Source organism: Pipistrellus kuhlii, unplaced genomic scaffold, assembly GCF_014108245.1.
Source record: "Pipistrellus kuhlii isolate mPipKuh1 unplaced genomic scaffold, mPipKuh1.p scaffold_m20_p_22, whole genome shotgun sequence".
NCBI lineage: Eukaryota > Metazoa > Chordata > Mammalia > Chiroptera > Vespertilionidae > Pipistrellus > Pipistrellus kuhlii.
In genome coordinates this window covers 9,548,159-9,811,800 of record NW_023425521.1, presented here as the reverse complement: position 1 = coordinate 9,811,800, position 263,642 = coordinate 9,548,159, and the positions used below count along the sequence as shown (strand labels likewise).

The 263,642-nt window shown below is 45.6% G+C and overlaps 3 protein-coding genes and 1 pseudogene across 25 annotated transcripts; 2 read left to right on the top strand and 2 right to left on the bottom strand.

Moving 5' to 3' along the window:
• The first annotated feature begins 2,712 nt into the window (after positions 1-2,712).
• On the top strand, positions 2,713-4,954 carry SPPL2C (signal peptide peptidase like 2C). 2 transcript variants are annotated; one of them, XM_036451720.2, is made up of 2 exons: positions 2,713-4,780; positions 4,847-4,954. In XM_036451720.2, the coding sequence occupies exons 1-2, from the start codon at positions 2,843-2,845 to the stop codon at positions 4,952-4,954; spliced, it is 2,046 nt and encodes a 681-aa protein (XP_036307613.1). In that variant the 5' UTR covers positions 2,713-2,842. The 2 variants fall into 2 exon arrangements, with proteins under 2 accessions (XP_036307613.1, XP_036307612.1); XM_036451719.2 differs by having other exon boundaries at positions 2,713-4,954.
• A 41,811-nt stretch (positions 4,955-46,765) lies between these two features.
• Positions 46,766-103,946, top strand: MAPT (microtubule associated protein tau). 18 transcript variants are annotated; one of them, XM_045586355.1, is made up of 14 exons: positions 64,313-64,454; positions 67,565-67,630; positions 70,148-70,234; positions 74,178-74,243; positions 75,669-76,529; positions 79,061-79,116; positions 81,795-81,992; positions 83,206-83,338; positions 84,877-84,933; positions 86,478-86,743; positions 95,479-95,571; positions 98,257-98,338; positions 101,745-101,857; positions 103,671-103,946. In XM_045586355.1, the coding sequence occupies exons 1-14, from the start codon at positions 64,313-64,315 to the stop codon at positions 103,884-103,886; spliced, it is 2,436 nt and encodes an 811-aa protein (XP_045442311.1). In that variant the 3' UTR covers positions 103,887-103,946. The 18 variants fall into 18 exon arrangements, with proteins under 18 accessions (XP_036306933.1, XP_036306935.1, XP_045442311.1 ...); XM_045586357.1 differs by lacking the exon at positions 70,148-70,234; XM_045586360.1 differs by lacking the exon at positions 81,795-81,992.
• A 5,171-nt stretch (positions 103,947-109,117) lies between these two features.
• KANSL1 (KAT8 regulatory NSL complex subunit 1) lies at positions 109,118-259,425 on the bottom strand. Of its 5 annotated transcripts, none has more exons than XM_036451017.2 (16): positions 259,310-259,425; positions 257,546-257,686; positions 215,145-216,510; positions 165,364-165,505; positions 159,498-159,596; positions 144,597-144,709; positions 143,945-144,140; positions 128,575-128,746; positions 118,950-119,132; positions 118,339-118,527; positions 117,855-118,003; positions 113,098-113,219; positions 112,417-112,474; positions 112,099-112,211; positions 111,194-111,446; positions 109,118-110,901 (listed from the first exon to the last, which is right to left on the bottom strand). In XM_036451017.2, exons 3-16 carry the CDS (start codon positions 216,425-216,427, stop codon positions 110,674-110,676), a joined length of 3,300 nt encoding a protein of 1,099 aa, XP_036306910.1. In that variant the 5' UTR covers positions 216,428-216,510; positions 257,546-257,686; positions 259,310-259,425; the 3' UTR covers positions 109,118-110,673. The 5 variants fall into 5 exon arrangements, with proteins under 5 accessions (XP_036306910.1, XP_045442310.1, XP_036306909.1 ...); XM_045586354.1 differs by lacking the exon at positions 259,310-259,425 and adding an exon at positions 258,772-258,791; XM_036451016.2 differs by lacking the exons at positions 257,546-257,686; positions 259,310-259,425 and adding an exon at positions 234,062-234,206.
• LOC118726362 lies at positions 182,577-183,094 on the bottom strand (annotated as a pseudogene).
• Positions 259,426-263,642: the final 4,217 nt, after the last annotated feature.

Sequence of the window (263,642 nt, the reverse complement as noted above, 5' to 3'; positions counted from 1 at the left end):
GAGGGGCAGCCGGCACCTCCTCCCTCGTTCCCAGCTCCATCCAGGCTACACTCACAGTCGGTTGCTTCTGTACCCTAATGCGTTTCTGACAGTTAACTTGTCATTGTAATTACTGGTTTGTAATCTAATTAAACATTATATTAATGGATGAGTCAGAAGTACACAAACGACGAGCGATACTGTTCCTTTTGAAAACTCAGCTGAATGTTTTGAAAGACATGATCTGCGTTGGACAAAAAAAAAAAAAAAAAAAAAAATAGCTGTCAAGTGAGGTGTGGGTGAGACAGATGTAAATAACTGGGTGGGAAGAGGTTGTCAGAGTCTATGTGGTTCCACCTTTCAGCCACTTTGCAAGGTCCTTTAAACTCCCTCTCCCCCTCAGAGTTCAAGGCTGGACGGTGGGGATGGCGTCCTCTCGGTGTCACAAGAAAGGTGACTCGGAACTAACCGGGTGGACACAAAACTGAAGGAGAGGCCTTGGGGAAGGTCAGGGACTGTATGCCGACTCCTTGGAAGTTAAAATGAAATGTGTTTTATGGATTGAATTGTGTTCCAAAAAATGACATGTTGGAGTCCTAACCCTTGTGTGTATAAATGTGACCTTATTTAGAAAGAGGGTCTTTGCAGATGTAATCAAGTTATGATAAATTCATTGGCTGGGTCCTAATCCAATATGACTGATGTCCTTATAAGAAGACAAGAGGCACAGAGACACCCAGGGAGAAGGCCATGAGCAACACAGGTAGAGACTGGGGTGGTGTAGCTATAAGCCAACCCCAAAGGAACACCAAGGATTGCCAGTCACCCCCAAAATCAGGAGGAAGGAAGGAAGGATTCTACCCATGGTCTCCAAGAGGACATGGCCCTGCTGACACCTCGATTTTGGACTTTTGTTAGTGTGCTCAGGCTGCTGTACCTAATACCATAGACAGAGGGGCTTAACCAACAAGCACTTATTTCTATTGAAATAGCAGTTCTGGAAGTCCAAGATCAAGGTGCCAACGGATTCCGTTCCTGGAGAGACGGCCACCTTCCTGCTCTGTCCTCACAGGATGGAGAATGAGAGCATCTCTCTCCTGTCTGTTCTTATACGGGCATCGATCGCATTCATGACATATTACCTCCCAAAGACCTCACCTCCAAGCCCATCCTACTGGGAATTAGAGGTTAAACACAGGAATCGTGGTGGGAGTGGAAGCGGGTGGGAAGAGCACACACACACTTAGCAGACTTCTAGCCTCCAGACTGTGGGAGAATTAACTCCTGTGTTAAGCCACCCGGTTTGTGATCATTTGTTAAGGCAGCACAATGTGAAAAGTCTGTAGGTAACTTTGTAAAGGTTCCCTTTGTGAATCTACTTTTTCTGTAACCCCATCTCCCACCCGGTCCCACTCATGTGGGATGAGCAGCCGACCACAAGGTCTGAGCACACCGCACAGCACAGCACAGGGCCCCACAGCCTGGACTGGCATCTCGTCTCTACCACGGATGAGGCGCTTCGGAAAACTCTCCTCACTGCCCTGTGCCTCCGTCCCTTCTGCTGTAGAACAGGGTCGCTCACTCGCGCATACCATGCGTATTTCCCTGGCATCACTGTCTATACCAGAATCCAGAAGCAGCGGCTGAGAACAGACAAGGCTCCTGTCCTCACAGATTTCAACCAGCAGGAGATGGGAAATAAACAAGGAAATCAATAAACAAAGCATAGGACTGTGATACGTGCTTTGAAGACTACAGTACATCCCGAGTTGTGATCGTGACCTGCTAAGAAGCGGGGCTATTTTCTCCTGGCGTTGGTGGTGGGAGGTGTCGCTGGGGTTCGGGCCTGAAGGACACACACAAGCAGCAGGTGAGGCTTTGGGGCAGAGAGCTTCTGGCCCTGCAGTACTCAGGGAGCCTCGGGGTCACCTACCCACAACACAGGGGTGTTCAGGTGAGTGTTGAGCTAACGTAGCAGAGACCACCATAAGGCAGTGGCTTCAGGAAGAGAATGGATCACTGTCCACAGTGAGCACCCCATGCCACTGCTCCATGCGGACATCCGGGACCCAGTTCCTTCCACCCCGTCCCTTAGGACAATGTCCTCTTCTCCACAGTCAGTGACCCGCACGTGTCCGTGACTGCTCTGTGAGAGAGGGAAGGAGATGGACAAGGAGCCCACAGAGCCCCTCTGAAGGGGTCACATTATTTCTGCTCAATTCCATTGGCAAGAAATGGCCATGTGGCCGTTCCTAAGACCAAGGGAGGCTGGCAAAAAAAATTCTGGTCACTTACTGGTAGAAAGGGGCATGGGTTTGAAGGCCAGCTCACAGCCTCTAGCAATATCTCCTTGCAGGCACACAATGAGGACAGATGAAGTATCTGGCACTTTGTGGGAGTTTGAGAAAAGTTCACAATATCGTGGAGGTCAGGGCCTCAGAAACTCTGCTCCAACATCCTCATCTCTTTGCAGCTAAGGAAACAGGGGCAGAGGAGAGGCACCTGCCGGGGTCACCCAGCGGGTAAGGGGCTAATGTTGGTCCCGAGTCCTGTCTGTGATCCTCAACCCCATCCTCCCACATGTGATTTCACATTACCTGGCTCAGCCCCACCTGGGATTGGGCAGAAAGCAGGGACCCAAATGACCCCTCTACCCAGAGGTGGTGTTGGGGGACAGGACCTGAGGGACCCTGTTTTCTGCCACGGTGTCCTAGGTCCCAGGGGCACAGCTTTATGACTGGGTAGGTGTGGCCCTGGTTTCTGGGATGGGAGACCACACTGCTCTGTGACAGAGGGCCACACCCACTCCCTGGGAGAGGGAGCTGGGCGGTGAGCAGCTGTCAGGTTGGGCTGGCTGAGGAGGATGGCGTGCCTGGGTTACCTTCTCCTCCTCCTCCTCCTCCTTCTCGCCAGCACAGTGGCCCAGGGCGAGTATGGCGTGGTCCACGTGGTGTCACAGAACTGGAGCAAGGACTACTGCGTGCTGTTCAACTCGGACTATGTCACCCTGCCCCGGGACCTGCGCCACGCCCCACTCCTGCCCCTGTATGACGGCACCTCGGCATCCTGGTGCCCTGGCGAGGACGCCTCCCACCAAGCCCAGCCCAGCTCCCCCAGCCAGCGGCCCCTCCGCCGGACCACCGCCATGGTCATGAGGGGCAACTGCAGCTTCTACGCGAAGGGCTGGCTGGCTCAGGGCCGAGGCGCCCACGGGCTGCTCATCGTGAGCCGGGCCAGCGGACAACAGTGCGCAGACACCACCCTGGCATCCCGGGACCCCCACAAGCCCCTGCCGGACCTCACCATCCCGGTGGCCTTGCTCCGATACTCGGACATGCTGGACATCCTCGGCCACACCCACGGGGGCGCCGAGGCCCGCGTGGCCTTGTACGCGCCTCCGGAGCCCATCCTCGACTACAACATAGTGGTCATCTTCATCCTGGCCTTGGGCACCGTGGCCATGGGCGGCTACTGGGCCGGCCTGACCGAGGCCGATCGGCTGCAGCGGCGCCGGGCCCGAGGAGGAGGGGGGCCGAAGGGTCACAATCGGCAGGAAGCAGCAGCAGCCCAGGGGGGGCAAGGGGAAGAGGATGACTATGAGGACACGCCTGTGGATTTCACACCGGCCATGACGGGAGCGGTGGTCGCCATGTCCTGCTCCATCATGCTGCTCCTCTACTTCTTCTACGACTCCTTCGTCTACGTCATGATTGCCATCTTCGGCCTGGGCGCGGGCACCGGCCTCTACGGCTGCATGGCCCCGCTGTTGCGCTACCTGCCCCTGCAGCAGTACCAGTGGCCCCTGCCTGGCCGCCGGGCCTGTCTGCGGCTGCCCCTGCTGCTGCTGGCCGGCCTGTGCGCGGTGGTGACCGGCCTCTGGGTGGCCTACCGCAACGAGGACCGCTGGGCTTGGCTCCTGCAGGACGCGCTGGGCATAGCCTACTGCCTTTTCGTCCTGCAGCGCGTGCGGCTGCCCAAACTCAAGAACTGTACCTTCTTCCTGCTGGCCCTGCTGGCCTTCGACGTCTTCTTTGTCTTCATCACGCCCCTCTTCACCAGGACCGGCGAGAGCATCATGGTGGAGGTGGCCTCGGGCCCGACAGATTCCTTGAGCCACGAGAGGCTGCCCATGGTGCTCAAAGTGCCCCAGCTGAGCTTCTCGGCCTTGACCCTGTGTGACCAGCACTTTACCATCCTCGGCTTCGGTGACATCGTGGTCCCAGGCTTCTTGGTTGCCTACTGCCATCGCTTTGATGTGCAAATGCACTCACGCCAGGTCTACTTCGTGGCCTGCACCGTGGCCTACGCCGTGGGCCTGCTGGTCACGTTTGCTGCCATGGTCCTCACGCAGATGGGCCAGCCTGCCCTGCTCTACCTGGTGTCCAGCACCCTGCTCACCAGCCTGGCCGTGGCCACCTGCCGCCAAGAGCTCATCCTCTTCTGGACTGGCCAGGGCAGAGCCCAGACACCCGCCCAGCCCACAGCAGGGCTCTGTGGCATTCATCCAGAGGGCTCCAAGCAGCAGCAGGAGGACACGGCAAATGTCCACGCAGTCAGGGAGTCTGAGGGGGCCACCAACCTTTTGGCAGGGGACTTAGATAGCAACTCCAGGGAGGGCACAGCCAGGATCGTCACCACATCTGAGGACGAAGCCACCAGTCTGGTTGGCAACAGTGACAGCTCCGAGGGCTGGAGTGATGCCAACCTGGACTCTGATGAGCTGCCTCTTGCCTCCCCCAGGGCCTCGGAGGACCTGATGCTGCTGATGCCACTGATGCCATCATCCTCGGAGCTGGACCACGCACACACCCATGCCCATGCCCATGCCCAGGCACAGGCACAAGCACAGGCACAGGCCCAGACTCAGGCTCAGGCTCAGGCCCAGGTTCCGGCCACTGACCTGCCCTGGAGGAACCTGCACAAAAGGAGGGGTTTTAAAGTAAAGAAGAGCATGTCAACTCAGGCTCCCTTGTGAACCAGGCCCTGGTGCATATGCCTCCAAAAGGGTTGGCAGAATATCGCAAAGCAAAGACACATGGCAAAAAGAAATCAGGGCATTAAAGATATTCCAGATCTATCTAGCAGAGCCTCTTTGTTTGTCAGGATGATGAGAAAGCAGCCATGGAATAAGTCCACACAGGGCCCAGAAGGTCCTTAGAATAGGGCACCACCCCACATCACGCAAAGGGGGAAACTGAGGCTCAGAGAAGGCACACGACTTACACAAAGTTACTCAGCTAGGCCAAGATATTCTCCTAGAGCTTTCCAGGCAGTGATTTCTTCTATCCCTGCCTCCCCAACATCCACCGCAAGTCAGAGCCGCAGCTCCTTAGCCTGGCAGGCCCCATCCTGCCCCTGCAGCCCAGCCCAGCTTCACTGCCCATCTCTTCTTCATGCTCAAGGCCAACTGAACCATTACTATTCCTTGATCACACCATGTCTTCTCCATCTCTTTCTGCACATGCTGTTCCCTTTGGCTAGGATGCCTTCCCATTCCAGACAAATTCCCCAAACCATCTCCCTGGCTCACTAAAACACTCCTCAGTGTCCTGCAAGCATCAGTTCGCATCCATCCTTTCTGGTAAACGACCCTGCTCAGTGCATCCTGGACAGCAGTAGCACGCCCAGGTGTGTCTGCACATACACTGAGTGTGCACCTGCTGCATGCATTACCTGCTGCACATACACTAAGTGGGCACCTGCTGCATGCACATACACTGAATGGGCACCCAGGGAGGCTACTGACCAGCTGGGGGGTGGATAGGAAGTGGAAAACAGACAAGAAACAACCTGAGAATTGTCTTGAAGTGGAAGATAGAAGGGGTGGAGCTGGAGTGGAAGAACTGAGACCATAGCTCTATTTCCCATGCTTCCTTCATTGACTCTGGAGAGTAGACAAGTCTCTTAACCCTCTGGGTCTCAATTGTCTCATCTTCAAAATGGGACTTAACATGCCCACCTGAAGACAGGGTCATGGACAAGGTGATCTCTTGGGGGACACACGTACACACTCACACTGGAGCATTTATTTACCAAACACACCGGCATGTTTTTAAGCAATATGGTGTTTATATGTTGCTTCAGCAGAGTGCACAAACTCTGGGTTGAGGGAAGGCTTCCTAGAGGAGGTTACTGCAGGTGAGAGAATCATAGCCTGTGGGCAGAGTATGGTACAGTGGTTAGGGTCCTACAGCCAGTTGCCCACAGAAGTTCCTGCTCTACTACTGACCCGTACTATGTCATTGAACAAGTGGCTTAACCTCTCTGGGCCTCAGTTTCCTCATCTGTAAAATGAGATAATAATTGGATACACCACAGGGTTTTGGTGAGGTTTGAAGGTGTTGGTTTATGTAAGGTGATTGACATCATGCCTGCATGTAGGATGAGCTCTATGAATGTTAGCTCTATTTATATTGTATCCCTTCATGAAAGCCTTTCAGAATCAAATCCTACAAGGCCTTTGAGTTCTGGCCCTGACTTCCTCCCCACTGCCCTCCACACACGGTGTTCCTGCCCCTACCATCACGAGGGAGTGGACAGCAGATCCCACCGCATCTCTCTTCCCCCACAGGGCCCTCCCACAAGCTGGCTCCTCTCCCTGGAGCTTTGCCCTCCTTCCTCCTCCTCCTCCTCCAGAATTGGGCCTGGCCAGTCCTTTTCCTCCAGTCCAAGCTCAAATGCCCCCACCTGGGGAAGACCTTCCATGATAATCCTTTCTAAACTAGCCCTCCCAGCCTCAATCATGTCACAGTACACCTTTCTGCCAGTTTTTTCATCTCCCCCAGTGAATTGTCAGCTTCATGAAGGCAGAGACCACTCCGTCTCATTCAGATGAGTAATTCCAGGGCCTAGAACAAGGCCTGGCATGTAGTAGACACTCAATTTATGTTTGTTGGAGGAAGGAAGGAAGGAAGGAAGGAAGGAAGGAAGGAAGGAAGGAAGGAAGGGAGGGAGGGAGGGAGGGAGGGAGGGAGGGAGGGAGGGAGGGAGGGAGGGAGGGAGGGAGGACCCATCTTGAACCATAGGGGAAGAGGGGACACTGCAAGGTAAGATGCCCAGGCCACCTCCCTGAGTTCCTACAGGGCCTAGTGAGTGTGGAGATGAGACTCTAAGGGGACTGGATGGGGACTGGGGGTGGGAAGTTATGGGGCTGGACAGGGTTCAGCTAATGGGCATCTTTTAAAAAGCCCTACTTGCCCTAACTGGTTTGAGTCAGTGGAGAGAGCATCGACCTGAGGACTGAAAGGTCCCAGGTTCAATTCCAGTCAAGGGCATGTACCTTGGTTGCAGGCACATCCCCAGTAAGAGGTGTGCAGGAGGTGGCTGGTTGATGTTTCTCTCTCATTGATGTTTCTACCTCTCTATCCCTCTCCCTTCCTCTCTGTAAAAAAATCAATGACATTTTTTAAGCCCTACTTCCTGGTTCCCTTGGTACCTGAAGGCCTGGGCTGGACAAGGGCAGTGTGAGGCACCAAGGCCAGGACCCTGACAAAGGTGTTGACAGTCCCTCCTACTGGAGCCAGAGGCCATCTGGCCTAGACAGAGGGACCTCCGCAGGCCCTGGCTCGTCCCCAGGCCAGGCAGCCTCCCCACTGCTGATTTGCGTCACTGGCCTGCCAGGAACGGGCTATATCCCTCTCTCCCCTCACTCCCCCCCTCCATCTCCTGCCAGGCCCAAGAAGGCAGGCTGGACAGAGCCAAGCTTCTCTGTACCCTCTTACTCCCAGACTAGGGGACAAGAGAGCTCCTCTCTCCCAGAAACGTGCAGACAGGGTGGCTCTGGGGACGCTGGACCTGAGCTCCCTGCAGTGGGGCGGATGCCTGGCACCAAGGAGAGGATTCTCTGGGGGAAGCCCCAGCCCCGTCCACCTCTGCAGACCACAGACTAAGAAAAGGGCGAGTACAAATTCCTTTACCCAACAGAGGCAAACACTCAGAGAACATTTCTTCTACAAAATGGGGAGAGTAACCTCAGGGGCTGAGCCTAGGCTCCCAAATGTGCATAGTTCCACTGCTGCTGCTGCTCTGTGATGACCCAGGGTTCCCTGCCCCAGAGTCATGCTCCCTTGAACTTCAGGCTCAGCCTCACTTTGCCAGTCCCCTTCCCAGAACTGGACCAAACCCAGTTGGTGTCCAGTCAGAGGTGCCCAGACTGGCAGCCCCCACCTGAATGCCAGAGGAACATGAGGTACTGCACATGAGTATATATACCCACATACATACATGTAGACACGTGCCCACATCTGTACTGTATCCTCAGGCATACATACACATATGCCCCTTCACATTCTACACACACGTATGTACACATATGCACCCGAGCATATAGATACTGAACACTCCCATATATCTGTGGACACCCTACACACATACACACACACACACACACACACACACACACACACACACACACATCTGGGCTCGGACATATTCTGCTATTCTCTTCAGATCCTGCCTTCCCTCCAGGCTATCCTGAGCCTGAGGGAGTGGGGGTGCTGATGCCTGGACTTCCTACCCCAGAGGCAGGGTGGCCCTTTCTTGGAGAGGCAGACACTGAGACACAACATTCAGACCCCCTTTGAGGAGGATGGCTGACCAGCAGCCTCCTGCAGGGACTGTCTCAGCTTTCCAGCCCAAGTTGCTCTTCAGGGAGATGGGGGACATGGAGAGCCAGCTAATGAAGCAAGACAGCAGCACCAGGCCCTGGCATCAGCCCGCAACTCCTCCTCTCACAGGCCGGCATTGCGGAATGATGCCAGGTTGCTGGGCTGGCAGAGATGGCGGCAGGCCTGCATCCCAGTCTGATGGCCCCCCCTGCACTCACTGCTTCCTCCTTCTCTCCTTCTGCATTATGAACGCATCTCAGGATCTGCTCCCCGAAGAGCCAAACCTGTGTCAGGTGAAACATAAGATGGGGGCCGGGAAGGAATAGCCTCCCAAGGCCACCCTAGGGGTCCCGGTGGCCCAGTCCCAGCTCTGAGGCTGTCTTTGCTCAGGCTGCCTAGTCATTATCTCTGTGGCTTTAATTTCAGCAAGGACCCCATGAACAGAATAGGCACAGGCTTGGTTTTTCAGTTAATGAAGCATTTGGTAGTCTAGACTCCCTGGATCGTGAGACCAGCAAGGACCCACGAGCTGTTCTAACCCACAAATGAGGAAAAGAAAGCCCAAGGAGGATCAGGACTTGCCTGACTTCACACAGCAATGAAACAGCACAAGCAGAACAACTCTGTGCTTCTGCCTCCCAACCCAGAAGCTGGGTCAGCTCCTATCAATACCCCCCTCCCCTCCACACACCCTGGTCTGCAAGACGTGTCTCCCCGGGAAAACTCTGCATCTACCCACTTTGCCGGTGCCCCTCAGTAGGGACAGCCCTCCATTCTCACCGAGCAGTTGTGTGTGTTGTTTGATAAGGATGGTTGATGATTCAGCATCAAGCATCTCCTCAGCTAGGCAAGGGGACATGGCTGGACTCTGAGCCACTGAGACCTGGGTTGGATGCCCTGTGTTGGTACTCACTTGACACTTTACAACTGAGACCACCCTATTATGCCTCAATATCCTTGCTGGTAAAATGAGCTGCTAAGACGGCCCTGTGGGTTTGTGGTAAAGATCAAATGAGGTGAATTATGTATATAAACAGCTAAATTTGCCAAGCACTGACAACAGTTAATTACACATGTTATCTCATGAAATGGCGCCCACAGCATGACAGCCCCCAAATGTTACCCTTCCCAAATCAGCTTCCAGTTCCTTGGGGCTAAGCTCCCAGAGGTGGATTCCTCCTCTTCCCTTGGTCTCCCCCTCCCCGGCCCACTGGGATGTGATGTATAGGTGGTGCCTGGTGGCTCACCGGGTTCACCACCACTACAGAGTCAAGAAGAGGGGTCCCTCTGCAGTTTGACCAAAACAGGAAGGTTTTGTGCCTGTTTTTTTCCTGGAATCCTGAAGTTTGAGAGTGCCTGGGCTGCCACCTGCTGGTCAGTACAATAAGAGCAGGCGAGCTCTCCCCAAAGAGCACTCCATTAGAGAACTTTGGAATAATTACAATGAGGGTGATATCGAAATCCTATCCTATATAATCCTATATAATAAAAGGATAATATGAAAATTGACTAAACAGTGGACTGACCTGAACGCCCTCGACCTCTACTCCCAGCTGGCCCTGCCCCCAAGCAGCCCCCCCACCCCAATCTGGGGCAGGGCAAACTGCCCAAGGCCCCTCGCCCCAGCGGGCCAGCCGCTCTCCCATGGCCCCCATCTGGCACAGGTCCCCACCAGGCAGGCTGCATAGACCCCACCAGTGCACGAATTCTGAAGCCTTACTGGCCTCAGGGTTAACCCTTAAGAAGCTATTTGTAAGAAGGTGGAGGTATCCTGAGAGAATTTGATATTTTATGAAATGCAGTAGCCCTAACAGGGCATCACTGAATGTCCTTGGTGTTGGAAGACAGTCCATGCCCTGACCTTATCCCATCCCAGAAAATCAGGCACCAGGAGTAAGGGTTCACAGATCCCCAGCACTTGGCCCACTGTCAGAGGTGGGTTTCCCATATTGTCCATCCACCCTGAGTCCCTGGCTGTGTAGGTCCACAGATGCCCTTTCCCAAATACAGCAGCCATTTTTTCATTTTGTCTGTGAACAAATCCCTGCCCACCACCGGTTTCCTTTCCAAGGTAAAGTCTCGCCACTGCCTTCATTTATTTTCTGAAGTAATGCTTCCTATGACCTACCCTCTACCCTCTAGGGCTCTTCCAGGCATGTAGGTCTGAGTCCAGGTTTCATGGCTCACTCCTGAGCCCACCTAGGATGATGGGACCCCGGGAAGGGGGGCGGAAAAGGGAAACAGGCTGCTACTGGGAGGACCTTGGACTGAGAAAATTCTGAGGAGTTGTTCTGAGAAAGCCTTTGAGCAGCTTCCCCCAGCTATTAAGGACTTGAATGGCAGAGAAGTTTGGGGGAAGGGTGGACAGTGTGTGAGGTCTGAGCCTCTAAAGACCATCTAGAACTCCCCAGAACTAATAACAGAGACCTTGCAGGATTTTGCAGAACTGAGAACAGAGAGGGAAAGCAGCCTGCTTGAGGTCACACAGCAGGCCAGTGGCAAGGCCAAGGCAACCTAGAACCTGGGAACTAACCTGAGAATTCTTCATAAACAAGAGACCCTTTCTAGAAGCAAATGCTTGCCGTTAATGGGATTGTTTCCCACCACATATTTGATCTTAAAGTAGAGGCTGCTGGGTCTAGAGAGAAAAGGACTTCTCTGGGTAAAATCCTCTGCCTCCCGAAATCCATCCTATGCAAAATCTCACCACTGCCTGCAGTTTCCGACCCAGACAATGAACTGAAATCAGGCAAGAGAGGCAGCCCTCCTGAGGATGATTGTCCATCACAGCCCTTGTTCTCTTCCAGGCCACCCTCCATTGGCTGCAGCCACGACAGTGTGAGCCAACGGTGGATCTGGTCTCAACCCACCTTGCTCAATCCTTAAAGCTAGTTTTGGTAAATTAAATAATGTCCCCTTAAAAGATATCCACATCCTACTCCCTGGAACCTGCAAATGTTACCTTATATGGAATGGAGCAGAAAAGGACTTAGAAGACATGATGAGGTTAAAGATCTTGGGATAGGAAGATCATCTTGTATTATTCTAGTAAGTTCTAAATGTGATCACAAGGGTCCTTTAAGAGAGAGGCAGAAAGGATGTAGGGAAGCAGAAACTGGAGTAGCCACAAGCCAAGGACTGCTAGCAGCTGCCCGAAGCTGGAAGAGGCAAAGAATGGATTTTCCTCCAGAGCCTCCAGCAAGAGCACTGGCCTGCTGACCCCTTGATTTCAGATCAGAGATACTGATTTCAGACTTCTGGCTTATAAACTCAGAGGAAATAAATGTCCATTGTTTTAAGCCACCCAGTTTGTGGTAATTTGTATATGGAAGATAAAACAGGAAACTAAAACACAGATTAACAGACATCCCTGGTATAGACTGCCTATGTGCCCAGCACTATGAATGAGAATTAAACACCTCACATCCGAGCAAATGAGACAGACACACAAAACAGTGAAACTCCAGTCTACCCGGTGTTCCTTCCTGCTGGACAGAGCCAGTATTAGTCCAAGCAGATATAACAACATAAATTTAATACTGTCTTAGTGTATGTTTGGTCTACAGCACTGTGAAAAATATATTTGGCTGGAAACTACACATTTTAGAAGATTTCTGTAAGATCTAGTCATTTTACTTCTTGGAAACTAGGGATATGAAAAATCTTTAAAGGTGGTAATTTGTTTTGCTAAATTACTTTCCAAGTCATGTTTGTGTCCATTTATGTATGCTGTGTATGCTGTAAAATATGGAAGCAACCATTTTACCACACCCTCACCAGCATCTTTGCCAGTTTGATAGGGTAAAAAGCAGCATCTCTTTCATTTTGTATGTTTCTGAATAATAATGAGGTTGACATTTTATTCCCACACATTGGTTTATTAATGGAATAGTCTCTACTCCAGGGCTTAGCACAGCGTCCAGCCAGTTACCATTTCCTGTCAATTCTACACCAGGAAAATCTCTGGGGTCCATTGCATCCTTCCCATCTTTACAGACTTAGCTCAAGATGCCCCCTTTCACCTGGACCATTAGATCCCTCACTAAAGAAAAGAACGCAATTACTCTCGTTCCTCCAGCTGAAAGACCTCAATGCCTCCTACTGCCTGTCAAAACAACCCCTGTGGCCCAGCCTGGTAGTTAAGGCTGTCCATGATCAGCCTCCTCTACCAGCCAACTTTACCTTTGACCAGCTCTGAGTGTGTAGTCTTCCACACATGCTCATCCTCACGCCACACCTCTGTTCCACTCAGAAAGGTGCTTCCTTCACCTTCCCCTAATCCCTGAGCACAGTGAACCCACCCGGATTCAGTCCTCACGCTACAGCCGCAGGGCAGGGCCCTGTCCAAGGTCCTGGAGATGAAGCGTAAACAGGGCATGGCTCCTGACTCAGAGTGTCTCACAGTACCTAGACGGTGGAGGAGGGCACAGATGTATTAATAAGGCCCCTTTGGCTTCAAAGAACAGGAATCTGCTCCCAAGTACTCAAGCACAAAAAGGAGCTTATTGGAAAGAGACGGGATTTCTCAGAACACAAAGGCAAATAGCCAAGTTGGGGCTCATGGGAATTGGGAATTAGAAAGTTATCAGAAAGCAAAGCCATCCTCTCTGCCTCTCCAGCATGCATAGTCTCTGCTTCTGCTTCCTCCCTTCCCTCCCTGAGCCAGCTGCCTCTCTGCACACTCATTTTGCTCCTGGCACCAACCCTGACTGCCTCACTGCCCAAGATCACCACCACCGGGCAATTGTCTCTGTGCAGATACCACTCAGAATCTCAAGAGAGAGGATCTGCTTGGCTTAGATTTACTCTATTTTCTCAGGGCCCTGTACTTGGCTGTCCATGGGTCCTTAACTCAGGCTCCTACCCCTGGTTCGGCCAGCTATGGCTGGAGATGGAGGGCTTTAAGAGTCAGGTGAGGCCCTAACCGGTTTGGCTCAGTGGATAGAGCGTCAGCCTGTGGACTCAAGGGTCCCAGGTTCGATTCTGGTCAAAGGCATATACCTTTGTTGCGGGCACATACCCCTTAGGGAGTGTGTAAGAGGCAGCTGATTGATGTTTCTTATCGATGTTTCTAGCTCTCTATCCCTCTCCTTTCCTCTCTGTAAAAAATCAATAATATATATATATATTTTAAAAGAGTCAGGTGAGATACTACAAAGTGTTGTCAGCATCCAAATTTCTATGTGATTTGTTGTGCTTAATAATGTTAGAGAAGCACTGCAATAGAGCAGCGACCTCACAGTATTTCCTGACCCAGCAGTAAGTCACAGCCTCACCCGGGAACTTGTCGGGAATGTACATTTTAAGGGTCCTGGAGGGTCTGGGAGGAGCTGGACACTTTACACGGTGCTCAAAGAGAGCCCCACCCTCCGCCCTCAGTTTTACTATCTTATTTTTTACTCAGTTTTACTCCTATCTTATTTCCATGATGAAGAGCCAGTGTCTTGCTCTCCACTTGCCCCCACTGAGGCTGGCAAAGAGAAACTGCCACATAGGCTGCCACATACCAGTGTGACCCCTCAAGGTTTGTTGGTGCTGGTTAGAGGCATGTTGGCTCTCTCCCTGCGGCCCTCACTGCCCCATTCAGGCAACAGCAGGGAGATGCTCTCTTTAAGGGTTGTGGGTGTTCATGTCTGATTCGTGCTGAATTCGCCATATTCGTTTCCTGTGGCTGCTATAACAAACCACCACAAACCAAATGGCTTAAAACACCAGGAGTTTGTTTTCTTATAGTCTGAAAGCCAGAGGTCTGGAACCCAGGTGTCGGCAGGGCCTGGGCTTGTGGGGAGAAGACCTCTTTTCCTCCTCCAGCTCCTGGGGACTCCAGGCGTCCTCGGCTTGTGGCTCCCTAGTTCCACTCTCTGCCTCCATCTTCACACAACCTTCTCCTCTCTGTGCCTCCAACCTCCCTTTGTCCTATAAGAATACTTGTCACTGGATTTAGCGACCATCCCGATAACCCAGGATGATCTCACCTTGAGGTTCTTAATGAATGAAATCTGCAAAGATCCTTTTTCCAAATAAGGTCACATTCTGGGTGGACATATATTTGGGGGGGCCACCCCCATTCAACACACTTCACCATCCTCTCTGCCAAATGTTTGGGACCACACTAGGGAGAAATGATGTTCCCTGCCCATCTTCATTCTTGTCTAGAGTAACCACAAAGGACAAGCTCATTAGACAAAAGGAGAACATCAAAGAAACAAGGCATCAAGGCATGGCCCTTCTTCTCAAGGAACCGAAGGTTAGGTGAGACCAGAGAAGCCAAGAAGGGTAATGCTTTTGCCTACCCCACTCCCACCCCGTGTCAGCACTCATCCTGCTCGCCATTTCCTGTTATTTCCGGAGCTGCAGCTAGAGGATGAGTACATTGAGAGGGGTCTGAGCGCCCTGGACGGGCGTTCTGGGAATTGCACGGTATCCAGCAGCTCCCTTCTGCAGCTTCCGTTCTGCTAGTGCAGGAGGTTTTATGAGTGCCAGGACAGCAATTAATGAGGGGACAGTCAGCCAAATGGTGCACTCCTGGGCCTCAGCAGCCAGTGTGCTGTGCAGCCTCCTCAGGGCCAAGGAAGATGAAACTTTCTGGAGAGTAAGCTGAAAGGCCCACCCCGGATGGCCTCTAGCAGCGTTAGCCCAGCAATACTGAGTGGAATGAGGAGTGGCAACATCAGCCCCACTGTGCTTCTCTGACAGGTGGCCTCTGCCAGCTGGGGGGCCACTGAGCATGGGGAAAGGAGGCAGGGGGAAAAGGAGGCAACTGAGAGGCTGGAGAACCAAGGGCGTTTGTAGTGGAAACGGGCAAATAGGTTAGACTTGCCTTCTCTTCTCAGCTCGGCTCCTAATTAGCTGCGTGAGATTGGAAGAGTTATAAAATAAAGAACCTCCACAAACCATTAGAAGATACACAATCCAAGAGGAGTGAGGAAAATTGGCAGAGAATTCGAACAGGCATTTTGCAGAAGAAACACAGATGGCAAAAAAAGAAAAATGAAAAGATGTTCAATATCTCTCATGATTTGGGAGATAAGACTTGAACACAAGTAGGGAATTGGTGACATTTGAATGAAGTCTGCAGTTTAGTTGACAGCAGTTAGTGTCTTAGTTATGATCCCTGTGTTATCTATAATAATAAAAGGGTAATATGACAATTAGACCAAACGTCCTTCCTGAGGAAGCCAGGGCTGCAGCTAATGGATGGAGGCAGCCAACCTCTGCCGCGATGGGAGGGATCCAGGGAGCTGCCAGAGCTGTGAAGGCCTACTCTTAGACGAATTTCAAGCATTGTTCTAGTGGGTCCATAAAATGCTAAGCTGGGTGAAGAAGGGTCTTTGAGAATTTTGTGATTTCATAACTTTTCTGTTAGCCTAAACTTAGTACAAAATAAAAAGGTAAACAACTACTACTACAATAATCATAAGAGAACACAGTGGATAGAGCATCGGCCTGTGGACTGAAGGGTTCGATTCCGGTCAAGAGCATGTACCTTGGTTATGGGCTCACTCCCAGGGCGAGGTGTGCAGGAGGCAACTAATCTATCTTTTTCTCTCATCGATGTTTCTAATACTCTATACCTCTCCCTTACTCTCTGTAAAAAAATAAAACATATTTTTTTAAAAAGAGAGAACACAACAAAGAGTTACCACTTGCCAACAGAGAGGGAAGGATGATGAAGATTAATGAGCTCCGGCATTGGAGGTGGAGTTGCTGAGGAGGTGGGAGTGTAACCTGAAGCCACCGTTTTGGAGAGCACTTGAGTATTATCGATTACAATTACATCGTGGGTGCCCCTTGACCTGAATTCCATGGGTTGGTATCCACCCTACCAAAATCCTTGCACTTATTTCCAGGGGTGTTTACCCTATTGTAATAACCAGCAGCAACCTAAATACCCAAACAGAGCAAATGTATCAGTAGAGGAAAGGCTAAAGAATACCGTGCATTTAACCATGAAATGCTATGCAGCAGGTAAAGACAATGCAATAGATCCACATGAAAAATGAAAAGGTTTCCATGTAAAAAGTATAATGTCACTGAGGTAAAGAAAAAGCACAAGTGAAGCCAGACATTTCTTAAATGTGTGTATATAGATGTATATGCCAACCCCCAGATACCCTCTCTACTGGCCAAGATTCCCTCTGGAGCTGGCAGTGGGACGGGGATTGGAACAAGGAGGACAGGTGGGGTGGTGCCGAAGGAGACTCTCACTTGCTTTTTTCTCCTCCACTAGCTGCTGCCATCCACATAACATGCCCAGAGTGCACCAGCTTCTGACGCCGTCAAGGTGTTCATTTCCAAGGCACCAAAAAGTTTTGTTTTTTTCTAGCACCCATTCTATCTGGAATAAATTTATTTTAGATTTTAAAATGTCAGATTTGGAGCTCAGTTGTCTCAGAAAAGGCTATAATTGTATAAATATAATAGGCCCACATTTCTCCCCAGGATGCTGCTTTTCAAAGAATCCGATTTTTATTTTATTATTTTAGAGCTCAGAGACCCCTATTCTAACCCCCTCGTTTTACCAACGAGGCAACAGCCACAGAGAAGCTGAGCATTTTTCCCATTTCTACCAGCTACAGTAGCATTGGCAATAAGGAATCCTAAAAGTTAATCAACACTCGGAGTTTCCATCTGATGTTTGCAAACTAATTAAGAAAAAGCATAATGAAAAGTTATCCTGTACAGGTATGTCTCCGTTCTGCTTTTAAGACTTAGATTTTAAATATTGATTTTTTTTAACTACGGAAATATTAAATCTCATTTTTCTCTTTTGTGCATTTATCTACAAAATACTTTATCTTTCCATGTCCTTGATCTTCAATGGGAAATGATCTTAGCTTTACATTTCTCTGCTCTTCAGGGACCTGAAAAAAAATACTTCAAGGCACCAAGGGAACTAGGGCGAGAATTGATTCAGTCATTGGCCACTCTTTCTGGTTTAGTTTGTATCTTCACATTTGCTTTCCTTAAAGAGACAGAGGCCCCTCTGTGTAGCATGCTTGGTACAATTTTTCTTTTTTTAGTCTGATCATGATTTTTATTTCATATTCCAAACCCAACTGGCCCTAACTTGCGAGAGAAAGCAGTTATTGTGGATGAGCAAGCAAAGCACGTGGGCCCCGAGATGCTATTGTTAGACACAAAAGCCCCTCTATGACTTTGTGACAACCAATCCCCCACGTCACTCAGCACAGAAAAGGGGCACACACTGTGCTCACGCTGTTTCACCCGCCTGAATTTGTAAACAACTGAAGCATAACACAAACAAGTTTTTGTGTGTGTGGTTTTTTTAGTTTGCTGGTGTTTTTAACTCAATAAAACATCATCTTTAATTAACTTCATGAACTTTTATTTTTTTTAACCCCTGATTATCTCTGCCTTTGAATGGACTCCACTGGCTGGTTTGAATTGGATGGTTCCTGTGAATACAGCCTGATTTCTGTATCCATCCAATACACTTTGTAACAGTCAGGAGAGGCCAGATTATGGTGCGATAACAAATAACACCCAAACTTCAATGACCTGACAAAAGTTTGTTTTCCACTCATGTTACATATCCTGTGAGGATCAGGAGGGAGCTTGGTGCTTATTGTAACCCCTCAGGGACCTGATTGAAGGAGGCTCCATCTTGACAATCCCATCCTCATCTCAGCAGATGGAGAGAACTCTGGAGGGGCTCCACAAGTAATCATATGCTCTAACCCAAAAGTGACATCCCTCGATTCCTTTCACAGTACATTGGTCTGAACTGGTCACATGACCCCCTGCAGCTACAGGACACCAGGAAGTCCAGTGCTCACCAGGAGAGGAGAGCAGCCCAACTGGCCTGCAAGGACCTCAGCATACACTAGTAGGCACACTTCCCAAAAATCCTACCTTCATACTGGGTCCGGGTAAAAGCCTCTTGAAGGACAGCCCAGAGCCAAATCAATTGGTCAAACATTTAAGGACTAATTATGAATGAAGCCTGGATGACGTTGAGGAATAAGGATTACATATTTAGACAACCAAAGTCATAGAAATTTTTCACCTAATTGTATGGTTTATGAGTTACATAAAAAAAAAAAAAGCTCACCTGCTCCTCCATGGGGAAAATAGTCACACAGGTGCCACTGACATCGACTGGGTAGAGGCCAGGAATGCTGCTACACATCCTACAACGCACAGGACCAGCCCCATGACAAAAACTATATGGTCCAAAATTGTGCCATGCTTGAGAAACCCTATATTCAAGTAATGCAAACTTCACATTCTGAAAACAAAATACAAAAATAAACCCCAAACCAAAACAAACAAAAAGTCTTGCCTTGAGTTCCCCTGCTGTGTGCTGCTGTGAGGTCACAACCCGAGTGATATCAGCCACACAGGCGCGTCCATGAGACAGGCTGCAGGGCCCTGCACGGGGCATGAGCCAAACCCGCTTCAGATAACTGCTAACAGGTATCCAGACAGTGTCAAATGTCCCTGGGGTCAAAATCTCCCCCAGTTCAGAGTCCTGTTCTCACAGAACATTCCAGTTTGCCAAGGGCACCATTTCCACTGTGCTGCAGAGGAACAAACCCTGAACTGGGAACTATGAAGTCTGAGTTTGAATCCAGCTCTGCCAGTAAGTCACTCAGTGCCTTCACTCCTTAGGCCTCAGTAAGATGAGAGAGTTGAACAGGACACTTCCTACAGCCATTGCCGACTGCTGAGGCTCTCGAGTTCAGTTCTGGAATTTTCCATTCTAACACTGGGCCAGTCATAGCCTCACCCTCTCCCCAAAGAAAAGATAGAGTGGGGATTCCAGCTGCACAGTCCAGATGACAGGAGAGGCTGATGAGGTGACCACAGGGCCTGGAAGGCTGGCAGCCAGGGAGGTACTGAGGAAAGAGGAGGATGGAGAAAAGCATGGGCAGTTGGTATCCTGAATGCACCAAAAGGCATTTCCTGGGCTGACCCTGGGCCTGACCATTAAAAAGTCAACCGTGTCCTAAGCAATCGGAAGTGTACAAGAGGCTGGTAAATGGCTTTTGAAGTTAAGAAGATAAATAGCAAGCAACATACACAGAGAAAAGAGTAATGTACCCAAGAATGGGAGGGGTGTGTGTGTGTGTGTGTGTGTGTGTGTGTGTGTGTGTGGTGTGTGTGCGCGCGTGCACACCTCTGCTATATCCTTGCTAATGGCAAGAGAAATTGCATAATTTAATTTCAGCTTGAATATGTCTGTAAGCTTTAAAAAATCATTATCAGATGATTATTAAGTTTGTTGATCTCTTATTGACCTCTTGACTCTTGATCAGCTGTAATCAAAAGACAGGGGCAAGAGAAGAGATGCCCTGTACTGCTCCCATCCACATTTCCTCCTGGTCCTTCTCAGAATCCAATAAAGCTTGACAGTGAACTTAAAAGGGAATGAGTGATATTTAATAAAAGGCTGCTCAGTCTAACAAGGATTTGGGACTTTTTGAAAGACAGAAGAGACAAGCCGAATGGTCTTTTCCATTCCAGGTCCCTACAAATGTTTTATGCAATATCTTGTGTGTTTGTTTTTTAATCCTCACCCAAGCATATGTTTTTTTCTATTGAATTTTAGAGAGTAAGGGAAAGAGAGAGAAAAACATCAATGTAAGAGAGAAACATTGATCTACTGCTCCTGTACACTCTCCAACCTGGGAACTAACCCACAACCTAGGTATGTGTCCTGACTGGGAATCATACCCACAACCCTTTTTTGGTGCACAGGATGCTGCTCCAACCAACTGAGCAACCCAGCCAGGCCTGCAATATGTTTTATTTGCCTTAGGTTTGTACTTGTTTTGTATTTATTGTCAAGTAAATTAACAGTTTTCTGGGTTGCTCATAAACTGAGCTCCCAAGCTATGCTATATTCCACAGTTAACACTTATTTCTCAGAGATATTCATCCAGTTGTCCTTTTATCCGTCCAGTCTGCCAATCATTCATCAGCTGTTTATGAAGCACCCACTATGTGTCAAGTGCTATGTTTGGGTGGAGGGTACAAAAGTGAAAAAAGACAGTCTAGGCCTCCCAGGGCATCATACTCAGCATGTACAAAAGCCCTCACACTCCATTGTGACAAGCGGGGCCCCCAGGGGCGACACCTGGCCCTGAGAGGGAAGCCTCAGGGGAGGCCTTCTGAGAAGGGGGTACCAGAGCTAAGTCTTCCAGGAAAAATAGGAATTATTCAGGCAGAGATGAGAGAGTGACTCAGGCTTAGGAAAGGCACAAAAGCAAGAGAGAGAGTTTGGGGAGTCATTGGCCTACAGAGAATATAATGTGATTGGACAGGAGCATCGGAAGAGGGAGGGTGAGGAATAAAACCAAGCTCGCTGACTTGGGCCACGTCTGCCGTGCCAAGAACCTCTGTCCCTCTCCACCAAACTATGGTTCCCGTTACTCAGAGTCCCGTTATTTGCATTGGTTCTGTTCTATAAAGTCCCAGTGAACGCTGAACTAGAGAACAGTAAACGGCTGCTCCCAGGGGAAATATAAGCTTACATTCCTGCAAGCCTCTGGTGCCATTTTTCATCAATCAGATCATTTATAACCTGTCTTAGGTGTGTTTCTGTTTTAAAACACCTTATTGAACATAGACCATTGACTCATTGAGCTCACAGCCAACAACCCTGTAGTTTGTGCTGACTGATGCGGATCTAACACACGCATTTTCCCTGGGAGGCACATCAAAGCCATCTTGTACTTAGAAACATCACATAGCTATTTTAAAACAATGAAACTGCCAACAACAAAAAACTCACCATGCAAAAAGTGTGGTACTAAATAGACCACGCAAAGGATACCTGTTCACAGGATGAGAACCGAAGTGAGAAGACAGAAGGAATGCCTTGTTTGACCTCAGTTGGGAAGGTGCACACTTGGACCAATCAAGCTTTTTTGCCACTCTCCACAGATTCACCAACGATCGCAATATACTTCAGGATGTAAGCAAATTCACAAACATGCAACATGAATAATAAGGATCATTTGTATTTCAAAAACGTGAAATACAAACTCCTAAATTCTCAGTACTGTCAATGACCACTATAATCAATGTTCTGAATCTCTCCATTTTTATTTCTCCCGGAATACAGGAGAAAGGCATGAGTGAACTTAGAGCTACCTATGAATTAAGACTCGGGACCTGGGAACTTATGTAAAACTACACTGCACCAAAGCAGTGTTTACAACAGACCATCCTGCGTCCTTCTGGAAGGACTGCCTGTCAGAGGGTGACTTACAGTTCATTCTCTGATGGCCGGAAGCCAGACAACACAGCGATCACTCCGACAGGAGCACAGCGCCTCGGCCCCAGAGGGCTTCTCTGTAGTGTCAGCCGGTGGCGTGGACACTGTCTGTATCGGTTCAGGGAGGAGCAGCAGGAAATCATGCCAGTTGCTGACACAGATGCAGCAAGCTTGGTCCAACAATGTGTTACCAGAACAGTCTGGGCAGTCTGGTGCTTCAAATGTTCTAGGACAAAGAGATAGATAAACTCCTTGAGCTGCTAAATCCCAGGGACTCTTTCAGGGAAATTATTTATTTGGAATGCGAGACAGGGGACTAATAGGTTTTAGTTAATATTTAAAAACATAGCTAGCCTTTGATCTAGGAAAAAAGTTATAGAACACAGTTACCTCAGGATTCAATCTCCTAGCTGACCCACTGACTTCATCGGGGACTTTCCTTTATCATTAAAGAGCATAATTTGTTACTTAGATTTTTAAAGAATATATGCTACAGACTCCCCAAGCAGTATCTAATGCCCAAATGTTTTTTGCAGTTTCCCAATTTTTTTAATTAAAATTTTTAAAGATGGACTTTATTTTTTTAACTTGAAATAATTTTTTATTTTTCAATTACAGTTGACATACATTATATTAGATTCAGGCGTTCACCCTAGGGATTAGACATTATGTAACTTACAAGTGATCATCCTGATAGTCTCATACCCATCTGACACCATACGTAGGGATTAAATATTGTTGACTATATTCCCTAAGCTGTTCTTCACATCCCTGAGACTATTCTTTAACAACCAATTTGTACTTCTTAGTCCCTTCACCTTTTTCACCCAGTTCTTAAACCCATCTCCCAGAAGATGAACTCTACTTTTTAGAGTAGTTTTAGGTTCACAGGAAAACTGAGTAGAAAGTATACCCCACCTGCTCCCACACACAGCGTTGCCTCTGTCACAATCCGTGAACCTGCACTGACACATGATTGTCACACAAAGTCCACAGTTTACAGAGTTCATTCTTGATGCTGTACATTCTATGGGTTCAACATATAACAACACATATCTACCATCATATAAAATGTACATAACATAGTTTCATCTCCCTAAAAATCCTCTTCCCCCCAACCCCTGATAACCACTGACCTTTTCACTGTCTCTATAATTTTGACTTTTCTAGAATGTCACACAGTTATAATCACACAATATATAAGTCTTTCAGATGGACCAACCCCAAATAGGTAGGATCAATATCAATTACTAAGTCACCTACAAATCACTCCTCTGTAAGCAACTTGAGGTCTTGGTCATCACTGTTTTCCCTGCATAGGGGAGGCACTTAAATGTTTGTTGAAAGGATAAACAATATCCTTCTCTGATTTAAAAAAAAAATATCAGAACACTAGTAACATTCATTAAAACATGGTATTATTTAGAGAAAGAAATGATAATGACATTTACTCTAAATAAAGAACAACTTGAAAAAAAATAAAGTCTAGGACTTGACATGTGTATATTGTGAAATGATGATCACAATAAATCTAGTTAACATCCATCACCTCAGTTATAGTTTTCTTTATTATGATGAGAATTTTAGGATTTACTTTTTTAGCAACTTTCAAATACGCCATACAACAGTGTTAACTATAGTCATCATGTTGGGCATTATATCCCACTTTTGGAATTCTGACTACATCTTCCATAAAGTGGGGTTTTGCAACTGATAGCATGGATTCAGGGGTCCTCAAACTTTTTAAAGTGGGGGCCAGATCACGGTCCCTCAGAGAGCTGGAGGGCCGGACTATATGAACTACTAATTCCTACTGTAACACCTCGGCTGCGCTCACTGCCCAAAAAACCTGGCGGGCCGGATCAGACTCCTCTGCGGGCCGCATGTGGCCCGCGGGCCGTAGTTTGAAGATGCCTGGATTAGGTGAAGTGATGTCTGTTTAACGTTTTCAAGTTTTGCATTTTGGGGCTCCCCTATGAGCGCTCCCCAAATTATCTGACATTCCCCTAGGTAAGGATATCCATGGTGTTTGAGAAAAGCCAAATATAAGAAGAGAATGATCTCATGGACCTATTATACCCTGTTCCTATTTCTGGGCCCGGGATCATCCTTCTTTTTTGACAATAGAGCTACGCCGCTGAGTCATGTGTAACTGAAACCTCCATCTGCAGTTCGTCCTGCTTCTTGTGAGAACCCAGGAACCTAGCCCAGGGATGATGGCATCAGCAGGGCAATCAGGGAAGTAGAGGTGGGTAAGAGGCATTCAGGAAATATGAAGAAAGAAAAACTTGAGCCTAAACAATAATGATGAGAGTTAAGTCCAGAGAAATTAAGGTATGAATCTGCCTTGCTTTATATAATTAAGGTTTTTATAAACTTGCATTGTAAGTCAACTCATATTTCAACTGCAACAGGGAAAATGACATTTAGGGGAATCTGGTGATGGTTTCTTTTGTAGAGTGAAGCATTGCCTGTAAGGCTAATTCTCGCTTCCTACTTTAATTGTATTGATATTTCTCTAATGTGGCTTTGAGAGAGGACCATAGATGCCTCATCTCAGCACCCTACCTAGCAGACAATTAGGCAGACCAAATACATCTGAGGCTGTCTAAGTATACTGTGAATCTGGACCTCTGACTTTATCATTGAAAATAAAAAAAATAGTCGTCTCACTAGAAAATTCCTAGTTATGAAAAGTGTTTTCAGGAAAGTATTTCAAAGAGAAAGAATGGGCTGCTCATTTGCAGATGGGAGAAATTTGTAGCAAGGGAGAGGGTGGTTTCTTAGCATTCTTATGGTTACTACTCAACATCGTCTTCTCCCCCTGTAGCTGGCAGTTAGCTGGTCACAAGGCCCTCTGTAATAAAAACTACATTTCCCAGTCTTGCTGGCAACCATGTGTAGCAATGTGTAAATTCTAGTCAATAGGATGTTAGGACAAATGTCAGGAACTGTCCTTAAAGGACTTCATTATCTCTTCTTCCTTTTTGGGGATGTGTTGCCAGGAGCTCAAGTGGCCACTTTGGGCTAACGGGCAGCAAGCTAAGGATGACAGAGAAATCAAATAGGTGGAACTGGGCTCCAACAAGATCTCCAAGTTCCTAAATAACCTCCATTCCTATTCCTGGAAAAATAAAAAGTTGTCTTATTTATACCACAGCTGCTTTGATTTTTTTGTCACACAGAATCTAAGACTAATTAATCCAGTATTAAGGAAACTTCATTTCTCTGTATCCTTTACTTCATTCAATTGAATGAAATTCTTAAATAAACCCCCACTATGTAGAAAAAGAAAACAAGATCTCTTAACCAGAGGGTTCTCAAACTGAGAGGGGGGGAAAAGTTTTTATTTTCACAACCTCTATTGGAATCTAGCATTTCGGTAATGAACACAGTATTAACACTACCTGTGACTTTGTCACTAATAGATATTTTCATGTGTTACAAGTATTTCAAACTATCACTTATATTTACCTCTAAATTAGGAAAGCTATTAAACCTACTGCTAGGTTTTATTATTTAATGCATTCATGAAGATACAGGCTGGGCTCTCTGAGAAGCAGATTCTGAGGCAGAGTTCTGCATGGGAGATACGAAGGCAGTGTCCTGGGATGGATAAATGTGGGAGGGAGAGAAAGACAGCGGGAATGTGCAAAACAGAAGTCAAGTTGTGATGCAGGGCCCACAACAGCCTCCCAAGACCACATGGGCATCTCTGGAGCCAAAATGGACCGTCAGAGTTGCCCCATGTTGAACGTTTATCTGCCCACACTGGGTCAGCCATTAGATGCGGGGTTATCCTAAGCCCGTGGTCAGCAAATCGCAGCTCGCGAACCACATGCGGCTCTTTGGCCCCTTGAGAGTGGCTCTTCCACAAAATACCATGGCCTGGGCGAGTCTATTTTGAAGAAGTGGCGTTAGAAGTTCAAGTTTAAAAAATTTGGCTCTCAAAAGAAATTTCAATAGCTGTACTGTTGATAGTTGGCTCTGTTGACTAATGCGTTTGCCGACCACTGCCCTAGGCCATCTTCCCTGAGGAGTCTGTGCCTTGGTCACCACATTCCTCTGTGGTAAGCTAAATAATGCCCCCAGCAAAGATGACCATGTCCTTAATACCAGGAACCTGTGAAAATATCACCTTACATGGCAAAATGGACTTGGAAGCTGTGATTAAGAGTCTTAAAATGGGGAAATGATCCTGGATTATCTACCCTGTTTCCCTGAAAATAAGACAGTGTCTTATATTAATTTTTTATAAGTTGTGCTAGGTCTATATTTTCAGGGGATGTCTTATCTTTCCATGTGCTGGGTCTCATTTTCGGAGGATGTCTTATTTTCAGGGAAACGAGGCAGGTGGGCCCAGTGTAATCAGGATGATAATTGAAACAGGGAGACAGGAGTCAGAGAAGAAGATGTGACAACGGAAGCAGAGGTCAGAGTAATGTGATTGCTGTCTGCGGGCGGCAAACCAAGGAACGAGGGCAGCACCCAGAAGCTGGAAAAGGCGAGGCAGCACTCTGCCTCCAAGCCTTCAGAAGGAATGCAGCCCTGCTAACACCCCATGGGTTTAGCTCCAGAACTGTCAAATAATAAATTTGCTTCATTTTAAGCCACTGCGTTTGTGGTCATTTGTTATAGCAACAATAGGAAACTAATACACTTTCTCAGGCTAGGGTTGCTGTCCCTGTCTTTTAACAGAAGGGAGTACCAAGAGATGTCCACATGACAAATGTATTCTCCCTGCTCCTATTGTGTGGTAGCAGTCCTACCTCCTGCCAATGATTAAAGCTCATTATTCCTGCCAAGATAGTACCTTCTCTTGTTGCCTGCTCCGCTCTAGGTCCAAAGTACTCAGGGAGCAGCCATAGCTTGCAATTTAATGAAGCTCTTGCTGTGTACTCTGATGGAAGTTTTCCCTTTGGAACACCAGGGCCTCTGACCCTGCAGGGCCTACAGTTATGAAGAAGGGAAGCTCAGATCCCCTGAGGGAGTCACTGGGAATGCTAGGAAGTAGGAGCACTTCAGCTTCCAACCCTTGGTTCCCAGATCCATGTATTATTTCCCTGTTGGAATCTGCATAAATTCTATAGGTACCTGGATCTCATTTCCAGTCCAGCCTGGGACACTATTACATTAAAAAACTGAAACCCAGAGAAGTCAATGAAGTTGTCTGAGGTCACACAGGATGGCTGAGATGAGGACCCAGCTCTCCTGCAACCTCATCCAGTTCTCTTGCCCTATGTCATGCCACCTTCCATGCTTCTGTAGGGTGGACATGGCATGCTGAATCACTTAGGAGACCTCTATCGCAACAAGAGGGAGGGGCGGGGAGGAAGCAAGAGAATGCATTTCCTTGGCCTGAATTAGTGAGCCATTAGCTACTCCCAGTGATTAAATTATCTGGAATGAACACTCAACACCACATCACATACAGTTAAATGATGGACTGTCTGAAGATTGTTTCTAGCATTCATTATCTCAATTTAATGTAGGCAAATGTGATCATTCGGTATCTAGAGACCACAGTGGCATCGGGTTCCTATCGGTTCTCTATTATCCTGTATCTTAAAGAAAAGAAAATGAAAAATGTCAATGGGAGGAGTGTGTGTTTGACTGCTGGAGTTTATTTTACATAGAGAAATAAAATAATGTGTAGCAAAAGCATTGATGGTGGTGATGAAATAATTATTTATCATTTCATGAATGCCCACTATTTGTGAAGCACTGTGTAAAAATTTTATTTAAATATATATATCTTATCCCTTTTATCAGTCACTCACACAATAAATGTCTATTTATTGTTCCTGTTATACATATATGTACTTTCTTGTGTTTTTCATTCTGGGGCCTCAGCTAAAGGAGTAGTCTTATAGAGGCATGCCATTCTGATGGGGTAAAAGTATAGAAACTCAAAATGCCTCTTAAAGCTTCGCTCGAACATGCCTATATCGCATCCATGTACCTGTGCTTTGAGGGGTCCGGAAAAAGGAACATTCCTTTCACAAGTCGAGGCCAAGTATCAGTGGAGGAGTGAAGGGGGAGGGCCGTCTGGATCACATAGTAACAGGAGAGGACATACAATCCCCTCACAGGAAAAGGGGCAAGGAAACAATTGGGGAGAACAATGAAATTTAAAACAAGGTTGATATTAATCCCACTCCCCTCTCCACTTTCAGAGAGATGAGTAACTGCTAAGTTTCTCCTCGAGTTTGAAAATAGCCCTTCCAGTTGGGTGACTAGGTTAGGTGTTGGTAAGATGTGAGCTAGGGTTTGAAGGGTCGGTAGGATATTGGTGCATGAAGAAAAAGCAAGCACATTGCAGGCAGAGGAAAACCCCAGAGTACTAATGGCGCTAATCACCCTGGTGGCCAAGACCTCGCTGCCTGCCCCGCCCCTGGGAAAGCTCTCGCTGCTGTTGCTCACGACATTCGAACCTTCATCTAATTTAAAGTTTTATTCTCTGGTCACTTAGATAAATAACAGATCCAAAAGTTCCTTGTTAAAACACACACACAAGCAGGACCAGGGAAACTTATCTCCAACAGAGGGACCATTTGGAGACTCAGGAAAGGATCAGGGTGCCCTGGAGCCACAAGCAGGCTGAACCTGGGGATGGCCTTGAGGTCCAGGGTAGAGGGACTGAGGAAACAAGCCCAAGACCTTTCTTTCCCAGATTGGATATCGCCCCCGGAGGATATTATCACATGCAAACCTGTGAAGAATTTTTGTGAGTTAATTTGAGCCAAATTGTGGACAATTGCTGGGAAACAGAATCTCAACAGATTGAAATAATGCTCTGGAGAAGGGCAGTTTTGCACTCTGTTTTATACATAATCAAAAGAGGGGACTAAATGGGTTACATAAAATCCATTGGTGATGGCTCAGGGAGGTGGGAGAAAGCGAAGCAGGAGACCTCTGGGATTGGATAAAAAGTAAAATAATGGGCACCTACTTCTTTTACTTAAGAGGGTGCAGGATAGTTCACAGTCCACAGCTCACCCAATAACAGTGAGGGGATCTGTGGTCTCTGAAGCGCGGGGCCTGGGCTTTGAGGGTCCAGAAAAAGGAACGGTACTTTGACAGAAAGAAAATGGGCTCAGTTCAGGTAAAGACTAACCTTTGTCAGGAAAGGTACCGGCCTAGGACACGACTACTCACCATAAACTGCTTTTTAGTTTAAAAAGTTTTAATTTCAGACCACCCTTTGTGGTTACTTCAGGTCTCTGAGTTTTTGCAAGGCCGCCATGCAGGCCTGCCCTGAGCTGGTCAGCTTAGCACGTGGTCCCTTTTCGTCAACCACGGCGAGAAGGAAGGGAGGCAGGTCTAGAGGGCAAAGGCACCCAGCCTCCGAGGCAACAGCCCAGCCTCCCTCCGGGGGAGAAAAACCTGCAGGTAAAACAAAGGCTGCGGCCGGGGCGGGACGAGGCCTAGACTGCGCGTGCGCCACGGAACGCGCGCGCGTGCGCGTGGCGGCCTGGGCCCGGATCGAAGGGAGGGGTGGGAAAAGGGCGGAGCCAGCGGGAAGGTTGGAGACCTCGGTGGGCGGGGCGCTCGCGCGCGCCCACTGGTGGCCGGAGCAGAAGACGCCCGCTGAGGCCTCGCTGTCCGCCCCGCCCCTGGCGAGGCCGCGCTCCCGCTGCTCGCGCCTGCGCCGCCCTCGGCCTGGGTCTCGGGAGCGCGCCCTCCGGCTGGTGCGCGCGCTCGCAGTCTCCGCCACCCACCAGCTCCCACACCGACAGCAGCGCCGCCGCCGCCCACCTTCTGCCGCTGCCGCCACAGACACCGTCTCCTCTGCTTTCGTCCACTGTCCTCGCCCTCCGTCTACTATCAGGTAAGCGCGAGGCTCTCAATGGTGCCGCCCCGTCCGCCCCCTGCGCCCGCACACCGCCGGCTCAGAGATGGGTTTCATGAGGTGGACATGGGTGGGGAGCCACCGTGGGGGCCACTCCCTGTGCTCTCTTCCTTCGGGAGCTAGGTCTGGGGTGGCTTGGAATGGGACCCGTGCAAGGGATGGATGCACACGTGCGTGCAAGAGTGTGTGTGTGCGCACAGGTGTGTGCATGTGTGCGCAGGTTGCGATTGTGTGTGCGGGTGTGTGCATGTGTGTGCGCGGGTATGTGCATGTGTGTGCGGGTGTGTGCCGGTGTGTGCATGTGTGTGCGGTGTGTGCATGTGTGTGTGTGTGTGTGTGTGTGTGTGTGTGCGGGTGTGTGCTGCGGGTTCCTGCTTCGCGCGGTTGTGCCCGCAGGGTGGGGCGCGGATGGCGGTGACCTGGGGGAGGGGGCTGCCGTGCCCTCTGGATCGCTGCCTTTTGCCGCAATGGGCGTGTGTCTATGTGTGTGTGTGGGGGGGGGTGTCCAATGACGACCCCGAAACCGAACCTGTCCGTTTTCTCTGTCCGGATTGCCATCGGCTCTAAGGACGATAGGGACCGGGTTCTAGAAGAGATGACTCCCGGTCTGCCCCTCCCTGCCCCTCCTTGGCGGCCGCAATTCCAGTGGGGCTTTCACTGCCCCTGATTTAAGGCTGTGGTCCATCCCCTTCCCGTTTTCCTCCTTCAGAACGCCGCTGGGGACATTTGGGGGCTGGGAGTGGAGGAGATGGGGGGTGGGATCGGGAGGTGGGGAGGGGTCCGGGCGCTGTCACTTTGGCTGCCCTTCCCCCTGCGCGCGCCTGGCGCCGGGACGCGAGCTGCAGCGCCGCGCCAGGGAAGTGGGGGCGCGCGGACGCCGAGGGGGAGGCTCCGAAGGGCCGGGGTCGCCGGGCCTCGTGCGATGGAAGGTCTCGGCCGCAGCCGGCGCGGGGCGCGGGGGCTGCAGGTGCACCCGGGGCGGCCCTTCCTCCGCGCGCCGGGCGCCGGGGGCGCTCCCTGCCGGAGGCGCGGCGCCGGCGCGGGGCTCACCCCTCACTGCGGCAGTGGGTGTGGGCCCGGGTGGGCGAGCAGGGGGAGGGGAGACTCTGCCTCCTCCCACCACCACCCCCTCTTTTTTTTTTTTTTTTTTTTTTTTTTTTTTCCGCCTCCGAACGCGAGGTGCCATCTTTTTACCGCGTGCCGCGCCTTTACCGGGCGGCTAGGCTTCGGAGGACCAGGCGGGACTGATGGAGGAGGGAGGCGGCCATCGGCGCTGAGATCTTGGCGTTTTGCGGTCGACGGGGTCGAGCCCTGGACGGTCCCCCGGGATCTTCCCCGGGGGCTCGCGGCTTTGTTTGTGGGGCTAATGTGAGCGGTGTGGCCAGCCTGGGGTTTTGCCTTTTATTATTTTATAAGGATGTACCCTCTCCCCCCACCCCCGCCGTGTTTCTCCCCTTATTTCCGAGCCCTTTGTTAGATCTCGGGCTTTGCTGGGATCGATGAGCTCGCAGCACAGCCCCGCGGTCACGCGTGGAACGGGCGTGATGCTGGGCAGCCCCTCCCGGAGCCCGGCCGCGCGCCAGGGAGACCCACCCACCGGCCGGAGGGGTGGGGTGCCGGGTCCCCGCGCGAGCCGTGAGGGTGTCCTCGGAGGGGCGACGCCCCACCCCACACCTGGAGCACTCTGGTGGCCACGCCCCAGCGGGCTGCCCCCAGAGGAGCACCAGCCACCCCCCACCCGAGATGGGGGGGTTCGAGGGAGGGCTCTCAGGCGGTCCCCTCTCCACTCCGTGCCCTGTTGCTTCCTCAGGAGGGGAAACGTGAGGAAGGGGCATGAATGAGGTGTGCTTCGGCCCTGCGAGCCACACCCATTCCCCAGCCCCCAGCAGACTCAGAGGGGGCGCCGAGGGGCTGTTGCCTTGGAAACCACAGGCGTCCTGAGCACGGCCTTCAGGCACAGCCCTGCCCCTTCCAAACACAGATGGAGAGCCTCGGGGCACACGGAGCCCCGCCTGGAGGGAAGCCCACCCCCACCCCCACCCCCCCATCCTGAGCCCGTGGCTCCTCCCCATTGGCTTCCTGTGGCCACAGCCACCAGACAGGCGTCCCTGAGGGATTGGTGGGCAAGCACCGTTTTAGAAACGTGCGGGATTTTCACGCAAGAGCCCAAATTCCGCCGAAACCGGTTTGGCTCAGTGGATAGAGCGTCGGCCTGCGGACTGAGGGGTCCCGGGTTCGATTCCCGTCAAGGGCATGTACCTGGGTTGCGGGCACATCTCCAGTAGGGGGTGTGCAGGAGGCAGCTGATCGATGATTCTCTCTCATCGATGTTTCTAGCTCTCTATCCCTCTCCCTTCCTCTCTGTGAAAAATCAATAAAATATATATATTAAAAAAAAAAAGAGAGCCCGAATTCCCTGCCGCCCTTGAGTCAGGGGATGAGGGGAGGAGAAGGCTCCTGACGACCCCTGGCGAACAAGGCCGAGGCTGGCCCTCCTGCAAGGAGCCGGTCCGCGCGGCTCTGGTTAATTATGTTGCTGAAAACTGGGGGGGGGGGGGGGGGGGGGGGGCTCAGTTCTGAGAAGGAGAACATTTTAGGGGCAAAATCACCCAAGCGTGCCGCGCAAGTGGAAGCGAAATGTCCGGGGAATGGCTGGCGTCGGGGTGGAAGAGTGGTAGAGACTCAAGGATGCATGATGGAGCATCTCTCCCTTCTCTCGCCATCCCACCCGGCCCGAGCTGGGCGTGAGGTTGCAGTACCAGACAGACAGGCAGGCAGGCAGGCAGACCGCAGGCAGAGGTCCCCTCCTGCCGGTTTCCGGAGAGTATTCAGCCCAATGCCGGGAACAAAGCACCGTCCACGCGTCCGAGATGCCGTCGGTGTTGGGATCTGTTGCCGCTCCGGGTTCACAAAGCCTGGGGGCTGTTCATGGAGGAATCCCGGGAGCGGGGTTCGGGTCCTTCCTATGCCGGCGAGGAAAAGACATCGCTGGGCCGGAGGGTCTGGAGGGAGGGAGCGATTGCGCCCGCGCTCAGCCAGCCGCGGCGTCCCCAGCAGGCAGGGCTGTGTTCCGCCTCTGGAGACCATGCTCGGCCCCTGGCGCTCAGGAACCTGTAACTCCACGCAGGCTGGTTGGTCCGGATAGGGAAGGATGTTGGCACCTGGGACAGCGACTGCCAGTCCTGCCCTTAGGCTCAGCAGGACGGCTTTGAGTTTTATCTGATCCCTGTCTCTCCAATTGGCTCAGCCTAGGACTGAACGAGAAATGCCTTTCCTCCCATAATTAATTAAGGTATTATTTTACTTTTAAAACCTTTACTGTTAAAAGTATTACAAACAACCCCCCTTTCCCCCCATTGACCCTCTTCTACTCCGCACCCACCCTCCCACCCCAAGGTACTCTTTTATTGTTTTATGATGCTGCTTATGTTTATCCATTCCCCCATCTCAAAACCCTTCCTCTGAATGAATAAATACATTAACCATACGCACCCCTCCACCCCCAGTGCCCAGCCCCAGTGACTCTCGAAGCTGATCAGTTCCTTCACCAGCGTTTGCTTCTGTAACAGGTTTGCTGCAGTCACCTGGCTTGACCCTGTGGGGTTAGCTTTGGGACAATTTGGGGAGGTGGCTGTTGGCTTTGCTGCTATTGTTGTTTTGGGGTGAGTGACAGCCCATAACGATGAGTCCCTAACCGGGTCTGCATATGCCCATCATGGCAGGGCATGGCTTTTAAGTGGTTTCTAGCATCAGGCACCAATCCCTTGAGAGGAACAAAAGAGATGGGTTAGTCCCTCAAATTGCAGGAAGAAAACACAGAATCCGTTTCCTTGAGGAAGGGTCAGATTTATTCCTTTTGGAAAATGGCCCCTTTTATGGAACACGCTCTTTCGCCCACGTGCCCTTTGGGGTCAGTGCCAGCCTGCAGAAGGAATAGGATGGTGGTGCCATCCTTTGTTTAGGCTGAAATTTTTTTTTCTGTGCCTTTAACACCTGTTTTTGAAGCTCATTTTCTGAAAATTTTTAGAAATTGTGTTTTATTCCACCCTCCCTCAGCATCTGTCTGTGATTTGAGTGGCTCCATAGCTGTCCATATGAACATGTGTTCATTTTCTAAGGGAAATTGTGATGTTTTCCATCGAGGCTGTGCCTTCTATTTAATGAGTATCTTCCTTACTCCCACTTGGAAAAAGAATTACTCAAAGGCAAATTAAAACAGCGCTAGGGGCTTAATACAGTGCTGGACACACAATAGGTGTTTTGGCCCATACTCATTCAACAAACAAATGGATACAATGGGGCAATGCAGGTCAATGGGTGGAGAAGAAAAAGCAGAATGGGAGGTGAGTTTTATTCCAGGTCATGGCATCAGGAGGGTTTGGGGACAAATCCAATCCAGTTTGGCCCCCACTCTGTATCCAAATGATATCAAAAAGCTGCCTGTGCCACTCTGTGCACCTTCACTCTCCTTCCCCGAACCTTCGACCTTATCCAGCAGCACTTGTTGTTTATGGCCCCACAGCCTGGTCCTCTCTGGTCACCTCACCCCCTTACCCCAGGGGAAGGCTTCCCCTGCCACCTTTGCAGCTGTAGGAGGGGGGGGGGGGGAATAGAGGTGGGAAACCCTATTTGCCTCTGTTCCTTCTACTTCCTTTCACAATGCTTCTTTCATCTTCCCACTTCAGAGACCCCCCCAACCCCTCCCTGAAGCACCCACCTGACTGATGACTCCTAACTTGCCAGCCTAGGTGCCTCCCTAGTGACCTGGAGCTGGCTTGGGGCGGGGGGCACCTCAGTTGGTGAGCTGCCGCAGGGAGACAAACCCTCCCACCTTCCAAAGGTGTTGCTGCCAAAGAATTATTTTTCACCTCTGCCAGCTTCCTTTCTGGTACAGATGACCCCCATCTGAGTGGAAGGCCAGCCAGCCCAGGGTGGTTTTTGAGCTTTGGGGGTTCTTTGATTAGGAAACATTCTTTAAGTATGCAGCTAGACTCGGCAATCACAAAATGCAAAGTGTGCCTAACCCCTACAAGTGTCTTTTGTGCTTCAGCTATGCAGGGAGATGTATGAGTGCTTTGAAGGCAGATGGTAGATTTTCCTGGCTGCCCAGTGCAGGGCAATGTCCTGCAAATGGAGAGAGAGAAGGGGAGGGGGGGGAGAGGGACCTTAGGTTTGGCCTTGTGGACTCAGAACAGACCTCCTGAGTGCAAGCTGTGGCTCCTTGCCTCGCTGTGGGGCCGAAGCCATGCTGTTTAGCCTTTTGGGGCTTTCGGAGTTTTCAGAGTCTGTAACTTGGGACTCAATAGTGCCACCCCCAAGGGTGATGCGGCGCTTAGCCCAGGGCCTGGTACTTAGTAACTGCTCAGGAAATGGCCTTTTTGGCAGCAACCTCTGGATCAACACTGGAGACTGGATAAGTGTACAAAGGCGTCTGCTGACCCTAGTGATGGAATCAGTTGTAACAGATAAATCCTTACACTGCAAAGGGATCTGGATGGGAAAGCAGGCAGCTGCCCAGCCCCCCTGGAGCAGGCATTGTTGTTGGGGTGGAAGTGTACCGCCCCCCTCCCCCCCAAAAATCGCACACACCCATGTTTAAATGTACACACAGGACCTTGCCACAGGCGAGCCGAGTGACTTATCATCTGTTGTCCCCGCTTCTGTCCTCTTCCTTCCTGAAATCCGCTCCACGCCGGGAATAGACTGTGTGCTCTCCATGCCAGCGGAGCCGAACTGCCCTCCCTCCCTCCTGGGACTGGAGACCTGGTTCAGCATCTTACTAATTACTCATTGGCTGCCAAGTGAGCACCCATGGAAGCCGAGAAATAATGGAAATAGCAGAAGGCAGTGGAGGAGAGATTTTTACAAATGAAATGTTTGAGTGTTGATGTCAGTAAACTGGCAAGCATGCTTCACAGTGGACAGTTCAGAGCAAGCAGAAAATGTTAAATAAAGCAAACTCTAGCCCTAGCCAGTTTGGCTCAGTGGACAGAGTGTCAGCATGCGGACTGAAGGGGCCCAGATTTGATTCTGGTCAAGGGCATGTACCTAGGTTGCAGGCTCGATCCCTGGCCCTGGTGAGGACATGTGTGGGAGGCAACCAATAGACGTGTTTCTCTCACATCGATGTTTCTCTCTGTGTCTCTCCCCCTCCTTCCCATTCTCTCTAAAAATCAATGGGAAAATATCGTTGGGTGAAGATTAACAACAAAAAAGGCAAACTCTTACAGAGAACTTCAAGTATTTGATAAGCACAGTCATATCTGATTAATACATCAGTCTTTTAAAAGTAGTTAAAGCAGAAAATCATAAAAAGGGATACATATGTATTTCAAACATTTTACTTTAACTTAAACTGGATAAAAGAACATTTATCCCCCTTTTTTTTCATTTAAATTCTTTATTGTTTAAAGTAGGGGTGTCGAACTCAATCAGAGAAGGGGCCAAAATCTAAAACCCAGCCTAAATCGCGGGCCGAATGGTTTACTGAACAGTCATAAACTGTCATTGTGATGGAATCGCAGCGGAGTGCAGTGATGACAGCGCGGTGCGGGCCACATTGCAAGGCCTGGCGGGACGGATTTGGCCCTCGGGCCTTGTGTTTGACACATGTGGTTTAAAGTATTACAGAAGTCTCCTTTTCCCCCATTGACCTCTCCCCAAACCCCTGTTTTTTTTTTATATAGGGCCAACCCTTCTCTTGGTGTGTGGTCAGCTGGTTGAAATTGTGTGTGTGTGTGTGTGTGTGTGTGTGTGTGTGTGTGTGTGTTCGTGTTTTGCCTAAGCCATACTCACAGTGCATTTCATAGGAATGCTGATTTAACTTCCTTAGAAAAAGGGAATTACACTGAGGAGTAATCTAGAATCCCTCTAGACTTTTACTATTATTTTATGTTCTTTATCGCATTTGACAGTATAAAAAATGATGATTTTAAGAATCCATCTTTTGTTTAATATTTGTGTTTCATCAGCTTGCACCTTACTTAAGTTCCATGACTGTTGTAACCACTGTGCTGGACCTAGAAGGTTGGCTATGGGAGGAGGAGCCTGGCTGTGGAGGTCAGGCCCTGTGGACCCAGCCTTGAATACTTCCAGCCTTCGCTTCTGCTTCTTACCGGGTGTCAGTTAGGAGACACCTCGTGTGAAGGCCCGCATGGCGCCCTTTTCCTGTGTTCCAGGACTAGCACCGCACTTTGAATTCATTCACGTAGAATCCCAACGTAAGGGGCGTGGCAGAGTTCCTACTGAGGACTCAAACTAAATTAAATTCCCTTAGAATATTAACTCCCCAAAGTAAAGGAGTTTTAGGTCAAGGTCTAACACTTAAAAAAATTGTTTAAGATCATTGAGTTAGAATTAAATCTGAAGCCATTGACAATGATGTTTCATTCATGGCCCTTGTGTGATCTTGTCCACTCTACTGCTAAATCAGACATCAGAGAGAATAGGAACATAATTATCTCTGGTACCAGCTGTTAGTTTTCCTAGCGGCCTATGGCTCAGTTTCCTGGTTTCCCAGGAAGGCTGGGTAATGTTGTCTTGGGACCTAAGTCCACAGTTGTGCTTCAGAAAGTCCAGGGATATATTGTACTTTCATCCTTGTGTCCTCCTCCCCTGGACGCCAAGGATATTAAAGGATCCCTGGGCCCATAATCTCCTGTCATGTGATGTAGAGCCAAAAAGAAGGGCTGGGAAGGAGAGAGCAGCTCATGGAACCATGGAACCTTGCCCCGCCCCCAGCATAAAGGCTAGCTCTTCCCCCTGAATTAGAACCGTTGTTCTAAATTATGTGTCAACAGAATTGTCTTGGATCAAAGCCAATGCCGACATTATTTATAGGTCATTTCGGAGATGCTTATTTTTTATTGTTCTTAATTGGACAATGACACCAAACCATTGTCTTATTTCACCCTTCTCCCATGGCCTCCCCCTTCAAAAGAAGTTTATTTGATAATTAAACCTCTAAAGACAAATGTTTGCCCTAGCCGGTTTGGCTCGGTGGATAAAGCGTCAACCTGTGAACCAAAGGGTCCTGGGTTCGATTTTGGTCAACGGCAGGCTCCTCCCAGGCCCAGGCCCTGGTCCGGGTGCATGAAGGAGGCAACCAATTGACGTGCTTCTCTCACATTGATATTTCTCTCTGTCTTTCCCTCTCTCTTCCACTCCCTCGGGTGAGGAATAAAAAACAAAGAACAACAAAAACAGAAGGGAAAAAAAAGGCCAAATGCTTATATGCCCAAGAGAAAGTCTCAATTTAAAGAATCTCTTTGGTTTAAAATATATATGCGTATAAATATTACAATTACATATCATATATACTTATGAAAGTATAAATATATATTTACGTGTGAATATTCATTACCTCCTATTTGTTGTATATCTGGATTTTTTATATCGGGTTGAGCGGAAAACCTGAACAGCTTTCAACTTTAGTATTGGTAATGCATCAGAATTTAAATCAACATGTTAATAAGCCAGGCCAGGGTTGTAGATACAAATAAAACAGTTATAAGTGCCCTGCTACGTTGGGGCTCAGTAATAATCGTGGTGTATATCTACAGGGGCCTGTCCCTCTCAAAGCTGCCCATTGTGGGGAATTGCAAGAAGGAGCTGTTTGGGAGAGTCAGCAGCCCTTCTGCCACCCCCTTTCTGTCTTGTCCCTTCCCAAATACCAGGAAATTTTACCCTGGCCCCACCTTGCCACCAAGCAGACTCTGCCCTTGCTGTCACATGAGGCCAGCTTAGAAACGAAGGATTTCACAGAACATCCCTAAACCCACTGGAATAATGGACTGATTAAGCACAAACGCACCTGAACCTTCTTTAAACCTATTTAATCTCTCCCTGGGGTTAATCCTGTGGGGATAACGTGCCTCCTGGGTGCCTCTCCGCTGGGTTCCCCTCTTCCTCCTCAGGCTCTGAAACCCCGCCCTTCTTAGCACACACAGGAAGTGATGGCTGCACTCTGTTCCCTGCTGCGTGTTCATAAAGATGGAATAAATTGACATAAATCCCTCTCAATGTCACAAAAGTACTATAATTATAAACCAGCATTTGATGTCTGATGGGAAATACAGCGGAAAAAATTTTTTTTTTTTTTTGACTGGTGGGATTCATGTTATAAATTGGCAATCTGGACCAAGTTAAAAAAAATTATTTTTTTAGGATCTTATCATTTATTGCCAGCAAGACTGAATTCCAGAATTCGGCCAACCTCTCATGCTGTGGGCTTCTGCCTTCACCGCTACTTGGGCTTGCCAAGCCCTGCATGTACAATAATTGCAACCTTACCTTCCTATTTACCAACTAAGAGGCTTGTGGCAGAGATTAAAACTTCCTGGTGTAATGTTGTATGCCGATTACACCTCAATAAAGACAAATTCTCCTAGGAATGGGCAAAATATAAAAGATTTCCTGTGCCTCCATTTTTCCATTGTAAAGCAAGGATTATGCAATCTCCACCTTTCTCCTCAGAATAGCCAATCATGTGGCCTCACGGGATAGTCCCAGAACTGAAATAAAATAGTCTGAGAGTTCCTTTGGGCTTATCAGAAGACAGTTGCCACACGGAGGGGTGTGCCTCCTGGGGGCCACAGTCATGGGCTGAGTGGAGCCAGACGTCTGATATAGTGCAGCTGCCTCCCTCCCTTAGCACCAGCCAGATGGTGCCCACTGGGCCCCAGGGGTGAGACCCTGTCAGCAGGGCCCAGGCTGGGATGGATGCACAGACAGCCTGGTCCATCCTGGCCTGGCCCCTTTTTTTTTTTTTGGAAAGGAGCCCCAAAGCCAGGGTGCAGGACAGGATGGAGGGTGCCCTTAATGTCACCATGAGTGATAGCCACCCCCTACCAATGCCATCTTCTTCAGAAAGGGGCTGGGATTTGCTTGGCTGGTGTGACTCTCTATGGAATTTCCTGGGAGCCTTTCTGCTTTCTCAGGAAGGGTGGGGGTTCAGTTTCCTCCTAATCGGACTGGGACTCGATGAAGAAGCTCATCTTCTAATTATGCCCAGGGGGCAGCCTCTTCCTGCCACTCAGTGTGCAGCACGTGACGGGAATCGATTAAGGCAAGGGTGATTAAATTAAAGGCCGGGTTGGACTGTGATGGTATAATAAATACGCTGATGGCTGGTGGTGAGAGACAAGGTGAAGGCTCGCTCATGGAACCGCTTGCACGTGGAACTTGTATTGAGCTGGAGCTGGGCTGCCACCCGCTTCCCTCTGCCCTGTGCCTGGAGGGCATCTCGTGAGCACGGGTGGTGGGAAGTGTCTCAGGGCATGTGGGTCACCCCCTCCTGACAACAGCTGCTCTACTCGTGGCTGCCTTGAGCAACATTCCTGGGCGTCTATGCCCCCCACCCCCACCCCCAAACACACACCTTGTTATCCTACTCTCCCCAAAGCTGCCCTCATTACACTCTGGTTCCTTCTACGTTGAAACCTGCCATCTTCCCGTCCCCAAGGGGCTTCTTCTCTACCTACATCTTAGAACAGCCTTACCCGTCAGTTCCTTCCTCCCAGACATGGCCCTTCCCTTTCCAACTTCCATCCTCACCAGCTCCAAAAGCAACATGGGCCTTCCTATGTCACCCTCAATGATGATGAAAACAATAATGAATTGTTCCCAATTTCAACTCCACATTTCACATCCAATCCACTTTGCTGATCATTGCCAAATGATTCACCCCAGAGTGGCCCTGTCACGTGTCCTGCCTTGTCCAAGCCCTGTCTTTGACTGGGGGGGGGGGGGGGGGAAGGGGTCTGCCCCTTGCTAAGTTATGCAAAGACCCACCCTGCACTGCCTGCCCAGGTCCCCATGCCTGGGCTCAGACTCCCTGCCCAGTCAGTCCTCATGGTCCACTCCCACGGCTGGCCAACCTGCCTCTTGGCCCCTTCTTAGACATCATGCTCTCTCTCTCTCTTCCCCTCCCCCTTTTAAATCACCCTGGCCTTCCCCAGTCTCTGTCCTGCCTAAAGCAGTTGTTACAGTCAACAAGATCCGGAGGCCTCTCTGCTTTTCATCTCTCACCAGTCACCAGCACCGCAGGGGTTAAGGCTTAATTATTTTCCCTCCTGCCCTGAGTGCAGAGCTCAACTCCCCAGTGACTCTGGGTCCTTGGGGGCAAGGCTGTGCCTTATACGGCTTGCCTGCTCCCCAGTGCCTTGCCTGTCACAGAGCTGGGCTCCTGCGAAGCTCAAAATAACTATTCTCGATTCATGCAATTGGATGCTAATGAATCAAATAGGCTGGTCTTAGATGAGTGTGTTACTTGTTTAAATAAAGCCAATCCCTCCACCTACGACTACGTGGTTCTATTCATTGCTCTATATACCTGGAAATTACAAAAATCTCATTTCCTTCAAAATAGTCTATCATTATTGCTTTGCCCTACTTCAGGCCACCTTACACCCCCTGTGGGTCCAAATTAGCTTTGCTGTATGAAGCTGCTGGTAATAATGGTAGTCGCAGTTGCCTTTCTTTTACTGAAAACACGGTCTCCTGTCACCCTCACTCCCCCACAGGTGGGGATTCTCAGCCTCCTCGTGCAGAGGAGCAAACTGAGACCCAGAGCTGTCAGCGGTGGAGGGAGCCAGACTGGCACCTCGGCCCAGAACCTCGCCTTGCTGCCTCCGCTGGGTCCTCTGAGCCTCCTCTCAGGCTCAGCCCTCCAGGCCAGTGCCAACAGACAGACATGCCCTCAGTGCCAATGGCCATGGGGGCTGTCCCCTCCAGCCCCCGTGAATGGCTCACATGTAACCTGAGCCTGGAGAGAGTATTTTAAACTGAAAGCGAGCCTCTAAACTGGGCCACTAAATCTGGTTCTGTCGCCGGTGACGACGGAACCAAATTTAGTGTCGTGGGCAGGTCCACCCTTATCAAATCAGAGAAGCTCGTTTTCTTCCAGCTCAGACAAAGCACGAATCATGTTCACACCCCCTGCACCTCCACCAAGGGGTACGGGCGACTGACCACGGCTGGAAGGAGTGGCCGAGAGGAGTCCGTACACAAACGCAGGGATGACATTCAGGTCCAGGCAGTGTCCGCAGGGAGAAATTTCATTCAAAGAGGGTGGTTTCCTTGGGCCAGGCAGGCAGAACAAGTACCCTGCTGTTAGGAAAAAGGGCCACAGCTAAGCGGGTGGGGGCTGAGCCTGCATCACCCAGCCTCCTGAGTTATTCCCTCACCTCCCCTCCCAACTCCCCCCTACAACCCTACCCTTACTCAACAGTCCACTTTCTGTTCCTCCGGTCTGCACCAGCACAGCCACACTGTGGGGCCAGGAAAATGGGGAGTGGGGAGGCGAACAGAGGCGGGAAGGGCAGGCCTGGCTAAGTAACACATCCTGTAGTACAAGTCCTATTTCCGTAATTAAGAGCTAAAGTGGTTGCTAGAATTTAGAGATAATTAATACATTAATTGGGTGTCTCTCTAAGCTACTGGTTTTAAAGCAAATTCATTAAGATGCTCTGCTTTCACTTACTAACACCCATTATTTTGTGTTTCATCTCCACAGTTTGTCTGATCCCACTTTTGGGGGCTTCCCCGGGGAACCAGGCTCCCCAACACGTTCATCAGTTGGGCGATGTTTTATTCACAGCACAGGGCACAGCACACATACTCAGTAACTGAGGGTGGATGCATGAATGTGTGAGTGGGTTCAATACTGATTAAAAATTAAGGCCTTTCCTAGAGAGACCTGGGCACAGAAAGAGAAGCAGGTACATTGTTATACTTGTTCAGCCTTCTACTTTCCTGGAGGGTGGACGGGTACAGGTCTGCATTTGGAGTTTGGAGTGCTAACCATGGAAATACATGCACTGTTTGCCATCACCTTTTAAACAAGTTACATCTTCAGACTAATCCAAGCCTTTCGATTCTGAAAACCAGAATGACACCATAGACCATGAGCCCTACTTCAAAGACAAAAGATCTTGGCTGGGCTAGTGTGACTTGTTGATTGAGCATCAAACTATGAACCAGGAGGTTGTGGTTTCTGGGTTGTGGGCTTGATCCCCAGGGTGGGGCATGCAGGAGGCAGCCGATCAATGATTCTCGATCATTATTGATGTTTTTATCCCTCTCTCCGTCTCCCTTCTTCTTTGAAATCAATAACAATATATATATATTTTTTTTTTAAAGAAAAGAAACAAGACTTTGATGAGCAGGTTTGGCTCTGTGGTCCGATCCCCATGCTCATATCACTGAGGAAAGACAGTGAGCAGTTGAAGACAAACCACTTATGTCCCTACCAGCTCAGCCTAGGGAGGGCGGTCACATGCAGCAAATTAAAACACAGGATGCGAATCGATGTTTCTCTCTCTCTCTCTCTTTCCCTCTCCCACTCCCTTCATCCTTTCCACTGTCCCTAAAAACAAATCAATGAAAAAAATATCCTCTGGTGAGGACTAACAAAAAAAAGCACACAAACAATACATGGGATGCCTAGTTAAACTTGGATTTCAGATGAGCAACAAATATTTGTTAGCGCAAGTATATTAGTGCTACCTAGGGTTCCTCAAAGATATCAGATAACAAAGATAACCCCAGAACCTGTGCAGGTGGCCTTATTCGGGGAAGAATCTTTGCCAATGTGATTAAATTAAGGACCTTCCCATGGAGATTGTCCTGTATTATCTGGATGGATCCTAAATGCAATCACTTGTGTCCTTAGATGAGCGAGGCAGAGAGATTAAAAACACAGAAGGGGTATTCTCATACAAAGAGGAAAGCTGGAGGTGGACACACACAGAGAAAGAACATCACGTGAAGATAAAGGCAGAGATCCATAAGCCGAGGACACCACAGGCTGCCAGCAAACCACTAGAACTAAGCAAGAGACATGGAAGGGATTCTCTTTCGGAAGAAAAGCAACCCTGCTGACAATTTGATCTTGGACTCTCGCCTCCAGAACTGTGAGACAATACGTGTCCATGGTGTGAGCCACCAGAAATAATAAATAAAAATAAGAGCACCGCAGAGAAGATGACGTGAGGACGGAGACAGATGGACATCAGTGAGAAGTAGATGCCGATAGCCACCAGAAGCCGGAAGAGGCAAGCACAGGGTTTTCTCCTGGTGCTTCCAGAGAGTGTGCGGCCCTGCCAACACCTTGACTTTGGCCCCGTAATACTGGTTTCAGACTTCTGGCCTCCAGAACTATGAGAAGATAAATATCTGTTGTCCTAAGTCACTCGGTTTGTGGTAATTTATTACAGCAGCCACAGGAAACTAATACAATAAGTATGTCCCATGCAATCTTTGGGACAAACTTACACTAAAAAAAAAAAAATTATTTGTTGTTTATCTCAAATTTTAATTTAACTGGACATCCTGTATTTTTTCTGGCCACCCTATTTCCCAGGGCCAAAGAAAGGGCTTTTGAAATGTGCAAGAAAGCTGGTGAAGGCTGTCAGAAAGTAGCCTTCTGTAAGCTAGGAGTCTGTGTAAGCACAGTCGACTGAACCAAATTGGACTTTAATAACTACCCTCTGAACAGAAAGGGGGGCAATTAGAAAGGTGTTAATGATTTATCCTTCCAGCGGTCACTTGAGCACTTCCTCTGAACCGAGCTCTGGGTAAGGGTGGAGGAGTTAGGCCTGGATCTGGTACATCCGGGCTGAGCGACACGCCATGCCAGAGAGAGCACGTGAAATACTGCCCTTCGCAGGGCTCCCGTGGGTCTGCGGTGCGTTTCGGACACCTGAGCTGCCCCTGGGGACCTCACACCCTTCCACTAGGATGCTGGGGCCCTCGCCGCCGGACAGCCTGGTCATTCCTAGCCGCTGAATGCGAGGACTCTGCAGCCGCCCTGGAATGGAGCGAGAGGCAGCTGTGGCCGCACATGCTGGCTCTGGATTCCCAGGAAGTAGATGCAAAATGTCTCCCTCATTCTTATCAAATGACACTCGACAATGAGTGGTACAAAGGGGCAAATGTTAAAGACAAGCATGACCCCTCGTCCCCTGCAAAGAGGGCTGTCCCGCCCAGGCCGGGACCTCATTCTTCCTCAGAGGGGTCCTCTCACTTCGGGCTCCATGAAGCCTGGACGGGCCCTGGACCCTCGGACTTTTCATGGTTCTCATGGATGTGCAGTGTAAGAGCTTTAAGGGGATGTGGGTCACCTGGACAGACAGACAGGGGGGTCCTACGACAGCCTAGAATCGTTCCAGATACTTTACCAAAACACCCATCCCTGGAAAAAGAGAAAAACAGGTAGTTTACAGGGGAAAAGGGGGGATGGGGTGGCTAAACATGAAAAGACACTTGACCTCACACATAATTCAAGGACTGCTGATCAAACCAGTGAGAGGTCACTGTTGGTAGATCAGATGGCTCCGGTCCAGACAGGTAATAACTGCAGCTGGGCTAGGTGGGTAGGGCAGGAGATATCATTTTTATTCTATGCTATTATCTACTTAATTTTTTTTTTTTTACCAAGTATATCGTGCCTTTTAGAAATAAAAGATAAATTCATACATAGGCTCAGGCCCCAGCTCACTTGAAAAGGATAGAAATATCCGGAAGAAGGTTCTTTCAAAGGCTCCCCAGGTGATGCAGCTGTGCCTGCCACTCCCTAGTGAGAAGCTGTGGCCTGGCCTCACCTCTCATTTCACAGAGGGAACCACAGGTCTGTTGCTCGGCCTCGTGGGCTAGCCTGGGCCTTCACCACCTTAAGCGAAGGAAAACTCCAGGTGAATAGAACTCACAGGAGCTCACACACGCGGTGTGTGGAGCACAAACACAGTATGTAATGGAGGGCGGGGCACCTTTGGGAATGCTCCCATGGAAGTATAATAGAAGTGGATGGGATAGGAGACCAAGGGGAGGCAGGCTCCTGTGATTTTTTAAAAATATATTTTTATTGATTTGAGAAGGCAGAGGGAGAGAGAGATAGAAACATCAGTGATGCAAGAGAAACATGGATTGGCTGCCTCCTGCATGCCCCACACTGGGGGGTTGAGCCTGCAACCTGGGCATGTGCCCTGGCCAGGAATTGAACCGTGACCTCCTGGATCATAGGTTGGCGTTCGACCACTGAACCACACTGGCCAGGCGCTCTGTGTTATTTGGTGTCTGACCCTTGTCGGGGTTTGTGACAACCCCGACGAGCCCCATGAGCCACCCTGCTGCCCACAGTGCCTGATAATCTGCATTCCAAGTGAGAACCCCGTGGGCGAGTTCCCTGAGGCCAGGCTGGGTGACGATTTTAATGCCCAATCCTTTTCTATCAGAAACAACCTCAGCAGTCTTTTCTTCTCTTAGCGCCTTCACACAAAAGACTCCATTTCATCCTCCAGCCACTCCAGACCAGGTGGTGGCGCTTCCTGATAGGGAGGGGAAGTCAGAGATTCCAGAATCTGGGCCCCTCCGCAGAGGGGACAGGGGTGAGGCGCTTTCTGGTCTCAGGGCCTGGGTCAGGGCCTGTCTTCCACCTGACACCACACCTGTCTCTTCGGGAGTGACCTCCGTAATGCAGATCCCACACTCGGCTCCACAGGCCTCTCCAGCGTGCCTGCGGGATCCCCCACGTGCCTCAAGGACCAAGAGCTCAGCCCCAAGACCCTGCTCTATGGGGACACACCCACACCCAGAGAAGCAACCAGACACTTCTAGCCTTCCCTTTCAGGTACAGGTGGTTCCAGCCAATCTTCCAGGGGCCCTGGCTCAGTTTCCGTTATTGGGCTGTCCCGTGGGCTCCCTCCAGAGGGGCTGGCAGGCACAGCATGGCAAGAGTGTGGGATTCCTGCCCAGTGTGTCTCCCCTGTTCCTTAGTCATGGGCCACTCTGCTTGGCCTCTAGGACCAGAACTCCCAGAGGAGTTCCCATGGAGGTGGAAGAACCCCCAGAGGCCAACTGGGACCCACCCTTGCCCAAACCTCCTCTTCTGCCTTCCTCATAGAGTCACCCCAACTTCTTTGTGATGGCGGGTCACAGCCTCAGCAACCCTCTAACAAGGGGGCTGGGAGGGAAGAGAAGGTGGGACCAGCAGAGAAAGATGTAAGTGTTGGGAACAACCCCCAAACATGTGACATCCTTAGAATGAGTCACCCACTTTCCCTTCAACTGCCTTTCCTCCTCTAGGAAGGACCCCCACCCCTTCTCCTCACACCTCCCCTGCTTTCTGCGGTTATACCGAGAAAAATCCACAGAGGCGCCGGCACAAGGTGTTAACAGATGCCAGAGCCACTTGAGAAATGAGGTAACAGCCCAGAGAGGTAAAGTGACCCTCCCCGGAGTCACACAGCAAGTTCATGGCAAAGCTGGGCTAGCACAGGTCTCCTCCTCCACACTCAGACCCCCTCCTGGGACCACATTCTCTTCATTTCTTGGGATCTCACATACTGGTCCTTCCTGGCAGGCCTCCCTCCAATGGCTGGAGCGGGACCTCAGACCCACCTGCAAGGGGCCAACCCGAGGTGGAGGGAAGGAATCCAGAGCACGGGGTTGGGGAGAGCCTGGCCTTGGCGGGTCCCTAAGAGTAGCCTGGAGAGGTGCACAGAGCACACTCTTGCCAGAACAGAACAGTGCTGCTATGGGTCATCCAAGCCAAGCACTTTGACCTCCGGGGGTTGTGGGCATTTGCCTCTTCCTTCCTAAAACGCCCAAATCTCAGTAACAACAGAAATCAAATGAAATTGTCAAATCACATTGGTAACGTTTCCAGCATTCCCTCCACTTCTTCCATCGCTCAGAAAGCTCGCTTAGCTTTCCTTTTCTATCTGTTTCTGTCCTCTCCTCTCCTGACTCCTTCCTGTAAGCATTTAGAAGATTTAAATGAGTCCCCTCTTTAAAACAAAATATTGTACATGTTGCCAAAACCGCTTTGGCTCAGTGGATAGAGCGTCGGCCTGAGGACTGAAAGGTCCCAGGTTTCATTCGGATCAAGGGCATGTACCTTGGTTGTGGGCACATCCCCAGTGGGGGGGGGGGCGGGGGGTGCAGGAGGCAGCTGATCGATGTTTCTCTCTCATCGATGTTTCTGACTCTCTATCCCTCTCTTTTCCTTTCTGTAAAAAAATCAATAAAATATATATTTTTTTTTAAAATAAGTAAAAAATACATGCCCTCTCCAGTCAACCACCTTAGTTCTCTCCTCCTCTTCCCAGCCTGCTGTGTTGTTGTTGTTGTTGTTTAGCATAGTTTTAATGATTTCAGAGAGGAAGGGAGAGGGAGATAGAAACATCAATGATGAGAGAGAATCGTGGATTGGCTGCCTTCTGCATGCCTCACACTGAGGATGGAGCCCACAACCGGGCATGTGCCCAGACTGGGAATCGAACCATGACCTCCTAGTTCAAAGGTTGATGCTCAAGTCACGCTGGCCGGGCCTGATGTGTATTAAAGTGCTGTCAACACTTTTTCAACCTCTATTTTCTCCCAACATGCCCACCCTCCTCAGCTGAATCCAGGCTGGTCTCGGCTCCTTATCTTTCTACTATAACCACTTGTATTAGTCAGCAAGGTCAGGTTTATGCTGCAGTAACAAACAAGTCCCAAATGCCAGTGGCTTCATACATCTGGCACCACAGCTTCTCTGAGCTCCCAGCCTTAAGGGTCATCTTAGAGTTCCTAGAAAGCACTCTGGCTTGGGGCCTTTGTGTATGCTGTCCCCTCTGTGTGGAATGTTCTTTACTAGCCCCTCCCTTTCACCTTGCTAACTTTATTCATCCTTCAAGTCTCAGCAGGAGCATCCCTTCCTCAGGGAAATTTTCTACAACCCCCAGACTACATAAGTCCCCGTCTCATACTCCTATGACCCACTGTCCTCTCCTTGTGACCCTTGTCTCACTTGATTGTCTACTGTGTCCTTCACAAGGGCAAGGGAACTGAGGCTCAGGATGGTTAAGTCACTTGCCCAAGACCACACAGCCAGTGAAATTGAAGAATCAGAATCTGAACGCAGATGTCAAGTCCAAAGCCTGTGTTCTTTCTACTATCCATGGTTAATTTTTAAATTTATGTGATTAAACTGTTCCTCTATCCCTGATACTGGCTTCCCGTCCACAGAAAAGGGTGATCACTGTTCGGGTTTTCTAGCAGAGGCTCATTCCAAAGCTGTTTAATTTTGCTTTGTCACGGTTGCCCAGATCCCCGACCAGAAGACTGGGAAGTAGGTCAGGGCTGTAGGGACCACACACTCTGGCTGCTGTGAGGGCTGGCCTCTGGTTTCCACGACAGGCCGGGGCCAGATCCTGCCAGGAGCGCCACCCGCTGCCAGTCCTGCAAGGATTTCTCATCCCTGGCCCTGAGGTGTCATCATGAACCTTCTCATCACAGAGCTTTATGTTCTAAAAGGCATCATCCTGGTGCTGCTGTGTGAGGTGGTAGAGGGAGAAAGGGTCGATGGGCATCAACAGGGTCATTGCTAGTCTGGGGGGAAACTCATCTTCATTCTTTTACAGTTTTGTGGGTGATTGAGGCTAATTGATCATTGAAGGGGTGAATCACATGCCACTTTATGGAACACTGGCATCAAGCCATTTAATACCAGTCACTTAACAGTCCCCTTCTGATGTGACAACATTATTTTCAGGAACAATCATGAAATGAAATGGTCATAATAATGGGCAGACAAGAAACACGAATAATAAAATGTTTCTTTTCTTAAACTCTAGACATATAATTACACCATAATATTTTTAAAAGTAAATATTTTAGTACAAAAAAGAAAAAAAGAGGTGGTCAGAGGTGGGCAACTACCTACTAAATAGTTTTTACATCTACTGAGTTTTGATTCATTAGTTGCAGCCTGATCTAATATTTTATGTAAATCATTGCTCAGTCATTAATAGGTGAACTTTAATAAAAGTGAGACACCTTCAAAGGTTGCCTATAATTTAGCAACTACTGAATTGTACCATTGATGTACTGCTTAATTTTCTTGCTTAATTCTTTCGTTTTAAACACTATCCTATATAATAAAAGGCTAATATGCAAATTGTTCCCTTGGGAGTTGGACTGATTGGGAGTTCAACCACTTGCTATGATGTGCGCTGACCACAAGGGGGCAGCATGAAATGAAGGAAGGCCCTGGCCAGCAGCTGGAAGCTCTAATCAGCTCTGATTGCTGGCCAGGCTTAGGGACCCTACCTGTTCACAAATTTCATGCACCAGGCCTCTAGTAACAATATAAGAAGAATAAACTTCCATTTTCAAAATATTATTCAAACTCAGTAACATATATCTTATTTAAGTAAAAGTTTCACTTACCAAGCAAAAATATTATACTTTGCAGCTCACACTCAGTGTCACTGTTTGAAATTTAAAACACAAATAAAAACACCAAGTGGCCACCCTGAGCCCAAGGCCTGTTCTAAGTTTTTCCATTTTTTTTGTATATTTTTAAAAATATATTTTATTGATTTTTTTACAGAGAGGAAGGGAGAGGGATAGAGAGCTAGAAACATTGATGAGAGAGAAATATCAACCAACTGCCTCCTGCACAGCCCCCACCGGGGATGTGCCCACAACCAAGGTACATGCTCCTGACCGGAATAGAACCCGCGACCTTCCAGTCCACAGGCTCTATTCACTGAGCCAAACCGGTTCTGGCAGTTTTTCCCTTTTAAAAGAACCTGTGCTCCTACCAGCTACTTAACAACCCGGGTTAATAATTGGGAAAAGCAAAGGGACTTCTTCTGTTTAAGATAATTGTGCGAGTTTTTGTCCTCCTCTGGCTGGAAAAATGTAAGGTCTCTCCAGGGAAGCTTGCTGCATCCGAGAGCCCATCACCAAAATTTGAAAACTGATCGTGGTGGGGTTTGCAGACTTCGACAGCTAATTGCGTGCTGAGAATTGTCCCCCCAAGGAGGCCTCCCATTCCCTCAGGAGACAGGGCATCTCCTCTTGGGAGCTGTTCCCTCCCTCAGTCCCCCACCTCAGCCATTCCCCTCCTTCCCTGCCCACCCCTGTCAGTCATCTCACAAGCTTTATGCTGCTGCAGCCTTTTCTAATGAGGGCGTCTGGCCAGGCCTCTCTGCAGCTCAATTATGTAACCTACCGCTGCTTCTGGTCCAAGGATCACCCTGGGAAGGTGGTCAGAGGTGGGCACGCAGCCAGGGCCAGTCTAATTATGGCCCCCGCCCCCTCAGAACTAGGGGGTGGTGCAGGAATTTGGACTCTGCAAGAATTAACAGTTCCACCGCCGCCCCCAGAGCCAAACCTGCAAGATGCATGCTCTTCATTCTTTGTTCATTTCCAGCAAGCAGGACTGTCACAGAGAGAGCCTGTTGGCTGCCCTGGCTACTTAGAGAGTTGTCCCCCGGATGTTGGCTCGAGACTTTCAGCTGGCACCTGGCCTCACATCTCTCTGACCTGGGCTCCTCCAACATGTCTGGTCTCTCAACCATCACCCCTTTAACCAATGATGACCCCTTGGTCTGATAAAGACCCTGTCAGGGCCCCTCTCTTTGTCCCTACAAACCTGCCCTCCCGTCAAGTCTAAGCTAAGGTCCCCAGAGCCTTCTCCAGTCTTAACCCCTTCTCCTTTCAGCTGCTGCAGCCTCTGTCTCTAGCCCCTGTTCTATACTGAGCTCTCGGAATCATAGACTCTTGGGGCACAAGGCAATCTGCTTTCTCTCTTCTGACCTGTTGCCTTGAAGTGTATTTAGGTCCTTCTCTCCCCTCCCAAACCAGACCCCAAGAGGGAAGGGGGCCCTTCTTCCATCCCTTTGTCCAGCCTGGAGCCCATGCGCATGGCAGGCAGCATCCCACAAATGGAGCTGACCATGGGTCCTGTGCTCCAAAATCTTTCCGTATTTGTGTATGCATCTCCGGCCAGACTGAATAGAACCACGGGCAGTGGCCACATCTGCTCCATTTTCTGGGTCCCTGGTGGGGGCTGGTACATGCCTTCCTTATAATCTGCTCACTGTCCTGATCCCAGAGGTCTCCCCAGCTGCTCCGCCAGGGCTGGGCCAGTGCAACTGCTCTGTCATGTTTGTATCATCCTCTCCTGGCCCGCTGTCCTGTCCGCAGGTATCCTGGGACCGCCTTCAGGACCAGAGGGCATATGTGCACATACATGCAAGGTGTGCACACACATGCGCGCGCACGCGCGCACACACACACACACACACACACACACACACATACACACAGCCCCTGAGCACAGCATCAATAATGTATGTTGTGTACAGAAAGCTGCTATGAAGTTTATTTATCACCCAGCTGACATCTCTGATCAGCTCCCAAACCTCTTTCCACGCGTGTGGTGATTGGTGAGCCTCTCCCTCAGGAGCCCACTTTTCTCTCTCTGTCTGTTAATAATAGATGCTTCCTACAGCCTCAGCGTGGCAACTTTGACTTAAACGTGATCTTCACCAAAGAGGCTAGTTGATGGGTCTGAGTTGTGCCTTTGAAGCACAAAGCATTGCTCTTTGGTTGGGAAAGGGCCCTCCCTCCACGGCATCATTCACCAACCACCTCTGGACAGTGCCCAGAGCCAGCTCCTGCTTCAGGCCAATCCAGGGTGTGTTCCTGCATGCCCCTGCGAGAACCACGTGTGCCACCTGAGCACACAGGGAACTGGGGTGGCCCACCCAGAGAACAGGCCGGCTGTCGCATTGAAACAGGCCGTGAGCTCTGAGCTTGAGACGCGTCAGTGATGAATGCTGTCGCCTCTCTTCCATCCCACCAAAGCCCGCCCCTGCCCCGCCCCACACCCTCACTGGCTCAGCAGCATTGACTGGGCGCCTCCCTCATGCCAGGTCCGGGGCCAGGGCTGAAGACACGGTGCTGTCTTCACAGCCTCACAGCATCATCATTCCAGCCCCCGAGACAAGTCACCGTCAGATTACAGCGCCGTGAACTTGGGAAGGGCGTCTTGAAGCAATGGCTGCTTTGATAAATCTGAAGCTGGAGGAGTTAGCCAGACAAAGGGGAGGGAAAGGGACAAGGCTCTCTGGGAGGGGAGACCAGCATGTCTGGGGGTGAGAGAGGGTGGCACTGAGCACCTGTCACTGGATGGTGTATGAGGAGTGGCTCTCAATTAACATTCGCTCTTTCATTCATGTATGCGTTAAGGTATACTAAGCACCGAACCCGTACCAAGCACTGCGCTAAGTACCGAGTTGTTTAGAGTGGTTAGAAATAAGTTCCTCCTCCCTCAAGGAGCTTACAGTCTAAGCTAGGGGTGTTGAACTCAATCAGAGAAGGGGCCAAAATCTGAAATCCAGCCTAAATCGCGGGCCGAATGGTTTACTGAACAGTCATAAACTGTCATTGTGATGGAAACGCAGCGGAGTGCAGTGATGACAGCGCTGTGCGGGCCACATTGCAAGGCCTGGCGGGACGGATTTGGCTCGCGGGCCTTGTGTTTGACACATGTGGTCTAAGCGTAAGTCCGTAGGGGGACTCCTGGAGCTCAATTAGAGCGGGGGGTGACAGCACAACAGTAAAGACTGGCCCAGAAGTGGAGTGAGGGTGGGGGTGACATGATTCCTACTCATGTCTCGGGAAGGCGGGCGTTTCCAGCCTCATGCCGCAGTGGTGGGGTCAGGGGGCGCGTGGCGAACGCTTTGGAGTTGAAGGGCTTGTGGTGTTCCCATTTCCCCGAGACGCCTGCCAGGTTTTGCCAACACGGGAATGTATTTGTTGCTTTCCATCAGACGATAGCATAATCCGTGTTTATAAAACAGATTAATAAAATAAACAAGTAGACACCACCAAGATAAAGTCTCTATAACTCTGCTTCCTCCCCAGAGAGAGAAAGCCTCTGTTCTGCGCATGTACGTATATACATTACCGTCTTTTTTTAATAACAATTCTGCGCGCATATTTCCGAAACTGCTTTGCTCACGTGGCAATACAGGGTGGGCCTCTCCATCTGCCCCTATGGTTCTCCCCCTTCCTCCTTCCGAGGAGTCAGCGTCACGCAGGGTGCCCCAGGACACGGTTTTGGCCGGGTCCCCGGGCATCATGGGGCCAGGGGATGACCTCACTGGGCTCGCCATCTGCCTGGCCTGGCCAGAGGCGGCATCGGGAGGGCCAGCGGGCACCACGTGTCCCTGGATCCAAAGTGGGCGGGGCTCTGTGCCCTGAGAAGCTGTTTAGTCTGAAAATGCTCAGGGTACAGAAACGCTTGGCTACATGAAGGGGTGGTAAGGTCCTCAGACAATAACCCAGCTGACACTTAAACAGAGTTTACTGGGAGCCAGTGCCGGTTCTTAGCACTGGACTCGTTTAATCCCCACATTTTACGGACAAGGCAACGGAGACTCTGAGAGGCTGAGTGACTCAACCGAGGTCCCCCTAAACGGCACTACTGTTACCTCTGGGCCTGAGGCCCACGCACCTCTGTCAAAGTGCTCGATCTGCTGTGGCATTTCTAGCGTGTGTTCTAGCTGCTTATTTTCTCCGTCCCCAGCCCAGGCTGCGCTCAGGTCATTCATTACCGAGGGACAAGTTCTGATTAGCGGTCAGCTCCCGCCGTCCTCCTTCCCTGTGTCTTCCAGAGGATGTCCTCAGACTCAAAAAATAGAGGTGAAAACCTCAACACTACCTGCTTTCCTTCCGAAGCCCCCTCTCCCTCCATTGCTCCCGGTGGTGCCCATCTCACCCAGTGGCACGGCAGGAAGAGCCCGTTTCTGGCCATTCCTCGGGGCCTCTCCAGTCCCCGCCTCGCTCGCTGATCCTGGCAGGTTCCCAGCAAGCGGAGACTTTGTGCTGACTCGGCCCTCTGTCCCTCCCCAGGTCCCCTGGCGCGTTTCCTCCGCGCTTGCCTGTGGCTTTGTCTGGGCGCTAGTGCTTCCAAGACCGCCCTAGAAGGACCCCTCACGTCTCCTCCTCTTCACAGGTTCTCGATCCCAAAGCTGCCTTTCTCTCCTGCCCACGCTTACTCCTCCTCCTCCTGCAGGCCAGGGGCACAAAGGCCCCTGGTGTTATCCCTTTGGGGCAAGCGTCCTCTTCTCTGCCTTCCCACACCTCTCGTTGCCCATAACTCACATGTCATGACAATGTTCCTCGCATCAGCGAGCCACACGTGGCTCTTTGGCCCCTTGAGTGTGGCTCTTCCACAAAATACCACGGCCTAGGCCAGCCTGTTTTGAAGAAGTGGCGTTAGAGGAAGTTTAAGTTTAAAAAATTTGGCTCTCAGAAGAAATTTCAATCGGTGTCCTGTTGGTATTTGGCTCCGTTGACTCATGAGTTTGCCGACCACTGGCCTAGACCGTCAAAGGTCACAAAAAGGCCGCCTCATGTGCGCTTTTCAGTGACCCTCCTAGCCTGTGGGGCGGGTGTCCTCAGACCCATGTCACAAATGATGGGACCAAGGCTCAGGTGACTGGCCCAGCACCGACCAGCCAGTGAGTGGTCCCACTAAGCCTCGAACCCAGGGCTTTTGACTCCACACCAGGCGTCCTTTCCACCCGGATGCATGGACAGATCTGGACCAGGAACAAAGGTCCCTCGGGAGGACTTGGAGCCAAGCCTGCACCTTGGAAGCCAAGGCCTCAGGGAATCTGGCCATTCGTCTGACTAGCAAGGAGGCCTCGGTGCTCTCCACAGAAGAAGTGGGGGCGAGTGGCCGCGCAGGGTTCTCCGAGTGCCTTGGGAAGGCAGCAGCCTAAGTGCTATTCATCAGCCCAGTAACGGCTAATGGAGGAGCAGGTGCTTCTAAGAACCCATAATGCCCTTTGGCAGGGGCCCGGGGCGCATCTGAGAGGCCTCCCAGCGCCCGCAGTGCTGCTGAGGCAGGAGCCGGACCGGGAGGTCCATTCGTCATCCCATGTCTGGACGAGTGGCGTATCCAGCTAGACCTGGGGAAATGAAAAAATGCATTTGCCAAACAGAATTTCATTTCCTGTTTTGTGTCTAAGGCCTTCATACTTCTTTCTTGACAGCCTTTACTCTTCCACCTGCTCCTTCTCCCTTCCCTCCTTCCTCGACTCTTTCTGTCTCTGAACATAAGCGTTGTGCAGGCCTTTCTGGTGGATAACGGGCACCGTGCAATGGACAGAGGCTGCTGCGCTTTTCCTGAAATAGGTTCTTGGGGCCCAGAGACTAAATGTGTGCCCTTGGCTTTGATTTACTGTCTCTCACTGACCCACATTGCTGATGTGTCAATTTTCATTGATCCGGGTAGCTGTATACCTGGATTGGACCTGGTTCCAAAGTTGTGTTGAAATTCTTTTTTTTTTTTAAGATAGTTTCTTCACTCCACACAGTGTCTTTGTGTCCCTGACATGGTTCCGCCTGGCCCTTCTGCCCAGAAAACCCCATTCCTAAGCTGAGCTTTCCAGCAAATCTCCAAACACCAGACTCTGTCCCCAGCTCCACCACTGTCTCTGCGTTCATATGAGGTCCCTCTGCCTCTCTGCGACTCAGTTTCCCCAGCTACACAAGGGTGCTGAGATGCTCGTGCACCTCGGAAAGGGATAGTTGGGGTGGCTCCTCCTACGTTAGGGCTTTGGGGTCGGGCTTCATGATTTGATGGTGAGGCCTCCCAAGACTGCAGTGTCAAACTGAAAGCTGGGGCTACAGATTCAGAGCCTGTGTGCCCTCCCTCAGCCTGGGCAGCAGCATCAATGCACAGCGTGGGGATAATAATATTGGTTCCTTCACATGGGCTGTTGTGAGGATTGAATGCAATACGATGGGCAAACAATGCCAGGCTATAGAAATATTTTTTTCTTTTTAAGAGGAAATCGTGGATGGTAAAATCAGGGCTGGGGGAGACATGAAGAGCCGGTCCCCGGCACATTTTAAGTGTAATCTTGTGTTGGTTTGTAGCACATTTGCTGCCTGTTAGATCTGCAGGGCAGAGACACAACACAAGTACCCACTGACGGCGGGCCAGAAATTACGATAACACTGATTAATACAAGCATGTCATTAAGTGAGTAAAGTAGGCTACAGAAGAACTGGTTTGGGGGAAATTACATGTATGCCTGGGAGAGATGTTTGCAGGGACGTTCCCTAAAATGTTCACAGTGGTTCTTTTGCTTTTCTCTTTCACATTTTTGTATTTAACTTTTAAATAATGACTCTGAATCACTTTTATGAAAGAATAAATTCTAGATTTTTGCCTAAACCTCCCTCCCAGGATTTGGGAAGCGGCTGCTCCAGGCAACTTCCTCCAGCGAGTGCGTGGCGTCGGTGGTGGCCAGATAAGACCTCGAGGCTCGTGGGGGCCGTGGCGTCCACGGGAAGCGCGGGGTGGGTGCGCGGCCACCGCCTTGGGGAACCTCTAGGTCCGGCATTGCAGCTTTTCGGCAAAGGCATGGCGTCGGCCACCACCAGCAAGAAGATGCGGGAGGAGGCCACCTGCTCCACCTGCCTGCACCTGATGGCCCAGCCCAGGAGCATCAGCTGCGGCCACAGCTACTGCCAGGCCTGCCTCCTGCGCCTCACAGGCCTGTGCTCCTCGTCCAGAGCCAGGACACAGAGCCCTTCTCCTGCCCCCAGGGCCGGGCTCCCTTCCAGAGAGGCAGCCTGCGGCCCAACGAGCAGCTGGGCAGCCTCATCGCCACTCGCCCTCGGGAGCTGGAGCAGGGGCTGTCCTGCCAGGAGCACGGGGAGCGGCTGCACCTCTTCTGCGAGGACGAGGGTGACCCGCGGCACAAGGGCCACACCACGGCCCTCATGGCGGATTGGGGGGGGGGGGCAGCTACAGGGAAAAGCTCCAGGAAGCGGTGAGGAAACTGAGGCAAATGGAAGAGGAATGCATGAACCAGAAAGCCTTCCCGCCGAAGCAGATTGTGGAATGAGAAGATAAAGGCTCAGAGACAGAAAATCCAGGCGAACTTCCAGAACCTGCACAAAAGCCTTCAGTGCAAAAACCAAAACGGAAACCTTAGGCTTAAAACCAGAGCGTCCTCAGGTACCGTCTGTGAGTTCTCGTACGAGGGTGGACAGTAGCCGCTGACCTCAGCCGGGGCACCTCGTGTGTGTGTGTGTGTGTGTGTGTGTGTGTGTGTCTGTGTCCGGCAGCACCGCCTCCCCCCAGAGCGGCCTTCATTCATGCTCCCTGACAATTGCCGATTGTTCCCTTTGGATTGAGGCCCAGGATGATTCCAGCTTTTCCTCCCCAACACAAGGCTCTCCTCTATGTGGGCTCCTCTACCTTCTCCCCACTTCATTGGGCAGCACTGCCTGAAACCTGGGCATTACTATCAGTCAGCTTTGGTTCCAGAACGTTCTGTGGTCCGCCATGACGGATGTGACCACAAGCTCACACTTGAGAGCTCCTCTGAGGTTTGCCGTGCTGTCTTCCTCCAGCAAGTCCCGCGGAGGACTTCCCTGTGCTGGAGCCAGCCGTGGGGACAGGAGAGGAGACGGGTGGTCAGAGGAGGGGCAGCGCAGATGCTCACACCGGGACCAGCTGCTAGAAGAGCGTCTGAGGCATCACATTTGCCAAGACCCAGCCCCTGGGGGGTGTTGACCGAAGCCCTCCCGGCTCTTTCTCTTCCTTTAGGTACAAGTTGGCTCCCCGTTCCCTGAGCACAGGGATTTCCTAATGGCCTTGGCCCCAGACTTCACCTCCACTCAGGAGACTCGTATGCCTGCCCTTTCATTAATCTCTATATCTTAAAGTAAAACGGTTAGACCATAAGCATTAAAGAATAGAGTGTCAATACAAAGAGAAAGTTTTCAAATAAAATCAAAGCTTTAGTCCATTTGAACATGTGTCCTGGTATTCCTAAGCTGGCTTCCCAATCACTACTTGACTTAATCGCCATTATCCGCCGGCTTACTGAGATCTGGTTCTGGTGCCAGGCTGCCTGGGCCTTGAACCCTGAATCCATTCCAGGTCTACTGTGCAACTTTGGGCAACTTACTCAACCTTTCTGTGCCTGACTTTCCCCCTCTACAGAGGTATGCATAATAACAGAGGCAGCTGTGTGAATTACATCACTCAATACCTGGAGAGGCTTGAAACATGGTTCCTATAACTGGAGTCCTGCTTTCCACCCTCATGAAATCACTATTAAATTTGTGATCGTGTAAAAAAATAAGAAATAAAAAAAATAAGAAATAGCCGAAACCGGTTTGGCTCAGTAGATAGAGCGTCGGTCTGCGGACTGAAAAGTCCCGGGTTCGATTCTGGTCAAAGGCATGTACATTGGTTGCGGGCACATCCCCAGTTGGGGATGTGCAATGCGGCTGGTCGATGTTTCTCTCTCATCGACATTTCTAACTCTCTATCCCTCTTCCTTCCTCTCTGTGGGAAAAATCAATAAAATATGTTTTTAAAAAATAAGAAATAAAAAAGGAGGAGGAGAGAGGGGAGAGAGACCAGAACAAAGGAAGTTGGATGCAGGAGCCAAAACTCATTTTGGAGAACAAAGTTCATGCCAAGGTTATTTTTGAATCCTAGATTTACCCCCTACTTGCTCTTCGGCTATCTGAAAGAGATCCATTGAGGGTGTTTGGTTTTTTTAATAACAGCTTGTAGGACAAGGCATCAAATTCACCCTTAGAGTGTACACAGTTCAGTGTTTTTCAGCAGATTCACAAAGCTGTGCAGTATCCGTACACTGCATTCCAGCTGCGGCTTTTCACTGGAGGGGAGTCTAAGGTGCGTTTCCTTTAAGGAGACAGAGCCACCGGCCTGGTGCCTCATTCCGCTGAGTCACCGTGGGCGGCCGGCAGCCTGCTGGCCTTCCCAGAAGCCGGCGGGCCACCTGGGCTGCAGCGAGTGGGCACCCGGCCGGCGTCTGCTGCCCCCTAGCGAGGGCTGCAGCCCAGCCCTGAGCTCCCACCTGGTGCTGCCACCCAGATGGGCTCAGTTTCAGCCAGACTCCAGGTGGGAGAGGCGTCTGGCTTGGAGGGCGGTGAGTTGGTGAGCCGGGGTGCAGAAAACAGCCCCAGATGCAGGCGTTCCCTTACCTCTAACTCCAGCCCAGATAGGATCATTGCACCAAGGCCTGAGTGAGGGGAAAGGCTATGTGTGTTCAACTTCCTTTTGAGAAGGCGCTGGGGTGGTACAGTAGGGTAGAGGTGAGCTTTAGCATCAAAAGTCAGAGTTCAAACTCTCTGCTCTGCAGCTTACTAGCTGTGTGGCCCTCCACAGGTTCCTGACCCTCTCGGAGCCGTTTCCTTGTCCAGAAAGGGAGAACAGCCATCCCTCTCATGGGCTGTCATGTTAGAGATATTCTCTTCCTGAAGCCACTGTGGCTGGCTTACGGTCAGTCAGAGCTCAAATAAACGGGTGCATCTAACCTTTACACCATGAGCATCTACAGACGCAAGAGGCAGACCTCTTTGAATTAAAGTCAAATTATCGTGGTGGTTGACTGGTTAGTATCCCAAAACTGCCAAAAGGCTGTCCAGTGCTGCCCTGGCTTGCCCAAAGGAGCTTTCTAGAACCTGGATGACTCATTACCAAAATGCGTTGCTTTGGTTCTGTGGTCCACCGTGGTTAAGAAGATTAGAAGGAATAGGAATGGCAGTGGTAGGTGCAGGAATGCTGTTTGGTCTTCACCTCCTTGAGGCAGAGACACTCCACGTCCGAGGAAACGTAGGCCCCCCGGAGAGCCTGCTGGAGCAGCGGGCTGGTGGGGAGCAGCGGGCATGCCCAGAGAGCAGCAGGGCCACGGCTGAATCCTTTCCAGTTCCCTCCTCTTCTCTTCGCCAGCCCTGTCTCCTTTGTCCCTCCGTCCCTCCCAACCCTGTGCACCGTTTTCTCCCTTTCGTGGCCCCTGGCTGTGACTGTAGGACGAGGCACTAGAGTGACTCCAAGGGCCCCTGCGCCTCCGGGGCCTCCGTCTACGCCACATGTGTCAAACACAAGGCCCGCGGGCCAAATCCGTCCCGCCAGGCCTTGCAATGTGGCCCGCAACGCGCTGTCATCACTGCACTCCGCTGCGTTTCCATCACAATGACAGTTTATGACTGTTCAGTAAACCATTCAGCCCGCGATTTAGGCTGGATTTTAGATTTTGGCCCCTTCTCTGATTGAGTTCGACACCCCTAGCGCGGTTCTAAAACACAGGGGCAGACTCCAGGAGCCTCTGGCTCACGCCTTCTCCTGTCGGGATGCAGTCCTTTTCCCAGGGTCCCTGAAAAGTGGCTCCTTTTCGTTTCCCGGTTTAGCTCAACTTTTGTGCCTCTCCCGGAATTCCTTCCCTGCCTCCCACCCTGCAGCCTCAGCCTCTGAGTCACTGCCTGGGGGAGCAGGAGGTAGGACATCAGAGAGGAGGGAGAGGGACAGGGGAAGAGGGGGTGCGGAGATCAGATAGGTTGATTAGAAGAATGAGAAAACAAAGGAAGGCACCTCTCGGTGTGTTTATTTTCCCCGTCTGTGTGTCTCCTCCAGATTACAGGGGTCTGGGAGGTGAGGGCCGCGTCTAGTCTGTTGTTTCGCCGCCGTCTTTGCAGGGAAGTCTTCGGGCCAGGGCGTGCGCCGTGCCCGTGGGCAGCTGGTTTACATGTTCTTTGTCCCGTTATTATTTCAGAGAAATCATCTTGCCCTGGTCCTCAAGGAGGAAGATGGCAGGGGTCAGGGCGGAGGGGGAGGAGGAGAGGAAGCAGGAGGAGGACTGAGATGCTGGGGCTGCCTGCCTCTCCCCCAGGCTGGGCTGGAGACCTCCTCCTGTCCTGTGAATGACCTCGGCCTCCAGGACTGGAGGGGACAGGCCCAGCGGTCTCACTTCGGGAGCTCAGAGGTCACCGATCATGGAACCGGTGCCTTTCAGAAGAGGGGGTCTGTGTGGGGGCTAAGAGGGGCATTTTGTGGATGAAGAAGGTTGAGAGACATGACTTGCTCTCACAGCTTCTGGGTGTGAGTCCTGGACAATGCTCCTTCTCCTCCCAGACCTGTGCTGGACAGGAAGGTGGGGAGCATTTTACAGTCCAGGATGGAAGGGCAGGCCGTGTGTGTTCCATCAGGACACGGGCTTTGCACCCTGGCATCGTCTCCCGCTGGTTGTGTGATGTTGGGCTGTGTGACCTTCCCAGAGTCCTCATCTATCCACCGGGAATCTTAATATCTGTGCTGATGACTAGCTACATCACAGGACTGCTGTGTGTCCAGTGGCATGCCTGTGAGGTGCCCACACAGAGCAAGCTCCTTCTCAGACAGGGGCCGTGTGGCACCAGCTGCGTACCAGGCTCCGGGGCTGTGCGGCCTTGTTGATTCAGAAGATCTGTGAACCCAGGGGCATTGCTGCCCGGGGTCGGCAGGAGGGTGGCATGGTGAGCCTCCCTGTGTAGTGCATTGCACTTTCTTTCCAAAGGAAAATATTGGCCCTTGAGAAGCACACAGTTCATTTATGTTGCATCGTGAATAGCTGCCTGTGTTTTTAAGGGTGATTTCATTTCTCCAGCAGCCCTTATAGTTCATTCAGCTTCCTATTGGTGTATCGGACTTTCTCCAGCCCTGCGGTGTGGTGCCGGTGGGGGGCGGGGGCGGGGAGTGTCATCAGAAGCCAGGGCCCCGAGAACAACCACCCTCTCATCTGCTTCCATGGACCCAGACGAGGCAGCATGTCCCCAGTCCCCAGGCCCCAGGACAACGGGCTGCTGCCTGGGGCTCCAGGAATGACTTAAAACCTTATGGAAAACACTAGATGAACAAAACCCAACGGCAAGTGCAAAAGCCACGCTGAGAATTTCTATTTTTCAAATGGCTGGGGGGGAGAGGGAGACGGAAAAAGGAAAAGTTCGTGACACATGAAAAGTATACGCCTTTCAAATGTCAGTGTCCACATGTAAAGCTCAAGTGGAGCTGTCCCACCATGAACACCAGTCTTGGAAAAAATTGGTGGAGGGTCTGCCCCAGGTGCATGCACCCTCCACCTTGTAGTGCACCGTTTGTATGAGTTGCCCCACACCTGTAGAGATGAGACTGTGGATTTTTAAACATTCTGCAACTCCTAACTCATTTAGAGGACGCATGTCACCAGGTATGTCCTCCACCCCTTTCCCATGGAGACATTATTAATTGATCACCGAAACTGAGAGCTAGATGCCTCCGAGGCAGGAAAGAAAAAGGCCCCGCCCACTCCAGTTTGCGTTATCAGCTCTTCCCTGGACAGCTGACCCACTTCGGCAGCTCCCGTGAGCCATTGAGACAGGTCCCAGTGAAAACAGGAACCTAAGGAGATAGCTGCTACAAATTATAAAGGGAAATTAAAGACTAGACTTAGATTATGAAAAATTTATAAAAGTGACAAATATAAAGAGGAAAGAATGAAAGAAAGAAAAAAACAGCCTAAAAGGATAGAATGATAAAAGGTAACACAGGGAAGTATATTTTAAAGGAATTTCAAAAGGTTAAAAGTCACTAAATAACTCTCCTGCTAGTCTAAAATTATCTCAAAAATAAAAAACATTAATAAATGAAAAGCTAATATAAATCTGGGGTGAAAATTAAAAGTAAAAATAATTTCAACAACAAAAGGAAGCAAATACATGTAAAAGTTTAAAGGGAGGAATTGAAAGCCAGTAAGACAGGGGAGTTTCAAAGATAAGTAAAAAATAAGTACTATGAGATAATTAGGTTTTATAAAGGGAGGTATCAAAGTAAAAGACAAGAGACTAAGAACTTCCAGAGATAAAAATGGAAACTGATGGAATAATCCAAAGTAGCATAAATGAACCAGGGCAAAGTGGCATACTGAAAAGTCCAGAAACTCCAAGCTATGAGCTATTTTTTAAATAAAGAAATATTCTCACTGAAGATGAGAACAACATCTGAGTAAATATCATTTCTACCTCGCTCTGCTGGGCTTTTGCAGGGAAGGGGGTGCATGCTGCTCCAAGCCTCACACCTGTTAATTAGGGATTTTCTGCTCGCCCTCAGAATGCACAGCTGAGGTCCTGGTGGGTGCCAGTGAGGTGAGCGGAGGCCACAGCTTTGACCTCCTGGCAGGACAGGGGGCTGCCCAACTCGGAACTGGGGGAGTCCGGACAACGGTCAAGAGGTGGTTCTGCTGTGCTGATAGTTGCATGAGGTTGAACAACACGTGCTTTTCTCTGCTTTGGTGTCCTTACCGGAGGTACCTACTGACACCTTCCTTCTCCTATTTGGTCCTACCCTCTGCATTAAACAACAACAACAAACAAAAAACAAACTCCTAGTCAGCAACATTTACTTCTTTTTTTTTAATATTTTTAAATATATTTTATTGATTTTTTACAGAGAGGAAGAGAGAGGGATAGAGAGTTAGAAACATTGATGAGAGAGAATCATTGATCAGCTGCCTCTTGCACACTCCCTACTGTGGATGTGCCCACAATCAAGTACATGCCCTTGACTGGAATCGAACCTGGGACCTTTCAGTCTGCAGGCCGACGCTCTATCCACTGAGCCAAACCGGTTTTGGTAACATTTACTTCTTAATGAAGTTGAATGAGTGCTGGGCATAACAACTCAGACTCGCTGCACCTGTCCACCTGGTGCTTTTGAACACGAACTATGTGGTGTTTGTGAATTAAATGTACACACACATGTAAATAACACTTTGGCAGGGACGCAAAGCCCAGGCTGAGGCTGCTGGGGAGGGCTGTGGGGAGGTGGGGATATGTCTGCCATGAACTAGGGAGGCGGCACTTTACTCCCCTTGACCCCCCTCCTCCACACACACACACACACACACACACACACACACACCAAGCACTGAGCCTCATCTCAACATCCCAGCCTCAACCTCCCATCTTCCTTCCCCAGGTGGGCCTTGAACCAGGATGGCTGAGCCCCGCCAGGAGTTCAACATGATGGAGGATCATGCTGGGACCTACGGGCTGGGGGACAGGAAGGACCTCCCCTCCCAGGGGGGCTACACCCTGCTGCAGGACCACGGGGGCGACGGGGACCACGGCCTGAAAGGTTAGTGCACCCCTTTTCTGCACGGCAGGCCCGGGCCTTGGGAGTCACAGCCGGTCCGCTTGCTTTGGAAGGGCTTGCAGCCAGTATTTTTTTTAAAGAAGTTTTAAACACGTTATTGGGTTAGATTGCCAATAGAGAGAGGCCTCATCCTTTGAATGAGCCTCGATGACCCAAATGGGACGCTCTTTGAAAAGATACCGTTCCAGAGGAGAGTTTGCCACCTGAGTGGATGCCATGGCACAACGCCTGCAGTCTGAGCAGCACAGGGTGCTCTCCCCAGTCTTCAGCCACACCCGGTGACCTACAAACCAGCAGCGCTCATTAGCATGCCAAATATGTGGCCCTGCACCTTATCTTCATCTCTCCCTCTCGGGCCTGTCTGGGCCCTATTCGGCATGTTGGTTAGCGCCGGGATTCCTACTATACCTGCATTAATAAACTGCACCGACCTCTCCATGTTCTAAAACACATCTTTTGGGCCCAATTGGCTTGGCCTCCTCCTGTCCCATCCCAAAGGCATACATTTCATTTCACCATCTGGACACCAAATTCAGGGAGCGCGCAGCCTCTCTTCCGCTCCCCATGCCCACCCGATTCCCGCCAGGAGCACCACGCTGGCCTCCGCGTGAGAAGGACCCCGCCCCTGCCCTCCGCACCCACTCCTAAGGAGGCAAATGACAAGCAGCCTACCTCCTGTTTTAGAACTAAACACAATTTTAAAAACACTTTGCAGCCCGGGGTGTGGGGCAGCGAATAGGAGCAGTGCAGCTCCTAGGAGGGAAATTACCTTCTCTGGGTGCGTCTATCCAGGAGGGCTCCCTGGAGGAGGCAGGCCACCAGGAGGTGCCCAAGTGCAGGAACAACAATCCCTGTCTTGGGAAGGTTTCAGGACTCACTGGGGGCCTTGTGTCAAAGGCTGGCCTCTGTACGTGTGTAAGCAGAGGACACATTGGAGTCACAGGAGCTTGGAAATTAGACATGTGGGCTCCACGTTGGAGGAAGTGGAGGGAGAGTGGGCCTATTGCTCCTGGGCTCAGAGGCTGCCCAGCCAGAAAGAGTGATGGAAGGGGAAGGGTTTTGGGGGAGGGGGGGGCGGGGAGGGAAATGGGTTCCCAATGAGCCTAGAACTCCCTGCCTGGTGTCATGGTAACAAGAAATGTGCCTTCTGGCCTCCCCACAGGCCCCAGCTTGGCCCCAGCCCTCGTTGCTTTGTTTCAGCTCTTGGCGCTCCCTCCTCTGAGGACCTGAGCCCACACATGCCCTCCAGCCCCCAACCCGCATCTCTCTCATCACTCGGCGGAGTCCCCCGGGAACCTCAGTTATTAAACTCTCGTGGGTGGACTCCAACTTAGAATCACACATACTGAATTTTGCCCCATTTGAATTCTGCCAATGAAAAATGGTGCTCTAGATAGGGATGCTCTAGATAGGGTTGCCTGGTTTAAAAATTAAGTTAAACATATAAATTATATTGCAACAAATGTACCATAATAATGAAGGATGTTGATAATGGGGAAACTGGGTTTGGGGTACACTCTCTGTCCTATCTTTGCATTTTTTCTGTAAATCTAAAGCTATTCTCAAATAAAAAGCTCTTTTCTTTTTTTTAAGTCCAGGAAAAAAAAAAAAAAAAAAAAAGCAGTTTTCACCAGTCTTATTGTGTAAAGGGAAAACTAAATTCAGTTTGTACAGGAAGAACCAGCTAACTGAGTTATTTTGTGTCTCTGAGTTGCCTAAACATACACACACACATATACATATACACTCACAGCTGACTCTTATACAACTTGGGAGTTTGGGGTGCCAACCCCCCAAGTCATTGAAAATACATATATAACTTTTGACACACACAGCCCCCCCAAAAAAAAACCTTAACTACTGACAGCCTATTGTTTGACCATAAGCCTTATTGATAACATAAACAGTCAATTAACACCTATTGATAGTTTAAGTTCTATGTTACGTGCCGTATTCTTCCAATGAAAGGAAGCTGGAGAAAATAAAATGTTACCTCAGAAATCATAAGGAAGAGAGCATACACTTACAGTATTCACTGAAACAAAGCTGCATGTAAGTGGACCCACACAGTTCAAATTGTGTTGCCTAAGGGTCAGCTTACATGCAAGTTGGAAGCGGCTAACCTTTGTGTCCCTGCTGTGAGAGGGAAACCTTCGAAGAGAGTTTGCTTACTCGAAGAATATACTTGCCAAGGAAGCAAGTCCTACCTAAGAGATTTCCCTCGTTCTCCTCAGGCTTGTTCTTGCCGCTAAGGATTTAGAACGAGTTGTTTTTATATGGGAAGCAGGGGGTCACTGGCAGAAGGTGCCACCTGACCTGTGACACTTCAGAAAAGTGACAGAGACTACTTCGGATCATCGGATCATGGCAGGAAACCACATGTGAAATACCGGGCAAAGAGCGTCTAAGTAGGTGCTAAAGGTCGGGAGAGGACTAGATGCAGCCAAAGAGAGCTGAAGAGGGTGCGAATTGGTTAACGGGTCGAATGAGACCCCCTGCTGATTAAAAGGCTTCAGGTTCTGAAAGGACAGTTTTCTTCTAAGTAACTAAGGCTGGCATTTCAGCTGCCACTCAAGGCTGGTGAGGCCGCACTTAGAGCGGGCGAAGTCCAGACACCAGTTGTCCGGTTAGAAGTGGGCACGGGGTCAGCCCTGAGCTACTTCCTTTCCAAAGGAAGGGGTTGGAGGGCTGCGGGTTTGCCAGGTGTTTTCTGCTTGCCCTTCATTAGTGTCAGGGATCTCCCATGAGTCTCTCCGAGACCCCAGGTCCACGGGCACAGCTTTTGGGTATCTGCTGCCGTTTGTCAGGAGAGCCCTGCCCCGGCTGGAACCACAAGCTGATTAAAAGGCGCTGTCTCTCGCCAAGACCAGCTGCTCCTCAGCTGTGTCTGTGCCTGATCACCCTGGTGTGGATGGTGGGAGGGGGCAGGTGGTCCTCTCTGTGGTTTTATCATGCGGCCACGGTCCATCCCTCTGGCTTCCATACTGATTGACTTTTGGCTCCAAAACAAACTGCTCCCGAGCTCCTCCTGAGGCCCAAAGCGGGGGCTGGGAGAGGCGGCCGTTCTGAGGGACTCACTGTGTATGTTCCAGACCTGCGGACCCCCACCAGCAACAGATCTGAAACCGCGGGTGCTAAGAGCAGTCCGACCGCCAAAGGTGGGACCTCCTCCCTCTCATTGCTCCAGCCAGCCCGCCCCTCCCACGCACCAGCCTGCGCGTCGCCGTGCTTTGCGCCCCGTGTGTGCCACCCTCCCTGGCTGCATCGCCGTGCCCCTCCCTCTGGCTGAGAGATGTGCTCGCTCAGTGCTTTGCAGGATGGCTCGGGCTTGGCTCAGGAATGCTGGCGGAGCCAAGCCCTGCTGTGATGCCTTGCTCGCTGGTGCCAGCCATGGGCACCTTCATCGTGTGGGTGCTTTGAGGCGGCCTCACTTGCAGAGACTGGGGTCTGTGGCAAAGCAGGGCCCAAGCACAACTCCGCAAAGCCCCTGCTTCCTATCAAGTGACTTCCCCAAACTCCTTGGAGAGCCCCGCCCAGCTCCCTCTTTCCTGAGCCACCAGGTCCCAGAGCAGCCGTGTGGCTGAGGGAAGGCGGTCCATGCTCGTCGGGACTGGGCTTGGTTCATTGTCCTTCCTCTTTGGAGCAATGGGCTTGGCTGGGCCTCGGGACATTGGCCACCATGTGGGTTCCAGCCCATCTTCCGACCTGTTCGCTCTAGACGTTTGCTGTCTGGGTTCCTATGAAGCTCCTGGTGTTTCTCCTGAGGTGCTCCTGGGGCCGTGATGTTGACCGCCTTCTCTTGCTCCCCCCATCTATGTCAGTCAAGACTGAATTTGATGGCAGGTCAAAGAAAACCCAAGGAACTGTGGCAAATATTGTACATGAAGAGGTTTATTTGTCTCACAGAATAAGACATCCAGATGTGGGAAGTCCCCGGTCCCATCCACGTTCTGCTGTCTTTATCGTCTGCCCTCCTGTAAGGGTCTGCCGCCTCGGGGTTACAATATGGCCGCAGCACGTCCAGGCATCACATCTGCCTTCAACACAGAAAGAAAGTAGCAAAGCAAAGCGGCCAGAGGAGCCCTGACATCCAAGGTGTCCTCTTTTAATCAGGAAAGCAAGATTGCTCTGCAAGCCCTACCCCCTGGCCAGCTTCTGCCTGTGTCTCCTTTGTCAGAGCCGAGTCCCATGGCCCAGCCCTGGCTGGGAGGGAGACAGGGCCACCACGTCTTTTGCTTTTCAATAGGAGACATCAAGAGGCAAGGGAATTGAGAATGGCTTCTGAGTAACCAGTCCGTGTATCTGCACCTCCATCTCTGCCTCCCCCCAAGGAGGCTCCCGGTTCTGTTCTCAGCACCGCTCGGGGCCCTGCCCGCTGCTGTACCTGGGTGTCTCCGGAGGAGAAGCTGGCCCCAGCGTCCACCTGGGATGAATTCAGAAAGTGCCTGCCCACGGCTTGGTCTCAGGGTACACGTGTGGAGGACAGGTTGGGCACGGCCCTGCCCCCACCCCCAGGTTCTCAGCCCGCTGACGAGAATACCAGGCCAAATGCTCTTTGCCGCCCTTAGAGCCGGTGATGAAAGGGTTACCCTGCCGGCCTTGTTAGGACGGCTGCACAAGCTGCCTGCCTCCCTGAGAAAGTCCCGAGACACTGATGCCAGAACCCCGGTCAGCCTTCCACACCATGTGTTCAGAGTCCCGTCAACCGTGTCCTGGAAGAATCTTCCAACCAGGTCTCGCTGCACGGTGGACGCTGTGCCTGTGTGGGTCCCAAGAGCTCAGCTCCCAGCCGACAGGGAAGGGGCCGTGCTGGGCCAAGGTTCTCGGCCTGCTCCATCATGAAAATGGACTCCAGATGTCTCAACGGACCAGGCCCTCGGACAGCTTCCAGCCCGGACATCCCCTTATGTCCACCCAGAACCGCCTGGGAGTGTGCCAGGGCAATGCTCGGGGACCAGTGCCGACTCGGAAGCCTTCACTTTAATGAGAGACCGACAGCCACTCCTGGTGGCGGGTCCGCACCTCCGGACTCTGCTCTGAAGGTGGTCCCGCCCCTGTCCTGTGGTCAAGCACCTGGCCCTGGGCAGCACGGGCCTGCTCCTCGCTACCCAGGGGGCTCTGTGCTTCTTAACCGGGGGCCATGGGCTCCGGGACAGGGCCAGCTGGAGGAAACCTCGGAGACTACCTGAAGATGATAGTCCCATTTTGCAGATGAGAAAACTGAGGCCCAGCGAGGTCAAAGGGCTCCCAGCGAAGCCATAGCCCCCATCCCTAACCTCAGCGTTCCTGCCCTGCCTCAGTCCCAGTTCCTCTCCTGCAACACCTTAAGGATCAGGCATCTGGACAGCCATCTGATTTTCAGCGTTTCTCCACCACCTCTCCCCGGGACGTCCCCGCGGGCTCGCGCACTGCGCGCTCACACAGGGTGCTCCCTGGCTCTCCTGGCAGAGGGCCTGGGCGTCTCACGGCCGGTGCCACGTAAGCAGAATATTAACGGCTTCCCGGGAGATGTCAGACAGGGTGGCTCTGGGCCTGCTTTGCGGTGTGGCTTTTCTGCATGCGGCTGAGCTCCCTTCTGCCTCCCCTCCCTGCCCTGCTGCCGCACACGAAGCGAGGTGAGGGGCTTGGCGCAGCTCGCCCCGGGCCCCCCAAAGGTGATGTTCAGTGGTTTCCAGACGCGACAGCGCCCCTAGCGGAGGAGGGAGCCCCCGGCAAGCCGGCCGCCGCTCAGCCCCACCCGGAGATCCCAGAAGGAACCACAGGTGAGGGTGACCCAGGGCTGGGCTCCCGGCTGCTCGGCTGCAGGAAAGGGTGTGCGTGGGGCGGTGCTCATCTCAGAGCGAGGCGGGGATGTGGGCGGACACCGCGCCTGGGACAACTGGGCTGCTCTCAGCCTGACGCCTGGATGTCCTGCTGCTTCCACGGCTGTCTGCCAGCCTCCGGGGAGAGGACCTCGCGCTGTCCTCCTCGCTTCCCCTTCCTGTCCCGGTCAGGGTGCGCCGTGGCGGGCTGGCGGCGACCCTCCTTCACCCGGGGCCAGGCCACCCTCCTGCAGACTCTGCCTCAGGGGGCGGTTTGCCGCCAGCAGCACCGAGTGGGCAGCCGTTGTCGGGTGCACGTGGCAGACCCAGGCCTTTGGAGGACACGCCCTGAGGAGTTCAGGGTATAATCCGGCATCCAGTCCTGCGACTCTGCTTTCGCACGTGTCTGCACGGATCGGGCATGGCGCTGGCGTCCTGTCCGCCGTGATGGGGAAGAGCCCAGACATCTCGGCACCGACCAGAAATAGCCCTGGACTCGGGGCCCCAGAGTCACCCGAGAGCTTCCCAGGCCCTGAGGAGGCAGCCAGCACAGCCCAGAACGCCTGCTGTCAGTTCCTTCGCGTCCCTCTCCTGGGCCGCGGTGACACCCCACCATCCACGTGGTGGCGGGAGTGCGCGCGACAAGAAGCGCAGAAGAGCTCCCGACAGGCTCTCCCTCGCAGTGGAGAGTGGGGACACGTGGGAAGCCACAGCCTCTCGGGGGCCCCCGTGCTGGGAACCCCGTGCAGGGCCAAGCAGGCCCGCCCTTCCCAGCAGTCTCGGCTTTGGAGTTGGTCCTCTGAGATGGTGGAGGGGGATGTTCTCGAAGCCCGCAGGCCTCATGCTGGACGGTGCAGGTGGTTTGGAGGCCGAGGAAGGACTCATGGGATGGGTCATGCGTCACCCGGTGTTTGTCCAATGGGGGCCCTTCCCCTGCCTGGGATGTAGCCCACTTCCCATCACTCCTAGGAATCAGAACGATTTTTGTCTCATCAGTCACAAAACACAGTCTGCAAACGCTGACCAGAAGGTCCTGTCCGGGTAAAGGTCAGAGCTCATTCAAGGCGGCAGCCCTCCCCTCTGGGCTGGGAAGGGGGGAGGGGGAGGGGAGGCAGGAAGTCTTCCTGGCTGGCACTGCTGGGAGCCGCTGCCTGCATCCTCTCTGCACTGTTTAGAGCTGACGCGCTCTGTGGGGACCTTTTTTAATTCTTCCAGTCTCCTCTCCCCCCCCCCCAACCTGGTCATCCCCCTGAAGGCTCCTCCCTGGCACTGGATTCAGGCAGACATTCCCTCTCCGCTGCTCCTCGGGGCTGACCATCTACTGCAGCCTCACCTCTGCAGAGGCCACTCGCTCCAGCTGAGGTCCTGCTGGACATCGCCTAAAGCACCCCCACAGGACGCTCGAGGGAGACACACGGACATTCTTTGCCCAAACTGTGGTTTGTGGACTGACCACGGGGCCTCCACCATATTCCTTGTCCACCCCCCTTCCCCCATCCCCAAAAGCAGGGCTGGTCTCTCCCCTCCTCAACTTTCCCAGGTAGCGGTCTGACAGCGTCCGCCATGTCGCTAACCATGGAGGACACTCACCAGGGCTCTCCAAGGGGTGCCTTGAACCCCTTTCCCTGGGACTGAGGTGGGAGGGGTGTCTACACGGCCAACCCCCTCCCCCCCAGTCTGTTCTTCCTAAAGAAAGCTCCTCAAAGATACCCTCCCGCTCCATCCTCTCGCCTCCTCAGTGAGGCGGGAGGTGTTCGAGTCTCAGCTGTTTGACTTGGACAATTTGCACCTTCGCTTGGCACCCCAGCTGGCAGGCTCCACTTGCTGTATCTTGGTGTCCCCAGAGCACTTCCCATTTGAGGTCCTATTGGGGGTGCAGTGTGGCCGCCCCTGCGGGAGTCACTGCCTCTTGGGGCTTCAAGGACACAGAGAGGCCGCCTAGGGATGTGAGGGCCCAGCCTCGGTCACACGCCCTCCCGCCCTCTCACTTCTCGGAGCCCTCCCTTGCTGGCGTTGGGGGTCGTCAGAGTTCTCGGCACCCCCCAATGTCAAACCAGGGCCGGGTACCACAGCTCTGCATCGGCAGGGGAAAGCTGCCGACCTCCCTGGCCACGATGGTGGCATGCCTCCCGGGTGCTCTGCCTCCCGGATCCGTGCCATGCAGCAGGACTTGCCGTCGCTGAGTTCTCCTCCCATAACCTCCACAGAAGCTCAGAGCCAGTCTGCGTTTGGAGCGGCGCCTCCCGGACAGTATTGTCAGATGACACGGCGTCGCCCCCGTTAGACCCCACGGCAGCACAGCGTCCGCGTGGGGCCCAGAGGGCGGTTGTCCTAAGTGCTGGTAGATGGGGCGTTTCCTGAGCTCCCCGCCGGCCCCCCTCCCCACAGCTGCCCTGAGACAGCTGGCGGCCGGGGTGTACGAGGCCATCCCGGGCCTCTCCGGACACCAGGGGGTCTTTCCCTTCCCTCCGTGGCGGGCCTGCGTGGCCAGGGGTGGTAACCTGTCCTTTCTGTTTTCGGGGTACAGGCTGAGTCATTGCAGGTGTGGGAGAGAAGGCTGGTGGCCCCGCCAACAGCACACAGGCTTTTCGAGCCGCTGTCCTGGGCCCCTGAGGCCAGCGCCTGGGAATGGATGGCTGACTGGCCGCAGAGGCTCTTTTCTCTGGACTAGGGGTGTCGAACTCAATCAGAGAAGGGGCCAAAATCTAAAATCCAGCCTAAATCGCGGGCCGAATGGTTTACTGAACAGTCATAAACTGTCATTGTGATGGAAACGCAGCGGAGTGCAGTGATGACAGCGCGGTGCGGGCCACATTGCAAGGCCTGGCGGGACGGATTTGGCCCGTGGGCCTTGTGTTTGACACATGTGCTCTGGACAGTTCCACTCGCTGTCCTGCAGCACCATCCTGACTCATTGTGATGCTGAACTCGGCTCCGCGTTAAAGCGTATTGATCTCAGCTCCACTGAGATGTGCAGAAACCTCTGCTCGGTCTCCTGTGTGTGGGCTGAGCGGTGGCTCCCTCAGCAGGAGCCCAAGACACGCCAGAAGCGATCGCTGGCGCTGCTGGCCGCCCGGGAACCAGGACGTGCCTGCTCTGGGCATGCCGTCAAAGGGTTTCCCGCGGTGGGGAGAAAAGAAACCGGACAGCCCTGAGGCACCTGCTCTGTGCCAGGGCTTTGCTAAGCACGTTCACACACCGTCCGCGTTAACCCTCACCGCTCTTCTCTAAGAGCAGATCCGGGATTCTGAGGAAATGGAGACCCAGCGGTTAGGTCCATCATGGCGCCTGGGCGTGAGTCCCAGCCTGACCCCACTGCCCATGCCTCGTCCTTCCCTCCACCTCTGCCCCGAGCTGGGGCTGGGACCCAACACCCAGACACAGGTCCCATGGCCGTGCCCAACGGCAAATTGCTCCTCTGGCCGTGGCCGGTCTGGCTCAGTGGATAGAGCGTCAGCCTGTGGACTCAAGGGTCTCAGGTTCGATTCCAGTCAAGGGCATGTACCAGTGGGGAGTGTGTAGGAGGCAGCTGATCAGTGTTTCTCTCTCATCGATGGTTCTGGCTCTCTACCTGTCTCCCTTCCTCTCTGTAGAAAAAAAAAATCAATAAAATATATATTTTTAAAAATTGCTCCTCTGACCTCACTCATCCTGTGTGTCTTTGTCCAGTGGGGCCCCCAGAACTCCTGTCCCCTGCGGGGAAGGTCTTTCCTGTTGGACTGTGGTCACCTGTGGTCAACATCCCCAGCAATGACATTTTCAGAGTCAGAGGGACCACCCCTTGGTACTGGGCCTTCTTTTTTAACGCTTTCAGAAAACTCCCGGGAGGTGCAGAGAGCTTTGTTCTCAGCACACAGTAACCGTCTGTGCTTTTGTCTCCTTCGCTTGCCGACACCGAAACCAGCTGAAGAAGCAGGCGTCGGAGACACCCCCAACCTGGAAGACCAAGCGGCTGGACATGTGACTCAAGGTCAGTGGCCGGAACTGCCTGCCAAACCTTGGGGGTTGGGAGGAGGGAGATGCCAAGCCTCAGATGGACTTGACCCTGAAAAGAGAATTTGGACCTGGGCCCTAAATCGCAGGCCCAGCAGATTTTTTAGGAGGCGGTGCTTGTTCAAGTGGGGCTGTGCCGATCTAGAAGGAGCTTGAACGTGTTTTTCCCAGCTACTTCTGAGTCACCGCTGGCGTGTTTGGGGTTCTGAAAAAAAGCTGGCCTTGTCCCACGTGGGGAACAGAGAAGGCATATCCAACAGAAATGCAGATCTGCGTGACGGCGGTGCTCCCTGCAGGCTGTGCTCCCTGCAGGTCTGTCCCAGCAACAAGGCCTCCACCATATCCCCAGCAGGCCGTTCCTTTCCCGTCTTCCTCTGTGCAAACTTCAAACCCTGTATGGTTTTCTTCTCAGGGACCAAAACTGCCGGGTTCAAGCAAAGCAACTCTCTGTAATCATTTAGCATGCATCCTTTAAGAACTTAATTTTTTTTGAGTCCTAGAGATTCTTTTTCTTAGGAAACGGAGACCTCTGCTACAACCTGGGCTGAGTTGGTTGGCTGTCATCTGCTGCCTAAATAAACTTCAGGGTCTACTGTGTAATGTGGAAGCTTCTAGATTGCAAGATAGCTAGGAACTAGGGGCTCTGGTTTGTTTTGTTGTTGTTTGTTTGTTTGTTTCTCCAGAAAGTGATGTGGGATTTATCCTAGGGTGAGCACCACCCCTGAGGCCACCCGGCTTCAGGAGTGTCCAACACCAATGCTAGGCGGGGCCTTGGGAGTCACCGGGTCCAAGGTGAGAAAACAGGCCCGCAGAGTTGGTGGCAGGTAGACCAAGAGAGCTTTCATTCCAAACAGACCGAAGCTACGAGGGTGAGCACAGCGCCTGTGGGCTCAAGACGTGGTTTAAATGTTTTTTCCTTTTTTTATTTTATTTATATTTTATTGATTTTTTACAGAGAGGAAGAGAGAGGGATAGAGAGCTAGAAACGTCGATGAGAAAGAAACATCGATCAGCTGCCTCTTGCACACCCCCCACCAGGGATGTGCCCGCAACCAGTGTACATGCCCCTGACCGGAATCGAACCTGGGACCTTTCAGTCCGCAGACCGATGCTCTATCCACTGAGCCAAACCGGTTTCGGCTGTCCTTTTCTTATTGTTCCCTCTTAAGCAATCAACGAGCCCTTGCTAACCTTTTGCCACCGCTGCCTCTTCAAACCCAGAGGAACTGAGAGTTCAGGGTCAGCTGAGGGAGGTGCCCGCGAGGCCCCTGGACAGGCTCAGCCTGGACACGGCAGAGACGCTTCTGGGGGCTCCGTGCTGCCTCGGGGAGAGAAATAGCCAGAGCCCAAGCCTCTCCCCGTCCTCAGCATCAACCCACGTGCCCACCGCCTCTTCCAACAGGCGGCCTCCAGGAGCCCCTGCCGGAGTGGGGACCACAGCCAGGGGCCCGGGCGGAGGAGCCCCGGGCGTGCCCGGAGCCCGGCTCCCCCGGGCAGCTGCGCCCAGAGGTGGTCCAGGAAGGCGCCCTCAGAGAGCCGAGGCGCCATGGAGACGCGGCCACGGGCCCGAGGACCCCGGGTCTGACCCGCCAGCACATGCCCGACCTGCCCGAGGGCCCCGCAGAATCCGCGTACCAGCCCCTGGGGACGAAGCCCGAGGACTCAGCGGGGCGTCGCTGCAGCCTGGGGCTGCTGGGGCACCAGCCTTTGGGAGGCCTGGGTCAGGAGGGGCATCAGGGCAAAGAGAGGCTGGGGGGCGAGGAGGTCGATGAAGACCGGGACATCGACGAGTCCTCGCCCCAGGACTCCTCCCCTCCCTCCCAGGCCTCCCCTCCCTCCCAGGTCTCCCCAGGTCTGCAAAGCTCCCCAACCCAAGGTGGGCCAGCCCCCCAGACGGTTCCCAGAGAAGCCACTGGTACCCCAGGCTTTCCAGCTGAGGGTGCCATCCCCCTCCGTGTGGATTTCCTCCCCAAAGTTTGCACAGAGCCCCCGGCCTCAGAGCCCGAGGGGCCCAGCGCGGGGCCCACGGAAGGGCCGGACGGGCCCCCCGCGTTCACGTTCCACGTGGAAATCAAAGCCAATGTGCAGAAGGCACAGGGAGGAGGCTCCCAGGTGGACGTGGGAGGGGCTGGCGAGGACACAGAGCCCCCGAGCCCCACTGAGGGAGGCGACACCAAAAAGACTGACCTCCGAGAGCCGCCTGAAAAGCAGCCTGCGGCCGGGCTGCCCGGGAAGCCCGCCAGCCGGGTCCCCCAACTCAAAGGTCTGTGCCAAGAGCTCCTCGGCTGCTTCCCGGGAGCCCCGTGTGCCACCCAGGCTGCGGGCACCGCCCCTGAGCTTCTGGCCCCCGCGACTCCTGCCGCTTCTGGGTGCCCACCCACCGCCAGGGAGTGGCCGCCTGGGTCCCGCCGCTCACCCTCCCGCGGCCCCCTCCCGCCCCCGGGCCCTGGACGCACGCGCCCCCTCACGCTTGCCCGCATTGTGCATGTCACCGACACCCCCACCCGGCGCTTCCTGCCCTGTCCGGTCCCCCAGCCACCGGGCTTATCCTCACAGTCCATCGGCCCACAGGCGGTCGGTGGGCCGTACTCCCGAGAGGATAGCAGCTGCTCCTACTTGTGAGGGCCCATCCTGTGCCTTCCATTTATGGCCCAGACCCCTCCCGACCCTCCCACGTGGGTGTCATGAGCCCCACTTGGCAGATGAAGAAACTGAGGCTCAGAGAGGTCACGTCACTCTCACGGAAGGTTACCGAGCCCCCAGGGGCCGAGCCAGGGTCAGACGCCGGGTGGGCCTGCTCCGAAAGGAAGTGCTTCCCAGTACCCCACGGCGACTTCCAGGCGGTTCCGAAGGGAAGCCCAGAGACGCTCTCGTCAGCGGGCAATGATGTCTGTGCGGCAGGTGCCACACACAGGCACGTGGAGTGGCCAACAGCCCACCCGGGGCCTCGGACCCAGCGACCCCGCCCCCACTCACCCCGCAGGAGGGACAACGAGCAGGAACAAAGTTTTCCTGTTCAGAGCAGCCCCCTTCTTGAGCCCTAGGAAGCAAGACCACAGGAGCCCTTTGGGGGCTGGGAGATGGGAGGGGGGCAGTTTCCAAGCGTCCTGTCTCTGTGTCCTGTCAGGGAGGGGACCGTTTACAGCCCACAGCAGCTGCCTGGCCACGTCAAGTGCCTCCATGCACGTAGGGCCCTGAGCATGTGAGCGTTATTGTCAGGGTTCAGGCATTGGTGCTACGTAGGCTGTCAATGGCAAACATCGGTTACATTTTTATTAGAAAACTTGGAAGTGTTGTAGATGAAGGAAGCTGTGTGCTTTTAAAATGTAAAACAGAGGCTGGTGCCATTTTGGAGCCCAGCCCATCTGGTGTCCAGATGGGCTAATACACGTATAATACCTTAACATTTAAAACAGAAAAAGAAAATCCTAGGTCCATTTAAAAATATCCCAAGTCCCAAAATAGTAGGAGGCAAATAAGTGTGGCTTGACTCATTACAGCGCCGCTTGCTGGAGACGGTGTTTTATAGAATCCTGGTCCACTGGATGCCCACTGGCCCAGGTCCACGGTCCAGTGAGCTGAGACTAAACCAAGTGAAACGGGGTTTGCTGGTGCAGGACGTGTCCGCGTCTTTAGTAATCTAATGCACACGTTGACCCTCTGAGAAGGACCCAGAGGATGAATTCCCCGAAGTTATTTGATCTCATCTGCTTCCATCTCCTGGGAAACGCTGGCTTCGCAGACGCCTTGGTTGTGACATGCATGATGGCCGACTTGGGCGAAGGCTGTGCACCAGGTCCTGGGCCCTGGCTAAGAGTCTCGGGAACCTGCATTTTCATAGCCTCTCCTGGTGGTTCATCACAGTCAAGTCTGAAAGCCTCTGGCCACTAAAATATCCAGCGTCCGGTAGCCAGTGAGCAGCTCCAAGAGGCCCCGTTATCCTCGGGGCAAAGGGGCTACAATATTGAAATCAAAGACAAATCTATAATCAATCTTCAACAATGAATGTCAACAGAAGGAGAAGGTCAGGCAGAGGTGTCCCTGGTAGACCAGGAGACCGGTTTTTCACCAAGGGGTGTGGCTTTCTAAGCACAAAAGTGGTCAATGGTTTAGTCCTAAAGTCCAGAGGTCATCGGCAGGATGCTTAATGGTCACCAGTTATTAGCTAATTTGGGGAGATGCAAGGGTTAACCCCGGTGGTGAGAAGACCCTCCAGGGCTGGGTCGAGGGCGGGTGGGGCTCACTGGAGAGCAGCCGGGGCCGGGGCCCAAAGCCCCCATCAGTGAGGGGCTGGCTCTGGGAAGGCAGCTCCTTCACCCTGACCCTGGGGTGACAGCATGAGCAGGGGTCCTGCAGGGGCCAGAGCCTGGCTGAGCGGCCCCATCTGCGGCCCCGGGACTTTCAAGAGCCGCTCCCTGGGGAGGAGTGGGCCCAGCTGCGGGGAGGACTGGCCCAGGCAGAGGCAGGAAGGGAGCCCGTGAGAGGCAGGGCCTGCCTTCCCTGTGCCGAGCGTGCCCGGAAGCTGCCTCTGCGTCCCCTCTGCATGTCCCCACCCTCGGCCAGCCTGCTGCCCCCGTCAGGGCGCTCCAAGCCACGACCCCAGCGTGCTGCATTGACACTAACGGCGAGAGACCTAACAGGCTCCAGGGGAACGAAAATCAGCGGTTCCCACCGAGCCCGCCCGCACCGAGCACGTGGCCCTGCCCTGAGACGCCCGCCCAGCGGCCCCGCGCCCCGTCCCGGCGCCCTGCACACGGGCGTAACGTCCGTTCTCCTCCTTTTATATCCCACCAGCTCGCATGGTCAGCAAAGGCAGAGACGGGGCCGGAGCCGACGACAAGAAAGCCAAGGTAAGCTGCTGAAACCTCGGACTGTCTGCCGCCGTCGAGGCTGCCAAGGAGCCGGGCTTTGTGTCTGAATTAACTTTTATGTACAATGTGTGTCTGCACACGTGCCACTGAGGCACAACCGCCGTCCCCGGGGCTGTTTCCATGCCAACGTAAAACCCCAGCGCTCAGCCGTGTGCTGCGTGTGCCAGGGCAGGGCGGTGGGCAGGCCCGGGTGCCGTCCCGTTAGCCGAGTTTAAAGGAGGTGCTCATGGTATGTGAAGAAGGTACGTTTGCCTTTCCTGGAGGTTGCACATCTCACACTTCCCGCTGCAGGTCTGGGCTCAAAGAAATTTGGACGCACACGCACACCGGCTTAAGATACATAGAAACATACCATTCCCTTAGGGCCGTGGTCGGCAAACTGCGGCTCGAGAGCCGCATGCGGCTCTTTGGCCCCTTGAGTGTGGCTCTTCCACAGAATACCACGGCCTGTGGCGAGTCTTATTTTGAAGAAGTGGCTGTTAGAAGAAGTTTAAAAAATGTGGCTCTCCGAAGAGATTTCAATCGTCGTACGCTTGGTCTTTGGCTCTGAGTTTGCCGGCCACGGCCTTAGGGGGCTGAGGGAGTGTTGAGCAAGGATGTGATCCCTAGGAGAGCAGCCTACAGAGAAGGGCTGGCGAGGGCGGGTGGGAAAGGCGATCTAAGGCAGCAACCGCACAGCCAGGACTGGGAAGAGAGGCCTCATGCCTTCCGGGACTGCTAAGCAGCTGGGCTGGGTGGCTGCAGAGCTGGAGGGGGTGGGGGCGCGCCTGGCGGAGGAGGGAACCTCGGCACACACCTTGCATGCTCAGTGGACAAGAGTGACGGCCGCGGTGCCATCGATGCCGGCTTCACGTCGCACCACGGCGGCGATTGGATCACGGGCTGTGGCCAGTCTTCAGAAGGGACCCCGGGATCAGTAAGCGAAGCAGCCTGTCCCCCTCCACCCCGCATCCCACCCTCCCCAGCCAGCACTGCACCCAGGACCTCCCATCAGCTGGAGTCACTCCCCTCAGTGGCTTTGGCTCCTGTGACGGCACAGGAGTGTTTTCCCAGGAGAACCCCACTGTGGCCCCAGAGGAAGACCTGTTTTTCTTAAAGGCGCTTACAATGCCCGTCACCAGTTCCGCCTGGAAGGTCTGGGCCTTCATCGGCCCGGAGCCCTGAGGGAGCCCCAGGTGCGAGAGGCGAGGGTGTTGAGGGCCACTCCCCAGAGCGCTGTCCTGTAAGAAGTCAGGGCTCCCCATCCCGAGACCCCGGGAATCAGCGGAGGGTCCTGCAGAGAGTTGCGGGACTGGGCTCTGCCCTTGGTGCTTGAGGCAGTGGCCACAGCTGCTTGCCAACCATGATGCACATTTAGGGGAACCCCAGCCTCATGCATTCGTTCATTCATGCATTCATTCATTCATTCATTCATTCATACATTCACTCCCGCACATGGTGCCACGTCCTGCCCTCGACTTGCTCACAGTGAGGGGTCAGGTCTCTCAGAAACCTCGTAGGGAGCGCTGCCTTGTCACCTGGGGAAGGAGGCACTGCCAATCCCCACCCCCAGCTTTTCTCCCTTTCCGCCAGCCCCAGGACCTCAGCTCGCATCCCTCCCCTCACCCTCCTCCTCCTTCCCTTGGCCGTCCTCCTCGCTGAGGCTGGCCACAGAGAGGGCCTCGGTCACTTCCGTGGGGAATGCCAGGGCGATGAGGAACAAGCCCGAGAGACCAGGGGAAGCCTCCAGTCAGGACCTGCCCTGCGGTCGCTCAGCCCTACCTCTCGACGGGGTCCCCTAGGGCTTATTCCTGAAAGTGTGGCCCCTCCTCTCCCAGGGCCACACGCCCCGGTCAGAGTCCCCCCACACAGCCGTCCAGTGCAGCTGCCCCTGAGGCCATCCGGCTCCCCGACACCTGTCTCCTGGCCTCCGCCCCACCCGGGGCCTTTCCTTAAGTGGGCCGAGATCCAGAGCAAACACTGGCCAGATTAGCGTTCACCAGATTGTGTTCTCTCTCTCTCTAAAATCTGTTCTAGATTTGAGAGAGAGAGAGAGAGAGAGAGAGAGAGAGGGAGGGAGCGCTAAGTGGTGTCGGGCAGAGCCTCTGAGACTGAGAACCGGCCCAGCCCTGACTGTAGCGGTGGTACCAGCCTGTCAGTGAGGGGAGGGCGCCGGGTGAGCCCACCAGCCCGGCTCCGCACCCGGAATTGGGCAGACGGCGAGGCATGTCGGACGCTCGACAGGCCGCAGAAGTTTTATTGAGGAACATCCTAGACTCGTCTACTTTGGGGATCTCCACCAACTCTTTGGACATGAAACACCTATAAATAAATCAAAAAAGTCTCCAAAGTGGGGATGGGGTGGGGGGTTGGGACGGGCACCAGAAAATCCAATGGGATCGAGACAGAGCGTGCTAGGACTTCTCTCCATTTTTGGTCTTCCCTTTTGAAAGCTCTGTCACACGTGCGCTCCACAATGCGCTGCACACATTGGCTGGCCGAGTCTGTGCGGGCCGGTGACGGCCGCCCAGGGTGCGTGATCCAAACCGGTGGAGCTCCCCGCCGTAGACCGTCCCCACCCTCGTGCGTTTGTGTTACCGTCCTTTTTCCGTTTGTTCCCCTCCCCCCGTGTGCTGACTTTCATTTTGATTTTGTTTATGTTTATGTTTATGTTGAAGACATCCACACCTTCCTCTGCTAAAACCCCGAACGGTAGGCCCTGCCTTAGCCCCAAGGGCCCCCCTCCTGGTAGCTCAGACCCTTTGATCAAACCCTCCAGCCCTGCCGCGCGCCCAGAGCCACCCTCCTCTCCCAAACACGTCTCTTCCGGCACGCCCCGAGCCGGCGGTTCTGGAGCAAAGGAGATGAAAGCCAAGGTAAGGAAAAACGCCCCCGCCGAGAACCAGGCTGCTCCCATGTGGTTCTCCCGGGTGTGTTTCTTTGAGCCGGAAAGACCTAGACGCACCGCACAGAACCGTTGAAATGGGGATGGGGCCTGGGTGCCATCCTTCTCCGCTCCCTAGTGCCTCCTAGCAGCAGCCCCAGGCGCCTGCAGGGACCCTGCCATGAAGTCGCTGCCCTCGTGGGGCGCCCCTGCCCACCCTGGGCTTTGGGAACTGGAGTGATTCCAGATTGCTCCCTCTGGTTGGCTGCCAGCTCGCTGGGCAGCACCGCCCACCGTTAGGTCCTTGGGGAATGCCAGTGTCTTTTCCGAGATACGTGTCAGGGTCATCGACCGGGTTACCAAGCCTGGGCACTGCTCCACCTCCAGCCGGTTTGCTCATCGACGCTGTGTCCGCCCACCATGGGCTCTCAGCGCACCTGCGGAGTCGCTGAATCCCAGGGTTTGGGGAGAGAAAAGCGTACGACTTAGCTCAGAGCATTCTCGGTCAAGTTCAGCACCCAGGGTGCTCGCGGGCCTCTGGTGAGACCGGCCGCCCCAGTCGGATCCCGGAGGAGAGGCAGAGCACGGTATCCGCGGGGAAGGGTCTGGTGTCCTGCCGGATGCAGCCCTGGTGGAGAGTGAACCTGAGTGTCGCTGTCAGCTCCACTGCCTTTCTTTTTTTTCTTTTTCTTCTTAAATATATTTTATTGATTTTTCAGAGAGGAAGAGAGAGGGATAGAGAGTTAGAAACGTCAATGAGAGAGAATCATCGATCAGCTGCCTCCTGCACACCCCCCACTGGGGATGTGCCTGCAACCAAGGTACATGCCCCTGACCAGAATCGAACCCGGGACCTTTCAGTCCGCAGGCCGACGCTCTATCCACTGAGCCAAACCGGTTTGGGCTCCACTGCCTTCCATGCCTCACGCCAGCACAGCTCCCGCCGAGAGCTCCCCTGGCCGTTCCTCCGGAGGAAACAGTGCTCGGAGCCTGGCGATGGGGTGGGGCTGTGGGGCTGTGGGGCTGTGTGCCCAGCCAACGCTAGTGATTGTAGAGGCATTCGTTGCATCGTGTGGGCAACCGGTCACCCCACAGCCCCCACGCGTGGCCTCATTTAGAACCAAAGTGGTCTTAAGTGGCATGGACTCCACGTCACAACGGCCTCTCCCGGCCGCAGACACCACTCTGACCTGCTTCGGTTACAGGGGGCAGACACCAAACCGGGAACCAAGATCGCCACGCCCCGGGGAGCGGCCCCTCCAGGCCAGAAAGGCCCGGCCAATGCCACCAGGATCCCAGCGAAAACCACGCCGTCCCCAAAGACCCCGCCGGGCACAGGTAAGAACCTCCCCCGGTGCCCGGCCCTCGTCCCCGAAGGCCCTGACCGGTCATGGCTCCGGCTGGCGCCCCGGTGCCTTCTGTCCACTGAGCGCTGGAATGCGCGCGCTCTCCCGCCTTCCTGACGGTTCTCCCGGTTAGACATGGCATCCCCGCCCTCTATCCCTCAGGCAGGCGTCTTCAAACTACGGCCCCGAGGGCCACATGCGGCCCACAGAGGAGTCTGATCCGGCCCGCCAGGTTTTTTGGGCAGTGAGCGCAGCCGAGGTGTTACAGTAGGAATTAGTAGTTCATATAGTCCGGCCCTCCAGCTCTCTGAGGGACCGTGATCTGGCCCCCACTTTAAAAAGTTTGAGGACCCCTGCCTCAGGGTTTGCACAGCTTCGTCTACCAGCTGGCTGGAAGCAGGAGGAGAATGAGGCCACGTGGCTAACAAGAGGCAGGAAGGCGGCTTCTCTGAGCTTCTCTTGACCCCCCTCCCCACAGTCCAGGGCCCCAGGGAGGTGTTTTGACTGTGCGTGACCTCACACAGGGCGCGGCCTCTGCCCAGCCTCACTTGCCGGGGTGTTGGGGACCCTCTGACAGAAGCCGAGGGTCTTTGCTGATCTGTTGCAGGTTGTCTGTCTGTCCTGTGCTCCTGTGGTGCTTTCAGAACAGCTGTCCTCTTGGGGGTCTGGGGAGAGCCAGCTTAGCCCCCCTCTCCCACTGCCCGGGAAACATGTCTCAGGAGACGGGATAAGTCAGGGGCTCTGGCCTGCGCTGGCTGCGGGAAGGTGCTCGGGGCCTGTGGGTCTCTAGGCTGCGCCTGAGCCTGGCCCGGTCCGAGGACACACTGCTGCCGGGGCCGGGGCGGCAGCTCAGAGCCCTTCCCGGCTGCAGGCTTCTGTGTGGCATCCAGCCCGGGTTTGCCCTAGGGCCGTGGTCTGCAAACTGCGGCTCTCGAGCCACATGCGGCTCTTTGGCCCCTTGAGTGTGGCTCTTCCACAAAATATTTTGAAGAAGTGGCACTAGAAGTTGAAGTTTAGAAAATTTGGCTCTCAAAAGAAATTTCAGTCGTTGTCCTGTTGGTATTTGGCTCTGTTACTAATGAGTTTGCTGGCCACTGGCCTACGGGCTGCCTACAGGAACGGCCGCACATTAAGGCGAGCTGGTTTGCTTTCCCGGATAATGTTTTCTCGTGTGTGTGCTCCTGTGCTGTGGGGGGAGGGATTGTGACTGGACTCTGCATGGGACTTGGATCCCACTCTCTGTCACCACACACGAGGCCGTCGGCTCACACGACTGGAGCCGCGACTGGAAGCACAAATGTGCGTCTCCCCCGGGCGCTCCCTTGCTCTCGGGCGGCCGCCTGCAGGCAGACAGAGCACCCCGGGGCCCTTGACCTTGTGTCCTGACAGACAGGCCTGCACCCGGGATGCCTTCCCTGCCTCCGCCTCAGCCCGGGGGCCGGCAGGGCGCCTCAGCCTGGAGGAGAGCTGGCCCCTCAGGCCCCGTTCCCGCGGACTGTAATGGGGTTTCTGTGGGCTTTTCCTTTTAAGCCGCTGCCGCGCCAGTGCAGAGAAAGCCACCCCCCGCGGGGCCCAAACCTGAGCCAGGTAACGCCTGCTCGGCCAGGGGTCGCCCCTCGGTGCGCGGCTGTTTGCGGCTGAGGTGTGAGAGCTGGAGGGCCTGCTTCCGGGCCGCGGCGTCACTCGCAGAGCCGAGCGGGGCGGTGGGCTTCCTGCCTCCGCTGTGTGCGGTCTGAGGAGCCGAGTGTCTAACCCTGTGTGTTCCGTGTCCTGCCGGAGGGCGGGCTGGGGGCGGGAGCATGTGCTGGAGCCGCCTGCGGAGGCGTACCCGGTCCCTGACCGAGGCCTGCGTGTGACTCTCCCTCTGGCGTTTATTGCATGTGGCCTGCACAGCCTGGGAGGACGCTTCTACCTGTCACCACCTCCGGGCTTCAAACCACAGCCCTGGGGCTGTGCCCACGTCCCCCCTTTTCAGATGCGGACGCAGGCTCAGGGGTCACACCTCAGATGAGGTGGCACAGAAAGGGTCTGAAGCCACCGGGCAGAGTGGGTGGGTGGGGGTGGGGATGAGCCTAGAGGGGAGGAAGGTATTAGGTGGGAAAGGAGAAGAGGCTTAATTGTCCTGTTGCCACAGGAGCTCGATGGCTTTAGGGTTAAACAGACACTCACACTCTAAGAAGGACCTGCTTCCTCTCCCCTGGACCAGCCGCCTCAGAGCGGAGGGAAGCTAAGCCGCGGCCCCTGGGGCGCAGCACGGGGCCCAGTGGCTCTCGGGCAGGGTGTCTGCTCCAGATCCGCAGGGGAGCCTGGGAGAACAGCTTTCAGGCCTCACCCCTAGAAATTCTAGAAGATGCCCGGGAATCTGCATCTTACAGCTCCCACTCCCCCTCACAGGTCTGGAGGCTCTGACGCAGGGTCCCTGGGCCACCCTAGGAGAACCATGAACCACGGGAAGTGGAGCAGCAAGCGGCTGGAGGGCAGTGGGGTGTGGGGTTCGGGGTGCGGGATGCAGGTCAGGGAGCCCTGGGCAGCGGCCCCCTGGGGGAGGGCGGTCCCAGCAGCCTTCCCGTAGGGTGTGACAGGCGCACTGCATCTGCCCTGCTTCGTGGGGAAGGGCAGGGCCGGGCCCGGGCATGGGCATGGCTTGTTTGGAGAGTGAGGCACAGGTGGGCATGACGCAGGCATAGCGTCTGCAGCCGGGGAGGCTGGGGAGGGCTGGCGGGAGAGGGGCCTGAACCTGCTGAGCAGCTTAACGCTCCCCCTGCAGGGAGAGGGTCTCAGGGCCCAGAGGAGGTGGCCCTGGTCCTGCCCTTGTTCCGGCAAAGGCCGCCTGGGGTCACACTGGGGTCACACAGGTCCCACGCCTGCACACACATGGCCGCCCGGCTCCTCGCGGTGGGCTGATCCCTGTGCTGGGTGTGAGGCAACCACGGGCTTGTCGGAGACCACGCAGCCGGCTGGATCCCACCGGGAAGGGTACTGTCTCCCGCCCCAGCGACAGGCCAGGCAGGAAGGAGGTGGTGAGCTCCGGGGAGGCCTGCCGAGCTCCCGGCCTCTCCACCTGCCTGAGGCCGCCCCAGCCGGCCACGGCCCCGGGACCGAGCTCCGGCCTCACTCCCCCTCTCTTCCAGGCGAACCTGGGAAGTCGGGGGATCGCAGCGGCTACAGCAGCCCCGGCTCCCCGGGCACCCCCGGCAGCCGCTCCCGCACCCCGTCCCTGCCCACCCCGCCCACCCGGGAGCCCAAGAAGGTGGCCGTGGTCCGCACGCCGCCCAAGTCGCCGTCCTCCGCCAAGAGCCGCCTGCAGACCGCCCCGGTGCCCATGCCCGACCTCAAGAACGTCCGCTCCAAGATCGGCTCCACCGAGAACCTGAAGCACCAGCCGGGCGGCGGGAAGGTAAGGGCTGCGGGGCCGCCTGCCCCTCACGGGGCACCCCCCCCCCCGAAAGACACTGGGGTCACCCGCTCCCCCCGAAGGACACTGGGGTCACCCGCTCCCCCAGAAAGACACTGGGGTCACCCGCTCCCCCCGAAGGACACTGGGGTCACCCGCTCCCCCCGAAGGACACTGGGGTCACCGCGAAGCCACAAGGGCCTGCGCGGGGGAGAGAAAGGGCCGGTTCTCCCCCCCGTGTCAGCCCCGGCTCGCCAGAGGACAGTGGCTCTCTGTGGCCCGGGGGCCCGCGAAGTGGGGTGCCCAGAGGCCTGCCCCGGGTGGGAGTGACGCAGCTGGTCGGTAGGGGGGTGGCCGGCGTTTGTGGGACGTTCGCTTGGGTCAGGCTTCTCTCTGCCTCCAGCTCTGGGGCAGTCTGGGTTCCATTCTGAGCGGATTCTTCTTCCAGGGGCAGGTGGGCGCTCGTGGAATGTTGGGGTTCCCTAAAGGTGGGGGCCGGGGGCCGTGAGCAATCGAGGGGCTGGGGTGGAGGGAGAAGAGGCTGGCCTGGGCCCTGCCGTCCTCCTCTTGTCCCTGTCCCCCGCCCCCCATGTTTCCTGGGCCTGGCCCGGGAAATGCCACGCTGGGGACCGTCTCCTCCCAGCGCCAGGGCCAGAGGCCGGAGCCCGAGGAGGGGACGGCCAAGGCCTCCCTCCTGGACTGGAGACCGCACTCCCTCCTCGCGTGCTCCCGCTCGGCCTCCCCCCGGCCACCCCCTCCCTTCCCCTCCCCTGTCAGCACACCGGCCGCCCCCTCCTTCCCCTCCCCTGTCGGCACACCGGCAGGGAGGGGAGGGCTCCCCTGAGGAGCTGCTCTCACAGAACCACCCGCGTGGCAGGCCTGGGGGCGAGGGCCTGAGCGTGTGCATGGTGGGCACACAGGGCCGCCCTCCCTGCCCACCACAGGGGGCACGGGGACGGAGAAGAGGGGGGTGTGGGGAGCTGAGGACCAAGGCTCTGCTCTGGAGGCCACGGGTGTGTGATGGGCTTTGGGCTGGGCCTCTGGGGGCGGTGAGCCTCCTGGAGGCCGGGCGCCTTACAGACCTTCCCGGCGGGACAGCTGGGCTCCCCCCGCGGCGCCCTCGCACCGTTGACTTCGTTTATGACTCCGGGCCGGGCCCTGGGCGTCCCTGGAGGAGGGCCTCTCGGAGGCCCGTGAGGGTGCCTCACCGAAACCCCGCGGGCCCGTCCCAGCCGGGGCCTGCCCTGCCGGCCGGCGGGGCCAGGCGCCTCTCCTTGGACCCCAGGGAGGCCCTGGGCCGCGTTCACTGCCGTGCGGTCAGCCTCCTCCCGGAAGGCGGAGACAGCTGAGGGTGCCGCTCTGAGGCTGGCCCTCCTGCGAGGTTTAGGGGCGGAGGGGGCTCCAGGGACTTGGTCTGTAAGACGGTGGGACCCTCCTGCCGGGGTCCCTCTGTTTTCATAGCAGGGGGACCGTTTGCCCGTTTTGAAAAATGAGAAGCAGCCCTTCCACCACCACCCCCCTTACCACCACTGCCAGTTTGCACCTGGGGAAGACTCTGCAGCTGTGACCAGCCGCCCGGAGGGACCGGAGCCCTGAGGCTCACAGCCTGCGGGGCTGTCACACACCAGCGACACCCCGTGTCCTCCCGCCACCCCAGGGTCAGCTGAGGTTGGCTTGGAAGGGCTGGGCACCTTTGGCCCAGTTCTGGCAGCTCCGCTGAGTGGCAGGGCTGGTGGAGGGGACTGGCAGGGAGAGGAGGCTGGGAGCCGGGCCGGGCCTGAGGCTCAGAGGGGAAGGGAAGGGGCCCCACATGCCCTTCTCCCCTGGCGGACGGAGAATGGGGACCTTTCGTAGGGCCTCTCAGGGCGGGAGGAGTGGGAAAGCGCAGAGGGAGGGGCGACAGCCGTCCTTGATCCCATAGAAAACCCAGACCATTGTCTGAACCAAAGACAGGCAATGCCACCGCTGCCGAGAGCACTGCCTCAGTCTCCGGGGCTGGGAACGGGGAAGGGAGCTGCTCGCGTCCATGGAGAAGGCTCGTAAAGCCAGCCCTGTCCTCCGTCTGGCCTGGGCCGGCGGCTCCTGGAGGCGACGCTCAGGCCTTCGTGGGCTGTGGCCGGTGCGGAGCCCGCTGTGTGGATGTGTGGGTGTGTGGGCCGTGCACTCAGCTAAGGGGCGCCCGCTCCCTGGATGGAGGCCCAGGACGAAGGGAGAGCAGCCGGCCTGGCAACCTGCAGACCGAGAACCTGGGCCTTCCTGCTTTTGTCGTTGGCTGCAATGATGGGGCGGAGCTTGCAGAGTCCAAAACGGAATTCTTAGCTTTGAGAGTGCGGAAGCACCACTTGTTCCCTCCACAGAGCCAGAGACAGATGGAGCCGAGGCCGGCAAGGCTGCAGCTGCGGGTCCTCGGGAGCCGGGAGCTCTCCTCCCCACCCGCTGCCAAGGAGGATCACCTGGGGCGGGGGAGGGGGTCCTCTTACAAATCCTGACAAAGCCGGAGCCTTTCCCGGGTTCGTGAGAACCTCAGGGGGCTCCCAGGTGTTCCGACGTGTAGTCCAGGCTAAGACCCCGGGTCCCCCAGCCAGGCCACCCCCCCTGTCTTGCACCTCCCTCCCCAGGAGTCTGTCTGAGCCTCACTCTCTGTGAGGGGAGCAGGGGAGTTCAGCCACGGAGGCAGAGGACCAGAGTTTAAAAGGAGGCCCAGCTGGGTAGCTCAGCTCGTTAGTGTCATTCCGATACCCCGAGGTCGCAGGTTCTGTCCCCAGTCAGGCCACGAGCAAGAATCAACCAACGAACGCATAACGGAAACAGCAAACCCATGCTTCTCTCTTGCTCCCTTCCTCTCTAAAATTATTTTTAAAACATTTTTAAAATGTAAACTTTTTTTAAAAAAAAAAAAAGCTACTCGCTGCCAGCGAACAATGTGAATTGGTGAATTGGCAGCCTTACATCCTGGTGAGAGAGAGCACGCAGGCGGCAATCAGAAGCTGGTTCCTACCTCCCTGTGTCATTCATCTAACATTTCTGGGGCACCTCTGAGTGTCAGGCCCTGTGCTGAGTTCCTGCCCCCAGGCCCAGGCCCGGGGAGGGACACACAAAGGGAGCGGAGAGGTTGGCCAAGGATGCGGGGGGGGGGGGGGGGGGGGCGGGGGCAGCCCACACCATCGAGGGGCCCCCACACGTGTTGTGGAGTGTCATCCGCAGTCTCGTGTGTTACCAACAGCTCAGAGAAGCCAACCAGGGCAGACCCTGGATTGGACCAGGACAGCTCCCCCATCCCCCTTCAGAGTGCTGGGCCTGGGCGGGAAGAGGGCCGTGGGGAACCGCACGTGGAGATGTTCAGAGAAGCAGCAAAATACAGTCAGAGCTGGGGGGCAGGGGAGCGGGGTCTTAGGCTCTGTTCGCTCCCACAGGAGCCGAGAGAGTGGCCAGCTGCTGGAGGAGGTCTGCCCTGGCCGGCAGGGCCCTGTCCTCTCGCCAGGATGCGGAAGGGAGGGAGCTGGAGGGACCCGCGGCAGAGAGCCCAGGCTCAGCTGTCAGGCCGTCAGGGTTGAATGCGAGGGGAGATGGGGCAACACCAGCCTCAGCCGCCCCTCTGTGTGGTCAGTGGGGGCACAGCAGGAAGCGCAGGGGTCCCGCGGCCGTCCAGGGTCAGAGAGAAGGTGCACTTGGCGCCAAGGCTGCCTGGTTCTGTGGCTGCCAAGGGTGAGCAGGGATGGCAGGGTCAAAGCCCCAGGCCCAAGCACGGGGGTGGCCTGGTTGGCTCCGAGCAGACAGAGCTAACGTCACTTCTCCGGAGGGGGCCCTGGCCCGTGGCTGGAATGCAGAGGCCCAGGCTGGACAGGGCCTAGGAGCCCTGGAAGGACAGGAATCTGCTGCCAGGGCTCAGGCTGGGAGCGACCTGGGCTGCAATGTTTCCAGCGGCCACAAGATGGCGGTGGAGCGCTGTCAGCATCTGTCTCGCTTCAGGAAGTATTTCTAGATTCATTTGTTGACACAGTCCCAGCTCTTATTTTAAAAAGCACAGGTGACGAAATTTCGGTGGAGTGAAGTGAACGTTTGCCTGTCCTGGACGCGGGGGAACCTGGGCTAAGGTGTCGGGCCCGCGCAGAGCCGGGCTGGGACCCTCCCTGGGCACAGCACCTGTGTTTGTGGAAAAAAATCTTGTGCAAATCATTTTAAAGAAGCGTGGGGCAGTCACTGTTTAAAGGAACAGTGTAAACAATTCTACAGGCGACTTCCCTGTTATTGGCCTTCTTCTCTGGCTGGTTGACTTAACAGGACCTAGATAAACTGTGTTTCCGTGTCAGTTCTCGGGCTGCGGCCTAGCCTTTCCCACCAGAACATCCATCCCACTCCCAATCCTCAGCCCTGGGCCTCTTGAGCCTCGTGAGGGGAGGTCGCCCAGCAAGCCTGGGGCAGTGCTGGGGGCAGTGCTGGGGCAGGCCTCGCAGGGACAGCCAGGACAAGGGGCCAGCAGGGAGCTTCTGGGGGAGGGCTGGGCCACCTGGAGTACCTGGAGCAATCTTAGCGCAAACGGAACAAGTTCAAGGTCTAAGGCAGGCTTGGGACTTCCCTCCAGGAAGTAGATTAAAGCAAAGTGGACCCGCCCACCTCACCCCACCCTCTCCCCAGGGCCAAACCCTGGCCACAGGAATTTCTGGCCTGACGAGGAGTCTCCAGACTACTATTTGGAGCTTCCAAAACATTGTTCTTCCCCGTGATGGGTGTGTTCAGTGTCCGGCCAGACCTGAGGCTCGGTATCACACACGGTACTCCAGAGGAGAAACTGTCTCAGGATTCCAACTTCAGAATGCCAAAAGTTACCCTTTTCCCCTCCTTTCTGTAAGCCTGACATTCTGCCAAGGGTGTTGGCTTCACTGGATGACTAACGGTAGTTTGTGTCTGCTTTGTGCATGTTCTTTTGTCTATTTCCAAACCCCATAAAAGGGCTACTGAGAGCTTGTTGTCTTTTTTGTGGGACTGGAAAAAGGAATTCACACTGGAGGGAAAATTTCTGTGTGTTATGTTATTACTTAATGAACTCGAATTGTTTGATGAATTTCTTGTGTGGATTTTACAGAACACAGGTTATTTTCCTTGCAAAACTGGTTAAGTTTTATTTGTCAGAGAAGAGGAGTTATGTAACCCATCTCGTTTGCCTTTTTACCTTGGCTTCCTGGAAGCTCAGAGTTAAATGTAATGAACCATCTTGTTTATGTGTGTGTGTGTGTTTAACGATTTTACTTTTTTGAGAGGAAGAGAGAGAGAGAATGACATCGATTTGTTTATGCAAGTCATTGGTTGATTCTTGAATGTGCCCTGACCAGAGATCAGGCAACCTTGACATATAGAGACGAAGCTCTAACTGAGCTACCTGGCCAGGGTGTAATAATCTGTCTTGTAATTGTCAGTGCCAATGGCACCTGTTCTCTTTTCATTATCCTCTACATTTTCTTGTTTTATTACTGTGTGTGTGTGTTTTCTAATTCTAAACTGCTCTTAGGGAAAGTAGACTATTCTCCCTCTGAGACTTATCCAGTTGGAAGTTGTAAATAAAAATGATTCCCAAGGAGGAAGCTCAAGGGAGACTCCTTCAGATCCGAGGGCGGCACACATTGATTCAAAGGCACAGAGCTGAGACGACAGCAGCTCCTTCGGCAGCAGCTTAGAAAGCCCATCCCTCACCCTGCCTTCCACTCCCGCCGGCTAAGGCTGGGTCCCCACGCCTCCCCGCTCCAGAGAGAGAACGCGGTGTTCCCGGGGAGAGTGCTGTTCTATTTGACTTACGACACTACAGCCCTGAGGACTGACAGCTCAGGCCAAACACGGCCGTCACCTCTGTCGCCTGCGGCCACAGACACACCCAGACCCAGATTCCCGTGCAGCTCAGCACCGGCTGGAGAAAGTCGCTGAACCGCCTTGGGCTCTGGCCAGCTCCTCACCCGTAAAGGAAGGTGGCGAGAAAGGGGTCGTGGCATTGGACAGTCATCCAACCGCTAACGGAGGGGGCGGTTTTCACATTTAAAAAACAAGGGAGACGTTACAAAGAAAGAGGCTGAACAGGCGTCTGTTAGAAAGAGACACACCTACTAGCAAAAGGGGGCAAAGGAGCCATGTTAGGAGCCATCAAAGACTCGCAGAGGAAGCCAGCGAGGCAGTGCCCTCTGTTAGTCAAGGGAACAAACACAACGCGTTTCTGAACGCCCAGTACCATCGGGCAGCTCTCCGGCGGGCCCCCTGCACAGCGCTCTCCGGGAAACCGACCCGTCCTCAGAAAGCCATTGGGAGGTGTGGGGAGCATTTATTTATCACTGCGGCCTAGAAAGCCTGCCTCTGGGACCCCGTGCTTCGGAAATAACCCGAAACAGGGAGAAGCTCCCTGCAGGAAGGTGCTCACGGGGAAGCTGCTGTTGATGTTCTTGAAAATGGAATCAATATAAACGCCCGAGAGCACAGGTGCCGGGGGCACGTTACTTGGTGAGAAACAAGCTGTAACACGTGTGGCGGCTCATGGCCGCCCTTCCCCGCACGTGGTGGTAGTTGGGTCCACAGGAGACTTCCCGGGGATGCAAGGAAACCTGCGTTTTTAACCCCCGTTTTCAAAGTCACCATGTTCTGGTATTTTTCTAACGGAAAAAGTACATAGCTTTTCAAAATATATGTTTTTTCTGATTTGAGAGAGAGAGGGAAAGGAGAGTAACATTGGTTGGCTGCCTCCCTCCTGCACACAACCCCCCTCCCTGCTTTCCGGGGACCTGGGGCGCCCTGGCCAGGAATTGAACCCTCGAACCGGGACCTCCCGGGGCACGGGACAAGGCTCAGCCGGCCGGGCCGGACAGCCAGGGCACAGCTCTCATGGGGAGGCACCGTAAGAGCGTGAAGAGGTGGGCTCCATATGTTTCCCAGGGGGTGAGGTTCAGGCTGAAGGAGGCGGCTGGGGTGCTGGCCTTCAGAAGACTGCTGTCTGTTCACACAGCCAGGGAAAGGACATCTAAAAATACCTATCAGTGTGATGGAAGGGTTAATAACCTAATAAAGGAAAGGCCATTTTAACACCCAAAAGTAGGAAGGACAATTTCGCTATCAGATCCTCAGTTCTTCGTTTTGCTGGGGACCTGGGGACCCCTGGGCGGCCGGTGTGGGCTCCTTCCCCCCCAGAAACGAGCCCGGCCAGGGCCCGACCCCCAGCCACAGCACCCCCAACCCTGGCCTCCGGGCAGCAGCCCCAGCCAGGGCCCCGAACCCCAGCCACCCTACTAACCCTGGCCCCAGCCATTGTTCCCAAAAGCAGCACTGAGGAGGTCTCAGGGCTGTTTTCAGGACTTCAGAGAGTCATGCTGGTTCTTTCTTTTTTTTATATATTATATATATATATATTATTGATTTTTTACAGAGGAAGGGAGAGAGAGCCAGAAACGTTGATGAGAGAGAAACATCCACCAGCCGCCTCCTGCACACCCCCCACCGAGGATGTGCCTGCAACCAATGTACATGCCCCTGACCAGAATCGAACCCGGGACCTTTCAGTCCGCAGACCGACGCTCTACCACTGAGCCAAACCGGTTTCGGCTGGTTCTTTCTTTAAAAATTTTTTTTTTTTTTTTTTTGAGAGAGAAAAGGGAGAGAGAGAAACAGCCATAAGGAGAGAGCATCGTTGACCGGCTGCCCCCCCCCCCTCCCCGTACGCGGATGGAGGGCGGAGCCTGCACCCAGGCCTGCGCCTGGCTCAGCGGCCGATGCTGGTTGTGAAGGGGGAGCGGCGTGCGGCTCCTTTTATATCCTCGCGGCCCCTCGGCGTGGCTGAGGGGAGACACCTGCGGCCGAGGGCGCCCTCACCCAGCCGCGCCTCCTCTGGGCCGTGCTTGTCTGCGTGGTTCGTGGTTTTTAGGCAAATTGGGTCCCAATCATTCCCCACGAGGATGTCGCCATCCCACCCCGAGCCTCATGGGACGGCAGTGGGACCGCCATCGCCAGGGCCACGCCTGCTCAGGGGCCGAGCGGGGACACTGGGCCCCTCTCCCGGTCCCTGTGCCCCCCCAGGTGCCGATGGCTGAGGGCAGCACTCACCCGCCTTCTGGGCAGAGTCCGCGTTGTCCCCAGGGCCTCGGCCCAGGCCCACAGGCAGCACCACGCGCTTGGCAGAGGCCCTAATTCCAGGTGGTGGCAGGTGCGGGGTTTTCTGAAATGCCCGCAGGTGAGCCCATCGCCTGACAAGCGTGAGAACAGCCACAGCAGGGTCTCTGGAAGGTTCTGACGGGCCCGAGGGGTGTGCGTGAGGGCCCAGAGGGACCCTGTTTGTTCATTTAATAGCCTGAGTGGGCCTGGCCGGGGGCCGGGGGCTCGTTGGTGGAGCATCGTCCTGTGGGTGGGAAAGCTGCCCATTCGATTCGAGGTCAGGGCACATACAGGGCCGCCGATCGGTGTTCCCCTGTCTCTCCCCCTTCCTCTCTCTAAGCAAGTCCTCGGGTGAGGATTGAAATGAAAACACAAGTGAGCACATTTCATTCCCCCCGACCGTGTGAGCGCAGGGCCTCCGTGGCCACGCCGTGTGGGCGAAGGGCTGCCTCCGGGTGGCGCTGTCTGTGGGCCCCGAGCTGTGGGGGGGCCCCCCAGGTCAGCCGGCTGGGCAGTGCCTTCCCGGGCGCCGCCTGGCGCCCCCCCACCCACCCTCGGGGTCCTCCGTGCAGAGCCGGTGAGCTGGGGGTGTCACTCATCCTTCTTTCTGGCTGTCCAAGGTGCAGATAATTAATAAGAAGCTGGATCTTAGCAACGTCCAGTCCAAGTGTGGCTCAAAGGATAATATCAAACACGTGCCCGGAGGCGGCAGTGTGAGTACCTCACACGTCCCCCGCGCCCGGGGGCTGGTGCTGGCCGAGTGGCGTGTGTGTGCCCCCGGGGGCCATTGCACAGAATAAACCGTCCTCGGGCTCCGGCCCAGGCCCCGGAGGGTGCCCAGCGCCCGGGGGTGCCGGCCTGCACCCGCAGCTTAGGGAAGGCGGCTGGTCCTTCCCTGGCCCGTACCTGGGTGTGGGGTCCTCACAGCCTTCACGCGACCCCCCCCCCGTGACCCCCTCACCGCCCCCACAGGCTCCCGGAGCCCCGCAGCCAGCCCCTCCCCGTCACCCGGACAGGCCCACGTGGAGGGTTTCCCTGTGGACAGCTGGCCCGCTTCTGACAAGGGGACAAAGGTCGTGCTGTTCTGCCTCAGAGCAAGGCACGCCCGGTCTCTGGTCCCATTTGTCTGGGCGGGGGGGGGGCGTGCCTCAGCCTCTGGCTCCTGTTCAAACCAGCCCCGCCCCCTGCAGAGGCTCAGATGCAGAGTGCCCTGCCCCAGGGGACCCCCTGCAGCCCCGTTGGTTCTTTATCGTATTTGCTCTGGGCCCCTTTAAATGCACCCTCACTGCATGTGTCCCCGGGACCTGGGGCTGCACCCTCTGCTGCTGCCCTCCCGGCTGTCCTTTGTGGGTGCAAACCCTCACCCCGAGGCTCCCCCACTGCCCCTAGCAGGGAGCAGGAGGTTCGAGCCCCCTGAGGTCCGCTCGCTCCGGGGAGACGAGGTTCCTGAGAGCAGGCTCCCGCTCCTGGCTGGCAGCCGAGGATGGCAGCAACGCCCCCAGGGCTCTCTCTCCAGAAAACGCCAGGCTGGGCCGCCCCTCTCCTGGATCCAGCCGAGGGTTTATTCTTGCAATGTGCCGCTGCCCCCGCCCTGCGCTCTGCCCAGCCCCGCTGCCCGGGATGGGCGCTCACCAGGCTCACCACGCGGCTGCTGCATGGCGCTCCTGATCGCTTCCTCACCAGCTGCTGTCTCCCAACCCCTGCTCCCCTGCCCCGCCACCCACCCCGCCTGGCCCGGTCACATTGCTGCTTTAGCTCTGCCTCCCGGCTCTCGGGCTTTGCTGCAAACTGCTCTCGACCAGAGGAAGAGGCACTGCTTTCCGATTTAACTCGTGTCTGGTCAGCTGGTGGGAGGTCCTGCAGGGGGTGAGCCGGGGTCCTGCAGGGGGGTGGGGAGGAGAGGGTACGTCACTGCTGCCTGAAGTCACAGAACATCGGGGAACTCCCTCAGGGCGCCCCCTGGCTGTCCCGCACTCCCCGCGGGCCTGTGGTCAGCCTGTGACCCAGCAGAGCCGAGGGCGGCCCGGCTGGCCAGGCCCTGTGCTGGGCCCGCCTGAGGCCTGTTTGCAGGAGGAGCCCTCGAAGACAGCTCGTCCGGAGGGAGGAGGCTGCACAAGCTCAGCCTCAGGTGATTCGGGGCCACGGGCCCCCAGCCTGGGCTCCGGCCTCTGGCCTGCCCTCCGCTCTCCGGTCTGGAGGGGCTGCCTGACCAGGCTGCAGGGAAGAGCAGGAAGCCGGGGTCACCCCGTCCCTCCCACGTCCCCCCCGCCGGGGCGAGTCCCCAAAGCTCCTTGACTGCCTCCCGGGGGCCTGCCCAGAGCCCCGCTCCCTCCCAGGCCTGTTCTCAGAATCCTTCATCACCCCCACACCCCCCGGGTGCCGGCTGCCGGCCCTGTGCCCCCCGCCCCCCGCCGCACTCCCTGCCTGTCGGCCTCGATCAACCCCCCGCTGACCAAGGGCATGCGCCGGGTGATTCTGGGGTTGTTCCAGTTGATCCTAAGGAGAAACCTCTCCTTTTTCCCCGGTTAAAGCCATTCCCAGGCAGGAGGCCATCTCCTTCAGGGAGCCTCCTCCTGGCAGGAGCACCCTCTGGTGACCTCACACAAGCTCACTGCTGTCAAGAGTCCCTCCGTGACCGGCTGGGGTCCCCTCACAGCCATGGCGTCGTGGGGAGCCCCCTCAGGAGAGCCGGTTCTTGGGCTGAGATGAGGGGGCAGTGCAGGGCCGCCGTCCCCCTTGGGGGATGTCAGGGTGACCGGGGCCAAGGGGAAGCCCTGGGCCTCAGGCGGGCGGGCGTCTGCTCTCTGTGTCACTGACCCTGGGGTGTCTGCTGGGCCGCCTGTCCCCCTGCCGGTGTCATTCTCTAGGACACTCAGGCGCCCACGGGCTCTCCCAGTCTCCCCACGGCTCTGGGTGCTGCTCACGGACTGGCATTGCCCTTGCTGTGGGGGTGCTGGGTTTCTGGAAGCTTCTCCTGGGACAGAGGCCCCTCTCCACCTCGGGGCCCTCTCCTCTCTGAGGCCCAGCAGACACGCTCTCCGCTTTTCCAGTGCCGCACACGGGGGCGCTGGCCCCATCTGTGTCGTCCCTGACTGTGATGTCTGTGTGGTGACTGCTCTGTGTGTCTGCTAAGCAAATGGCACGGGCCCTGCACAGGGACAGAGACGAAGGGCCCTGCTTTCCCCAAGGGTCCTTGTCCCCCAGTCACCGGTGCAGACCCGGCTCCCAGGGGGGCAGGGTTGGCAGAATTCCCACCCGGCGTCTCCACCTGGGCTGGGTGTGTGCCTCGGACAGACAGGACGCCTGGTCCAGTCAGGCCCGGCTTACACAGCTGCTTCTTCCCGCGCTCCATCCGCAAATAATCCTGTTTGTTCTCTGCCCGCCCCTCTCCCCTCCAGGTGCAAATAGTCTACAAGCCTGTGGACCTGAGCAAGGTGACCTCCAAGTGTGGCTCATTAGGCAACATCCATCACAAGCCAGGTAGCCTCGGCGAGCTCGGGGCAGGGCCTGGGGCAGGGCGGGGTGTTCTGGGGCATTGTGGGGGCGTTCTGGGCTGGGTGGTGCCTGCTCCCGAGGGGGCTGGGAAGCAGCGACGGGCTGGGCCATGGTGAGAGAGTGTTGAGGGTGGAGGGGCTGTCCTGTCTCATTCCTGAGCAGGGGGGCAGATGCTGATCCTACACCCTAGCCTAGGGGTGTCAAACTCAATCAGAGAAGGGGCCAAAATCTAAAATTCAGCCTAAATCGAGGGCCGAATGGTTTACTGAACAGTCATAAACTGTCATTGTGATGGAAACGCAGCGGAGTGCAGTGATGACAGCGCGGTGCGGGCCACATTGCAAGGCCTGGCGGGACGGATTTGGCCCGAGGGCCTTGTGTTTGACACATGTGCCCTAGCCCCTGGCTCCAGGTGCTCCACACAGGCTGCACGTGGGGCCTCAGGAGCTGTGGGGGGCCTGGCCTGACCCTGAAGCTTGGCTCTATGGATGTCCCAGCTTAGGGACACGTCACTAACTGCACAAACTGGCCCATTGTTGTGCGCCCTCTGTGACTTGGTTTGAACAGAAAATGATACTGTTGGCACTTTACTATCCTCCCCTTCCCTCTTCCCCTCCAAAAGACAGTGAGATCCATAGAGCTTGTTGAGATGCTGCAAATGTCACACACCTGTGATGTCCAATGCCAAGGCCACTGGCCATGTGTGGCTGTTGAGCATATGAAACATGGCTAGGGCAGTTGAAGAGCTGAATTTTATTAGAATTTAAAAGTACATTAGCATGATGGAATAGTACTCAGCCATAAAGAAGAAGGAACTCTTACCCTTTGCAACAATATGGATGGACCTGGAGAGCATTATGCTAAGGGAAATAAGCCAGAGAAAGACAAATACCATGTGATTTCACTTACCGTATTTTTCGGACCATAAGACGCACCGGACCATAAGACGCACCAGTTTTTAGAGAAGGGAAATGAAGAAAAAAAGATTCTGAAACAAATAGTGTCCTAAAATATTTTATGTGCATTAAAACCCAACATCACAGTCATAAACACATGTAATCAACCCTGTAAAGTAAACAGCAGCATTTAGAACCATTTTAGAGCCAGGCAAGCACACAGAGACCACACAGAGCCGGGCAAGTAAAAAAACTTTTTTTTAAAAGTATATGTGTAGGCTATATTTGGACCATAAGACGCAGGGACTTTTCCCCCCCACTTCTGGGGGGAAAAAAGTGCGTCTTATGGTCCGAAAAATAGGTACATATGAACTCTAAAGAGCAAAAGAATTTAACAAACAACATAGAAACAGGCAGAGATACATGGAACAGCCTGACAGCTGTCAGAGGAGGGGGTTGGAGAGGACTGGATGAAAAAAAGTGAAGGGGTTAAGTAAAAAAATATATATATATATATATACATATATATATATATACATATATATATACATATATATATATATAAATACACACACACACACACACATACATATACATACACAAACACACACACACTAATATATAGAAATAATAAAAGGCCAATATGTAAATTGTCCCTACAGGCAGGAGATCAACCAACTGGGAGTTGAGTGTGCACCGTCCACCAGGGGCTGGTGCGAAACATGGTGGGCGTTTGGCAATGGGGCAGGTGCTGGGGGGAAGGGAGGCCCCCTCCCCAGCCAGTAGGGACCCTACCCGTGCACGATTTCATGCACCGGGCTTCTAGAATAGACAACACACAGACAGACAACAGTGATAGCCAGAGGGAAAGGGCGGGGAGGCGGAAGTGGGCAAAGCTGGGGAGGAGGTTACAAATGTGAACAAAGAGACTTCATTTGGGCGATGAGCACACAATGCAGTGTGCACTTGAAACCTGTATGGTTTTCTGAACCAATGTCAGCCCAATAAATTCAATTAAAAACCCACAAATGTAAGTGGCCGTGTGGCTGGTGGTTACCGCATTGGACAACACAACCCAGTGCTAGATCCCAGCTCCCGCCTGGTCCGAGTGGGACTCTGCCGTGGCCAGAGATCCCCACGGAGCCAGCCCTGTGGGCAGAGGCTGTCAGAAGCCTGGTGCAGAATGTCCCCTTGTTTTCGGGCTCCCCGAGACATTTTGTGCGAGTTTCCCTCCCAGGGAAAACTACCCACACTGGTGTCACCCCCCTGGGAGCAGCTTTCTTGGGTGGCTTTGTCCTACCCAAGCAAGTAATTACGTCTAGTTGACCCTTGAACTACATGGGGGGGTCGGTGCCAACCACTGTGTAGTCAAACACATGCAGTTAGTACATGTTATGCATGTCCTCTGTATTAAATTATCGCATGACTACAATGAAGTAAACTAGAGAAAAGAAAGCGCTTCAAATAAATTCATAAGGGATACAATATTTATTGAAAAAAATTTTCGTGTGCCGAAACCAGTTTGGCTCAGTGGATAGAGCGTCGGCCTGTGGACTGAAAGGTCCCGGGTTCGATTCCGGTCAAGGGCATGTACCTTGGTTTCGGGCACATCCCCAGTAGGGGGTGTGCAAGAGGCAGCTGATCTATGATTCTCTCTCATCGATGTTTCTAACTCTCTATCCCTCTCTCTTCCTCTCTGTGAAAAATCAATAAAATGTATTTTTTTAAAAAGAAAAAAAAAAGAAAAAGAAAAAAATCTTCCTGTAAGTGGACCCATGCAGTTGTTCAAGGGTCAGCTGTCCCCTCTCTCGCCCTCAGACGGCGTCTCCCCTTGGGTGTGGGTGGCATCGGGTGTCTGAGGGGGCAGGAGGGCCAGGCCCTCTTTATTGGGTGCCTTTTGCCTTCAGTTTAATTCCAAGGGCTTGTAGGGCTGCCGCTTCCAGGATGTTGACACAGAACCACCTCCCTCTCTGGAAGCCACCCGGTTTAGAGCTGAGAGGGAGTAACTTCTCCTTCTCCCCGACACTTACCTCCGCCTTATCTGAGGAGGAAGAGTTTTCTTTCTTTCTTTCTTTTTTTGTTTTTAATATATTTTATTGATTTTGTACAGAGAGGAAGAGAGAGAGATAGAGAGTTAGAAACATCAATGAGAGAGTCACCAATCAGCTGCTTCTTGCACACCCCCTACTGGGGATATGCCTGCAACCAAGGTACATGCCCTTGACCGGAATCGAACCCGGGACCTTTCAGTCCCCAAGCCGACACTCTATCCATTGAGCCAAACCGGTTTCGGCGGGAGGAAGAGTTTCCTGAGTAAACGCTGGACGCATACCTTGATTAGAGAGATTCAGCAAACTGTTTCCAGGCCTTTACAAGGACTGACCGGTGCCCCAGCTGCTTCCTCAGTGAAAGCGGGTCCTCGGTGCTCCCCGAGGCCGGTGCTCCTGGGAGTGGCAGAAACCACACTCACTCCCGCGCTGTGTGCTGTGTTCCAGGAGGCGGCCAGGTGGAGGTCAAATCCGAGAAGCTGGACTTCAAGGACAGGGTCCAGTCGAAGATCGGGTCTCTGGATAACATCACCCACGTCCCTGGGGGCGGGAATAAAAAGGTAAAGGGGGCAGGGCCCAGGGGGGCAGGGAGGGAGACTGGCCCAGGCTTCCAGCGAAGGAAGCTGGAGGCCCCACGGAGCCTGGCACGATGTGGTCCTCAGCAGCCACCTGGGGGCGCCATGGGACTGGATGCCAGGCCCCACCCTGGAGCTTCTGACTGGTCCCAGATGTGGTCTGGACACCGGAGGTTTTAAAACCTGGTCCGTGGTGAGATCCGAAAGCTTGGCGACCACAGCTTTAGAGCAAATGTGAGAGCCGCTGTCCTAGGCCCCGCAGGTGCCAAGCAGCCACAGAGGGCAGCAGCCATCCCAAAGCCAGCCCAGGGCCCCAAAAACAAGTCAGGGGGCAAAACCTCACTTTCTAGATGGATCACCGGGCAGTTAGAGCAAAACGGTGGCTTCAGCCAGGCCGCCGCCCGGGCGTGTCCACGGCGAGGCTGCGGGGCCAGGCCCTCGGCCGCCCGGCAGGTCTGGTCTCTGGGTCTGGCCTGAGTTCCCTTCAGTTGGGGGGCTCGGGGACATCACTAGGACCCTGTCATTTTTTCCTCAAGAACAAAGCTTTTACAAAACGTGAATGATTTTATCAAAAACTTATGTGACAAAGGCCCTTCACCTACAGAAACATGGCAGGGTCCTTGGGTCAAAGCGGTGGCCCAAATGAACAAAATCAGCTCATGTATGGCTCCGATGGAAGCTTAGTCTCTCTCTCCAGCCACACGCAAGCCCATGCGATAGAGGCCCTTCCCCTGGGCCCCGGCCTCCTGACATCGAATGAGGAAACGCCGTGTGTCTTTATGGTCCTATCAGACCCTCAGGGAGGTCCTAGGCCCCAGAGAGGCTGAGAATCACTGTGCCCATCTCATCAGGAATCACTGTGCTGCTTGCCTCCCTGGCTGACGCTCCCCGAGTTTCCCAGGCACCACGGTGCCCTGCCCTCTGGGGCTGCAGACTATTCCGTCCTTTCTCTACGTTTATAAAAGGGCTTTATTAAGGTGACCAGACGTCCCGATGTTTAACAATTTGTCCCTTGTCCCACGGCGTTTTAAAACAGCTTTAAAACGCTGCGGGACATCTGGTCACCTTAGCTTTGTCACACCCATCAGTGCTGCCCTCCGTTGCTGCCACCTCCAGACTCATTAGTCGCTGGCAGAGGGGAAGGGCGCGCGTGGCTCGTGGCAGGGCAGCCGTGGCTCTGGGGACGCCCCTTGATCTCCTCCAGCAAACTGGGCGGCAGGTGCAGCCTTAGGACCCGCCAGCAGCTCCACTGGCAGGACACGCCCACACGGCACAAAACCATGTGTTCAAGGTCACCCAAGGTTATCCACACACAGCATGCTTTGTCCCAGCAAAAGCCTGGAGCAGCTGAAATACCCACCCCCAGGGGGGGCAGGCACACGTGGGCACATCCGTCCTGGTGGGTGGGATGCCAGGCGGCCATCGGCAAGCCCGAGGGAACTAGTGCCGTCAGCAGAGGGTTTAAGTCTACAAACCAACGTAGTACAGCGCCTACTGTTACATGTGTGTTAAAATAGGCACACACGTTTTTTACGTGTTCACACGAACGTCTGGGGGGGTATCTCTGTGAGGGTCCCCAAGACACTTAGGATGGCCTCTGGCTTTGGAGAGCGGAACAGGGCCACCGGGAGGCAGGAGGCACAGGTGTTTGCTATTGGGAGTGAGGAAACCACAGCTACTACCACTTCATCGGGCCTCCCCCCACCCCCATCCCCTCCCCCGGGGAGGGGGCCAGAATGGCAGGGCTGGTGCCCATCTCCAGCTCTTCCTCTCAGCCTCCCCCCCCCCCGTCGCGCAGATCGAAACCCACAAGCTGACCTTCCGTGAGAACGCCAAGGCCAAGACGGACCATGGGGCGGAGATCGTGTACAAGTCGCCCGCGGTGTCCGGGGACACGTCCCCGCGGCACCTCAGCAACGTGTCCTCCACGGGCAGCATCGACATGGCGGACTCGGCCCAGCTCGCCACGCTCGCCGACGAGGTGTCCGCCTCCCTGGCCAAGCAGGGTTTGTGATCAGGCCGCCGGGCGGTCCCTGACCGTGGAGAGGAGAGAGTGAGAGTGTGTGGAGAGAGAGAGAGAGAAAAAAAAAGAGTAATGACCCGGCCCCTCGCCCTCTGCCCCCCAGCTGCTCCTCACAGATCGATCGATCGGGTTATTGGTTAATCACTGAACCTGCTTTTGCCGCTCGGCTCTGGCTCGGGACTTCAAAATCAGTGACGGGAATTAAGAGCCGATTCCATCTTTCCAAATTGAAGGGTGGGCTGAGAATAATAAAATGTTTTTAAAAATGCGTGAAAGATGGCCACACCCAACATTTCCTCGGCAATTCCGTTTGATTCTTTTTTTTCTCCCCCCCTCTGAGTAGAAGAGGAAGAAAGTCAGGCTCTGAAAGGTGCTTCTGGGGGTTTTCAGGGGGCTGGGGGCGCCCTCTGGCCCCATCCTGGGGATGTCACAGAGGCTGTGGCGGCAACAAAGGATTTGCAACTTGGTATGTTGGTGTGAGCTGGACAGGTGGTGGGGGGGCACAGGAGAGGCTGAGGCAGCGGGTGGGCAGGGGAGCGGGAGAGGGAGGGGGAGTAAGAGCATGAGGGAGAGGAGACCTGCTCCCCAAGGGAGGGCAGCAGGGAGCACACAGCCTCCACCGGGCCCCCTGCGGCTGGCGGCAGGTCTGTGCAGGTGGGTGTGCCTCCCGCAGGGCAGGGCAGGGCAGGGCAGGGCAGGGCACCCTTGGAAAAGGGCTCCAGTCCCTCCCACCTGCCTGGCAGGGGAAGGCTGGCTGGCAGGAGGGTGGCAGGCGGTGTGTGTGACTTCCTTAGAGACGTTGCCTCCAGTCCACTGTCCCCCCTGCAGGGCCGGGGCGGGCGGTCCTGACCTGAGGGGCTTCCCTCCACCCCACAGAGACTCTGCTCAGTTGTGTTCTGAAGGTTGGAAGTGCAGCCTCGATTTTGGCCACCTCACTGATCTGGGACTTTAGGGCTAACCAGTTCTCTTGTAAGGACCTGTGCCTCTTGTGGGACACCCGCCTGTTCCCAAGCCTGGGCCGCTGGCATCTCCAGAGTGTGCGGGGGGCCGGGCAGGGGTCCTGAGCCTCCTGCTCCTCCCACCCCCCTGCAGCCAGCTGCCTGCTCCCCCTCCCCCACACCCTGTGTCTGCCGGCTGGAGCCCAGTCACTGCCTGTACCTCTCATTATGTCACACTGTCCCGAGTCCCAGCCTCACCACCCCCTTCTCAGTCATTCACCTTGTTTGGACGTGGGAGGCACCTACTCTTAACCAGGGGGTGACATCAAGGGAAGGCAGAGTCCGGGCCCAAGGCGGGACCTCGGTTTCTAGGTCTATGTCACCCTCATCCAACTGGCCTGTCCCTCGTGACGAACCCCATGACCTGGCCTCCCATTCAGACGTGGGGCTTGGCAAGGCCAGGCTGGGGCTCAGCCATGACCCTGGGTGTTGGCTTGGAGAGCCTTTTCCTCCCCGAAGACCAGCCCCTTCCTGCACCGAGCTATTGCTTGCTGGTTGTCAGAGATGGCACCAGGACAGGCAGGCGCCCGGGGAGGGCCCTGTTCCCCGTCCCTCACATCCACCCCAGCCTGTGACTGCCACCACACCGCTCAGCCTCACCTGCATATCGCCAGCCCTCCACCCCTCACCAGGGGGCTCGCCCACTTAGAAACGGTTCTCCCGTCCCAGCTGGAAGCAGTGCTGTCTGTCCACGGGAGCAGCTGACCATATACATAGATGTCGCCTTTCCCTCCCCGTCTGCACCTGTCGTCGTCCGGTTTGTCTGTCTATGCTTGGATCCACCCGAGTGACTATGATAGTGAAAAGAAAAGAAAAAGGAAAAAAAAAAAAAAAAAAAAAAGGACGCATGTATCTTGAAATGCTTGTAAGGAGGTTTCTCACCCACCCAGCGGGGGTCCTGGGTAGCTTTCCCCTGTGCTGGGACTCCGGGCCAGTGCGGCTCTCCCCGGCTTGGCCTCCAGAGAGGTTTCCTTCAGCATCTGGGACCGACGGAGCACAGATTCTGGCACCGGGGCACCCTCGGCTGGAGTAGGCCGAGGCGAGGGATGAGGACCAAGAAAGCTGGTGCCCCTGCTCGCCCCGGGCTCCCCTTTGCGGGGCAGCGCTGTGTCTTGGGCTGGCTCGGCCTGCAGCGTGAAGACGCCCTCCCTGGCCTGGCCACGGCCCCGAGAAGCCCCGAGGCAGCCCTGCGTCATCGGGAAGATGCCGCCGGCGCCAGCTGGGGAAGGGCCCGGGCCTGACCAGCACAGCGGCCTGGCCGAGGAGGGATGCCGCGCCGGAGACACCATTCGGAAGCCTGGCCAGAGCCCCCTCGGACCTTGCAGGACTCCGCCTGCCGCCTCGGGGGAAGGGAAGCAGCCTCTGCGGAAACGGCTGCTTAAAGAAACTCAGCCTCACGACTGGTCCTGCCACTTCCGGTGTAGATAGTTGAAGGCAGCTGGGCTGGAGGCTTCCTTTGCAGTCAGAGCTTTCGGCTGTCCTGCAAGTCCCAGCTGCTCGCCGGGTTCTGAGAAAGGAAAAGGAAATGTGGTTCAAAGGCCGGGTAGCTGTGAGCGATGTGGCCCGTCTTGACTGCCACCGTGTGCTGCCTCTCTCCTGGCCGCCTCTTCCTGTAGCTCCCGGGCCTTGTTCTCTGACACCTGACTCCGAGGGCCCTGGGATCTCCCCAGAATCATGGTTTAGGGTGATCAGGTCAGTGTTGGGGAGGAGAGGGAAAGGGGTGCTGGCTTGTGACCTTAAATGAGGACGATCCCCCAGGGCTGAGTTCGCCCCATTCCCCCTCTCCAGTCCATGTCCCTTGGGTGGCCTGGGAATGCTCGATGCCTGGCTCCTTCAAGCTCCCCCTTCTATCCATAGATCCGCTTAAACTGACTTCAGTGGTGAGACTGTATCCTGTTTGCGATTGCTTGTTGTGCTCTGGGGGGTGGGGGGAGGAACCTGTACGGTAGTTACCATGGGCGAGGGGAGGTGGTGGAGTGCAGTGGTTAAACCTCGCCGTAACCCTTTGCCTCACCACTCCAACCGCATTTGCTAGAGGTCCTGGGGGTGCGGCCTTCTCACTGACCGGATTCCCGAGTGCAGTGGCTGCCAGCTGCTTCCCACGTCCTTCCTGCCTTTCCCGGCCAGGTGCAGGCGGTGAGGCTGGTGGAGGAGTCGGGAGGTGTGGTGGATCTGGTCTCTTGCCGGGCCCCAAGCCCACAATCGTGCCTCCCACAGACCTTGGCAAACTTTCCTGTAAGCCGTGGGCACCTGTGTGTCACTTTTCCCACTGACTCTGGACACACAGCCCGTGTCCAGCAGCTGCCAAGATCTTTTCCTTCACCCTCTTTTCTCGCCGTCCCCCGAGGAAAGCCAAGAGGCAGGGATGAGGGTCAAGGTGGAGGTCAGTGTGTTCCACCTGTAGATCCGTGGCTTCAGGACACTTCTAGTTGCTCTGCAGTTTTGAAAAGGGTTATCCTGGGCACTGACCCAGCCTCACCTCCTAATGGACTTAGCCCGTGAATGTGCAGTGTCTGGCAGGACAATTTCTGACACTGGCAAAGTCCCATGATTTCTTCAGTAATTTTGAGGGTGGGAGGGGAGGGACATGAAACCATCTTAGCTTAGCTTCCTGTCTGTGAATGTCCATATGGTGTATTGTGTGTTTTAACAAATGATATACAAGGACTGTTGCTGTAAAAGTGAATTTGAAAATAAAGTTATTACTGATTAAATGAAGTCTACGTGCATAAATTCAAAAGACAAATGATATGGGATGTATGATTTTCAAATCCTTTCTCTGCTTTGGAAAACTTAGCTCCAAATAGGGAAAGGCAATGTTGTTAAAACTGGGCAATATGCCAAAACCGGTTTGGCTCAGTGGATAGAGGGTCGACCTGTGGACTCAAGGGTCCCAGGTTCGATTCCAGCCCTAAGATTTTCCAAGTTTCAAAATATGACTTCAAGGGCATGTACCTTGGTTGCAGGCACATCCTCAGTAGGGGGTGTGCAAGAGGCAGCCGATGTTTCTAACTATCCCTCTTCCTTCCTCTCTGTAAAAAATCAATAAAATATATTTAAAAACAAAAAACAAAAAAACAATGGGGCCAAAAAGGTTTACCAGCTCTCATTAGGGCCCCAAAAGTGAAAGAACAATTCTCAAACTTTTCATTTTCAGCCCAATTATCTCATTCTGGTGCTCACAACAGTACTGGTCAATACCCTGGGGGCTGACCAATTCTAGTGATTTCAAACCTGAAAAGACTGGGGTTGGTATCTGACAGTGGTCGGCAAACTGCGGCTCTCGAGCCACATGTAGCTCTTTGGCCCCTTGAGGGTGGCTCTTCCACATGTGCTGGTACACACATACAGTGCGACTGAAACTTCGTGGCCCATGCGCAGAAGTCGGTTTTCAGCTCTCAAAAGAAGTTTCAATCGTTGTACTGTGGATATCTGGCTCTGTTGGCTGAGTTTGCCGACCGCTAGTATATGAGCTGTTTTCTTCCCTGGAAATTAGCCTCGAGGCCTAAGGCTGAAGCAGAACACCAGCCAATCAGCTGAAGGAATGGCTTAGCTCTTGCAGGCTTACAGAGCTGCCTTCCTCCTAGTATTGGGGAACAGGTCTGCTAAATTAAGACAGGGATCCCAGCCAACCCCTAGGAATGTCACAAAGGGAAACAGTAACAGAAAAACTATCGTCTTATTGTTTCTCAGTAATAAGTTCAGTTCAAGGTCTTAACACAGAGCCCTTAGATTTTCCAAGTTTCAAAATATGGCTTTGCTCAGCTTTTCCTTAGCCACTGCAGACAGAAGCTTAAGGAGAGATCTTAACTGTAACTATAGGAGCAGCAACAGGGCAGCCACAGAGAAACGCAACCTCGGAACTGCTGCTTTCACGACCAGGATAGGTAGCTCATTGGCTGTTCTAACTCGAATGCCGTGAAAAGGAAAAAGAAAACAATAAAGTACCAGGCCCGCCCGCTTACTCATCTTTATATACAGAAAATCAAGCACCTAGCCTCCTCAAAGATACTGTAACCTCAGACAGCAGGTAAGCAGCAGCTCAGGCTCCATGCAAAGTACATGTTCTCGTTGGCCCTGCTCTTTCTCTGGTGGTCACATGATGACCCTGCGAGGTGGCTGTAAGACAGAATGAAGACACCCCAAAGTCCACTGCAAGTTAGGACACAGAGAACTGGGCAGCAATACCATGTTCAAGTGTCAAAGAAGGCCCGGCACACAACATTCTGTAACTTTTTTTTATTATTTTTTTCACTTTTTCCTTCCTTTTTTTTTTTAAGCACTAGTCTGTGCTTTGCGAACAGAATCAAGACATTAACAAAGATCAGCTTCTCTGAAGAAAAGCATTTCTATAGAACAAAGACAGCTACATGTTTCGCTGCCAATACACAGCTCAAAGCAGAAAAAGAAAATATTTACAAAATACAAGGTGTTTTTTTTTTTTCCATTTTTGTTTTTGTTTTTTTGTTGTTGTTTTTTTTTTTTTTTTTACAATGCTAAAAGGGTTATTCAGAATTTTCAACCTTATAAATAGAAGAAGCACTTTATGCATAGGGATATGGTGCATTATTGTTTTTTTAAAGAAACAATGACAAACCCTTAAACTTGCAAACAGAATCAAAAAGAATCACTAATGTTGAAAATTGTGAAAAAACCCCAACCATTAAGCAGCTTGCTTACTATTTTTATATGATTACAAAATGGGGAGAAAAAAAAAAGTCCTTATTGCCCCTTTTGGTAATGTGATCATACATGAGACAGGCACAAGGTTAACAACCAGGGAGTGATCACGGGGGAGTGATGGGAACCACAGCTGGGACCAGACAATGTTCCACAGGAAAGGGAAACTTAAGAGAGGAAGGGCTGAATTGACACTGACAGGGAACTGGAGGGGGAAGGAAACGACTGGCTGAATCAGCCGAAGAAAACAGAATCACACAGGAGAAATGGCTGCTCACTTCCCAACCTCTAGTTTGCAGAGGTGGGAACAGAGGTTAAGTAGTCCTAACTCTAGCTTCATGGGACATGACAGGGTAAAAAAGCCCGAGTGGAAGAACTGGTGTGCGTGGGTATGAATATGGCATGGGGCAGCAGACAGGAGGGCAGAAGGGGCAGGACGGGGACCTGAGCAGCCGCAGCCAGGTTAACTGCAGTTTAGGAGTCAAACAGAGATGCCCAAATGCAGAGGAAACCCACACCAGTCTCCGCGACCTGGACGACAGGGAAGTCCCTCTCGCTGGCGGTTAGGGAGAAGAGGCTGTGGCCGGTGCCCCGGCACAGATGGCCACGGGAGACCCAGCCAGGAGGGCGGTGCTGAGCCAAGCCACCGGGGGGGAGGCGAGAGCCCAGAGCGAGCTGCTCTCCCCCCTGACCTAAGGTGGCAAAACTGAGCTTGAGCTTTCCATTCCTTCTGCCCACTTGGCTGTCCCACCCTGCCCACAGGTGTGAGGGAGCGGTGGTCATCAAACATCGCTAAGTCCAGTGATTCAACAGTGCAGAGGATGTGCCAGGACCAGGCGGCAGGGCTTATCCTGGCCTTCTGTTTGCCAGCTGGAGGAAGTGCTCAGGCGTGTGACAACAAAACATGGAAACCAAAACCAAAACAAAACAAAAATCAAAATGAGGGGGAAAAAAAAAAAAAAAAAAAAGTAGAATCTAAATTCCTTAAATTCACTAAAAACTGTGAAAATTTCCGGCATATGATGTTTGAATATCAAACGCAGAGATTTCTGAAGCTTTAATGCCAATAGTTAGTGAGTCTTTAGATTCTCGTATCCCGCTCATCTGTGAGTTGGACGCTGAGCTGTGACTGCTGCTGCTAGATGCCGACTCTTGAGGGGGACCACGGGCGGTGAGGTGGGCGCCAGCTCTGTCTCTCGACCAGTCTTGCTGCCTGAGGTGCGCCGAGTGCAGCGAGCCGCCCGTTCCTGCGCATCCAGTTGGTCCTCACACTCTGCCTGGGGACTGTATGCCAGGGGGAAGGTTCGCCGCTCCCATGGCTGGACAGACTGTGGGCAGACAAGTTGCCTTGGTGAGCACCCAGTACCAGCTGCCTCCTGCCCCCAAACGTGAGGACTGGAGTCTCCCTGGAGTTCCTGGTGGTGTGGGAAGACCCCTCACAGAGTGGGCGCCCTTTTACCAATGGCCAGCTCCATTGTGCCTTCAGAAGGTCAATTTCAAGCGCAGCCCCTCCTCCCTTCACAATGGGAGAGTCATGAAATGAAGACCCATCTTCGGCAGTGCTATGCCTTCCTCATCTCACCCCCACCTGCCAACCCCTGCAAAGGCAGCATCCCTTACCTGCTCGTCCAGCCCCAGCTCTGGCGTGGAACAACGGGTGTCGTCACTGGCTAGGTGTCGCAGAGTGTCCCGTGCCACAGGGGTGAGGGGGGCCGAGTGCACTTCTGGGCTGATGGGGCTCCTAGGGGACTGACCGTGGGAGAACTCCAACAAAGAGTGGCTACTACTGACATCAGGAGAGGGGGGTTGAGGGGTGGAGGGGTTGGCACTGCCCAGCTGGGGGGTTGTCCGGCCGTCTGATGACCTGTAAGACCTGTACACCAAGGAGTGCAAATATGAGTGCCTGAGTAAAGGGAATTTCTAGTACATTATTGTTGGGGGAGGGAGGGGGGAAAGGGGAGGGACTGTAGAAGCAGGAAAGCGAGTGTCCACCAGGGAGCCAAGACAGACCCACACCAACAGTTCTTTCCCAGGAACCGCAAATCCCTTCATGTCCTCCCACCGCCGAGTACAGAGGTGGCTACACAATATGACATCTAAAACTGTCATCCCAAGAGAAAGCCAGGGCTGAACAATGCCAGAGCTAAGCCCTGCCCAATGCCTAGAATTCATAGGGGAAGGGAAATTAGTTCAAACTCTGAAAACTATAGTCGAAGGAAAAAGCAAAATTGAATCTAAATCCTTCTAACTGAGAATCCCGAAGGCTTCTGCAACTGTGAACAGTAACTGGAGATAAGGTGGACCACAGAACCAGGCTCCACTGTCCCAAGGAAGGACAGCGTGTGGTGAGGCCTCCGAATGCCAGCCAGCCTGCTTCTCAGGAGACCAGAGCCTGACTGCTCATACTCTCACTGTATTCTGTATTCTCGGCTACTGCCAATGGATGAATACGAAGAAGAGCAAAAGCAACTAACTGAGAGGCAGGGGCAATTCCACGGACACGGCCCACAATCCCCGCCCATCACCTGCTGCCCCGCCGCTGGGGTGGCACGCTTGTGGTCCACAGCCACCTAGCCCTCTCCATCTCCTCACATTTGGCATGCAGGGCGGCGAAGGCTGCATCAGACAAGTCCTCGATCTGCAATAGAGCAGCTTCAATGATCAACCATTTCTTCCAGAAAGCCGAGTTTAAGTATGGGTAGGTCAATTCTAGAGTCATCCCCACCCCACACTAGACTCTTCCCCATCAAACAGGAATGTGAGCTTGCACCGATTCCACAGGTCTGGATGTGTGCACCCATGTGTATGTATCTTCTTTAAGGGAGAATGGGCCATGCCGTTACCTCCTCGTTCTCTTCGTCAGGATTCCCCTTCAGAGACCGAAGATCGACCTCCCGCCAGCTGCAAAACCAAGAAGGGGCAATCATGAGATGGCAGGTCGCTGGGGCAGGATAAATGTGTCCATGCAAGAATGAGAGCCATGCACCTACGAGTGACACTGCTTTCTGCTGGCAGGCTCTGCCCTCTCAGAGGCTGTCCTCCTTTGCCCTGGAGGCCTCTAAAAGAGGCCCCACACTCAGTATTCACAGGGGCCTAAAACCGAGGGAGGTTTCGTGACCGACAAAAACAAAGGGACCACCACTATTCAGCACCAGCAGATTACCACCACATGGGATTGCATATACAGAGTCGCCCAATCTTCTGATTTATCAACAAAAACTAGAAATAAAGATTCATACGTGAAGTCCTGCCTTGATGCTGATGACAAATTCAGTATTTTAAAACACATTGTTGTGTCAAACAAAATAATGTCTATCACCACTTTGTGGCCTGCAGTCTGGTTAGACTTATATAATGGAATGAGAGAGAACTAATAAATAATTTCACTTCTGTTACACACAACTTCCTCTTAAAGAGAAGACAAAACTCAAAGCTAGGACCCAGAGCTCAGTGACAAGAGACAAAGAAAAAAGGACAGTATCGAGAAGAATAAGGAGGGAAGCCGATTTATTTAGGGCCTCTACCTGGGAGTAAGGATTTCCTTGTATTGCAGTTTCTCTACACGGGTTGTTGCAGCAACAGACATTGGGATGACAATGTTGTTAATGTCAAATGAGCTCTCGCCCCTTCTCCTCCTTATTGGCTGCTGTAAGACAAAGGTAAGTTTAAAAGAGAGGTACAATTCTGCACACATCAAAGCATATACCAGAGACTTAAAAAACACGATCACCAATAAACAGGCACGTGGGTCCCATGGGTGAGGGCTGGGCAGCAGCTGCTTGCTTCTCGGAGATGGTCTCCCATAACAAAGCCGTCAGGAGAAATATTAGGTAGGCCCTGATAAGTACCTTCTGTGCACAAGTCTCACTGTCTACCCTCCAGCTTCATGGGCTCATGTGAAGAGACTTCTGTGAATCTCACAAGGTGGGTATTCTGGGGCCTTGATTCAGTTGTTGCTCCTATTCCTCCATAAACACCTTTACTACCCTTTCTCCTTACTTGAAAATAATTTTTTAATACACATTTTTTATTGTTTAATACACATTTTAAATTGATTTTTTTTTTTTTAAGACAAAGAGGAAGAAGACAGGGACATTAATCAGCTGCTTCGTCACGCCCCCTACTGGGAGGTTGAGTCTGCACCCCGGGCATGTGCCCTGTCTGGAAATTGAACCTGCAACCTCTTGGTGCAGGAGGACACCTAATACCAACTGAGCCACTCCAGCCAGGCACCTCTCTCCACTATATATAATATATATATTTTCCCCCTTCTCTTTTTTGTTTATTGATTATGGTATCATATAATTGTCCTCATCCCCCCATTCCCATCCCAAACCCCTCCCCATGTATGCCCCCACCCCTCTGCTGTCCATGACCACTGGTTAGGCTTATATGCACGCACACACACCTCTCTCCACTTTATTTTTTTTCTTTTTATTTATTTATTTTATTTTTATTTTTTAAAATTTCTTTATTAAGGTATCACATATTTGTCCTCAAACCCCCACTCCAATCCCCCAACCCCTCCCTCCACTTTAAATCCTCCTTTCTGTTCCCCCTTTTTATCCCCATCCATGACTTAGACTCACAGTAGCTCCTAAAAGCAATGCTTAAACCTAGTGGTGACTCTTCGGGTTATAAAGATGATTTCCCTTATCCCGAAAGATGCCCAAAAAACAGGTCCAGTTCAATAGATTATCTAACCTTAGATGTTATGAAATCACCTCCTTCTTATAGATCTGAACACTTCAGCTAAATCTGAACCCACTGTCTGCTCAGCCACTATGTGATTTCCCTCTTTGTGGCTATTATTCTTGGGGCTCACGCCTGGAAAAGGCAAGTTGACAAAATCAAACTCTTGGGAAAGACTACGGAGGATCCAATGAGAAGGTGGGCACCTAGAGCAGCTGGGAGACCAAAGAAGGGATAAAGCCAAAGGGGTTGGTTTCATAGATGGAGAAAAAAGCCCACTAGCTGTTTGTGCCCAGATAGCCAACACCCTACCCTGCCACAGAGACTGGCAATTGAGCTGGGAGAGGCCAGAAGGAAACAGTGGGTGACAAACATGCTGCCGTGGCAACAATACAGCTGCAAACACCTAAGAGACGGCATTCAAACCCAAACCACCATGTGTGCTTGGCCCAGAAGAGGTTAGTGAAAGAAGATGAGGAAGAGATTGTTCCCTACAACTAACTACTCTACTCTGTTCCTGGAGGGCGACGTATAACCGACTCACCGCATCATTTCAGGACATTCTCAGAGAATGTTGAAAGGCAGTGCACTTCCTGGGCAAGGATTTTAACTATGTTACCTATGACCTTAGGTTATCACAATGTCTTTCTCACCTCAAGTTTATTCTCTATCAAGTGAAAATAGATCCGTGATTTTCAACCTTTTCTATCTCATGGCACATGTAAACTAAGTAGTAAAATTTTGTGGCACACCCCAAAATATATTTTTTCCCAATACGAGAAAAAAAGAAAAGAAGAAGGTATAATTTTGATTCAAGTCACACCAGATGGATATGGTTGTTGGCTGTTGTCATTTTCTTATTTGACAATCTAAGGGAAAAGAGGTCAGTGCCCTGGACTATATAGTCAGGTATTGCATGTTTTAAAAGTTCTTGCAGCACACTGGCTGACAATCACTGGAATAGACTGTCATTGTCTCCTACTCCTTTGTTGAAATTATGTGTCCTACTAAGAAGATTTCCTTAAGGAAGCCCCAAGAGATAGCTTTCCATATATCTTTTTTTTTTTAATATATTTTATTGATTTTTCACAGAGAGGAGGAGAGAGGGATAGAGAGCTAGAAATGTCGATGAGAGAGAAACATCGACCAGCTGCCTCTTGCACACCCCCTACCGGGGATGTGCCCGCAACCAATGTACATGCCCTTGACCGGAATCAAACCTGGGACCTTTCAGTCCGCAGACTGACGCTCTACCACTGAGCCAAACCGGTTTCGGCAGCTTTCCATATATCTTAACCAAGAATGAATGCAAGCTTGGCTGGTATGGCTCAGGTGGTTGAATGTCATTCCATATATAACAGGAGGTCACTGGTTCAGTTCCTAGTCAGGCACAAGCCCAGGTTTCGGGCTTGATCCCCAGTAGGGAGCGTACATGAGGCAGCCAACGGATGTTTCTTTCTCCATAAAACGGATTAAAAAAAAAATAATAATGTAAAACTGCTGCCAAAAACAGGTATATAATTCCCCTAAAACGACTCGCTCCCATTCCATCAGATACTAATTTGGTCAAACATAACTACTCTTCTGTTTAGAATCAGAGGTGGAGAGAAAGTGATGGGAATGGACAGTGGTTCCCAAACCTGGTTGCACAACAGAAGCAAAATAAAGAGGGAGAGCTTAAAAAATAAATAAATAAATAAATAAATAAAATAAAAATTAAAAAAAATAAACATTTCTCAGACTCCCCTTTCTGACTATAAAATCAGAAATCTTCAGGGATATTTTAAAAAGTCATTGAGTTGATTCTGATTCATCCACTATCTTTTGTGAAGCACTAGCATACACACCTCTTCCTGCTCTCGGTCCCCCTAAATGTCTCTCCATGTCCTTTAGCTTCTCTAGCTTATTTTAACTATCTGGCCTTTCACTTTATTAAATAGATCCAGCTTCTTATTTAAAAAAAAAAAAAAAAAAAAAAGGCAGCAAGAGCCTTACTGATTAACACAGGGCTATTTATACTTAATAAATTATAAGTTCATGTTTTCTATCAGAATTCAACTCTCTCTGAAATCCTCGTCTTTTGGTTATCTACCTTTTGCTGATGGGTAGCTAAGTTTGTGATAGATACTACATAAACCTATTAAGACAAAATTTGTGGAATGTAGGAGGTGAAGAAGAGGAAGGAAATAAGAGACTATTCAGAAAAGAGTTTTAAGAGCAAAGACAGAACAATGAATTCCTACCTTATCACAGTTACCTAGTGAGCACATTTTGTGGGCTTAGAAGTTTCTTGATGTCAGTTCTGAAGGGGCTTCAAAGCACCTGCATAAGGTGCCTCTGCCATGGGGTGCCCCAGTGGTCAACACTGTGTATGTAATGTAAGAGAGCCAGCTCTGCAGCCAGGCGGCCTGGGCTTGAATCACAATTATAATCATCACAAGTTGCCTTGCTTATGCAATTTATTTAACTTTGGAAAGCCTTAGTTTCCCTGTTTACAAAATGGGAATCCTTAACACCAACTACATCTCAAAGGGTGTTATAGAACCAACTGAAAAAACATGTGGAAAACACTTAGCACTGACACATTACAGTGGCAGTGTCTTATTATTACCATCACCATTATTATTATAATTACTACATAAAGGACTCTTTGGTACAGAACGCCGCTATAGGTAGATGTGTTCAAGGAGGCACATCTTGAGGAACTAAAGTATTATAACAAAATTCTAATGTGTGTCTGAAATGGCTATGAGACCAGCTTTCTGGATAGAATGCAGTATTTATGAGATCACTGTGAGTGTACCACAAGCAAGCACTGCCAGGGTGGCCTGCTGGATCTGTAATTCTGCTCTGGACCCCAGAAAAGCCTGGGCTCTACCTTCTCCCTTCTGTTCCAGGCTCTTAACATCAGTCTTTATTCTAAGTACTGTAGCTCCACTCGCCAGGAGAGTAAAAGCTGGGAAATCAAATGTCTTCAATGCCCATAGGTATCACTCCTCTGTCCCTTCTCTTGGCTTACTTCTTAGACTAAGAGGGTTTTAGAGCTATGATATTGTTGAGTGCTACGTGAAACTTAGTCCCACAGATCTTGAATAATCGTAGACCACTTTAAAGGTTTTTCTCTGCATCACTTTTTACGGATGGCTCAACACAGATGTATCTCCATTATGAAAACAACTCAACAGAAAATCAAATACCACCGCTCTGATTTTAAAAAGACACATAACACCCTTGCTGGTCTGGCTCAGTCCTGCAGAGCATCAGCCTGCAGACTGAAGGGTCCCGGGTTCTATTCCAGTCAAGGGCACATGCCTGGGTTGTGGGCTTGATCGCCAGTATGGGGCCATGCAGGAGGCAGCTAATCAATGATTCTCTCTCATCATTGATGTTTCTATCCCTCTCTCCCTTCCTCTTTGAAATCAATAAAAATATAATTTTAAAAAGTAAAAAGACACATAATATCATGATGAGTTGAGTCCCCATAACTGCCCTGGGCTTCATAATCCACTCTCTAAACTGTCCCAAAGAGACATTTGAATGAACTGTAACTGCAGAGGGGCTGTCTGGCCAACTCCATGCAGGTACTTACAGATGTGCTGGCTGTAACCTGTGGGCTGGAGCTGGTGGACGCAGAGGTGTCTGATGAGGTGGAGAGCTGTCGCACCAAAGGACTGTGCGGTGAATGGTGGGAGGCTGCCAAGTAGCTCGAACTGCTCAAGTCTGTGTGATGCTTCAACACTGCAGAAGTCAACAGAAAAGAGGAGTATGTGGCTACCTCTACCAGTTCTACTTGTAATTCCTAGCAAAGGCTAGGAATTCCAGCAATTCACAGTAAAGGTAAAAACGCTTTCTTTCTAAGCCTGGAGGATAAAAAAGTGAAGCAAACTGGTAAGGGGCTGGGCAGAGGTTGCGGCAGCAGTAAGAAGTGGCCTGCATTTAGAAGCAGTAGGGTCCCTCTACTCTGCCTTCCTGGAGTGAAGGACAAAGCTGGGGGCAATTAAGAGAAGCGCAGGCTGCCCCAGAAAGCCCCGAGCAGGTGCAAATGCAGGTAGAGGTGCCGGGCCTGGCCCTACCTTCACTTCTCTCAGATGAATGGTCTCGCAATCTCATTTTGCTGTGGTTTGGGTCATGCACAAGTGGTGGTGGGTTGGGCAAGCGCTCTGCTTTGGGCGCTGTCACTCGCTCCACCACAGGCACAGACCCCACATCGTCTAAGTGCTGCCTGTGGGTCCTGTCAGGCCGGGTTTGGTGTTGGGACAGCTCTGAAGAGGGGAACAGAAAAAGAGCTGTGAAATATCTTCTCTTAATCTTATTAAAGTTCCGAGCTCTTGAGCTCTCTCTAGGTTAATGATAGACACCTGGGGCAGCAGGACAGTCCTCTGGGGCTGATGCTTCTAGCAAATAGCAAAATGGGTAGGGAGCCCATGGGGTCCTCAGAGAAATGTGACACCAGGCTACAGAAGACAGCCTGTTCACAGATGGACCCAATGCCGTGCCACTGATGGCTGTTCACTGAGCATTCTGGGTCCATCTGAAAAAATCCAAGATAAGTAGAAGTAGACTGTAAACTGACTTTGTATAGTCAATTCCCAAACCCAATATATTGCCATAGCAAACCAGTAACATGAGGCTCTAAAAGGAATAGAAAAATAACTAGAGGACTCCCTGGTCCCCTGAAACTTACTGGCTGTTGTTAGGAAGGAGTTGACCAACTTGTGCCTGTCTTTACGAGTTGGATCTGGCAGACTGCCTGGTATGGGTGTTCTGTGCTTAAATGAAAATTTTTTGGGAGGTTTGATTTTGTCAAAAGGTTTATTCTGCCACTGAGATTTCAGCATGCTCTGGAAGTGCAGGCTTGTGGGAACATCTGCAAGAAACACAAAACACCTAAAGGTTAGTCCAAACACCTGGCTCCTGGGATCCTATCTCACGAAGTGAGGTAAGTTCACCAGTAACTCTGGCTCTCCCAGAAGGCAAGATCTGCATCAGACCCTTCTTTTGTTTTAATATTCACCCCACAATATTCTTTCCATTGATTTCTAGAGAGGGGGAGAGTGGACACAATGAATGGTTACTTCCTGCACGTGGTCCGAGGCAAGGGATCCAACCCCAAATCCTTGGGTGCACAGGACAATGCCCCAACCAATTGAGCCACAACAACCAGAGCAACATCACACCGTTCTTTATTTGCCCAATGGCATGACCTGGCAAGACAAGCACTATCATTGAATGGGTCGCCAACCTTTTGGACCTCATAGGCCTCCAGTTTGGAGACCGCTGTTCCAAAGGTTTCCTTAAACCAAGCAGTTACCTACCTTTCGGACCTCACAGACCACTAGTGGTCCATGGACTACCAGTTGGTGACCGCTGATATTGAATATCTCTTATCTGAATCTTATTGAAGGTCATTCTCTTATTCACAAGCAAGTCACTTTGGCCTTTTTCATTCTCCAAGTTCAACACCAAAATATACCTTAAACACCTTTTGTTAAACTGATGGAGTTTTATGTTCATATTCTGATAAAAATTTTTAAATATATTTTATTGATTTTTGTACAGAGAGGAAGGGAGAGAGATAGAGAGTTAGAAACATCGATGAGAGTCATCGATCAGCTGCCTCTTGCACACCCCCTACTGGGGATATGCCCGAAACCAAGGTACATGCCCTTGACCGGAATCGAACCCGGGACCTTTCAGTCCCCAAGGAGACGCTCTATCCATTGAGCCAAACCGGTTTCAGCACATATTCTGATAAATTTAACTTTATTGGTTCGAAAGACTGATAAACGCCCTATTTCTATTCTTCTAGAGACTAAAATATTTAAACCTACTTCCATCAATATAGATTTATCAGGATATAACCATTCCATAGCTATTCTCTATGTAGCAGGCACTGATTGTACACTATATCTTTCCCCCCAATAAGAACTCTACCATCTTCCTCCACTTTCTTCTAGAGCCCCACCACCCCAAATGGAGATTATCTGGGTTTTTTAGCTGATTAGTTAATATCAACATCACAAATTAATCTTTTTAGACTTATCTCAGACTGTTAAGGCTTTACTCCATTGTATTCTAACATCCACTGTTGCAGATAAGACAAACTGATTCTTATTCACTTGTAGGTGATCTGTTCTCTTTTAAGGTGTGAAAAAACAAGCAAACAAAAAAAGCTTGTTGTGGCATTAAACTGATTCTAATAGGTCAATGTGGAGAGAATTGCCATCAATACTAAGTCTTTGAATCCATGAACATGGTATCTCTCCATATTTTGAGGTTTTCTTTAATTTTCTCTCAGCAATGTTTGTCAGTTTTCAATGTAAAGATCATATTTACATTTTCTTAAGTTTATTAATTACTTTGTGTATTTTATAACATTTTTTAAAAATTTCAACTTTAATTAATTGTTCATTGGTAGAATAATACAGTATTTTTTTTCCCCTGAAATCGGTTTGGCTCAGTGGTAGAGCGTCGGTCTGTGGACTGAAAGGTCCCAGGTTTGATTCCGGTCAAGGGCATGTACATTAGTTGCAGGCACATACCCAGTAGGGGGTGTGCAGAAGGCAGCTGGTCGATGTTTCTCTCATCGATGTTTCTAGCTCTCTATCACTCTCCCTTCCTCTCTGTAAAAAAACCAATAAAATACCTATATTAAAAAAAAGAAGCACTAAAAAGAGAAAGGACTTTTAAAAAATAATAATACAGTAATTTTTAAGATATACTAACCTTATTTTCTGTGATCTTTCTAAGCTCATTACTAATAGCTTTTCATTGTTGTAGATTCCTTAGGATTTTCTACACACACAAATAGAGGCTGTTTATACTTTTCAATCTATATGCCTTTCATTTTTATTTCTTGCCCTATTGTTCTGGTTAGATTCCTCTAGTGGAAATCTGAAACTTAGATTTTCCTTTTTGTAATCTCAATATGCTAAAATTTCACCACAATAGATTTGTTGTGGGTTTTTGTTTTGTTTTTTTAAGAGCTCTGAAAAGCTTCCCAAGGTTCTTTTAAATCTGAAGACGACCACATTTCTCTTTAGCTTCAGTTCCTCCTGGGAACCATTAAACACCTGGGACATACTCAAAAGTTCTAGCCTGAGTCCACACCACTTCTGCAGCATAGAATGATGGCAATAAGCAGTGATGGAGCAGAGGTACAAGAAAGGAAAATCCAACTTAGCTATTCCAAAACAAATTCAAATTCAGCACCCAGGCAAATGCCAGGTCTAATCCCAGCTTGTGTCCTTCTTTGTTGGCAAAAAAAAACCTTCCTGTAACAGCTCCTACGCCACAGTTATCCTTTTTTCCATTATTCAAAAATTCATTCTAAACTCTAGTCACTGATGGCCTGCCTTCTTTTTTCAGCACTATTTCAAACATACTCTACTTATTTTCTAAACATACGAGGGAGGGAGGGTAGAATATGTGTTCAATATAAACTAGGATTGAGTGGGAAGGCAAGAAAAGAGGAATAGATCATTTACTGAACCCATTACTAGGTGGCTAGCATTGTGTTTATTATACCATTCAATCTTCCTAACAATTCCATGATGTAATCATCATTATGCTCCTTTTAAAGATTAAAAAACAAACAAAAAAAAAGGTTCAGAGAGGTGAATTAACTGTCTCAGGTTACACTGTTTAGTAAGAACCAACATTCAAAGTCAGGTTTGCACAATCTTAAAGCCCATACTCTTAGCCACTATACCTAAGATTATTCTTTGGATCAAAGAATGAAGAGGTTTAACTCTCAGGTGAAGACTGATGTTTCTCAAACTATTCCTAAAGAACTGGGGCGTACAGGGTATCTTTCAAGGGAGTTCTGCAGTATTAAAGAATTTTACCCCTCTTTCCTATAGTATAAACCATCAATTTCATGATATTTCAAAAACCTAGTTTGAACACTAACTAGATTTTTCAGGACTAGAATGAATAATAAATAGAGTATTTCCGCCTGGCTGGTGTGGCTCACTGGTTGAACATCAACCCAGGAACCAAGAGGTCGCCTGTTTGTTTCCCAGTCAAGACACATGCCCGGATTGTTGGCTCAATCCCATGGGGTAGTGCAGGAGGCAGCCAATCAATGACTTCCTTTCTCATCTATGTTTCTACCTACCACTCATCTTTCCTCTCTGAAATCAATAAAAATATACTTAAAAAATAATATTTCCATTTTCAGGGACGATGTCCCTAATGGGCAAGCAGTCTTGGGAACAGACATTATTTTCTAGTTCTGAGAATAGAACGCTGGCCCTTAGGCATTCTGAAAGCTGGGCCAAGCTAGAACATATACAGGTATACAAAAGGAGAAAAAACACTTCCCTTTATATCCCAGATACCCCTTTGTCACCAGAAGAGCTATTCCCACTTGGCAAAGGCTATATAATGGGACTACAAAACTGAAGTGATTTAAATTTTTCCTTTTATTTTTCCCCATTACTACTCTCCCAAAACTGAAAATTAAGCCAGGGGAAAAAGGAGACATTGAAAAAAAGCAATGGACTGGAAGTAGACCTGGATTCAGATCCCAGGACCATCACTGAATAGGAGGGGGAAAAAAGAACAAGAAGAAGTAAACTTAACCAGGCATTACCTTCTCCATCTGTAGATGAGGCAGCAGGCCTAGACCAGGATTGGTAACCTAGCTCTCCCCTCCTCTGTCTTCTGGAACATAGGCTAAGCAATCACAGTTTCTGCTGAACCCCAAGACCTCAGACTCTTCTTAAAAAATTAAATCCAGACATCCACTATCAAATAATTCGAGTAAGCACAAGGGAGGACATCCTTGGAGTTGAGGTAATAAACAGAAGAACTCCTCCTACAAACCACTGAATAAGCAGTTAGGGATAATAATGAAGTACTAGTATTTAGGAAACTCAGGCAGCTATAGTTTGCTAGAAGTATTCTGTGTTTTAAGTGCTTTCATATAAAAGAGAACTGGCAAACCCTCCAGTCAGTGAACAAAAATGATCTCTTAGGAATTACTGATGTGAACTTACGCTCTACCTGAAGAAATTAAACCTAGGATCCACGTAGAGCTAAACCTATGGAATAGACTGGATATAGAGAAGCTGAAAGTAAGTGAAGAAAAATATATGAAATGGAAGAAAAAAATGATAGGGACCCATTCAGTTAGAGCAGATTGGCAAACTCGATTAGTCTACAGAGCCAAATTCAATAGGACAATGATTGAAATTTCTTTTGAGAGCCAAATTTTTTAAACTTAAACTTCTTCTAATGCCACTTCTTCAAAATAGACTCACCCAGGCAGTGTATTTTGTGGAAGAGCCACGCTCAAGGGGCCAAAGATCTGCATGTGGCTTGAGAGCTGCAGTTTGCTGACCACAGAGCTAGAGGATTTCATACATTCTATACCCTCACAGACAACGGCATTAAAGTGATATTAGAGAATAAAGATTGTATTACTTGATCAGGTCAGTAACAAGAAAACAGAAGTGATTACAAACATCTTGTTACTATTTCTGCAAACAAAATGAAAAGACCTTGACTACAGGCTCACCAGGGTTGATTAATTTGACGGTTTTGCTCATACTCTTCCACCATTTTCTCAAAACACACTTTCTAGGGTTGTTTTGCAATGCTCACTTTCTCCTCCTGCTGGCAAGTTGTGGTAGCCTCCTATACAGCTACCGTAGTTGTCTTGGCAAGCTCTCTCAAAACACAGATCATGGCCAGCAGGTGGTGCTCTTATTAAACCCAAATCTAACATTGTTTCCCCCAAGGTTATATATCCTCTGTATTTCAAGCTAAAGATTAACCCGGATTCATTAAGGTGGTAAGGAAACAAGCCCTTCCTTCTGGAATACTAAAAGGTGATTACAACCTAATGTCTCCACATTCCTGCCGGGTTTACAGTTCCTCAAATTCTATATATCTAGCCACACTTCCTGGGAGTGAATGAGGACAAGATGGGGGAGAGAACTAGTATTGGTTCCTATCCTCACAAACCACACAACTGGTTCTACTTCAAAATGAAGAGGTTGCAAAAAGGTGACCCTGATGCACATCTGACCCACAGTATTATTCTGGCTGCTAGTCTTCACTGTTATTAATTATTCTACACAATGATACACAGAGAATCTTAATACGTTAAGATTCACATAGGATGGAGTCCTGTAGACTTGTGGCCCTGCAAATCTTCCAGTTTACAAATAGATTGCATTCTGAATGTGGGAGTTGTTAGGACAAAGCAAAATTACCAGAATAAGAACAGTATTAATATGGTATCTAGGACCCCAGGTCAACTCACATTAAGTCTAATTTATCCATAGGCAACGATGTTCATCCATCCAACTTGGTATAATAAAAGATACATAAATATTCTCCTTTCTATGAATTCTCTTCAAATAAGGAGAATTTAATGCCCATTTCTTGTTCAAACCCCAATGTCATGGTTAGGAGCTCTGTGTGTATATAAGACAAGAGAGACAAAGGGAGAAATAATAGAGGCAGACAGGAAAATTATCCTTCCTTCTCTTTACCTTATTGCTACCTCTAGTTGCTTGTAATGGGATGGAAGTATTAAGGGTAGTGGTTAGATCCATAAATATGATGCAATCAGAAGGACAGTTAATAGGGAACTATTAGCTATTCGATTCCAGCAAGGGCACATGGAGGAGACAACTCACAACTGTGCATGGTAATACTGTTGTCAAAGGAATGCTCACCATGTTATCAGTTGATGTTCAATGAGTATGAAGAGGCCTTATGAAAATCAGAATGTAACTACCAGTATAGGCTTCAGACTTCTTTTTCAAATATGAGACTACACAATTCAACATGGTAATCCTGAGAGAGTAACTAATCTGAGAACTTTTCCTAAGTCTTCCTGCTGGCTTCATCTGCACTCAAGAGGGTGGAATCGAGTAGAAACCTGACTTCTCTTAATAACCTGGCTGGGGAGGAACACAGAATAGAGAAAAATGAAGGTCAGGCATCAGATGACCCGAGTCTGAATTCTACAGCCATCTAAAGTCTTTAGCCATTTAGCCTGAGATAAAACTACTACCTCTCTAAACCCATTTCTTAACCTGGAAAGCTGAAAGCAACACCTTACAAGATTCCTGTGAGAAGCAATTAAGGCAAGTTGTGAGAAAAGTGCTTTTTAAACCACAAGATGCTATACAAATGGCTAGTATATGATAACCCAAATGGCAAGAGAAGGTAGAAGTTAATGACCCTGAAATTTGAAACAGGGGAAAATGTTTTAGTGTCTTCAATTTTCATTCTGTTTTAAGCTAATTTACAGCTCTACCATTCCTGACCTAAACCCCTGCCTAGCTTACTATTCATCTGTTCCAAGTTTTCTAAATATTTCTACTTTATTTTTAAAATATATTTTTATTGATTTTGTACAGAGAGAAGGGAGAGAGATAGAGAGTTAGAAACATCAATGAGAGAGAGTCATTGATCAGCTGCCTCTTGCACATCCCCCACTGGGGATATGCCCGCAACCAAGGTACATGCCCTTGACCGGAATCGAACCCGGGACCTTTCAGTTCCCAAGCCAACGCTCTATCCATTGAGCCAAACCGGTTTCGGCAGTATTTCTACTCTTGCTGAAAGTAAATGGCAGCAAGAATATCATACCATGTCCTTTCTTTAGTAAAAAAGAGTTTTGATAACAAGTCAGGGAGTAGTTACAGAATTTAGGTGGTTAAGGAAGAATTCAGCCCTCATTGGTTTGGCTCAGTGAATAGAGCATCACCCTACGAATTGAAGGGCCACGGGTTCAATTCTAGTCAAAGGCACATACCTCAATTGCAGGCTTGATCTCCAGCCCCAGTCAATCAGGCAGGTGCAAGAAGCAATCAATTGATGTGTCTCTCACATAAATGTGTCTAACATCATCAATGTTCTCTCTCTCTCCCACTCTTTCTAAAAATCAATGGAAAAAAATGTCCTCAGATGAGGATTAACAAAATAAACAAAAGAATTCAATAATTTAAAGAACAAACATCAGTAATGATTTTTTAGAAAATGTTTTTACTGATTTTAGAGAAGAGGGGGGAGGCAGAGAGAGAAGGGGAGAGAAAGAGAGACATCAATCAGTAGCCTTTCACATGCACCCCAACCAGGATTGACCCCTTAACCTTTTGGTGCACAGGATGACAATCACCAACTGAGCCACTCTGGCCAGGGTCTATTAATGATTTTTTTAAAATCTATTTTTACTGATTAAGTAAAGGAGAGGGAGAGAGAAACATCAATGATGAGAACCACTGATTGGTGCCTCCTGTATGCCCTCCACTGGGGACCGAGCCCGCAACCCAAGCATGTGCCCTTAATTGGAATCGAATCTGGGACACAAACCAATACTTTATCCAATGAGCCAAACCAGCTAGGGCACTGATTATTTTTATAAAGTTTTATTATAATACAGCCACACCATTTGTTTACATATTGTCTATGGCTGCTTTTGTGCTATTATGGCAGAGTTGTGTAGTTGCATAGACTAAACATAGTACGGTTCAAAACATCTAAATTACTGAGCACCTTTTTAAAGAAAAAGTTTACATACCATCAAGCTAAAACTTTTTTTTTCTTCTACAAACAAGTAAACCTTACATCCCACATAATTTTCATTCCTCAGAGTCCTATTTCATTTATCTTTTAAGTATTCCTATCTCAATTACCCTCCTTGAAAAAAAATGCACATCTGTGAGGTGTTATAAAAGGACAGAAGAGGAGGGAAAACATGGTTCCTTACCCTCAGTAAGCTTATAATTTTAGTAATGAAATGTAAATTTAAAAACAGCCATAACATAATAGATAAAATACCAGTGATCTGAAAGGAAATGCTTATAGCTATAAGTTGAAGCCAGATCCTGAGATTATTTGAAAATGAATGAAATAATTCAGATTAAGAACCACTGGGTTCTTGCAGGCAATAGCTAGAGCAATGGTTTTAACATTTTTGCTCATGGACTTGCACCACATGAAATGCTATTTAAAAAAAATCATAAACTCAGAAATATTTTAATCAACACCTTGACATGTAACTGTATTTAGCTTAATTAGCTGAAGGAAAAGTCTTTGTTTTAAACCTTAATCAATCAGACTTTTAGAAGTTAGAATAAAGTCTAACTTCAGTTAGTCTCTTAATATTTAGTCTAAGATGACAAACACTGAATCTACACAAAATAAGGTAACTCCATCTTCATTAACTTTACTTAATTCCCATAGGATTCTCTTTCAGGAGCCATGAATTCTTGGAAATGGTCCCTTTGGTGTCCCTACTGCCTAAAGTTTTTATACTCTGGGGCAAGACCCACATTGAGACTTAATATGAGAAAAAACAAACAAACAAACAAACAAACAAACAAACAAAAAAACAGAAGAGACTCAATATGGGTAAGAGGAATAATTTTCTTTTGTGAAATGGGAGAAAAACAATTGAAAAGGAAAACTGGCAAGCACAGAGGTTTATCAGTAGGTTAGTCTTAGAAAAATAGTACATGGTAACAATGAAGATCTATGCTCATGTACACCTTGGAAAGTCATCATGTAACCACCCCCAGTTCTACATATACCCCCAATATGAAGACACTCTCTCAGAATAGTGCTGCCCACCCTATTTTACATCACGGGCACATAGGCAATACATTTTTAAAGATATGCAGGGATATAACAGACCACTTCACTTGTGGCTGAAGGCAACTGTCCTTAGCTGTGCCTAGCCATTTGAAATGCTGGGAGAAATCTTTCTCTTAGCAAATCTGATGGACTTATTGCATCCTATCTGTAAAATTTCTGAGAAGACTGTTGACAGATAGCAATACAATTGTAATATCTGAATTGTACCAAGATCTCAGCTGACTTCCTTTCATTTTCAACCCTTTAAGTCTCATTTATTAGATTACTAGTGGCCTGATGCATGAAATTTGTGCGGGAGTGGGGGTCGGGGGTATTGTGTCTCTCAGCCCAATACCCCCAACCTGGGATCCCTCTCACCTTCTGGGATGGCTGGTTCCTAACCACTCACTTGCTTGCCTACCTGATTCTCCCTAACTGCTTCCCTTGCCGGCCCAATTGCCCACAACTGCCCTCCCCTGCCATCCTGATGGCCCACAACTGCCCACTCCTGCTGCGACCCATCTAATCCGCACAAGGTGGTGGAGATGCTGGGACTGGCCTTCCTTGCACTGTGCGGAGCCACAGGACACCCAGGCCTCGCCGTGCATAGCGGCTGCTGGGCACCACCTCCACTGTGCATGTGGCCATCTTGTGATGGAGTCTCACTAGGCTTTCATTAGTATAGATAGATATTCTGTGTCCTTTCTTACCATCTGGAAATGCCAGAACTGGGTGAACACAAGAGTCCAATTGGGAAAGGCGTTCCAACAGAGGGGCTTCGTAGTGGATTTCTGGAGGCATGGTGTTGGCACTGCCTGAGCCACACAGTGCACAGAAGGGATTCACATCACAGCCAGAGCGCATCGGGCTATTGCGATGAACCTGCAAAGAGCCAGGAAAAGGGACAATTGAGTGTCTGATAAAAACCCGGCTCCCCACTCATTACACCAAAGATTTATTTTATTTTTATTTTTTAAATATATTTTATTGATTTTTTCACAGAGAGGAAGAGAGAGGGAAAGAGAGTTAGAAACATTGATGAGAGAGAATCATCAACCAGCTGCCTCTTGCACACCCCCTATTGGGGATGTGCCCGCAACCAAGGTACATGCCCTTGACCGGAATCGAACCTGGGACCTTTCAGTCCGCAGGCCGACGCTCTATCCACTGAGCCAAACCGGTCCCGACTACACCAAAGATTTAAAAGGCTCTTTCTAGATACCTATATGACACAGATAACAAAAGTTTGATTAGTTTGTTAACATTTCCATTTCTCCAACACATGAACCTTCAAAGACATTAAGTAAACTTGCTTCTAATGAAATCCAGGTTTTTGAAGCCCTAAATGCTTACCTGATATCAAACTTGTTATACTTTAAAGCTACTGAAACTGCTTTCTAAGAACACTTTATAAAACATACATGTTTCTACCACCTTCATGGTTCTCAACCCTCTGCTAAAGTGAATAGTGAACTCCTGATTCTCTGGTAGGACATGACTTGCTCTGCCAGCAACTTAATCTACCTAAGAACTTTATTTTATTTATTTATTTTTAAAATATATTTTATTGATTTTTTTACAGAGAGGAAGAGAGAGGGATATAGAGTTAGAAACATCGATGAGAGAGAATCATCGATCAGTTGCCTCTTGCACATCTCCTACTGGGGATGTGCCCGCAATCAAGGTACTTGCCCCTGACCGGAATCAAACCCGGGACCCTTCAGTGAGCAGGCCAACACTCTATCCACTGAGCCAAACAGGTTTCGGCAGTACTTTAATAATCAATGACACCTGACATCTCTTTCTAAAAAGACTTTCAGGTGGTTTCAAATGAGGTGGCAAGTTTTCCTGGACTGCATGGAACTCATTAGCTACACTTTAGAGTAAGACTATTACTTGCCAAATCATGACCACCCTCCACTCCCAGCCCCCAAATTAACTGGCAGCACAGTCCTAGAAGAAAAAACTTGCCTGTGGAATGGCACCTATGAGAGGGGATGCTAGGAACAAGATTGATTATGACATCTCATAATCTATCTATATAAAAAGCCAGTGGCTGTTATGACCAGGACCACCAAATGACCTATCGGACTCTCACAGCGTGGTGGGGCGGGGCCACAGGAGCTGAGGAAACTCATGGAGTGGGGGCTGTAAGCATGGAGCTTCACGGGACAGCCGAGGTGAAGGAACGTCACAACACGGGGTGGCCGAGGCCAAGGAGCTCCATGGGGCAGGGGCTGTTAATGTGGACCTTCGTGGGGTGGCTGAGGCAGAAGAGCATCGTGGGGTGAGGGCAGCAAGCGTGGAGCGTCTCGGGGGGTTTGGGGGAGGGGGCAGATAGCATGGAGCTTCTTGGGACAGGGGCCATGGAGGTGGAGGAGTGACAATAGGTGGTGGACAAGGCCCTGACTGCAGCTAGGCCTAGGGACCCTAACCGTGCATGATTTTGTGCACTGGGCCTCTAGTAAAGACAGAAGAGTTGCATCAAAAATCTGTTATCAAAAATTCTGTAACAACTGCCAAGAGCTAAATTTAGTTTTAGCATTAATAACTCTTTAAAGCTGTTTATCTTTATGGTCATGTATAGGAGAAAGATACATATATGCTCTTTATCAGCATTCCTCAAATGCCTACTTTTGGCAATCACATAGATAGATGGCATGCAAAGAAGGTTCTGTGAAGGTTAGTTGTATGACCTTTGGTAAGTTATATGGCCTCCTCAAATGTATTCACTACCTATTTATATAAAAGCCTAATATGCAAATTGTTCCCACATAAGTTTGACCGGGAGTTAGATCACTCACTATGACATGTGCTGACCACCAGGGGGTGCATGGAATGAAGGAAGGTCCCAGCCAGCAGCCAGGGAAGGGAGGTCCCAGCGAGCAGCCAGAAGGCCCAGATTGACCCCAATCACCAGCCAGGCCTAGGGATCCTACCCCATGCAAGAAGTTTGTGCACTGGGCCTCTAGTCTGTTAATAAAGGTCCAACAATATCAATTTCATAAATTGTGGTAAAGGTAATATGATTTCATAAATTGTTAAAAAGCCCATAAATGCTAGCTAAACTAGTATATGGCAAGATTTCTCCAAAATAGCACCTAATGCTGCAGATAAGTGTCAGCATTCCTGGCCTCTGCCCCTGGTGCAAGTAGCACTCTCCGTCCGCCCCTGTGTGACAATCAAAAATGACTACAGACACTGCTAAATGTTTCTTGGGAAAGCAAAATTGTTGAGAACCACAAGGCTCAAATATGGTCAGGCCGCCTAGAAAAATTCAAAGTGTGGGCTCCTATTAAATATTAATAGTGAAAAAGAAAGCTTTCAAGATTATTGCAGCCAGGAAGGGATCCAAGATGGCGGTGTAGGTGGGCATCTAAACTGTTGCTGGGCACAACAATTACAAAATTACAACTAAAATACAAACGTCTATCACCCAGAACCACGGGAAAACTGGCTGAATGGAAATTCTACAACTAGACTGAGAAAGAGAAGAGCATTCAGGGCACAAGCACTGAAAAACTAAGGTACGGGGGCGGGGGGGCGTGTGTGATATGGGCTGGCCATGGATCCCTGCTGGATGCGGGCGTTGCTTTCTTCAACTCGAAGAGAGACAAGCTCCCAACCTCTATGAGGTCAAGTTTCTGGAGAGAAGCTAGACTGTCTGCCATTGGGTCAGAAAGTGAGGGTGGTTGCTTGCAGAGCTGCACGCAAGAATAATTGTTTGCTGTGCAGGGGCGAGAGACGCGGGACGTGGGCAGAGAGGCAGAGGCGGCTGGTGGGCAGCCATCACTGTTGGCCATGCCCTAGCCTAGTGATTCCCTGAGACTCTGCCCTGCACAATCTACAAACAAACCAAGCTCCAAGCAGAGGCTTTTGCATATGAATGGCCTTCTCTAGTGTAGTTTAACCCAGCAAACTTGAAACCTGGTGCAGACAACTCCAAAGCCTCCTGTCAGCTGATTTCTCAACAGAAACTATGCAGGCCAAAAGGGAGTGGCAAGAAATATTCAAAGTGATGAACTGCATGAACCTACAACCAAGATTACTCTACCCAGCAAAGCTATCATTCAGAATTGAAGGTCAGATAAAGAGCTTCACAGAAGAAAAAAAAAAAGTTAAAGGAGTTCATCACCACCAAATCAGGAATACATAAAATGCTGAAGGGTATTCTTTAAGAAGAGGAAGAAGAAGAAAAAGGTAAGGGTGAAAATTATGAACAGCAAAAAGACATCAAATACATACCTGCCAAGTGAATCTAAAAATCAATAAATTTCGCATGAGGTACAAAAGAAGAGAAAATAAGAGAACTGGCAGATAGTTTAATAGGAAGTGGAGAAATTAAGAAAGAGAGGGAGGGGAAAAAATCACAGTAAAATACAGAACACAATGTAAAGGACTTGCAGGGCACTGTGACAAAGCACAATGTACTTGTTATTGGCAACCCAGATAGAGAAGACAGAATGGGAGGAAAATAGTATTTGAAGAGATAATGGCCCAGTTTGGACTAAAACTAATTAAAGACACAAACCCACAGACTTAAAACTGCAAAACCCAAGCAGAACAGAAATGCAAAGAAAATCACATCTAAGCATATCATAAAAGTGTTTAAATCGTTAAGAAAAAATGAGATAAAGGGGAAACCTATAAAATTACATTTAAAAGACTCAATGGAATGTATGGACCGTATCTGAACCTAGATTCAAACAAACTTTAAAAATCATTTTAAGAGAATCTTGGCCATCAGAATAGTCTCTGATAAAAGTAGAAAATTACTGTTAAAACTAAAAGTGTTACTGGTGGTAATAATCACCCATAACACTGGAGATGGTACTGACTCAATCTTAATATAGCCTCAACTTGTAATATACAGAACTAACAATAGTAGACTCTTTTGTTTTTTAGAAACAAGGAAGTAGCTGATAATGCAATCAAAGGAACTAAGATGACAATGGAATCGGAAAAGATTTTGAAATTTGTGCCAAAATTCTCATGGCTCACCTGATATATAACAGTGAAAAATAAACCGTGGAATGGTTAAACACACTGTAGCATCACTTCATATGCAGCACCTAAAATGCCAACTACTGCCGAAACCGGTTTGGCTCAGTGATAGAGTGTCGGTCTGCGGACTGAAAAGTCCCAGGTTCGATTCCGGTCAAGGGCATGTACATTGGTTGGGGGCACATCCCTGGTAGGGGGTGTACAAGAGGCAGCTGTTTGATGTTTCTCTCTCATCGATGTTTCTAGCTCTCTATCCCTCTCTCCTCCTCTCTGTAAAAAATCAATAAAATATATTTAAAATAAATAAATAAAATAAAATAAAATGCCAAGTACTGTGCCTGTTTGGTTCAGTGGATAGTCAGCCTGTGGACTGAAGGGTCCCAGGTTCAAATCCAGTCAAGGGCACATGTCCAGGTTGTGGGCTCAATCCCCAGGGGGCATGCAGTAGGTATCCAATCAATGATTTTCTCATCATTGATGTTCCTATCTCTCCCTCTTCCTTCCTCTCTGAAATTAAAAATATATATATTTAAAAAATAAAAAATACCAAGTACTAATATTTAAAAATATGTATATGCAATTCAAAAATCTAAAGTATATACACACAGCAATGAAAACAAATGTAAGTGTATAAAATATTGATAGGAAATGTGCAATTTGATCTTATTAGTTTATTTTTCTATAAAATTAAGACTATTTTGAACCTAAAATGGGATCAGTAACTAAGTCAATGTTGTAAGTATATCATATTTATAATATCTGCATGTAGTCATAATTTAAGAATGAGATTTTAAATGAAAAATGTTGATAGGTAAAAGTTTCATTTCTAACTTATTTCAGTATTGCCAAGAGTTCAAGTATTACCTACAAAGACATTACAGAGCAGAAAGCAGGTGTCCTAAAATGTTTCTCTTGGAATTCTACTAATTCATGAGCATATTTAATAGGTATTACTTTACAAAGGTTCCCTTGTTAAATAAGTTAGGGAAGCAAATTAAAGCATTTCTTTCTTTTTCTTTTTTTTAAAAATATATTTTATTGATTTTTCACAGAGAGGAAGGGAGAGAGATAAGAGAGCTAGAAATGTCGATGAGAGAGAAACATCGACCAGCTGCCTCTTGCACACCCCCTACCGGGGATGTGCCCGCAACCAATGTACATGCCCTTGACCGGAATCGAACCTGGGACCCTTCAGTCTGCAGATCGACGCTCTACCACTGAGCCAAACTGGCTTCGGCCATTTCTTCTTTTTAACAAAAGACTTTTAGATCTTTAACATCTTTCATGAATCTTTGAAGTGCTCTCCAAATTGATTCACCCATCACACTCCACAAAAGTATGAACTGCATGGATCCACTTACATGCAATTTTTTTCAATAAATACAGTAAATATATTTTCTTTTTCTCTAGCTTAGTTTTTTTTTTTAATATATTTTATTGATTTTTACACAGAGAGGAATTGAGAGGGATAGTTAGAAACGTCAATGAGAGAGATACATCAACCAGCTGCCTCCTGCACACCCCCCACCGGGGATGTGCCCGCAACCAAGGTACGTGCCCTTGACCGGAATCGAACCCGGGACCTTTCAGTCCACAGGCCGACGCTCTATCCATTGAGCCAAACCGGTTTTGGCTAGCTTAGTTTATTATAAGAATTATAATACATATAACATACAAAATATGTTAATCAACTGTTCATGTTATCGGTAAGGCTTCTAGTCAGCAGGCACATACCTCGGTTGCAGTCTCCTTCCTGGCCCGGGCCCTGTACAGGGCACATGCAGGAGGCAACCCATCCAGGTGTTTCTCTCACATTGATGTTTCTCTGACTTTCCCTCTCTCTTCCACACTCTCTCTAAAAATCAATAGAAAAATATCTCGGGTGAGGATAAAAAAAAGAAAAGAAAAAGAAGCGGGGATGGGGTTGAGGAAATAAGAGAAATATTATATAAGGTTACAAACTTACACTACTTAAAGTGGTTGCCTTGAGATCTAATGCATAGTACAGTGTTTACAGATAATACAACTGTATTTTAAAATATCAACTGTGATAAGAGACTAGATCTTTTTTTTTAATCCTCATCTAAGGATATTTTTTTCCATTGATTTTTCACAGAGAGTGGAAGAGAGAAGGAAAGAGAGAAACATTAATGTGAGAGAAACACATGGATTGGTTGCCTCCTGTACAAGCCCCGACCAGGGCCTGCGCTGGAGAGGAGCCTACAATTGAGGTACATACTGCTCTTGACCTGAATCAAACCCAGGACTAACGCTCTAGTCACTAAGCCAAACCACGTAGGCTGAGACTAGTTCTTAAGTATTCTTTTTTCATTGTTTCATCACAAAAAGAAAATAATTATGTGACATGACATAGGTGTTAGACAAAGGCAATAATACTGCAATATAAATACCAAATCAACATGTTATATACCTTAAACTTACACAATGTCACACATCAAATATATTTCAAAAACAAACAGAAAGCAGACCAAAGGATACAGAAGATATGAATGCAATTTTAATAAGCCCAAGATATGAGTTAAATTTAAAACCTGAAGTCAACAAACAGGATATGAATATACTCACACCCAAACAGTATCTTTTAAGGAAATGTGGACTATTAATGAAAGTGAACTAGCCTTGGCTGGGTAGCTCAGGTGGCTGGAGCATCATGATGTGCACTGACCACCAGGTAGCAGACAACCAGTCGCTATCACGAGCACTGACCACCAGGGGGCAGACACTCTGACCAGTAGGTTAGCTTGCTGCTGATAGGCTGGGGTTCGGCCTATCAGGACTGAGCAAGACAGGCCAGACACGCCCTAGAGCACATGTGTCAAACACAAGGCCCGCAGGCCAAATCCGTCCCGCCAGGCCTTGCAATGTGGCCCGCACTGCGCTGTCATCACTGCACTCCGCTGCGTTTTCATCACAATGACAGTTTATGACTGTTCAGTAAACCATTCGGCCCGAGATTTAGGCTGGATTTTAGATTTTGGCCCCTTCTCTGATTGAGTTCGACACCCCTACCCTAGAGCCTTTCTATGGCCCTTCCCCCGCTGGCTAACCTCCCACGTCCCTCTCTGGCCCTGGTGGATTCCCTTGGCTTTGCCTGCACCCTCTCACAATCCAGGACACCTCGTTTTGGCCCAATCCCACAGTCCAGGTTGAGGACCCTACTGGTGTAAGAATTTACGCACCAGTAGGGCCTCTATTTAAACAAACAAACAAAAACAACCCACCAACCAAGTAGCAGAGTATGTACACCATGACAACATATAATTAAATGAAACAACACTCCTCATGGATACATGCATGTAGTACAAATAAGAACCTGAACTGGGAGTATACATATCAAACTCATGATAGTTGGGGCAGAAGGCAGGCTAGAAGGGGTCAATGGAGAAAAAAGAGGGACATATGTAATACTTTCAACAATAAAGATTTAAAAAAAAATAGATATAAAAAAATTCAGGGGAGCAACAGGGAATAAGGACACATATGTAATACCTTAATCAATAACGAAAAAAAAGACACACACACAGAATTCAGATAGAGGTTGCCTATGGAGAAGAAAGCAGGCGAAGGAGATAACAGAAAATAAAAGGAACACTGTTTATCTGTATTTTTCTTATAAACATGAATTTCTTCACACAATAAATTCAATAGTACACAAAAGTCCCAGAAAACAGTCAATGGGAGTGAAGGAAGTCCAACTATTTTACAGCAAACGCAAGAATTGAATTGGGAATAGCACCTATCAACCCATCTTCCAGATTTAGAATTGAGAAAATAATTTGACTAGCATGTAGCAGAGACAAGGAACACACAAAGGCCAGTATACTGAGTAGAATAGTGTTTCCTCTCCAGACCCTGCCCCAAAATCCATACCCACCCAGAACCACAGAATGTGGCCTTATTTGTAAGCTAGAGGCCCAATGCACAAAATTTGTGCAAGAGTAGGCCTTCCTTCCCCCAGCTGCCAGCAGGCACCCGGGACCCGGGCTTCCGTCACAGTATCAGCTTCATCCAGAAGATCATCTGGTCTAATTAGCATATTACACTTTTATTATTATTATAGACTACAGGCCTGGTGCATAAATTCGTGCATGGCCACAGGAGGTTGGCTGGCTGACCCTGCTGCCCCCTGGTCGAACTCCAGGTCAAACTTCTAATCAAAATCCTGGTTGAGAGGACATTTTGCATATTAGGCTTTTATGATATAGGATAGGGTCTGTACTGATGTAATTACATAGAAAGTAATACTGGATTAGGGCGGGACTCAAATCCAAGGACTGGTGTCTTATAAGACCATGTGAAAATGCAGGAAGCAGAGATACAGACACACAGTAAGATGATCATGTGAAGACAAAGGCAGAGATAGAAGTTATGCTGCCACAAGCCAAGGAATGCTAAGAATTGCTGGCAACTACTAGAAGCAGGAAGAGGCAAGAAAGAATGTTCCGAGAGCCTGAGAAGCAGCAAACACTGACACTTTGATTTCAGACTTCTAGCCTCTATAATTGTGAAAGGAAACTAATAGTGCGCTACTAAGTTTTTCTACTGATAAACACAAAGTCTGGACAGATCAAGTTACTTTTAAAGTATGATGAAAAAAAGAAAAATTCACAAGTAGAACACTGCAGAACAAAGGAAAAGAAAGCAGCCCTAACCAGTTTGGCTTGGTGGATAGAGCATCGGACTGCGGACTGAAGGGTCCCAGATCCGATTCCAGTCAAGGGCATGTACCTTGGTTACGGACACATCCCCAGGAGGGGATGTGCAGGAGGCAGTTGATCAATGTTTCTCTCTCATCAATGTTTCTAACTATCTATCCCTCTCCCTTCCTCTCTGTAAAAATTAAATATATTAATTTAAAAAGAAAAGCAACCTGAGAAATTCAGAAAGAACATACATATCTATGAAAATCTATTTAAAAAGTTAGTCAATTAGTGCAACTTTTGGCATCTCCAACACAGTAAGGTAAAAGATAACACAGCCTTTATTATATAGTACCAGGGCAAGCGCAAAGGGTATTAAGTGGCATAAAAAGGAAATATAAAATCTGAAAAGAAAATAAAGAAAAATTAATCCATTGTAGCAGAAATAGAACCTACCCTGATTATAAAGGAAATTAGTTAACAGTTAACATCAGAATACTCATTATGTGCAGCCAAACTGTACCAATTACTTCCCTTATCTATAATGTGGAGCAGGTAGTAAGAACTAGAAAAAAATAATAGAAAAATAACATAGATAATTGGTTACTTAGAGAGGCAACTACAAATTTAAGGAAATCAAACCCCAAAACTATTATAGAAGAAACCTAGACAGAGCTATGTTTTGCAATGATGGAAATGATTTGTATTTGTGCAACTAGATATGATGGCTTATAGTCACATGTGACTACTGAACCCTGGAAATGTGTCTAGGTGCCATAAGGTACTGAATTTTTAATCTTAATTTTAAAAAGCTACATTTGAGGCCCTAACCGATTTGGCTCAGTGGATAGAGCATTGGCATGTGGACTGAAGGTTCCCAGGTTCGATTCTAGTAAAGGGCATGTACCTTCATTGCAGGCACTCCCCAGTAGGGGGTGTGCAGGAGGCAGCTGACCGATGTTTCTCTCTCATAGATGTTTCTAACTCTCTATCCCCCTCCCTTCCTCTCTGTAACAAAATCAATAAAATATATATATTTTTAAAAATATATATATTAAGAAGCTACATATGGGTCGTAGTTATCATATTGGGAAGCACAGAGTAGAATCGATTATCAATATAAAGGAATGAAAGTAAAATTGATACCAGTCTAATTCTGCTCATGGATGAAAATAAGTTTACAAATGGTATTTTATTTTTTTATTTTAAAAATATATATATATTTTATTGATATTTTACAGAGAGGAAGGGAGAGAGATAGAGAGCTAGAAACGTCGATGAGAGAGAAACATCGACCAGCTGCCTCCTGCACACCCCCCACCAGGGATGTGCCCGCAACCAATGTACATGCCCTTGACCGGAATCGAACCTGGGACCCTTCAATCAGCAAACTGATGCTCTACCACTGAGCCAAACCGGTTTCGGCTACAAATGGTATTTTAAAAAGAAAAAAGAAAATGCCTTAAAATGTTGGGGTTGGACTTAGCACTTTTTCTTACAAACTAGTTTACAAATAAGTCTAATTCTATGCCAAAACAGAATAAACAATTGTTCTCTTCTCCCACCAAAAGACAGCGGAACATGGTTTTTTGGGACAAAGGTTATGGTCTGAGAATTTGAAACATGATGAAATTGTTGCTCTAATCACTGAAAAATAAAAAATCCAAATTAGGAACTCAATAAATGGCACATGAAGATATAAAGAAAGACTGCCATTAAGTAATAAAGTGTTACAGTAAAAATAAGCCTTTAAATCTAGTTTCAAAAGTGAATATAAAATTAAAACTAGTCTCTATTTATATTTAATAAAAAAGATTTTTAAGAGATTTAAAAGAAACACCTAAATCTGCTTCTATGATGTTTCAAAAAACACACAGAATACAAAATCCTAAAAGTAAATGAATGAGAAAAATTCATATACTGTATAACATTAATATATAAAGAAAAATTGAATGTAAGGCAAAAACAACTACTGAAAAAAGAAACTGTAACTATGAGGGCATGATTATATAGAATTTTATACTAGACAACAATGAAAATTTTAAAAAAAACACATAATGGGCTATAAATATTAACAGAAATTCATAAAACATTTTTACCAACCAAAATGTTATACTATACACTTGATCTTAGCCAAAGGCCAAGAAGAAGTTGATCAAAATGCTATAAAAATTAGTAATTAATAACAAAATATTTCAAAAGAAAAAAACTAACCATTTAGAATTTGGAAACTCACTTCTTAACTCTTAAGAAAATTAACTAAAAAACTCAATCTACAAATAGCAAAAGGAACACTTCCCATATCAAAGGCTGTGGAATGCCATCCAAAACTACCCTTAGAAGAAAATTTTATAAGTTAAATGATTTTATTATTATAATAAAAGAACAGAAAAATTAACTAAGCCATCTGAATAAAGGCAAAAAAAGATAGGGGGAGTGAGAAAACCACAGGAAGGAGGTATTAACAGCAAAGAACTGATCTTTGAAATGAGTAATAAAATAGAAAAATTGCTGAAAAGGTTATTCAAGAAAGAAGACTAAATATAAGTAAGACTAAGAAATGGATATAACCACTGATATAGGGATTCAACAATTAAGAATGTTTTCTATAAAATTCTGTATGTAAAAAATTTGAAAATATACAAAAATGTAAGGCTATATTCATCATTCTCTATAAATCACAAAATATTAGTTCAAAGCATTACAAATTCCTTTGTCTTGAGGACAGTTCATTAGCGCTTCTACTCTAATTTATTTAATCTCAATTTTTCAAATTGTATAGTGCATATATAAACACTCATAAAAGTTTAAAGGTTGGTGCTCTAAGCACTGGGTGATTTCTGAGTGTTCTCGGTAGCTTTAATTCCTAAGAAACTATAATTTTCCACAAGGCACTCTTTCTCCTTCCCAAAAGATTAATACTGCAAAGTTGGGCCTCCAAAGTCTATCACAGGAATCCCCTATCAATAAAGAACACATCCCACTTGATATAAAATTATTCACTTTTAATACAAATTCGTAATTATTTTGGTTCTTTAGTCCTCAACCACAAATATCATGGCACTAGGCCTTAAGAGAATGTCCTATGTGTCCACAAGTGTGATGTAAGAGGAAAAAGTGGACACCCATTGGGAATTCTACAGAAGCTAACTTGAAAATTTATCCCAAAGCAATCTTCCTATATAATTATACTCTTCCAATAGACTATGAAATTTTAAAAACATGCCAGAACATTGCCAAACCATTTGATTAGAATTTCAAGGCATATTATTTTTTCTTTTAAAAATATCATCTGTAATATGATTTACCCAACTTATATATACGCATTCACTTGACAAAATAAAAAGCAACCTGACACTGGTCCCAGACTTAATTTTTTAAAAATCTCACTATCGTCAAAACCAGTTTGGTTCAGTGGATAGAACGTTGGCCTGCGGCCTGAAAGGGCCCGGGTTCGATTCCGGTCAAGAGCATGTACCTTGGTTACAGGCACATCCCCAGGTAAGGGGTGTGCAAGAGGCAGCTGATCAATGTTTCTCTCTCATCGATGTTTCTAACTCTCTATCCCTCTCTCTTCCTCTCTGTAAAAAAATCAATGAAATGTATTAAAAAAAATAAAATCTCACTATCTAGAAACTAACGTTTTAGATTAAGTCATAAATATCTACCTTACAGAACCAGCAGGGCACAAAATAAACATGACATATATTATAAAACCTTCCCACTTGAATATTTCTTTACTGGCTTAGCTAATTCACTAATATCAAATAAATATTAGACCCTTAAAGTGATGAATATAAGTAGTAATATAGACAATTTATAATGATCAGTCTTTATATTACCATGAAATCATGATATAGGGAAATAACCCAAATATAACACCTAAAGATGACAGAAGGCAAGATGCTTACTCAATAGCAAAGATCACTGATACTGGTAAACAACCAAGATAGAGAGAATGGCCTTTGTTTCCGACTTTGGCAGAACTCCAGTATTTCTGCTATAACCCGCAAATGGTTGGTTTATTTTCCAAACTCAATTTATTTATTTGTTTTATTTTCCATGCAGCTTACTTTGGCATATGTCAGGTTGATTGTTTTATTTATTTTACTTATTTACTTACTTATTTATTTATTTACCACATAAGGATATGTTTATTGTTTTTAAGGAGGAAGGGAGGGGTAGGAAGGGAAAAAGGAAGAGAGAAACATCAATGTGAGAAACATTAATCAGTTGCAGATTCAGATGAACCTTCAAACCACTTATGTGCCCTCACCGGGAATCAGATTCACAAGCTTTTGGTGTATGGGACAAACAGGACAATGCTCCAATCAACTGAGCCAACTGGCCAGGACAGGACGATTGTTTTAGAAATTGGTATTGGAATCAAAGGGTCTTTAGTATGTTCTGTGCTTCTTCTCCTTGCCTTAACTATTTTTTAAAAAATGTATTGTACCTTCAAATATTAATGAGAAACCTGCAAAATATCTTATTCTTTTCTGATATTTTGATAGTTCAGGCAGTCTGAAGAATAAACAAGAGAAATGGTACAGCCTGACAGTTAATTTTCACTTATAATACTTTTCTTTAAAAAAAAAACAAAAAACATGGTAACATTATATAGTTTAAATGCATACTATAACAAAATAAGCCAAGTACTGAAAATCCACTGTCCAAATATTAATGGTTCCAACAATTCTCTATCCTCTCCTTGGTCATTAGTTTTTCTCATCAGCAAAAATATTGTAACAGTTCTCTCTTAAGAAAGGCTCCGCTTAAAACAGGCTATTTCTTTGCCTACCTTGACAGAAAACATTTTCTGACAGTATTATCTACAAGTTTCTTCAATTCCTTCCCCGCCCCCAATCTCTCAGAATTCACTGTTCTCCCTCTAACAAAACTGCTCATAAAGTTCTCCAACAAGCCTGGCTCCCATCATATCCAATGGTCAAATCTCAATTTTTTTCTAGTTTGACCTATCTGCAGCATCTAAGGATGATCTTTCCTTCCTCTCTGAAACACTTTCTTCACTTGCCTTCCACATACCACACTTAGTTTTCCTTCTATGGCACCAGTCACTCCACTCTTTCCTCCCACTCTCTTATCTCTCTTATCTTTCTTATCTACAAGCCTTGGAATGCTCAAGGCTTAATTCCATCTGAGCAACCAGATGTTCCTCATTCCTTTCCTCTGCAGCATCCTCTCCCCCCCCCCCCCCCCAGCACCTAACATTATAGGACATAATGTAAACTTCGTTTATTATTTTTTTCATGAGATTAAGGATTTTTGTGTTTTTGTTTAGTGTATTCCCAGAACAGATATAGCTCATTGTAGGAGCTCAATAAATATTTTTGGATGAGACAATGAACAAACAAAAACAAGTAATATTAGCAACAGCCACTCTGTACTAGTAACTTATGAGCCAGACATCCCAATAAGCAAGTTACATGCATTTCATTTAACCCTCAAACAAGCCTATGAGATCTCAGAGAATGGGAGTAGGGGTGTTGGAGGAAATATTAACTTGCCCCAAATCATAAAGCTAGTGGCAATGCCATGATTTTAACACAAGTTAATACTCTTAACCATTATATGACATTAATTTTACTGGAGTATTAATTATTTCATTAGTTTTGGAATAAATCCAACTTTGCTATTTGAAGAGTCAGCAATCAAACTTCCTATAGTTGTGAATCAATTTCCATTTTCCCTGTGAAGACAGGGAACCAATTCATTTAGCAACCAATTTAGAAATTTTAATGGAAACTCGTATTTAAAAGATTCCACATTGCCATTTTAGTGATACCAGTACAAATGAGAAGACACACCAATGTTTTTCAAAATGCTGATGGCAGCATTTCAACTTCCTCTCTCCCATTTCAATTAAAAATCTCAAGCCAATGGTTTCCAAACCTGGCTGAAGAGTCACATAGGAGTTTTTCCTTTTTTAAAAACAAGATTTCGCTGAAACCAGTTTGGCTCAGTGGTAGAGCGTTGGCCTGCGGACTGAAAGGTCTCAGGTTCGATTCCGGTCTAGGACATGTACATTGGTTGCGGGCACATCCCTGGTGGGGTGTGTACAGGAGGCAGCTGGTCGATGTATCTCTCTCATCGATGTTTCTAGCTCTCTATCTCTCTTCCTTCCTCTCTGTGAAAAATCAATAAAATATATAGTATTAAAAAAAAACGCAAAAACCCATAAGATTTCCAGGTCCCACTCAATAGCAAGTGAATCAGAATCTCTGGGAAACAGGGTTAAGGAGCCTAGTATTTTTTAAAACTTCCCAGGAAACCTTGGTGGTTGGCCAAGTTTGGAAAACACTAGTTAAATGAAGCAAAGTTGGCAAAAGGCTAATATTTCTATCTGAGCATCTGGCTCATGGTTTAATAATGATCAAACCTCACTGGTACTGACCTTCTTGGAAAGAGGAACAATGCTGTTGGGTCGAACAAGCCTCCGTTTCTTGCAGCTTAGCACAGGACGTGTTCGGGCTGCCACACAGGTGCCATCAGTTGATGAAGAAACTAGATTCAGTCGTTGTTTTTTATGTAATTGTTCCTCAGCATCAGAGTTGTCACCTGGAATGTGATCTGCCAAGACAGGCTGCAGACTACACAAGAGGAAGAAATAATATTCAGTTTTCAGAAGACTCAAGGAAACAAAGCCTTTAATACTGGTTCAACCTTCTCTTGTAAATGTCCACAGACACACATAAGTATTCTGAAGCAGGAGTTCATCTCCGGATGCTGATGTCTACCAGCTTTAGGAATTTAATTTGTTCTAGAATAGAGGATTTTATGTAAATGCTTCTGAGGAATTCTACCAATGCTACGACCAATCACAATAATTGTAGGACCTTTCACTTTTCTACACGATGAGTCAATTTTAGGCGTAAGTAAAAAGGAAATACATTAGCATGCTAATTAAACTTGCTACAGAAGAAGACGTGCACAATATTATTATGTGACGAGGTTTCTGTCTTTAAACCAGGGTTAGTCCTGGCTAGGAATAACTAAGAGCTCTTTTACAAGCATACTGAGTGTGAGAAGTGGAAGAGAGAACTTACGTGTTAATAACTCCATTGACAGGTCTCAATGCTCCATATGATTTGGTAGATAATGACTCTGAAGGATGACCAGAGGCACCATGGTTTTCCAGTGGCTGAGAAACAGACTCAGTCTGAGTAAGGAAAAGAAAACAAAAATATACTACAACAACATTTAACCAACACCACCTCGTCTGACACATAGCACCATTTCATTTAAATAAAATACATAAAATTTCTGATGAACTTGAAAAACAAAATTTGTATGACAACAAAAAACGAAAACAATTAATTAGCTTTTGCTTTGGGAGCAGTGGATGTGCATAACATTTACCAGATTAATAGTAATAAGTGCCTCAGGGACCACTGGTGGTCCATGAACCACAGGTTGGCAATGGCTGACCTAAACAATTCAACAGAACAAAAGCTTAGCAAAAACGATTACATAGTAAATAATAAGAATCTTCAACTAAAGGTCAACAAGAATATTTAAGTTCAGTACTGAATCAAATAAGAGGAAATTTAAATTACTTATTTCTGCTTAACTTCACAGTGTTTGCTAAAGTCTGTTTCCAGAAAACCATAATTTGTTCAAAAATACATATATATCTGTTAAAAATAAAAAAAAAACAATAAAATATCAATGAATAACTAATTACCCAATGTTATTAGGTAGTAACTATTTTCTTTGGACTATACAAATCTAATATGTGCTTAGTATCAGTAAAATTTTTTTTAAAAGGATGGTGGAAAGAATATGGAAAGTTTTCATTTAAATATTTTTAAATGAATTATATATTTACTAGGCTCAGAAGGGATAGGATGGAGTTTCTAAAGTATCCTATATAATAGAGTAATATGCAAATTAATCATCACTCCGCCACAAAAATGGTGTCGCCCATAGCCACAAGATGACGGTGCCCAGTCCTCTCAGCCCTGTCGGAGTCCCCCAATCTCAGGGAGGGCTGCCGCTGAGAGCCTGCAGAGTAAGCAGCCTGGCAGAATGCTGGCCAGAGTCTCTCCTGACCCTTTATAAAAAACAAAAACAAATTCACTCCTCATGGCCCCATCCCCTCCCAGGAGATGCAGCCTGGGGTCTCAACCACTGAGTCACACCAGCCAGGCAGATATGGAGGAATCTTAAATGTTTCTTTAAAAAAAAAAAAAAATAATAATAATAATAATAATATATATATATATATATATATATATATATATATATATATATATTGATTTTTTTCATAGAGAGGAAGGGAAAGGGATAGAGAGCTAGAAACATCTATGAGAGAGAAACATCAATCAGCTGCTTCCTGCACACTCCCCACTGGGGATGTGGCCCCAACCAAGGTTTTTGCCCTTGACCGGAATCGAACCTGTGACCCTTGAGTCTGCAGGCAGATGCTCAAACAACCTAGCCAAACCAGTTAGGGCTGTCCAATATGTTAAAGAAAAAACCCTATCTATATAATAGAAAGGGAATATGTGGGGGAAGATATTTGGGGGTGACTAGGTTGTCAGGGGAGATCAGTTGGGGACGATTGGGCTGGCAGGAGAGCAGTTAGGCATCAATCAGGCTGGCAGGCAAGCAGTTGGGAGCCAGCAGTTCTGGATTGTGAGAGGGATGGATCAGACCTACACAGGCAGTTGGACATCTCCTGAGGGTTCCCAGATTGGAGAGGGTGCAGGTTGGGCTGAGGGACACCCCCGTCCCTGTGCACGAATTTCGTGCACTAGGCCTCTAGTCTATAGTAAAGGTGTAATAGGCAAACTGACCAAACGGCCGAACCGTGGAACCACCATCCAGACAACCACGCTTTGCCATCCACTGGTGCCAGGCCAGCCAAGGCAGGTGCAATGCAATTGGTCAGGGGCCCGGCCATCGCCCCATTATCACCCTGCAAAGGGAGGCCCAGGCCACCAGCTTGGCAGGGTGATCAATCAATCGGGATTCCACAATCACCCCAAAGAGGGAGGCCAGGCCACCAACCGGTGGGTGGGTGGGGCTTCCCTCTGCAGGACAATCCACCACAGAGCCCCAGCTGGTGAGCAGGTTCTACCTCTTTGGGGTGATCCACACAAAGCCCCGCAATCAATTGCCCCCAAGAGGGAGGCCAAGGCTACCCTGTGGCAGTGTTGCAGCGGGTGGGCAGGACCTACCTCTTGGAGGTGATCTATCACAGGGCCCCCAGACTGTGAGAGGGAACAGGCCAGGCTTACGAACCCTCCTCCCCCAGTGCACACATTTCATGCACCGGGCCTCTAGTAGGCAATAAAGCCACAGAAGCTGTTATCCCTCAGCTCTGTGTACTGTGGAATACCACAGTATGGCTGTGGTTCCTTGTCACCTTACATTTAGAATGACTTAGGGGATGTTCTGAAGTTCTCCTTCCTGCATACTAAAGCCAATATTTTTTCTTTTTATTTTTTAAATTAATTTCAGAGAGGAAGGGAGATAGAAACATCAATGATGAGAATCATTAATCAGCTGCCTCCCGCACATGGGATGGAGCCCACAACCGAGCATGTGCTCTGACCGAGAATTGAACTGTGACTCCCTGGTTCATAGGTCGGTGCTCAATCCCTGAGGCACACTGCCTAGGCACAAAGCCAATATTTTGAGCTGAAATTCTATTAAATATTGCTCAATTTCATTTTTATCTTTTCAACCACAGGAGAAAAACACCAAAGGATCAGAGAGCAGTCATAGACAAGTATCAAGAAAGGGAAGATAACTTAAAAGTTTTAATACAAATTATCAAAAAAGTTAGGTCAAAATAGCATATAAATAGGTAAGACACCCTAAGATATAAAAAGCCATGGGCCAACACAACCGAAAAACAAACAAACAAAAAAACAGATGAACGAACCAACAGCAGGCTGCATGGAGCAACCAGGATGGCAGAGGATTAGTGAGGGACCACCACACGACTGAACAGCAGGTCGCGTAGGGTGACCAGGCCGGCTGGCAAGCAGTTAGGAGCCAGGGGTCCCGGATTGAAAAGGGTGGGCTGAGGGGACCTCTCTACCTTTGCACAAATTTTGTGAACCAGGCCTCTGGTACCAGTATACATCAATGAGTGAACACTGGGAAACTGTCCATCTTCCTTCTCAGATACTCTATACCAGTGTTTTTCAACCTTTTTTGGGCAAAGGCACACTTGTTTCATGAAAAAAATCATGAGGCACACCACCATTAGAAAATGTTAAAAAATTTAACTCTGTGCCTATATTGACTATATATAAAGTAATTCTCTTGAATAGGAATCAAATAAACACAAAGAAAGTATTTTACAATTACTTTATTATGAAATATTAAGTAAACAAAATAGTGAAAAATTATAAAATTCTTGTCTTGTCTGCACCTACGGCACACCAGGCAACACAGCGGTTGAAAAACGCTGCTCTATACATCTCCTAAGGTATCACAAATATCTTGATGCCAAAATTATGGTAAATTGGCACATATCCTCATTGCCTTAAATGCTATACTGATTCTCTTTTGAATAGTAATGCGACACTAAGTAGTTATGTTATGAAGATGTTCAAATCTTTTGATAAAGTATTTTACTCAACACTAAAAATCTATCTTAAATAATTCAACCAACACATTCCCTAAAATCTTAAAATACACAAAGGTGATCACTGCAATTAATATTAATAAACTAAGTGTTCAACATTAGAGGCCCGGTGCATGTATTCATGCATGTTTGCGGTCTGGCCATGGAGAGGGGACATGGGCGGCTGGCTGGCCTGCCTACTGGTTTAACTCCTGGTCGAGGAAACAATTTGCATATTAGCCTTTTATTATATAGGAGGATATACACTGAATGGCCAGATTATTATGCGTTTAGAAATCATAATAATCTGGCCACTCAGTGTATATGCCATTAATCTTCAATATGAACTCTGGATTTTCTTAGAGGAACCCAAACTTTCCTGGAGGGTAATTCAGGCTACAAATTAAAATTGAAGTCAAAAGGCAAAACGTTATTTAGAACAGAATTGTTTGTCAAGGATATAGAGGCACACAGCAACAAGAGCATGAACATCAGAGAAGAAATGTGCCTGAATTCTAGTCCCTACCACAAAGAAAAACACTGAATATTCATCAAGGACCTGCTCAGAGACCTTGGGATATCATGTAATCACACAGATCCAAAAGCAAAGCATTGGAACACCTGTGTTCATCACTCATTCTTAAAATATTAACACCAGTCCTCCAATAGTGTCCTACCTAGAAAAGAAAAACCCAATCACAAACACATGTAAATTTACTTGAGTTTTTAAATGCATTCACATTGCCTTAAAACAAAGCGAACACGTCCTTCTCTTCAGTACAAAAGGCTGCAGAGGGAAGAAAAGCATTAACAAATATCTCTCAAATATGAAATCCACACACTAAGCTTAATCATTACTACTGCAGTTTTATATCATTAGTATTTTCAAGAAACTAAAGCATGACTCAGGTATTTGTCATCAAATGGGAAAATAAAAAGGATGAAAAAATCCCATCAAGAAAGGATAGAGTTTCTCTTGACTTATGTGATGTTCAGATACGTGCATGAGCAGAGTAAAAGAGGTGAAGTGATAGTACAGACTATTTCTGTAAGATATCCCCCACTCCTTTCTCCCACAAAGCAGAGCCCCAATAAGTTATTGAAGTGATTTTTTTACCCCTGACTGAAAGGGGCTGAGGCATGGAATAAAATTAACACAGCAATGAGATTCAAATTCATTATTCATATACAGCAGGCATCTGGTTCATTACTCTACCCTCTTGGCCACACATATTAAGTGTGCCAAAAAGCCCTTAATGAAAAGCTAGATAATAAATTAAGGTTTCAGATTTTTCTGGGGTCTAAGAACCGATGTCCACTAGATTTATTTTACCAAAAAAGTAGAGAAATTAAGCTTTGCACTGCATGTATTTGAAGCATTTATTTTTATGACTGTCTTTTTTTTTTTAAGCATAAAATTTACTATTTATTACATTCACATTGTCATGCAATCCTCACCACTATCCAGCTCCAGAACTTTCTCATCTTGGAAAACGGAAACCCCGTCCCCATTAAACAGTGTCCCCATTCTCCCCTCCCCAACAAGCCCTGGCACCCACCATTCCACTTTCTGTCTCTATGAATGTGACTACTGTAGGGATCTCATATAAGTGATCTCATCAGTATTTGTCTTTTGGGGGCCTGCTTATTTCTTTTTCTTTTTCTTTTTTTTTAATATATCTTATTTTTTACAGAGAGGAAGAGAGAGGGATAGAGAGTTAAAAACATCGATGAAAGAGAATCATCGATCACCTGCCTCTTGCACACCCCCTACTTAGGATGTGCCCACAACCAAGGTACATGCCCTTGACTGGAATCGAATCTGGGACCTTTCAGTTTGCAGGCAGATGCTCTATCCACTGAGCCAAACTGGTTTCGGCAGGACCTGCTTATTTCACTCAGTAGAATGTCTTCAGGGTTCATCAAGTTGCAGCATGTGTCAGAATTTATGTCCTTTTCAAGTAAATTCGGTTTTAAAATCTCCCAAATTATCATAGTTTTGCAGTGAGCCGGGAGGGTATTCGCCTACTTCTGCTTGTATCTTCCAGGATTGCTGAGGGGATCTGATGAGACAATGCACAGGAACCACTGAGAAACTTTCCGTGCTGCATTGCCAGTCTGGGTGGTTTGATTCCCACTAGAAAGGCCTGCGTGGCCCCAGGGGGTTGTTCACTGGCCATCATTCAGTGGAGCCTGACCTCACGAGCCTCTTCTGTTCCAGAAGAACTGGGTCCTGCAGCTTGTCTGGGGCATCAGAGTGTGGTGGCCACTACGGTCTCCCCTTCCTGACTGTCTTCTTGATTAACTGATGACGCCTTTATCATTGTGAATTTTTTTTTTTTTAACTCTGGTAATATTTTCGTCACAAAAACTATTTTACTGACATTAGTATACCTGCAATAACTTTCTTATGATTACTGTTCACAAAATATATCTTTTCCTGTCCTTTTATTCCCCATAAACCTGAGTTTCCAATTGATATTACTTGCCTTTAACATAAAGAAATGTGTTTAAATGCAGATATTCTGCCAACAAATTGTTTCACTTTTTCTTTATCTAAAAACGATCTCATGGCTCAGTGGTTGAGCATCTACTTATGAACCAGGAAGTCATGGTTCAATTCCCAGTGAGGGTTTTGGGTTCAATCACCAAGGTGGGGCGTGCAGAAGGCAGTTAATCAATGATTCTCTCTCTATCATTGATGTTTCTAGCTTTCTCTCCCACTCTAAAAATCAATAAAACTACATTTAAAAAGAGAGAAAAAATAAAAATGACCTTATTTCATCTTATTTTTAAAAGAAAATGTTTTTGCTGTTATGAATGTTAAGTGGCACCCTCCACCCCCAATTATAAATATCTAATTCCACTGTTTCTGATAAGTCACCAATCACCACCAATGTTAGAGTTAGGAACATCGATGAGAGAGAATCATCGATCAGCTGCCTCTTGCACATTCCCTACTGGGGATGTGCCGGCAACCAAGGTACATGTCCTTGACTGGAATCGAACCCGGGACCTTTTAGTTCACAGGCCGATGCTTATCCACTGAGCCAAACCGGTTTCGGCTGCCAATGTTTTCTTATATGAAATGTATCTTCCTTCCTTCCTCTGGCTACTGCCAAGATTTTCATCACTTTATATTTCTCCTACTTACTATTCTTTGAATTTCCTGAATATGTAAATTGACCTTTCTCATTCAAATATCGTTACTTTTTTCCTCAGAAAATTTTTTCTTGTACCATTCTCTCTCCTTCTGAACTTGTACTATACACATTCACTGTTTCTCCAAGACTATGTTCATTCCTGAACATTTCAATCTTTCTGTTCTTTGGATTAACTAATTTCAACTGACCAGTTGTTATGTTGACTGACCCATTCTGTAAATTTTAATCTGCTCTTAAATTTATTTGAATTCTGAACTTTTAATTCTACAATTTTTATTCATTTCCATTCGATTCTTTTCACCTCTCTACAGAGATTTCCCCATGTTTGCTACTTATATTCTATTTTAAATCTCCATGCACATTTTTATTAGCTGCTTTTAAGACTTTATTGCCTAATTTCAACTTCTGAGTCTTTTCAGTACGTTTCTACTGACTACCTTTTCTCATCCCTAAGGGCACATTGTCTTACTTACTGATCAGGGTTTTTTTGTTTTTTGGTTTTTTTTGTTTTTAATATATTTTATTGATTTTTTTTACAGAGAGGAAGGGAGAGAGAGAGAAACAACAACCAGCTGCCTCCTGCACACCCCCTACAGGGGATGTGCCCGCAACCAACGTACATGCCCCTGACCGGAATGGAACCTGGGACCTTTCAGTCCGCAGTCAGATAGTCTACCGGTGAGCCAAACCGGTTTCGGCTTGTTTGTTCTTTTTTAAAAATATATTTTTTGTTTTATTTATTGGGGTCAATAAATATATATAATTATATAAAATTATATATAATTTTTCTTATATATAATGCAAGCATTGTATATGACATATTGTGGAGAACTTGAATTAAGTTAATCTTCCTGAAGCATGTTAATTTTTGTTCTAGCAGGCAAATTTTCAATTAGTTAGAAACCAACTAAATATTACCGTATTTTTCGGACCATAAGCAGCACTTTTTCCCCCCCAGAAGTGGGGGGGGAAAGTCCCTGCGTCTTATGGTCCAAATATAGCCTACACATATACTTTAAAAAAAAAAGTTTTTTTACTTGCCCGGCTCTGTGTGGTCTGTGTGTGCTTGCCCGGCTCTAAAATGGTTCTAAATGCTGCTGTTTACTTTACAGGGTTGATTACATGTGTTTATGACTGTGATGTTGGGTTTTAATGCACATAAAATATTTTAGGACACTATTTGTTTCAGAATCTTTTTTTCTTCATTTCCCTTCTCTAAAAACTGGTGTGTCTTATGGTCTGGAGCGTCTTATGGTCCGAAAAATATGGTAGTTTTGTGGAGTTGGTTTTATGTTCTTGTAGAAACATATTGGAGTCTTTTTTGAATTTCTCCTTAATCTTCTGGTAAAGAGTTCCTTAGTCCTGGGAACATCTTTAAATCCTAAAACATGAGTCTTCTTTGGTATCAATGTTAAGGCCTAAGGTATTTACCAAGTCGTATGTAGATTCAATCTATCTTTCTTTCAACAGGCAAGCTAATTCTCTGCTCAATTCTTCCAACCTACCAAGTGTTTATTTCTACTAGGCTCTATCAAATCTTCCATTAACGGGTGCAGTTCAGGGCTTAGATTAAGAACTGAGGAGGATTTTATAGATTATGGGACCAAGCCCAACCCCAACATGACTGCTCTCTTTACCACTATTCTCTCCCTTAATTCTCTCCCAAGACAACAATATTGAAGGTCTCTAGGTAAGTTCCAGATACCCTGTGCTACAGGGACTGAAGAGGCCTCTTATCTATGAGAATATTTTTTATCTGAAATTTTGTTGAGTTTCTTTGGTACGTTTCAAATAGGCTTCACATACCTAGTAACAACACATAGGGGATCAGGCCTAAATCGGCAGGCAGACATCCCTCTCACAATCCTGGACCACTGGCTCTTAATCACTTACCTGCCTGCCTGCCTGGTTGTCCCCAACTGCCACCTCCTACCCCTCCTCCACGCCTGATCACCCCGCGCAGCATACTTGTTCAGTTGTCCCTCACTAACCCCCCTGCCAGACTGCTTGTAAGCAGCCATCTTGTGAGGACATGAGGGTCAATTTGCATATCACTACTTTATTATATAGGATTATGTGTAACAGGATACTGTAAAAGTTATATGAATTTTTTATTAAAACATTTCTTACATACCATTATATTGGCTGGGCTGCAAAAATATTCACCATGGCCGAAACCGGTTTGGCTCACTGGTAGAGCATCGGTCTGCGGACTGAAAGGTCCCAGGTTCGATTCCGGTCAAGGGCATGTACCTGAGTTGCGGGCACATGCCCAGTAGGGGGTGTGCAAGAGGCAGCTGATAGATGATTCTCTCTCATCGATGTTTCTAACTCTCTATCCCTCTCTCTTCCTCTCTGTAAGAAAATCAATACAATAAAAAAAAATAAATAAATAAAATATTCACCATGGGCCATTGGTTTGGCATGCTTGGTATTCAAGATGAAGCTCCAACCAAATGAGCCACCTATCCAGCCAGCGCTGCATCCAGTGATTTTTAGTGTGTGTTTTTTGTGCGTGTGTTTTGTTTTTTTAAATCACAGATCAGGTCCCTTTAAAATAACTTAATTTCAGCCTTAGCAGATGTGGCTCAGTTGGCTAGACCATTGGCCTATCCACAGAAAGGTGGCAGGTTCAATTCCTGGTCAGAACAAATACAGGAGGCAATTGATCAATGTTTCTCTCTCACATCAATGTTTTCCTCCCTCCCTCCCTCCCAGGTCAATAAGAAAAAAAAGTCCAGTTGTGAGGATTTAAAAAATTTTTGAATAACTTAGTTTTAGCAATATCTGTACTGTGCTCATAATATATACATATGTTCTCTTTGTTAAAAAGTCATTCAATTTAGAAATAAGGCAAAAAGATTATTGTGTCCTTTCAGTATCTAACAAGCCCAGCTAAAGGTCATTATGACTCTCCATCAATTATTTAACTTTGTCTTACTTACTTTATTAAAAAAATAAACCTTTAATGTTCAGATTATTACAATTGTTCCTCTTCCCCCCCCCTAGCTACCCTCCACCCAGTTCACACACCACTCTCTTACCTTACCCACCCCCCACTGTCCAAATTCCCACACCCTCCATACCTCCTCACCCTGTAAGGATTGTCAGTCAACTCCCTTTCTATGCCCCTGATTCTATTCTATTCACCAGATTATCAGATTTTTTATTCACTTGATTTTTAGATTCACTTGATAGGTATGTATTTGTTGTTCATAATTTTTATCTTTTTTTCTTCTTCTTCCTCTTCTTAAAGAATACATTTCAGCATTTCGTATAATACTGGTTTGGTGGTGGTGAACTCCTTTAGCTTTTTCTTATCTGTGAAGCTCTTTATCTGACCTTCAATTCTGAATGATAGCTTTGCTGGGTAATCTTGGTTGTAGGTTCTTGCAATTCATCACTTTGAATATTTCTTGCCACTCTCGTCTTCACAGGTCTAGTATGTGAAGTTTCTGTTGAGAAATCAGCTGACAATGGTATGGGTGTTCCCTTGGAGGTTACTGTTTTTCTCTTGCTGCTTTTAATATTCTCTGTCTTTTGCTCTTGGCATTTTAATTGTGATGTGTCTTGGTGTGGTCCTCTTTGGATTCTTTTTGTTTGGAGTTCTCTACACTTCCTGAGCTTATAAGTCTATTTCTTTCACAAGTTTTCAGTCATTATTTCTTCAAATAGGTTTTCAATATCTTGCTCTCTCTCCTTCTGGCACTCCCATAATTCTGATGTTGGTACACTTGAAGTTGTCCCAGCGGCTCTTTACACTATCTTCATATTTTAGATTCTTTTTTCTTTTTGCTTTACCGGTTGCGTGTTTTTTGCTTCTTTGTATTTCAAATCTTTGACAGGATTCTTGCGATCCTCTAGTCTGCTATTGGATCTCTGTATATTATTTTTTATTTTAGTCAGTGTGTGCTTAATTTCTAGTTGGTCCTTTATTATATCCTCAAGAGTCTTACAAAATTCTTGAAAAACCTTATGACCGTGGTTTTGAACTCTATATCCAGTAGTTTGCTTTCCTCCAATTTTGTCATTTGTGACCTGTTCCTTTGTCTCTGCATTTTGGATGCTTCCCTGAGTTGATGATAGAATGGTTTGTGTGCTAGGTGTCCTATAGGGCCCAGTGGCTCAGCCTCCCCAGTTACCAGAGGTGGACACTCTTGGTGCACCCCTTTGTGGGCTGTGCCTCCAAAGTCTTGTTGTAGCTAAGCCTTATTTGTTTTTGATATTACTGGGAGGAATTGACCTCCAGGCCAATTGGCTGAAGATCAGCTGGGAGAACTTCTGTGTTGGAGACACCCTTATGAGGCAAGCCTTGGTGCTCACTGAGTCTGCCCCCTGAGTGTTGTAATCTGGATGGTCCTACTCTGACCCATGGGTACACTGGATTTTAGATCTCTTAGGAGGTGCTAATTTAGCTTCTGCCTGAGAACACCCTGCAGGAGCTATGGAAAGATCTGCAGATTCCTCTTCTTTGTTTGTGTTTTGGAGGTACCCAGATGAGGCCCAGCTGTGAAGCAATGCAAGCTACTGTGGGGCCCTGGGTCTTATTTCGGATGTTCTGGGCCTCTCTGACTCAGCTGCAGTTTGTTAGGTAATTTTAGATTTCAAAGGACCAGGCCATTCATATGCAAAGACATCTGCACATAGCTTGGATGGGGTGGAGTCTAAGGGTGGAATAAATAGCAATGGCTTCCCATCAGCCCTGCCCTAAAAAGCCTCAGGGTCTCAGTGTCCCGCAGTAATCATTGCAAGCACCTCTGAGAGAAAGCCACCCTCAAGTTCCACCCACTGCCAGACAGTCCAGTTTCTCCCTGTATGAGTCTGGGTCCCCAGAATCTCGCCTGGATCTGGAGTTCAGAGCAGGCGGGAGCTTGTGTCTCCCTCCCAATTGAAAAAGATAGCCACCTACTCAGCTGCCAGCCCTTCCCACGCATGTGTGCCTCTGTACTTCTGCACTTTACTTCCACAGCTCTTCTGAGTCTCAGTGAGCTTTTCTCTTTCCTTCTAGTTGTAGAATTTCCACTCAGCCAGCCTTTCTGTGGTTCTGGATGACGGCTGTTTTGTCTTTTAATTGTAGTTTAGAAGCTGTTGTACGAGGCAGCAAAGTTCAGATGTTTACCTATTTCGCTATCTTGGTTTCTCTGTTTTACTTACTCTTTATTTAAAATATTAATAAGCTAAAATGAATTTGTGTTTGTTTTTTAATTCTCACCTGAGGATACTTTTCCCCATTGATTTTTAGGAAGAGTGGAAAAGAGAGGGAAAGACAAAGTAAAATATCAATGTGAGAGAAACACATCAATTGGCTACTTCTGCAAAAGCCCCAATCAGGCCTAAGGCCTGGGGAGGAACCTGTAACCAAGGTATATGCCCTTGACCTGAATCTAACCCAGGACCATTTGGTCTGCAGGCTCACACTCTATCCACTGAGCCAAAAAGGAGAGGGCTGGTTTGTGTTTAGGTAAAAACATAACACCAAAGGTTATGGCTCTAGTAGTCTGCAGGATATTAATAAAGTTTGTATGCTACTGAGTAATCTTATTTTCAGCACTCTCCCTTTCAATAATTACATATACAAATCAGTATCTATACCAACATACTATTACCAGTTATGCCAACATTCCCACCTTAATCAATTACTATGTATTTCTTTGAGAATTATGTCTAACTTCTTGAAACTATATTTTGACAGTTTAAAAAAAATTCTGGGATTTTTTTGTTATTGTTGTTAATCCCAGTGAGTTTCAGAAATGAAAATACAAAAAGCAACACAACAAAACAAAAAGTACCTTTGACAATATTTTTAAATGACAAGTCTTCAAACTGGGGAGGAAGGAAGTAATATATAGTTCTATTTTAGAGGGGGTAAGGGGAAAGGAGACTAGGGACGTTAAATGTGACTGAAAATTTACAACTGCCCCTGCCAAATGTGACCTAACATTTTTTTAAAGCAAAATTGAGAAGTCAAGGTACAAATCACTTTAAAAAAAACAACCAACCAATTTGGATAACAAAAAGGAAAATTAAACTGTGCCCTCCTACAATGAAAAACTGTGTAGCAATTGACATATTAGGCATGCTTGGCAAATATTTGGCATTTTAAAAAAGGAATTGCCTCGCTGGGGTGGCTCAGTACTTGAGCATCAACTTATGAACAAGGAGGTTGAAGTTCAATGCCCAGTCAGGGCACATGCACGGGTTGCAGGCTTGATCCCCAGCGTGGGGACATGCAAGAGGCAGCCGATCAATGATTCTCTCTCGTCACTGATGTTTCTATCTCTCTCCCCATTTCACTTTCTCTCTGAAATCAATAAAAATACATAAAAAATAATTTTAAAATAGCAATTAAAAAATTTCTTGGGGTACAACAGTTGAAGATCGCTGCAATAAAATGGAAATGTAATTAATGCCTTCTGTATGCATTTCTCCAGAAAGGCATTTTCTAAAGATTAACCTCTCCATGAAGACAGAGTGACAGTGTATACTTGTTTTCATATTTATTATCAATTTTAATGAATCAAAAAGCAATCTATTGTACAATGTAGAAACTACTGTGGTCAACAACAATGAAGAAGATAGTCTTGATCATCAAGAATCTTACAATCTAATATGGATCATACACATGCAAGTGAGTGATGAGGTAGGAAAAGGGACAAGTCCATAAATGGAGCACACATGTGCACATATGTGAATGTGTATAAATATAACAATGAGAATGAATAACACAATGACACTGTTATATGTTATCCTCACAAGTGCTGAGTACAAGAGAACACCAGAAAAATTTTGGAATCTTTATATAGTATACACAAATATATACATGTCTAGGCAAAACTAATTCCCAATCACATATGCTTCAAGTCTCATGTTTCCAATAAATAACATACAACCAGCTGACCTTCCAAGACACTAATATGTTCTCTCTCATCTCTCTCATCTAAGTTTTATCCTGGTTAGATCAATCACTAGAATACGTACACAAATAACTTTTTTAAAAAAATATTCTGTAGATTGACTAGTGGCAAATTTTGGCATTCTACTTTTTTATTTTATTAAATCTTTATTATTGAAAATATCATATACGTCACCCTCCCCTCCTCCATCTGCTCTTTAATTTATTTAAAACTACTTTCCAGTTAAGAACCATCAACCAAACTCTAAATGTCTTTGCATTTACTCCTATTATTAGTGGCTGACTTTATTTAAGCACTCTCATTGGGAAAGTTAGTTTACATCATATCATATGAGTTCCTGCTAACAATGACAATGATAAAGGATAACAAGCTTTGCTGATCTGCAGATGAAAGAAGACAAGCTAGTTTAACCCACAATTTATAGAGCCGGCCCTGCTTACTAGCCTCCCAAATAATTGTCATGGGACTTTGGAATTTCTAACAAATTACTTAAATCAAGAAATGCAAATATTCATAAAAACCAGTGACATTCTGAGAGAAGTAAAAAAGTGAAGGAAACAAAAAGTGTTCTTGGAAGTCAAAATGAAAAGAAATTAACCTTGGTGCTGAGAGAAACTGGACCCAGAAGATTACAGAAAATGACAGCATTATCCTTGTTACTGAATTAAAAAGGGATAACCCAGAGTGGACATGCAGCATGTGAATTAAACCTCCAGTCCAACCTTTAATTTTATAGTGGCCCAAAAAGGTTCCTTTCTTTCTTGTCAAATATGCCAGAGCCACATGTTTTCCTGATTCCCAGTAACGCTCCCTAATGCCTCAATGCTCTGGCTGAGTGTTGTCTTGAGTTAAGAGATAATTTTGAACTCTTTTTATTTTTTTATTTTATTGATTTTCACAGAGAGGAAAGGAGAGCATCGGTGAGAGAGAATCATCAACCAGCTGCCTCCTGCACACCCCCTACCGGGGATGTGCCCACAACCAATATACTGTACATGCCCTTGACCGGAACCAAACTTGGGACCTTTCAGTCAGCAGACCGATGCTCTATCTACTGAGCCAAACCGGTTTCGGCTAATTTTGAACTCTTAAAGTCAGCTACACAACAGCAGGAGAAGCTATGTCCTGCCATATTCAGGAATTCAGATATTTAAATGGTGAAAAGATAAAAGGGGATAAACTATCCTTCTTCCAGCCAATGCAAGGATCCTTCTAATAGAATAAATTGTGTGTTCATGCTACACCCCAAATAGGCATTCATTTCCCCCTTTCTGTATTTATACTTACAAATTTATCATTCCCATGATCTGTCTTCACCTCAGAACTAAGAACTAAGTCTGCTGTTGCATTCTCTGGAGGAGGCACCTCTCCAAGAACTACCAACCCCTAAAAAACAGAGAAAAAAACAGCACAAGTGAGTGGTATTAAAAGTTACAAATTTAATTTAAAAGTTAATATCAAAAGGGTTAGGAGAAGGGGGCTGCTTTACCAGAGGCCTTTTCCCTCATGCTATGCTTTCCCAAGAGTTATTTCCACAAAAGCCTAGCTGTAAGGTCTGAGACTTAGACCCAAGCTTCTGCTTTCTTCCATTAGAATGTTTTAGCCTACATGGCTTATTACCATTTAGCATCTTTTAGATCTGGAATCTTTATCACAGTATATGGTACTTTACATGATATTACTAACCAAATTATACTGTTTTAACAGCAGCAATGCAGCCTTTTTAGTTTACTTGATCACAAATGTGGCTTTAGGTATTATCAAACTAGAAGTGCTACAGTTATAAATAACCACAGGCCTAGTGCATGAATTTGTGCACCGGTGGGGTCCGTAGGCCTAGCCTGCAGAATCAGGCTGAAACCAGCACTCAGACATCCAGCGAGGGGTCCTGGATTGCAAGAGGACACAAGCCAAACCCATGGACTCCACCAGTGCACAATCGGGGCCAGGGAGGGACCATGGGAAGGCTCCAGGGCATGTCCAGCCTATCTTGCTCAGACTAGACCCCAGCAGCAAGCTAACCTACCAATTGGAGTGTCTGTCCCCTGGTAGACAGTACATGTCATAGTGAGTGGTTGAGAGCCATTAGCACATCATTAGCATATTACACTTTGATTGGTTGAATGGCCAACCAGATGACTGGACACTTGGCATATCCCGCTTTTATTATATAGGATGAGCTATAATAAATCACGAGCAACCAAAACTACTAAATGAAAAAAAGGTGGAACAGTTCCTATAATAGAAACCAAGAACTATTAAAAAAAAAAAAAAAAAAAAAAAAAAAGGTATTCCGAAAGCACTTGTTTCGCATAAGCATAAATATTACTCCAGATTAGTTTCCTGCATGACAATTCAAATTTAGAAAATAAATTCATTCCAGGAAATTAAAAAACAAAACATGTGAAAAGACCCAATTTACATGACACTAAAATCCTCTCAATAATCAGCATGGGTTCAGCTTGGTGAAAGCATAAGTTAGCTTACTATGAAAAATAAACAAACAAAAACAAAAACAAAAAACCACACACATGAATCCTCCTCCTATGAATTCAAGTAAAGTTGACCAAAATCAGGTTATATTGTTGTGTAAAAGAAAGACTGATGAAAATGATCAGGGCTTTGTAGTTTTGGTTCTTTCTCTGGTCTAGAAAACGAAAAAAATCTAACTGATAAGAAGACCTTAACAAAAATTTTGTATTAAATTACCTGGGGAAACTTAACAAATGATACCTACCCAGGTCCGATATCAAGTCTATTCAGAATCTCTAGGGAAGAGGGCTGAATTTTTAAATAGCTTCCCTAACATAAACTCTAAACTAAAAAACAAAATAAAACAAAGAAAAAAACTTGATCAGTCTTGATACAGCATCAGAATTCTCCAGATAACATCTTAAAATACACATTTCAGGTCCTAGTGATTTTGACTGCATCAATTTGGCCTCCCTAAGCCATCATAATTGGCAGGCTCTTTCTTGTGAGCCAATGAACCAATGATTTATCCCTGAGGTCCTTTCTAACTCAAAAATTTCCATGGAGATGAAAGGGGGGAGGGGCATTAAGGACAAGGAAAATTTTTACCTCCATTTAACATCTGTTTTTCCCAGGAAACAAGAAACAGAATTTACCTAATCTGGATTTAAGACCATACCTGCCTGCCCTTGCTGGCCTAAGCCTCCACTCAAGGCTACAAAGTTTCAATTATAGAAGGTAAACAAATCCAAACAGAAACAGCTGCTGCCACTGAGCAAGCAGGAGGCTTGGCTCCACTCCAGGCTACAAAGTTTCAATTGTAGAAAGTAAATATATCAGATACCAGGGCCTCTGCCTGGGTCGGTGGGTGTGTGGCTGGCCTACAAACCACCAAGGGGCCCTAGCTCAGGCTGCCCCCTAATCCAGGACACCCTTCAGGGCAAACCAGTTGGCCCCCACCCATACACCAGTCCTCTATCCTATTTAATAAAAGAGTAATATGCAGATTGACCATCACTCCAACACGCAATATGGCTGTCCCCATATGGTCAAAAATCCTGCCCCCATGTGGACACAAGATGGCAAGCAGAGCAAGGCAGCTGGGAGGGACCAGGCTTGCAAGAGAGGGCAGTTGTGGGTGATCAGGCAAGTAGGGATGCACCAGACCTGCAAGTGAGGGCAGTTGAGAGGGACCAGGCCTGCAAGGGAGGGCAGTTGTAGGCGATCAGGCAAGCAGGGGAAGGCAGTTGGGGGCGATCAACCCTGCAGGGGAGGGCAGTTAGGGGCAAACGGCTGGCAGGGGAGCAGTTAGACATCAATCAGGCTGGCATGGGAGTGGTTAAGGGGTGATCAGGCTGGCAGGCAGAAGTGGTTAGGGGCAATCAGGAAGGCAGGAAGGCGAGCAGTTGGGAGTCAGCAGTCCTGGATAGTGAGAGGGATATTCGACTGCCCATTTAGGCCCGATGCTGGTGAGATCGGGCCTAAATGGGCAGTCAAACATCCCTTGAGGGGTCCCAGATTGGAGAGGGTGCAGGCTGGGCCGAGGAACAACACACACACATACACACGCACACACACACACACACCCCTGGCCCTGTGCACGAATTTCATGCACCAGGCCTCTAGTATATATAATAGTAGCAAAGGCAGGAATAGAACCAAAGATTACCAAGTCGAAGTCTGGTGCTTCTTTAATATATTATGCCCTTCATGACAAAACTCTTGGATAATAAACATATACACAAAATTCCCAAACAATTACTTTCCAGATACTTAGAAATATTTAAGACTTTTGCAAGTTTCCCAAAACTGCTCTGTCATTACAACTGAATTATGAGCTAAAGAATGAAGAAGGAACCAAAAATGAAGAAAGACTATCTTCTTACATAGCTAATGAGACTGTAAACCGAGTCAAAAAACTTCTTTCAAGCATGCATAAAGAACATAAAAATATTCATACTGTGACATAGGTGAAAATGTTTATTGTGCATGCTTAATAATACAGGCATACCTAGTTTTATTGCAGTTCACAAATATTGAAGTTTTTACAAAGTAAAAGCAAGAAGACCCTCCATTTTACTGAGGTAGTTTATAACGAGCCCGTGGTATCTCTGAGGTATGCCTGTACATTAATGAAATAATCAACCAAGAAGGGCAATAAAATATAGTCAGTAAAAATATCATCCAAAAATAACAAAAATGTAAATGACTGTATTTAAAGAAATTATTTATATGCATAGAAAGCAACAGTGAACTAAAACATGCCCAAATGTTGAGTATAGGTTTTGTTTTTGGGATGTCTTTGTAAGACTTTTTTTAAAGAGTAGTTTTAGGTTACAGCAAAACTGAGAGAGAGGGGTGTTTCGTCTTGAAGGGTGTTCACTGGTTTCTGTTCTGAAAAAGCTGCATTTAATACCAGTCTTTGCTCAAGACACACATCATGATCTCAGCTACTCAAACTGCTAATCATTGGACTTGGTTTTCAAGAATAATGCAATACATTTTTTGATATTTGTGAGCTGATGTCCATTTATGAAAAAATACGGGGGGAAAGAGGAAATCACCACGACACTAAGAAGTATCATGGGGGTGTTTCATTAACAAGAATCAAACTGATACCTTAGTAATGGGAAAATCAACAGATACAACTCAGTAGGATCTTATATCCGGCCTTTTTATAATATCTGGAGAATTTTTAAATAGAAATAAAGTCTTACTTTAAAAATTTTTTAAAGAGAAAGGTGCCCTCCCCTTTCCTCTTTCATACTTCCCTATATTTTGCAAGTTTCCTAAGAATTGATAACACAGTTTTTCATCAATTCTAAGGCATATTTTCCCATATCTTAACATCTTTTAAATCAGAATGTATCTTAACAATTGATGACATGTCTTGGTTTAATTGAAATCATTTTTTAATGGCACACAAATTAATGTTGCATCTTACAATTAGTAGCATCTTCAAGTATATGAAATATAGTAATTTTATAATGGGGAACAACTAGCAAAGCATATGCATACATATAAACACACATATTTATGAACATATATATAAAAAAGGCAACAAATATGATTACCATTGTACTAATCTCAGTTGTTACTAAGAGACTCTTATTCTCAAATATGGAAGTTCCGACTTAACTACTGGCTATAAACAGACTACTGTAAAGTTCCTGACCATGCAAAACTTTTTTTTTTTAATTCAGGATAGGCACCGCCAGTCATTTCTACCACCATTCCAGCTCATGTTATACAATCTCATTGAATCTCCCTTGTGAAGAGCAAAAGAAAGCAAAATGTTCGCCACTCTTAGGGAGTAGTTTTAGTTTTAACTCTTCATTTGCTCCAACTAATTTTTAAACTAGTCAGGATTTTATTTGTTCTTTATTCTAAAGGAATAAATTTTTTTTAAAAAGGTAAGTACTCTGGACTTTGCCCTCAATATAACGTCTTTTTTTTTTAATATATATAATATTTTATTGATTTTTCACAGAGAGGAAGAGAGAGGGATAGAGAGTCAGAAACATCGATGAGAGAGTGTCACCGACCAGCCGCCTCCTGCACACCCCCCACCGTGGATGTGCCCGCAACCAAGGCACATGCCCTTGACCAGAATCGAACCCAGGACCTTTCAGTCCGCAAGCCGATGCTCTACCACTGAGCCAAATCGGTGCCGGCCAATATAACATGCCTTACTGAACTTTTGGAGAATTATATATAGACCGTTTGGAAAGAAGCTGGAAGTGGAATTTAAAAAATAAAAACGTAAAGGGGTTGAGGGGCTATAAAACTTTTACTTCAAACTCTCATCATTTTGTTAATATCTTGTCAATTGGTCATCCTTTAACTTTTGGCCTTCATTAATTTAATGCACAGAGGTCACAGCACAGCAGTCTTCTGAGGGCTTTGACCAGCACTAAGACAAGACAAAAACATGTCATGACACTTATTTTTAGGAGCAGTAGGTTCTTCATCTAGACCAGCAGTCGCCACCCTTTTAGACCTCATGGACCACCTGGCCAGGAGGAAACTGTGGGAGGGACCGGCTGGAGGGAGGACCAGAGGTTGGTGACCGCTGATCTAGACCCATGTGTGCAACAAACGAATACAAAAAAAAAAAAAAAAAAAAATACCCTGCCAAGAATTTAATTTTCACAAAAGTAGAATTTTTATTTACCACTGTAACCTCACTAAGGAGAACAGGGCTTGGTATACAGTAGGCACTCAACTATTTGTTGAATGGATTTATATTCCATGGACACTTATCCCTCAATCAAAGCCAAACTGAGCAGAGAATTCTTCTAAGTTGAATTTAAGAAGAAAAACTGCACACAGTGTCGCTGCCAAAGATAAAAGTGTGCACTAATAATCAGCTCTCTGTAGATAGGAGGGCACAGGAAAATAAAAATCTTAACCGTCAGTGTCTAATTCTGCCTGAACAACTTTTCAGGAAAGACCCTATTTTGCTGCAAGAAAACAAGGGAAGCTTAGTTACAGAGAAAACCAGAATGTATCTATTATCTGCACTCCACTAAGCAACATCAGGCTCTTAAACAAATTAAACCACTGTATCAGATCATATTAAACCATTCTCTTGGACATAGTTAAGTCATCGAGGGATAGGAAAAAAGGTATAATGGTAGTTTTTAGCTGGACTGAAAAAGACCAGACACTTATCCCTTACCTTATTAGCACGTATCTGTTTGTAAATATCTGTTTGCTGCCGAATTCGATATTCCAAGTCTGAAACATGAGCCTGAAGCCAGTTCCAACGGCTGACAATAGCCGCGCGGTCTGCAGCCCATCTCCATTCTGACCTGCGCCTCCTAAAAGGAAATAAACTGAGTGAAATCCCAAGATTTAAAAACATTTTAAAAATGTTTATTTAATATGACTACTTAAATATCAAAACAATAACAAGCCAAATTATTTGCTTCTATATAGATACAGTAATGTCAAGAGAGAGAGATGAGATTAGAGGATAGGGAATCAATGTGTAGTTTCATTTAATTCATTTTGCTATTTGCAATGAGAATATCCTCATGTGCAATTTGTGTGTTTAAATATTTTTGGAATGAAAACTTTTAGAATGATAATGGCCACAGGTTATCATGTTAAAGCAAAACTAGACTCTGACTATTCTTACCCAAAGTTCAGCAATTTTTTACTAAATAAATGCTCCTCACATTTGTTGTATGCCTTTGGTCTATTCCAAAGCTCTGAAATAATTGTTTTGCAGTAAGCATTGTATTCAGTTTTATAGTTGTTTTGGGGAAAGATGATTTGCCAATCTTTTCACCCACCATTGCTAGAACTCAGTCATTTCATTTTCGCTTGAGTTGATTTTTTTTTAAATATATTTTATTGATTTTGTACAGAGAGGAAGGGAGAGAGATAGAAAGCCAGAAACATCGATGAGAGAGAGTCATCGATCAGCTGCCTCTTGCACATCCCCTACTGGGGATACACCCGCAACTAAGGTACATGCCCTTGACCAGAATCGAACCCGGGTCCCTTCAGTCCCCAAGCCGATGCTCTATCCATTGAGCCAAACCGGTTTCGGCTTGAGTTGATTCTTTTTCTGAGCCAATGTTTTATTTTTATGGAGTTTGTATTATCTTCCCAGGGCTGCCATAACAAGGTATCCCAAACTGGGTGACATAAAACAACAGAAATATATTTTCTCACTGTTATATAAGCTAGAAGACTAAAATTAAGTTGTCAGCAATGCCATGCTTCCTCCAAAGGATGTGTCTTGTGCCTTCTCTTAGCTTCTGGTGTTGTTGGCAATCATTGGTGTTCTTAGCTTGTAGATGCATCACTCTAGTCTCTACCTCTGTAATCATATGGGGTTCTACCTGTCTGTCTTCATGTCTTGTGTGTGTGTGTGTCTATAGCAGCAACATTTATACTAAACTAGAGGCCCAGTGCATGAAAGTCGTTCACAGGTAGAGTCCCGTATTACACAATTATGTAATCTTGATGGAATCAGCAAAAGCTATAAAGATACTTTTTATAATATATTTTTAATAATTTCAGAGAGAGAGAGAGAGAGAGAGAGGGAGAGAGAGAGAGAAAACTTCAATGAAAAAAGAAAACATCAATGATAAGAATCATGGATTGGGTGCCTCCTGCACGCCCCCTACTAGGAATTGAGCCTGCAACCTGGACATGTGCCTTTGACCGGAATCAAATATGGGACCTTTCAGTCACAGGCCGACGCTCTATCTGCTGAGTCAAACCAGCTAGGACAAGATACTTTTTTTTTTTTTTAAGCAATAATCTCGCCATTGGATAAACCTCATTGGCTACCATACTGCCACTGCCCAAAACTTAGGATACTTTTTTAAAAGATACTTTCATTTTAAAAAATATATATTTTTTATTGATTTTTTACAGAGAGGAAGAGAGAGTTAGAAACATCGATGAGAGAGATTCATCGATTAGCTGCCTCTTGCACATTCCCTACTGGGGACGTGCCCACAACCAAGGTACATGACATTGACCGGAATTGAACCTGGGACCTTTTAGTCCGCAGGCCGACGCTCTATCCACTAAGCCAAACCAGTTTCGGCGATACTTTCATTTTTAAGTACAATTATCTGTTTCCATGTTGGCTGCAAGCCTACTTCTAGTCCAATCCAGTCAGGCATCTAAATTCTGTAATTTCCAGATTCTTTAGATGCCTTATAAAACTAATAGAATACAGTAAGTAAAACTGATATCCCTAAACATCAGAGCATATAGCTGCTAGATAGGACAACAGAAAATCTTGGCATTTCTGAAAGTCACATAAAAAAATATAGATACCAACATTCACTACTTAGCTCAAGAGCAGTGTGAAACAAATAGGGGAAAGAGCAGGAAGACAAATTGAAACCAAGTTCTCGCTTTTTAAAAAATGTATACAGTCTGACAATGTAAACTGACTTCTAAAAATGACAGCAGCATCTTCCTCACAGGATGTATTCATAAAATGATGTAATCATAACTGCAAAGTATAGTATGTGTATTAGAACAATGTTTAGCCCTCGCTGGTTGGGCTCAGTGGATAGAATCAGCCTGCAGACTGAAGGGTCCCAGATTCATATCATTGATGTTTCTCTCTCGCGCGCGCTCGCGCGCTCGCGCGCGCGCTCTCTCTCTCTCTCTCTCTCTCTCTCTCTCTCTCTCTCTCTCTCTCTCTCTCTCTCTCTCTCTCCCCCCTCCCCCTTCCTATCTGAAATCAATAAAAATATATTTAAAAAAATAAAATACATATAACTTTGGATTTAAGTTCCATATCATAAAAGATATAAAAGGGGACAGGAAAAGAGAAGTAAAAAGAAAAGAAAAAACCCTGAGGCAAACTAATTCAGGAAGTAGGTGTTTTCAGTTAGCAACAGAATCCTGTGTTTCTTGAGGGTTGGGTTTCATAGTCATCTGAAAGGAAGTTCGACTCTAAATAGTAAAACCCAAGTGGTTATATTAGAATAGACATTGTGTTCAGCCATAATTTCAATGACATTACTCCCCCTCCACCAAAATTTAAAGATGGAGGAAATATCCCATATGTTTTATAGTTGGAAAACAAAACTCAGATGAGAATGGGTAAAAAAAAATTGTTTTTAATTAAAAAATAGCCGAAACCGGTTTGGCTCAATGGATAGAGTGTTGGCTTGGGGACTGAAAGGTCCCGGGTTCGATTCCGGTCAAGGGCATGTACCTTGGTTGCGGGCACATCTCCAGTAGGGGGTGTGCAAGAGGCAGCTGATCGATGACTCCCTCTCATCGATGTTTCTAACTCCCTAGCTCTCTTCCTTCCTCTCTGTACAAAATCAATAAAATATATTTAAAAAATTAAAAATAAATAAATAAATAAAATTAAAAAAATAAAACACACAACAGTTTGTATTTGTCACTCTAACTAGGTTGCATCAGCTTCTTATAGGTTTGTAGTAATAGGAAACAAATGTGCCAGAGCCAATTCTAAACTGCCAATTCATCCCTATACTCTGAAGAATGAACACTTAACCTTTTTGTGTTAAACCAGATTATCTCTGAAACAGAAATAAGTTTTGTGCATTTTGGCAGATTTCAGACAAGCTTTCAATCCTCCATGAACTCCTGAATTCTCCTTCCCCTACCCCTTCAATTTAACAAATATATTTTTTTCCCCAATTACAAATTTCTTTTTTCATAAAGTCATTGAGTTGAGACCTGGAATTTCAGTAGTGAGCTACATGAAGTCCATTCCTTTTTTCATAGAGCTTAAAATCTTGCAAAACAAGCAAACATTAAATAATTACAAATTTAGCAATGATTGTGATACAAGCCAACATTGCAAGATGCAATAAATGTGTACTATGAGGTAAAAGAAAACTAATTGGAATGTAACAAGGAAGATTATCAAGACATAGTGACATTTAGAACAGTGTTTCCCAAAGTGTGGTACGTGTACCCCCAGGGGTACGGAAGAATTTGGTGAGGGTACACATTGCACCGGAGTTTGATGGGGATATGCACTGCACCGTGCTTAGCTGAGCCTAATTCGACGTTCTCATGAGTACGAGGGGTACTCAGATACAAAAATTATAGAAGGGGTACACATATGTCAACAGTTTGGGAAACACTGATTTAAAGGAATAACAATGAAAGTAGAAGGGGTGGGGCTGAAACTGGTTTGGCTCAGTGGTAGAGCGACGGTCTGCGGACTGAAAGGTCCCAGGTTCGATTCCGGTCAAGGGCATGTATGTTGGTTGCGGGCACATCCCCAGTAGGGGGTGTGCAAGAGGCAGCTGGTGGATGTTTCTCTCTCATCGACGTTTCTAGCTCTCTATCTCTCTCCCTTTCTCTCTGTAAAAGGATCAATAAAATATATATTTAAAAAAAAAAAAAAAGAAAGTAGAAGGGATGGGAATCTGACCTGCAACCCATGTATGTACCCTTGACTGAAAATCAAACCCAAGATCATCCAGTGTGCAGGCCAAAACTCTAACCACTGAACACCACTGGCCACGCCAACTTCATGAAACAATATAAACTGTCCTGATCTTGGCCCATTATTCTGTTATTTATCTTGGACTCTTTCTAAATAAAAAATTTCAGATACAAACTAATGTATAACAAACTCTCACATAACCATCAAGCAACTTCAACAACTAGCAACTCTTGACTAATCCAACTTCAGCTAAAACTTCTATCCTTCATCCCCATGGATTAATTTTGAAGCCAATCCCTATCATCAGATCATTAAATCTGTATATATTTCCACATGTATCTCTGAAAAGTTAAGTTCACTTAAAACGTATACATATTTCCATAATTTAAAAACCACTAATTCCTTAATGTCAAATATCGGACAAATTTCCTGATTGTCTCAATTGGTTTGTCAAAATTAAATAAGATCCACATTTAGTTAATACATCTCAAATTTCTAACAGATTTCCTCTTTTTTTCCCCTTGCAATTTATTTGTAGTAGAAAACAGTTATATGTCCTTTAGAATTCCTCACATTGTGGATTTTGCCAATTAAATCCTTGTCTCAAAGTCTACACTTTTGAATTTTACAAACAGACACACTTTTAAACTACCTTTAGTTTGTTAGTGTTCTGTAGATCAGCTCATAAATTATTTGTACTTTTGCACATTCAATTTTTACATGCTTAAGGCTATGTATTAAAACATACCCAACCTTTAAATAATTATTTAAGGTATTTCAAACATTTCTCAATGACCACCTGTCAACTTATTATTACTAATATTTTTTCTTTCTAACTTGGACTGGGCATAATGGCTCCTCAAAGAAGGGTGGTGGTAAGAAGGGCTGTTCTACCATCAACGCAGTGGTGACCAGAGAACACCATCAACATTCACCAGCGTATCCAGGCAAAGGTTTCACGAAGCATGCCACTCAGACACGCAAGGAGACCCAGAAATTTGCCATGGAGACGGGAACTCCAGATGTAACCATTTAACACCAGGCTGAACAAAGCTGTCTGGGCCAAAGGAATAAGGAACATCCCATTCTGTATCTGGTTACAGTTGTCCAGAAAACCTTAATTAGAATGAAGATTCAAAAATCTGCAAACAGTTAATGTGGATGAGAACTGCTGATTGTCAAATAGTTATAAAATTGCAAAAACAAAAACACAACCACGGTAACATATACATAATATAATCTACCAAGTACAATAAAATAATAATTCCCCTAATACTCAGGCCAATATATTTGTCATACCCTATGTAAGCCTCTCACCTGAAAATATCTAGAACCAATTTTATCCCTAAAACCCACCTCCCTGCCGGGACCGGTTTGGCTCAATGGATAGAGCGTCGGCTTGGGGACTGAAGGGCCCCGGGTTCGATTCCGGTAAAGGGCATGTACCTTGGTTGCGGCATATCCCCAGTAGGGGGTGTGCTCTTGCTGATCGATGACTCTCTCTCATTGATGTTTCTAGCTATCTCTCTCCCTTCCTCTCTGTACAAAAATCAATAAAATATATTTTAAAAAAACAAAAAACAAAAACCACCTCCCTGTGGAAAAGTCTCTCCTGGTGAATTGTACCTCATAATTCATTACTTCATCTTCTTCAAGCTCAGTGTAAAGCCTCTTACTTTGTTATTTACATGTTATATATTTCCAAGTCATGGCATACATAAATGACTGGTCTTCAACTAAATTATGTCTTCGTAGGGACACTACCAATCATGTGTTTTAAATGTAAATCAATTGTCAATAATATATTGGTTTGGTTCAGTGGGTAGAGTGTTGACCTGCAGACTGAAGAGTCCCAGGTTCAATTCTGGTCAAGGGCACATGCCTGGGTTGCAGGCTCAATCCCCAATGTGGGGCATGCAAGAGGCAGCCGATCAATTAGTCTCTCTCATCATTGATGTTTTTCTCTCTCCCTTTCCCTTCCTCTCTGAAATCAATAAAAATATTTTTTTAAATAATATTATCTTAAAGATGTAATTCCTAGGAAATATGAGAAATCTAAAATTTGTTTAGCTGTTTGTAGTGCTTACAATTTCAAACTGTTAAAAAAACACAATGAAGTGTTCTGATAGAGAAAACTACAGTATGAGAAAAAAGATTCAAGTGGCTTGTAGTTCTTGTCTGGCTATAGGACTTGACATGGAATCTGAGCATGAAGATTCAGAACAAAAATGGGCTTAGTTACTGAGTAAGACTCTGTTATATTGCAAGAATAAAGCAAAATGACAAAGTTAATACTGAAAGGCTCTCAGTTATTCAAAGAACTGCTACGTCAGAGTGGCTCCTCCAGATTAAACCAACCATTTTTCTGCCTCGAGAGTTCATCTTTTTAGAGTGGATTCCACTTTAGAACCTTTAAAAAAAATATAAATGACACTGAGAATAGGATTTTGACATTCTGTGAGATTTAATTCCTTTGAAACCCCTAAATAGTTAAATAATTCCAGTCACTCAATAGCCATAAATTAAAGAACAGCTATTATTTTATCCAGTTCGCTCACCAAAGCAAGAGACTGACAAGGATCACATCCTAGAACTTAAAGCTTCTCACAAACATTACAATTTAGATAGAAATAAAACAATCGTCCTCTCTTCACCATTCGCCAACTCCCCAGCTCTGGGCTCCTTAAAGGAGAGTGAAAGAGTAGAAAAGTACAATGTACATATTGACGAGGAGGAGGAAGGGGGAGGGAGCACGCCAGCTCCTCTTATTCCATGTTTCTGGCTATCTCTAGAACAAAGAAATCTTTGTATTTAACTGAATAGATTAACTGTATATTAACAGAATCCCTATAAAGAAACATTTTTTCCTCACTTTAAAAATAAAATATAGCTTGTTGTAAAGAATATAGTGTTGGGATCAGTGAACACTGAACTCCAAATTGTGGCCCTGCCACTTAGTTACTACTATCACTTAGACAGCTACTAAAAGATCAAAGAACAACATGTCTTATCAATGCTCAACCTCCAGGAGTGATGTTACAACTTCAGTGTGTATAAGAAATACCAAAGAGTTGAAGTCCTGGGGACCTGCCTGAATAAGCCTCTTAAATAGTACTTATAAAAGAAGTATGTAAAACCATAGTTTCAGAAGTATTACTGAGCTACTGATGGTTTAGAAACAAAGAATACATCTTAAGAAAATGAAGTCTAATAAAAAATCAACTTGTCATTTCACAAAAATAAATTTGTTTAATCTGGAGGAGCCACTCTGAAGTAGCATCTGTCCAGGCAAGATGGTGTAGACTTCTTTCTCCCAACTCATTCCAGCGAAACAACTATAAATCCTAGGAATATTTTAAGAGTCAACCAAATAAAATTCGGAACAGTGGAAAGAGAAAGGCGACTGATAAGGAACCTCAGGACTAGAATACAATAATGACAGGGCATTAAAAAAAAAACAACCATCCAGCCGAAACCGGTTTGACTCAGTGGATAGAGCATCGGCCTGTGGACTGAAAGGTCCCGGGTTTGATTCCAGTCAAGGGCATGTACCTTGGTTGCTGCCACATCCCCAGTGGGGGGTGTGCAAGAGGCAGCTGATCGATGATTCTCTCTCATCGATGTTTCTAACTCTCAATCCCTCTCTCTTCCTCTCTGTAAAAAAAAAAAAAAAAAAATCAATAAAATATATTATAAATGAATAAATACATACATACATAAATAAATAAACAAACCCCATTCTATTGGGGGTAACCCAGGTATGGCATTTCCTGACTTTCAATCTAGCAACAGAAAGCTATCCGGATTGGCTCTTCACTCCCCTGGTCCCAAAATACCAAGCAAACCCTGCAGTAACTTCAAAGGAGATGGAACAAGGGTCCAACTAACAATAAGAAATAAGAGCCCAGCCAGTGTGGCTCAGTGGTTGAATGCTGACCTATGAATCAGGAGGTCATGGTTTGATTCCCAGTCATGGCATTGCCCAGGTTGCAGGCTCAACCCTGAGTGTGGGTGCATGCAGCTGATCAATGATTCTCTCTCATCATTGGTATTTTTTTTTTAATTTTTATTGATTTCAGAAAAGAAGAGAGACATAGAAACATCAATGATGAGAAAGGATCACTCATCGGCTGCCTCCTGCACGCCTCCTACTGGGGATCGAGCCTGAAACCCGGGCATGTACCCTTGACCAGAATCAAACCCTTCAGTCCACAGACCAACACTCTATCCTTAGAGCTAAACCAGCTAGACCATTATTGATGTTTTTATCTCCCTCTCACTCTCAATTCTGCTCTGAAATCAATAAAAATATATTTAAAAAATAAGAAATGAGTCCAGGGGTAACATTCTTACTCCATTTCTCTCTTTCCTTTTTATAACAAATATTCATTATATCTATTTTCTCTCCTCCCATTATGTCTAAAATCCAAGTTATGTCTCCTATTCTCTTCAAGGCTCATTCCACTGAGCCACTGCTGTCACTGACATGCCAGGCAAGCTATTATTAACCATAGGCCTTTTACTTGGTATTCTCAAGGCAGACATCTTCACTTTCTTCAGGTTTTTTCCTCAAAAGTCATTTCAATGAGGCCTTCCTTCTTCCCATGGCTATTCTTAAAACTGAAATCCTTTTCCCTTCCCCAACACAAACATACACACACAATTCATTCATCCCCCAATGCTTGTTCGTTCTCTCTCTCTCTTTCTCCTCCTGATTTTATGATTAGAAGTTACTATCTTATTTATTGTCTTTTCCCCCCACTAGAACCCTCTCCTATGAGAGCAGCAGGGATCTTGTCCTGTTCATTATCACATTTCTGGTGTCATAAACAATTGTCTGGCATGTGGTAGGTGTTCAAATATTTGTTGAAAGGAAGGGAGAAAAATAGGAAGGGAAAGAGGCTAGCAGTTATAACCATGATCCTAACTTTTTCTTACAATAGATAAAAACCAGAGCAATGCTATAGTGAAACTAACCCCTTTCTCATTTGGTGCCAACTGATCTCATAAGCCACTCTGTTCTCTTTTTCCCAAAGTGGGTTACACAAAATTATATTCCACACTCTTAATCCAGAAATACAATGCTCAGGGAAAATAAAGCTGTATTACAAAGTAAAAACTGCCAACAAAGTATTTTCAGCCATATTCTTAACACCAACCACACACAACTTGAATGGATGCTTACTTACTGATGGTATTATGAACATAAAATTCCCACATCTCACTTTCAAACCATTTACTAATAGTTAGAATCCTGAATTATGTGATATACATAAGATGCTTTTTCAAAGTATACTTTGTAACTTTAACCATTCCTTCATAAGAACTTGAAAGTTATTTTGTCAAGTTCTTCTTTACCAAATAGTATATACATCTGCTCCCCACCTCTAAAAAAAGAACCCAAAACTTTAAGAAATAAAATTTTTAATGACCTAGTCAGCCCAGAGACCAACTAGCTTATAGTAAAAACTTACTGAAGGCTCAAAGACAGGCATTTTCACTGCTCTAACAATTGAAAGATACCAACAAGCAGTGATACATATTATAATGCTAAGCACAATGCCTAGCAGTACAATAATTACTCGGTCAATAGTAACTGCTGCTGCTCTAACTTCTGGCTGAACTAACTCAGCTTTCAGCTACCAAAAGGTATTCCATGCCCTTCCATTTCATGACAAACATTTGTTTTGGTAAATATGTGTTCCTTAAACACACTTGAGAAACAGAAAACTGAAACCAAGTGTCTTTTATTCTGAATCAAATTATAGCATGCTCAGCAAGATATATATGAACAGGCCATACCACATTTTTAGTGGGCAGAGGCCAATAATGCTGCTAAAGTATAATACATAGAAACTCTCCACAACAAAATGTCAATGGGAACCCTGTCTTATTTATTTTCCCCCCAAGTCTATGTTTTTAATTGAGTGGTTATCCTTCCAAGAAATGCGTATATATACACACACATAAATCAGAAAGAGACCATTACACTAGGTTAAAAAATTATTGCAATTTATCTTCTGAGCCAATGATGAGTCTTAATGATTCCATTCAGAGTGTATTTTTCTTACCGACTCTCTATGGATGAAGAATTGTATTAGCCTGTCATTCACATAATACACATAACAACAATATAGGGACCATCCTTCAACAGCAACATCATCTCTCAATCTATTGGCTCAGTTCCCTGGTGGTTGCCAGGATGGCAGTTAAACAGTTGCTGTAACCCCTATGCTCCATGGATCCTAATAGAATTGGCCAAGGTTTTAAGTGATGACATCGAGTACCTCATAGCAGCCGAAACCGGTTTGGCTCAATGGATAGAGCATCGGCTTGGGGACTGAAAGGTCCCGGGTTCAATTCCGGTCAAGGGCATGTACCTTGGTTGCGGGCACATCCCCAGTAGGGGGTGTGCAAGAGGCAGCTGATCAATGACTCGCTCTCATTGATGTTTCTAACGCTCTATCTCTCTCCCTTCCTCTCTGTACAAAATCAATAAAATATATTTAAAAAAAAAAAAAAGTACCTCATGGCAAAGGTGGGAACCCTGTTTTATATGATTCACTGATAAGTTTAAAACCTCACCTTTCCCAAGTAAACACTTCCTTTTGGCATCTCATGGCCCTACATTTTTGTAGGCTTTTTGCCTAAGAAGCCACAAAAGTCTTAAGGTTCTTTCATAGTAAAATGAGTGGCAAGGGAGAAGTTCAGACTGTGACCCAACATTAAGAAAAAAAAGGAAAAAAAAGAATACAATAGAAAATATCACGGTATGTAATATGAACTATATATACACACACACACACACACACACACACACACACACACACAGTAAGGGTAACTTTTCAGTTAGGCATGTGTAAGCCAGTGAGTCTTCAGATTCACCTGCAAGTAGAATGAGTCACATAAACTGTATATCTTACTGTATTTAGATCATGCTTAAGACCTTACAGCCACAGATGTCCTTTATAAAATTGAGTTGGACTTAAAAAACCTTACAAGGCTCTTTCTTTACAAGATGTGATGAACTTATAACCATCAGCATGAAATACATCCTGTATATACAGCTGTAATTTATACTGGGGTATGAAGACTAGATAGATACCTGCAAGATCCAATTAACTCCAGATGCTTCAGGAAAATTCTCTCCCTTAGCTACTAATTGCACTCATATAGACTAGGATCTTGATGCCAATTCTAAATCTAAGTTACCCTCCCAAAACATACCAAAAAACTTTTAAAAACAAAAGAAACATTCAAGATTTTCTCTAAGCATCTCAATTTTTAAGTAATTAAGATGGAACACCAAAAGAGTAAATGACTGTTCTATTGTCTTAAGTTAACTTAGTCAGTAAAGCTCTTAAAGGAAACATTGGAAAAAGATATCAAAGTCTGGTCTGAAAACATCAGCTAAGTTACATTTGAATTTTAAAAATTATTTTGGTTTCTTTAACTGATTGACCAGGTAACTGTGACTCAAATATCTTTTAAAATTTCAACTACTTTGCTGACTCAGAACTAACACCACTTGATCGACAATTTTCTAATATACAATATAAAATTAAACATAATAATCTATTTTTAGAAATAAGCGGGAACCATACAAATAGAAAAACATACACAGTACACAGATGTCCAACCAATTGAGCCATATCAGCCAGGACTCAATGATAATTCTTGACTGAAATGTTTTTAAAGAACATGCAAATCTTTTTTAAATTAGATAATGAAAGCAATGCTTGACTAAGTAAGTCATTAGACTCTTGACTGACAGTCAACAGAGTGAATAGGTAACTAGTTAAAACACACACACACACACACACACACACACACACACAAGTTTAATCCCATTAAAGTTCATCAGATAAATGCTTCAGCATTTTAACAGAGATGTTAATTCCTTCACAGAAGGTTACAAATTACAACACACCGAAAAATTCTGACCAGATGAAGTTTAGAACAATTTCCCCTATTGGGTATGGCTCAGTTGGTTGAGCACTGTCCCATGCGCAGAAAAGTGTCCAGTTTAATTCCAGTCAAGGCACATACCCAGGTTGTGGGTTTGATACCCCAGTTGGGGAACATAAGGTATCTCACACTTCGATGTTTCTCTCTCTCTATCCCTTTCTCTCTCCCTTCCTCTCTCTCTAAAAACTGAAAATAAATAAGAACAAAAGGTTTTAAAATTTTAAATGTGGCTGAAAATTCTTTGACACTCCTCCCATTGAGAGGTGGTATTCTCTTGTCTCTTCCCCTCAAATCTGAGAGAGCTTCTGACTACTTCAGTCAACAGAATCTGATGGAAGTGGCACTAGGCGACTTCCCAGACAATTTAATAAATGAACAGTCAGCTTTTACCCTTGTTTTGAAAAATATAGAGTCTAAAAGCTGTCATGCTGAAGAGTCCAAGTGTAGGCACACTTTGCCAAGGGTGTCCAGTTGAGCAAGTCCTCTAGGCATCCCCAACAAGGTGCCACACAAGTGAGGGAAGAAGCCATCTTGGAAGTATTTGCATCTTCCCAACCTGAGGCCTTAGACATCCTGAAACAGAGATAAGCCACTCCAACTGTGCCCCTCAATTCTCACCCAAAGAATCTATGAGAAAAATAAAATATAGCTTGTCTTACACCATTCATTCAGTTTGACGTTGACGTGGCTTGTTAAGCAGCAACATATAATAGAAATAGTCATTATCCAATCAAGTTGAAACTGCATACTTTACCACCTAGCAATTCTTTTTAAAAAAATATATTTTATTGATTTTATAGAGAGGAAGGGAAAGGAATAGAGACATAGGAACATCGATGAGAGAGAAACATCCATCAGCTGATGCCTGCGCGCCCTCTTACTGGGGATTGAGCACGAAATCAAGGTACATACCCTTAACCAGAATGAAACCCGGGACCCTTCAGTCTGCAGGCCAACTCTATCCACTGAGCCAAAACAGTTATGGCCCACCCAACAGGAGACATGTTAAAAAATGTTCAGAATAACTGCACTGGACTTATTATTTTTTTTAAAGGGAAAATCCAAATGTACACCTAGAGGAGAATAAATTACAGTATATTTGCTCAATGAGGCAGTGAGTAATGAATGAACTACAGCTACATAAAATAACTCAGATGAATTCTAGGAATAATGTTGAAAATCTAAGTCCAATAAAATAACTTATAGTACACTCTTTCATAAAATTTAAAAATAAGTGAAAGTAAACTGAAGAAACTTTAAAAGCTGTCTGTATGTTTTACAATTGCCTTAGCATTTTTGCCCTCCCAATAAAGATTTTATCTATTGGTTTCCCTCTAATTTTTAGGCAAACACAGGTATATAATACAACTAAAAAAGGAAAAAAAGAGACAAAGAATTTAGGCTAGAAAATGGGGATGGGAGGGCTATCTTATAAATAAGTTTTTTATAATAGCAGTTGAGTTAGGCAGTATTGTCAAAGGCATATCCAGAATCATACATTACTTCTAACAAACTCTTTCACCACCACCCTGACCCAAACTACCATCCTCTCTCACTAGGATATTTTAATAGCCCCCAGTTTATCTTGTTTCCCTGCTTCTTCAGTGAATAGCAGTCACTGTTTCCTTCAAACCAGAGAAGATCATGTCACTCCTCTGTTCAAAGGTTGACATAGGCTTTTTTTTTTCTTTAATATATTTTTATTGGTTTCAGAGAGGAAGGGAGAGCTAGAAACATCAATAATGATTATCATTGACTGGCTGTCTCCTGCATACCCCACACGAGGAATCGAGTCTAGGCATGTGTCCTAACCAGGAATTGAACAGCGATCTGGTTCATAGGTCAAAATTCAAGAACTGAGCCACATAGTAAAAGCTATCCTATGTAATAAAAAGCCTAATAAGCAAATCGGTGGAATGACCAGTCGCTATGATGCATACTGATCACCAGGGGCAACCACTCAATATAGGAGCTGCCCCCAGACCACAGGCCCCAGGCCAGCCAAGGCAGATGCCAGCAGGGGCCCCTGATCACCCCGCAGGTTGCCCCATGGAGGGATGAGGGGGAGATGAGATAGAGTGCCACCACCACCTCATCAGCCCGCTGGTCACCTCCAAGGTGGGTGACAGCAGGGCCCCCCCCCCATTGCCCCAGATTGTCCCTGATCACCAGCCAGGCCAAGGGACCCTACTTGTACATGACTTTGTGCACTGAGCCTTAATAATACTATCTAGTAAAAGAGTGATATGCAAATTAAACATCACTCCACTACACCCACCAGCCACTCATCGAGCAAGTATGCAAATTAACCCCAACCAAGATGGCTGCAGCCACAGAGAGCAAGAGGAAGGATTGGGTTTCCCTGGCAATATAGGAAGCCAAGCTTTACACACACCCTGGCAGGTCCAGGCCTCCACTCAAGGGTACAAAGTTTCAATTATAGAAGGTAAATAAATTCCAACAGAAATGGCAGCAGCCACCAAGCTGGAAGAGAAAGAGGTTAGGATTGCCCCGGGTGATGGAGGAAGCCAAGCTTCTGCAGCCTTGACCAGCTCAGGCCTTCACTCCAGGCTACAAAGATTAAATTCCAGATACCAGGGCCTCCCCCTTGGGTCGCCAGGGGGCGTGGCCAGCTTGCAAACCACCACAGGGCCCTTGCCCAGACTGCCCCACACCCCAAGGGAACCCCCACCTTAATCTAGGACACCCTTCAGGACAAACCAGCTGCCCGCCACCCATGCACGAGGCCTCAGATTGGAGAGGGTACAGGCTGGGCTGACACACACACACACACACACACACACACACACACACACACTGTGCACTAATTTTGTGCACCGGGCCTCTAGTCTTTATAGTAACTATCAATTTCCATATGATCTACTATCTCTACCTACTTCTTTCCCCCTTTGACTTAACCTCCTACTAGATCCCTCTTCTTTTTGTTTGTGGGGGTTTTTGCACCTGCTGCCACCCCCTACTTCCAACCCAAAATATCATCCCCACAGTTCCCCATGCCTAACACTATAATATTGCATCCCCTTCTTCTCTACATTCCTTAACTCTCATCTGCTTTATTTTTTCTCCTCAGCATTTGTTGCCATTTAACATAAAACATATTCTACTTATAATATTTACTGTCCAACTAGAAAATAAGGGCAGGAATCTGGATTTTGTTCTCTGCAGCAACTAACATGTACCTAGCCTTCAACAATAAGTAATTGGTGCTGAAAGTAATATAATGAATACTGGTAGGAAATTAAAACCAGAAAATAGCTAACACCTACAGTCTAAACAAAGTCCCAATTTCTCAACAATTCAGTGACTCATTCTGTAAATACAATAGTTCCTTTACTCTCTTAAAGACTTAAAGTTCCTCAACTAGAAACTTGTCTTTCACATAGAAATCATCACTTTAAAGCATTTAAACCAGCATTCACAAGTATCTTGAGATCAAGCATGTTCATCATAAGCTTCCCTAAATACACAGTAACTTTTTCCTCAAAATAATGAATTAAAACTTGCCACAAATGCCTTTTGGCACGAAATTCAACATTTTTAAGCGTAAAAATATCTATGTTAACCCCTTCAGCAAATTTGACATATGAAGTTTTGAAGCTTGCTGTCAATACAACAAAATAGCATACATATCAAATCGCATATATGTCAACATATGTGTAACTCCATCTGTTGACAAAAATCCAACTAACCGGTACACCTAGTAAATTTATTTAATACAATAAAATCAACTCTTACATACAAATGCACTGATTAGGAAAAGATGAATTAATGTAACAATGTAGTTGAACCAATATTTCAACCTTTCAAACTAGTTTGTGTAGTTGTGTTCAGTAATATCAGGTTTTACCTTCACTACTGTCCATTACATTTCAGTCCCCAGGGTTTAAAATCCAAAAGAACAGAAAGATGTTAGTATAATATTATTAGTAATATTAAAAATAGCTCCCACTTTTTGAAACCTGAAGGGCCTGGTACTTGACATATATAGTTTTCTAATCTTAGAAACAATCTAACAAAGTTAACATTGTTTCCCATGGCTATTCAGACTGAGCAGTTTGGACAAAGCCACATAAGCTGACTTTACCAATAGGAATTCAAATTCAGTCTGACTCAAAAATCTGCATTCTAGAATATACCTCAACTATAAGCCCAGTGCAAGAAATTCATGCACTATTAGGGTCCTTAATGGCTGCCAGCTGGGGTGGGGTGAGCGGGGGTGGGGGATGACACACACACACACACACACACTCGCTTCTTTCCCCTGGCCAATTCCGCACCCACCCCTCCTTGACCCCAAGGCTCCCTAGTTGAACTCGGGGGCAGGGCAGGAGACTCCAGTTGAGGAGATTAAATTATCTTCTACATTTTTTTTTCCTTCACATTTGTTCTCCTTTATTCATTAGTTACAAAAATCTCATTTTTTACTGGACTCAGACTTAGAGGTAGAAGCTCTCAGAGAGGACAGTCTACGTCTCTTCACAATCTATTCCTGGCATTTTTCTTTGACCTCCTTCATTCTTTTTGCCAAAAGTTTAGCATTCTGCGGCCTCTTCTTGTTCTTACTAATAGGTTGTTGTTTTTCAGAGTAATATGCCTGCGTTTGTGTTGCAGGACACGTGGAGTAACAAGACACTAAATCTTGGATGCTTTAGTCCTAGGTTTTTTTACCTTCTTGGTTTAGAGGCTTTCTCACAACATATTTTCAGACATCATCATCTTTTTAAAAAAAAATATATATATATATATATATATATATATATATATATATATATATTATTGATTTTGTACAGAGAGGAAGGGAGAGAGATAGAGAGCTAGAAAAATCTATGAGAGAGTGTCATCGATCAGCTGCCTCTTGCACACCCCCTACTGGGGATATGCCCGCAACCAAGGTACATGCCCTTGACTGGAATTGAACCCGGGTCCCTTCAGTCCCCAAGCCGACGCTCTATCCATTGAGCCAAACCGGTTTCGGCCAGACATCATCTTCTTTAGAGATTGAAAAGTTTGTGGATTCTACTGGCTCTTTTGAGACCCAGGCGACAAAGGCACAGTGGTATCAGTGAGACCAGGAATATCTTTGTCCCCCCACCCCCTCGTTTTTTACAATGACCAAGTTGAGAACACTGAGATTGGCATCCACAATGCAACTTCGAACAGATTTGCATTTTCTCTCTCCAGCCCTCCTCAGTCTGTAACAGGAGTGCCCTTACTCAGCAGCAGGCGGACTCGGCCATGGGTCAAGACACCCTGCTTCCTGGGGAAAGCTTGTTTGTCATTCCCACCACTGATTCGAACCACATAACCCTTCCATCTTCACCCAGAGCGTCGGCGGCAACTTCTGTGGCCATACGCTTCTCATAAAAAGTACAAAATTTGCGTTCATCGTCCAATTCAATGAGTTTCTGGCAGCCAGTGGCTGGGAAAGAGATGTTGAGCTTCATCCTGAAGCTGCCAACAGCCTCCGAGGCGCCATGAAAAAGAGCCTATGTTTTTATTATATAGGATAAAGTTGTTTTTAAAAGAAGTCTGGCCCAGCTGGTATGGTTCAGTGGTTGAACATCAACCTATAAACCAGGAAGTCACAGTTCCAGTCCCAGTCAGGGCACTTGCCCAGGTTGTGGGCTTGATCCCCAGTTAGGGTCATGCAGGAGATAGCCAATCAATGAATCTATCTCATCAGTGATGTTTTTATCTCTCCCTCCCTTCCCTTCTGAAATCAATAAAAATATATTTTATAAAAAGTAGTACTCTGCATACTTTCCACTAGACTACACTGCTTTTCTTAGTCAAAATTGAAATTCTTATAATTAATATATAAAGCATACTGAGTTCTGGACAATACCAAGGAGTCCCAATCAGTAGAAAAATTTAGCTAAATAAATTAAAGGGGGGCTTAAAATCTAAAAATATTTACCTAATAAGAACTGTAATAACTTTTCTTCAAGTTCAAATTAAGTGAGTATTAAGTCTCAGTTTTCCAAAGTCCTTTTCTCTAAGACATTTGAGTACCCTAAAAATAAATACATAAATTGCCTGGATATTTATCTCCTTTGATAAGTATGAAAAAGTAATATAAAAATGTTCCTGGCTCTACTATTCAACAAAAATTGCTCACCAATATGTGACCTCTCTTTCAAAAATTGGTTATAGTCATTAGCCAACCTCTACGTAATACATCCAACTGGATTATCATGCTAATAAAGAAAAGGAAAGCCACAGGAACTCAAGAGGTAATTTATAATTGGCTCAGAAACTTGGCGACATAGTGGGATTATGGGAGCCAGCAAAAACTGTTACATAACAAAATGTCTTTTACAGACCACCACCACTTTCCCTGTAACAGAGTTCAAAGGGTTATTTTCACTCTTTAGTCACACTAAGGATCAGAAGGCCAATCACAACAGTGTAACCAGATTTCCTAAAAAGGAATTCAATTCTGTGTTCTCTTCAGAATCTTTCTATCCCAGTAATCTATATATATAAAAGCTTAAGCGTCTGGTCAGCCAGTCTACCTACCAGTCGCTATGATGCGCACTGACCATCAGGGGACAGGTGCTCAATGCACAGGATTAGGATCCCTCCTGTCTGGATCGGGCCTGTGGTGATGGGGCTGAAACCAACTCTCCAACATCCCCCAAAATTGTGAGAGGATGCAAGCCAGACCAAGGGACCCCCACCAATGCACAAATCTGTGCACTGAGCCTCTAGTTCTATATAAAAGGCTAAAATGCAAATTGACTGATGGCAGAACAACCAGTTGCACAAAGTACACTGACCACCAGGGGGCAGATGCTCAACACAGGATCTGCTACCTGGTGGTCCATGCGCTCCCACAGGGGGGACACCGCTCAGCTAGGGGCAGGGCTCACAGCTTGCGAGTGCAATACATCACACACACACACACACACACACACACACACACACAGCCCTCCCTTCCTCTCATATCAAAAGAATAAAAAATAAATTTAAAAAAATGTAGCCCTAACCAGTTTGGCTCAGTGGATAGAGCATCGCCTGCGAACTCGAGGGTCCCAGGTTCAATTCCATTCAAGGGCATGTACCCTGGTTGTGGGCACATACCCAGTAGGGAGTGTGCAGGAGACAGCAGATCAATGTTTCTCTCTCATCGATGTTTCTAGCTCTCTATTCCTCTCCCTTCCTCTGTAAAAAATACAAAATAAAAAATAAACTGTAATGTGATCCTAGCCAGCAGTTTGCTCAGTGGATAGAGCATTGGCCTTCGGACTGAAGGGTCCAGTGTTCAGTTTCAGTCAAGGGCACGTACCTGGGTTGCAGGCTCAATCCCTGGCCCTGGTTGGGGTGAGTGCAAGAGGCAACCAACTGATGTCTCTCTTTCAATCAATGTTTCTATCTCTGCCTCTCCCCCTTCCTTTCGCTCTCTCTCCAAAAATCAATGGAAAAATATCATTGGTATGCATATATATACTATGCATAACCCATGATTGCAGACAGTGGGGTGTTGAGAACCCAGGGCAGGGATGGCTGAAGAGGGTTGATGGGGGGGGGGGGGAGGGGGAGCAACATGTAATACTTTCAACAATAAAGATTTTTTAAAATATATTTTTATTGATTTTTTTACAGAGAGGAAGGGAGAGGGATAGAGTTAGAAACATTGATGAGAGAGAGACATCAATCAGCTGCCTCCTGCACACCCCCTACTGGGGATGTGCCCACAACCAAGGTACATGCCCTTGACCGGAATCGAACCTGGGACCTTTCAGTCCACAGGCCGACGCTCTATCCATTGAGCAAACCGATATTGGCAATAAAGATTTTTTTAAAAAGAAAATAAAAATATCATGTGATGATTTAAAAAAAAAATTTTTTTTAATTGTCATATTTAAGTTATCTTTCTCAGCAGAATGAAGAACTAAACCAACAAGAGATCAGCAGAAAGGTTCTCCAGGTAGAGGGACTAATAAGTGCACAGACAGGAATGCACTTGGCTTGTGGAGTAAGAAGACCAGCGTTGTCGGAGCACAGTGAGCCAAGGGAAAAGTAGTAAGATGATATGATACCAAAGAGGTAAACAAAAGCACACAGAACCTGCATCCTTGTGGGACCTTGCAGCCTACAATAAGGTGATTTGTGTTTATGCAGACTTAACTTTGTCATTTACTTGCTGTGTGAACTTCAACAATTTATCTAGCCTTTTAAAAGAGGATTAACAACTACCAATCACCTTGAGAACCAAACAATACAGTACATCTAAAGCACTATGTACAATACAATGGCTAGTACATAGTCTCAAATACTGGCTATGAATCCTAGCAGGATTATCTGATTATCAAGTCTAGTGGTTCTCAATATATATTTCCTACCCCAGCAGCTTCAGCAACACCTGGGAATATTTTTAGAAACCTACATTCTAATGCTCCACTCAGGACACACCAAATCATAAAATGAATTGTGGGCCCACCAGGTGATTCTGATGAGCACTAAAGTTGAAGAACTTGAAAGCTGGAGATTCTAGTCAAATCTCCAAATTTCACATATAAATAAACAGAAACGTAAAGAGATTTAGTGACTTGTCCAAAATAACAACAATGGAGACCATTTGTTTAGGGTCCATTATATGCCAGATATTATGCTGGCCACTTTACATTTATCTCAGGTCCTCTTAACAATCCAGCCAGCACCCTACCCCCCCTACCTCCCCCCCCACAAGCTTAAGCAGAAGAAAAACTGAGGTCCAGAGGAGTAAAATGATTTGTCAAAGTTTGCTCAATTATTAAGTGGTAATGTCAACATTTAAACCCAAGAATGTGATCCCCAAACTATGACTACTGACTGGTGTAAGGGAGCAGTACTGAAAGCACCCTAAGACTTCACTCAAACACACCCGTCTTCTTACTCTATCACAGCACTTTAACTGCAATAATTACTATGAAATATACCAGAAATTACCACTACTTTAAGCTCAGAACAGAGATAATTTGTTCTTTATTCCAAACAGAAAAAGAACAACAAAGATGTACTATAAAAACAGATTATGGGATAGGAAGAAACAGAAGTCAGGGCTTAGATATATTAATAATTTTGCAGCATAAATATAAAAAAAAGCATAAGAAAATATTTGTTATTGAATCTTCCTGTCCTCACTATTCCCAAGAGCCTACTACTTTCATATAGTGAGTTATCAACTCCTTAAAATGGCTACAGATTTATAAAAGCCCAATGATAACCATCAAGTGTTTTTATTCTAAAATAAGTGTTATAAAATTTAAATTTTAAGTAAACAAATTGGTAACTCCCTTCTTCACCCTTCAATCCCAATCATTTAAACAAGTTGAATAGTATTCCTTCTGCATACTCCAATTCCAATGATAAAAAGGAACCAGAAGAAAACAGAAAAATAAATTTTATTAATTTCTACCTTCTCTACTATCTTCATTCACACAATAAATACTGTTTGGAACCTTGTGTTAGGCAATGGGCTCCAGGTAAGTACCACAATACAGCTTACACTGTAATGGATGAGAGACCAAAAAAAATGTAGTAGGTAAAAGACTAAAACAGCCATGCTAAGAGCTGAGGAAAATGTATTAGAGAGTACAGTAAGTCCAAGAGCTGTAACTTAAGAAAAGATTTTGATTGGTTCAAGGAAAGGGGACCAGAATATAAAGCAGAATACAGCCCTAACCAATTTTGGCTCAGTGGATAGAGCGTCAGCCTGCAGACCACAGTTAGATTTCGATCAAGGGCATGTACCTTGGTTGCAGGCTCCTCCCCAGCCCGTCAACCAATCAATGAGTTTCTTTCACATCAATATTTCTCTTCCACTCTCTCTAACAGATAAATGGAAAAGTATCATTGGAAGAGGATTAACAATAAATAAAGAAAACAGGTAAGGTATGTGGCTGAAAAGACAATCAGGAATAATGGCATTATAAGGCCTAAAAGGCTATAGCAGACAGTTTAGATTTTATTCTAAAAGCAATTGGAAACTAATGAAAGGTTTTTTAAACAAGAAAGTAACAGTAGCCGAAACTGGTTTGGCTCAGTTGTATTATAGAGTGTGGGTCTGCGGCATGTATGTTGGCTGTGGGCACATCCCCAGTGGGGGATATGCAGGAGGCGGCTGGTCAATGTTTCTCTCTCATCAACGTTTCTGGATCTCTATCTTCTCTCCATTCCTCTCTGATAAAAAAAATAAGTAAATAAATAAATAAAATAAAATAAATAAAAAAATAAAAATAAAATAAAATATATTAAAAAAAAAGAAAAAGAAAGAAACAGTAAGTTTAAAATGACCATTTTGCTACAATATAAAAACCAGACTTAGGAAGAAAAAGTGAATACAAGGAAACCAGTTAGGACAGGTTCTCAAGGAGAGATCATTATGGTTGTGAAGATGAAGTCAACAGATCAAAAAATATTATAGAAATAGAACCAGAAAGTCATGTAAAAGACTGATAGTAGGAATGACTAAATACAAATCAAGGTCCTTATAAAATGAGGGTGGAGCTCTAATGAATGAGATTAGTGCCCTTATAAGAGACCTCAGGGAGCTCTCTCTTCCTCTTTACTATAATGAGAAAGTAGTATGAAGTCTGCAATGCAGTATGGAACCTACACAGAAATTGGCCATAATGGCATCCTGCTCTTCAACATCCAGCCTCTGGAACTGTGAGAAATAAATGTCTATTGTTTATAAGCCACCCAGTCTATGGTACTTTGTTATAGCAGCCTAAACTAAGACAAAGGTGGACTCCTAGACTTTATTACATACTGTAATGAGGAATGAAATGGAGATGGGGAGGTGGAGTTGCGGGGTGGTGAGAAGTGAAATAAACTAGATTTTAGCAAGGAATCAAGAACTCACTTTAACATACTAAATTTGAAATACCTACAAGACAGATAAATGGATATGAATCTAACCTTCAGAAAGAATATATAGTTGAACTAAAGATACAGTTTGGAATTATTAGTGTATGGATGATACTTAAAGGACAGGAATGTATAAGGAAGGGGAGATGAGTGTTTGAAAACTAAACCCTGAAGTACCATAACATTCAACGGGTAGGAAGAGAAGAGGGCCCAGAGATCTGTATAGAGAATGCAAAGGGGAAAAAGAGAGGGGGGAGAATGTGCTGTATTCTAGTTGATATCTCCTTTATAGTTCTGAGTCCACTCAATTTTCTTCTTTTGAAAGTCAAATTATCTAGTTGAACCTAATTTCTATTCTTTTGCCTCTACCTTATTCCTACACATCTTTATAAATAAACAAGGGAATGCCTTTTTTTTTTATTTTTTTAAGGCTTTTGGGGAGAGATTCTGAAATATATAGAGATGAAAAATATGTTATATAGACTTGGCTTCAGAATAATTGGTGTGTGTGTGTTGTTGTTGTGGGGTGTCTAGATAAAACCAGAATAGTTGAATTAATGCCTGCTGTCGCTGAGTGATACACACATGGGGGTTTAACTGCACTGTTCTCTCCACTTGGTATTAAGCTTGAATTTTCTACAATAAAAACATAAAGGGAAAAGGAAGCTGACAAACACCGGCACAAGAGTTAACATCTCAATTTTATTCAGAGTAATGAGAGGTACAACCCGTGGATTTACAGGGTTGACCTAGACATTCTAGAAGTTTAAAGGCACACCCATTGACTTTACGGGTGAAATCCCCCACACACACACACAGTTATTTTTTTAAATATTTTTATTGAATTTTCACAGAGAGGAAGAGAGAGGCATAGAGAGTTAGAAACATCGATGCGAGAGAATCATCGATCAGCTGCCTCCTGCACACCCCCTACCGGGATGTGCCCGCAACCAAGGTACATGCCCTTGACCGGAATCGAACCCGAGACCCTTCAGTCCGCAGGCCGACGCTCTATCCACTGAGCCAAACCAGTCTCGGCATATTGTTATTTTTAAATAATGACTCACAATTCTCCACAGGGCTATGGCAAAATAGACTGTACTCAACACTTTCATTTCTTAAGACATATACTTGAGTTTGAAAAATTTTATCATTTTGAGAATCTCTTACATTAGCTTGGAAAACTAGAGAAACCTTCACAACATTAACTAAGTAGACATCAAGTGTTCCTACAATAGTTAAAAAACCATTCATCACACACATTCTGTGAGATGCACAAGGTCAACAGTTGCTAACCAGTGAGAGGTTGGATGCTGCAGTCTCTCTTTGGGTCAAAAACCTATACACTAATCAATTAGGATGCTGTATTAATACAGAAAATAACACACAGTAATCTTCATATAAAAGACCACAACTTCAAGATGAGAATTCCTAATCTACACATTCTTTAAATAAAATATTACCTTTCTCTTTTTAAAAAAAAATTATTTGAGAGAGAGAGAAGGGGGAAAGGAAGAGGGGGTTGGGGGAGGCTGGCTGATCAGTTGCCTCCCATACACACCTAAGCTGGGGATCGAACCCGAAACCTAAATACGTGCCCTGACGAGGAATCAAACTGGCAAACTTTTGGTGTATGATGTTTCAACTAACTGAGCCATTCAAGCAGGGCTAATGTTCCTTTTCTTAAAGTTTTCTTTCCTAAAACCTGACAGTTATTATGAATTCACCACCAAATTTAGATTAAATTTTATTTTACATATGCACGAACATATGTATTCACATATCCATAATCATCCTTTTTAGTTGTAAGTAGAGATAAACCAAGTCTTTATCCTTTTCTACTAAAATGAAAACTTTCCCCTAGAAATGGTGAGGACTGAAATACGACACAAAAAGTAGAAATTTGACAAGATCAACACTCACATTTAAATTGATATCCTCAATGGTAAAATGAATGACATACAAATTTCTCTACAAAGACTGGTTGCTCAAAGGTCAATCCCTCTCTCATTTCTTTTAGTCATTTATCAACCAAATCCAAAGGCCTTTCTGATCGCCCACCTAATTCAAGTTCTCTGTCCCCAGAAAATTCCAAGTATATTCAGAAAGAAGAAACAAAGGGAAAGGGAATTTTTTTTATTAAATTCACATAGTACCTTTCCTCTCAGGCTTCACAATTAATAAAATAAAGAAAACCAGAAGATTCAAAGCATTAATGACCTAGGAGGAAAAACACAAGTGCAATTTAACTGTCATTATGGACCAAATTATGCCAAACACAGTATTTCCTAAACCTGTGTACATTAAAAATCAAAATGTTCAAGGTTTAGTTTGTCAAGGTTACTTTTATTTTCTGGGCTGGGAGTCAAGTCTCACAAACAGTATAAAAATATGAAGAAAAAAATACCACAGTTCTTCAGTTATTTACAGATTAAAATATTTATCCTGAACACTGTTTTATTATTTGGGGTGGGGGTACAGCAAAACTAGAGTACAGTGTAACACCAGGAATAGAAAGCAGATGCTACACAGTAAGGTTGTCAAACTTTTCTCTCAAAACATTATGCTAACCTCTTCTTCTGAGCTTCTATTCATACTTGACTTGCTCGGCTCACCTCTATCCCCTTGCCCCCCTTCACCCCCTTTTTACTCTACTTACTTATTCTCTACCCAACCCCATCCTCTCTAATGTATGATAGTCTAAATAGTATTTTATGCTGCCCTGGCCAGTGTTGCTCAATGGTTAGATTATCAAACCTCACACACTGAAGGGTAGTGAAATTAATTCCCATTCAAAGAGCTTGTGCCTGGGTTGCAGGTTCGATCCCAGAGGCGGCCAACTGGTGTCTCTCTCTCTCTTCCTCCCTCCCTCTCTTCCACTCTCTAAAATCAATGGAAAAAATACCCTCAAATGAGGATTAACACACGCACAAAATATTTCATGCTAAAGCATTCTCTGAAATATTGTGATTTTACAACCAGATATTATCTCCCCCTTTCTATAAACTTTAGAATCTTATTACAACAATTCTTATGAGTTGCGTATTGCATACCTACATCCATGTATAACTTATGACTCCTCAAAAACTTAACTGCTAATAGCTGATGACTAATAGCATAAACTTGCTGATAACATAACAGTTCCTTAATACATAGTTTGACATATGAATTATAATGTATTGTACAATAAAATGAGCTAGAGAAAGAAAAATGTTCTTTTTAAAATCGTAAGAAAAATAAATTTACTATATTTATTGAAAAATAAATCTATGTGTAAGTGGACCCAGGCTGTTCAAACCCATATTGTTCAAGGGTCAAATGTACTACTTATGTATCTCAAAGTGTAACAATAGCATGTTATCTTCAGAATTCCTCTCCAAATCCTTATAATATAGCAGATACTCAATATTTACCAAAAAATAAAAAATAAAAATGGTTAATTCACCTCTCTAGATATAAACAATTGTCATGAAACCTTTCAGTTTTATGACAACAAAGTTTATGACAACATGGCTTCCATCTTCCTGTTTTGAAAACTGTTTCACAAGAATGACTCATCCTTCAGTGGAAAAATCCAGATGTAAAAGTGGCTAAAGTGTGTTACAATCAGCTCCCTAGGTTCCTGACACGAACAGTGGCTAACGGCTGCTAAAGCTAGTTAACTAATCTTTGCCCTAAGTATAGCAAGTTATCCAGGAGTAGAATTCACATTTCCTGACTCCTGCCTTGACCTCAGAAGAACATTATTCACACACCACAAAGAAAATATTAGCCTTCAAGTCCCTAAATCAAGAGCAAGCCTGGAGTGTTTGAATTTAAATTTGTCTAAAGCTGTGGTAGGCAAACTGTGGCTCTCGAGCCATATGCGACTCTTTGGCCCCTTGAACGTAGCTCTTCCACAAAATACCACGGCCTGAGTGAGTCTATTTTAAAGAAGTGGCATTAGAAGAATTTTTAAAAATTTGGCTCTCAGCCGAAACTGGTTTGGCTCAGTGGATAGAGCATCAGCCTGCAGACTGAAAGGTCCCACGTTCGATTCCATCAAGGGCATGTACCCTGGTTGCGGGCACATCCCCAGTAGGAGGTGTGCAGGAGGCAGCTGATAGATGTCTCTCTCATCGATGTTTCTAACTCTCTATCCCCCTCCTTTCTTCTCTGTAAAAAAAAAATCAATAAAATATATATATTTTTAAATTTGGCTCTCAAAAGAAATTTCAATCGTTGTACTCTGTTACTAATGAGTTTGTCGACCACTGGTCTAAAGGTTCAAATATCTTTAAAAATGCTAAGTCAAATTCAAAGATAGTAAGTCAAATAAAAAGGTAGGTAAATATTTTTCATCTGATCCTAAGGCCTCACCTGACAGCAAGGACTGGAGTCAAAGATTATACAAGATTAGAACTCATGAAATAACAGAATTACAGGACTCACACTAATCTTACCTCTAACCAGCTATCCTGTGATAAATTCATTAAACCTATTCACACTCCACTGCCCCCAGTGGGCTAAAATCCATCCTACATGCAACAGATACAGTATTACCATTAAAAGTCTCTAATTTGTTATTAAGTCTTAAGTTTTGAGTAGAGAATATAGTGTCAATTCAGTAAAAGGGAAAACAGAAAAAAGGAAAACTAGAAGTCTTTCTTACTGCGCTATCACCAAACCTAGACAATAATACCTGATATATTGTAAGAACTTATCTCTATATACCAAATAAACGAAGAAAACCTCATTTTTATAAAGTAAACTCATAGTATTCCTATTATTTTTGTCTTCTTACCACCCTTGGCCAAATTTTCGGAACCATCCAAAATTTTAAAAACAAGAATGTTTCCATTAAATAATTATATTATTTTCCATTTTAAAACACGTGATGGGGAAAAAATAGTATTTTCAATTAATGATGCCGGAACAACATGCAAAAGAATAATTTGGACTCCTACCGCACACCTTTTATAAAATTAACTCAAATCTAAGAGCTAAAACTATAAAACTCCTAGAGGGAAGCACAGTGAATTCTTTATGAACTTGGGTCAGGCAATAGTGTCTTATGCTATGCCACAAAAAGCAAAAGAAACACACAAAGATAAATAAATGGATTGTATCAAAAATGTAAAGCTTTTGTTAAACATAAGAAATATACAAATGAACATATTAATGGAATCAACATCATTAGTTACTAAAGAAATGAGGTGAAAAGCAAAAAGTAGGGAAAGAATACTCACTTAAGAGTCAAAGATTATCCTGGATAGTGTGGCTCAGTTGGTTGAGTGACAACCCATGTACTAGAAGATAGCAGGTTCAATTCCCAACCAAGGCACATACCCAGGTTCCAAGTTGGATCCCCAGGGGGGTGCATATGGGTGGCAACCTACTGATGCTTCTCTCTCTCATCAAAGTTTCTCTCTCTCTCTCTCTCTCTCTCTCTCTCTCTCATATTATCTGATCACACATTAAAATTTTCACAGCAATTCTATGACGGTGTTCGTCTTCCCAAAAGAGATGGGAATACTTCAGATTCAGAGTAGTTGAGTGATGTGCTGAGAACCATAAGTTGGGACTGGAAGCTGGAACTTGAAGTCTATCATATCCCAAAGCATGTGCTCTTTATGCTACTCCAAAGGGAAGGAATGTTTTTATAAAAACAATACAACAGACCAACTAACACTAGAGGTAAACATTAGAGATAAGTTTCACATACTTATGGTTCTTTGCTTTTTGTAAGAAGCTTATATTACTTTGTCATAGGCAATACTTTTTAAAAAATTAGCCCAAGGAAGGATGAGATTATAGAACTATCATTTTGAAGGGAAGAAAGGTTTACTTACTTTCCAAGTCCTTTCAAAATCCCTACTATTTACAATAGCAGATACAGACTGTACAATTCTAGATTTCACGTGGTGTGTCAAAACACTAGAGATAATTAGGAAATGTTGGTTGAATGAATGAATGAATGAATACTAATTTAAAACAGATCAAGAAATTCCAGATTTCCACCTCTATACAATAGACCTACAACAAACTTCTGAAATTCCAATATATTAACTGCATGTACAAATTTAAACCAAAGACAAGTTGAATCAAACTTTGCCAATTCCTGTGGATCTCTAAATGAATTCAATAAAAAAATACATACCCAGATTCAGCATTCTTTCTAATCATTTACAAAAATAAAATCATGTAAGTACATGTTCTCATGAACCTTTATAAAGAGCACTGAATTGCAGGTGCAGGTTTGCAATACATAACCTGTATCTGACAATCTGTTTATTGAGAACACTATCTAGAAAGAACCCCTGCCCCCAATAATATAGCTAATAGGGACATAACACAGAAAAAAAATAAATCCCAACAATGGAATTAACATTCCATCAGGGTAGCTGGTGATGATAATTTGCTTTTGTAGTCCCCTCCTCAACAAAGAAATGATGACACTGTACTTAACATTCTACCAGAAAAGAGTGAATATGAAGCCTCCGAGGCCAAATTTATTGCTACTTGTGTCTTTTTCCATATAGGATGTATGGTACTTCTTCTAACTCTCCAAATTATTTAAAATTACAGTATATATATTAGGTCTAGTAATAATTAATGTCGTTTTCTAATACTTTTTTAAATCTAATTTATTTAAACAATACAACAAAATTTAATCAACAATATAGTTGCCGTTGTTTTCTACTACTTGTGCCCAACGCTCGCTCAGGAAGCATTTTAATCCCTCTGTTGTAAAATTCTTGTGATTTTGATGCAAAAAATTCGGTCAATGCATTTTTGAGGCATTCTTCATTATTAAATTTTTTTCCAAGAAGAAAGTTTTGCAAAGAACGAAACAAATGGTAATCGGAAGGGGCAATATCAGGAGAATATGCAGATTGAGGGAGAACTTTCCATTCCAACTGGCGCAGTTTTTCAGCAGTGATTCTTGCAGTATGCGGTCGTGTGTTATCGTGGTGAAGAATTACGCCCTTCCGATTAATCAGCGCGGGTTCTTTTTCTCTTAAAGCTTGGGCTAACCTTTCCAATTGGGCACTATACACTGCACTTGTAATGGTTTGGTTAGATGGTAAAAGTTCATAATGAAGCATTCCTTTAAAATTCCACCAACCACACAACATCATTTTTTTCGCATGCAAGTCAGGTTTTGGCGTGGGCTGCGGAGCCTCATTTCTGTCCAACCATTGAGGCCGCCTTTTCAAATTAACATACAGCACCCATTTTTCATCTCCGGTAACAATTTGCTCTAAAAACGGCAAACGGTTTTGACGAGAGAGGAGCGAACTGCAAATTGTGACTCTTTGATTACGGTTGTTGTCGGTCAACTCATGAGGAACCCATTGTCCAAACTTTTGGACTTTGCCAAGTGCACGCAATTGATTGGAAATTGTTTTTGTGAACAATTTAAAGTTGTCGCAAGCTCTTGTTGGGTAATTTGAGGATTTTGCACCAAAAGAGCTTGAAGAGCTTCTTGATCAAAATTGGACACACGGCCTCGACCTCTCTTGTCATATAACAAAAAATTTCCCTCGCAAAATTTCTCATTTTCTGGCGCTAACTGCATCTTGACCAAGAGCACTACAGATGTTTTTTGCAGCCTCACTTGCTTTTCTTCCTAATTGGAACTTGTAAAGCATGCAGTGCCGAATATGCTCTTCATCCGCCATCTTCTTAGCCCTAGTTTTGCAACAAAAACCAAACCAAACACAAACTTTTTCAAGCAAAACTTGTTAATTGCACTTCACACGTTCTGTAGATACCACGTGTTTGAAGGTTATGTCAATACAAGTCAATGCCAAGCAAGATTTTAAACGAATGTTTAAAAACGACATTAATTATTACTAGACCCGATATATATGGCCCATATTAATGAATGAAGCATTAAGATAAATACTAATTTGTTTAAAAGTTCACTAGGACCTGGGTATTTTAAAATGCAATTCCAAATCTTAACAGTGATAACAAAGTCAAACTCTGTAAGGTGGTAAAAAGAATCTGGCTAGAAACCAGAAACACCAATCAGAAAGGACATAAGCACCCATATGTTCATAGCAGTACAATCTACAATAGCTAGGACTTAGAAACATCCTAGGTGCCCGTCAGCAGATGATTGGATCAAAAAACTATGGTACATCTACACAATGGAATACTATGCTGCCATAAAAAAGAAGGAATTCTCATCATTTGCAGCAACCTGGATGGAATTGGAGAACATCATGCTGAGTGAAATAAGCTAGTCAATGAAAGAGAAACACCACATGACCTCACTCATTTATGGATAATAAAGAACATTATAAACTGATGAACAAAAAGATAGATCTAGAGACAGTAAAACAGACAGACTGTCAAATTACAGCGGGGAGGATAGGGAGATATGGGGGAGATAAAGAGATCAACCGAAGGACTTGTATGCATGCATATAAGCAAAACCAATGGACGAAAAACTCTGAGGGGGAGGGCAGGTATGGGTGTGGGGGGGGGGGGCAATGGAAAGATATGTACACATATAATACCTTAATAAAAAAATAAAGTCTTGCACAATAAAAAAATAAAAATAAAAGACTTTTGGAGAAATATTTTTTTTAAAAAAATCTAGCTAAAAATAGATCTTTTAGGACTGACAAGTACTACACAAATTCTATCAACCCATCCAAAAACCTGCTTCTTATATTCTGCTTTAAACCCACTCTGCACAAAAAAGCCATGGTGGAATGGTTTTGCATGAAAGTGAAAACCACTTAGTATGACTCTTGTAAACTCAAGAGCCCACTTTCACTTAAAATCATGCTGCAACTCACCGTCTATAGGCCCATCCCTTATTTCAAATACAGACACCACCACCTGACCTTTCCTATTTCCTAAGATTCTTTCAAAAACAAATCTGCCAATCAATTTTCTATTCTTAATTAAATAATGTATCATGGAAATAGTCCTAGAATCTCTAAACATTCATTAGAATTTTGAAAAGATAATAGCTATCCAGAAAAGTTATCTTCTCCAGGATAACTTTTAGTTAGAAGATAACCTTAGCGCTATGATGAAAAACAAAGACAGCCTTTTGGACTCAGGACTAAGCAACTACTTAGGTCAGAATTTTTATGCAATTAATAGCTCTATTAGAGTTTTTTAAATTAAAAAAACATAAGTTGTCTAACTAATACAACTCACAAAACCCTTTCTATTATGAACCAGGAAACCAAACTATAAAACTTACATAAAGTGGCTCTGGCCGGTGTTGCTCAATGGTTAGAGCATCAGACCACGCACAGAAGAGCCTTTAGTTCCATTCCCCGGTTCAAGGGCATGAACCTATCCCTGGGTTTCAGGTTCACCTCACCCCCTGCTGGGGCAGGTGCATGAAGCAACGTGTCTCTCTCACATTCAATCTGTCTCCCTCCCTCTCTTCCGCTCTAAAAATAAATGGAAAAAATAACCAAAGGTGAGGATTAACAACAACAACAACAACAAAAATTTATCAAAAGTATTTCTAAAATAACATAATATGCTCCAAATGAAATAAAGAGCATGGAAGAAGTACATTCATTTTAGCTTCTTAATGCCTTTCCCCCGCCCCTCCATTCTAGATAGCTAAAAACATCTCCCAAAAAGACAATTAATACACCACCATATAACCCCTAAGTAACCACTCATGATTATGAGACTAAATTGTGAAAAGCATTTAAATGCTGTTAAACATCCTACAATGCACAGGACAGTCCATACAAAGAGCTATCTGCCCTGAATATGTCAATCGAACCTATGTTGGGAAACCTTGCCTAAACAAATTCATGTCTGGAAACCACAAAAATATGGGAGAGGAAGAAAACAGTATACATTAGTCCCTATACCGCCGCCTACAAGAAACTTAATTAGAAGATAGTCTAAAAGCAACAATTCTATATTATGGCAGCTATTTATTACTCAAATGACAAAAATGTCATAAATATCAGAAAAGTTTGTCCTCTTGAGTAGTATTAAAACAAATGCAGACAACAATCATTGAGAACCTATTAAATTCATTTTTCTAAATAACACTAGTAACATGAATGTTACCTGAAGTTATACTTCTACTATCAGAGCACAGAATAAAGTAATACAACTCTTTCAGAAAGCAATCTAGGGATAAATATAGCCACCAAAATGGTTTCCTTTAATCTCAGAGCCCAATTTATAACAAAGAACACAATGTACAGAAGTACTCACTGCATAAGGTCCAATTATGAAAATCTGACAATAATGTCCAACAATGGATATACTCAAAAATCTAAATATCATTACTATTATTTATGTGCCAGACACTGGAATAGGAGGAATAGGATATAAACATTTTACATACATTATCTCCTGTATCCTAAAAACACCCCATAAGGTAAATGTTTTAAGTCCTATGCTACAGAAAAAGAGTAAGGTGCAACGACCATAGAGCTAGCAAGTTAGAGAACCTAGATGCAAATCTGGACAGACCAGACTCTAAAGCTTGCTTCAACTAAATGCAAGATTGGTGGTTGCCAGAGGTGTGTGTGGGGGTGTTGAGGAGGTGGCGGGAGGGGGGTGAGGGGGTGGGGGGGGCGGGAGGGGAGATGCAAGCGACCTAATAAAACAGGTGAAGCAAGTCTAAAGGTACAAATTTCCAGTTACAGAATAAATAAGCTCAGGGAATGTAACAACATAACATCCATCCATCCATCCATCCATCCATCCATCCATCCATCCATCCATCTAAAAGCCAAGCAACCTGAAAGACCAGAATGACCAGAACCAATCGCTATGACGTGAACTGTGGGCAGCAAAACCTCTCCAGGCCCCTCCTCCACCCTCCACTGGCCCGACCCGATAGGGTGTGGGGCCAGAGGACGAGCTCCCAAGACCCCCCCTGCTGTAGTCACCAGACCTTGCTCCTTCAGATTACCAGTTGTTCTGATCGATGGCACATGCACTTTCTGAGCAGCACTTCAAAAACGTGCAAAGAAGTGGAAAATTAGGTCTCTAAATGGTTTGCCTCAAAACAAGAAAAGTTCTATTGGGGCGGTATCCACAAATTACCTGAAAGATGAGGGGAATGTGTAGCTAGTGATGGATATTATTTTAAATAAGCACTTTTGATGTTTCTCTTGAAATTATCATGTTTTCTTTGATTACAAAATCCGCATTATTAACTGGTACACCTAGTAATTAAGAGATATGAACATAGTAAACCTTAAAAGTTCTCATCACAAGAAAATAAAATTCTGTAACTATTTATGGTGTCAATGTTAAACTTATTGTGCTAGATCATTTAGCAGTATATACAAATATCAAGTCATTATATTATTCACCTGAAACTATATTAATATAATGTATGACAATTATATCTCAATTTGAAAAAAAAAAATTTTTAATCTTTAAGAGCTAAACATAAAAGTTAAGCATAGAAGTTCTTCTCCAACAAAAGGCTTTTAACTCCAAATAATTTCATTTCATTTCTCCCCTCCCCATACACTGACATCTCTTCTTGACCCTCCTAGATCCATCAATATTCTGCCAATTTTCCAGGATCAAAATCCAGTCCCATCACCAAGTTTCCTAAAATGTGTAATCAATGAAATATGTTAGATGATTTGGACTTAAAAAATCTAGTACAACCTTGACTCTTATCCTAATAATCTTTAGCACAGTGACTTGACCTCTTTGCACCTACATTTCTCATCTGTAACTAATGAATTTGTGCTTCTGTCTAGAGAGAGCTCTAAAATTCTCTATTATATCAATCTTGCATCTGAAACCTTTCTTCCCATTTCATGTTCACTGCCCTGATTCCAGACTTTTACTCACAACTAGAATATTGCTTTTAAGCCTTGACCTGTTCCAAACCACACCACTACCAAAAACTATTATGAGCACTTGAATCATGCCATTCATGTTCATGATTGTCCACTATTACTAGGATAAAATCCAAATACACCAAATGGCATTCAAAAACAATGTGATCCTAACTTACCCTTCTCCAACTTCGTCTTCCATTTTATTGAAACATTTCTCTCCTCTCAGTGGCCAACACAACATCCTCACCTGAGGTCCTTCATCCTTGCACCTGAAACAACCTATTTCCTTTTAGAAAGGTAAGTGACATCACTGATCCAATCCAAGTGCCATCTCTTCTCAAGTATTCTGATCACCTTAGGCCATAGTAATCACTCCATCTTAAAGTTCAGCAATCAATGCCTCTACCATCTATCTAGTACTAAATATACACTGCATAACTCTAATGCTCCCTTTTCTACTTGAAAATGGTGGGGAAGAGGGATCAGTCACAGAAATTATTCCTTGAAGGCAAGAACCAAGTTCTCAATCCTTTTTAAGTGCTTTCATCATTTCTTATTTTACTACTAAGATTCCCGATGCACAAAGACTGTGCAGAACGGGCCTTCCTTACCCTGGCTGCTGACACAGCCTTTGCTCCCGCCTGTAGCCGCCTTTCTGCCTTCCCAGGCTGCCCGGAGTGGCTGGGGCAGTGCAAAATGCCTGCATGGTTACCATGGTGATGACATAAGCATCCCGCCCCTGGCCCCTATGTATGCAAATTTACCTGCCATCTTTGGTGGTTAATTTGCATAGCCACTCCTGATTGGCTGGTGGTATGATCAATTTGCATCTTTCTCTCTTATTGGTGTAGATCAGAGAAGTATTTCCTTGCTCTTTAGGTAGATGTTCCTGAAAGACTAGTCTCCAAATAATTGAGTTACATTGAAACTTTTTACATTTATTCTTTGCTAAGAGAATTCTATGATAGATCTCATTTTCTGGAACTTCCACAGGGATACTTTTGACTACCCTAAATGAGGACACATCTTAGTTTCTACTCAGATTATCAACAAAGGTAGCTCCTCTGATCACTGTTGAAGGACTATCAAAGGAATGAGGAATGTAAGCTCTTTGAACACTGGTCTACTAGGAAACACCCAAATATGTCAACCTATCTGAATGTTCATGGATAAAATTAAGGAAATTTAACTCATCAATACTATCAACCTATTTATAATAAACCATGAAAGTGTAAATCATCTAACATTGCTTCACACATTAAGTAAAAATACTAACCTTTCACACCTAAAAATGTAAAACCAAAACCCATTTACACTTGCAAATATTAAAGTCACCTCACAGTCTCAACTCTTGGGCCTGAGACCTACTTACTTTCTACCAACTTATCATTACGAACAAATTGGGAAGACAATCATTGCACGAAGCAAACTTCCTGCAAATACAAAATTAGACTTTCCACTTCTGTGAATGCTTGAATTTGCATAAGAGATAAATTTCAAATACAGTTGGGTAGAAGCAAATAAGTCTCAAGCAAGCCTCACTCAGTTTTCATCTTACTACCGGTATATATAGTTTAGGGCGTGCCCAAAGGATACTTGCTGGAAAAATCTGCTAGGGGAGTGCCAGTTCAAAAAGAAAAACATCTTCACCCAGTTGGAAATGTGGGGAAACAATGATTGCAGCAACCTGAGAAAACTCTCAAGATCTGAAGAAAATTGTTAAAGAAAAATTCCAGATCTTTTCATTCTCAAGAGTAAAATCCCCTGAAAGGCAACTAAACCAATCAATGAAGGATTCAACTATGTCAATTTTATGTATCTAAAAAGCAATCACTGAAATTCTGCTTTTATATTTGGCAGTGTCAAAAGGCAGCTGGTCGCTTATTTGTTCAATGTAAATAAACTTTACAATCTATCAATAGTTTTCAACCAATTGTGTCTAAGAAATAGAAATTTTAAAAAGCTTATTTACTTATTTTTAAAATTAAAAATTGTTATTGTTTTTGCTTATCTGGGGGAAGGAAAGAGCATAGATGACTGTTTTTCATTAGAGATATTTATTTCCAAAGCATAACATTATTAACAGAAAAGGACACAGATCTGGTAAAGACTTCGTCTTCACTTCTCACTACACCCCAGCCTCAGGGTCTATACTTTATAACCTTACTTTCAGGTTTCTTCGTTGCCATAAGTGGAAAACAACAAAAATATAAAATAACAGTGACCACATACAGGCACACACACTGATACCAAGTTGCCTCATGAGAGAAACAGTGAACAGACTGCTGCAGTTCTGCCACTAACTCCCTGGGGGGACTCAGTCTGCAGACTCCCTATAGAAATGCAGGTAATAAGAGCTACTCAGAGGGTCACCTGGCCATCCAGCATACCTAAGCAAAACAGACAATATGCCTAAGACTGACAAAAGCCTTTCCCATCCCAGCCTGAGTCTCATCATTATTTAAAAAGGTATAAATAATACTTTTAAAATGAGGAATTTAAGCGTAGGAAGATTAAAACACAAAACTAAAATTAACAATTCAATAGTAGTCCAGAATCCTTTCTACTGTATTGCTCCTGATTAGTACTAATCCAAGTGATAAGAAAACCTAAAATTCATCCTTCAAGTTTGTCCGGTGATTATCAAATCAATAAAAAAAAGATACTTAATGTTAACCAGGACACTAAAACTACACAAATTCATATAAGTGCGTATAAACCAATCAGGATAGTATTCAATTGCTATTTCATGCCTCTCAAGTTAATTTCCAAGACAAAGTAACCAGATTTATAAGAGATTTCTTGAGGAAAATATATTCATAAACACTAAGTATCTGCCTATGATTCATATACTAGCTGCAAACACAAGGGAAGACTAAAAAAGGAAGAATATAAAATAAGAACATAAAATATTTTCATATCTTAAAATATTTTTTTTTCAGCAACTGGGGAAATAAAAGGATTTTTTCACATAAGTTAAAATACAAATCATCCCTTAGCATGTCAAAATGTTTTTTCACCTATTTGATGGCAGGGGGGAATTACAAAATAGGCCACTTCTTTAGATAATTTATTATAGGAGAAAATCTATTTAACCTTCCCATCACCCTTCCTGGTCAATGCCATGTCCATCCATTAGTGTAAAATGCTGTCAAAGAGGCTTCTAAAAAGCTATGTGCATTCATGTTACTCCATTTCTCAAAACAGAATCTTCCTCATGCTCCTTCCCAAAAAATTCCCAGAGAAAAACAAAAAGAGCAGTAACAAAGAAGTAGTTTTTATCTTCACCTTGACCGCAAGCAAATTATTTAACACATCTATAGTCTTGGGACTTACCGTATTTTTCGGACCATAAGACGCACTTTTTCCCCCCCAGAAGTGGGGGGGGAAAAGTCCCTGCGTCTTATGGTCCAAATATAGCCTACACATATACTTTAAAAAAAAAGTTTTTTTACTTGCCCGGCTCTGTGTGGTCTCTGTGTGCTTGCCCGGCTCTAAAATGGTTCTAAATGCTGTTTACTTTACAGGGTTGATTACATGTGTTTATGACTGTGATGTTGGGTTTTAATGCACATAAAATATTTTAGGACACTATTTGTTTCAGAATCTTTTTTTCTTCATTTCCCTTCTCTAAAAACTGGTGCGTCTTATGGTCCAGAGCGTCTTATGGTCCAAAAAATACGGTAAATGTAAAATGGTGATACAACTTCATCACATTTTAAATGTTAAATAATGTAAGCCACCTAATATAGAAGGAGCAATCAATATACATAAATTCCCTTGGGGGTTCCCCCCCCCTTTTTCTAAAAATAAATTTAGCTCCTTACCAAACTATCCATGTTATAGTCCATGAAAGAAATGAGCCCTAACCAGTTTGGGTCAGTGGATAGTGTCAGCCTGCAGACTGAAATGTTCCATGTTCGATTCTGGTCAAGGGCATATACTTTGGTTGCGGTATTTTAAAAAAATTAGTAGCAGGGTAAAGTCTCTTGAATATAATGTGAAATAATATTTTACATGTTTAGATTTCTTTTCATCAACCAAGTCTAAAGAAGAATTTGATTGTTTCTACTAATAGTGTTTGTATTCAGGCTATGGGTGAAGAACCTAGATTAATACTTTGATTTGTTATGTATTAGATTTTTAGCTGTGTGACATTTAGCAAGTTACTTAAACTTTTCATTCTTCAGCCTGAATCTATAAAACTAAGATACTATCTACCTTTTTGTATTGTAAGATTAAATAAATTAATGCATGTAAAGCACTCATAACACTGCCTACCTCAAAATATTCAGCAAATGCAGGCTATTATTTTTGCCCTACCAATATGTCTCAATTCTGTTGTCTGATTAGGCAAAGTTGGTTCAAATGTTTCCTACCTCTACCAAATCAGTTTAATTAAAATTCTCCTGGGACTCTGATCTCCCAGGTTTCAGACTAAATCCCAAAGGTCCTAAACTCTGTCCCTCCCAATTTCTATTTTCTCAGGATTCATCTTTCAAGTACCAGAAGCACAAATAGGAATCAATTAAAGGGCGAGCAAGAAAATGGTCACTACTCTTTCTATATTCTATTAGATAAAAGTAAAACACATATAAGAAAACTAGAGGCCCAGTGCATGAAACTCACTGGGTCCTCCTCAGTCCAGCCTGCGCCCTCTCTTAAGTTTGGGAGCCCTCAGGGGGGTGTCCAACTGACAGCTGAGGCCTGCCCCATCAGTCAAACATCCTTAGTGGTGCCACAGAAGCCAGAGAGGCTCCCACCATCACACCGCTGCACTTGCACTTCTGACCACCAGGGGGAAGTTCCTGCATTTGAGCATCTATATACTTCCTCATGGTCAGTGCACATCATAGCAACTGGTTGTTCCACCATTTGGTAGATTTGCATATTAGCCTTTTATTATATATGATAATGTAGTCCTAACAGTTTGGCTCAGTGGATAGGGTGTTGGCCTATGAACTGAAGGGTCCCCAATTCGATTCCGATCAAGGGCACATGCCTAGGTTGCGGGCTCAATGATGCCCAGTGGGGGCGTGTAAGAGGCAGCCAATCAATGACTCATTCTATCATTGACGTTTCTATCTCTCCCTTCCTCTCCGAAATCAATAAAAATATATATTTAAAAAAAAAAGAAAAGAGATGTAAGCCTGGCTGGCATAACTCAATGGGTAAGCACTGACCTATGAACCAGAAGGTCACGGTCTATGACAGTGGTCAGCAAACCACAGCTTGCGAGCCACATGCAGTTTTTTGGCCCCTTGAGTGTGGCTCTTCCACCAAATACCACATGCAGGTGTGCACATACAGTGCGAATGAAACTTCATGGCCCATGTGCAGAAGTTGGTTTTCAGCTCTAAAAAAATTTCAATCATTGTACTGTTGATATTTGGCTCTGTTGACTAATGAGTTTGCTGACCACATTATGTTTTACGAGACACTTAATGCTCTATTTACATTAATATATGTGCATATGCCGAAGCCGGTTTGGCTCAGTGGATAGAGCGTCAGCCTGTGGACTGAAAGGTCCCAGGTTCGATTCCGGTCAAGGGCATGTACCTTGATTGCAGGCACATCCCCAATAGGGGGTGTGCAAGAGGCAGCTGATCGATGTCTCTCTCTCATCGATGTTTCTAACTCTCTATCCCTCTCTCTTCCTCTCTGTAAGAAAATCAATAAAACATATTTAAAATATCAATATATATATATATATATATGTATAATTTTTAAAACAAAGGGAAATAGGAAAAAGATAATGAAATTAGTAGATATGTAAGCACATCATCTTAGGCATAAATTTCTGCCTAGCTTGCAAAATAATCTAGTCCATTTTAGTCTTTGTCTAAGAAGAGAAAAGAGAAACTAATGCAAATACTATTCATTTAAAATAGAATGTGGACCCAAGCTTTTCCTTTTCTAGTAAAACTATTTTACCATGATTATGGAATCTAATATGGTGCTCTGCAAATGACACTGAAACCTCTGGGTATACCAACAGCCAAAAATGTTTAAATGAAAATGAGTATTTTCCACTGCAGGTAATAAATAGCCTGCCCAACCTGCCCCTTCCCCATCTCAATACATCCATTTAATCCAGTTACTCCTGCAAAAAACCTGAGAATCACTCATAATACCTCTTTGCCTCTTTCCACTGCATCAAATCAATCACACGTCCTAGTGACTCCATCTCCAATAACCAATTCTCTCACTTCCCTGCCAAAGACCAAGTCCACCATTCAGAATCTCTTCCTTGGGTTACCACAACAGCCTAGCTGGTCTCCCAAAGTCCATATCCATTCCTTTCTTCACAGTGAGAGAGGGGTCTTTTAAAAATCCAATGATATGTAAACCCTGTCAATGGCTTCACATTAAAAATTTAAACCTGAGCCCTGTTTGAAAGTTTGCCGGTTTGATTCCCATCAGGGTATATACCTAGGTTGTGGGTTGGTGCACACGGGAGGCAACTGTTGGATTTCTCTCTCTCCCCTCCACCCCTGCTCCTCTCCCTTCCCCTTTCCTCTCTCTCTAAAAAAAATCAAGATATCCTTGGGTGAAGATTAAAAAGAAAAAAAATTAAATCTTACATGACCTACAAAGCCACCCATATGACCTGGCTTCTAGCTCCCTCCCTGGCCTTACTGGTATTTCTCACCACTCTCTTTACACTTTGTTCTGTTCTTGAAAGTATCAAGCACCTCCCATTCCCAAGTCCTTAGCAAGCACATGCTATTTCTTCAATCTGTAACACACTCCTCTTCTTCACCACCAATTCCTTCTCTTCATGTTTACATGTCATTTCTTCAGGATACCATCCCCATCTATCTTAATTAGATGTCCCTATATGGACTCTCATAGCACTCTAAACTTTGTTTCTGTGGCACCCAGAAATTTATGGAATCACTTTAAATAATTAAATAATTAATATCTTTCTACCCAATATTCCCTCAAGAGAGCAGGGCAGGGATTGTATCTCTTATTCCCCATTGTACATCCATAGTACATCAGCTCATAGTAAGCACACAATATACCTGATAAATGAATTAATTCCAAAGCTCCAATGTGTTTCTTTGAGGCCTCTGTACAAGTCCACTTCTCCCTCTATTTATAGAGAATTACTTGGAAGTCTATTGTCTGATTTTTAATACTTGCTGGACCTTGTAAGGAATACAGAAACCTTCACTTTTTTGGACACTAGTAAAGAACCAGGACCCTTATGGGCTATTTTATAAACTGTACGCTTATAACTGACACAAGATTAAGACTTCAACCTTCTACGATGATCCCTCTTTCACTGCTCCCATACATCTACTGTTAAGTCCTATTAAATCTGCTGCATCGTCTCTGGAATTTTCTCTTTTCCTTTTTACACTAGGTTTATCACCCTTATTACTAGGACTGTAAAACAGCCACCACAACCCCAGTCCTTTTAGCTTCTGTGCTGTTTATGCTGTGCCTTCTACCTATACCAACCTACCTCATTAGGCTACATCCAAAAGAAAACTTTCTATTGAAATCCTAGCCACCCTTCAAGGATCATTTCTACTATCCTCTCTTTCCAATACCATCAACCAGCTGTAATAACTTCCTATTTCATTTGTATCACCCAGCATTTAACTTTATATTACTACTAGTGACCCGGTGCACGAATTTGTGCACGCTGAAAGGAAATTAATTAGAATGTGGCCGGCAGGATGGGACTGGGCGAGACAGGCCAGACACACCCTGAAGCCAACCTCCTGTGGTCCCTACCCGGTGTCTGTGAAGTGAGCGGGGTCCCTCCGGCAGGTGGGGTTCCTTGGCCTGGACTATGGGAATTGGGCTGAAACCAGTTCTCCGACATCCCCCAAAGGGGTCCCGGAGCGTGACAGAGCACTCTGTAAAGTTGCTGTCATACAGGGTGTGGACTGCAAAAGCAAGTGTGCAGTAAACCAGATTAGGGGTCCACTGTGCCCCAGCAGCAACATAACTCACAGCCAAAGGTAGAATCACGCGGCCCAGCAAGGAATCAGGTTCCCTCCTATCTGGTTTCAGGCTGCATCACCTGAGAACTGCTGCTGCCAAGTCACTGCAGCTCAGCAGCTCCTGCATTGAGGCTCTGCACCCTGGTGGTCAGTGAGCATCATGGCGGCTGGTAAGATGGTCAGATACTTAGCATATTAGCCTTTTATATATATAGACTACAGACCCGATGCATGAAGAGGCCTTCCTTCTCCTGGCTGCTGGCAACGCCTTTGCTCTGGGCAGAGCCACCTTTCAGCCTTTCTACACAGCCCAGAGCGACTGGGGTGGTAGAGAACACCTGCGTTCCCCCCCACCCCCGGGCTTGGCGTCTGTGTATGCAAATTAACCTGCCATTTTTGTTGTGTTAACTTGCATACTCACTCCTGTTTGGCTGGTGGGAGTTACAAAGGTATGGTCAATTAGCATGTTACTCTTTTATTACATAGATGTGCCAGGCACTAAGTCTTCACCTTTGTCTTGCTATGTCTCCCCTCCACAACAAAACTTTAAATTTCTTGAGGACAGAGATTCAGTTTATTTACCTACTAGAGGCCTGGTGCATGAAATTAGTGAACGGAGGTTGGGGGGGAGGGGGCGTCCTCAGCCCAGCCTGCACCCTCTCCAATACAGCATCCCTCTCACAATCTGGTACCATTGGCTCCTAACCACTTGCCTGCCTGCCTGCCTGATGGCCCTAACTGCTCTCCCCTCCTGGCCTGATCTCCGTAACTACCTATCTGTGCTCCCTTCTCCTGCCCTGATCCTCCTAACTGCCTATCTGCTCTCCCTTCCTCTTCACGCCCTTCGGACCTCATCTCGATGTGCTGAGAGCTCTCTGCCGCAGCCCCGCACGTGTCGGTGCCCTGGCCAATTTGCATATTCCTCTATTATTAGTACAGATGACAACCACCTGTGTTGGAGACCAGTGTAAGCTAACATTAAAAATGGAGACAGTAGGGATCCAATATGGAAGCCCACTTTCTTCAGCCACTTTGAGGAATATTTCCTCCAGGTCGTCTTTGGGATGCTGTAGCTGGAGATGCCCAGGTCTAAGAGCCAGTTGTTGATCTCATGGAAGAGTTCCACAACCTGTGTCTCACACATCTGTTGATTCAGCAAGCACTTATTACATTACTACTTAAACACTAACTATAAAAGAATCCTTAAACTCAACTTTAAAGAACAAAACACTGGTCACAAGGCAACAAAAAACATTTGTAGCCAAAACCAGTTTGGCTCAGTGGATAGAGCGTCGGCCTGGGGACTGAAAGGTCCCAGGTTCAATTCCCATCAAGGGCCCGTACCTTGGTTGCAAGCCCATCCCCAGTAAGAGGTGTGCAAGAGGCAGCTGGTCGATGTTTCTCTCTTATAGACGTTTCTAACTCTCTATCCCTCTCAATTCCTCTCTGTGTAAAATCAATAAAATAAATTAAAAAAACACACATTTGTAACAATTAGATCTGCAGCAAGTAGGTAACCCAAATTCCTGTTGCCTAACTTCCTTCCAAATCACAAAAGCAGCACCAAGAATAATTCACTTTATTGACATATGTGTGTGTGTGTGTGTGTCTGTGTGTGTGTGTGTGTGTGTGTGTGTGTATGTGTGTATTCACAAGAAAAAAGGAGGACAGGGAAAAGGGAGTATATACAAAAGTTCCTGTTTCTCCCACTGGATGTCATAGGCAGACTAACAGAAAAACAAAGGGCTTTAAATCAAAGGTGTTCACAAAATAAAAGTTTAACTCAGCTCTAAAATAACTTGTATAAGAATACAATGGAATTAGTTTCACATATGTATCCCACACACAGAGAAATACAATAATCACTTTTTGGACAGCAATAAAAAAAAACTTAAGGCATTAAAAGAATCAAAGCTCTGAGTCACAAGCCAAGAAAACTGTTTTGTTTCAAGTTACACCAGTGACTTAGAGACTTTTGTCATCAATGTTATTTAAAGATATAGTAACACAATTCAAAGTACTTTGAGCCCTAGAGATCAACAAGGTCAGTTCTCTTTTATTAGAAAAGTGATTACAGGAAGAAACCAAGATGGCGGCATAGGTAAACACCTAAACTGGTGCCTTGCACAATATCAAAACTACAACTAAAAGACGAAACGGACACCATCAAAAACCATAGGAAAGCTGGCTGAGTGGAAATTCTACAACTAGAAGGAAAGAGGAAAGCACACCGAGGCTCAGAGGAGCTGCAAAAGACTGAGGTACAGAGATGTGCGCAAGGAGAGGACAGATAGCTGAGTGCATGGCTGGCTTTCTAAAAGGGGGGGAGGGGGAGATATGGAATCTCCCAACTGCTCTGAATTCCAGTCACAGGCGAGACTCTGGGAAACCAGACTCATTTGGGGAGAATCTGGGCTGTCAGGAAAAGAGAAAGCACAGTGAGACTCAGGGGAGCTGCGGAAGGCAAAGGTACAGAAACGCACACGCGCACAGAGAGGACTGACTGCTGATTGCTGATCTCCAGTTCCAGGCAGGTTTCTGGGAACCCATACTCATTTGGAGAGAAACTGGACTGTAAGGCAGTGGGCGAAACTCAAGGATGGCTTTCTCTCAGAGGTGCTTGCAGCCATTATCGAGGGACACTGAGACACAGGGACCTCATAGGGCAGGGCCGTCAGGAAGCCAAGGCAGTCTGCTTCGCCCTGAGACTCTGCCCCATCCAAGCTGAGCACAGAGGCTTTTACAATTTTGAAAGTCTTGTCTCATAAGGGTGTCTCCGGCACACAAGTTCTCCCAGTGTAGACACAGCGGATCCTCACAGCTAATTGGCCTGGAGGTCAATTCCTCCCAGTGATACCAACAACAATCAAGACTTAATTACAGCAAGGCTGTGCACACGGTCCAGAAAGAGGTGCACCAAGAGTATCCACCTCAGGTAACTGGAGAGACGTGGGGGGGGGGGGGGGGGGGGTGTTGGGCAGGCAGGGGTACAGAGGATGAGCCAAGACCCCCTGTGTCCACCACAGCCCATAGTTCATTTCAAGGTGCATGAATCCCTGCACTGGGCCCCTATACAATGATAAACAATTTGCCAAAAACTCAACATGTAAAAATCAATCGTTCTGCTACTGCTATCATGTGTCTAGGACTTAGTTTTTCCTCTTGAGAGTTAGAAAAAAATAAATGAATTCTTAGTGAAGGCTTGCAATTTTCACAGAACAATTCACTTATAATTTAAACAGCATTATTTCAAAACAATTAATTTCAACAGTCTCCTGTACTAAATATTTTTAACATGGCTGAAAATATTTAATACAGGATCAACTTTATCTCTGGCAGAAGTACTTCAGTGAAGGAGTGAAATATTAGACAGACTACCAGAAAGTGAAAACAAGTTGAAACTCACCAGTTTTATTTATTCTAGGACTCAAGAATTCTAAATGTGGTTATAGGATTTGGAATAGACTACTAAATGACTAAGATTCAAAGACTTCCCCTTTTTTTCTTTTTTAAGCAACACCTTCCCTCTCATTGTCTGGCCAATTACTGAAAAATCTTAAAACACTCATGTCAACACACACCATCCTGATTGGGTAGCTCAGTTGGTTAGAGCATCCTCCCAATACACCAAGGTTGGAGGTTCGATTCCTGGTCAGGGCCCATACAAGAATTAACCAATGAATGCATAAATAAATGGAACAACAAATCTCTCAAAATCTCTCTCTCTCCCTCTCTCTCTCTCTCTCTCTCTCTCTCTCCCTCTATATATATATATATATATATATATATATATATATATATATATATATATATATATATATGGCTAGATACTTGCATTAGGAGTCAATCTAATGACCTTGCTCAACAAGGTCTTTGAAGTAGTGGTGCTTTATTGGTGCCTTTAATTTTGAATCAATTACATAAAAATGTGCAAAAGTATATTTATTCACAGTATCTTTATATATATTTTTTTAATTGATTTTTTACAGAGATGAAGAGAGGGATAGAGAATTAGAAACATCGATGAGAGAGAATCATCGATCAGCTGCCTCCTGCACACCCCCTACTGGGGATGTGGCCACAACCAAGGTACATGCCCTTGACTGTAATTGAACCCAGGACCTTTCAGTCCGCAGGCCGACACTCTATCCACTGACCCAAACCGGTTAGGGCTCATTTTTTTCATGAACTATAACTTGGATAGTTTGGGAAGGAGCTCTATCCACTGAGCCAAACCGGTTTCGGCTATTCACTGTATCTTTAGTTCTCCATTTTTTCTTACTTAAACTGTAAGTGGGTTAAACTGATCCCTAAAATATCTGTGAACTGTCCTTGCACTTCACACTCTTCCAAGTCAACAAAACCAATACATGAGAAGGCCCAGAGCTAAGTAGTGAGTGACTAGACAAAGGTCTTTTTAAATCACTAGATTATCCCATGGAATAAAAAAATTTCTCTCCTAGTTATTTTTATTTCACTGGATTAGAAGTTACCCACATTACCAAAACTTAAAAACTTTTAAAATACAAGTTATCCTAAAAACAGTAAGCTTCTAGATTATTTTCTCAAAATACACAAAACAAGCACATGAAACGTAACTTGTTTCAACTACAGTATTAGTTATATGAAATTACTCTAAAACACACAAAAAATCTATTAACTAAGAATTTTTAATATATTTTTATTGATTTCAGAGAAAGGATGGGAGGAGAGAGAGATTGAAACATCACTGATGAGAGAGAATCATTGATTGGCTGCCTCCTGCATCCCCTCCTGGGGATCAAGCCTGCAACCAGGCATGCGCCCTTGACTGGAATCAAACCCAGGCAGGACCCTTCAGTCCACAGGCTAACACTCTATCCATTAGCCAAACCAGATAGATAGGGCTAACATCATTGTTTTTGTTTTTTTTTTGTAGCAATGGTTTATGCAGCCAAGTCAGTAGGGATAATGCCACAAATATTCACAAGGTAATGTAAACTAGTAATCCATTTAAGAAAAAAAAATTTACTTAAACTTAAAAGTACAGCTATCTCAATTAAGTCTCCAGTGAAAATCTTAGTTACCTTTTTACTACAAGCAAGAAAAAACAATTATTCCAACATAGCCACCTATTTGAGCCTTCTCTAGTAATCCAACTTTTACAAAATCCCTACCCAAAGTAGAAATGAGAGAGGATTTGCTAATTAACTATTCAAATTATGTTTCCCTTTTCCACAAGAGGCCTGGTGCATGAAAATTCATGCATGGGGGGGGGGGGGGGGGGCCTCAGCCCAGCCTGCCTCCTCTCAAAATCCAGGTGCCCTCAAGGGGCAGAAGGTGACCGGCAATCAGGGGAAGGCGATGCCGCATCACACCTCTGCTGCTGCCACTACCGGAAGCGCAAGCCTCGGCTGGCCCTGGTTCCGAGCCTCAGGCAGCCCTGGCAGCTGGGGGATTGGGGGGGGGTTGAGGGAACTGGGTGCCTACGGAGGCAGGTGCAGGGGGGCGGGGGGGGGCCTGCCCCCAGGCTTGCCACACACCTGCTGCCCCAGCAGGGATGAGGGGACTGGGTGTCGCCATCTCTGAGGGTATGACCGTCAATTAGCATATTCCATCCTTATTGGTTGTGGGCACTGGCAATTTGTGACAGTGTGAGGGTCAATGAGCATATTCCCTCTGCCAGGTGGCTCAGTCAGTTGGAGTGCTGTCCTGTACACCAAAAGGTTGTCAGCACACATAACAAGGTTGGGGTGCATATGGGAAACTGATTCCTAAAATACCTGTGTTTTTCTCTCACATAAATGTTTCTCTCTCTCTTTCTCTATCAAATCAATAAAAACATATCCTTGATTGAGAATTTTTTTTAAAAGTAGACTGATTTAACTTTATATTTATAAAAACATATCCTTGAGAATTTTTTTTTTAAATAGACTGATTTACCTTTTTTTAAAAATATATATTTTATTGATTTTTCACAGAGAAGAGAGAGGGATAGAGAGTTAGAAACATCGATGAGAGAGAATCATCGTTCAGCTGCCTCTTGCACACCCCCCACTGGGGATGTGCCCGCAACCAGGGGATGTGCCCACAACCCAGGTACATGCCCTTGCCCAGAACGGAACCCGGGACCTTTCAGTCCGCAGGCCGATGCTCTATTCACTGAGCCAAACCGGTCCCGGTGACTGATTTATCTTTATATTGATATTTATACTCTGTACTTCCTTTTTTATATATGTGGAGACAAACGCAGAATTAGGAGGGAAGAATATGAGCTCCACCACACCAACTGAGTGCCACCCAAAGCTTATGCAAAATTTTCCTCAAACAGACTTGGAAATACCAGTAAGCATTTATCCTAAATAAGTCAATACATTTACTTAGCTGAGAGAAAATAAAATCCAAATCTGATAAAAATGGGCTATTTTAGGTAAAGAATCAGGTTGTGAAAAAGTGGATTGTGCTTAGATGTAACCTATAAAATACTCAGAGCATTTTCTGATTATGAGTCCTTTAAAAGGAGAGGAAATCTCAAGTGTTAAAAGTGAAGACTGGGTATATTCTTGGCTGAAAGCTCATTAAACCAACTATAAACTCCAGCAAAGTGAACTAGGTCAACTAAATTTCTGTCCCCATCTACTAGAAGGAACAAATTCTGAAGTCAAGTCATATATCTTATGTCCAGTTTAAAAAAAAAAAAAAAAATCTATTCACTCAGCATAGATACAGTTTTACAAATAGATGTCTATGTTTAATAAATTAGTTTTAAGAAGAAATTAGCAACACGACACTATACTATCCATTTCACTAACAAGTGTATGCACTCACCTACCTAAAATTAGGAAAAAACAAATGGAACCTAGGTACTTATAAACAAAGAAGCCCATACTCCCCATAATGAGAATTCCAAGTCTTTCCCCTGTGTTCCCTCTCAAGAATGTCATTATGCATGGGTTCTACTCACAGAGGTATGTGGCGCTGCCCAGGATCCGCTCTGGTCAGTTCTTCCTCTTCAATATCAGATTCTCCTCCTGAACTACTGTCAGTGACATCTGAATCAAATGCTTGTTCACTGCACCTCAAGCTGGCTATACCACTAGCTGTAAATCTCTCCAATTCTTCTGAAATGGAATCACTTTTCAGGAAGTTGCTAAGTCCTTCTGAAGTGGTGGTGTCACTGGCAGCTTTTCTCAATGCAGCCTCAGCCTTTCGAGTCAGCATCAACTGGCTTCGGGGCCTCAAGGATTCCAAGTTTGGCAGTTTGCTCAAAGTTTTCTCTAAAAATCCACCCAGCTGATGCTGAATGTGCCTTTCCACCTGCTTGGCTTGCACAACCTGTAAGCGCTTCTGTAATCTGCGGGCACGGTTTTCAATATCAGCCTGCCGCCGTAGTAAAGCTGTTATCCTTGTGTCAGAATCTAAAGCACTAAAAAGAATGGAAGACAAGGGCGACTTTTTACCCTCTAACTTGACGCCCCCCAAATTAGAACTGGAGTCTGTGCCAGGTGATAATCTACTGCTTCCTTGAAGTGCTGGCTGTTCCATGGAATTTACAGAAGATTTGTTTGCAGTGCTATTATTGCTAAATATAGTTGTGTGTTCTACATCAAGGCTTCTATGTGGAAGAGTGCAATTGGTCATACCCCCCTTCAAGTCCGCTGATTCAGATGCCACCATTTCACCCCCCTGAGAAGATGAAGTAAGAGTTCGTTTTCCCCCATTGAGGGAACTGGAATTGTCATGATCAGAATGTGTTGAACTTTTAGTCAATTTCTTAGCCAACCCATTTACAGGTGCTTGTGGCAGAGCTGTCTGACCACTGGTATTCATGGTTCTAAGATTTTCTAAGGAAAACTCCAAAACTGGCTGTCTCCCCAACAGCTCAGCTCGGAGTTCATAGGACTGAGATAAGAAAGGGTGAGATTTAAGGACTGTCTGCTTGCTGAAGACACCTTGCAATTTCAACGATTCCTTCGAGGAAACAGGTGTTACATCGGAGCAGAGATAAGATGCCACCAAGGGTTGCAGCTTTCCCAAATCTTCCTTAGGATTATTTCGGAAGTCTAGACTGGGATCCTCTGCAGCAATGGCTTTTCTTTTGGTTCCGTTGGCAGCAATAAGGATGTTGGCGTTGCCGTTGTTTTCGGCACTGCCAGGGGACAAAGTGGATGATGGGGGAGCCAGTTTGAACCGGATATGGTGTGCTTCAGCTGCTGCGTCAGTGAGAGCGGGCGCCATCGCAGCCATTCAGCACAGAGAGACAGGAAGTCCAGCCTCTCCCGGTGCCGAGGCCAGCTCCACGGCCCCTTTCTGCCTCCCCAGAGAACAGACTAGGAAAAAAAAGAACAAAAGGAAGTTAGAAATACAAGCATACTAGACAACAACATTTTTAATACAAATACTCCTTGAGGCTATAATCCAAACTCTTCCTCCAGTCATTTACTCTGGAGACCTAAATATCCTTCATTAGGGGAGTGAGGGGGAGGGCTGGAAGGGAAGGAGGGAGAAGGAGAGCACATATACACACTTTTCTATACAAAGAAAGAATTCCACCTTTTTTTTTTGTCACTTGTTACCAGTTTGAAAGTAGCTAAAACAGAAGTTACACAGTGAGAGAATCATAGATTATTAAAGTCAAATCACCCGCATTTAAGAGAAAAATCTCTTTAAACTTCTTAAAATTAGTGGATTTAAAGCAAATGAAGCAAACTAAACACCTAGCAATTAAACACAAAAGAATTAGTAAGGAATTCTCCATCCCTATCAAAAAGTTTGTATGCCAAATGTCATAAATCTGTGTATTTTTCTGGCCAAACAATCCAGTGTTCACCAGCTTCTCATTTCTCGGCAAGACAGTTCATACTATAAGCTTAACTGTGTCACACTTGTCAACTTTCTTCCACTGTCCTCAGTACAACCACTTCTCAAATTAATTGCCCAAGTTGTCTCTTCCCTTCACTCCAAAACTTCCTAAAAGAATAATATAAATAGCTGCCTCTGCATTCTAATCTGGCTCCTACCTCTCAGGCAAAAGTCAAAAGTTACCAATAATCTCATCAAATCTCAATGGTCAAGTCTCAATCCCCAATCTATTTGACTTCTCTAAAGCATTAGGTAGTGCTGACCAATTATTCTTTTTTTTTAAATATGTTTTATTGATTTTTTATAGAGAGGAAAGGAGAGGGATAGAGAGCTAGAAACATCCATGAGAGAGAAACATTGATCAGCTGCCTCCTGCACACCTCCTACTAGAAATGTACCCGCAACCAAGGTATATGACCTTGACCAGAATCGAACCTGCGACCTTTCAGTCAGCAGGCCAACGCTCTATCCACTGAGCCAAACCAGTCCTGCCTGACCAATCAATCATTCTTGAAACTCTCCTTTCCTGATATCCTTGATACCAAGGTTCCTTCTTCTGTCCTCCTCTCTCTGAACCCACTTCCTTCTCAACAACTACTACTATGTATTAGTACAGTGACGCCTCTAGTATGTTTAGTGAGGCCTAATACTCAGGAAAACTTGCTGAGCTGCACTAGTCAGCATTCCCACCTCTGTGTTTCTTAAGCTCCCTGGAACTCAAAATTCACTTTCTTCTTTCAATACTTACTCTTCAACTACATTTATTATCTCTGGTAATGGTATTGCTTTCACTTAGTAACCTAAGCTAAAAGCCTGTCATTTGCCTCTATTTGGTTTGAGAGCAAAAGAAAATCTATGTAAAGAACTAAGCCAAATGTTCTTGAAAGTGTGGTTTACAGACTTCTTGGGAGCTCAAAGACCATTTCAAGGGTCCACCAGAGGTATTTTCACAGTAACACTAAAAACTTATTTGCCTTTTTATTTTTTTGTGTGTTGATATTTGCAATGAGAGTACAAAAACAAGGCTGAGCACCTGTGTACCAGAAAGACTGCAGGTTCAATTCCCGGTCAGGGCATATACAGGAGGCAACTGATTCATGTCTCTCTCTCACATCAATGTCTATCTATCCGTGTCTCTCTCTCTCTCCCTCCACCGCTTCCTATATCTTCCTGTCTCTAAAATCAATAAACGTGTCCTCAGGTTAGGATTTTTTAAGAAAACTAGTTCCATTTATCAATGTCCTTGACAAAATTATGAAAATTATAAATTTGTTAAATCTCTCCTCTTTACTTTTTAAAATATTCTTTGTGATAAAAGGGAAAGTACGCATAAATTACTTCTGAAGCTTTAGTAAGTCTGTGCGCAGTGGTTAGAGCCCTGGTACACCCACTGAAGGGTCTTGGGTTGGATTCTCAATCAAGGGCATATATCTGGGTTAAAGGTCCTACCTCCAGCCCCAGCCGGGACACGTGCAACAGGCAACCAATCAATGTGTCTCTCTCACATCAATGTTTCTCTCCCTCTCTCTCACACACACACAAAAAAAAAATCAATGGGAAAAAATCCTCAGGTAAGAGTTAACAAAAAGTAGTAGTCTGAGAAAAAGCACTTGTACAACTGTATTGTAAGCTGAACTAGAAGCTTTTCTCATCTAACACAATTTTTAGTTGGCAGAACTATGTAGTTAGCAGACATTTTCCCAAAAATGAACAAAGTGAACCTGTCACTTCAAGAAAAACTACTGGCAATGTTTATTGTCAATTTATAAAATCTGAGTTTTCAAGCAAAAATAAGTATTTGAAAACTTTTATCTACCATCATGAACTTGAACATATTCCATTACTTTAAAAAGTCATTTCTAATTAAATACACTACTGCTATCAATAAATGTGAATTTTTTTATACCATATAATAAAAGGTGTAAACATTTGAAAGATCTGGGAAGCACAGTAAATGACCAAGTGACCAATGAATGTTAGAAACTCATGCACAGGTAAAAATAAGCTCAAGACAGACCAATAGATTTTAATTTAATCTAACTTCTTCATCTCATGGCACACTAAAATTAGTACTAAAATCCTGCAGCACACCAAAAAATATATTTTTTTGCTGATCTGACAAAAAAAAACAAACAACAGGTATAATTTTGATTCATTTACACTGGACGGCTAATCTCATTATTGTAGTTGGCTGTTATTTTTTTATTAAAGTATCTAAAGGAAAAAGCAACCTCTTCAGAAGGAATTCCATTTCTGACTCCTAAATCTTTATCTTTCTACACCAAAATACTACTACTAATAGAAAAAGATAAAAATCTACAACCATCATCCTTAGTTGACTTGTAATGCACTGCTGAGATTCAGTATTACCCCTAAAGGCATTCCCAGCTAAGAAGAGTAGGTCCAAGGTCACACCATGGCTCCACCCTCATTTAAATTTTCAACTGTTCCCGCCATTTCCTCATGTATGAAAGATGAGCCTATCTCACAAGGTTGCTGTGATGATTAAATGAAATATTTCCAATTACTTAGCCTAATGCGTGGCAAAAACACCCAATGTTTGCACTATTATAAATAATAACCTATAGACTAAAAGCAAATATAAAAATAACTTTCTATGAGACTTCTTAATGCACAGGAAAAATATTAAGCAAATATTTCTCTAAAAGATCCCTGTACCTGAGAACTTAGGGGAAAAAGCACATAAATGGACATGACAAATCTAGTTAGCTAGCACTCAATATTAGCTTTAATTGCCATAAATCACCACCTAAGCTTAGAAATTTTAAAAATATTTTCACTGTATGTCCAGATTTCATTTTATTTTAATATTTCATGATGATGTTTCTGATAAAGAGCAAATCAAATGCCCAACAATTTAAATTATGAAATATCCATACAATGGAATACTATGCAATAAATAACAAAGCACACTTGTATTTACTGACATGAAAAAGTTCCTGCTTCACTGTTATTTTTTAAAAGGTGTTATAAAATAAAACAATACTATAACCTCATTTTTGTTTAAAACGTAGGTGGTAATATTCTTCTGTCTGTAGTTTTCTGACTTATATAATTGTCTCTACCACAAACATGTATTACTTATATAATAAAAAGGAAGGACGCAAAAAGAAAATAATGCAAATTTTTAAAGAGCCAAAAAATTTAAGTAAGGCAAACTATTACAGTGACTTTCTTAAAAAATGAACATACTCCACAAAATGTTGATTAAAACAATTATTCTCATCTCACTTTAAATCCTAAAAGTTTCACTGCCCAACAATTTAAATCAGAGAAGACTGTTAAACTTTAGCAGTTTTACAAAAACAGCACAACAGCTTATAATAAGTCTCCTTTCTCCTAAGAATACAAAGCGTTAAAAGCTATAATTAAATTATTAATCCTCAAAACACCCTGGACAGTAGTATGTTTCAGGCTGGGATTATAATTTCCAATTTGCAAGTAGGGTTAGACAATAAAGTTATAGTGTACACTCAAAATAAGAAATCTAAAATATCCCTATTTTTAATTCATCTAATAAACCACAATCTGACAAATGCAGATGAGGCTAACATAAATTAAGATTTTCCCATAAATTTAAAGAGACAAAAGAACCTATCTGCTATAAAAGGTTGGGCTAGGTAATTAATGGTTTCCCTACCAGTTCCAAGGAAGCATTTGGATACTAGAAAATGTTAAATGGGTTCAGCAGGCAAACACTTCCTTGATGGAGATCCACAATGTATTTCATCATACTGGATTATGCAGATGTTTGCCTTTACCAAATTTATTTAACAAATAAACACCTTTTTCCCATTACACCTATGAATATCTTGAGGAACCCTGTTCTGAGGGATACAGTTGGAATAAAGTTCAAATATGCGAATTCCAGGATCCCTTCCAGTACTTAGGGATTCTATTATTCTAAACTGCAGTACAGGTTCAAGGACAAACTTCCACATTAACACAAGCAAAAACATATCCCTAGGGCAGAGTTTCTCAACACTATTGACATCTTGTGCTGAATTAACTGTTGTAGAGGAGGGAGGTCTCTCTTGTGCACTGTAAGACATTTAGCAGGATGTCTGGCCTCTACCCACTACATGCTAGTAACACCTTTATACAAATTATGACAACCAAATATGCCTCCAGACATGTCAAATGACCAATGGGGGCAAAAATCACACCTCCCAATTGAAAAGTACTTCCTAGAGATACAGACCTATATCTTTATCTATAGACTTAAGATATATTCTTTCCAGAAAGCAAAACACCTGGCTGCTTCAAATACTGCAGTTAGAACTACTAGGTCTAGTAATAATTAATGTCGTTTTCTAATACTTTTTAAAATCGAATTTATTTAAACAATACAAAATTTAATCAACAATATAGTTGCCGTTGTTTTCTACTACTTGTGCCCAACGCTCAGGAAGTATTTTAATCCCTCTGTTGTAAAATTCTTGTGATTTTGATGCAAAAAAAAATCAGTCAATGCATTTTTGAGGCATTCTTCATTATTAAATTTTTTTCCAAGAAGAAAGTTTTGCAAAGAACGAAACAAATGGTAATCGGAAGGGGCAGTATCAGGAGAATATGCAGGTTGAGGGAGAACTTCCCATTCCAACTGGTGCAGTTTTTCAGCAGTGATTCTTGCAGTATGCGGTCGTGTGTTATCGTGGTGAAGAATTACGCCCTTCCGATTAATCAGCGCGGGTTCTTTTTCTCTTAAAGCTTGGGCTCACCTTTCCAATTGGGCACTATACACTGCACTTGTAATGGTTTGGTTAGATGGTAAAAGTTCATAATGAAGAATTCCTTTAAAATTCCACCAACCACACATCACTTTTTTCGCATGCAAGTCAGGTTTTGGCGTGGGCTGCGGAGCCTCATTTCTGTCCAACCATTGAGGCCGCCTTTTCAAATTAACATACAGCACCCATTTTTCATCTCCGGTAACAATTTGCTCTAAAAACAGCAAACGGTTTTGACGAGAGAGGAGTGAACTGCAAATTGTGACTCTTTGATTACGGTTGTTGTCGGTCAACTCATGAGGAACCCATTGTCCAAACTTTTGGACTTTGCCAAGTGCACGCAATTGATTGGAAATTGTTTTTTGTGAACAATTTAAAGTTGTCGCAAGCTCTTGTTGGGTAATTTGAGGATTTTGCACCAAAAGAGCTTGAAGAGCTTCTTGATCAAAATTGGACACCTCGACCACTCTTGTCATCTAACGAAAAATTTCCCTCGTGAAATTTCTCAAACCAAGGCTGGCATTTTCTGGCGCTAACTGCATCTTGACCAAGAGCACTACAGATGTTTTTTGCAGCCTCACTTGCTTTTCTTCCTAATTGGAACTCGTAAAGCATGCAATGCCGAATATGCTCTTCATCCGCCATCTTCTTAGCCCTAATTTTGCAACAAAAACCAAACCAAACACAAACTTTTTCAAGCAAAACTTGTTAATTGCACTTCACACGTTCTGTAGATACCACGTGTTTGAAGGTTATGTCAATACAAGTCAACGCCAAGATTTTAAACGAATGTTTAAAAACGACATTAATTATTACTAGACCCGATAATTTCATACCTATAACTGAAATTTTTGCCTTATTCCTCATTAGTTTCCAATAGAGGACTCCCAAATACACAAGAAAAACTAGCAGTATCCACCTTGCAAAAATGTTAATAAGCTGCAAAAATCCAAGGAGAAGGGTTTGGCCATCTGACTGGCTAATCACCATACTTTCACTGAAAACAAGCAAAAATCAGATGGGGAAGAAACGTTTGCCCATAATGTGGCTTCTTTCCCCATTACCTCATTACTCTGCACAAAGGAAAGAAAGAGAAGGAGGAAGGTTGGTTAGGGAAGTGTCCATGAAGTTGTCAAATTAGCTAAAATTTCATTATGTAAGAAGTTAGGACAAGAGAATGGCATTCTAGTGAGAAGAAATAGCATGGGAAAGGCAAGGCTGTGGGAAAACATAGGACATCCTAGACTAAGAAATGATCAACCTTCCTAAAATATAAAGTTAATAGAGGAAACATTACAGAAAAAGGTAGCAAGACAGTTTGAAGCCAATTCAATAATGGACAACCTTCAATAGCCTTTACTCAGACTTAAAGGTAGCAGAATGTCATTAAAGGTTTTTCAAATGGGGAGTGACACATCATAACTGTGCTTTTCAGAGACCAGTTGGATGGGATGGATTAAAGGAAAACAAAAAGGCAAAGGAGCTACTGCAGTAATCCAGACAGGATGCAACAAGAACCTCAACTAAAGTGGTCACCACAGTAGTATGGTCAAAGTTTTCTCCAAGCTTAAATCTAGAAATTGGAAGGTGCTAAAGTTTGCACAAGGGCCAAATAAGTGACACAAACATTAATATAAAGGCTCTTAAGGACAAGAAAAAAAGGCTCTCTTTTCCTTCATAACTTTGTCTTCTCTATGCATTGCTCATAAAGCTGTTGAGGTGTGGTATATCCTCTCTATTCTTAACACCACCAACCCAAACCCAGCCAGGTCTTCATCAGCTCAGACCTAAATCATAGCAGCTTCCTGACTAATGGTTCAGACCTCCAATACATTCCATATCTTCTTATCATCTCACTTCTCTAGTCTAGAATAATTTCTAGTGCCTTTCCATAAGTCAAAATTCTTCAAGATGAAACTTCCTATATAATAAAAACCTAATATGCTAAGTGTCCAAGGGATGTCGGAGAGCTAGTTTTGGCCCAATCCCACCGGCCAGGCAGAGGGACCCACTAGTAAAACAATGTTAGAACAAGTGCATCAGGTAGTATGAGCCAGAACTCCCCCTAAATTCCAAGCTCCACAATCTCTGCCCAGGCTGCTGCTTCTACTAGGAAGGCCCAAAACATAATTAATCCTTCAATATATAAATCACTACAGAAACTTTTCCCTACTATTCAGATTCACATTGCTATCTTCATTCTTAAATTGTTCAATGAACTTAAAGTCACCATCACTCAACTCAAATTATGTGTTTGAATGTTCCCTAATTGGCACAATTTATTAATTACATTTCCAAAACAGGCAGTTTTTTTTAGGATTCTTCTCTTGCATACTCGTTAACTTTATCTAGAGCTTGGTAAACTCTATCAGGGGTCCTCAAACTTTTTAAAGTGGGGGCCAGATCACGGTCCCTCAGAGAGCTGGAGGGCCGGACTATATGAACTACTAATTCCTACTGTAACACCTCGGCTGCGCTCACTGCCCAAAAAACCTGGCAGGCCGGATCAGACTCCTCTGTGGGCCGCATGTGGCCCGCGGGCCATAGTTTGAAGACGCCTGCCCTAGATAGTACTGTAACCAATTACTGACTGAGCTAGAGTAGTCAAAACACACCTGTTTGCTCTGGCAAGTATGTTCAATGGTTACAGCACCAACCCTGGGATAGAAGAGTCTCAGGCTCGATTTCCAGTTGAGAGCACTTATCTAGGTTGCAGTCCCCCCGCCCCCTCCACTCTCTCATCCAATGGAAAAAATATCCTTGGGTGAAGATTAATAACAACAACAACACTTGGTGAGGTAAATGTTCAAAGATTTTGCTAAGCAGAGGAAGATGAGGAAACGCTAATCAAGAAACTGATTTAGGAGATGATCCACAGAGTAATTTGGATGAGCCAAGTGGTACATGTATACAGCTTCTCAAGAAGAGGAAAGCAGCCCAAGTCGGTTTGGCTCAGTGGATAGAGTGTCGGCCTGCAGACTGAAGGGTCCCAGGTTCAATTCCAGTCAAGGGCATATATCCGGGTTGTGAGCGTGATCCCCAGTGCAGGGCATGTGGGAGGTAGCTGATCAGTGAGACTCTCTCATCAATGATGTTTCTATCTCTCTTTCCCTCTTCCTTATTCTCTGAAATCAATATATAGAGGGGGGGGGGGAGTAGCTCTGTATGCAGTAATTTGTGGTAATGTACTGAAAGTTACATTATGGGACAAAATGCAAAGTATTTCTTTTAAATGGAAAATAGTGTAGATATGTTATGAAATACAATAAGGAGTAGAGACTTATTTTTTATTACAAGTCAAAATAATAATGTCCCTAACATTTTCCTATGCCAATAGAGCTTCTTAACCAAAAAACGTTTATAATTACTTAGGGAATCATAGCTCTAACTGGAGGTTATTATTATGTCTGCTGCTCACTAACATTAACTGACCTTTCACTGTGCTAAGCGATTTACATGTGCTCTCATTTATCTTCACAATAACAATGTAAAGCAAGTACTCTTGTTTTCATTTTACAGATGAGGAAACTTGACAGTCAGAACTTCTAAAATGCAGAAGCAGGATTCCAATTCAAATCCCTAATTCTAAAGTCCACAACTTTTAAACCATCATATTAAGTAATTTAAGACTAACTTTAAATTGAAAGGACCTTAACCGCTAGACACTAGATTTCCAATTTTAGTCTTTAGAGGAATACCAACTGATTATCTCTAATAAACATTATATTAAAATGCCTATAACATTAAAAGCACAACACAAAGTGCCTACAGTGATGACAAAGATCAGTAAAGACACTACTATGTGATCAGGGGATCACGTTAAGGCAGGCGTCTTCAAACTGCGGCCTGCAAGCCACATGCGGCCCGCAGAGGAGTCTGATCCGGCCCTCCAGGTTTTTTGGGCAGTGAGCGCAGCCGAGGTGTTACAGTAGGAATTAGTAGTTCATATAGTCTGGCCCTCCAGCTCTCTGAGGGACCGTGATCTGGCCCCCACTTTAAAAAGTTTGAGGACCCCTGCATTAAGGGGACCCTGGCATAGGCTGAGAGTGGGTGGAATCACAGAAGGCTTCCCAGAGGTAATAACATCTATAAATTAATAAGTTGAAACCTAAAAAATATGTAGGGTCCAGCATCATCCATATTGCTACTTTATTCCATATCCAAAATCCATCCCATGTTCCCAACACCAAATCCTAAACCAATTCCTATTCATCAACATCCTCTATGTGAATGAATCTTTTCTTAAAACATTTTTAATGATTTTTAAATAGGAAAGGAGAGGAAGTGATAGAAGCATAGATGAGAGACACATCTATAGGCTGCCTCCCGAATGCCCTACTGGAAATCAAACCCACAATCCAGGCATGTGCCCTAACTGAGACTCACACCCAGGACCTCTTGGTCCATAGGATGATGCTTAATCCACTGAGCTACTTCAGCTGGGCCCCTCTGTGAATGAATCTTAATCCCAATCACTGATGTACTGTATATCATAGACAGCTCACTTAATCATATACGAATGCCAGACGATTAATAGAAAGACTGCAGGAGTTTATGGTCTAATGCACATGTGTCAAACACAAGGCCCGCGGGCCAAATCCGTCCCGCCAGGCTTTGCAATGTGGCCCGCACCGCGCTGTCATCACTGCACTCTGCTGCGTTTCCATCACAATGACAGTTTATGATTGTTCAGTAAACCATTCGGCCCGCGATTTAGGCTGGATTTTAGATTTTGGCCCCTTCTCTGATTGAGTTCGACACCTCTAGTCTAATGTAACAATTTCATTAACCAAAGATAAGATAGAAAATAGCCCTGGCTGGTGTTTTTAAGTGGTTAGAGTGTCAGCCCGCACACAGGATTGAGAGTTTGATTCCCAGTCAAACTGGGTTGCAGGTTCGACCCCTGGCCCCAGTCAGGGTGAATGAGGGAGGCAACCAATCTATGTATCTCTCTCACATTGATGTGTCTCTGCCCCCCCCGCCCCCCCCCCGCCACTTCCTCTCTGAAAAGCAATGAAAAACATATCCACGAATGAGGATTATCACATACAACACAAAAAAAGATAGAAAATAGGTGCAAAGAAAAACCCAGATGATAAACACTGTGTTTTGCCTGAAGGGTTTCAGAAAGAGATGACATTCTGGTTGAATTCTGAAGGCTGACTAGGGAGAATTCAAAATAGGAAATAGAATAAAATAGGCGCACTCACTCCATCCTTAATGCCATTGCCTTACTTCAGAACCTAATTACGTATTACAGTAATCCAGGCAGTAATAATCTCCCAACTATTCTTTCTTCCCATCTCAGCAAGCCTTCACTACAGCATCTACTACCAAAATGATTATTAGAAAAAAAGGAAGAGAGGGGAGAAGAGGGAATATAAATCTGACCACGTTGTGCTCCTGCTTAAAATCTTTCAGTGACACTAGGGTAAGAATGAATCCAAACTCCCCACACAACATATCTACATCCTTTTTAACCCTCAACCTCATTTCCAACCTGTCTCCAGCTCCAAACTTCCTGAATTATGTATAGTTATAGTTCTAGGCTCTTCCATGCCCTTGCACCTTTGCTCATGCTACTTTTTCTTCTCCAAGATCACATGCGCTTTCAAGTATTCCCCATTCATCCAAGTTGAATTAGGGGTCCCTCTCTCCCTGGGTCTTACCTGCACCCGTGACACTCTGGGCAACAACTCATAAGGAAACATAGACTCCCAATTTTGTCTTTCTCTTCCTTCCCTAGACTATATACTTCCTTAAAAAGGGGTTACTGTTCGTTTTATCTTTATACAGTACATGTAGCACTGTGCTTGGCAGACAGTGGACCAATATACATATATATGCTAGTTAACCTGAGCATTGTATGCTGAATGTACCAACTGGAGATCCATTATAAAGTTAAAGGGGATGTCTGATCATAAAGTGATAATGATCTAACAAGAATTTGGCACAAAATGAATCTAGGGCAGATTTCATCTAACTCAAGCTCCAGTCATTTATATTGCCAAGCACCTGAACCCAGACTGGCAAAATTTTAACTGTAGCATTTAAACTATTAAATCTGGTTACATAAGTCTTTTGAAGACAAAAATATATCAAAAATTTAAATGCAATTACCCAAAATTTTACCCAGTAACTGCACTTCTAGGAACCTATCCAAGAGAAATATTCTCATAGATACATAAAGATGTATGTACAATTCTTTCACTAAAGAACTGTAATACAAAAAACCCTAAACTAAAAAAAAAAGACACACTCTCAAAAACTATGTATATATCTAAAAAGAAAACTATGTTTTGATGTGAAAATCCTCTGATGTATAGCTAAATGGGGGGGGGGAGGGGAGATCAAGAACAAAGTATGATCCCATTCCTGTTTAAAAATACATAAACAGAAAAAAAAATTTTCAAGGATGACTATCAAAATACTTACTGATGTTTACCAATGAATTCAAATTTCCTACCAGTCTACCTCACATAAAAACAAAGAGGAAAAAAATGTGCTTTTTAATCTCGTCTCTTTCTAACAAGCTCTAACAGTACAAGTGTTTGAATAACCTTAAAATCAGAGACTTCTTGAAGGGTCCAAGTAATTCAAAAGCAAACAGGTTATTTTTGGCAGGCATTCTTGACCAAATTCCAGGAATCTCACTGAAGCCTACCTTATCCGTTTAGAGATTGAATTAATGATAAATAAAAATTCATTTTTCCAACATTAGGGAAATGTTAAATATTAATATTACCATCCTTCTTTCAATCCTCTGGGAGGCCAAAGGAAAAACTAGGAGTAAGCAATAAACCAGTAACTGCATAAACAGTTGCCCAATTTTTATTTTTTTTTATATGTGCTTAAGGTCTTTAAAATCCTCAGTTCTCCATGGTAATGTACGAACAGCTTAATGAAACGTTCCTGATAGTTCAACTATCAAATTAGTATTTCTTCAAAGCCTATACATTAGCAAACATTAAAAAAAAAAATCTAATTCGCTTTTTTGCTTCTTTGCCCTTCACACCCTTCCATGGAGGTGCTAATAAGCAGTCACAAAGGCCAAACAACAAGTAGCAGGAGAAAACCTGGATGTAAGTTTTTAGCAATTTTTGGCTTAACGTTCTAACAAAATTGTTATTCATCTTTTTTATTCCCCAGCACTACCCCTCCAACTGTGATTAATCAGTTCTGATCTTAAGTTGATCCTTTTTAAAAAAGAAGTTAAAAGGTGAGGAACTTCCATTAAGTTTGATGCTACTCAAGCAACTTTTTCCAAACAAGAGTAGAATCTGCTGTACTTAAAATTCAAAGTGAGACCTCATTTGGGATTCCTGGTTCAAGTAACAAGAACCAGAGTTTTTGATAACATTTAGATAAAACTGCACTGAATTTACCTCCACCTTACATTTCCTCATTCTCAAAAACCTGGGACAAAAATTATAATTCTTAAAAAATTAGATCTAGGAAAAAAAGCAAATTTATAGTCAACATTAAAATATATAGCAAGCCCTAGCAAATTTGACTCAGTCGATAGAACATCGGCCTGTGGACTCAAAGGTCCCGAGTTCGATTCCAGTCAAGGGCACATGCCCAGGTTGCAGACTCAATACTCAGTAGGGGGTGTGCAGGAGGCAGCGGAGCAATGATTCTCTCTCATCACTGGTGTTTCTATCTCTCCCTTTCCCTTCCTCTCTGAAATCAATAAAAATATACTTTTTAAAAAGTATGTATATACATATACACATATATACAATATGTGTATATGTATATATGCACATATAGTTAAATATTTCCTTAGTAGGTTAGGGCATTAAAATGTTAAAATGTTATGGAGCTGGCTTAGCCTTGAAAAAACAAGGCTTATAGAAAGTAACATTTATTAAGCAACAGTTATCTTCCAGACTTCCAAATGGGAGACAAGAATTTAAAAGATCTTCCCCCCTTGAGGACCTCTTGGCAAAAAGGTTTAAAACCTTCTTATACAAACTTTTAAGTTTTTCTTTCAGATTATCCGTTTGCTTTTCATTCATAAATATGAGCTGTGCTTCAAACTTTGAAGTCAGTTTCCTCATAACACATTAAAAAAAAGTCAATTTCAGTCCTGTTTGGAGTCCAGTCTTTTTGGTAAATTATACCTACTGGTTTATTTTCTCCTACATATTTTACCCAAAATCATAAAAGACAGGCGTATGGCATAATGGAGAAACAAATAATAGCTGAATAATAATAGTGACCCTTCCAACTGGTCTTTTCCTATGACCCACAATTCTTCCCACAATCTTCAAGTGATATCCAAAGATACCACTTACCCTCCTACCTCCTTCTTGTGGTCTTCAAATGTTGGAGATGTCTAGTACAGTGAGTATTTGTCTTTTCCAATTTATATTGTCTTTCCTAACTATCACTGTGTTTTTAGAGAATGGGAAATACTGAAAGAGCCTTATTTTGTTATTATACTCTGGCAAGAATATTTTTACAAAACTTTTAATATGCCCAGAGACAATATATTAGAGATAGAAACTATAATTTAAAAATACATCTTCAGAACCAACTAGCAGACTGAAAACCAGTCTTAATATAGATTTCCAAGAAATAAAGTCCTATTTTAGGGTAAAGGACATGGTCCAAATACTCTTTGCACTGAGATAGTAGGTAGGCCAGGTGTTTGGGACCATTTTTAAGACACCTACACTGTACTTAAAAAGTGACCAAGCAAAAGGGTACACTAAGGTAAAGACGCTTCCTAAGACTTAAAACAGTCTAACCAATCAAGGCAGACACTTACTTAACCCTTTGCACTCCGCTGTCCCCTCTCAGGGGACATCGGAATTCTAACATATCACTCGGATGTCCCCTCTCAGGGGACATTGCAGTTTATTAGTGATTACGGGGAATTGGGTTAATTCAACGCACCCGCCGCAAAGTAGCGTCGAGTAGCTGGTAGCCAATGTCCAGAATGGTTCGGAGTGCAAAGGGTTAAAATAGAGAAAGAGGGGAAAGAAAAGGTGCTTTAGAGCTCTAAATAAACCACTAAATGATGAAATTTGCTCTGGGGCAATCAACTAAAGACCACATACTTAGTCTGCACTGTTCCCTCCTTTCCAAACTGAAGACAATAGAGAGATTTTGGGGGGGGGGGGGAAGGGGGGGAGTGATCAATTAAAAAATTTTTTTAAATCTCTCTCTTCAGGAAGTTACTTAAATAAATTTGTTAAGTTACTTAATAGCCTCAACAAGAGGAGGGGGGGGGAAAAATCCTACCAAGCCCTCAAGCAAGCTAACTAAATATAACAGGAATAAGTTTTACTCTTTATACACAGAATATTCAATGACTATTGTTTAGAAAATACAGCATGATTATAATTTTTTACATTTAAAAATTGTGTTTCTAATATGACAAGGTACCTAAGCTTTATTCACTGAAGTTCCTAACTAGCACCACTCAAACACTAAAATACTTTCTACAACCAACACCATCAACCACGTGGCCCTATGTTTACAGGTCATATGAGTCAGGTTGCAGCAAAAGAACAAATCTAAAACTTGTTTTCACTTTAAAATACAATTAAAATCTTTGGCCAATCCAATAGAATTCAGAGGATGTAGGTTACAGTGTAACAAATAAGATGGAAGAGTTGGCAGTGTTTGAAGAAGAAAAAATGGAGTACTAGAGTTATTTTCCTTTCTTCTCACCGTGATAAAAGTTCAAAAGTGAACTTAAGGCTTACTCATTTTCTAGCTTCCAAAATTTCCCTCAACCAGATAATGACAAGTCACTTAACAACCAAAGAATGCTCTGCAGTTTTAGCCATAGAAATAACATGTGTTGGCAAGAAATAGAAAATCAGACAAAAAGTTAACACCTGACTTTGGTAAAGCACAACAGTCAAATACTTATGCTCTGAATGAAGCTTTCAGAAAAGATGCAAGAATACTTCTAAATACTTCAATAAATTCATGTAGGCAAAAGGAGCAAAAAAACCCCACTTCGCCCTCAAAGTTCCATCAATATTTAATAGATCACTCGACAGACACAAGTCAAAAATACTTATCTTACGTATGTATCTTACTTCAAAGAGGCAGTGATCAGAGACCAACCATAATATAGATGTTAAGAATCTTGGTCACATTTAATATTTCTCCAACATTTGAGAAATAAAAAGCTAACCACCTCCAAAAATGAGATCACTAACAAATATACCAAATATGCTGAAGTCAAAAAAGTTGCATACTATGTTGGAGAAACCTAATGGAAATTGAAATCAGAAATATAAATCAGTTATTCTACATTTATAATGCATTTTTTAAATTCCTCCAAGAATGAGCATTTTACCTTGCCTTATTTTTAGAACTACACATCACACTGCACATATCACATGACGTGATGTAACTGTTAGCAAGAAAAAGGCCCAAATCATTGAAAATACATCTAGTTAGAGGACAAGAATCAATGCATTCCTAAGAATCACTACATTTCTTATTTACTTTTTAAAAAGTTTTACTAAATCACATTTTTTAAATTGTAAAAGTGGCTAATAACCTATGTAGAAAAACAGAGAAATATACTTGGTATTTTATAAAATAGGAATTTACACTATTAGGAAAACTGATATGAAGAAATCGATAAATGAACATTCATTTAAACCTTTAAGATTAAAAGCATTCTCCAGATCAAAAGCATAATAAAAATATAATGAAATACGCTTAGCTAAAGCATAGTTATTGCTCAAAAGTATTTATTGTTGTTAGGACATAAGAACAATAGTTTTAACTTACAAACCTGCAGACAGTTGGAAATTTCTAAATTGGTCAGATTAAGTTAGAAAAGGAACCAAGTATAGCCTATAGAAGGGGGGAGGGGAAAACACACCCACTTAAGCCTTTGTAAATAGTGGTACTTTAAATGACCCCGAAGTAGGAAAAACGGCAACTGTACTATTGTGAAATATGAAAAACATACCCTGATGTACTACTTTTCCATACTTGAAAGTGCTTTAGAACGAAGTTCAGTAACAATCTATAACTATATCATGATTATGCAAGGCAAAGATTATGTAATTTTATCGTTTTTTATAAATATTCTCAGACTCTACAACTAAAACGTTTTGCTCTCTCCAATAGGGAGGGGGTAGGTTCTTCTGGGCTACAATTTAAAAATATAAACACATCCTAAAACAAAACAAAAAAAACACACAAAAAACAAAAAACACTCACACACACAATGATTGCTAGCCACGTGACAAAGGAGATGGCAACATCAGGATTGTGAATGGAGGGGAGGGAAGCGAGACAAGACTAGGGAGATTTCTCGGAACTTTGGGAACCTTCAGATTCGAGTCTACCGACCCTTAAGGTACCAAACTCTAGCCCTAAGAGTTGTACTGTTAATATTCTCAAGTACAGTTTTATTAATAGGTCACAAAAAATGCACCAGTGACCTCTAGAATAAAGGGGGAAAACGGAGGAGGAAAGAGCAATTTAAAGTGGCGCCATCATGTCACCCCTTCTCCCCTAAGGCTATCCAATAAGCAATAGTTAAGTAACATGTTTCTCAAAAATACCACATTGGGATCCCAAAAATGGAAAACAAAAGGACGTTTAAGTACAGCATCAGGATACTGTTTATCATATGGAAGAACAATCCAACTATATGCTGAGAATCAAAGACCGTCAGCCGGAAAACAGGCCCCCCAAACTCACTTAAAAGCAAATAAATGCCTCTTCCTCTTTAGTTTAGAAAAAAAAAAAAAAAAAAACCAACACGTCCGCCTGAGGGAAACTAGATCTGAAAACCTAAGTGACCTCAATTTACAGGCAACAAAAACAATAAATAAATGAAACAACCATCCACAGAACAATCAAGTGTTGTGATATACCCCGTGAAACGCGCAAGATGTGTATTTCGAGCCCAGAAAGGCCTTTTGCAGTCGAGAAGTTCAAGGCGAAAGCCAGAGTTTGTTTTTGTTTTGTTTTTTTAACGGGAATAAACCGTGTTCCTGAGGCCTCGTTTTTAAATAGAACGCCAAAGGAAAAGCTGGCGAACGAGGCGGCAGCTGGTGGGAAAGGGCCCGCACACCCCCGCCCTTGGGGCGACTCCCAGCCCCGGCCCGCAGCGGGGAAGCCCGGGGAGGCCATTTAAAGTTCCGGGGTTCTTCCTGCCCTGCCCTGCCTTCCCAGTTACTACTAACAAAGAGAGAGCCATGGGAGCCACAGGGAGAGCGGGGAGAAGGAGAAAGGGCAGCGGGAGGAGGTGGAGGAGAGCAGCAGCAGCACCTACCACGTGATGGAGGAGCGCAGCCCGGGCGGATTCGGCCCCACAAAATGGGCGCAGTTTGCAAACAGCCCCCGGCCTGGGCGCCGCGGCCGGCGGCGGGCGGGGGCGCGCGGCGGCGGCGGCGGCCGGGCCCCCCTCGCCGCCCCCCCGGCGCCCGGAGCCGCCCTGACTTTCCGGGCGGGGGGGCGAGGCGGAGGGGGAGGGGAAGGCGGCGGCGGCGAGGAGCGGCTGCTTTTTCTTCTCTTTCGGGCCCCTTCTCCGGCCTTCCGCGGCTCCGGCGGGGCCTGGGCACGGCCGGGGACCGCAGCCCGGCCGGGAGGGCGGGCGGGCGGGGGCAGAGGGTGAAGCCGCCCCCCCCGCCCCGCACAAACAAGCGCCGCCGTCTGCAGCCCGAACCCGCGCCCCGGCCGCCACCCCCGAACGTCTCTTCCAGGCCGGGGAGCGCGCTCCGGCCGCCCCCCGCGCCGCCGCGGCGAGATGAGTCGGCTTTGCTACGGCGCTCGGTTCTCCCGCCGGTTCGCCGAGCGGTGGCGGCGGTGGCGGCGGCACTGGGAAAATGGCGGCCGAGCTCCTTTTCCCTCCCCCCCCTTTAATCTGAAGCGGAGGGAGAATGGAGCGAGCGAGCGAGCGGGCGAGCGCCGGGGACACGGGGAGGAGGGACAGCAGCGCCTCCGCCGGCTGCGGCTGCGGCGGCGAAGGGCCGCTCCGCCCCGGCGCGCCGCCAGGGGGCGCCCGCCGCGCCGCCCCCACGGGCCGCCAGGAGGCGCGGCCGCCGCCGCCTCAGTCATGGCTCCTCGCCGCGGCCGCAGTTTCTGCGCCTCCATCTGTGGAGGCCGCGGCGCAGGGGCCCCAGCGGTTCCCAGACGTGCGGCGGCGGCACGCGGCACTGCGGCAGGCGGAGAGGGCTCGGCGGCGGCCAAGGTGAGGCTAACCTGAGGCACTGACGCCGTCACACTCCCTCCGCGCTGGGGTGACGGGGCTGCGCGCCGGCTATGAGGGGCAAGGCGGCCTGGCGCGGCGAGCGAGAGGACGTGAGCGAGGAACTGTTTGCACTGTGTACGAATGCCTGGGGCTAAGGCCGAGGCTACCGCCCTGTGCCAGCGCTAACGTGCGCGGAGCCGGGCGGAAAGCTCCTTGACCAGTGAAGCGCTTCCTACCGCCCTTTGTCCTAGAGCAGACTACCTCCGCACACTGCAGCACGCCGGGCACTAGCCCCGGCGCGGCGCTCCGCAGCCGCCAGGTTAAAAAAAAAAAAAAAAGCGTACGTCGTCATTGCGCAGGCGCGTACCCGGGCCCGCGCGGGGCCAGCCCGGGAAGAAGCCGGGAGAGAGAGAGGGGAAGTGATGGCCCACCAGCGCCGGGCCCGCTGGGAACTGTAGTTTTCGTTAAGCACGCGTCTTGTTTTGGGTGTCATGGCTTGGCAAATCCGCCAAAACAGGCAAATGGCCTTACACAATAAGCATTTATGCTTCCTGCCGCCACCAAAAGGAAGTTCACGGCTATGCTAAAAGTTTAACAAAGAACTCCGTAGAGAAACCCAAATCTCACAACAAAAAGCAAACTTTCAACCTTCATACCAGAGTTGGTTTAAAGTGGTGGCATTTTATCATTTATCATGACCAGTTTGTACAGTATTTTATTCATTTCCCAAAATAGGATTTTAAATATAGTGGGTCCTTTTCTAAATTTAAAAAAATCAGTAATATAGCGCAAAGTGTGACATTTATACAAATACACAAATTATATTCCATCATCCTTTAAAACTAAAGAAAAAGTTGCCAAAAGATGAATTAAGATTTTTTATAAAAAATAATCCTAGGATTCATCAAAATATTACTTTAAATGACTGAATAAAAAAAAAATTTTAACAATTCAATCATCGTATTTAGCAGATGAGAAGAGTATGCTCTACTACCAAAAATGAAGATGAGAAATGCTCAATACTCTTGTGGCTTACCAGAACCAATATCCGGTGGTATGCCTCACTTCTAGTTAAAAAACACACACATACACACACACACACACACACACACAGCTTTAGTCCTCCCACAAAGTTACACTACCTCACCAGCTTCTACAGCATCTACACTTATATTTCCATGAGTTTCCATGTATACTCTTAAAATCACCCTCTCAATTATAGTGGTTTTCAAATATCAAAAGCAACCAGCTAAGTACCAGCATCTAATTACACAAAGAATAAACATGTACACATCTGTATACACATCCAAAAGAGATCCTGCTTTTGTATAATCCTGAGGAAGAATATTTTATTGATTAAAAAATGTACAGAAACATATTTCCACATAATAATAATTCCACAAAGTATAGCATAAGGGTGTTAAATATACAATTGCAGGACCAATAGATGGCGAGCAAGAGCCCCAATCTGAGGCTTCTGAAATCTAAATGAGCAGAATGAAAAACACCAAATAAGGCAAAGCCCTTTGCAGTGTATACTTAAATATTATGTTCCAAGACACTCCACTACAAAATAATCTTACTACTGCTTTAACCTTTAAAACTCAACTGCCAGATTTAATTAGGCCCCCAAATGATCAAAGTTATGAAGTACATTTTTTCAATGGATTAGGAAAAAGATGGAAATGCTCATTTCAAAACGTGTTTTAGGGAAAAATAAATTCCAACTTTCCTTTTCTCTCATTGGTTAGCTCAGGAGTTCACAGTGTTTACGGTACTTAAATAAATCAACTTGTTTGACACTCAAATCAGATCTCTTTCAGCTTAGGCACCAAGTTTTACAAATAAGGACATTCAAAGGTGAGCCAGTAGACACAAAAATGTTAGGAAAAGAAATATGTTTTCTTAAAATTTCCCCAAGAAACACAGTGGAAGTCAAGACATTAAAAACACACATACATACTACTCACTTTTCAAATTACTGTTAGACATTGTAGTTTACTTTCTAATGCCTATTCTATGCTAATGGATTCATTTAAACCCATTCTCTTTGCCAGTGATTGGTTGGGAATGGGCATGGAACCCATCCTGGCCAATGAGACATGGAAGCCCACCAGATGATCTCCAAAAGAGAATTGTAAGAAAAGCTTCTTCAATCCTAAGGATGAGGAAGAAATACTCCCTCTTCCTCAGACAGTGCTAAACATGACACCGCAAACCACTAGTTAGTTACCTTACAGCAAGCCTGAAGATGCCACTAACATCAAAAGGTAAAAGACAGTTGACAAGAACTTTGGTCTTTAGAGACAGTATTAAGCCTTTATAACAAACAATCCTGATATCTGCAAGACTTCCAGCTACATAGGAACAATGTAACAACCAACATTTATTTTATATATCATTTATTCTCAAAAAGGCGCTTCCTTCCTACACACAACTCTATACCCATCCACGTCAGCTGTGTTCTTGCTGCAAAGAGGAGTATCCCTCCTCACCATCATTCCTCTCCCCAATCCACCTCCAACTTATTTTTCCTTCAATATGTTCCACCACACAACCATTAACATTTACTCACTTAACAATAATGTAGGTAACTGGTACTACTGGTATTCTGCTCTTGATTATATGCTCTCTGTAATTCCTCTGAGGTTGTTTTCATAAATCATTCTCCCTTTCTGAAGCTAATGTAGAAGTTCTTATAGGCAAGAACTATGGATATTCCAACTTCAGATTTATTACTCTCATCATTACAATAAACATATTCCAAAAAGGCACTCTAGCCCTAGCTGCTTTGGCTCAGTAGATAGAGCGTCAGCCTGTGGACTGAAGGGTCGCGGGTTCGATTCCAGTCAAGGGCATATACCAGGGTTGTGGGCTTGATCCCCAGTATGGGGTGTGCAGGAGGCAGCCAATCAATGATTCTCTCTCATTCATCATTGACGGTTCTCTCTTTCCCTCTTCTTTCCTCTCTGAAATCAATAAAAATGTGTTTTTTTTAAAAGGCACTCTAACTTACCCATAATGTATCTTCTAACAAGCCAGAAAGAAATTCCTGATCAGAATATTCTATAATATATTCAGTACTTCACACATCCAAACTAATCTCACAAGTACAAGGAATTACTTTGTTTTGCACTTTTTAAATCTTTTTTTTTAAATATATTTTATTGATTTTTCACAGAGAGGAAGAGAGAGGATAGAGAGTTAGAAACATCGATGAGAGAATCATCAATCAGCTGCCTCTTGCACACCCCCTACTGGGGATGTGCCCCCAACCAAGGTACATATCCTTGACCGGAATCGAACCCGGGACTTTTCAGACCACAGGCCAATGCTCTATCCACTGAGCCAAACCAGTCCCGGCTGTTTTGCACTTTTTAAAAAAGCAATTATGATATAACTCAGGAGAAAGCAGAGGCAGTTAGGGGCAAGCAGGCCAGCAGGGGAGCAGTTAGGGGGTGATCAGACTGGCAAGCAGAGGCAGTTAGGGGAAATCAGGCAGGCATGTAGAGGGATATGGGGTGATTAGGCAGGCAGGCAATCAGTTAGGAGCCAGTGGTCCTGGATTGCAAGAGGGATGGCCAACGGCCAGTTTAGACATCCTCTGAGGGGTCCCAGATTGAAGAGGATGCAGACTGGGCTGAGGGACCTCTTGCCCCTGTGCACGAATTTCATGCACCGGGCCTCTAGTATATAATAAAAGGCTAATTTAAAAATTGACTAAATGGCGGAATGACCGGTCACTATGATGTGCACTGAAAACCAGGGGGCAGGCACTCAACACAGGAGCTACCCCCGATGGTCAGTGTGCTCCCACAAGGGGAACACCACTTATCCAGAAGTCGGGCTCACTGCTGGCGAGCAGAGGCGGTGGCAGGAACCTCTCTCGCTGCAGTGCCAAGGATGTCTGATTGGCGACTTAGGCCCCTCCCCACATTTCTGAGGGCTCCCAGACTGGAAGAGGGTGCAGGCCAGGCTGAGGAACACCCCCACTGAGTGCACAAATTTCATGCACAGGCCTCTGGTAATATAAATGAGACCACAAGGTACTGAGAACATGGCTGAAATTCAGGAAATGCTAAAAACTGTCTTATCTCTGTCATTTACTAAAAAAATCATCTATCATTTTCTTCACAGCAATCTTTTTTCACTTCTGAATGAGAATGACAAAAAAATGTAACACAATATTCAGTACTTTCAGCCAGATTCCAGATTCATTCCCACAATCAAATTTAGATGGAAATGAAATAATTTCAGGAGAGAAACTAAGATGGCAGCATAGGTAAACACCTGAACTTGCCTGCTCGCACAACCAATTCAAAACTTCAACTAAAAGATAAAACGGACATCATCCAGAACCACGAGAAGGCTGGCTAAGTGGAAATTCTACAACTAGAAGGGAAGAGAAAAGCACACTGAGACTCAGGGTAGCTGCGGAAGTAAAGTGCAGAAGTACAGAAGTGCTGTCAACTTAGTACACAGCTGGATTTTTCAATCCACAGGGAGACACAAGCTCCCACCTGCTCTGAACTCCAGTCCCAGGCGAGATTCTGGGAGCCCAGACTCATACAGAGAGAAACTGGACTATCTAGCAGCGGGCAGAAGTTGGGGGTGGCTTTCTCTCAGAGGTGCTTGCAACAATTACCAAGGGACACTGAGACCTGGGGGCCTCTTAGGGCAGGGCTAATGGGAAGCCATTGCTGTTTGCTCTGCCCTGAAACTTCAGCCCAATCAAGCTGTGTACTGAGCTTGTAGGTTAAGTAATTGCTCAAAGTAACATAGTTGATAAGTGATGGAAGGACAATAAAAAAAGAATCCAAAAATATGAAGATAGTGTAAGAAGCCGCTGGGACAACTTCAAGCGTACCAACATCAGAAGAAAAGAGAGAGCAAGATACTGAAAAACTATTTGAAGAAATAATGACAGAAAACTTACCCCACCTGGTGAAAGAAATACAAGCCCAGGAAGTGCAAACAAAAGGAATCCAAAGAGGACTACATCATAATTAAAATGCCAAGAGCAAAAGACAGAGAGTATTAAAAGCAGCAAGAGAAAAACAGTTACCTACAAGGGAGCACTCATACGATTGTCAGCTGATTTCTCAACAGAAACTTCACATACGAAGTATGTGAAGATGGGAGTGGCAAGAAATATTCAAAGTGGAATTGCAAGACCCTACAACCTAGATTACCCAGCAAAGCTATCATTCAGAATTGAAGGTCAGATAAAGAGCTTCACAGATAAGAAAAAGCTAAAGGAGTTCATCACCACCAAACCAGTATTCTATGAAATGCTGAAAGGTATTCTTTAAGAAGAGGAAGAAGAAGAAAAAAGATAAAAATTATGATCAACAAATACACATATATAAACAAGTGAATCTAAAAATCAAGTGAATTAAAAATCTGAGGAACAGAAAAAACTGGTGAATATAATAGAATCAGGGGCAAAGAAAGGGAGTGGATTGATAATACCAGGAAGAGACTGGATTAAAATTGTACACCTATGGATGAAGACAATGGGGGGTGGGAGGTAAAGGTGGAAGGGGAGGGCGGACAGGGTGAAAGGGAGTTATGGGGGGGGAGGAAACAATTGTAATCTGAGCAATAAAGATTTATTAAATCTGGGGGGGAAATAAAATTAAAAAATAAAATAAAAACAAAGCATTCAGATTACAAAGGAAAAAGTAAAACTACCTCTATTTGTACATGACATTATCTTATATATAGACAAGGAACCTATAAATTAATTATAAGAGCTAATAAAAAAGTCCATCAATGTTATAAGCCACAAGTTTATTATACAAATATCAATTGTATTTCAATAACTAACAATAAATAATATGAAAATTCTTTTTTTAATTCTATTTACAATAACATCAAAAAGAATACAATACATAGAAATGTCCAGTCAGGTTGGATCAGTGGTTGATCCACCTATGAACCAGGAGGTCACAGTTCAATTCCTGGTCAAAGCACATGTCTGGATCTGGCTGGATTCCCAGTAGGGGGTGTATAGGAGGCAGCTGATAAATGTATCTATCTTTCTATCCTCTCTCTAAAATAAAATCAATAAAAACATTTTTTTTAATAAGTGTCCAGCCCTGCCAGCATAACTCAACTGGTTATCACAAGGTCACATGTTCAATACCTACTGCGTTTCCCCAAAAATAAGACATCCTCCGAAAATAAGACCTACTTACAGGTTTCCTTCTGAGTGAAATATAAGGCATCCCCCCGAAAATAAGGACCCCCTAGGCTCTGTCTCAGAATGCTATTGCTAAACATGAGAGATTTGGTCCACTGATTCTGAAAGAAATGGAGTCACAAGAAATTCACCAGGAAACTCAGGAATTGGATTGTTATGATGATGTTCCAGAAGATTATGACATGATTGTCATTGAATAAATGAGTAAATTCTGGATACTGTAGGATTCACAGTTTGTCTGGTTTGTGTTGACAACTACCGTACTACTGTACCATATACAGGTAATAAATTTCCTTTATTTTAATTTAACAATAAATGTGTACCGTATTCTTCATGGAAAAATAAGACATCCCCTGAAAATAAGACCTAGCACATCTTTGGGAGCAAAAATTAATATGAGACACTGTCTTATTTTCGGGGAAACAGGATAGGTTGCATATTCAATCCCCAGTTGGGCACATACAGGAGGTAACCCACCCAAGTATCTCCCACATCAATGTCTCTTTGTCTCTCTTGGTCTCTCTCTCTCTGCCCCCTACCTCCCTCTCTAAAATCAATTTTTTCAATGTATTGTTAAAAAGGTGTCCAAACAAAAATTTGCACAATAATATTTATAGCAGCATTATTCATAATAGCCAAAAGATAGAAACACCCAAATGTCCACCAACTGGTTAATGAATAAGTAAAGTGGGGAATATCCATATAATGGATTATTACTTGGCATAAAATGGAATAAAGTACTGATATATATGCTATAATACAACACAGAGGAGCCTTAAAAACATGCTAAGGGAGAGAAATTAATATAAAGGAGCACATATTATGATTCCATTTATATGAAACTAGTGGTCTGGTGCACGAAATTCATGTGGGGTGGTGGTGGGGTATCCTTCAGCCTGGCCTACACCCTCTCCAATCTGGGATCCCTCAGGGGATGTCCAACTGCTGAGGATCGGGTCTAAACCAGCAGTTGTACATCACTCTTGCAATCCAAGACTGCTGACTCCTGCCTGCCTGCCTGCCTGCCTGCCTGATCGCCCCTAACCACTCTGCCTGCTGGCCTGATTGCTCCCAACGGCCCCCCCTTCAGTATGATCACTCCCAACTGCCTCCCCTACCAGCCTTCTCACCCCCAACAGCGCCCCCCTGCTAGCCTGCTCACCCTTAACCACCTCTGCATTGGCCCTGCCACCATGGCTTTGTTCAGGATGTCCGGAAGGTCTCCTGGTCTAATTAGCATATTACCCTTTTATTGGTACAGATGTCCAACATAGGCATACCAAAGAGATAGAAAGTGGGTTAGTGCTTGTCAGAAGATGGGGGACAAAAGGGAATAGGGAATGACTATTGATAGATATAAGGTGTTTTTTATGTTAAAAATGTTCTAAAATTAGATTGTGCTGGTGAATGCACAACTCTGTGAATATACTAAAAATATATTTTTAAATGGGTAAATTTTATGATATATGAGTTGTATTTCAATAAAGCTATACTCAGAACCCTTCAGTCCGCAAGCCGGCGATCTATCCACTGAGCCAAACTGGCTAGAGCAAGAAAAACATTTTTTAACTTAAAAAAAAAAGATTAGATTCTCATCAAACTGAAGTTATTCTATTCTGTGAGAATGAAATGAGGAAGACCCAACATGTAGTTGATACAATCAGTCATCTATAGAAATGATACAAAACCAGGGCAACAGAAGTGAAGAGTTTAAGAAACATAAATACTATTAATGAAAGGGTTATCTTTGCTGAGATAGGATTGTATTGTATCAGTATTTTAAAAGCTTTAATAAAAGCAATAATATTATACTCTCCCTGAAGAATATTATAACAGATGATTGGCAAGCCTTCTATAAAGGGATAGTTCAAAGAGAAAGAATTTGGCATTATCATTCCCAGCACTATTCTAAGTATAAAGATGACACTCTGATCCACACATACAAGATTTGAGAGGAAGAATATGTGCTAAATAGGAAAGAATATGATGATCAGTCAATTCATGTCCAAGCCAGATTGTTCATTTCATTTTTCTCCCATAAATCAACAATTGTTTGCATAGGGTCCTATATAAATGTGATTGGCGTATAAGTTTAGTACCCAGTAATCATTAGGCAGATATAATTAATACTGGAGTGACATTCAAGTTCTAGCTCTATCACTAAGTAGCTATGTGACTTTGGGCAAATGACCTTACTGCTCTTAGTTTATTCATGTAAAAAACAAGAGAGCTTGACTAACTTAAGTCACAGTTTCTTTTAAACTCTAAAGCTCATCAATTCAGAAACATAAAAAAACTACAATAACAATTATGAAGGGTTCAATAATCTATGTGTTTAACAACCCAAAACTTTTTGGGGAGGGGACTGATATAAAAATTTAAATAATAAAATAAATCCCATCTCAAAAAAAAAAATTAGAACCTACTAAGACATATGCATATAACAGAACTTGGTTGTAAATTATAATCAGAAACTGACATATGACTTAATAGTAATAGACATAAAAAAATGCATAACCTCCCTAGCTGGATTGGCTCTGTGGATAGAGCATTGGCCTGGGGAGTGAAGGGTCCCCGGTTCAACTTCAGTCAAGGGCACATGCCTGGGTTGCGGGCTCGATCCACAGTAGGGGTATGCAGGAGGCAGCCAATCAATGATTCTTATCATTGATGTTTCAATCTCTCTCCCTCTCCCTTCTTCTCTGAAATCAATAAAAATATATTTTTAAAAAACAAACACGCATAACTTGTAAGTCAGGAAAAACTAAAAATGTAATATATGGTTACCCAATTTTAAGAAAGAAAATCTAGACTTTAGTTAGATAAAATTAAAATTATGCTTAAAAAGCAAATATGTAATACAAAGCCTAGAGATGGACTTAAAATACTCCATGCAAGAAATAATAAAAGTCATGTGCTCAACCATAAGTTTTGAATTGCTAAGGAGTGTGGGGGTAGAGGAGGTATGTGGGGGGTGAGTAGGAGAGGAGGAGGAAAACAACTTTTCTCAAAATAGTTAAGATAAACAAAAATAAGGAAAAGTAATAAAAGACCATAAATTGAAACTGATCAGGAGCACTAAGACCTATGTAGGCAAAACAATTAAAACATTGCAAGAAAATGCAAAGTCACAAGAGGAGGCTTGCGTATATAAAAAGTCAGATGCTCCTGGGTTTCAGCACCAAAAATAAAAAATCCAGATGCCAAATAATTACTGGATGAGTCATTTGATAAGTAGGGTATAAACAGTGATAAAAGCAAGACAGCTGATAGGCCTAACTTTAATTTGCTTCAATTTTTTTTTTTGCTTGAATATTTGCTTGAAGATAGGAGGAAGAATACTCTTATTTCTAAATTATTCTTAAAAGTATACAAATCAGGGACAGTGAATCACATTCATCACTCAATAAGCAAGATGCTTCCAAACTAAGATGTTAGCTGTTGGGTAGTAATGGAGTCCCAAAGCATTCTCTGAATTTTAAAAGAATTTAAGTATAACATTAAAAAAAAATTTTTCATGGAAAAACCTGCTGACAGTCACATGAGGGACATGACCTCCTATAGACCTAGATAGGAGGATAGAAACCGGATCTATATCCTTTATCTACATTTACCCAGCTTCTGACTTTACTCCTGGCATACTCAGGAATTCAATAAATGTATACTGAACAAAATGAACAAAAACATGCCATCAACCTAACTCCCATCTATCCCAAGAGAAGGACTCTGGCTGTGAGCTTCAAATCAGTCAAATTGGCAAATCTCTTGTAGAGGATGGGATCAGAAGACATAGTGTCATGAATAATCTTCTGAGAAAAAGACAAGGCTTCTAAAAGAGAAGATCTCACCACACCAGTCTACCCAAATTCTCTGAGGAGAAAGTAAATATGTTAATATAATTTATGTGGGCTTTTATAAAAGCCTTGATAAGATTCTATAAAAACCTGAGTGACCCTAAAACTGAAAATATCTACATATATAAAACCTTAATATGCAAATAGACCGAACAGCGGAACAACCAAACAACCAGTCACTATGATGTGCACTGACCACCATGGGAATGCACATGTGGAATATGGCGGGCGTCAGCCGCGGTGGGATGGTGGAGCAGGTGAATGGAGGCGCCAGACCAAGGCAGGTCACTGGTCGCTATCATCGGGGTGAACCTCTGCTGGTTAACTGAAAAATTCTTTGCTCATTCACACCAGCTGCTGGCGCCAGGCACTGGTCACAATCACTAGGTGCTGTCAGCAGGTATGAACAGTGGCTGGCAGCCCCGATCAACCCTGAGGGTTTCTCCACCTCCCCCTGCTCCTGAGGGGCGATTGAGGCAGCAGCTGCCCCTTGGACCCACTGCCGGTACCAACCCGCTCACACCTGCTGCTGGCGCCAGCTCCAATCACTCCGTGCCATCAGCAGGTGGGAGCAGGCCCAGCATCATCAGTGCATAGGAGCGGCAGCAGTTGGGAGCAGGGCTGCTGGCAGACAGGGGAGTGGGTGCTGCAGAGGGAGGGGCCAGGCGGGGACACGGAGAATGGGCCGAGACCTGTCCCTATGCCCACCGCAACCTCGGGACCCACAGTTCCTTCCAAGGTGCATGAATTCGTGCACTGGGCCCTAGTTTACCACAGACAGAGCATTATTTAGACAGAAAATTAACGGGTGGGTACATAGTCATTTTCCCAAATAAAGAAATATAAGCAGAAGATTGATCTTAGGTATTGTTTTAGAAATGCTATATTTAGTAATTTAATAAATGACTTGAAAAATATACAGAGAATTCTCCATTTTGTAGATGGAATGAAAAATAAGAGAAATGAGGTGAAAAGGATTTCTAAGTACATCTAATGAGAAACATTTGGAAAAACTAGGTGTTTTTTTGTTTTGTTTTGTTTTTCAGCTTAGAGAATACTTTGGCAAGCATGAAAGTTGTCTAAATAGCAGAAGGGTTGTGGAGCAAAAGAGAAACTAGAATAGTGGTTCTACGCAGTTCCTGTATAAACAAATTAGCCCCAAAGTAGAAATTGCAGAGACGCACATTTTCAACTCAACATAAGGTCAAGCCTTCTAATTCTTACTCTATATTACTTTGAAGACATACTGAAATACAAGAGGCTAAAATGCTGTAGGCAGGAAAGTGGCAGGCAGGTGTTACATCATGCACAAATAAAAAGTAAGGCATTTACACACACACACACACACACACAAAAAAAAAAAAAACACATCTAAATTGTGCCCTTGCCGGTTTGGCTCAGTGGATGGAGTTGGCCTTTCAGGTCCCAGGTTCAATTCTGGTCGAGAGCACATGCCTGGGTTGTAGGCTCTATTCCCAGGAGGGGACATGCAGGAGGCAGCCAATCAATGATTCTCTATCATCACTGATGTTTCTATTTATCTCCCACTCACTTCCTCTCTGAAATCAATAAAAAAATATATTTTTTAATCTAAATTGTACCTAAAGGATTCATAGCCTCCAGTCAAAAATTTTTTTTAATAATTATAAAATGTTCCCTAAAGACAATGTGATGTTCTATGCAAAATAGGGGGTAGGGATTGTAAATTCTATTGGCAACAAGGAAACGACTATATTTTTTCATTGTGAACTCTGATAATATTCTTTGTCAATAGGCTTTTCTTTCTTTTGGCTGTAACAAACTTCGAAAACCAGTTGAGGAAGAGTCACATTAGTGACTTTAGTTCCCCCTGCTGGCCAAAAATTTGCTACCATGCTCAAGACCTAGATTTGAAAAAACAGGTTACAATTACAAGCTTGTCTATTTTCTGGACTGTTGCTACAAACACAGTGATAAAAGATAAAATGTCATGTGTCTAAATTCATACTTAACAGATCTGTGATGGAGGAGAGAGAGGACACCTGATCACTAATGTATAAAAACTAATTTCACAAGGAATTCTAAAACTACCATCAGTTCACTGTCAAAATACTACCTGCTTGGAACATCACAAACCTAAATAATATCCATTTCCCTATTTATTCTAACTAATGTGGAAACACTGTAGCTACAAGATGACATTGGGTTGTCAAAAAACAGGTCCTCAGTAAGAAAGCAAAAACACCCATGCCCTTCATTATTTAATGGAAGACTATTAAAATACAAACAAACTCTTTTTGCCTTATTCCAAAGCTACGCGCTGCACAGATCCTATAGTTCCAAAGGTAAAGCCAGAATTGGTGAATGGATGTAACTAACTCAGCTTTTCCGCTGTACCCTCCCTAAAGATGTACTCCATTGGTTGGGCAAAACAGTCCTCAGACAGCAAGCAATGATGATAAAAGACAAGACACAGCCCTTACTCTCAAAGAACTTCAAGACTAGCTAGCTAGGTGAGAGAAGAAAACCAGCAATCACTGTAAAAGAGAATATACACTCAAAGGCCACGCCATATGAAGAAGCTGTGTCAGCTCTTGTTGCTGATGCTGTTCCTATCATCACTGTTACTTTCTAGAACAGGATGGAGGCCATTTTAAAGAGGCAACTGCTTGTGTGAAGGCCCAGAGGCAAGGAGCGATAGGGTGCACAAATGAAACTTCAAGCAATTCAGCACTGCTGAGTGCAGGGCGCTCAGGCAGGAGTAGAGATGATCTGGCAAGGCCCGGGTGCTTGGCAAAAGCATGTGACATTTACCTCAAAAGCCAGGTAGGCTGTGGGGGAGGAGGCACATCGTCATATGATGAGATTTACATTTTACAATGACAGCAACTTGGAAGGCAGTCAAGGAGAATGATCAAAAGGTGATTGAAGGTCATGCAGGCAAAGGGTGACGAAGGTCTAAACTCAGAAGGGAGAAGTGGAGGTGACTAGGGAAGCATTACAAGCTAGGATCTCAAGAACAGGGTGACTAATATGCCATAAGAAGCCATCAAATGACTGGATGGGTGATGGTATCACTCACTGGGATAGGAAGATAGGAAGGGGTTGAACTTTAAGGTCATTTTGAAATGAACAAAGGACATCCACAAACGGTGGCCTGTGAGGTCCAAAAGATTGACGATCGCTGGTTTAAGGAAACAATTGGAGCAGCATTCGCCAACCGGTGGTCCGCAGACCACTGGTGATCCACGAAGTCTGAAAGGTCGGTGACTGCTGTACTAACTCATTTCCTCCTCATTACAGTCCAGTGAGGTAGGTGTTATTATTTTATCTTTTTTTTTTTTCCCCATTTTTCAGCTGAGATAAATGAGGCACAGAGAGGTTAAATTACTTTTTCAAGACATATACAATAAATGGGAGAGTTGAAATTTGAATCTAGGAGCCTGGCTCCAGATTCCATGTTCCATCTCACTCTCCTACAATGCCTCTCAGAAATGAAGACAAGAAAGAGACCAGGAGGGACCACCACCACAGCCAGAGGGAGTGGTCCACAGTGTCAGAAATATAAGGAGGCCTGCCCTACCGGTGTGGCTCAGTAGTTGAGCATGGACCTATGAACCATGAGGTCACAGTTTGATTCCCAGCCAGGACACATGCAGGAGGCAGCTCATCGATGAGTCTCTTTCATTATTGATGACTCTCTCTCTCTTCCTCTCCTTTCCTCTCTCAAATCAATATAAATATTTTAAAGAAAAGAAAAAAGAAATATAAGGAGGCCTCAGAAGATAATAACAGAAAGGAATCCTCTGAACTTGGGCAACAGAAATAACTCTGTAAGGGCAATTTCAGTGGGACCATGGGTAGAAGCTAGATGGGGACATAGGGATGTGGTTTAGGTTTGTATTCCTAAAAAGTGAGAAAGTCTAGAGTGTGTTTATAAGCTGAGGGCCAAGAGCTAACAGAGAAGGAGAGGTTAGAATCGGCTGAGAAGAGACACTGTCTGCCAGAGGTCCTTATAGGGGGGAAGAAAATGAGAGACGAGGTGGGTCTAGTATAGGATAGACAAAAGCAGTGACAGGGATAGGAAGTCTTCCTGATAAGGCTTTGTGCTCTATGACCTAAGGCAGAAAGACATTGGGGGAGGGCAGGTCCTTTATAACCAAGGCAGGTGTTTAAGTTCTGAAGAAGCCCCCACAGTAAGATGCTTTTAGAATAACAACCTTAATTTATATTTTTTTATTTAATTATTTTACTCCTGCTTTCACTTCATCTGACTTATTCAAGTATGATCTATTAATAGATTGCAAACATTTCACAAGATGATTTCTAAAAAAACAAAAAAAAAACTACCCAAAACTAAAATCACTAGGTTGTTCAAAATAAAAAGGTAATTTTTAAAAAAGATAATATTTTTCTCAGTGGATAGAGCGTAGGCCTATGGACTGAAAGGTCCCAGATTCGATTCTGGTCAAGGGCATGTACCTTGGTTGCGGGCACAGGAGGCAGCTGATCAATGTTTCTCTCTCATGGATGTTTCTAACTCTCTATTCCTCTCCCTTCCTCTCTGTAAAAATCAATAAAATATATGTATAAATAAATAATTGTTTTAATTTCTTCAAGTCCAGTACCTAAATATTTATTCCCTGAGCTTCCAGAACTTACCAGTCCCTTTGTCCTTTGGAGCAAACCAGCCAATAATACACAGAGCTGCTTTCTGGCCAACTACCTAACTTCCCTTCCTCACTCCAGCTGCAGCTCGTGAGCCAGTTTGCCGACCACATACTGGACTAGTCAAATAATATATTGTATTCTGCCTCAACCTGGTCAGCACTGTCTCAGGACTAGTCAAATGGTCTTCACACAGTCCTAACAAAATTACCTAATTATAAACTCCTTCACTCCGGGATGGAAAAATAGGAGAAAAAATATGAGAATAATTGACAAAGCCATTTTATAACATGTACTTATCTAGAGCAGTCCCAGACCACCGTAAAAATCTCAGTACAGGCCCTCGCTGGTTTGGCTCAGTGGATAGAGTGTCGGTCTACAGACTAAGGTCCCCAGTTCGACTCCAGTAGAGAACACATGCCAGGGTTGTAGGCTCAGTCCCCAGAAGGAGGTGTGCAGAAGGCAGCCAGTCAGTGATTCTCTCATCATTGATGTCTCTATCTCTCTCCCCCTCTCCTTTCTTCTCTGAAATCAATAAGATTTTTTAAAAAACAAAAAACACAAACATCTGAGCAAAGCAATGAACCCTTTCTATCCATAAAATGCACATGCGCAAAACCACATCATTTTGCATCAGGCTGCTAAAAACCTGTTATTCTTCATGCATTTTATTCACAGAAAAGTCTCTCCGACCATCATTAAAGATCTATTTACTCTTCTTTGGCAAATAATTTATACAAGCTTTATTTGCTGGTATCGTAGCCTATCAGAAAGAAAGCATTAAAATAGAGGGAAGAACAAGTACAGCCTGTCCGTGGGGAGCAGGCCTAAGCGGCATTTGGACATCCTTCCTCTCTGTAATCAATAAAAAGTAAAAGTTTAATAATTTTTTTAAAAACTGTGAAGAAAAAAATTTTTCATTCAGGGTGCTTTCTTTAAGGCAGACAAGCATATACAACTTTTGAAAAGATTTTCACCTAAATGATAACTTTTTATTTTATTTTTATTGATTTCAGAGAGGAAAGGAGAGGGAGAGATAGAAACCTCAATGATGAGAGAGAATCATTGATTGGTTGCCTCCTGCACGTCCCACACTGGGGATCGAGCCCGCAACCTGAGCATGTGCTCTTGGCCGGAATCGAACCTGGGACCTTCAGTCCACAGGCTGATGCTCTATCTACTGAGCCAAACCAGCTAGGGCCTAAATGAAACTTATTTACTCCAGAAGTTTCAGGAGAAGGTGCAAGATATGGTTTAAAAACAAAACAGAGCAGGGCAGGAAGAGATTAACTAAAGCAGTGTTTTTCAACCTTTTTTGGGCAAAGGCACACTTGTTTCATGAAAAAAATCACGAGGCACACCACCATTAGAAAATGTTAAAAAATTTAACTCTGTGCCTATATTGACTATATATAAAGTAATTCTCTTGAATAGGAATCAAATAAACACAAAGAAAGTATTTTATAATTACTTTATTATGAAATATTAAGTAAACAAAATAGTGAAAAATTATAAAATTCTTGTCTTGTCTGCACCTACGGCACACCAGGCAACATCTCGTGCCGCGGAACAGTGGTTGAAAAACGCTGAACTAAAGAACTTATATGCATTTAGAGGCCCGGTGCATGAAATTCATGCAACAGGGGGTATATGTGTGTGTGTGTGTGTGTGTGTCCCTCAGCCCAGCCTGCACCCTCTCCAATCTGGGACCCCTCAAGGGATGTCCAACTGCCGGTAGGATCAAGCCTAAACGGGCAGTCGGACATCCCTCTCACAATCCAGGACTGCTGGCTCCCAAATGCTCGCCTGCCTGCCTTCCTGATTGCCCCTAACCACTTCTCCCTGCCAGCCTGATCATCCCCTAACCACTCCCCTGCAGCCTGATTGATGCCTAACTGCTCCCCTGCCAGCCTGTTTGCCCCTAACTATCCTCCCCTGCAGGCCTGGTCATTCCTAACTGTCCTCCCCTGCAGGCCTGGTCCCTCCCAACCACCCTCCCTTGCTGGCCATCTTGTGTCCACATGGGGGCAGCCATCTTGTGTATTGGAGTGATAGTCAACTTGCATATTATTCTTTTATTAGATAGGATATGCATAACCCATGGACACAGACAATAGTGGGGTGAAGACCTAAGGGGGTAGGAATGGGGAGGAGGGGGTTGATATGGGGGAAAGGGGAAACCTGTAATACTTTCAACAACAAAGATAAATTAAAATAATAATAATAATAATAATAAATAAAAACAGAACAGAAAGGTCATCAGCAGCCAGGTCATCATGAGTCTAAACACAGACTGGAGGGGAACACAAGCAGAGGGCTGCCCAAATCAGTCAGGCCAGAGCAACTTCCTTACGGCTTTGCTATTTGTGGGGTGACCCCTACAGCCTGTCCCAATGTAATTTGAAACCAAGTGTTCGCACTTTTTCAAATATGACATCTGATTAATGTAAATGTCTCTTTATTCACAGAGGGAAGCGGAATGAATTCCACATTACCGGTATCCTTACCTCCCAACCCCCTAGAGACAAATACCTGGCTCTAATTCTTACAGATTAAGGAAATCCCAAGGTTCCATCAATTTCTACAAAAGATGAGACATAGAGAGAGCAAGACTGTAATCTTGACTCTAATTTTTCAAATCAGAATGGTTTGATACCAAAAAAAAGAATAATTTACTTTCTCAAGTTTCAATTTTATATAAATCTATAGTTTCAATAGTAACAAAAATCTATACATAAGCGTAAGTGCATAAAAAAAAAACTAAAGAAGTACCGTATTTTTCGGACCATAAGACGCTCCGGACCATAAGACACACCAGTTTTTAGAGAAGGGAAATGAAGAAAATAAGATTCTGAAACAAATAGTGTCCTAAAATATTTTATGTGCATTAAAACCCAACATCACAGTCATAAACACATGTAATCAACCCTGTAAAGTAAACAGCAGCATTTAGAACCATTTTAGAGCCGGGCAAGCACACAGAGACCACACAGAGCCAGGCATGTAAAAAAACTTTTTTTTTAAAGTATATGTGTAGGCTATATTTGGACCATAAGATACAGGGACTTTTCCCCCCCACTTCTGGGGGGGGAAAAGTGCGTCTTATGGTCCGAAAAATACAGTAATCTCCTGGGGGAGGGGGACGTCTGTAATATTTTCAACAATAAAGATAAATTAAAAAAAAAGAAAAAAAAAGAAATAGTTAGTTCTTTAAACCATGTTACCAATTTGCACCAATTTTCATTTTCTATGTATCGGTCGGTGTTAAGGGTCTGCCACCCATGATAAATAACATCTTTGGGGCTGACTAAGCTACTGGATATTGTTATGGGATGAATTGTGACTCTCCCTCACACACACCCCCCCCCCAAAAAAAAGTTAGTTTGGACTCCTAACCCCTAGTACCTCAGAATGTAACCTTACCTGGACACAGTGTCTTTACAGAGGTAATAAAGTTAAAATGATGTCATTAGGTGGGGCCCTATCCAATATGACTGTTGTCCTTTTAAAAAGGAGAATTTTTTTTAACACAAGACACACACAGGGAGAACTCTACATAATGACTGGAGTTATGCTGCAAGGAACTACCAGAAGCTGGAAAAGAGGAATGGAATAGATCCTGTCCCTGCCCTTACGCTTCTGCCTCCAGATCTGAAGGACAATAAATTTCTGTTGTTTAAGTCACTCAGCGTGTGGCACTTGGTTACAGTACCCCTAGTAAGCAGGTGTCCTGAAGAAAACATGCAGCTAGTGTTTACTGAGCACATTCCAGGTGTTACCTAAGCACTTAGCATCGAGAAACGCATAGAGTCCTTACAAAGTTCACCCTACGACCCACATATTATAATGATACCCTTTTACGGATGAGGACACACCAAGGCTCTAAGAGGTTAAGGAACTTGCCCAAAATCAGCCACAACCCCCTCTCTTATCACTAGGCTAAAAGGAACTACTATTAATAGTAATTCATTAAGCCAGACACTAGGTCCTTTACCGATATAACATACACAGCAATCCTCTGAAATAAATGTTATTACCAATACAACAGAGGACCCCATCAGAGAGATTAAGAAATTGCCCAATATCTTACAACCAAGAACCATGACAGTGTATCTAATTTGCCAGCTTGAAGGAATAAACAAAAATATTTCTCTGCTAAAACTTTGAGCAAGTGAAATTTTTAAGTGCCTGACCTTATAATTTAATATTAGAAATATACATCTATAAATTCAAAATTCTTCAAGATCCCAGGACATGTACATGTATTCCCTTCAGCCATTAGTCAAGGGCTGTTTTTGTTCAGATGTGGCCCCTTACTGTTTCTTTGACTCCCAGACACAAGAGAAGAAAAAAATGTAAGGATTGAGATACTGGGGTTTTTTTATTTGTTTTTAAAAATTTTTTGTAACTTTTTTATTTTGATACAAACAGGAAAGTATAAAAAAATAATGTAGTGAGATGTCTCCTCCCACAATGTCCTCTGCCTGCTAAGTCCCTAGGCTTATCATGTAATCAATGTCACCATTTCCTTATTTATTAAGTTTTTTTGTGCATATACAAACAAATACAAATTTTCTTTCCTCCATTTCTTTCTTGAAAAAATGTAACACATCATACACACTGTTCTGTATCTTGCTCTATATTGCTCTATATTGCTCTATAGAATATTCTAATATTCTATATTAGAATAACTTCTAATTAACAAAAATGCCTTCAATTGAGGAGCTGCTGTTTTAAGTTATTTTTCCTTTGGTACTTTGGCTTGTGAAAAGGGTGACCTTTCCATATTATATTGAATTTTATCTTAATTTCGTCCTTTTGTTTGTCAAGAATACTTTTTACTTGTTTTCATCATAACTCAGTCTAGCACACAGAACAGCCAGAGCTATCTGAGACAACTGATGGGGGCACCGTATCACATACCAAAGACCATCTATCTATTCTCTCCACCCATTCTTCATTTTGCTCTTTTCTCCAACTCATCCAATTCTCCTCTTCCTTGTTCTTCTCCCATCTCACCCATACCCTACCCTGACAACTAGACCTAGAAACAGCAAACTTCACTGATACTGCTTAGTCATAGCCACCAATAAAAAAGCTGGAGGGCCCTGATATAGACAGAAAGCAGTACATAATTTCCATAGGAACTTCTAATTAACAAAAATGCCTTCGATTGAGGAGCTACTGCTTGAAGTTATTTTTCCTTTGGTACTTTGGCTTGTGAAAAGGGTGAATATTGGCACTACTTCCTAGAAGCATGGAAACAAGCATATACTCAGGCCTAACATTTAGGTAATGCATTTAGAGTTCATGCTGTAATAAGGTAATCAGAAACAAAGCATAAAAACTATAGAAAATGAATATGTTGGCTCCATTTTAATTAGACTACCGTTTTGATTTTGTTTTTACTAAAAAAGTAAATAGTTATAACCTGAAAATACATCTCAGAAACATTGTAAGGATATTTACAACTAAAAAAAAGGGGGGGGGGGGAGAATAGTATGAATGGGGGGAAGGGGGATGGTAAGATATGAAAACAGATAATAATTTAATAAAAATTAAAAAAAAGAGAATGAAGTTCTCTCTTCTTTTTTCATTTTCCATTCTGCAAATTCAATGCTATCCTCTTCCCCCAAAAAAAGTGCTTTTTCTCCTGCCCAGACCAAACATTATAATTCTTAAGTTTTTTTAAGTAAGAAAGGAGGAGAAAAAATGTTAGCAAATAAAACATTTGTTTAGATTTAGAAGAGGTTTTCCACTAGCAGGGAATATAAAATTAAGGCAGCCACATAACTACATTCTTAAATAGTTAACAAGTGGCAACTCATATGGTTCAGAGGCCTGACTTCCATTCTGTACTCCTGCCAAGCCAGAGGTCTTTGGTACAGCTTCAGGGGTTACAGTGAAACTACAGCTGACGCCTGGACAATGTGAGCTTCTCGAGTTTTTTTTCCATAAATACTATTTTCTTATGATTTTCTTAATAAATTTTGTTTTCTCTGACTTCCTTTGTTGTAAGCATATAATACATAAAACCAACAAAATATGTGTTAATCAACTATTTGTCATCAGTAATACTGTCAACAACAATGAGTAGTTAAGTTTCGGAGGAGTCAAAAGTCATCAGCTATTTTTGTCTGGGGGCGGGGGAGTTTGATGAGGCAGCATCCCTAACCCCCACGGTTGTTAACGGGCCAACTGTATATTAAACACTCCAGGTTCACAGGTTTAGAGGTAAAATCTTCAACAGCATATATACCTTAAAAACAGGGCTCTATGTACCTAATACATTAATTAAAACCAAGGTGACTGTAAAATAAAGCCTAATATATTGATCCCAATTTTCTTGGGTTTCTAGGGAACTAGTACGTGCTGATAGCCCTTTGTCTGTATCCTAAAGATAGCAAGGCCACCAGATCCTAGTGCTAAATTCTCAATACCAAAGAGAAATGTTCTTGTACAAAGTCCTCCAATTCCTAAGGGCTCAGGGCTTCTGGTTGGGTTCCCCTTGCAACTGCTCCAGTTCTACAGAAAGGATGACTGGAAAAACGGTGTGACTTTGACTTCCTTTACACTAAAATAAACCTCATTCTCCAACAATAGCAGCTGGAACATAAACGAAGATGGAGAATTCAGTCTGCATTTACCTAAAGATTTCCAACAGTCCAATTATTTAGTTTATGCAGGTTGCATTATTCTCTGATTTATCCACTGCATTCATTTGGAATTCTGCAGGAAAGATTACCACACAACAAATGATCTAATTACACTAACATCTAGCTCCAAAGGAAGACCACCTGTGCCACCTGGTGAAGCTGGTGGACAGTTTCCATTACTCCTTGTCTTTCTCTCTCCATCCTTCCTCCCATTTTCCTCCCTATGTATGTCTTAAATTTGGCCCCTCTGCTTAGTCTCAGTGGAGTGTCCTTTGGCCATCTATGTACAAGAGATTGAAAGCAGCCAAGAGACTAGAGAAAAACCTTATCAATGAGTGTATGTGTTTTTCATCTACAGATCATCTGCTGCCCGGCCAGCCAGGCTCAGTGGTTGAGCATCAACCTATGAACCAGGAGGTGAGGGTTTGATTCCCCATCAGGGCACATGCCCAGTGGGGAACAGGTAGGAGGCAGCCAATCAATAATTCTCTCTCATCACTGATGTCTCACTTTCTCTACTTTTCCCTTCCTCTCTGAAATCAATAAAAGTGTATTTGAAAAAATAAAGGATCATCTGTCCACACTGCCCAAAAGAGGTTTGTCCTGGGAGGTGATACGTGGCACAAAGTGCTACCTGTTGAGAAAAATGGTGTAAATTCATTCCCACGCAAAGGACTAGGAAACAGCAGGGTCACTCTCCAACAGAGTTGTATCCATAAACCACTGGTCTTATCCTATATGAAGTTTCAGATAAACAAACAGTTATGACACATCTTTTGTATCACATGAATCAGCTACAGATTGGCAAGAGTGGGTCACACCCTAGTACCTATGACTCTAAAGTACTTGTTTGAAAGTGGACCTGGATGTTGGAATTGCCCATCCATCCTACTTAGATAGGAGAATTTTACAATTATGTGGGCGTCATAACTTAAAGTTTAAAAAAATAACATACACACACACACATACATATATATAATGCAAGTTAATTTGAGAACTTCACTGATATTTTAACTCCAATAACCAAGAAAAGTAGCAATACAAAGGAATAACCAATCAGATCTAGGAAGCAAACACAATAGTAGTTTTTGAGTAGAAAGGAATGTCAGGTAAGAGGTTGAAAGACTTGCGTATTTGAGAATTAGAATATTCTCCATTCTAAAAAACAAATTAAGCTTTCAATTTTAAAAATAACACATCTTACCTTAAGAGGCATCCGAATAGCATTCATAGTGTCAGGAATAGTTCAGCCAATACTCAAAAATGAGCAAGAAGGGAGTCTTAGTAATCCCTCAGTCACCAAGTATCAGCAGGTGGAAGAAAATGTTTTGTTTCAAGAAGATATCTGAAAGAGAAGACTTTCATTTAGACTAAAAATATGATCAAGAATGAGTAAATAATTTAAGCTCTGTGGACAGAGATTTGAAGTACTACTACTGCCTCACCATCCTAAAGAGAAGTACAAAACAGTCCTCTTTGGAAATTAGCAACTGCGGGCATGTGTATATCATATATACACATATATGGAGAAATATATTTTACATAAAAAGTGGATTAAATGTGTAATACATATTTTAGATAATAAAAATTTTAGATAACATATCGTTAGAAAACCAAAATCTCAGATAGAAAAATAATTATCCATCCAGGGTACTTCATAAACACTATGGAAAGTGATTTGTTCACTGACCATCCAAAAAAGACCCTCGCCACGTTTCATTTTAATGAAAACCTCTCTGATCACTCTCATTGTCCTAAATTTTAGTAAGTTTCAGAACCCATTCTACTTAAAAAAAACACACACACAAAAAAAACACCTATTCTTGACTTAAGTGCTACAAGCAAATAAAAGGCCCTTCTTTCCTAGAGATCTTTAAAAGCAAACCAAACAACTTAATTTTGAGGACCTGGGAGGGAGGCAAGTTTGCCTGGAGGGAGGAGGATGGATTCAGTGGCCTCTCTCGCAGAATCCCTGTTCAAATCCTAGGCCTGAATGAAAATTCCAGCTTAACCAGTTATTGCTTAAAATGGAGGCTTGCCTGAATAGGAACAAAAAATAACAGCACCCACCTCCATAAAATACATTTCGGGGAAAAAATCAAAGACTACCATACCCTCATTTTCTAAAGAAAAAAAAAATGTTTTTAGAATGTCCTGGTGTCGATTTTTGTGCCTGCTCTACATTTGTCACTTCGGCTTGGAAGACTTGCCACCACTTTCCCTGACGCTCATCGGATTTTTTTTTTTTTTTTGGGGGGGGGGAGTGGGGGTAAAGAGAAGGAGTTTGACTCTTGACCCGAGTCTCAGGAGGGTTTAGGGGCCCCTCGGGGATCCCCACCGCACAAGGCATGGGGAGCAGAGAAAGGGGACAGCCCGAGTTCCCACCCCTCCCCCCACCTCGGACCCGGGTCCCAAACCTCTCCGCCTCACCTTCCCGGAGCGGGGTGACTGCTCCTGCCCCGTCCCCATTGTTAGCGAGGGGGCGGCCGGGAGGGGGCTCCGGGCCGGGGCGCCGCGGCCGTTGCCCCGGGTTCGCCTCAGGAGGGGCGGCCCAAGGGATGCAGCTTCCCTTCCCCTCCGCGTCGGTCCGTCCCACCTCGGCTCGGCCTGGCGCCCCGGGCTCTTCTCCTCGGCGCCCCCGGCCCTAGGCCGGGCCTCGGCCCGCCCCCCGGGCCCCAGGCCCCCGGCCCTGCGGCAGGCAGCCCGCGGCCCAGTCCCGGGAGCGGGGACCGGGCGGGGGTCTCCGCGCCCCACACACGCTCCTCCGCTCCCCCAGCCCCGCCGCTGCCAGGGCCCGCGGCGGCGCCAGCTCCACGGGCCCTGCGGCCCCCCGCCTCCCGGCCGCGCCGCCCCCGTGGGTTCCCGCGGCCGGGACCTCCTCCCCTTCCCCACCATCACCCCTACCGACCCGGGCACCCACCCCCCCGGGCACCAGTGCCAACGGCGGCTCCCCGGGCCCCGGACCTACCTGCACGGCTCAACCAAGCCTAGGAGTGGGGGCGGGGAACCTTCCGCCCTCCTCTGTCTCCCATTGGCCCTCCCGGAGCCCATCGAGAGGCGCATTGGCTGGTGGCGCTGTCCGTCAGGGCGGCAGGGCGGGACCGAAGGGGGGGGGGAGAGGATGCTGGTGCCCCGGCGTCTCTGTCTCTGTGTATCTCGCTGTCTCTGTCTCGGCTTTGGGAAAAGACATTCGAGCCGGAGGACTGAAAGGAGGCCGGAGCTGGGAAGGACAGAAATAGGCATCCTGGTGGGGCTTCCCCCCAGTCCGACCCACTCCGAGCCCTCTGCCTAAGTCTCCATTAGGTCCTCTTCTCCATCACCCCCAACCCCGGCCCCTCACCCTTGGAGGTTCTTCATCCAGGAAGCGACGTGATGAAAACTCGAGGCCGGAAGGCCATCGAGATCTTATAGATGTAGATAAAATACACTCATACAAATACTCGCATATAAAGTCAGTCAGATGTAAGGTCACGAGAGCCTGGGGAGGGAAGGGGGACACATCTCACACACAGGGGAGGACTTGAGATGGAGCCAATATCAGAAGGAATCAAAATGACTCAAAGTGCTAGGAAACAGGGGTTTCCTCCCGGCGGGAGAACTGAGTGCCTAGGAGACCAGGTGGAAGGAAGACAACATTTCACTGCACATCCTTTTGTGTGTCTTTTGATTTTTTTTTTTTGTACTATTCACAATTTCCAGGTGTTTTGTTGTGTTGTTGTTGTTGTTGTTGTTAAGTAATTGATTTAAATTTAAAAATGATTCTAAAATCCCAGACAGAGTGGGACAACGTGCAGAGTTAGGGAGGAATTTTAGTTTTTAATATATTTCAATATATAAAGATCCAGATACCAGTGGCAAAACTAAGTGGATGTGTCCTAGAGGCAACCGGAGTTGTGGAACTGGTGAAGAGTGGAAAATCCGGACAAGGGGAGATCTGGGAGTCCCTGCCTAAATAAATATGGTGACTGGTGACATGCTGAAGGATAAACTCCCCCATAGAAATGTAAAAGAAACCCACAGGAGGATGAAAAGAAACAGAATGAGGGTCAGTTAGGTAAGAAAAACAACAATGAAGAAGCCTGAACATTAAGGGAGATAGGGCATCTGGAAAAATAGAATGGTAAAACTGTAAGAGCCTCACGGGTGTTGAGACTCACTTCCGTGACCGTCTTTAGGCTCATTCAATAAAGAATGAAAGCCAAGAACATATCCATTTAGCAGAGTTCTTAATTTTTTCAAACCACAGACCCTTTTCAGTCTGATGAAGCATATGGTCCTCTTCTCAGAATGTTTTCAAATGCATAGCAAACATACATAGGAAAGCAATGATATTAAACCACAATGTTCGGTATAGGATATGAATGTATTTTATATTAATGTGTTAACTAATAAGATCTATTATAATAACCACAGTAAATTAAAATAAATAATATTTCAAGACCTCTGCAACAACTGTAATAAATTTGGGGAAAAAAAATCTGTGATTTCTATTGGTGACAAGATCATAGGTACTGCTAATATTACTTGGTTTGTTGTCTCCATTTGTACGGGAAGGAAATGCTGATTTTCTGTTACACTTTAGAAAATTAAGGCATGTACTTTTAAAATATATATATATATATATATATATATATATATATATATATATATATATATATATATATATATTGTTGATTTTTTTACAGAGAGGAAGAGAGAGCTAGAAACATCGATGAGAGAGAAATATCGATCAGCTGCCTCCTGCATACCCCGCACCCAAGATGTGCCCACAACCAATGTACATGCCCTTGACCAGAATCGAACCTAGGACCTTTCAGTTCCCAGACCTACGCTCTATCCACTGAGCCAAACCGGTTTCAGCAAGGCATATGCTTTTGTAAGTTTGTTGATTTCCTAATATGTAGACCACAGTTTAGGAAACCATTCCTTAAAGAAAGCATTCTTTTTTTATTTTTTTAAATAGATTTTATTGATTTTTTACAGAGAGGAAGGGAAAGAAATAGAGAGCTAGAAACGCCAATGAGAGAGAAACATCGACCAGCTGCCTCCTGCACACCCCCCACCGGGGATGTGCCCGCAACCAATGTACATGCCCTTGACCGGAATCAAACCTGGGACCTTTCAGTCCACAGACTGACGCTCTACCACTGAGCCAAACCGGTTTCAACAAGAAAGCATTCTTTCCACCCTCCACCTACCATGCCAGGCTGTGACCCTTCCCTTGGCTTCTTATCTCTGGCTCTCTCTACTCCTTTCCCATTTGCTCCAAGTACTCTCTACCTGCAGATTCCTGATATCCCTGTGACTAAAAGAGCAAGGGACTATGAGTGAGGGTTGGACGAAAGACATATACAGGTTGTCTTTCTTCAAAGAAAAAGAGAGAGCTATGCAGTATATAGCAGATCTCAGAAGATGGAGAAAAGGAACCCAAGATGGGGTATCATTAATCACCAAGAGGAAAAACAAATTGTAAGAAGAAACCTTTATCAGTTAAAAAAGAATATTTTCTGAGTTTATTCATTTTACTTAAATTGGCCCTAGAAAACATCTTTAATCTAGCTCTTTATTTCAGGTATCTGTAAAATGGGGTTAAAAAATAGTGCCTACATCCTAGGGTTTTTTGTGAGGATTAAATTAGTCAATATATGCAATAAATTTAACACAGTGCAGTTTTTAACTACCATTATTATTACATTTTGCATCTTGTATTGCAGAGCATTCCATGAAAATTCCTGGTATGATTATTTGTATTAATGGCATGTATAATAGCAAATTAAGAGTGACCAACCCAGAACATCTATTTTTTATTTAAATGCAACAAATTTAGAATACTTCACTTCTCCCAGTTACATTTTCATTCCGGGGTGGTTAGAAGAATATCAGTGTCTCTTTAAAGAAATTGCAAACTTGCCAAAACTGGTTTGGCTCAGTGGATAGAGCGTCAGCCTGCGGACTGAAGGGTCCCGGGTTCGGCGGTCAAGGGCATGTACCTTGGTTGTGGGCACATCCCCAGTAGGGGGTGTGCAAGAGGCAGCTGATGGAATATTCTAATCGATGTTTCTAACTCTCTATCCCTCTCTCTTCCTCTCTGTAAAAAATCAATAAAATATATTTAAAAATAAATAAATAAAGAGATTGCAAACTTGGAAAGAAAATGTTGCTGCTCCTATTACAAAGGGCTAGCTTCCATAATGCTTTCTACAAAGACCTCCTACAAATCAAGAAATAAAGACCAGCAACCCTCATACATTTCTGGTGGAAGGGCAAACTGGCACAGCCACTTTGGAAAAGACTTTGATATAATTTAACACAATTGGAAATTAATGTAATACTAGTTTTACTATAAGCATAAGTATTACTGTACAAGAATAGTCATAGCAGCATTGTTCCTTAGTGCCAAAGACTGGAAACATCCCAAATGTTTACCAAGAATAAAATGGTCAAATTATTGTATATTCATACCATGAACGTTAATAAATTATGGTTATTTTCATCAACAGAAATTTTTACAAATATTGAACACAAACACAAAAAGCAAGATTCATAAAACATACATAGTGTGATTCCATTTATGTAAAGTTCAAAAGCAGGCAAAATTGAACTATATTGCTTAGGGATGCACAGATAGGTGTTAGGATTATAAAGAAAAGGAAGGAAATGGACACAATAAAAGGCGAATTAGCGGGACAGAGGGAGTTTTGTCTGGGGCGGAGGTTGTTCTTAGGAACAGGCAGTGTTCTATTTTTTTTTTTAATATTTTTTATTGATTTTTTACAGAGAGGAAAGGAGAGGGATAGAGAGTTAGAAACATCGATTAGAGAGAATCATTGATCAGCTGCCTCTTGCACACCTCCTACTAGGGATGTGCCCACAACCAAAGTACATGCCCTTGACCAGAATCGAACCTGGGACCCTTCAGTCCGCAGGCTGACGCTCTATCCACTGAGCCAAACCGGATTCGGCAGTGTTCTACTTTTTGATCAGGTGGTGGGATAGAAGTATTTGCTCTATAAGTGTTTATTAAAATGTACAAAAGCACTTATATTTTCCAGTATATATATTTTACAATGACAATATTTTAAAAACAGCATCTCTAGAAAAATGAACAAAGCTTATGACAGAAAATTTACAAGAATGAAAACAGGAATGGCTCTTAAACGAATGAAAAGATGCTCAACTTGACAGAAACATGCATTTAAAGTTCCACTGAGATACTATTTTCATCTAATAGGTCATGAAGATAAACTTTTACTAAACATTGTGTTGGCAACAGAAAGAGAGAAATAACTATTTTTTTTTTT

What these genes read in the sequence shown, in the direction of transcription:
- KANSL1 (XM_036451017.2), bottom strand. Translation starts at nt 216,427, where the DNA reads ATGGCTGCGATGGCGCCCGCTCTCACTGACGCAGCAGCTGAAGCACAC. An exon ending in AACAGATACGTGCTAATAAG is followed by an intron (nt 159,597 to 165,363) that starts GTAAGGGATAAG and finishes TCTGTTTTTTAG; the next exon opens with GGGTTGGTAGTTCTTGGAGA. An exon ending in CTCCTTCCTAACAACAGCCA is followed by an intron (nt 118,528 to 118,949) that starts GTAAGTTTCAGG and finishes TCCCCTCTTCAG; the next exon opens with AGCTGTCCCAACACCAAACC.
- MAPT (XM_045586355.1), top strand. Translation starts at nt 64,313, where the DNA reads ATGGCTGAGCCCCGCCAGGAGTTCAACATGATGGAGGATCATGCTGGG. An exon ending in GGCTGGACATGTGACTCAAG is followed by an intron (nt 74,244 to 75,668) that starts GTCAGTGGCCGG and finishes CTCTTCCAACAG; the next exon opens with GCGGCCTCCAGGAGCCCCTG. An exon ending in ACCAGCCGGGCGGCGGGAAG is followed by an intron (nt 86,744 to 95,478) that starts GTAAGGGCTGCG and finishes TGGCTGTCCAAG; the next exon opens with GTGCAGATAATTAATAAGAA.
- SPPL2C (XM_036451719.2), top strand. Translation starts at nt 2,843, where the DNA reads ATGGCGTGCCTGGGTTACCTTCTCCTCCTCCTCCTCCTCCTTCTCGCC.